At 41.2% G+C, this 288358-nt stretch overlaps 2 protein-coding genes across 6 annotated transcripts in view; both read right to left on the bottom strand.

The window, feature by feature from the left end:
- tmod1 (tropomodulin 1) overlaps positions 1-88070 on the bottom strand; it is a 93997-nt gene extending 5927 nt beyond the window's left edge. The window contains exons 1-10 of one of the 2 annotated variants that reach the window (XM_073072956.1): positions 87724-88070; positions 56919-57090; positions 47373-47529; positions 26786-26905; positions 24633-24722; positions 22394-22524; positions 16581-16688; positions 5938-6081; positions 4528-4672; positions 3037-3101 (exon numbers count right to left, since the gene is read on the bottom strand). In XM_073072956.1, coding sequence (XP_072929057.1) covers positions 3037-3101; positions 4528-4672; positions 5938-6081; positions 16581-16688; positions 22394-22524; positions 24633-24722; positions 26786-26905; positions 47373-47529; positions 56919-57044 — 1086 coding nt within the window. In that variant the 5' untranslated portion in view covers positions 57045-57090; positions 87724-88070. The remainder of the gene's footprint in view (positions 1-3036; positions 3102-4527; positions 4673-5937; positions 6082-16580; positions 16689-22393; positions 22525-24632; positions 24723-26785; positions 26906-47372; positions 47530-56918; positions 57091-87723) is intronic. The other variant, XM_073072953.1, reaches the window with a different exon arrangement.
- Positions 88071-108499: 20429 nt separating this feature from the next.
- Positions 108500-266005, bottom strand: LOC140742078 (tudor domain-containing protein 7-like). Of its 4 annotated transcripts, none has more exons than XM_073072902.1 (18): positions 265902-266005; positions 248663-248885; positions 246039-246186; positions 237912-238128; positions 200189-200280; positions 184172-184392; positions 163808-164505; positions 153812-153998; positions 148785-148896; positions 140079-140281; positions 139238-139372; positions 137381-137434; positions 134980-135066; positions 126081-126215; positions 124068-124178; positions 123484-123977; positions 113399-113559; positions 108500-109036 (listed from the first exon to the last, which is right to left on the bottom strand). In XM_073072902.1, exons 1-18 carry the CDS (start codon positions 265982-265984, stop codon positions 108816-108818), a joined length of 3582 nt encoding a protein of 1193 aa, XP_072929003.1. In that variant the 5' UTR covers positions 265985-266005; the 3' UTR covers positions 108500-108815. The 4 variants fall into 4 exon arrangements, with proteins under 4 accessions (XP_072929003.1, XP_072929011.1, XP_072929019.1 ...); XM_073072910.1 differs by having other exon boundaries at positions 248663-248882; positions 265902-265995; XM_073072918.1 differs by lacking the exon at positions 265902-266005 and adding an exon at positions 260978-261077.
- Positions 266006-288358: the final 22353 nt, after the last annotated feature.

The following is a 288358-nucleotide window of genomic DNA, read 5'->3' as shown; positions in this document are numbered from 1 at the left end:
CAGGAGTCTCTTAAAAGACCCCATCATATCTGCCTCCATCACTGTCACCGGCAGCCCATTCCATGCACTTACCACTCTCTGAGTAAAAAACTTACCCCTGACATCTCCTTTGTACCTACTTCCAAGCACCTTAAAACTGTGCCCTCTCATGCTAGCCGTTTCAGCCCTGGGAAAAAGCCTCTGACTATCCACATGATCAATGCCTCTCATCATCTTATACACCTCTATCAGGTCCCATCTCATCCTCCGTCTCTCCAAGGAGAAAAGGCCAAGTTCATTCAACCTATTCTCATAAGTCATGCATCCAACTCCAGGCAACATCCTTGTAAATCTCCTCTGCGCCCTTTTTATGGTTTCCACATCCTTCCTATAGTGAGGCGACCAGAACTGAGCACAGTACTCCAAGTGGGGTCTGACCAGGGTCCTATATAGCTGCAACGTTACCTCTTGGCTCCTAAAATCAATCCCACGATTGATGAAGGCCAATGCACCATATGCCTTCTTAACCACAGAGTCAACCAGAGTCATCTCCTCAAAAAGAAACAGAATTTGTACCATAGATATGCAAAAGAGTTTCTCGTGTTCTAAAGTTCAGTCATAAAAGACTTAAGAAATTCTTTCGCCTAGTGTAAAAACCAGTGAACATTTGAACTATCAGCATTCTGAAGTGCCAGTTTTGAAGCAATCTTTAAAAGTGACCAAGAGCACTTTCAGCCTTCTGATCATGTCCATTTCTTGTCTGACTATATAAATCCCACTTTTAAACTGCTATTTTTCACTCATTTTGCATTTTCTTTTGTTAAATCTATCTCAAAATAAATTAATATTTACTCTTAAAGTTCAGTTCTGCTGTACAAAGCATTCCATGCAACATTTTTGCATCTGGTATCACTGCCAATTGCTCTTAGGTCAGAAATTACAGTTACTAAATCTCACCCATTCTCTTCTCTTCCTCTCTATGAAAGATTCAATATGCACTACACAAGCCACTCTCCTATTATGGTCTCTTTTTGTTTTTGCTGTACATCTTTTCTTACTAAAACAACATCTATTTTGGCCTTACTGTGATTAGATTCCAGATGGTTGGCATGGTGAACCAGCACCTGACTCATACCCTTGAATGTGTTCTACCATTAGTCTATAAACTGTGTTTAACCACTTGATGCTAGTTACCGAACTCCAAATTAGAACACAGAACGGTAAAGCACCAGACGGGCCGTTCTGCCCATGATTTTTAGCCGATCTTGATGCCAATTTATACAAAATGTCCTCATCGCATTTATTATCCATATCCCTTTTTTCCCTTCATATCCATGTTTCTATCTAAAGCTTCTTAGACTCAGCCAAAGGGCCTGTTTCCACTAGTACCCATGGTAACCAGTTCCAAATACCTGCCACTCTCCTCATTTCACCCTCTAATCATTAAAGGTGCTTGACCCTGGGAAAAGACTTTATCTGCTCAATCCACGCTTCTCATAAATTTCAAAGCCTCCATCAGCCTCCAAAATTTTAGGGAGAATAACCCAAGCCTGTACAACCTTTCCTAATAGCTCATACCTTCTAATCTGGGCAGAATCCAAGTAAACCTCTTCTTCACCTCATTCCTATAATGGGGTGACTAGAATACGCATGCAAATCTCCAGGTGTGGTCTGACTATAGCTGCAGCATGACTTCTTCACCCTATACGCCTCTACCTCTATTAATAAAACAATACAAATGATTTTTTAAAATCATGTTTGCACAAACCAATGTCACCTGGGCCCAGCGTAGTATTGACACTTTCCATCAACTAGGTTTGGAACACCAAAAAAGTCGCTATCCAAAAACTATTATAATTTATCTACAGTTGAAAACTAATTTAGTCAATCATTTTTTTGTGTAAAATACGAAGTGCTTTCTTGCACTACAAAAATATTCTCCATTGCAAAGATGTCTGTTTGCAATATTCGGTTGCGTGGCATTGTATACTCTTAACTTTGTTCTGTTGGTTCTTCATCCTTTGTCCAACAACACACAGAACTGTTTACTGTTGCTTGCTGATTAGGGGATTTGTGGCAAGAAGCTGAGAGGTATGATTTGTATCCCCCAGTGAAAGCACAGTATCTCTATTCCAAATGTCAGCAATATTATCAAAAGATGAAGCAAAGTTATTAGATCTTAGCCTTACTAAGTAATAAGGAGTAGACACACATGCAAAGTGGCTGTGGTGATAGCAAATCATTTCTTTTCAAACATGCTGATGTAAACATCCCAATAAAACTGAACACTACTTCAGATATTATGAAATAGATGGTCGGGTGTCATTATAATCTTGCAGTGCTGAAAATGCAATTGCCAATTTCTGTTTGAAAATTTGTAAAGTATTGACTTCCGTGCTTGAAAAGTTATATCACAACACTAACTTTGTATACAATGACAACATGATGGCAGAAAGAATGTTAGCCGCTGGGACACGTGCAGCCCAATTCGGATGATCAGAACTGTCTCTAATATCAGATTCTGAGCTCATCCCTTTCCAATGACAGTCAATCATAGAGTCAGAAATTAGCCCCAAAGTGAAATGATGCACACCTTGGAAAGCAGAGCTCCAGTAAACACAGCACTTTGAGATAGGACTTATAATTAAAATGATTATTACTAAATGGAGGTTATTGCAACATTCTTTGTTTCTGCCTCATGCTGTATGTGAAAAATTGCTTCCAAGTGGCGTTTTGCAGTTCTTTTAAAAAGGTGACAATACACAGAATTTTTTTAAATCCCAGCTAAGAGAAAGGTATTATAACAGAAGAAATATCACTGCTGCAGACACAGATTTGCTAATTAATGCAAATTATATCTATATATAAAAAGGATATCCAGAATTATTAATCATAAAGAATAATTGTGTAGCAAGAAAAACAGGAAAAGCAGTGGAGGAAAGGGGAAGGGAATAAATCTGCAGTCAGAGAAAGGGAAGTTGGTGTAGTCCAGCAGAAAGGCAGTGTAAAGCTCTGCCAATTCAATAAGGGAGACTATGACCAAAAAATACTATATACTTATATCTCCTCCAGTTCCAAAGCTGAGAATCTAGGCCAGGAACCATCTGCTCTGTTAATGCGAGCTGCAACAAAAATTGGATTGTTAAGAACTCCTGCAAAACAAGACAACTAGGGATTCTAAAAAGAAAATTCATTAATGTATAAAATCCACTGGTATTGGGAAGTTGAAATAAAAAAAAGAAAAAGCTGGATTGTCAGAAGTCAAGCGGCATCTGTGAAAGTTCTGATGAAGGATCACAAGTTGAAACCTTAACTCTGTGTCTCTCTCCACAGATGCTGCCCATCCTGCTGAGTATTCTCAGCATTTTCTGTTTTTACTTCAAACTCACTAAGAATGTTTTATCACAACGTTTGAAAATCCCTCTTATGGTAGTCATTAATATATTAGATTAGTAGCAACTTCAGATTCTGTTTCCTTCAAGGATGATGGACTTAAATTGCCTTTATTATATTTTACCATTAACCCAATTAACTACCATTTTGAATTTGATGCAGTTCTAAATTTTTGACCAAACCAGTTTATTGAAGGTACTGAGAATCATATATAGTCCCAGGCAGCAGAGTTGTGGATCCCACCGCAATAATGACATAACTAGTGGATGTTTTATTATCATAAGCATTTAAATAGTAATTACCTCTGATGCTGTAGATCTGATTAGCAAGTTAACTCTCACTTCAACCTTAAACTAAATTGAATTCAGTGAAATAATTCCACCTCCTTCAACTCCTTAGGCCTATAAACATTTTCACAAATCTATACTATGGACTTTTCTTCAAATTTTCCAATTAGTTTGAGTCACTTCTCTCCTCTGTGTAACATTCCCAAGTGCAGGTTGCTACATACGTGCAAGTGTCTTTTGTTCTTTGTAAAGATTTCCAATGCTAGGCATAACTCAGTTTCTCAGTAGAAGCTGGAAGATGTACTGCTCAATACAAGTTCAACTTCTTAGCAATTATATAGAAATATGAGAATGTATCATGAAATGAACATTTCAGTTTTGTCTCCCTAATGTGAAATAACTTCTCTACCCAGTGATTTCTAAAACAGCACAGTTGGAAGTGGAAACTCAACAGGTGGGAAACCAGAGCTGGAATTTTGAACTCAACAACTGGGAAACTATAATAAACAAGTTTTTATATAAGTTACATGGCAATCATATGTTAACAATAATGGAGTTTTATTTGTTAAAAAAACAATAGGCACAAAGAATTGGAACTGCTATATCAATCAGGCCATTTATAATGAGAGCCTAGAGCTTAAATATAGCAAAATGTATTTGAACTTTTCACAATGAAATTAAACAAAAATGTTGGTGCATAACAATTATATCATTACATTAGATATTATAGCTGTTCCAATACTCCAATTTATAAATGGCAAATATAAAGTTTTCTTGGTATTTTATATTAGTCTGAATACTAAAATTAATTAAATGCAATATCTGAACACATTGTACAACATTGTGGCAACAAAGGAAATCTTCTTACCAAGGTCATTGTTGTTCATAACAGCATTAGAAGCTCGAAGCCTTGGACCTTGCTGGGTGAAATGATAGCCAAACTTCAGAAGTGCTCGATTTTGTTCCAGCATACTTGCAATTTCCATTTCCACTTTATTACCCAGCTGCTGACACTATGAATAAAGGAAGGGGATATACTTTGACAAACTGCATTTACATGACAACCCTAACATAAGAAACATCCTAAGGCACTTTTACAGAACATGATAAACAAGCAGTAGCTAACAGAATCCTATCTTCCTTTTGCAACACACAAAATGTTGGAGGAACTCAAATGGTCAGGCAACGTTTTTGGAGGGAAATAGTTGATGTTTGGGTTTGGGACCCTTCATCAGGATAGGAAAGAAAGGTGGGGGGAGGGGGAGGAGCAAGAGCTGGCAGGTGAAGGGGAGGGAAAGTGGGAATGAGGTAAGAAACCAGGAGGTGATAGGTGAAAGTGAGAAAGAACCAAAGAAGATGGAATCTGATAGGAGACTACACTAGAGAAAGAACAAAAGTAAAGAGGTATGGAGAGAACCAGAGGGAAGAATGTGTGGGTGAGTTCAGATCAAGGGGAGGGGGAAAGGTAAGAGATGAGTGACAGGGCTGGTGGGATAAGGGAAAACCAAGGCGGGAATAGAGGGGAGCGGCCCTACCGAAAGAAATCAAAGTTGGAGTGTCACCACCACGGACACGTGCATATCCACAAATTGTGCTCGTGGATTTGCATGTGTCAACTAATTATTATTTCATTGTGATAGTATTTAGCTCCATTCATTCCGTCGTTGTATTTGGACACAGCAACACTTTGCTGCCTGCTTGCATTCCGCCTTGCCTGTGTAGGATTTGTTTTCCATTTGAGAGTTTTAGTTAACAGCCCTGCTTGGACTGGTGTTTATTGCTTTCTTTTCCCTCTAACTCTGTTCGTATTAAAGTCTGCGAACTATCGACCTGCTTCAGTGTCTCTCACTCCGCACTTGGGCCATGTCTGCACCAGGTGACATGGAGACCACCAAGATGGGATATGACATGCTCTTCCTCCAATGTGCATTTGGCCTCAGCTTGGCAGTGGACGAGGCCGTGGACAGACATGTTGGTGTGGGAATGGGAAGGAGAGTTAAAATGTCTGGACACAAGGAGATGTATACAGAACGAAAGAGCTCAATGAAGCAGTTCCCCAATCTGTGTCGATTCTCACCTATGTACAAAAGGCCACACTGGGAACACCAGATGCAATAAATAACATTGATATTCCTTATACAGGCCAAAATCTAAATATAACCTACTGTTTAATTTGGGATTTACCCACAAAAGAATTCACATTGCATTTTCAAACCATGTAAAATTTACAATTGAAATGAGTTAAAAACATTTTGAAGGAAAATTGAACATGTCTGACCTGATTGTCAATCTTAAGTTCAACCAAAGATTTATTGTATTGGAGGGCTTTCACTAGAGCCAGGATCCCATTACCAGTGATAAAGTTGGACTCAACGTTCAAACTCTTCAATGTTTTGTTAACTTTCAGCATCTCTGCAAAAGACTTGAGAGACGGTAGAGCATTTGTAAAGATAATAAATATCAAAGATGATATTTTTGAATACCTTGCATTGAACAAAATCTATTTTAAATATCAATTGTTCATTTCCATGACTAGAACTGTTTGCAAATACTTGCTACATCAAAGTGTTGTACATTCATTTTGAAATTTAATATATCTGTTGTCACACTGCCAATCTAAAATTCTTGGTTCTAAGAAGTATTGTTTCCTCTAATGTTTATGTGACATTTTTATTTCTGCAATAACATTTAATAATTTTCAATGTGAAGAGTGGCTTTCAGCCTGTAATATTATTATATACTGTAATCCCATAAAATCCTAGTGATCTTGGAATTGAGCAAGAATTCCCAGGAACAGTTTGGTTGGATATAAGTTTTCACCAGTATAGTCCATGAAGAAAATCTGAAAAATGTCCTAGTTAGAGATGAACTTTGGTTGATTTCCTATAACACTTGTATAAGATCATAAAAACAAAAGAGATAGGAGCAGAACTAGGCCATTCATCCCATCAAATCTGTTCCACCATTTCATCATGGCTGATCCATTTTCCTTTTCCTGCCTTCTCTCCATGCTGACTTCGGCCTGTTTTATTATGTGCTCTAAGTACCCTGAGACCTCATCCTTAACAATTGACTCCAACATCTTTCCAACCACTGAATCAGGTTAACTGGCTTATAAATTCCTTCCTTCTTAATGAGTGGAGTGGCATTTGCAATTTTCCAGTCCTCCAGACCCATTCCAGAATCTAGTGATTCTTGAAAGATCATTACTAATGCCTTCACAATCTATTCAGCTAACTCACACAGAACCCTGGGGTGTAGTCCATCTGGTTCTGATGACTAATCTACCTTCAGACCTTTCAGCTTCCCTAGTACCTTCTCCCTAGAAAAAGTAACTGCACTCACTTCTGCCCCTGACACTTCCAGCATGCTCCTGGTGTCTTCCACCATCTCTGGTCTCCATTACTACCATTCCAGTGTCATTTTCCAGTGGTCCGATATCTACTCTCACTCCTCTTTTACTCTTTATTCTCTGAAAAACCTTTGGTATTCTAGGGTATTATTGGCTAGCTTACCTTCATATTTCATCTTTTCCCTTCTTATGGCATTTTTAGTTGCCTTCTGTTGGTTTTTAAAAGCTTCCCAATCCTCTACCTTCCCACTAATATTTGCTCTAATATATTACCTCTCTTTTGCTTTTAGGTTGCTTTTGACTTCTCTTGTCAGCCACGATTTGCATCATCCTGCCTTTAGAATATTTCTTCCTTGGGATGTATCTAATCTGTGCCTTTGGAATTGCTTCCAGAAATTCCAGCATTGCTGCTCTGCTGTCATCCCTGCTAATGTCCCCTTCCAATCAATTTTGGCCAGCTCCTCTCTCATGCCTCTTTACTTCCCTTTACTCCATTGTAATAATGGTACATCTGACTTTATCTTCTCCTTCTCAAATTGCAGGGTGAAACCTATCACATTATAATCACTGCCTCCTAAAAGTTCCTTTAACTTCAGATCACTAATCAAATCCAGTTCATTACACACCTGTCAGTAATGTTTGAGTAATATTGTAAATATAATGTTTGATTAAGCATTCTCTGTTTTTTACATAATGCATTGCAAGTTAACTATAAAAGTTCGTGAATGGCATACATCATCATGTCACCAAGTCATACGTACACGCTTCACAAAGTTAGACTCACATCCTGGACTCTCTGTGTTTTCCTTCCAGTCAGTTTAATGTTTTGGAGTCACAACACATAAAAATGGCAATGAAAATGTTTTAAACAAAGCAGAGACAAACTAGGTGTTGAAGCAGTGAAAGGTTCAAGTATAAAAAATGCACAGCAAGAAATGATCAGGTAAAACAAAGAGCACAGGATTCTGGAATGGACAGAGACTGCTGAATTTTTAAAAAGGCAGAATACGGAAGAATTAACAGGTTCTTAAACCTTGGGTGTGATAGAGTGATTTTTGGGTTTAGCACATTCATATTTAGCAAATGACTTCAACCACCAGTCTTTGGGTCTGAGTCTAAATTATGGATTTAATCTGCAGTGCAGCTCTGAACAATGGGTTCCTAAAAGTCGTGAATCCCAGACCTGACAATGCTTATTAAAATTCATTGGAATGTCTGTGGTATGGGTGCAGATCAGGAGGTTTGAAGTTTGTGTGTAGTTTCAAAGAAAACATTGTAGATACATTGTAACTACGGAATTATCCTTTCATGTTTAACACATAAAATATTAAGCCCCACATGAGGCTAGCCAGACCTTTCCAATGAAAGCACCTCCATATGATGCCTGCTGTACCTTGTTTTGTTGAATAATGGAATAATTCATGGGTTCATAAACAGTGAGAATTGGGTGATAATCATAAAAAGAGCATAAGTTGCTGGCTACATTGGAAAGATTGATGAGTTTGATTACACAATGGATAACTGGCTCATGTACATTGAGCTCACAAATTAAGTAGTCAATGGGAAGCCAGTGGAAATGTTCCTGAATGTGTTAGATTTAAAAGCATACAGTTTGCTTAGAAGTCTAACTGCTCCAGCCAAACCAGCCAAAATGAGCTTTAATGCTATTGTGAAAGTAATACATTTAAAACCAAAACCAGTTGATTGCAGAACTCTTTAGGTTTCATAAGTGGAGCCAAAAGGAAGGGGAGTCCATTTCAGCATATGTGGCTGAATTGAAGAAGCTGTCTGAGCATTGTTAGTTAAGTAATGGGTTAATGTTGAGAGATTGTTTAGTTTGTAGAATTTTACAAGAAAGCTTTCAAAATTGGCTCCTAACGGAAGCACAAGTTATATTTAAAAGAGCAGTGAAATTCCTACCACTAAACATACCTTTACTTCACCCCAGCCCCGCTTTCTGTGGGCATCACTCTCTCTGCAATTCCCTTGTCCATTCATCACTCCCAGCACTTACCCCTGCAAGTGGCCTAAGTGCTACACCTACCCATTCACCTCCTCCCTCACCTCCATTCAGGGCCTGAAACAGTCCTTTCAGCTGAGGCAATGCTTCACCAGCGAATCTGCTGGGGTCGTCTATTGTGTCCGATGCTCTCGATGCAGCCTCCTCTACATTGATGAGACCAATTACAAATTGAGAGAGTATTTTGTCGAACTCCTCCATCCCAGCTGTCAAAACCAGAACTTCTCAGTGGCGATTCCCTTTCCTATTCCCATTCCAACATGTTGGTCCATGTCTTCATCTTATGCCATGATGAGGCCACACTCAGGTTGGAGGAGCAACATCTTAGATTCTGTCTGGGTAGCCTGCAACCTGATGGCATGATCATTGATTTCTCCTTCCAATAATTTTTTTCTCTTCTTCTTGTATTCCCCACTCTAGCCTTTTACCTCTTCTCACTTGCTAATCACTTCCCCAGGTCCCCTCCTCCTTCCCTTTTTCCTATGGTCCACTCTCCTCTCCTATCAGTTTTCTTCTTCTCTAACCCACCTTTCCCACCCATCTGGCTTCACCTATCACTTTCTAGCTATCCTCCTTCCCCTCCCTCCACTCCGTCCACCTTCTTATTCTGGTGTCTTACCCCTTCCTTTTCAGTCCTGAAGAAGGATCTCGGCATGAAATGTCAACAGTTACTTCATTCTCATTTCCAGAGATGCTGCCCGACCTGCTGAGTTCCTCTAGCATTTTGTATGCTTTGAGTTGACATAGCTGTATCAATGGAAACAGCAGCCACAGAAGCAACCAAGTTGTGGTTAGGAATGAAAGTAATCATGAACAAAACAAAGCGTCTAAATAGAATCCAGCCTGGACAAGCAAATTGTGTTACCATTGTGGCGGGGGCTCACACACACCAGACCAATGCAGATTTAGATGTGAAACTTGCAGAAAATGTAACAAAGTAGAACACATATAAAGAACATGTTAGGCAGACGAAAATAAATGGACTGCACAGGAAAGAGAAAAAGATTTTAAAAAGTCAAGTTGTAGTTTCAAAAAGAACACTAATCTGCATGTTGTTGATGAAAAATCTGGTAACGATGAGAGTGACTCAGGACTGGGTAGCCTTGAGATTTACCACATGGAATAGACAAGCAATATGGCTTACACCAAAGGTGAACAGCAAATTAATTAAAATCGAATTGGACACTGACTCAGCTGTTTGAATCCTTACACAAAATGAGTTTGAATGGAATTTCAAAGATACTGAACTGAAGCCTGCATGCAGATATTGCAGATTCAAAGAAAAAGTAATACTGGAGAAAAGATAACTCCTGTAGGAATGACATTCGGAACGTTGAAATACAACAACCAACAAACCACATTGGGTTTGTATGTGGTAAATAAGAACAGAGGGCCAACATTGTGGGGTCATGAGTGGTTGAGACAACTACAACTTGGTTGGAGATCCGTTCACCATTTGCATTTCACATCCCCTGCAGTACAGTCAACTGAATGCGATTTAAGAAAGGTACTGGATGATGCCACAGCAGTGTTCAAGGATGGCATTGGAAAACTCAAGCATATCAAGGATAAAATATTGTTAAAGAAAGATCCTACATCAAGTTTTGCAAAGCCTGTCTGGTTCCTTATGCCATCGGTGATAAGGTAGCCAGTGAGCCAGATTGCATGGAGGTCCAAGGAATTCGACCCATGGTTGAGTGGAGACCGTGGGCAATGCCAGTGGTCCCAGTAGCCAAAGAGAATCTGATGTGATTTTAAGGTCACCACCATCCCAGTACTGAAAGTAAATCAATATCCTCTGCCCAGGGTAGTGGATATCTTTGCAAACCTTTCCAGAGGGAAATATTTCAGTGAAGTGGATCTGGTTGAGACCAGCTTACAGATGGAGATGGACGAAGAGTCCAAAGTGTTTCTCAACATAAAAACTCACAAGGGGTCTATTGCTATAATAGGCTTATTTTTGGATTTGCATTTGCACCTGTGCTCTGGCAGAAAACTATGCATCAGGTACTGCAAGACATCCCAGGCACTCAGTGTTACCTGGATGACAAGGAACATCTCGAAAATCTCAAAACAGTGTTAAATTATGGGCTCAGAGCATAATGCCACAAGTGTGAATTCTTTAAACCAAGCATCACTTACTGTGGTCACACCATTGATGCACAAGAAGGTCCCAAAGCCAAAGGACATGTCACCGTTGCTGTCCTCATTAGGATTTGTTAATTACTCTTGCAGCTCCTGCCAAACCTGACTACTGTGCTCAAACACTTGAACTCATTACTGCAGATCAGGAAAAATTGGCAATGGACAAAGCATTATGAGGTGGCTTTCCAAAAGGTAAAGGAAACGTTGACATCAGACACTGTACTCTCACATTATGATCCACATCGTCCAGTGAAGCTTGCCTGTGATGCCTCATCCTATGGAATAGGTGCAGTCATGTCAGATGGTATGAGTGATGGAAGTGAGCCTTTGCAATGCGTTCCCTTACTGCTACAGGGGAAACGTATGCACAGATTACAGGCCTTGAGTCAGGTTTGGAATGTAAAATGTTCTAACCAGTACTTGTATAGGAGAGAGGTTATCACCATGACCACTAGTGTCAATTTGCAATCCACAGAAAGGTATTCCACCAACAGCAATAGCATGACTGCAAAGATGGGCTCCATGTTGTGGAGGACACAACTACAAGACTGAATTCAAGAGAACAATTAATCTTGGAAATGCTGATGAATTGTCCTGTTTACCCTTGCAAAAGGAAATAATGAAAAAAATCACAAAAAGCAGAACTCCTGGTGTACTTTCCCTAATGCCAATCAAAAGTTTCTCTGTGACAGCAGAGATGATCCAAAGAGTAATGCAAAAAGACCCCCACACTGCCTCAGGTCTATCTGGCCACCCAAAGTGGCTGTAACGTGCAGCAGAAACTCCAGTTCCCCCATTTTTACCAGCACCAGATTGTACTTACTCCTGATGGAGTTTGCCTTATGTGAGGATTGAGAATTGTTATATCATCCAAGCTGAGAAATAAAGTGTTGGAGGAGCTACATGTTGGTCATTTAGGCGTGGTTGAAGTGAAAGCATTGGCTCAAAGCTTTGTTTGGTGGCCTGGGGTTGTTCAGCAGGTTAAGCGACTTGTGATGCAGTGATTGGGATGCCAACACATCCAGAAGATGCCAAGAACAGTGCATCTCCATTCCTGGGAATGGCCTGCATTGCCCTGGCAGAGGATTCCTGTGGATTTTGCCAGACCAATCAGTGGCACAAATTTCTTGGTAGTAGTGGAAGCAGCTACACAGTGGCCGGAAGTGTTCCCAGTAGTCCCCACTACAGCCTCACACACTGCTGATGTGTTGAGAAGCTTCTTCTCAGGGACTGGTGTTCCAGAACACTTAGTCAGTGACAATGGGCCAGTTTGTGACAGAACAGTTTCAGTCATCTCTGAAAATGGATGAAATAAAACATATTACATCTGCACTGTACCACCCAGCTACAAATGGCTTGGCAGAAAGTTTTGTTCAGAGTATAAAGAACACACTGTGAGCAGAACACACTACTCTGACACTGAAACAGAGGCTCCCTGATTTCCTCCTTGCATATCGCAATGCAGCACACTCCACAACTCACCAGCTATGCTGTTCCTGGGTTGTCCCTTGCACTCATGCTTGGATCTCCTCAAACCCAATCCCAGAAGTTGTATGTATGCAGGACAAGCACCTGAGACAAATTGAAGACTCCTCAAACAAGCAGGTTTGATGTTTCACTCCTGGACAAACAGTCCTGGCAAGAGACTACAGTGGAGATCAGAAGTGGGTGCTTGGAAAGATTGAGGACAGATCTGCACCACTCTCCTACACGGTGGCAACTGCATCTGATATCATCCAGAGATGACACATCAATCAATTGAGGAGAATAGAGTCAATTTTTAAAGAAGAAAGGGGGCCATGGCCTCAGAGCCACTTCCTGCAGTCCCAGAGTCAACTCCTATAATCATCACGAAGAGGTCTCAGAACCTGAGGTTGTTGCACAACCACAAGTCTCACTTGCCAGGCAGAGTGAGCCCCCTTGTCAGGAAAGATGCTCTCCCACAAGAGTAAAAATCCTCCACTGTGAATAAATGTTTAGACCTAAATGGGACAATTTAAAAACTATGCCATGGATATCTACAGTAATAGTTAGTTAGATAGATAGATAGATAGATAGATAGATAGATAGATAGATAGATAGATAGATAGATAGATAGATAGATAGATAGATAGATACTTTATTCATCCCCATGGGGAAATTCAACATTTTTTCCAATGTCCCATACACTTGTTGTAGCAAAAACTCATTACATACAATACTTAACTCAGTAATAATATGATATGCATCTAAATCACTAACTCAAAAAGCATTAATAATAGCTTTAAAAAAAGTTCTTAAGTCCTGGCAGTTGAATTGTAAAGCCTAATGGCATTGGGGAGTATTGACCTCTTCATCCTGTCTGAGGAGCATTGCATCGACAGTAACCTGTCGCTGAAACTGCTTCTCTGTCTCTGGATGGTGCTATGTAGAGGATGTTCAGGGTTTTCCATAATTGACCGTAGCCTACTCAGCGCCCTTCGCTCAGCTACCGATGTTAAACTCTCCAGTACTTCGCCCACGACAGAGCCCGCCTTCCTTATCAGCTTATTAAGACGTGAGGCGTCCTTCTTCTTAATGCTTCCTCCCCAACACGCCACCACAAAGAAGAGGGCGCTCTCAACAACTGACCTATAGTTGTATTATAGTTGTATTATATAGTGCACATTTTGGATAGGAAGGACAGGTGGTTTGAAAGAGGGGTTAAAGAAGCCATCTTTGTCAAACTGGAAAACACATCCCTGAACAGACAGACAGACATACTTTATTGATCCCGAGGGAAATTGGGTTTCGTTACAGTCGCACCAACCAAGATTAGTGAAGAAATATAGCAATATAAAACCATAAATAATTAAATAATAATAAGTAAGTTATGCCAAGTGGAAATAAGTCCAGGACCAGCCTATTGACTCAGGGTGTCTGACACTCCAAGGGAGGAGTTGTAAAGTTTGATGGCCACAGGCAGGAATGACTTCCTATGACGCTCAGTGTTGCATCTCGGTGGAATGAGTCTCTGGCTGAATGTACTCCTGTGCCTAACCAGTACATTATGGAGTGGATGGGAGACATTGTCCAAGATGGCATGCAACTTGGACAGAGGGGGTGGGGTACAATAGACAATAGACAATAGACAATAGGTCCAGGAGTAGGCCATTCGGCCCTTCAAGCCAGCACCACCATTCACTGTGATCATGGCTGATCGTACACAATCAGTACCCCGTTCCTGCCCTCTCCCCATATCCCTTGACCCCGCTATCTATAAGAGCTCTATCTAACTCTCTCTTGAATGCATCCAGAGACTTGGCCTCCACTGCCTTCTGGGGCAGAGCATTCAACATATCAACCACTCTCTGGGTGAAAACGTTTTTCCGCATCTCAGTTCTAAATGGCCTACCCCTTATTCTTAAACTGTGGCCTCTAGTTCTGGACTCACCCATCAGCGGGAACATGCTTCCTGCCTCCAGCGTGTCCAATCCCTTAATAATCTTATATGTCTCAATCACATCCCCTCTCATCCTTCTAAATTCCAGTGTATACAAGCCCAGTCACTCCAATCTTTCAACATATGACAGTCCCGCCATTCCAGGAATTAACCTTGTGAACCTACGCTGCACTCCCTCAATAGCAAGAATGTCCTTCCTCAAATTTGGGGACCAAAACTGCACACAATACTCCAGGTGGGGTCTCACCAGGGCCCTGTACAGCTGCAGAAGGACCTCTTTACTCCTATACTCAATTCCTCTTGTTATAAAGGCCAGCATGCCATTAGCTTTCTTCACTGCCTGCTGTACCTGCATGCTTGCTTTCATTGACTGATGTACAAGAACACCTAGATCTCGTTGTACTTCCCCTTTTCCTAACTTGACTCCATTTAGATAGGAATCTGCCTTCCTGTTCTTGCCACCAAAGTGGATAACCTCACATTTATCCACATTAAACTGCATCTGCCATACATTTGCCCACTCACCCAACCTGTTCAAGTCACCCTGCATTCTCATAACATCTTCCTGATATTTCACACTGCCACCCAGCTTTGTGTCATCAGCAAATTTGCTAATGTTACTTTTAATCCCTTCATCTAAATCATTAATATATATTGTAAACAGCTGCGGTCCCAGCACTGAACCTTGCGGTACCCCACTGGTCACAGCCTGCCACTCCAAAAGGGACCCGTTAATCGCTATTCTTTGTTTCCTGTCAGCCAGCCAATTTTCAATCCATGTCAGTACTCTGCCCCCAATACCATGTGCCCTAATTTTGCCCACTAATCTCCTATGTGGGACTTTATCAAAAGCTTTCTGGAAGTCCAGGTACACTACATCCACTGGCTCTCCCTTGTCCATTTTCATAGTTACATCCTCAAAAAACTCCAGAAGATTAGTCAAGCATGATTTTCCCTTCATAAATCCATGCTGACTCGGACTGATCCTTCTACTGATATCCAAATGTGTTGTAATTTCATCTTTTATAATTGACTCCAGCATCTTTCCCACCACTGACATCAGGCTAACCGGTCTATAATTCCCTGTTTTCTCTCTCCCTCCTTTCTTGAAAAGTGGGACAACATTAGCCACCCTCCAGTCAGCAGGAACTGTTCCTGAATCTATAGGACATTGGAAAATGATTACCAATGCGTCCACGATTTCTAGAGCCACCTCTTTAAGTACCCTGGGATACAGACCAGCAGGTCCCAGGGACTTATCAGCCTTCAGACTCAACAGTCTATCCAACACCATTTCTTGCTTAATATAAATTTCCTTCAGTTCATCCTCTACCCTAGTTCCTTTGACCACTATTACATCTGGGAGATTGTTTGTGTCTTCCCTAGTGAAGACAGATCCAAAGTACATGTTCAACTCATCTGCCATTTCCTTGTTCCCCATAATAAATTCACCCGCTTCTGTCTTCAATGGTCCAATTTTGGTACGACACCACCTATCAGCTACTTACAAGTCAGTCCTACCCCGGCATCTCCACAACAGTTCACACCTCCATACCTGCAAAGGTAAGACTAATGACCCTCCTATTACCTCTACGACTCTTAATGACCCTCGATTGCTATACCTTTAAACAACTCGCAGAGTTTATAAGCTGGAAAACTACCCACCATGGATAAGAACTGAAGAAGCCTCTCGGTTGAGTGGAGAAATGGCTTCTAGACAACACAGCAAGTTAATTTGCCTTGATTTATTATCGCTTGATATCCTCCTAGTAAAGTTATTTTACCTTATATTGTCTGTTCTAATGTATTTACAATTTCACATTCTGCAAGTTTTTAACAGTTTTTTCTATTTTGTCATTTCATCATCAGCATCACTCATCGCTCAAGCAATTTCATGTTGAATCTTAGTGTTTTAGTATTATGAAAAATTAATATTTACTAAGCATGAACAGTCATTAACCTTTAATTATTAATCATACTTACAATTGCAACGGGATCATTACTTCGGGTTCCTACAATGCTGAACTTCTTTACGTGTGTGTTATTCTTCAAAGCTTCAGCATAGGCTTTCAACGTGGCAAGGGGAATGTTCTAGGAATAAAATTAGCTCAGCATAATGACAAGTATGATCAAAATATCAAACCTGATCATTTTTGCACCTTATCTGATCCATTCTGTTGTTTCAAAACATTTACCACCTATTTGCCAGGATTCTGTATTCATCAAAAAATACACACTTTGAGGGTTTTTCAGCTGAGCGATGTGATGCTCCTTGGCATCTCAATTTGTATTCAGTGTATATCTTTCCAGTTTTCATGTACCTGTCTACCACCCCCTCCTCTCCTTCAGCAACTACTCCACCACATACACAAAGAGGTAGTGTAATGTTACCATCCAGACCATGCACTCTTCTCACTGTTCCCATCAGGAAAGAGGTACAAGAGCTTCAAGTCCCACACTGCCAGGTGCAGGAATAGCTGTTGCCCCTCACCCATCAGGCACTTGAACCTGAGGGGATAACTTCACTTGCCCCATCACTGAGCTGTTCCCACAACCTATGGACTCACTTTCAAGGACTCTTTATTCCATGTGCTCAATATTATTTATTTATTTATTAATATTATTTCTTTTTTTCTTCGGTATTTGCCGTAAAGTAGAACTTCTTTAGCTAATGAACGTTATTACAGACGTGGAATCTTCTTAAACTTGTCATGATAGTGAACATGAAACACTATTCCTTTAAAATCTTTCTTGACCTGTCTGTAGCCTCTGACATTTACTTCCTCCTCCAATGTCTCTCCTCCATTTCCTGTTTGAGTGCCACTGTCCTTGCCTAACTTCAAATTTACTAATCCACCAGCAACTAAAACAGTGACCTCATTGTCTTCATGCAGTTAGTTCTGGAATACTCCAATCACCCTTTGATGGCTCTCTTGTAACTTTTATGCTGCTCAAGTGAATTGAAAAGTTGAAGGAAGACTCTACACATACTCTTACAGAGCTCAGCTCGACCTTTCTTGGCCTTTACACTTGCTCTGTACTTTCAGTCAGCCTCTCCAATATACAGGCTTACATGAAACAGAATTCCTCCAGTTAAATACACTGCCTTCCTTTGCTACCACAAACACTCACCTGTCTCGCTGTTACCAGGTATGAAACTTCCTCACACTGTTAGACCTCATGCTCACCTTCCTATCGCATATCCTCCCAACAGCAAAGAATTCGAAATTCCACCTTTGTAACATTACACCCACTGCCTCAACGACTATCATGCAGTCACACCTACATCCACTGTGATGAAGTGCTTTGAGAGGTTGGTCATGAAACATATCAATTCTCGCCTGAGAAGTGATTTGGAACTGTCTAACTGCATAGCAGGTCCACATGTAGATGCCATTTCACTGACTCGTCATTCATCCTTGGAACTTCTGGACAGTAAAGATGCATACATCGGGATGCTCTTTATTGACTACAGCTAGGCATTCAATACTATTGTCCCCTCAAAACAAAACCAAAAGCTTCAAGACCTTGGCCTCAATACTTTCTTGTCCTCACTTGCAGACCCGTCAGTTTGGTTTGGCAACATCTCCTCCACGATCTCTATCAGCACAGATGCACCACAAGGCTGAGTGCTTAGCCCCCTGCTGTACTTGATTTAAAACTGTGAGGACAAGAACAGCTCCAATGCCAAGTTTAAGTTTGCTGACAACACCACTACCTTTGGCCAAATCAAAGGGAGATTGAAATCTGGCTACACACACAAAATGCTGGTGGAACACAGCAGGCCAGGCAGCATTTATAGGAAGAAGCACTGTCAGATTAGTGCAATTCTGAAGATAGCACAGCAGCACCTCTACTTCCTTAGAAGTTTGGGAGGATTTGATATGTTATCTAAAACTTTGACAAACCTCTATAGATGTGTGATGAAAGTATATTGACTGGCTGCATCACAGCCTGGTATGGAAACACCAATGCCCTTAAACAGAAAATCCTACAAAATGTAGTGGATACAGGACAGTCCATCACGGGTAAAGCCCTCCCCACAATTGAGCACATCTACATGGCATGCTGTAGCAGGAAGGCAACATCCATCATTGAGGCCCCCCAGCAGCCAGGCATGCTGTCTTCTTGCTACTGCCAACAGGAAGAAGGTCCAAGAACCTCAGGGCCCACACCACTAGGTTTAGGAACAGTTATTACCCCTCGCCCACCAGGCTCTTGAACCAGAAGGGATGACTTCACTCAACCCCATCACTGAACAGTTCCCACAACCTATGGACTCACTTTCAAGAACTCTTCATCTCTTGTTCTCGATATTTATTATTCATTTATTTATTATTTTTGTATCTTTTTTTCTTTTGTATTTGCAGAGTTTGTTGCTTTTTGCACATTGTTTGTTTGTCTATCTTGTTGGGTGTGGGTCTTTCATTGATTCTACTATGTTCCTTGGATTTATTGAGTAAGCTCACAACAAAATGAATCTCAGGGTTGTATATGGTGACACATATATACCTTGATAATAAATTGGCTCATTCCTTACCTTGGGTCTGAGATCAAGGAACAAGTCAATTTATGGTCATTGCTGGAGTGGACTTGGAGCCAATTTGAAGTGGTAGATCGGAGTTAAGGCAGTGAGACCCATGCCCGAGAACGAGGAACAAGATGAGGTTTGGTTGATTAAGCATCAGGCCAGATTGAAAAGGTCAGGGTGTTGGGGCCAAAGGCCAGGGATGGGTTGGTGTTCAGCTCACTTGTTCAGTGAATTTTACTCGTTTCTGTGCTGAACTGAGGTTGTGGCCTGCAACTACCACCAATAATTTAGAAAATCCGATCACCTAGCTGTGCTTCTACTCCCGGCACATAGGCCGAGACTAAAGACTACAGCGCCAGTAATGAGGGCAAAGAAGGTATATTCAAGAAAGGCAGAGGGGGTTTACAGGATTGCCTAGAGTCCGTGCATTCGAACTGGTTGCATCACCGTCTGGTGTGGAGGGGCCCCTGCACAGGACTGGAAAGAGCTGCAGAAAGTTGTGAACTCAGCCAGCTCCATCATGGGCACTAGCCTCCCCAGCATCCACGATATCTTCAAAAGGCGATGCCTCAGAAAGGCGGCATCCATCATTAAGGACCCCCATCACCCAGGACCATGCCCACTTCTCATTGCCACCATCAAGGGGGAGGTACAGGAGCCTGAAGACACACTCTCAACATTTCAGTAACAGCTTCTTCCCCTCTGCCATTTAAATTTCTGAATGGACAATGAATCCATGAATACTTTCTCAGTATTTTCCCCTCTTTTTTATACCAATGACTGTAAATTATAGTTTTTATTACTATGTATTGCAATGTCCTGCCTACACAAAACTACACATTTCACGACATATGCCAGTGATATTAAACCTGATTCTGATTCTGAAATCCAGCCGAAAGGAATATAAAAGATTTTCTCCCTATTAATCACGTACCTCAGTAATAGATCCTTCAGCCACCAAATCTGTTCTGACTATTAAGCACCCCTTACAATAATCATAGACTAAATCCATTTTATTTTCCATATGTTCCCAACAATTCTCCTCAGAGTCTGTGCCACTGAAGTACAGTCACCTATGTACCAGGGACAATTGGCCGTGGCCAAGTAATCTACCAGCCTGCAATCTTTGGCACGTGGAAGGAAACTAGAGCACCTTGTGGAAACCCATGCAGTGGCAGGAAACAAACACCATGGTGGTGCCACTCTCAGGTTAGAAGAGCAGCATCTCATATTCCGTCTGGGTAGCCTCTAACCTGACAGAATGAGGTTAGGTGTCTCAAACTTCCAGTAATTTTCCCCTCTCCCCCTTCTCTCTTTTTCCATTCCCCATTCTGCCTGTTTCTCTTCTCCTCATCTACCTATCAGCTCCCTCTGGTGCCCCTCCTCCTCCCCGTTCTCCCATGGTCCAGTCTCCTCTCCTATCAGACTCCTTCTTCTTCAGCACTTTACCTTTTCTACCTATCACCTCCCAGCTTCTCACTTCACCCCTCCCCGACCTTCCCCCTCACCTGGCTTCACCCATCACCTTCCAGCTCGTTCTCCTTCCCCTTCCCCACCTTCGTAGTCTGCCTCCTTCCCTGATGAAGGGCCTTGGCTCAAAACGTCAAACTTAGCATTCTGCGTGTGCTACAAAGAAAAACAGACTTGCTCTTCAAGATGACTACATCTCAGTGGTTATTCAAAGTGTATTTTTACAAAATAACTCCCAAAAGTAAGTGGGCTAACACGGCAACTGTTAGGGATTATTCTGGAATTATTATAATTATGTTTTAACTAAAATGAAAAGCAGTCTTCAGGCAATAAACCCTGTTCACAATTTAACTTAAAATCCAACCCTCTTGAATAACCTTTAGTCGGAGAGTTAGAATTGGCTCAAATAACTCAGTCTGTTTCAAGTTCAAGTTTAAATTATCATTCAACCATGCATGAACACAGCCAAGTGAAACAGCGTTACTCCCATGGCCAAGGTTACTCCCAGCCAAGACTGATCAGACCTTAGCTTGTGTCCCAGCAGCATTGGTCCGGGGGTGGGGGGGGGGTCACTCCTCTTGATTGATAGGCTCACTGAGCAGCCACTGTGACAGTCCTGATGGCTCTTTATTTTGGAGCCCTCGTAATGCCAAGGAGAGAATAGGTTCTAAACATTAAACAGCCAGCAAAACCGCTCCGCTCCATCTCTGTAGGCTCACATCGTGCTCTCTATCCCTGCCTCTGGCACTGCCCTATCAGCTCCTGGTAACTGGCTTTCTTGCATTCAAACGCCTCCTCAATCCATTCTTCCCAAGGAACTGTCGGTTCCACCATGTCCACCTGCTTCGAGGTTCCTGACAGAAAGACCATGTCAGGCCTTAGAGATGATGGTGGGATGAAGTCAGGGAATTTTAATTGCTTGAACATAAATGTCTCAAATACATGAAATAAAAAAATTCTCTTAATGTCTCCCGTATCATATTTCTTTTTTCTCAATGATATTGAAGATAGTAACCCAGACTGAAACATAAAACACAGCACCAGAACACTATGTTTGTGCCAATCATAATTCCAACCCAAACTAGTCTCATCTACCTGTACAATGTCTCTGCCTGCTCTGCATACCTGCTCCCACTACTTCTCTTGGAGGTGAATTTCAGATACCGACAATTCTTGTGTAAAACAAATCCTTTAAACATTCTCCTCTCACCTTAAAGTTACATCACTATCATTTGACTTTTCTATCCTGAGGAAAAGACTCTGCGAATCCTATCTACGCCCTTCATAATTGTATATACTTCTATCAAGTCTCCCCTCGGCCTCCATTTCTCCAGAGAAAACAATCCAAGTTTACCCAGCCTCTCCTTAGAGGTAAGAATCTCTGACACAGGTAACGTTCAGGTGAGCCTCTGATACAGGTAATATCGAGGTGAACCTTTGTAACAGGCAACGTCCAGGTGAACTTCTGGTACAGGTAACGTCCAGGTGACCTCTATTACACCCTTTCCAAAACCTCCCCATTCTTTCTGCAAGATGATAACCAGAACTTCCGACATGGCCCAATCAAAACTGATCATCTGGAGCATGTCAGTATTAAGAAGGTGGGGGTGTTAGTTGCCTTGGAGCACACAAGTGTGGCCAGATACCCAGAGACAGAGGAAAACTATCCCAGAATGTTATGGAGGATATACCTAGGGCTTGGACAGAGATTTTTGCATCTTCATTGGCTACAGCCAAGGTACCAGAAGACTAGAGGATAGCAAATGGACAAGGACAATAAACCATCTGCAGTCACCTTTATATTATTGAGGTTAACCTCCTCAAGCTCAGGGTTATTTCTCATAACTTGCTTCAGTGTTTCTTCAACATCTGTAGAGTTTGGCAGTTCATCAGGGACTGGCTTATACTGAGTGGGTTGTATGACACCTGCACAAAAGAGACAAAGTTAGACTTGATATGAACTTTGCAAAATAATCATTTGGCAATACTATTCTCAAAATGGAAGTAAAGGTACTCTCTATGGCACAAAACCGAACCTTTGTCTTAATGGGAAATGTCAACTAGAATTGACTAGTTCACTTAAATACCTAATACAATTCTGAAAACAAAACCTGAGGTATTGCTTAGGTGACAATCGTTCATAAACTATTCAAATTTTCCCTTCCAGTTGTGGGCAGTTCCCTTTCGAAACCAGCTGTGAAAGGGATTCAGAAATGGTTTCCTCCTGCAATCCCAAAGTTATGTGGTTTAAGTAATGGCTAACCCCAATCCATGTTTTGAATTTGTAACATGTCAATAATTAACAGACAAAAAGAGTTAAAAGCCTAGTACCAGCATTGCACTGAAAAAATAGTAGGTCACATTTATTGTATACATTTAAATTTATACCAGGTTGTGGAAAAAAAACTACAGAAAGTAGTGGCTACAGCCCAGTCCGTCACAGATAAAGTCCTCCCCACCATTGAGCACATTTCCAAGGAGTGCTGTCTCAGGAAAGCACCATCCATCATCAAGGACACCCACCATCCAGGCCGTGCTCCGTCTCTCGCTGCTGCCATCAGAAAAGAGGTACAAGAGCCTCAAGTCCCACACCACCAGGTTCAAAAACAGTTACTAACCCTCAACCATCAGGCTCTTGAACCAGAGCAGATAATTTCACTCATCCCAACAATGAACTGCTCCAAAAGCTATGGACTCTACAACTCGTGTTCTCGATACTTATTACTTATTTATATGTCTATTTATTTATTTTTTATTAAACAATATTTTTATTAAATTTTACATATATTTCACATATACAAATAAGCAATGTTTATTTATTTATTTATCTGTCTATCTATCTATTTATTATTCTCTTCACGTTTGCACATTGGTTGTTTGTCCATCTCTGTCGTGTGCGATTTCTCACTGTTTTTTAAAGAAGTTTAATTTACTTAGCGATACAGCATGGAACGGGCCCTTCTGGCCCTCCAAGCTGTGCAGCCCAGCAACCCACCAATTTAACCCTAGCCTGACCACTGGACAATTTACAATGTCCAATTAACCTACTAACGGTATGCCTTTGTCCTGTGGGAGGAAGCTGGAGCACAGACGGAAAGCACCGTACAAAGCTGCTGACAGAGGATGCCGTGCTTCTTTCTATTTACTGAGAATGCCCGCAAATTTACTGTTCATCAGTCACTGAAGGTGAATGAGCAAGTGCAGCAGGCAGTGAAGAAGGCTAATGGAATGTTGGCCTTTATTACAAAGGGAATTGAGTACAAGAGCAAGAAAATCCTCTTGCATTTGTACAGAGCCCTGGTGAGACCACACCTAGAGTATTGTATACAGTTTTGGTCTCCAGGGTTAAGGAAGGACATCCTGGCTGTAGAGGAAGTGCAACGTAGATTCACGAGGTTAATTCCTGGGATGTCTGGACTATCTTACGCAGAGAGGTTAGAGAGACTGGGCTTGTACATGCTGGAATTAAGGAGATTGAGAGGGGATCTGATTGAAACATATAAGATTATTAAGGGATTGGACAAGATAGAGGCAGGAAATATGTTCCAGATGCTGGGAGAGTCCAGTACCAGAGGGCATGGTTTGAGAATAAGGGGTAGGTCATTTAGGACAGAGTTAAGGAAAAACTTCTTCTCCCAGAGAGTTGTGGGGGTCTGGAATGCACTGCCTCGGAAGGTAGTGGAGGCCAATTCTCTGGCTGCTTTCAAGAAGGAGCTAGATAGGTATCTTATGGATAGGGGAATCAAGGGATATGGGGACAAGGCAGGAACCGGGTATTGATAGTAGTTGATCAGCCATGATTTCAAAATGGCGGTGCAGGCTCGAAGGGCCGAATGGTCTACTTCTGCACCTATTGTCTATTGTCTATAAAAAATGAATCTCAGGGTTGTATACATTGACATATATGTACTTTGATAATAAACTTACTTTGCATTTTGAATTTATTAGTTTTACCCCACACTCAACAAATAGAGTCTGGCACAGATTAGTCCAGCCCTTACAATGGACATATTAACATGCACAACAGTACTTACTGTTAAGGCCTTCTTTGTTCACTATGGTACTACTGGCAAGAGCTTCATAATATTGTTGGTTGCTCATCAGTGTGTGCATGCCAAGGATGGCTGAAAAAAAAGCACAATATTCATGGAACCCGAAGCTGCAGTATTCCAGTAGCAGACACTTGCATTTGATGCAGGAGATGCAGGCAATTTGGAACTTCACTGCCATTCAAAAAGCAACGTAGCCAGAGTGCTAAGCTTCGGATGCCATCGTCCCCAAATAATCTACCCAAAGTGCAGGTCATGATGCATGTTGTTAGCCTCAACCCTTCCAGCCAGCTCACAAATACATATTTCAAGTGGTTAATTCTCAGCTGGCCAGGCTGTGACATCATGTCACAGAGAAACAGCACAGAAAAAACCGTGCAGCCCACCGAATCTCTGCTGACCGCCAGCCACCTATTTACCACAAACCGTGCAGCCCACCGAATCTCTGCTGACCGCCAGCCACCTATTTACCACAAACCGTGCAGCCCACCGAATCTCTGCTGACCGCCAGCCACCTATTTACCACAAACCGTGCAGCCCACCGAATCTCTGCTGACCGCCAGCCACCTATTTACCACACCGAAAGGTAGCAACAGCACTTTTCCAGAGCACCCGGCAGTCAGAGCAGAACATAAAACCCCACAGCTTGCAGTAATCTCCTGGTACAGCCTCACATTCACACTAAAGTATACAGTCTCAATTTTGACAGCTACCATCGTTTCACATTAAACAGCAAATGTAAACAGTTTCTCTGGATGAAGGTGACCTTACGCTCCATGGAACACTGCGAATGAAATGAATGATGATATGGATTTGTGAAAAAAACAGAACAAACGCTGAAAAAATAAACAGTGAAGTGAAATGAACAGTCCAATCTTTAACTTTTATTGCTAATTAAGATAACTGAAAAATGTGTGGATTTGGCCATGCAGAAAATCTTATTTAATTAATAGCAGAATAGCAAATAGTGAAGAAATTTTTTCCAAATATGACAAGTACATAGAGTCATAGTGTACCACAGCATGGAAACTGGATCTTCGGCCCATCTAGTCCACGTTGACCCAATCTTCTTCCTTGTCATATTTACTTGCACCCTTACCATATCCATCCAAACCACTCCCACCCACGTACTTATCCAAACTTCCTCTTAAGTGCTACAACTGAACTCACATCCACAACTTCCACTGGCAGCCCATCCACATTCACACCACCCTCTGAGTGAAAAAGTTTCCCCTAAGATTCCCCTTAAACATTTCACCTTTCACTCTTAACCCAGGACCTCTAGTTCTAGTCCCATCCAACCCCAGTGGAAAAACCCTATCTATACCCCGCATAATTTTGTAAACACCTATAAGATTTTCCTCATTCTTCTGCATTCCTGGGAATGAGGTCCTCGAACCTATTCAACATTTTCCCATAACTCATCCCCCAGCAACACCCTTGTCTATTTCCTCTGCGCTCCTTCAAGCTTATTGAAAGGTTAACTGGAACTACATATGAAAAAATTAAATGGAACTCAGCAGGGAAAGGGAATTCCAGTAGAATGACTGGGTCAAGTGAAGTGCATTACCAGAGAAACTGAACGGCAAAGAGACCCTGTCAACACTGAAGGACTGGGTTAGCCTGGCTGTTCAAGAGAAGTAGAGGAATAGCTGTGGAAATGGAATGGGCTCATGTGATTCATACTAGAGCTTCAATGGCGTACAGAAACCAGCACAGTCTGACTGGGCATAAACCAGTCTTCATAGTGTAATTTCCATTTAATCTAACATGTGCACTTACAAATTCTCAACATAAACAATTTTTACACCTGGCCTCACAGGTGAAGGAACAAAATCATTTGGGAAGGCTATAAGAGGCTAATCTGGCGCATTGAAATTGAGAACAATACAAAATAATCGCATGCAACTGAATTGCAATTGAAACTTTGGAGCAGTAACCGATTCTGCTGTTTGTGCTAAATACACGGCATAATTTCAGTTACTGACTGAACTCTGCCACTAAGATTTCAACCCTTTATCTGGACAAAAACGTAGGTCACTAACTATACGTCCCATTTAGTACGGATGAATTGTTATCTCTACTGTAGTGAGTAATGGTGTAAAATGAATCGTTGCTGTATTCTGACTTTCCCTTACCTGCAATATCACAAAGTTCAGCATCAGTAGCGTTGACCAAAGCCTCCTCCAGTTCCGGCTCCAGGGTAACACTATCTATTACAGTCTGGACAGGCTTCTCTTTGGGGATAAAAGGCTTCCCTGCAACAATAAATTCAAAACAGAGCAGGATATCAATTTAAGAAAAAAATAATCAAAGGCAACATCTGTTCGCTCCCCAATGTCGCCACGAGAGCTCCAGTAAGGAAAAGATTCAGTAGCAGAGGAGCAAACGATGGCCACTGAACCATGACACTATCAAAAATTAACACATCCATAAGCTGATAAAGAAAATAGTTCATTTCATAGACATTTTTAAAACTTTAATTATTCCTTTCTTGTGGAATATTGTGTGCTGAGTTGTAGTAGATTCAAACATGGAAGCAAATTTCACAAAAAGTGACAATGTTTTTTCAGCAGTTCTCGCCTTTAAAGTTTTCTAAAGATAGAAGCTCCTCAACTTACTTGATTATATTGGATGTTTATTAAATCTAATCCTATGGTGCTAATCTCTTCCACTGCCCTGGCATGCTTGTAGGGTGATGTAACATTTTCCCACGTTTAATGCCCTGTCCTTTGAACAATCACTAAGGCTAATTATTGTAAATAGGTTTCTGAGTTCAGCTGCTGCTGAAGACGAACTTCAAAGTTGAGATTATTATCAAATGCACAAGCACGTGTATGCACAGGTGCAATGAGGCATTGCAGGCCATACCGTCATATAGGCAGCAGGCACAGGAAAAATATCAATTATACAGTTTTTGCAAGCAATAGAAATAAAAGAAGACAAATCAATTTTAGTGCAATGCAGTCATGATGTCACTATACTGTAATGATTTGCATCACTAAGGGAGGCACAGTAGTGCAGTGGTTAGCACCACACCTTACAGTACAGGCGACCCAGGTTCAATTCCCGCTGTTTCCTGTAGAGAGTTTACATGTTAGCCCTGTGACCGCATGGGTTTCCACCAGATCTCTGGTCTCCTCCCACAGTCCGGAGGTTGGTAGGTTAATTGGTCATTGTAGATTGTCCCGTGGTTAGGCTAGAACTAAGTCGGGGGATTGCTGGGCTGCGCGGATCGAAGGGCTGGAAGCTCCTATTCCACAATGTATCTCAACAAATCAATAAGAATGAGAGTTGTACTGATTGGTTCAAGAACTCAAACTTTGAAGGGAAGCAGCTGTTCTTGAACCTGGTGGTGTGCAAGTTCAGACTTCAGTATCTCCTGCCACACAGTAGCTGCTAAAAGATGGCGTGGACCGGATGGTGGAGATCTTTGATGAGAAATGTTGTCTTTTTGATACTGAGGCACAGATGTCCCCGTGATGTGTTGGACAGAGACAACTACGCAGCTTCTTATATCCCTGCGCATTCAAGTTGCCATAAATCAGAGCATGACGCAACCATTCAGGACACTTTCCACAGAGACTTTGTAGATTGGCAATCTTCTCCGGTCTGAAATCCCCAGATTCTCTTCCCACTTTTCTTGTTATTTTTACAATTTAACAGTTAATTTCAGAGAGTCAAAATACAAGATTGCATTTCACTAGAACTTAGAGAGTGGGAATGGCGGCACAGTAGCGTAGTGGTTAGCACAATGCTTTACAGTACCAGTAACCTGGGTTCAATTCCCACTGCTGCCTGTAAAGAGTTTGTACGCTCTCCCCATGACCGTGTGGGTTTCCTCCGGGTGCTCCGGTTTCCTCCCACAGTCCAAAGATGTACCAGTTGGTAGGTTAATTGGTTATTGTAAATTATCCTGTGATTAAGCTAGGATTAAATTAGGGGATTGCTGGGCAGTGTGACTCGAAGGGCAAGCCATATCTCAATCAGAAAATCAATCATCAATAAACACATAAATAAATAAATCTTAATCTTAATTCCCTCATGTATTTACGATATAATTCCACTATAAACTCCTATTTGCCACTTTAACAATGGCACCTTATCGTAAACATGTTGTGTGGTAATACAGCCTTCTGCCAATGAAGTTTCGAGATTCAGAATTCAAGTTTATTTATCATCTGTACAGTGAAATGCATTGTTTACATTAACAGCCAACACACCCAAGGATGTGCTGGGGGCAGCCTGCAAGTGCTGCCACAATTCCAACGTCAACACAGTGTACCCACAATGCTTAGCAGAACAACAAAAGAGAACATATCAAGCAACAAAACAATAACACCAAAACAAGTTCTCGTTCCTCCCTCCCACCCGCGCAGATACACAGTCCTCTAACGTCCTCTTCGGCCTCTAACGGACCCGGATTCAGTCACAGGCACACAGGCATTGGGCCCTCAAATACCCCAGCGGACTTGCAGAGGGTCCCAGACACAATGCTCCGGCCAAAGAGCCTCGGCCCACCAGATTTCCGATTCGACCCTCGGACCTCATTTCTCAGCATCGAGCACAGGACTAGCCAATCACTGAACAAATACCAGGCCCCAAAATCCAGTGTCACTGACTAATGAACCCAGGGGGACCATTAGACCTTGTTACACCTGCCCGTGTGGAAGTCCAACACAGGAACCATTTCACTGACCCTGGGGGAGCCACCAGCCTTCATCCATGTTGGTGTGTCGGCCATACATCCAGGACTGGTCCGTGGATGTCCCATGTCCATGTCACTGTCCTTTGAACACAGTGCAGAGACTTACGACTTAGGCCTCAAGCCTATCCTCTCATTCCTGTAGTTCCCGCACATCACTGTCCCTAAAACCCTAACTCTGCTCTCTGTCCACAAAACCTTCCCCACAAACCCCAAAAAATCACTAAAGAAAACAACAAAGTCTGAGCTATGATGTGGCAGCTGAATAATGACAAATGTAGATTAAATTATAAAGTTGGGTATCATAATTAGAAAATTAAAAAGGAATGACTGGTGCAAGATTCTTATTGCAAGAGAGTTAAGATTTCCATAGGCTTTGTTACTGTGAAAGCACAGTTTAGAGCACATGGTCTGCTGCAGTCCTCGGAACAGACAGAGCCTGGGATCATTCCAAGCAATATCGGAAGGTGTTTCATAAACATGAGAAAACCTGTAAATGCTGGAAGTCCAAGCAACACACACAAAATGCTGGAGGAACTCAGCAGGTCAGGCAGCCTCTATGGAAATGAATAAACAGTCAACGTTTTGGGCCAAGACCCTTCTTCAGTTCTGAAAAGTAAGGGGGAAGATGCCAGAATAAAATGTGGGAGAAGGGGAAGAAGGAAGAAGGTGTTAATACTGAATCCATTTATTTGTCAGGATTTAGGCATCAGTAGCAAGGTCAGCTTTTAATGCCCTTGAAAAGATGGTGGAGAGTTAGTTTTTGGAACCACTGCAGCCTGCCACTACTACCTAGTGAGCTACTCCTACAGCGATGATGGGGTGGGCCGTTTGGGATCTAGACCAAACAGTGATGGATGAATAGGAATATATTTCCCTTCCTTTCCTTCATCGTGAATTTAAGTACTGATACCGGTTATGGTTAAGGAGATTTGGGTGGAGCAGCCGAGCCAGGATACTGTGGTGAATTTTAGAGACGGGTCACACTGTAACCACAGGCTGGTGGGAGAAGAGGTGACAGTTTCCAGTGCTGGTTGGGGTTTTAATTCAGCAGGTGACATTGTTCTGTCTGTGTGGAGTTCTTAATGTTTCCTCTGTGACCATGCAAGTTTTCTTCAGGGAGTGGTGTCTCAGAAAGGCAGCGTCCATTATTGAGACCTCCAGCACCCAGGGCATGTCCTTTTCTCACTGTTACCATCAGGCAGGAGGTACAGAAACCTGAAGGCACACACTCAGCGATTCAGGAACAGCTTCTTCCCCTCTGCCACCCATTTCCTAAATGGACATTGATCCCGTGAACACTACCTCACTTTTTTAATATACAATTACTTCTGGTTTTTTGCACAATTTTAATCTGTTCAACATACATGTAGCATGTTGTGAGGTTTCACTGCTAGTGTAATGGCATCTCTGTAATGTTCCACTGCTGAGGTAATGGTTTCTCTGTAGCAGAAATGTTTGGGTTATGACTAGAGATAATGGGGCACGTTAACCAATGAGCAGGATGTTGTTCTTTCTCGTGTGTCTGGGAGCTGGGAATTCGCAGTCTTTTGCCAGCGAGAGATGAGGAGAGAAGACACAAATGGAGGGAGTTGGTAGACCGCCGGATGGAGTGGACTTGGAGCGAGGGTCCGAAGGTCAGCGACGATCAGAGGAGGTTGATGGTGGACAAACGACTTATCAGTGAGCTCCAACCTTGCGCAATAGACTGTTTCATGAGAATGAACCCTTTTTCTTTTTTGTTTTCTTTACTAACCATATAGTCAAATTAAGAATTACAAAGCTCAATCGTTTAATTGCATATTGTGTACTATTTGTTATTTCATGGCACTGAACAGGGGACACATCGCACAGCATCCACCCAAACGAGATTTCTTAAGTTTGGCCGGGCCAGGAGGCTATTATCCCCTATATTAAGCTGCTAGCTGAAGTGAGAGTTACATACATGTACTGTAAATTGATTGATTGATTGATTTTTCTCTTCTTCTATACTATGTGTTGCATTGAACTGCTGCTGTTAGAAAGCATTACTTTGTAAGAATAGTAAGTATGGTGAACATCAATTTAGAATAAATTTGTGTTGCGATAAACCAAGATAATCTGAATCAGAATCAGGATTACTATCACAGACATCTGTCGTGAAATTTGTTGTTTTGTGGCAGCAGTACCGTGTGAAACTAACAAAAATTACTATAATAACAACATAAAAAGCAGTGCAAAAAAGGGAGAGTTAGGTAGTGTTCACAGACTGTTCAGAAATCTGATGGCAGAGGGGAAGAAGCTGTTCCTAAAGCATTGAATGTGTGTCGTCAGGCTCCTGTACCTCCTCTCTGATGGTAGTAATGAGGAGAAGGCTTGTCCCAAGTGATGGGGGTCCTTAATGAAGGATTCCATGTCCATGAGGCCCTACATTTGACAAAAATCTGCCTGAAGATGGCAGAGAGAGAATAGTTATAATGTCATAGAACACTACAACACAGAAACTTGCCATTTGGTCCATCTAGTCTGTGCTAAACCATTAATCTGAGTGGTCCTCACTAAGTGTAACACCTCACACTTGTCTGCAATAAATTCCATCTGACATTTTTCAGCCCATTTTCCTAGCTGGTCCTGATCCCATTGTAAGCTTTAATAGCCTTCCTTGCTGTCTACAACACCCCCAATCTTGGTGATATCTTCAAATTTGCTCACTTTCAGGGACTCTTCATCTCATGTTGTCCATATTTATTGCTTATTTATTTACTATTTTTATTTCTTCTTTTGCAAAGGAAGATGGTTGTGGTGGTTGGAATTTGATCATCTCCTCCACAGTACATCGCTACAGGAGTTCCTCAGGGAAGTGTCCTAGGACCAACCATCTTCAGCTGCTTCATCAGTGACCTTCCTTCCATCATAAAGTCAGAAGTGGGGATGTTTGTAGATGACTGCACAATGTTCTGCACCATTCATGACTCCTCAGATAGTGAAGCAGGACCTGGACAACATTCAGGCTTGGGCTGACAACTGGCAAGTAACACTCGAGCCACACAAGTGCCAGGCAATGACCATTTGGAACAAGAGAGGCTCTAACCATCGTCTCTTGACATTCAGTGGCATCACCATCACTGAATCCCCTACTATCAACATCCTGGCGGTTACCATTGACATGAAACTGAACTGGTCTAGCCATATGAACACTGTGGCTACCAGAGCAGGTCAAAGGCTAGGAATCCTGCAGTGTGTAACTCACCTCCTGACTCCCCAAAGTCTGTCCACCGTCTACAAGGTTCAGGTTAGGAGTGTAATGGAATACTCGCCACTCGCCTGGATGAGTGCAGCTCCATCAACACTCAAGAAGCTTGACACCATCCAGTACAAGGCAGCCCACTTGACTGGTATCCCTTCCCCAAGCATCCAATCCCTCCACCATTGAACAGTTGCAGCAGTGTGTACCATCTACAAGATGCACTGCAACAACACACCGAAGTTCCTAAGGCAGCACCTTCCAGACCCACAACCACTACCATCTAGAAAGACGAGAGCAGCAGATATCTGGGAACACCACCACTTGGAAATCCTCCTCCAAGTCACTCACCATCCTGACTTGTAAACACATAACCGTTCCTTCCTTGTCACCGGGTCAAAGTCATGGAATTCCCTCCCTTACAGCACTGTGGGTGTACCTACACCCCAGGGACTGTAGTGATTCAAGAAGGCAGCTCATCACCACCTTCTCAAGGGCAACTAGGGATGGGCAATAAATGGTAGCTTAGCTGCCGATGCCCACATCCCGTAAATGAATAAATAAATATTTGCACAGCTTGTTGTCTTCTGCACTTTGGTCTTCTATTGATTCTGTTGCAGTTATGGTTCTATAGATTTGCTGAGTATGCCCACAAGAAAATGATCTCCAGGGTTGTACATGGTGACATATATGTACTTTGGTAACAAAAACTACTTCGAACTTTGATCCATATTATCATCCGGATCATTGATAAAGATGACGAACAACAATGGACCCAGCACTGATCCCTGCACCACACCACTAGTCACAGGCCTCCCGTCGGAGAGGCAACCGTCTACAACCATGAAGCCAATGTCTAATCCAAATTAGCACCTCACCTTGAATGCCAAGCGACTGAACCTTCTTGACCAAACTCCCATGTGGGACCTGTCAAAGTTGATCTAATGAAGCTGCTTTGTACTTCAAAGAGCATAAAGTGCAATAAATTCAATAAGGAGTTGAGGAATTCTTTCCCAGCATGTGGTTATAATTTGGAAGTTGCAAAGGATTGTAGTGTCTATAGTACAGATGCTTCAAGAAGGAAGATATATGATGGAGAAAGACATAGAAGGATGCGGATGGGCTGAGAAATAAGCTGTATTCCTCTACATATTAGAAATTTGCAAATGCGTGAAATAGACGTATTATAAATGTAGTGCGATTGCTTTACCGTGTCGGTGACCACCGATTGGGGTTGGATTCCCACCGCTGACTGTAAGGTTGCTCACCCTGTGACCGTGCGAGTTTCCTGCCACATTCCAGAAAGATGTAGGGTTGGGGCTAGTGAGATGTGGGAATGCTGTGTTAGCACCGGGAGCGTGGCAACACTGACGGGCTGTCTCCAGCACAAACCTCGGACTGTGTTGGTTGTTGGTGCAAAATGACGCATTCCACTGAATGTTCTGAAGTTTCAGAATCAGGTTTATTATTGCTGGCATGTGTTGTGAAATCAGTTAACTTAGCTGCAGCAGTTCAATGCGATACATAATATAAAAGAAAAAAACAAAATAAAATAACAATAATAAATAAATAAACTCCAGTGTATGTATATTGAATAGATTTAAAATTGTGCAGAAATGATATACATTTAAAAGGTGAGGTAATGTACATGTGACAAATAAAGCTCATCTTCATCTTTGATCTTCACGTATTTATAGACACATCCCACTGTGTTAGATACGTGGGTTATGATCAAAGGAGTCGCTTAGTCATTAGTGCAAGGGTGCAGCAAAACTCAAACTTACCAAAATTATCAAAATAGTGAAAAGAAAACTGGCAATATTTACAAACAGATATCTACCAGAAAACACAATAACAGCTCCATACAACTTTCGTCCAGTGTGAACTTCTGTCACCCCCGATCTCTCTCTCAGTGAGGGCAAAGAGCCTCATTTTATTCAGCATCAAGCCATACCATCCTTAATTACCAACAAAGTCAACTTACAAATTAGAATGTGGTGCACCCCACGATGTAGTTACAATCATATTACAAAATAAACAGAAATATCGACCTTAAATACAGTATACGAGCAACATACACACATTTACATATCCCCATTACTAAAGAAATTGAATATTCCACCGTGTCAGGCGGGAAAGGCGCCATAAAGCCAACCCAAATGCATCAGCTTGGTTTAGGGCCCATTATGAGAATATACTGAGGCAGGTATTAAAGTGCGTACACTCAACATAACGCCAGCAGAATGACAAGGCAGTGTTTGTGTGAATGTGCATGTGCAAGGCTTGCGTTTTCCGAGTGCTCTCTGTCACACACTGCCTTGCCTTCATCAACTTTCCTGGTAACTGCCTCGAAAAAATCTATAAAATGGCTAGACAAAACCAACTACACTCAAAGCCATGCTGACTATTCCTAACCTGTCCCTCTCTATCCAAGTATTTACATATATACTTACGGTTTAAGATGGCACTACTGAAGTTGGGCAACAGCTTACTGTTGGTTCAAGAAATTTGGCTAAAATCATCATTAATAACATTTTTTCTGAGGTACATTGTAGCAAACTATCACTGCAAACAATGAAGAGGAGAGCGAGGGTGAAGCAGACTCGAGGGATAAACTATGCTGGAACGTTGCAAAGTCGGAGCGTAGCATGTTCAAGACAATGTTGGAGTCCTCAGGGGTGGTGTTGGTGTCGAAGGTGGAGTTGGAATGAGCAGTTTGGAGAGGTGCCAAGCCGGAGGAGTTTCGGAACCCGTCCACCTAAACCGGGAACGAGGTTGGATCAGTGCCAAGCCGATTTGGAAAGGTCAAGAATGGCTTTGGGCTGGGCGGTGAGGTCTAGGCCCAGAGCATACCACTGCAGCAGGGCCCGGGTCTCACTGTGCAGCATGATCCAGTATTAGAATGACTTAAATGCTGGCCCAGATAGACTGGAGAGGCAGAATGTCGGGACCAGGGGCAAGGGTCGGGCCGATTCCACTCGCTCTTCTGCGATGTCCACACCTTTCTCTGTGGCACTGAGGCTGTGAGACTCTCCAGCTGCTATACGCTTTGTGTCGAGCTTCACGGAGATTTTCCCCACTACACGATGAACTGAGACCGAGGCTATGGGCCTACTCCAGCTGTTCCAGGATTCGGGTCTCTGGACTCAGTTTCTTTCGGAATGCTGCTGTTTGCTTTTACTGTTTGCATGATCTGTGTTTTTTTCCTTTCTCTGCACATTGGGTGTTGGTCTTTTTTAAATTGGGTTCTTTTGGGCTTCTCGCTTTGTGGCTGCCTGTAAGCAGACAAATCTCAAGGTTGCATAATTTATACATATTTTGATAATAATGTACTTTGAATTTTGAATATATCCAGTCCCTTAGAATACATTCCAATAACTTTCCCACTACTGATGTCAAGCCCATGGGCTTATGACTTCCTGACTTATTCTTGGAGCCTTTCTTAAACAATGGAACAACATTAGCTATCCTCCAATCCAATGGCACCCCAGCTGTGGCTAAGGTTGTTTTAAATATCTCTGCTAGAGAACCTGCAATTTCTATACTAGCCTCCCACAGGGTCCAAAGGAACGCCTGTCAGGCCCTGGGGATTTGTCCATGCTAAATTACCTCAAAACCTCCTCCTCTGTAATCTGTATATGACCCATGACCTCACTGCTGTATTCCCTCACATCGATAGGCTCTGTGTCCACTTCCTGAGTAAGTACATATGCAAACGTTCCCCCTCTCCTTGCATCTTCCAGTGGAACAATTTTGTCCCTTTCTATCCTATCCTATCCTTTTGCTCTTAACATGTCAGTAGAAACACTGAGGATGCTCCTTCACCTTGTCTGCTAGATCAATCTCTTGTCTTCTTTCAGCCTCTCCTATTTCCTCTTAAGTGTTGTCTTTCATTTCATATACTCCTCAAGTACCTCATTTATACCCGCCTGCCTATACATGCTATGCACCTCCTTTTTCTTAACCAGGACCTCAATATCTCTTGAAAACCAAGATTCCCTAAGCCTGTTAACCTTGCCTTTTAAACTGAATGGAACATACAAACTCTGCTTTCAAAACGTCACTTTTGAACAGCTCCCACATACCAAGTCCCCCTCTGCCAGAAAGCAAACACTTTGAATCCACCCTTGCCAAATCCTTCTTGATACCATCAAAATTGGCCTTTCTCCAACACAGAATCTCAATCCAAGGACCAGAACTATCCTTCTCCATAATTACCTTGAAAGTAATGACTTTATGATCACTAGATGCAAAGTGTTCCTCTACACAAACTTCTGTCGCCTGCCCTGACTCTTTCCCTGACAGGAAATCTAGTTACACACTAGATCCAAATCGCATTAATATGGCACAAAATGAGGGCTTAGAATTATGCAGCAGGGTGAGGGTTTGTTTTCTCACAACAGAAACATGCAGCGGAGGCAGCTGAGTAGATGCCCTCAATCCTAAATCAATGGGCTCCATACACTCCTATTCACCTGCAGGTGAGAACTAACTAATTCAAAACTATTAATTGTAAAGGAATTGTAAACTGACCTCTACCTGGCCAAGGCACAGCCACAACCCTCTGATACCTCCTCTTATTTACCCCTTGATCATGACCCCACTAAGGAGCTCCAGGCCATTGTCTCCTATACCATCACCAACCTTATTAGCTCTGGGGATCTCCCATCCACTGCCACCAACCTCATAGTTCCCACACCCCGCATTTCCCGTTTCTACCTCCTACCCAAGATCCACAAACCTGCCTGTCCAGGTAGACCTATTGCCTCAGCTTGCTCCTGCCCCACCAAACTCTTTTCCGCATACTTGGACACTGTTTTATCCCCCCTTGTTCAATCTCTTCCCACCTATCTTCGTGACACTTCTCACGCTTTGAATTTTTTCAAAGATTTTAAGTTCCCTGACCCCCACCATCTTATTTTCACCATGGACGTCCAGTCCCTATATACCTCCATCCCCCACCGAGATGGTCTCGAAGCTCTTCACTTTTTTTTGGATTCCAGACCTAACCAATTCCCCTTTACCACCACTCTCCTCCGTCTAGCGGAATTAGTTTTTACTCTCAATAATTTCTCCTTTGGCTCCTCCCACTTCCTCCAAACCAAGGGTGTAGCCATGGGCACCCATATGGGTCCCAGTTATGCCTGCCTTTTTGTTGGCTTTGTGGAACAGTCCATGTTCCAAGTCTATACGGGTATCCGTCCCCCTCTTTTCCTTCGCTACATCGACGACTGCATTGGCGCTGCCTCCTGCACGCATGCTGAGCTCATCGACTTCATTAACTTTGCCTCCAACTTTTGCCCTGCCCTCAAATTTACCTGATCCATTTCCAACACCTCCCTCCCCTTTCTTGATCTTTCTGTCTCCATCTCTGGAGATGACCTATCTACTGATATCTACTATAAGCCTACAGACTCTCACAGCTACCTGGACTATTCCTCTTCCCACCCTGTCTCTTGCAAAAATGCTATCCCCTTCTCACAATTCCTCCGTCTCCACCGCATCTGCTCTCAGGATGAGGCTTTTCATTCCAGGACGAAGGAGATGTCTTCCTTTTTTAAACAAGGGGGCTTCCCTTCATCCACCATCAACTCTGCTCTCAAACGCATCTCTCCCATTTCCCGCACACCTGCCCTCACCCCATCCACTCGCCACCCCACTCGGGATAGGGTTGCCCTTGTCCTTACCTACCACCCCACCAGCCTCCAGGTCCAACATATAATTCTCCGTAACTTGCGCCACCTTCAACGGGATCCCACTACGAAACACATTTTTCCCTCCCCCCCACCCTTTCTGCTTTGCACAGGGATCACTCCCTACGCGACTCCCTTGTCCACTCGTTTCCCCCCCCCCCCCCCTGCCATCCCTTCCCACCGATCTCCCTCCTGGCACTTATCCTTGTAAGCGGAACAAGTGCTACACCTGCCCTTACACTTCTTCCCTCACCACCATTCAGGGTCCCAGACAGTCCTTCCAGGTGAGGCGACACTTCACCTGTGAGTCGGCTGGTATGGTATACTGCGTCCGGTGCTCCCGGTGTGGCCTTTTATATATTGGTGAGACCCGACGCAGACTGGGAGACCGTTTTGCTGATCACCTATGCTCGGTCCACCAGAGAAAGCAGGATCTCCCAGTGGCCGCACATTTTAATTCCACGTCCCATTCCCATTCTGATATGTCTATCCATGGCCTCCTCTACTGTCAAAATGAATCCAAACTCAGGTTGGAGGAACAACACCTTATATACCGGCTGGGTAGCCTCCAACCTGATGGCATGAACATTGACTTCTCTAACTTCCGTTAATGCCCCTCCTCCCCTTCTTACCCTATCCCTGACATATTTAGTTGTTTGCCTGTTCTCCATCTCCCTCTGGTGCTGCCGCCCCTCCTTTCTTTCTCCTGAGGCCTCCCGTCCCATGATCCTTTCCCTTCTCCAGCTCTGTATCACTTACGCCAATCACCTTTCCAGCTCTTAGCTTCATCCCACCCCCTCCGGTCTATTCCTATCATTTCAGATTTCCCCCTCCCCCCACTACTTTCAAATCTCTTACTATCTTTCCTTTCGGTTAGTCCTGACGAAGGGTCTCGGCCTGAAACGTCGACAGTGCTTCTCCCTATAGATGCTGCCTGGCCTGCTGTGTTCCACCAGCATTTCGTGTGTGTTGCCTGAATTTCCAGCATCTGCAGATTTCCTCGTGTTTGAATTGTAAAGGAAAATGCTTTTCCTGAAATGGTGCTCTTTTAACTGAGAAGGGTGGCTTAATATCATACAAACTCAGGCTTCCAACCTGAGGTGATACGGAGGGCTATGGTGTTGAGGGAGGGACAGTCATTTGAAATGAAGGTGGTAGAGAAGTCAGAATCAGAATCAGGGTTATTATCACCGGCATGTGACGTGAAATTTGTTAACTTAGCAGCAGCAGTTCAATGCAATACATAATCTAGCAAAGAAAGAGAGAAAAATAATCAATCAATCAATCAATCAATCAATTACCATATATGTATATTGAATAGATTTTAAAGATGCAAAAAACAGAAATACTGTATATGAAAAAAGTGAGGTAGTGTCCAAGAGTTCAATGTCCATTTAGGAATTGGATGGGAGAGGGGAAGAAGCTGTTCCTGGTCACTGAGTGTGTGCCTTCAGGTTTCTGTACCTCCTACCCGATGGTAACAGTGAGAAAGGGGCATGCCCTGGGTGCTGGAGCACCTCAATAGTGGACACTGTCTTTCTGCGATACCACTCCCTGAAGATGTCCTGGGTACTTTGTAGGCTAGTACCCAAGATGGAGCTGACTAGATTTACAACCTTCTGCAGCTTCTTTCAGTCCTGTGCAGTGCCCCCCCCCAACCCAAACAGTAATACAGCCTGTCAGAATGCTCTCCACAGTACGTCTATAGAAGTTTTTGAGCGTATTTGTTGACATACCAAATCTCTTCAAACTCCTAATGAAGTATAGCCACTGTCTTGTCTTCTTTATAACTACATCAATATGTTAGGACCAGGTTAGAGATCTTGACACTCAGGAACTTGAAGTTGCTCACTCTCTCCACTTCTGATCCCTCTATGAGGATTGGTATGTGTTCCTTCATTTTACCCTTCCTGAAGTCCACAATCAGCTCTTTTGTCTTACTGCCATTGAGTGCCAGGTTGTTGCTGCGGCACCACTCCACTGGTTGGCATATCTCACCACTCTTGTACGCCCTCTCGTCACCACCTGAGATTCTACCAACAATGGTTATATCATCAGCAAATTTATAGATGGTATTTGAGCTGTGCCTAGTCGCACAGTCATGTGTATACAGAGAGCAGAGCAATGGGCTAAACACACACCCCTGAGGTGCGTCAGTGTTGATCGTCAGTGAGGAGGATGTGTTATCACCAGATTGTGGTCTTCCGGTTAGGAAGTCGAGGATCCAATTGCAAGCGAGGTACAGAGACCCAGGTTCTGCAACTTCTCAATCAGGATTGTGGGAATAATGGTACTAAATGCTGAGCTATAGTGGCTGAACAGCATCCTGACGTAGGTGTTTGTGTTGTCCAGGGTAAAGTCGTGTGGAGAGCCATTGAGCTTGCGTCTGCTGTTGACCTATTCTGGCGATAGGCAAATCACAATGTGTCCAGGTCCTTGCTGAGGCAGGAGTTCAGTCTAGTCATGACCAACCTCCGAAAGCATTTCATCACTGTCGATGTGAGTGCTACCAGGCGATAGTCATTAAAGCAGCTCAGATTATTCTTCTTAGGCACTGGTATAATTGTTGCCTTTTTGAAGCAAGTGGGAACTTCCGCCCGTAGCAGTGAGAGTGTAAACGTTTTTAGAGCAGCAACTTGAATTTGCGGCAACAGTCGCTTGTGGAGTTCTGCATCAGATTTTAAAAGCGAGCACGGCCTGTCAAGACTTTCTGCAGAGCTTGAAATTGTTTGGACTATTAGACACTTGCCAAGCACCAATAAAAAGAAGTTAGGTTTAAGCTGAGAGGCCATTGTGTAAGTGGGACAGAGTCAGAGTGGGGGACTGAGGCTTTGGCAAGGAGAGGCGGGGCTAAAGTAAGATTCTATTAAATTTACCAGCAGTCAGGTCTCTGGCTCTGTGACTCAGAGGGGAATGCAACAGAAGAGTTTGAGGATTTATTCGTTATGGGAACAGACAGGAAGCTCTGGGGGAAAGAATGAGATTCCTAGATGCCTCCCAGGTGCCAGGGTCAGGGACATCTCGGACCAAGTCCCTAACATTCCAAAGGGAGAGGTGAGCATCCAGAGGTTATCACCCACATCAGTACCAATGACATAGGCAACAATGGTGAGTTCAGTAAGTCAGGTGCTAAGTCAAAGGACGGGACCTCGAGAGTGGTGATCTCAGGATTGTTAACTGTGCCACGTACCAGTGAGGCGAGAAGTAGAAGGATAATACAGTTTAATACATGGTAAGGAGATGGTGCAGGAGAAAAGGCTTCAGATGTTTGGATCATTGGGATCTCTTCCGGGGAAGGTGGGGCCTGTACAAATGGAATGATTTGCACCTGAACTGGAGAGGGACTAATAACTGCACAAGGGGGTTTAATCTAGAGTTGCAGGAGAATGGGAAGCAGAGTGAAGTGCAGATACTGGAGTGGCTGTGGGGGAAGTAGATGTTAAGCCTAGGAACCCTAAGTTGAGCATGATGGGACTAAAGTTCTGAGATGCATCTATTTCAATGCAATGATATTGTAGGTAAGGCAGATGAGCTGAATGCATGGACCAGCATGTGGAGTATGAAATCGGAGCCATTACTGAGACATGGTTGCAGGAAGGACAGGACTAGTGTCTCATTGTTCCGGATTTCCATGGTTTTCTGCATGATAGAGATGGAAGTACTAAAGGGGGATGGATGACATTACTCACCAGGGACATGTCACAGCAGTACTCAGAAAAAACAGATTGGCGGTCTTGTCTACTGAGGCTATATGGGTGGAGTGGAGGAATGAAAAAGGCGTGACTATATTAATGGCCATATTATATTGGTTTCTGTATATTATTGACCTCCCAATAGTTGGTGAGATTTTGATGAGCAAATTCCTAGAGAGATAGCAGACAGTTGCAAGAAAAATAAGATTGTGATGAAATGTGTTTTTACCTTTCCACATATTGATTGGGGCATCCATACTGTAAAGAACTCGATGTTCATTAGTTTCAAGATAATTATGGAGAAGGATAGGACTAGTCCTTGGGTTGGCATTCTAAATCAGAGAAAGGCCATTTTTCATGGCATCAGAAAGGATCTGGTAGCATAGATTGGAATGCATTTTTCCAGCAAAGATGTGTTTGGTAAGTGAGAAGCTATTCAAAAGTGAAGTATTAAGAGCAATAAGTTGGTATGTTCCTGTTGGAATAAAAGGTAAGGATAATAGGTTCAGGGAATTGTGGTTCTCAAGGGATATGGAGGCCCTGTTACAAAAAGGAATGAGATGCACAGCAGGTATAGGAAGCAAGGAACTAATGAGATGCTTGAGGAGTACAAGAAATGCAAGAGGACACTTAAGAGGGACATCGGGAGAGATACAAGAAGGCATGAGGTTGCTTTGGCAGAAAAGATAGAAGAGAATCCCAAGGACTTCTACAGATATATTCAGAGTAAAAGAATAACAAAGGACACAATTGGTCCCCTTGGCGTGATCATCCAAAGAGATGGGGTAGATCATAAATGGATTTGTGCACCTGTATTTACTTTGAAGATGGACACAGATTCTATAAAACTGAGGCAAAACAGAGGTGGAGTCATGGATCGCACCCACTTTACAGAGGAGTTCTGCTAGTTGCCTTGAGTCAAATTAGGATGGATAAGTCCCCAAGGCCTGACAAGGTGTCCCCTTCCATCTTGTAGGAGGTTAGTGCAGAAATTATAGGGGCCCTGACAGAGGTATTTAAAATGTCCTTAGCCACTGGTGAAGTGCCAGAAGATTGGGGGGGATACCTAATGTTGTTCCATTGTTCAAGAAAAGCTCTTAGAATAAGCCAGGAAATTATAGGCCAGTGAGTCTGTCGTCAGTAGTGGGTAAATTATTGGAAAGTATTCTAAGAGACAAGATATATAAATATTTGCTTAGACAGAGCCTGGTTCAGGATAATCAATACAGCTTTATGTATGGTAGGTCATGTCTAATCAATCTTATAGAGTTTTTCAAGAAGGTTAAAAAAGTTGATGAAACAAGGCAGTGGATGGTGTCTACATGGACTTTAGCAAGGCCTTTGACAAAGTCCCACTTGGGAGGCTTGTCCAGAAGGTTCAGCCCTTTGACATTCAGAATGAAGTAGAAAATTGGGTTCAACATTGGCTTAGCAGGACAAGCCAGACAATAGTAGCAGATAGTTTACCTCTCTGACTGGAGGTCTGTGACTAGTAGTATGCCACAGGGATTAATGCTGATTCCTTTGTTGTTTGTCATCTATATCAATGATTATCTATATTAGATTATAATATGGTCAACTGGATCAGCAAATTTGCAGATGACACCACGAATGGGGGCATAGTGAAAAGAAGAAAGGCTATCAAAGCTTGTAGAGTACCCTGGACCAGCTGAGGAGATGGGCTGAAAATAGCAAATGGAATTCAATGTAAACAGGTGTGAGGTGTTGCACTTTGGGAGGACCAACCAGGGTAGGTCTTCCACAGGTAGGGCACTGAGGAGTATGGTAGAACAAAGGGATCTGGGAATACTCCTTGAAAGTGTCATCACAGGTGGATAGGTTCATAAAGAGAGCTTTACGCACATCGCATAAACCAGAGTATTGAGTGCAGGAGTTGGAAATGTTATTTCGAAGTTATACAAGACATTGTTGAGGTCAAAGTAGAAGAATAGTGTGAAATTAAGGTCACCTACTTACAGGAAAAATATCAATAAGATTGAAAGACTGCAGAGAAAATTTACAAAGATATTGCTGGGACTTGAGGAACTGAGTTATAGGGAAAGGTTAAATAGGTTAGAACTTTGTTCCCTGAAGTATGGGAGAATGAGGAGAGATTTGATAGAGGTATACAAGTACAGATAGGGTAAATTCAAGCAGGTTTTTTCCAATGAGGCTAGAAGTAGAGGGTATTGGTTAAGGGTGAAAGGTGAAATATTTAAGGGGAATCTGAGGGGGATCTTCTTCACTCAGTGGGTGGTGTGAGTGTGGAGCGAGCTGCCAGTGGAAGTGGTGAATTGCAACGTTTAAGAATAGTTTGGATAAGTATATGGATGTGAGGGTTATGGAGGGATGGCTCAGGTATAGGTCAATAGGACCAGGCAGAATAACAATTCAGACCAGTGTGGGGTGTTCAGCATAGACTGCTGGGTCAAAGGACCTATTTCTGTGCTATAGTGCTCTACGACTCTAAAACAAATGTGAAAATTCAACTGTAATCAGGCAGGCATTCCATGCTCAAACTAAATTTAGCAACATGATCTGTCTATTACTGTGAAATAGTGAGTAATTTGAGAATAGGAGCAAAGTGGTTGGTTGGGGCTGGAGATTGCAATGGAACAGAGGCTCTCCTGGAGCAATGTGCAATGTAACACCTCCTGACAACTGGCTGGCAGATCTCCTCAAGAAATAAATACACAGCTGAAAATGGAATGCAGTCACTGCTATTTTTGTCCAGGCAGTGGAGCTGCTGTTAGTTGACTGGAGAACAATTAGAAGATAAATTATCCCTTCTAATGTCAACAGAACACAAGGTGACTGAAGGTGAAAGTTCTTCATTTCAAGTTTTCAAAAAAAATCTGCACTCTTATATATTTTTCCAAAAATATCCCAGTCTTCACAACACTCCCAAAGCTGTAATTTCCAGTCATACTAAACAAGCTAATTGTCTAACTCCAATGAAACATTGGTATGAGATTACCAACAGCTCACTAAGCAGTTGAAAAACCTATATTAGTAGAGAATCTCTTCTGCAGATAAACATCTCAAGAGGCTTAAGAGAAAGAAAGGAACTGAAGTAAATCCTCAAGTGGGAGAGATGAGAGAGGTTCCTAAAGTTAAGACATAGAGATGCTTTCTACAGAGCTTCTACAAGCAGAAAGGAGACAGACAGCCAAAGGCAGTTAAGAGATGTGTTTGAGAGCAAAACAAGATAGCTTGCACTTTATAAAAACAATTATGTGGTATCTGATGGAAATCACATTTACTTATTTGTATGGAAAAGCTACAGAATACTATTTAGAGGCGACAACAGATTGCACTTTGGAGAAGTTAATAAAAATGTTTAGTTTTCTCCTGCAAGCCCTCATACCTTTCTAAGAGTGGAATTTTATGGCTGCTTTCAGAGTCACTATGTAAATAAATAGCATTGCCATCAATGGTCACGGTTAATCGGCAAAGGATCCAGATTACATTCAGTGACTGACAGACACTCAATTTTACAAGAAACTGTAAGCTATTCATACAGCATAGGTTTGTATAAAGGCAAAATAACTACTTTTGCAGAATCAATAAAAACAAAATATAAATCTGTATGATATTTTTTCAGGGATAACAAAAAAAACTAAAATGTTAAGGAAAACATTTTTCAAAAAAAAACTTCAGTTCTAATCTTTGACAGATGAACCTTCAGACTTTGCTTGCCGCAGTTTTTGTTTATTTATTCTTCATATGCAGAGTCTGACAGCAAGGCTGGCAGTTTTTTATTGTTAGATGAAAAAACGGTCCTTTGGGTTAGTCAACGCCACCCAGATACTACGATACACTTTCTCATGAAGGGCAATTTTACAGTGGCCAATTATCCTACCAACCAATCACAAGCAAGAGAAAATCTGCAGATGCTGGAAATCCAAGCAACACACACAAAATGCTGGAGGAACTCAGCAGGCCAGGCAGCGTCTGTGGAAAAAGGTACAGTCAATGTTTCAGGCCGAGACCTTTGAGCAGGACAAGGAGGAAAAAAACTGAGGAGTAGACTCAAAAGCTCCCCCCACCTTTTAAATCTACTCCTCAGTATTTTTCTCTAGTCCTGCTGAAGGGTCTCGGCTCAAAATGTCAACTGTACCTTTTCCATAGATGCTGTCTGGCCTGCTGAGTTCCTCCAGCATTTTGTGTGTGATCCTGCCAACCAATACATGTCTGGGGGGAAATTGTGCACCCAGAGGAAGCTACATGACTATTGGAAGAATTTGCAAACTCCACACAGACAACACAAAGGGTCAGGATTGAATTTACAATCTCTAAGGCTTTGACACAGCAACTTTATTTTTTCTCCGAGTCACAGTGGTGAACAGTTAATAGTCAACTACAGTGTGGGGCTTGACTTGCCTGTTGAGGAAGCTGTTTTCTCTCTTTCAACCATAATTTGGTGAAACAACGAGATAGTTTATCTGAATGCAATAACTTCATGGACACTTTTACAAATAAAAAGCAACTACCTTCAAGTATCAATTTAGACATCTGTTATCTGGTAGCATAATTATTACATTTTAGAATAAAAATAGAGAATAAATTTAAATTCCACAACTGGCAATACAAATAGCTGAAAAAATTATGTTTTTGCTTTGTTTTATTGTAAATATTACAATGAAATTAAAAGGATTAATGGTTCAGTTTAGACATAGAAAATCTCATTCTCTTACATTGAAGTGTAAAGGCTCATACAAAAATATTTGACAGTTGATGCAATTATGCTGTTTTACCTTCTGGTTTCACATTGTCTGTATACAGACTGCTAAAAGCCATTTGATTTTAGTGATTATTTAGAACTGCAAGAGCTAGACATGTTGTGCTGAACAAAAGGTAATTGAAATGCAGTTAGATAATACCACTAGGTCAAAGCAACAGACCCAATGGTTTCATCTCTAATTATAGCCTCACCAGGAGTTCTTTGTCTGTACCCTTCACTGACTGAAGACTCAAACTGACAGTTCATCTTTCCCTTGCAATTAAGTGACTACGTTCATGGCAGGAAAGAGAAAGAATATCTACACAAACAATGGGGAAACTTATCAGGAATCTATACTGAAGGTTTTTATAAAGCCCTCATACTTTCATGCAGTCCTGATGCTCTAACTCAACCAAGTTTCACATACATCCCCTAGACCTGAGTACATGAGTTGCTTCTACAGAGAGAGGAAATGGCAGAGTCAGAAAAATAGACCAAGAGCCTGTGCACCTAATGGACTTTGCAAGTAAAAACTTCACAATTTTACACTTGACTCAGGAAGTAACAGTGGTGCAAATCAGTCCATGTTAATTTATGACACGAGTCATTAAACAGAACATGATGGACTCGAAGAAAAACTTAGTGAGATAGATTATGCAGCCTTTATAACTGAATAAAAAATTACATACCTCGCTTTTCTCCTGTGTACGGAACCAAGTCTTCTCTGTCCTTACATTCTTTTGCTTGCTTCTCCAAGTGTTCCAGAAGTTGATCTCTATTTAATGGACCTGTTGGCGCCTTTTTTGTCTGATCCTTTTGTCTTAATCCTGCAGGTAGAAGGTCATTCTGAAATGGGAATTAAAATAACTAATCAGCAATGTAAACTGCAGGATAAGAGCTCCTTTTAAATGCTTCAGTCAGAGAAGACGCATACATTTGCAGAGATTAATGGCACAAACCTGATTGACGCTGTATCAATGCAATGTAAACCAATCAGGAAATGTATCACTGCTCTGAGCAGAGGATGAGACTTCACAAAACTAGAATTTTATCTTTTCCCTTTAGGCATCAACTTAGTTAGAACTTTACTCTGAAGCTTCTTGATATTGTATCAAGAAACTATATAGCTTGATTCAGAGAAGGTAATCATCTGGAGCATTTTGTTTCCATCATCGCACATTCATTTGTAATAGTCATAGAAAAGTACAGCACAGAAACAGGCCTTTCGGCCCATCTAGTTCAAGCCTAACCATTTACACAATCTACTCCCATTGACTAGCACCAGGACCAATAGAGTCATAGAGAAGTATAAACCCTTTATGTCATAAATTGGTGAGAATTTGTGTTAAAGTTCAAAAGAGCTCTGATTATTGTCCAGTCCACAGACTTAAAGCAGTCCTGTTGTCACTCCTCCACCTCCCTGGACCACACCATCTTAGACCTTATCACTGGTGCAGCAGTCTTTAGTCTCTACTTACACACAGGGAATAGAAGTACAGCCAGGTGATTGGACTTCCCAAAGTGTGGGCACAGTAGGTATTCTTGATGGTGGTATAACAGTGTGTTGGCTCTGGTTCCACGGGTGATATGTGGGTGGGTAGTTGTTCAGAGCTGGCCTGGTGAGATGATAGGGAAGACAACGGACTGATGATCACGGTGCTCAGCTCCCCCGGTGCCTGCCTGACGTTGGCCAGGGGTGGAATGTACACCTCTACCTGGATGATGGTGGAAGACTCCCTCAGCGTATAAAATGAATGCCACTTGATCACTAGATGCCCCGGGATTGAGACAGAACCACCGCTACTGTGCACCATGATGAGTTATTGCCAGTGCTAATGGCAGATGGGAGTTCTCATGTCTAGGAAGGGGTAGTCTGGCATGGAAACTTGCTAAGTGACAATTTGTGGGGCTTAATTGAACTGGCCCTTGAAATGAATAATGTAAAATACAGGATTAGAATACAGTAACCAGCGCCAACAACACAAGATCACCAGCACCTTCCTGTGATCAAGGCAGTGACTTAACACAAGTTGCAATAGATATCACTCTACGGAAATTCATCGTGAACTTGTTCCTGAGTTATACGTGTAGAGCATTTCACCTTTGGAGATCTATGAAGGAGATGGATTATATCATTATTTAAAGGATTTGATTTTTGATTATAATCATAACAAACACCATTCTGGAAAAAAAACATGATTAATTCAGTTTGTGTTCTCTGTGCTAGCACAACATATGACCATCTTAAAAAAAGAGCATTTTGAAAACCGCAGTCTGAACCTTGGCCCAATGCCATGGTCTATCAGTACCCCAGAGGCATGGTTTACCTACAGCAATTGCTCTAGAGCACTGGAGAGATTCCTTCAATGCTGATGTTCTGAACAATACAAGATACAGTACCTACCACCCTCAGCACCAAGCCTCTACGTACATTCAGTATGCTCACTTAAGCGAGCCATATTATTCTTAAGCAGACTCCGAAAGGACACTTTGCATTCTGCTATAACCTGAGATCTCTATGAGAGCAGAAGCAACGGTTTAGGGACCTCCTCACTGTATCCTTCCCCAGCAATTTGTGGAGATCCTCAGTCCACGACTACTTAAGGAGCAGCTGGGATGGCGTAGGGAACAGCAGAAATGACAAATGAAATGCACTGTCTCTAAGGCCTTCAGATCTGTCCTGGACCCAGCATATTGATGCAATGGTAAAGAGAGAGTGTCAGCACTCTATTTCATTAGGGGTCTGAGCACACTTGGTACGTCACCAAAGGGTCTTGCAGATTATTTACTGAGATACAGTGCAGAATTGGCCCTTCCAGCCCTTTGAGCCACACTGTCCAGCAATGCCCCGATTTAATCCTAGCCTGATCATGGGACAATTTACAATGACCAGTTAACCTAGCAACTGGAACGTGGACGGAAGCGGGAGCACCCAGAGGAAACCCATGCGGTCACTACAGATGTACCGTGGCGAGTTTTCTTACTGGCATGAAGGGGCCACTGCACAGGATCAGAATAAGCTGCAGAACGTTGTAAAGTCAGTCAGCTCCATCATGGACACTAGCCTCCCTAGCATCCAGGACACCTTCAAAAGGCAATGCGTCAAAAGATAGGTATCCATCATTAAGGATTCCCATCACCTAGGACATCCCTCTTCTCATTCCTCGCTTTCTGCACTACTTAATTAATTAATTTTTAAATATATGTTTCTTGTTATAAATTACAGTGATTTTATTGTTTTGTATTACAATGTACTGCTGTCACAAATCAGCAAACTTCACGACATATGCCAGTGATATTAAACCTGATTCTGGTTCCAGATCCTTAATAACAGGACCTCATTTATGTGGAATGCTACTCTGACCTGACTACCATCTGAGCTGATCTCAGCCTAGTGGGTGGATTCGAAAGTTTGCTTTATTTTTCACATACACATCAAAACAGTGAAATATACAGTGAAACGTATCACGGGCATCATCAATGGCGACGTGCTGGGGGTAGCCTGTAAGTATCACCATGCTTCCAGCACCAACATAGCATGCCCACACTTTACTAATCCTAAACTGTACGTCTTTTTTGGCGTGTGGCAGGAAACTGGAGTGCCCAGAGAAAACGTACTGATTGTGGAGTACAAACTCCCAGATTAAACCCAATCTTCTGATCACTGGCACTGTAAAGTGTTACACTAATCATTACTCAGATTCTACCATGCTGTACAAGAGAGAGATCAACATCTTCTGCACTTAGTTAAGGAAAGGGCAGTGCTAAGATCAGAGGACAGTGTGGGGTTGGTGTAGAGTCAGATTAAGGTAAAGATTACGTAGCCTGGTTTAAAAGAGGCTACCTTGTGAGATCAGAGAGACCTCTTGCTCCTCCTGGCCCATGAGGAAAGGTCGGTACCAACCCAAGGAATTGGCTCCATTTCTATATCTTTCTGTCCCGGAAATCTGGATCAATGCCCACAAAATGAGGAACTTTGCATTTTGACAGTATCTGTGAAGCCAGTGCTTCAGGCTGAGACCCTTCAGTAGGACTGGATAGGAACCTGGCAGCAGCCAGAACTGAAGGGTGTGGGAGGGCAAGGGCACGAGTGGGCAGATGACAGGTGAATTCAGGTGAGAGAGGTGGGGGAGAGGGGAATGGGTATGATGGGGGAAGCAAGGAAATGATTGATGGAAGAGGCAAAGGGCTGAAGAAGATGGAATCTGATTGGAGAGGACAGTAGAGCAGGGAAGAAAGGGGACTGACTGTATGGAAGCAAAGGGAAGGGGGTGTAGCTGACGGACGGGTTGTGAAGGCAGGGGAGAAGGAGGAATAAGGGAAAACAAATAGGGGAATAGAGGGGAGTGTCAACTAGAAGTTAGAGAAATCATTTTTGATGCTGTCATGCTTTTTCATTCTGTGTCTGGCCTCATCGTAGCAGTAGAGGAGGTAGTGGACAGGCATGTCAACATGGGAATGGGAAGTGGAATTAAAATGGCTGTCTTCCGGCATATCCTGACTGTTGCAGTGGATTGAGAGAAGGTGCTTGTGATATGATCCCTGATTCCCCAATCTGTGTTCCGGTCTCACTGATGTAGGTGAGGCTGCACTTCCAGCATTGGATGCAATAAATGACAGCGAGGGGTGCTGCCAAACCTGGAAGGGCTGTTCGGGGCCCTGAATGGAGATGAGGGAGGAGGTGTAGCAGGGATCAGTGTCTGGAGGGGGGTTGGAGGGCAGAGGTGAGCAGGAAAGGAAGTCATGGATACAGCAATATTAATTGATCTGGTAATTTTTAACTATATGAATTACCAAATCTGGCTGTTTTGATCAATTCCTGGTGTGCTTGATTCCTTCCTGCAGGTAAACTGACTCTGTCTCGTGTGGGAGAAAAATAATTAATATCAAACAGGGCCTGTAGTGAAGCCTTTATAGCACTGCTGATCATAACTGCAACTGGCGAGGGAGAGCTGTAATAAAGAACATTCTCTACAAGCTGCAGGGGATGAATTTTGAAACATCGTGGGTCACACACCGTTGCTGGCTAAGAGTTAAAGCCTTCATTGAAAGAAACAATTATATACACCACAGGAGGGGAGAGGGAAAACAGGAGGGAAATGCACTTGTTATTCTAAACTACCAACCTCACACAGACTCAGATACTATCAGTTTGGATTAGTTAAAATCAAGGCTTGATTCTCTTCACTGAACTACCAAATAAATGGAAAATCACTGACAGAACTTCACCCACGGTAATGTTTTGTACTACTATGTGGAATATGTGTCTTTAATCATGAAGAATAATATTTATGCAATTATATGCATTTGTCCACTAATAAATTGCCTTAACTTGCAAGGAATGTCAGGAGCAGGAATAAGCATCAATCTTATCCCACTTATGCAAAATATTCATCACAAATATGGGGCCAAAGGATTCAACTTGTAGGGAATTAATACTGATATACCCGGTACTGTGTTTCCTCTTTTTGTGCAAATTCTTTCCCCCAACGCTCATTACGTAGTCCAAATGCAACAACATACTTGTCTTTTTATGTTTTGTTCAACTGTAAATCACGCACTCATAGCCACTGAATTACCAATATGCAATATATTAGATTTTCTTCTGGTCGTACAGTATGTTACATGAGATAGCCGCAGTAAATCAGCAGTACATTTACTGTTTGCCTGAAGTTAAATCATGAAGACTCTTTTACTTCTTTCCAAACAGTGCTCATGTGGTGGCGATGATCATTTCAGCAACTGCATTCGATTCAGCTTGGAGATGTGTAGCTCAGTCAGAGTTATTCTGCCGTTGCAGGTGTGTCTGGTTTCTACTGCTTATGAGTGACATTGACGACCGCCAGCAGAGTAGCTTAATGAAATGGCGGAAGAAGTAGACTGCTCTTGTGAAAAATAGTTGCAGCCAAAGTAAATCGAAGAAAATATCAAAGATGCTGAGATACATCCCAGGGTGTGCTGGGACACATCATCAGTGATGTAACCTGGGGTCATCAGGTGTTTCAACATCAGACACTCTCGTCCAGTCAGCTCAGCCAGGGTTGAGCAGTCCCTGGCTTGTGTCCCAGCAGCATTGTTCAACGGGTCACACCTCTTGATCCATAGCCATCTGGAGGCTTGTTCTGTGACGGTCCTGATGGCGCTGTTCTTTGCAGCTCCTGTAATGCCAAGGAGAGAGTAGGTTTGTATAGCAAGCGGCCAGCAAAGCCTTTACACTCCACCCCTGTCTCTGGCATTCGTTTACAAGACAGCATTACTGGAAACCTGAAAAACACTGTGGAGAGTCAACATTTCAGGTGTGGGACCCTTCATCAGGATTGGAAAACAAGCTAGTTTGCAGTAGCAGAGAAGATGAGAGAAGAATGGGTGGATCAAAGAGAATATCTCTGATAAATTGAGAGCAAATGAACTAATAGCAATGAGAATCGGATTGTGCTTCCTTGTCCATGAAATGTGCCGCTAATTGCAAGGCTGTGAGACTTGCCCAGGAAGGCAGAATATACAAGTAGGAAACATAAACTAAACAAAGAACGACAGGCTCAAATGGCTCGTTCTGAAAGAAAGAATGGGAGAATTCAACATCAAGTTCTGCAGGCTGCAAAGTGCCCAGATGGAAGACACGACTTTGTTCCTCACAGGCAAGTGTAAGTATTTATGTTGTAGCCAAACATTTCCAGTGCAATGTCTCCGGACAATATATATTTAAATGCCAGAACGTTAACGGTTTGCTAGCATTACGAAAATTTTCTTGAGGCACATTTGTCAGTCACTGAGCATTCTACAGACTCAGAGTATTATCAGTGATAACTTCACCACAGTGCTGTCTTTCTAATCTGTCTCAAGGCACTTACATCATACAACTGTTGGACTTCTAAATATGGGTGTTTTAATGATAACGACAAGATAGTGGACAGTTGGATAGAGCAGTGAGTCATGGAAAGGGTTAACTTTGGGAAAGATTCCACACATAAATGGGGCTAGAATTTTAAGCACCTGATATTACCATTCTGTGAAAGCTCATTCAATAACAAACTCCTAGTTTGATAAGACTCTGAATGGGGTTAATTGTGAATGGCATGATAAAGACAATATTTATATATCTAGTACTGCACTATGGGGGATAAAGAAATGAAGCAGACGCATTTGCAGTTTTCCCAAGAGCCCGAGACACAATGTCCAAAAACATCACTACACAACTATCACACGTCCACATTTATTGATTTCATGGCTTTTCCTTGAAATTTTAATAAAGAACAATACTTAGAACTTTGCAATTTAACCTGCTGCCTGCACCCAACAGACTGGACAGTAAGGAGACAAAAAATAAGGCAAGTTGGCTCCCTTTTCATCCAGTTATTCTTAGTTTGAAATAAATCTTTTCTAAGAAGGAGAACCACTCAATATGACTTCAACAACACCATGCTGGGAGACAGTGTTTACATGAGGGTTTTTTAAATTCGGCAGAACATATACAAAATATGAAATAATTGTGGAACATCTGCATCTGGGAAAATAATTCTCAACTATAACCAAGCACTAGAAATAGCACTAAAAATTTGTGTGCGGCTATAAATCAGTTCCTGACACGGACCTAGATCTGAGCACTAAGCTCGACGCCACTTCTGTTATAAAGTATATCAGAGTCCATCTTCTGGAGACCACACACTGACAGGTAAACGTGGAAATCAGCAAGTTATTCTTCAGGTTGCTCCGGGACTACACCGTGCTAATGGCGATGATTTGAAACTGGCAGCTCAAGTCAAACGAGGCAATGTAACTCTTCTTTGGTGTCTTCTTCTGCAATATGCAAAGTCATGGTTTGGCATCTCCATCACTCCAACACTCCTGTCAAGCCAGGAGGTGAATCACGGTCAATGAGGAATACAGAGAGCAGCACCAGGAACATCTACACATGAGATTCCAGCCTGTGAAGCTACGGTACACCAATACAACAGCAAAAGCATGATTAGACCTCAGAAGTAAATTCCACAAAAGGAGGGAGAGCTACTGCCCTTGATATCAAAGTAGTGCTGACAATGTGGGGCATCAAGGAGCCCAGGTGAAACTGGAGAGAGTAAAAAGTGAAAGTACTCCATTAGCTGAAATCAGAGCTTGCTAAGTGGAAGCAGGTATTAAAGGCCACTTACTCTAGACCTGGCAATTACTGCAGGTGCTCCTCAGGAAGTATCTGGTAGCAACAACCTTGTACTCAATGTCAGTATGACCAAAGAGCTGATTGTAGACTTCAGGAATGGTAAGACAAGGGAACACATACCAATTCTCATAAGAGGGATCAGAAGTAGAGAGCGCAAGCAATTTCAAGTTCCTGGGTGTCGATATCTCTGAGGACCTAACCTGGACGCAACATATTGATCCAGCTAAAAAGAAGGCAAGACAACGGGTATATTTCATTTAGAGTTTGAGGAGAATTGGTTTGTCAACTAAAACACACGAAAACTTCTACAGATGTACCGTGGAGCGCATTCTGACTGGCTGCATCACCCTGTAATGGGATGGGGGGGGGGGGGGGGTGGTGTGCTAGAGCACAAGATTCAGATTCAGTTTATTGTCATTTAGAAACCACAAATGCAATGCAGTTAAAAAATGAGACAACGTTCCTCCAGAATGATATCACAAAAGCATATGACAAAATAGACTACACTAGAAAATCCACGTAACGTTTGGCAATCCCCAATCCAGAGACCAGAGAGGCTGCTGCGTATTAATATTGTGCTACCATCTTAGGGCGTTCCCCGGAGAGGAGCTCCAAATCCACCAGACAAAACAAGACCAAAAACTAAAGCTACAAGACCTGCACAAAACCACATAGTTACAACAGTGCAAACTATAGCATAATTGATAAAAAAAAAACAGACCATGGGCACAGTAAAAATAGTCCAAAGATGTTAAAGGACTATAAGTTCAAAAGAAATCACCACACAGTTTCCACAAGTCCCCAGGGTCCAGACAGACTCACCATCCCACGCCGGCAGCAGAAAGGAATGCCCCCGCTATGGACTTCCACGGTGCCGCCCAACTCAGCCTCGCAGACGCAGCACACAACGAAAGCTCCATCGAACCCAGCCTCGCAGACGCAGCACACACCGAAAGTGACCTGACCGCAGCGGACTCCGAGTCCGTCGAACCTCCGAGCCAACGACCATCCCCTCCGGCACAGCTTCTCCGAGCACCATCCTCTGCCGAGCGTATTAAGATGGCCCCGCCAACAGCCATCGGCAACGCGACCCCGAGGACTGTTCTTCCCAGCAGAGTCCTGGACCTCACAGCAGCAGCAACAACGAAGAAGGTCTTCCTGGAGATTTCCCGATGTTCCTCCATGCTCCCACGTCTGTTTTCAATCAATTATGATTGCGCACGGCACCCCACTTCACAAATAACAGATAATTAGCTGCGTTGCACCGCCATCTTGGAAATCTTGGAAAGATCGAAGTAAATTGCCGGAACTTGCAAAATTAGTCAGCTCCATCATGGGTAGCAGCCTCTGTAGTATCCAAGACATCTTCAAGGAGCGGGGCCTTAGGAAGGTAGCATCCTTCATCAAGGTCCCCCACCACTCAGGACATGCCAGCCACTCATTTGTTATAGCTATAGAAATACAGCAAACTTTTCAACCAAGCTCGACTGCTTCGGCTTTTAAAATATTACAGCTTCAAATATGTCAATATCCCATTTATGGGCAAGAAGATCAACTCAAAAGTCAACCATGTCCCTGCATCTGATAAGATATACCTCAGAATTTTCAGAAAATGGAGTAAAGATAGAACAATTCTTCATTTTGTACTTGAAGAAAGCTACATAAATAGCAGACTCAAAGTTGTGTATAACTTTGTCTAATAATTATTCAAAGTAACACTTAAATTAAGACTTCAGGCCTGTTATTCCCGTATCTATTCAGGAATGACTAATACAAGACAACCCTGGTTGCTTATACTGGGAGTGCAGGGGTCATGCATAATCAACAATGATCTCGAGACAATACATCATGAATTTCAATTTGTTTCACTTCCAGCTGAATTCATGAAGCAGCGTTTTACAGATTGAGGCTAAAATTCATAAAAGTAACAGATGTTTAGTTGAAGAGATGTTTAGAAAAGAAGAAAGTGAAATGAGAATTGGCCTAGGTGGGCAGACAGTTGAGTTACAAGGCTTTGCGACAATTTGTACTGTAAGCAGCAAATTATTTTAAGGAAATTATAAGCAATAACAATACATACATCAGGATCTAATTCGTCCAACTCATCTTCCAACTGTTGTATTTCCTCTACTGACAACTGTCGGAGGAGATCATCTTCATCAATATCTCTATACTTTTCTAGTTCTTTTTTAAACGGTGTAGACATGTTAAATCAACCTTTTCTTGCACTCCTTTGCAATACCTCAGTGTACCTGCAATTTGAACAAACAAAAGGATCATTAGAATCAAGGTGTCACTTAAAATGATGGGGTATTTTATAAGGAAGTACAATTTGTAACATCAGCATAAAACAAGATAGATTTCTTTACTTGAATATTAACATATGGATTCCAGTTCATATTTTATTTCGATTAAACATATCTATCTGCTTGACTTTCACATAAGCCCAGGGGGAAATTAGATAAACATCAGACAGAGCCAGGCAGAGCAATCTGGCACACGGTTTGTTTGGCTTTATTTTGTGCTATTCAGTTTAAAAACCATATCCTGTGGTGTACATTGCTGGAAGGGGAGCTAATGTCACCAATGCCAAGGCAACCGGCACTTGGTCCTTGGGGAATATTAAGACTGACTGCAAGAGCATGGGATTTAAGGAGTGAAGAAACAGGAGTGATGTAGTGAGATAGGAAGATGAGTGAGAGAAACTTGGCATTGACAGAGAAAGAGGGAAAAAATGGAATTAAAATGTTAAATGAAAACATGACCTTTTAGAAGTCTCTAATAAGTTGACAAATGCTTGGAATGCTTATGTTCATCCCATTCTGGGCCAGAAAGGAAGAAGGGTATGACATTAAAAAATCATTATGAAAGGGGACTTAAAGAGCTAATTACTATGCTTAAATTCCTTTGACGTTTGATAAGGAAGTTAACACAAGATATAATTTCAAGCAACCTCTGGAATTTTGCAATTTACCACACATCTCTTTATCCTCTGAAGCTGTTGACAATTTACATGTTAATAAATGCTGTGAATTACCAACACCCCATTGGGCCAGCTTTCCAGGAATAGCCATTGGCTGGCCGTGTCATATTTATAGCCACATGACTGTTGTCCCCACAACCGTTGTCCTTGCCGAATTCCCATCGGACCTAAGCAGCCGGCTCAAGTGGCAACCATGGGGGAGGGGGAGAGGGTGTCACTGGCCTTACTGGTACTGAAAACCATGTGACCAGGCTTAGCACATGTTGGTGTCAATTTCGAAAGCATCCTCCCAAGTCATCCAACTTTATTGGGTTAAACTACTATTGTTAGCAGTTTGATATATTAGGTTTAACCCAAACACTGACAAGCAGCTGTAGAAGAGAAAAATAGCAAATGTGTAACAGTGAGCGGATAACAGAGCAACAGGTCGTGCTGCTGCCCTGTGGCTCCTATGACCCAAGCTGGATCCTGATCCCCAGTGATGTCTTCGTGGAGTTTGCACGTTCTCCATGTGACTGCATGGGTTTCCCCAGCCCCTTCCATTACCTCCCGAATATATGAAAGCTGGTAATTGACGACTGCCATTAATCATCAAAGGGAAAACACTGTTGCCACACGATGTTCCGTTCAGTTAGCCTTTACCATATTAGCTGCCCTGATAGAAAGATTTATGCACAGAAACACCTTTGACCACCACATGGAATGTCCTTCAGGCTCTGCAAAGGCTGGAGAACTGTCTGCCTCTGTGTGTGATGGGGTGGGAAAGGGCCTGTTTTGATGATGTTTTGATGTTGCTGCTTGCACTGTTTTGATGAACATTATGGGCATGCTATCCTGTCGCCAGAATGTTTGTGGGCTGCCCCCAGCACATCCTTAGGTACGTTGGTCATTAACACAAATGATGTGTTTCACTGTATACAATAACTGATTCTAAATCTGGATATAATGACACAAAAATCAAATCAATTCAACCATACAGGGACATAGCCAAACAAAACAGCATTTCTCTGGGGCAAAAGAGCAAAACATGCATAGCACATTCAAAATAGCGAATTAAAAAATAACCACACCAAAAAAAACCATATACCTGTATAGTCCAAGACCTTGAGCGACATGTCCTGCAAATTGATGCTATACTTCCCAGCAATTTGACCTTCCATTCTACCAATCAAACACTGGAGGCCAGCCCCCAACTGAGCACATGTGCCATGCTACAATGCCGCCAGCGTCTCCTCACCTGGACTAACGCAGCAGGAAAGCCCATGGCTTGAGGCCTAGTGCTAGCAGCACCCATGCCACCTGTCTCGCTGCCAAGCAAGGGAGACCGGCCTGCAGCACCCAACATTATTAACATCCAACAGTGTCTCGTGGTCACAAGAGAAAAGAAGACAATCATCCATAGTTACTCTGTACGCCACATTCGTGCACCACCTCTGATGCCCTTGAGTAGCAGGCAGCAACACGGTCTGCTCCTCCGAACCCAAATCGGCTTCTCCAACCCACTGCCCAGCTCCTTCTCCAACCCGCCGGCCAGCTCCTTCTCCAACCCACTGCCCAGCTCCTTCTCCAACCCACTGCTCAGCTCCTTCTCCAACCCGCCGGCCAGCTCCTTCTCCAACCCGCCGGCCAGCTCCTTCTCCAACCCGCCGGCCAGCTCCTTCTCCAACCCGCCGGCCAGCTCCTTCTCCAACCCACTGCCCAGCTCCTTCTCCAACCCGCCGGCCAGCTCCTTCTCCAACCCGCCGGCCAGCTCCTTCTCCAACCCACTGCCCAGCTCCTTCTCCAACCCGCCGGCCAGCTCCTTCTCCAACCCGCCGGCCAGCTCCTTCGACACTACTCCAGTCAACGAGCTGCTTACTGATGCGGTAGACCTGCTGTACCCAAAGTTCTTGGAGTCCAGTATCCTCTGAGATGGTTTCCTGAGCAGACAGTTAAAACCAGGGTGCCTCATCTCAGAACTAACCAGCAAACACCAGGAGCTCATTTAGCTAGCGGTGAGAGTGATCTACCCTAGGAGGTCCTTCCTGCATGGGCAGAGTCTCATTCCCAGTGTGTACTGCACTGAGCACATGCTGGTTTTCCATTTCCTGCACTGGAGTGTGCAGGAGGGACTGGGGAAGAATGCAAGGGTCCTTTTCAAAGCTCACTCTGAGTAACAGAGCACTGTTTAATCCATGCACAGTTCCAAGATCCAGACTGGGACAAACATCACCAACTGTTGAAATATCATCAGCTTGAGGAAAGACATACATTGGTATACACAAAACCTGCCTGTCTTCCAGCATAATGGGATATTCATAAGTAAATGCTGCTGCCTAGTGCATTTCAGAATGCAGGAGTACATGCTAAGGGATGCAGAATGCAACCAACACAAAGGTTTAGGAGGAAGGATTGCAAGACAACATTGATCACTGAGGGATTGGGTCCTGTGCAACAGCCTCTCAAAGATTTGATGGGTGTCTTGGAGCTTTATACTGATCTGATGACTCTATGAATGTTTTGATTTGATAATACTATGAATGTAAAGGAAGACATATGCACATTATATGTTTGCTGTATATATTTTTAGAAATGAAATTTATTTTTGAAATAAAGAATACATTTGGCAGGCTCAATTACTTTCTTCTATGCGGTAAATCTCAGAGTTGAGCCAATATACTTTAAAAAGTAGTATTTAACTGCTTCCAGCAAAGGTTTGCCAGGGTAAGAACTTTAAGATATAAACATGTGCTCATTATGTAGTTCAGGCTACTGCAAAGCAGTAACAAATAGTTCTAACAACTTCAAGGACAAGAGGTCCTCTGGAGATAAACCCAAAAACAAGAGAACGACAGATCAAGTGGCAGCGTTTACAGTGTTCTGAAAATGCTGCCGTGGCTGAAATTTTTGTCATGTTGAACATTATAAAATCGATACACAATTTAATGATACACAAATGGTGAAAAGTTGTTCTGGATTGCGGACAGCAATTCTCTCAGGCGGTGATGATTCACTACAACGATAAAATGTCATTTCTTAATGACAAAATTTCAGTGATCACAACATCACTGTAGGTAGTGAGAATCTAAAAAATATATTATTGGGGAAAGAGATTAATTCTGTATTAAACAAAAAAAAACTGGGGTCAATTATTCCAAGAAGTTGGAGTTTTTTGGTGGGCAAAGTATTCAAAACAAAATAGGAGTGTTGCAAGCATTACTAAAAATGGAATAGTTTGATGTGGCAACTATAAAAGTCGGATTTGAATTGATCTTAGCACTTAATATTTGCAGCTGCAAAGTTTTCAAAAGAGGAATGCAGCAAAGATAATGCCAGTAATGTTCAGAGAAATTCTATTCAATGCTAGAATAAAATCATTGCATTTTAGGTTTATTAAAACTGAAATCACATTAGCAGACTAAAGAAACTGAAAGCAAAGTGACACAATACGTGAACCTGGATTCATAACAACAAGGAAATGCAACAGAGCAGGTCAGCATGTACGTCCCAACCGCTCAACAGACGACACCATTGCCACCACCCTCCACCTGGCCCTAACCCACCTGGACAAAAAAGACACATACGTTCGGATGCTGTTCATAGACTTTAGTTCAGCATTCGACACAATCATCCCTCAGAAACTGATTGGAAAGCTGAGCCTACTGGGCCTGAACACCTCTCTCTGCAACTGGATCCTAGACTTCCTGACTGGGAGACCTCAGTCAGTCCGGATCGCGAGCAGCATCTCCAATACCATCACACTGAGCACGGGGGCTCCCCAGGGTTGCGTGCTCAGTCCACTGCTATTCACTCTGCTGACCCACGACTGTGCTGCAACACACAACTCGAACCACATCATCAAGTTCGCCGATGACACAACCGTGGTGGGTCTCATTAGCAAGAACGACGAGTCAGCTAACAGAGAGGAGGTGCAGCGGCTAACGGACTGGTGCAGAGCCAACAACCTGTCTCTTAATGTGAACAAAACAAAAGAGATGGTTGTTGACTTCAGGAGGGCACGGAGTGACCACTCCCCACTGAACATCAATGGCTCCTCAGTAGAGATCGTAAAGAGCACCAAACTTCTTGGTGTTCACCTGACGGAGAATCTCACCTGATCCCTCAACACCAGCTCCATAGCAAAGAAAGCTCAGCAGCATCTCTACTTTTTGCGAAGGCCCATCTTCGCAAATGGAATCATTCCAGATGGAAAGTCCATCTCCCACCCCCCATCCTCATCACATTCTACAGGGGTTGTATTGAGAGCATCCTGAGCAACTGCATCACTGCCTGGTTCGGAAATTGCACCATCTTAGATCGCAAGACCCTGCAGCGGATAGTGAGGTCAGCTGAGAAGATCATCGGGGTCTCTCTTCCTGCCATCACGGACATTTACACTACACGCTGCATCCGCAAAGGAAACAGCATTATGAAGGACCCCATGCACCCTCATACAATCTCTTCTCCCTCCTGCCGTCTGGGAAAGGGCTCCGAAACATTCAGGCTCTCACGACCAGACTATGTAACAGTTTCTTCCCTCAAGCTATCAGACTCCTCAATACCCAGAGCCTGGACTGACACCTTGCCCTACTGTCCTGTTTATTATTTATTGTAATGCCTGCACTGTTTTGTGCACTTTATGCAGTCCTGGGTAGGTCTGTAGTCTAGTGTAGTTGTTTTTTATTCTCTCTGTGTTGTTTTTTACGTAGTTCAGTCTAGTTTTTGTACTGTATTATGTAACACCATGGTCCTGAAAAACATTATCTCATTTTTACTATGCTCTGCACCAGCAGTTATGGTCGAAATGACAATAAAAGTGACTTGACTTGACTTGACTTTGAGGAGTGGTTAATGCAACACTATTACAGATCAGAGCACCAAAATTCAGAGTTCAATCCCAACCTACCCTGGAATGCATGGGTTTTCTCTGGGGGGGGGGGGGGTGCTCAAGTTTCCTCACACTGCCCAAAGATGTACCGGTCAGTAAGTTAATTAGTCATTGTAAATTTCCCGGTGATTAGGCTAGGGTTAAATCAGGGGTTGCTGGGCGGTGAGACTCAAGGGGCCAGAAGGGTCTGTTCCGTGCTGTATCACTGAATAACTAAAAATAAATGCTTGTAAGAGAGCACTGGTCTTCAAGTGTAGAACAATAAAGGGTTGCTCTAATCCTTCAGAAAAGTTGTCTGGAATAAAGGAATAGCTCTGCAACACACCTGCACTATTTTCATTAAAAGTCAATGAGCCCTGAGTCAATGGTGGAAATCCTGACAAAAATAATATGGTTGCAGCCTTACACCCGTTTCCAGGACTTGCACAAAAACTTACTTCTGACATGCAGGTATAGTAGTGAAGAGGTGCGGCAACATTAGAGTATAGGGTATTACAGCACTATTAAGCTTCTTGAGTGAATGTAAACAATTTCATCTACTTGTCGAAGAAGAGGAGAGCTATTCACTGTGAGGTCTTACAATGTTTATCCCCAAGTCATCATCATTAAAAACAGATTAGCTGATTTTCATCACGTTGCTGATCATGGACCTTTATGTACATTTGCCACCACATTTCTTAATTTACATCAATAACAATGCTTCCAAGGTGAATCATTGACTCAAAGATCATAGCAAAAATCACATTTGTGATTGCTTCCTTCAAACAGAAAGCAGCCTCACTAATTTAGTTCTTTTAAATGAAATGGACTAATGACCTGATGTGAAAATAGAAAAACAATCAAAAACAATAACAAACCACTCAAGCAAAAACAGAAGACAATGAACAGTTTACGATTAAAGGTGAAGGATGGATTAAAGGGATTTGGGTACAATGTGAGTGAGTCGATGGCTAATGGAGCAAGACACACGAAGTGCTGGAGGAACTCAGCAAGTCAGGCAGCATCTATGGACAGCAATAAATAAGCTATTAGTGCATTTTTGGGGTTAGCACTTATCACAAATAACTTCAGCAACTAACTTCAGCCATCAAACTTTATATCTGAATATGGGCTGTAGATTAAATTTAGAATGCAGCTCCGAACATTGGGTTCCTAAGAGCCATGAATCACAGTTAATGGAAAGTCCAGACAATGCTGATGCATTGTAAATATGAAATTGTCCTTTGATCTTTAGCACATAAAATGCCATGTAGTGTTGGGTTGAGCAGGGTTCTTCCTCTGAAAGGGGTCTCAGTATGATGCATACTGTGTCTCATTTTGTCAAATAAAGAAACTACTTCATGTACTTCTCTCTAGTGATTTTGTTCATGCAACACCACAAACAATCTTTCAAGCTGAGAGCCTATCGAACATTGAAAAGGAAGGTGGAAGAAACCAGAATAAGAAAGTGGGAGGAAGGGAAGGTGTTACGAGTTGTAAGTCCAGAATCCAATGTAAAGAAAACATACAGGAGACGGGCTACTTGTCTACTTAGCCTTATTTTCTTTTTTTTTAGTGAGGCAATCACATATGACATGGAGGCATAATAGCATATGCCATTCACATACTTCTTACGTATAACCCACATTGAATTGTGTGATAAAACAAAAAATGATGAATCAAACAATGATATTACTGAAATATTACTGGCATATTAAACACACTACACTCCTCCCTGCTTAGCTATAAACTCCAACTCAAAATGAAATGCAACTCAACTCAAACATGTAGCATATTGCTCTCTATCCAATATGTGTGTATATATATGTATACACACAGTAATCTATATAATACAACTACTATATAGACATCCCCAGCATAGTAAATATTAAATTGTCTCAATCAAGCCTAAAGATTTAATCACTGCGCAGAATTTCCTAACTCTTGTGGGATAATGTCTTTCCTGACCGGGAAGTCACTGGGCTTGGCAGTTGAGACTTGTGGCTGTGAAAGAATCTCAGGTTCTGGGGCCTTCCCCGTGGAGTTTCTAGAAGTTGACTCTGGGACTACAGGAAATGGTTCTGACAGCTCCGGGCACCTTTCTTCTCTAACAATTGACTCTGGTCTCCTCAACTGACCAGTGTGTCATCTCCAGATGACAGCAGACACAATCTGCACTGTCTAGGAGAGTGGTCTAGTTCTGTCTTTAATCTTCCAAGTACCGACTTTTGATCATTTCTGTAGTCCTTCATCAGGACTGCTTGTCCAGGAGTGAAACATCTAACCTCCTTGTTTGAGGAGCCCTCAATTTGTCTCAGGTGTTTGTCCTGCATAGTCCTTCTGGAACTGGGTTTGAGGAGATCCAAGCATGAGTGCAAGGGACAACCCAGGAACAGCATAGCTGGTGAGTTGTTGGTTGCAGAGTGTGCTGCATTGCAATTTGCAAGAAGGCAATTGGTGAGTTTCTGATTCAGTGTCGGTGTAGTGTTTTCTGCTGATATTGCTTGCAATGTGTTCTTTGGACTCTGGACAAACCTTTCTGCCAAGCTATCTGTAGCTGGATGGTACAGTGAAGATGTAATATGTCTTATTCCATCCATTTTCAGGAATAGCAGAAACTGTTCTGCCACAAACTGTGGTTCATTGTCACTGACGAAGTGTTCTGGAACACCAGTCCTTGAGAAGAGGCTTCACAACACATCAACAGTGAGTGAGGCTGTAGTGGATGATATTGGGAACACTTCCAGCTACTTTGTACTTCATCCACTAATACAAAGGAATTTGTGCCACTGATTGGTCTGACAAAATCCACATGAATCCTCTGCCAGGGCAAAGCAGGCCATTCCCAGGGATGGAGAGGGACCGCTCTTGGCATCTTCCGGACATGTTGGCATCTCGTACAATGCATGGTGAGCTGCTCAATCTGTTGATCTATCCCGGGCCACCAGACAAAGCTTCAAGCCAACACTTTAATTTAGATAACTGGCTTGTAGCACCTCTAGCTCTTCTGTCATCAGCTGGGATAGGATCCCGTTGCCACCTCCAACAGGATCTCACTACCAAGCACATCTTTCCCTCCCCCCCATCCTTTCTGCTTTTTGCAGGGATCGCTCCCTATGCGACTCCCTTGTCCACTCGTTCCCCCCCCCCCCCATCCCTTCCCACCGATCTCCCTCCTGACACTTATCCTTGTAAGCGGAACAAGTGCTACACCTGCCCTTACACTTCCTCCCTCACCACCATTCAGGGCCCCAGACAGTCCTTCCAGGTGAGGCGACACTTCACCTGTGAGTTGGCTGGTGTGGTATACTGCATCCGGTGCTCCGGGTGTGGCCTTTTATATATTGGTGAGACCCGACGCAGACTGGGAGACCGTTTTGCTGATCACCTATGCTCTGTCCACCAGAGAAAGCAGGATCTCCCAGTGGCCACACATTTTAATTCCACATCCCATTCCCATTCTGATATGTCTATCCATGGCCTCCTCTACTGTCAAGATGAAGCCACACTCAGGTTGGAGGAACAACACCTTATATACCATCTGGGTAGCCTCCAACCTGATGGCATAAACATTGATTTCTCTAACTTCCGTTAATGCCCTTCTTCCCCTTCTTACCCCATCCCTTATTTATTTATTTATTTATTTATTTATTTGTCTATTTATTTATTTATTTATTTATTTATTTATTTATTTATTTATTTATTCCCCCTCTTTTTTCTTTCTCTGCCCCTCTCACAATCACTCTTTGCCTGTTCTCCATCTCCCCCTGGTGTTCCCCTCCCCCTTTTTTTCTCCCTAGGCCTCCCGTCCCATGATCCTCTCCCTTCTCCAGCTCTGTATCCCTTTTGCCAATCACCTTTCCAGCTCTCAGGTTCACCCCATCCCCCTCCTGTCTTCTCCTATCATTTAGGATTTCCCCCTCTCCCTCCTACTTTCAAATCTCTTACTATCTTTTCTTTCAGTTAGTCCTGACGAAGGGTCTCAGCCCGAAACGTCGACTGTGTTTCTTCTTATAGATGCTGCCTGGCCTGCTGTGTTCCACCAGCATTTTGTGTGTGTTGCTTGAATTTCCAGCATCTGCACATTTCCTGGTGTTTGCTCTATTCTGGGCAGAGGGATTGATCTACTTTCAGTATGGGATTGATGGTGACCTTAAAATCACCACAGATCCTGACAGGCCATCTTTCTTGACTACTGGAACCACTGGTGTTGCCCATGGGCTCCACTCAACTTTGGAAAGAATTTCTTCAGCCTCCATGTGATCTAGCTCACTGGCCTTTTTATCACGGATGGCACATGGAATCAGACTGGCTTTGTAGCTTCATCCACTTGGATGTTGCATTTTCATTTAACACTATTTTACCTTTGATATGCTTGAATCTTTCAATGCCATCTTAGAACACCGCTATGGCATCATCCAGTACCTTCCTTATTTCACTTTCAGTTGACTCTATTATAGGTGATTAGGCATGCAAATGGTGGATGGATCTCCAATCAAATTGTACTTGCCTCAGCCAATCATGGCCCCATAATGCTGGGGCTCCTGTTTTTACCACATAACAGCCCAATGTGGTTTGTTGGTTGTTGTATTCCACTGTTTTCCCACAGGAGCTATCTTTCCTCCAGTATAAGCTCTTGGTTGGATATCTACAAGCTTCAGTTTATTATCTTTGAAATGCCATTCAAACTCAGTTTGTGGAATGACTGAAACAACTGTCCAGTATCCAATTTCATTTTAATTAATTTGCCTTTCACTTCTGGTGTAGGTCATATTGCTTGTCTCTTGTTAGTTTTCACATTCTACATCCCAAGGTTACCCAGTCCTGTGTCACTCTCATCATTATCACATTTTTCATCAACAGCGTGCAGATTAGTGTTGTTTTTGAAACTGCAACCTGACTTTTTATCCTTCTTTCTCCCTTGTGCAATCTATTTATTTTTGTCCATCTGACATGATCTTTGTATATGTCCTACTTGGCAGCATTTTCTGCAAGTTCCACCCTTAAACCTGCATTGGTCTGGTGTATTTGAGCCCTTGGCACAATGGTGACTCAATGTGTGCTTCCATCTGGACAACTCTCTTGCTTCTCTGGCTGCTGTTTCCATTGATACAGCAATTTCAACTGCTTTTTTAAAATTAACTTGTGCTTCAGTCAGGAGTCATTTTTGAACACTTTCTTATAAGATTCCACAGACTAAACAATCTCTCAGAGCATCTGAAGCCCATCATTGAACTGTCAATGGTCAAACGATTTCTTCAGTTCAACCACACAAGCTGAAATGAACTCCCCTTCCATTTGATTCTGCTTATGAAACTTATTCCACAATCAACATCATTTTGAGTACTACATGTTCCTGCATTACGTTCAGGATATCACCAAAGCTCAATTCCTCTGATTTGTTTGGAGCAGTTAAACTTCTAAGCAAATTGTATGCTTTTCCACCCATTGCACTCAGCAACACTGGCACTAATTTTTCATCCACTATTTCATTTGCTTCAAAACATTGCTCAATTCATTCAGTATACATCATCCAGTTATCTATTGTGCAGATGACCACATCTATCTTTCCAAACTAGCAGCCATTTCTGCTTTTTAAATTTTTTATTATTATCACTCAGTACTCACTGTTTATGAACCCATAGCTGTACTCATTGTTTGTTAATTTAATCCATCTCTGCCTTTTTTAACTTGAATGTCTCTTTCCACTTCCAAAGAAAAAAGTGATGTGCTTCAATAGGTAGGTAGTTGTATTGGGTTAATTTTAAAATTCCCTCATTGTTAATGTTATGTTGTGTAACTCCAGAAACTACCGTAGATTCCGGATTTTAAGCCGCTACTTTTCCCCCACATTTTGAACAGCTTTGAACTTTGCGGCCTTTAATCCGGAGCGGCTAATACATGATTTTTTTTCATGCCGCCTCGTAAACATTTTGCCTCATAACAGTAGACCAATAAAATTGATGAGTAGTTCACAGAGGTCCAATGAAATTGTACGATAAATCAAGCGCACTTTCACAATTAAATTATTGTAAATCAGTCATTTGTATTCACCCTCATCAACATGGAAAACACTCGAAGCATTGTGCTGCCTTATGGCAGTTACTTAGTTTATAATATTTTCGCTTAGTAATTCATTTTCTAGTTAAAGTTAGAAGAGTTTTAACTATATTTGTTTTCTGTACTACATCGCGGGATGCTATGACGTCACACCCGGTTTCGCGGTGTCTTGTGGGAAAATGCCGGTTTGCGATGAAACGGGACGGAGGGAGGGAGCGCATTACGCGAGCGGCTTTGGATCTGAGCGAACGCTGCTTTTAAGTTAAAGGTGATCAATAACTTTTCCTGGTAGGCTGCAGTATATATATTTTTTACCAGTCGTTAGGAGATATTGGAATGTTGTTCAGTAAAGAAGTATACGCAACGTATATTTAAAAGTAGCCGCGTTACGGGCACGGTTCGAAAAAAAGCATTTGCAATATGTATTTGTTTTTGTTACCATATGGATTTAATTAAAAGTTAAAAAAATCCTCACGTGTAATATCTTTCTGTGTAAATATCTCATATTACAACGTGGGACACCTGCGGCCGAAAATCCGGTGCGGCCTAAAATCCGGTGCGGCCTTTACAATTAAAAAATTGATTTTATTTCTAAAATTAGAGCCAGCGGCTTTTAATCAGGTGCGCTCTGTAGTCCGGAATCTACGGTAATTGAAAGAAAACACAGGAGCCAAGATACTTGTCTACTTAGTTTTATTTTCCTTCATTTTAGTAAAGCTAAAATTCCACATGACATGGTGGCATAATGACATATACCATTCGTGTACTTATAATAAAACCCATGATGAATTACATGAGCAACCAAGAATGATTAATCAAACAATAGGTTTACAATATTACTTAAATATTAAATATATTTTAAAGGGAGTACAAGCTAGAAGGTGATAGTTGAAACCAGGTGAGAGGGAAGATGAGTGGGTGGGAAAGGGGGTTAAAGTGAGAAGCAGGGAGATAATAAGTGGAAGAGGTAAAGGATGAAGAAGAAGAAATATGTTTGGACTGAACAGCGAACCATGGAGGAAAGGGAAGGAGGAGGAGCACCAGAGATGTTGATGGGCAGGTGGGGAGAAGAGAAGAGGTAAGAGAGGAACTAAAATGGAGAATGGAGAAAAAAAGAAGAGGAGGGGGGAAGAAATTATCAGCACTTACAGAAAATTGATGTTCTTGCCATCAGGTTGGAGACTACCTATGGTGTTGCTCCTCCAACCTGAGTGTGGCCTCATTGTGACTGCAGAGGAGGCCATGGACCAACATGTCAGAATAGGAATGAGAAGTCAAATTAAAATGAATGGCCACTGGGAAATCTCGTCTTTTGTGGCGGAAGGTGATCAACAGAGCTAAACCCAATCGGCATTGAGTCTCACCAATGTCTCACCATAGAACCATAGAACATTACAGCACAGAAACAGACCTTTTGGCCCTTCTTGGTTGTGCCAAACCATTTTTCTGCCTAGTCCCACTGATCTGCACCTGGACCATATCCCTCCATACACCTCTCATCCATGTACCTGTCCAAGTTTTTCTTAAATGTTAAAAGTGAGCCCGCATTTACCACTTCATCTGGCAGTTTATTCCACACTCCCACCACTCTCTGTGTGAAGAAGCCCCCCCCCCCAATGTTCCCTTTAAATTTTCCCCTTTTCACCCTTAACCCATGTGCTCTGGTTTTTTTCTCCCCTAGCCTCAGTGGATAAAGCCTGCTTGCATTCACTCTATCTATACCCATCATAATTTTATATACCTCTATCAAATCTCCCCTCATTCTTCTACACTCCAGGGAATAAAGTCCTAACCTATTCAATCTTTCTCTGTAACTCAGTTTCTCAAGTCCCAGCAACATCCTTGTAAACCTTCTCTGCACTCTTTCAACCTTATTAATATCCTTCCTGTAATTCGGTGACCAAAACTGCACACAATGCTCCAAATTCGGCCTCACCAATGCCTTATACAACCCCACCATAACATTCCAACTCTTATACTCAATACTTTGATTTATAAAGGCCAATGTACCAAAAGGTCTCTTTACAACCCTATCTACCTGTGATGCCACTTTTAGGGAATTTTGTATCTGTATTCCCAGATCCCTCTGTTCTACTGCACTCCTCAGTGCCCTACCATTTACCTTGTATGTTCTACCTTGGTTTTTCCTTCCAAAGTGCAATTCCTCACACTTGTAGAGGAAGCACTTGATATCGTAGACAACCCCGACAGATTCACAGGAGAAGGAAGAACTGTCTGAGGCTCTGAACGGTGGTGAGGGAGGAGGTGAATGGGCAGGTGTAGCACTTGTTCCACTTGCAGTGCGAAGTGTCAGGAGTGGACAAGGGAGTCACGTAGTGAGTGACATTACAGAAGGCAGACTGTAGGAGAGGGAAAGATGTGCTTAGTAGAAGGCAGAAGTTATGGAGAATGATGTGCTGGATAGGAGGCCTGTGGAGCGCTAGGTAAGGACAAGGGTGACTGCCCTGTTATGACAGCAGGAGGATGCGGTGAGGGCAGATGTGCGGGAAATGGAAGAGATGAGAGTGAGGGCAGCATTAGTGGTGGAGAAGGCAAATACTCCTTTCATTGAAGAAAGAGAACATCTTAAATGTTCTAGAATGGAAAGCCTCATCCTGAGAGTGGATGTGGTGGAGACAGAAGAACTGAGAAAAGGGAATAGGATTTTCACAAGTGACAAGGTAGGAAGAGGTATAGTCAAGATAGCTATGAGAATCAGTAGGTTTATAAAATATATCAGTAAATCTGGAGACTGAGAGATCGAGAAAGGGGAGGGCGGAGTCAGCTTCTACTCCTTTTCCTCCTCCCACCTTTTGATGTTGGCTTCTTCCCTCTTCCTTTCCAGTCCTGATGAAGGGGCTTGGTCCAAATCATCAACTGTTTATTCCCTCTGTAGATGCTGCCTGACTTGCTGACTTCCTCCAGCACTTGGTGTGTTTTGCTCAAGATTTCCAGCATCTGTAGAACCTTTTGAGCCTATGGTTAATGGAATTTCCAGAAAAAAAATGCACCAAATAAAAGAAGTTACTTCCCAGGTAGAAGATAATCACTGAGCAGAGAGCGTAAAGGGCATCAGGACAGCATTTCACCAGCCTGGCACAAATAAAGTCAATGGACATCAAAAGGAAATAATTTCGTTGGAGTTCATCTCGCAAACAGAAAGGTGGCCGTTCCTCTCAAAGGTCATCATTCCAATCAAGGATGTCACTGCAGAACAATGCCCTAGGCCCAACCATCTTGGCTTCCTTTCATCATAGGTGGTTGTCAGATATCAACCATTATAAACACCAGGTGATCACTGCAGCGTTATGTCTTAGGACCAACCATCTTCAGCATTTATTAATTCAAAAGGCCAGAAGTAGAATATTCACTGAGGACTGCACAATATTCAATTCCATTTTCAGTTCCTCGGTGAATGATACAGTCCATGCTTCAATGTGATCTACACAACGTTCAACACATCCAATAAGTGCCAGATAATTACCATCTCCAATACAAGAGGGCCGAACCAGCTGTTCAACACCGTTGCTGAATCCTCATTCCTGGCATAATCATCGATCTGAAACTCAACTGAATGTATCAGTGTTCCTTCAAAGTCAACTGCCTAAATCCTGGAACTCTGCTCAGAAGATCCATGGAACCACCTCACCAGAAGAAGTGCAGCAGTTCAAGGTGGTAGCTCACCAACACATTCTACAGGGTAATAAACGTTGGTCTTGCCAGTGATGCCCAGATCCCAGAATATTAAAACTAACAGATTTAAAAGAGTGTGAGACAAATTTAAGACTAACCATGCAAAACAAAAAAAGAAGGGTAATGCTGATAACAATTTTTAAAAGTATATATTTTTTTTCTGGCCCTTCGAACCACAACACCCAATCCCCCAATCTAATCCTAGTCTAATCACGGGACAATTTACAATGACCAATTAACCTACCATCAGTATGTCTTTGGACTGTGGGGGGAAACCAGAGCACCCGGAAGAAACCCATCCATAATGGGGAGAATGTACAAATTCCTTAAAGGCAGCGGTAAACTATTTACCTCACAATGTCCCAGCTCATTCTTTCTAAATTTCTTCCCAAAATGAATCATATTAGATTTTTACATATTAAATTTTGTCTGTCCCAAATCTGCCAAATTCATGAGCACCTGGTGCTATTACCTCACTATATTTCTGAGGTTTATTGCACCTGGAGACTTTGAGACAATACTCTACATATTGAAATCCAGGACGTTAACTTATGTCAAAAAAGGCAATGATCCCAACATTGGTCCCTGGATCCACCATTGCACCTTACAACAAATTAATGTGTTCTGATGATAGGTTATTGCTCAAAACCATCTCATTTCAATCTTGTTAGAAGTATGTTTTGCAATACTTCACTCAATCTCTTCAGGAATTTCATGTGCTTAGCATCAACCCCATTATCCTTATCCTTCTATCAATCAAACTAGTCAATGTCATAAACATAAGAGATTCTGCAGATGCTGGAAATCCAGAGCAACACACACAAAATGCTGGAAAACTCAGCAAGTCAGGCAGCAACTATGGAAATGAACAAATAGTCAAGGTTTTGGGCTGAGTCTTTTCTTCAGGACTGTCATCTTTGCCATTATTTATTTGACAATGGTTTTTCCCATATAATTTTGATCAAGTCATTATTTCTTAATCATTTCCACCATTGATTTTGGTTCATTGTCTTTATTTGCTGGGTATATGCAGTTTCTCTTTCTGAAGGTGGTGAAACCCTCCAGACCTTCAGGATTACAAGGCAGATTGTAAGATTGTGACCAGAGCCTCCATAATTTTGATCTTTATATTGATCACCAAGGTGCATCTCATCAAGCCTGCATGGCAATTTTATTTTTAAGCTTGCAAACCTTCACATACTTGACTTTAGTTTTATTAATTAATGAGCTTTGTGTGACTTCCAGGTGCTTTAATCAATCAAATCCATGCAGCTGAGATACTCCTATTGTTCCAATGGTTTATCACACATTGCAACCTCAGGGCAGAGGTAAGAGAAAGAGTGTTGTTGTGTATTTAATATCTCAGTAATATTCATTCTTCTAGTGAAGAGAGGCAAAGATCCAACAGAGTGCTCCTCATACAGGCTAATCTCTCTGTTAAATGGTGATGTCAAAATCTTGGCTAAGGTTTTGGCCTGTAGATTGGAGAACATCCTAACCTTTATTATTTCTGAAGACCAAACTGGTTTTGTCAAAAACCACCTCCTATTTTTTAACATCGCCGTCTTTTAAATATCTTATACTCACTTTCAATTGGGATTCCTGAATGTGTTATCTCCTTAGAAGCAGAGAAAGCATTCGACCATGTGGAATGGAATTACCTCTTTGTTGCTTTAGAAAAATTTGATTTTGGACCAAGTTTCATCACATGGATTAAACTGTTATATTCATGTCCTACTGCCTCTGTTTTGACCAACTCTCAGCAATCCCAACCTTTCAACCTCAAACATGGAACCACCAAGGGTGCCTTAAGCTTGTTACTTTTTGATTTGGCCATAGAGCCACTGGCGACTGCATTCCACAGTTGTGCGGATCTGACAGGGATTTGGAGGGAGGGAGATGAGCACAAAGTCTCCCTTTATGCTGATGATCTATTACTTTTTATATCAAACCCAATCACCTCCTTATCCCCCATGTTCTCACTCCTTAACAAATTTAGCCTGTTTTCAGGATATAAACTTAATTTACACAAGAGTGAACTTTTTCCAATAAATGGAGAAGCACAAGCATCAGAGTTCCATAACCTCCCTTTTAAGGGAATGAATGACCAATTTACTTACCTTGGCGTCACAGTAACAAGGAAATTATAAGCATCTTTTTGGAGAAAATTTCACTAATTTGTTAAATCATACAAAACAGGGCCTAGCACAGTGGTCAACCCTGTCTATGTCCCTGATGGGCCAAATTAATGTTGTCAAAATGAACGTCCTTCCTAAATTCTTATACCTTTTTGAATCCATACCACCTTTCATTCCTAAAGTCTTCTTTGATTCGCTAGACTCAGTCATATCATCCTATTTATGGAAGGGCAAGCGTCCCCGACTGAATAAAGTCCATCTTCAAAAGTCTAAAAGTGTTGGGGGCATGGCTCTGCCCAATTTCCACTTATATTACTGGGCAGCTAACATACACTATCTCATCTTTTGGCCTCATTTCCACAACCAATCTGACTACCCAATATGGGTGGAAATGGAGCTGAATCTATTAAGAATTTCTCTATTTCCACACTTCTTTGATCTGCACACCCTTTACTTACCCTAAGCCAATTGCTAATCCTGTTATCAGGCACACCCTGAGAGTATGGGTTCAGTTCAGTAAGTAGAGTGGTCTCTATGGCTTCTCTCGTTCAAGTCCTATTCTACATAATCACCTCTTCCAGCCTTCTATACATGATCCAACATTTCAAGACTGGTGCAGAAAGGCCATCAGGTGCTTTAAAGATCTTTTTATAGACAACTGCTTTGCATCATTTGAACAATTGTCTGCAATGTTTAACTTACCCAACACTCATTTCTTCAGATAATTGCAAATTAGACATTTTATCAGCCCTTTGTTATCAAACTTCCCTGAGGCACCCGACACAAATGTCATTGATATGTTTCTCTGCATGAATCCACTGCACATATGTCTAATAACTACTATTTGTGACAAGCTAGCGATTCTGAGGCAAGCCCCCCTTGACAAAATTAAAACTGCCTGGGAGCAAGATTTAAATTTTTCACTGTCAGATGATGTATGGGATTCCGTTCTCAAGTTAGTTAACTCAACCTCTTTATGTACCCACCACTGCTTGTTACAGTTCAAGGTCATACACAGTATGTCTAATACTAAATTATCTTGCATTTACCCAGATGTTAATCCTTGTTGCGACAGATGCAAAAGGGGTGAGGCTTCCCTTATTCATATGTACTGGACATGCCCTAGATTGGAAAAATACTGGAGAGATGTTTTCCAAACTCTATCCCAAATACTTAATTACAATGTGGAACCTAACCCTTTGATTGCTCTGATCCATGATATATTTAACTTTTCTCCCCCCTCCTTTTTTTTCTCTCTTTCTGCCCATCACTCTGCCTGTTCGCCATCTCCCTCTGGTGTTCCCCTCCCTCTTTCTTTCTCCCTAGGCCTCCTGTCCCATGATCCTTCCCCTTCTCCAGTTCTGTATCACTTTTGCCAATCACCTTTCCAGCTCTTAGCTTCACTCCACCCCCTCTGGTCTTCTCCTATCATTTTGCATTTTCCCCTCCCCCTCCTACTTTCAAATCTCTTACTATCTTTCCTTTCAGTTAGTCCTGACGAAGGGTCTCGGCCCAAAAGTGCTTCTCCCTATAGATGCTGCCTGGCCTGCTGTGTTCCACCAGCATTTTGTGTGTGTTGCCTGAACTTCCTCGTTTTTGCCTTTGATTGCTCTTTTTGGCACCTCCGGAGAGGGGGACATGCACCTAAGTCTGACCAAACGTCGCGCACCGTCTTTTGCCTCTCTTTTGGCCAGGTGCACAGTCTTGCTCAGGTGGAGGGATGCTGCCCTGCACACCCATGCTCAGTGGTTTAGGGACATCATGTCCAGTCTATACCTTGAGAAGATCCATTATTCAACTCTCAATTTGGACCTAAAGTTCCAAAATGTGTGGAGACCCTTTCTAGAATAATTTTAGAATTCCCAGCCAAACTAAAGGTTCATCCCTTCTTCCTTTCCTCTGCACATAACTCCCTGACTTTCCGCATTGTCCGTAAAATTCTACGAACTCAGACGTGTAAACATACAACAGTTTATGTGTTAGGAAAATACACCTTCTCTATACCAATGCAGATCTGTGGCGATAAAGGTTCTGTTTAACCCTTTTTGCTAATGCAATGATGGCTTGGAGATGGGGATTGGGAGGGGTAGGTTGGGGCAGGGAGGCAACCAAAGCATGATTGTACTATTGGTGCATCTCTTTCATAGATGTGAATTGTACATTTGTTACATTTGTTATGTACTGCACAAACCTCCTTTGTACTATGCTTTCTTGATTTAAAAAAACAATAAAAATATTGCTGAGAAAAAAATATTTCAGTAATATTTGAGTATTCTTGTAAATATATTGTTTGATAAAGAATTCTTTGATTTTTATATAATTTATTATGCTTTATATGTAAAAATACATGAATTGCATACATCATTACACTACCACATGATACATGCACTTACAGACATACTTTATTGATCCCGAGGGAAATTCTTAAAGTAAAGAACAAACTAAGACTAGCATCTGTCATCATTCTCATTTCCCTTTGAATTAGTTTAATATTCTGGAGTTACAAAACATAACAGTGGTGATGAGGTATTTTTAAAATGAACCTGAGATGGCTACCAACCTGCTGAAACGCAGTGAGACGTTCGAGTTAAAAACAGCAGCACATCATGTACTGTTTCAGAAGGGAAGTTACAATCGAGTTTAAATTCATGGGTTCGTAATCAGTGAGTATTCAGTCATAATAATCATAAAAAGAGCAGAAATAGCTGGCTACATCAGAAAGAGAGACATTTTCAATTGCTCAGCAGGTAATTGGCTCATGTATACTGAGTTAATTGAACAGCATTTTGAAGGAAATGAAATAAAAAATAAGCAACAAGTACCAATTTTGTTGAGCGTATTGTGTTTAAAAGTAAAATGTTCCAAGCAAACCAGCTGAAATTAGCTTTGCTGATATCGTGAAAATGCTGGAACATTTAGAAGTGAAACCATTGCTGATTGCAGAACATTTTATGTTTCATAAGTGGAATCAAAAGGAAGGGGAGACTATTTCAGCATATGTAGCTGAATTGAAGAAACTGAGCATTGTTAGCTCAGAAATTAAGCTTATTGATCACTGATAGATTGTTTAGCTTGTGGGATCTTACAAGAAAGCTTTCAAAAATGGCTCCTATCTGAAGCACAAGTTACACTTAAAAGAGCAGTTGAAATAGCTGTGTCAATGGAAACAGCAGACAGAGACACAATTGAGTTGCAGTCAGAATGAAAAAGTGAGTGTGAGCAAAACTGTAGCATCTAGATGGAGGCATGCCAGGCCAAACAAATTGTATCACTGTCGTGGGAGTGGTTCACGTACACCAGACAAATGCAGATTTAAAAGCAAAACTTGCAGAAAATGCAACGAAGTAAGTCACATACAAAGAGCATGTCAGGCAGACAAAAATAAATGAACTGCACAGGGAAGAGAAAAAGCTAAAACATCAAGTTGCAGTTTCAAAACTTCTGGTCAAGGTGGCGCCTGGGTACAGCACTCCTTCGGTCGACATCTCCTGGATAGATCATGAAACCATATTCTTCACTTCTTTCATGTCTTTTATGTTTGTTTTTCATCCTGGATGCGATTCTGGAACTGTTGGAACCTGTGCTTTGCTGTTTGGAGATTGTTTGGGGGTCCTGGTGCTCTGCAGTCTCTGAGAGGATTCCAGGAGGCAGAGGCGGTGTGCTGGAACCTCATGGCTGGCAGGCTGTGAGCCGACGTTCAGCTCTATTTCACTGATTAAATCCTCCACTGTTCGCCGATTAAAGTGACGAGGAAGATTGAACCATTGATGCAAATGCAGAAGCCTGGAGATCATTTGGGTGCTCTAGCGTTCTCCTATCTACAAGAAGATTCCATGAGACAGAGACAGCGTGCGGGAACCTTGTGGTGAGAAGCCTGTGGGACAGGACAAGCCATATTTTGACTTCATTTTGCTGATTAAAGCTTCCATTGTTTGTCGATTAAAGCAACAAGATCAAAGCATCAAGGTGAGTGCAGGAGTAAGCGCCGGCTGCCTGTCTTTTGATGGCTGTGCTACAGAGAGGGAAAAGCCTGCCACTGGGTTAGAAGGTTATGGGCTCCGAGCACAATGTGACAAGTGTGAGCTCTTTTAAACCAGCATTACTTACTGTGGTCACTCTAGTGACGCACAAGGATTGCACAAGTTTATTGAGAAAATTCAAGCAGTGGTGTATGCTCCAAGGCCAAAGGACATGTCAGAGTTGTGGTACTTCTTAGGATTTGTCAATTACTATAACAGGTTGATGTGAAACCTGGCTACAACGCTCCACTCCTTGGACTCATTGCTACAGATCAGGAAGAAATAACAATGGACAAAGCAGTGTGATTGGCTTTCCAAATGACAAAGGACATGGTGACAGCAGATACTGTCCTCACACATTATGATCCACATCGTTCAGTGAAGCATGCCTTATGGTCATGTCACATGTTCTGAGTGATGGAGATGAATGCCCCATAGCCTTTGCATGACATTCCCTTACTGCTGCAGAGAAAAATTATGCACAGGTTCACCAAGAGGCCTGGTGTCTGGTTTGGGATGTAAAATATTTTAACCATTATTTGTGTGGGAGAGAGTTTATCCTCGTTACTTAACGTCCAGTGCATTCCCGGTGAATATGACAAATAAACTCATCTCAAACTTTCAGCCAGGCCTCAGATATCGATCTAAACTGATGTTTCAATGAGAAACTCTGCCATCTTCATCAGGGATGATGCCTGAGCATGTCTAGTCAGTGGTAGTTATACCTTTGCCATCTGTCCCTCCTGATTGGTTAGCCCTCATCCAATCAGGTTTCTGCTGTCCCACCTTGTTTACAATCGGAATCCAGTTCTTACACAGAGGGAGATGGGACAGAGGAAACCTGATTGGAAAACTAATCATCTTACTTCCTCCTGGAGTCTCTCCGGGTCTGAAATACATGGACTTATACCTCAACAATAACAGCCACCATCACACCTCCCAACACTGAGCGGTTCTTTCTACCTTGATTAACCGTGCGAAAACTATTTCAAACCTGAAGAGTCTCCCTGAAGAAATAAGATGATTATGCACGAGGTTCTTACAGAATCGCTACAAGGGGAAGGAAATCAATCGGGCCCTTAAAAGTGCTGACGGACAAAACAGGAAACCTAACAACAAAGAGAAAGCCGTTGCTACCTCCTGTCTTCCTTACATTCCCACAGTTTCTGGAAAGATCACCAGGATCCTGAAGAAATACCGGATTAATACCATCCACAAATCTGTTAGAAAACTCAAATCACAGTTCATGTGGATCAAAGATGGCCTGGGACTTGGGGCGGCTGGCATTTACAGGATTCCCTGTGAATGCGGAGCAGCGTATATTGGCCAGATGCAACACACAGTGGAAACCCGCAACAAGGAGCACAGGAGGTGTATCCATTTAGGTTACCTGGAGAAATCAGTGGCAGCAGAACACTGCATTTGCAATGGCCATAGGATTGACCTTGACTGCATGAAACTACTGTGCTGCGCCAATGACTTTTGGTGAAGGAAGCCATTGAAATAAAACTAGAGGAAAAGAATTTTAACAAGAATGAAGGTCTCACTCTAAGTAAGAACTGGAATTCAATTGTAAACAAGGCGGGATAGCGGAAACCTGATTGGTTGGGGACTAACCAATCAGGAGGGCTGAACAACAGGGTATATGTACCACCGAACTAGAAATGCCCAGGCATCAACCCTGATGAAGATTGCAGTTTGTCATCGAAACATTGGTTAAATTTGATACCTGTACCCGGCTGGAAGCCTGAGGAGAGTTTATTCATCAACCACTAGTTTCCATGTTCAATCCACAGAAGGGGGTTCCACCAACAGCAGCAACACAAATGCAGAGACGGGCTCCGTTTCTTGGAGGACACAATTACAGGACTGAATTCAAGAGAATGACTAATCATGAAAATGCCGATGGATTTTCCTTTGGAAAAGGAAATACCTAAAAAATTTACAGAAGAGAACACTGCTCCTGATGTCAAATCAGAGTTCTGCCCTATAATGACAGAGATGATCCGAAGGGAAACCAGCAAAGGCTCCAAATTCTCAGGTCTACATGATGAACCAAAATGGCTGGAATGTGCAGCAGAAGCTTCAGTTCCCCCATTTTTATCAGCACCAGGATGAGCTTGTCCTGGACAGAGCTTTCCTTATGTGAGGATTGAGAGTTGTTCTACCATCTCAGCTGAGAGCTAAAGTGTTGGAGGAGCTACAAGCCAGTCATCCAGATGTGGTTAAAATTAAATCATTGGCTCAAAGCTTTGTCTGGGGTAGATCTGCAGATCGCCATGCACTGTGCAGGATGTCATCTCATACAGAAGATGCCAAGAGCAGCGTGTCTCCATCCCTGGGAATGGCCTGCATTGCCCGGGCAGAGGATTCACCTGGATTCTGCTGGATCATTCAGGGGCACAAGTTTCTTGATTGACATGGATGCAGCTATAAAATGAACAGAAATGTTCCCAATAGCCTCCACTACAGCCTCGCTCACTGTTGATGTGTTGTGAAGCCTCTTCTCAAGGACTGGTGTTCCAGAACACTTCGTCACTGACAGTGGACCGGTTTCAGTCATTCCTGAAAATGGACGGAATATGACGTATTACATCTGCACCGTACCACCCAGCTACAAATGGCTTGGTGGAAAGGTTTGTCCAGAGTCTAAAGAACACATTGTCAGAACACACTACACTATCACTGAATCAGAAGCTCGCCAATTTCCTCCCTACATATCACGATGCAGCGCATTTCACAACCAACAACTCACCAGCTATCCTGTCCCTTGAGCTCACACTCGGATCTCCTCAAACCCAATCTCAGCAGGACAAACAGCTGAGACAAATTGAAGGCTCCTCAAACAAGAAGGCTCGATGTTTCACTCCTGGACAAGCAGTCCTGATGAGGCACTACAGAAATGATCAAAAGTGGGTACTTGAAAAAGTTAAGGACAGAACTGGACCACTCTCCTACACAGTGGAGAATGTGCCTGGTGTCACCTGGAGACGACACATCAATCAGCTGAGGAGAGCAGAGTCAATTGTTACATAAGAAAGGTGTCCAGAGCTCTCAGAGCACTTCCTGCAGTCCCAGAGTCAACTTCTACAAACTCCACGGAGGAGGCCCCAGACCCTGAGATTGTTTCTCAGCTGCAAGTCCCACCTGCCAAACAGTATGACCCTCACCCCCCCATCAGGAAAGACATTTTAAGACCAAGAGGCCATAAGTTATAAGCACAGAATTGGGCCATCTGGCTCATCGAATCTGCTCCGTTATTTCATCGTGACTGAATCTCCTGCCTTCCTCCCGTATCCCTAACCAACCAAGAATCTACCAACCTCTGCCTTACATACACATAAAGACTTGGCCTCCACCGCTGCCTGTGGCAAAGAATTCCACAGATTCACCACTCACTGGCTTAAGAAATTCCTCCTCATCTCTGTTCTAAAAGGATGTTCCTCTGTTCTGAGGCTGTGTCCTCTGGTCTTAGACACTACCACCATAGGAAACGTCCTCTCCACACCCAGTGCCTTTCATCATTTGATAGGTTTCAATGAGGTCTCCTGCCATTCTTCTTAATTCTATTAAATACAGGCCCAGAGCCATCAAATGTTCTTTCATTCTTTCAGTCTTTCATTCCTGGAATCGAATCATTTTTGTGAATCTCCTTTCAATCCTCTCCAGTTTCAGCACATCCTTTCTAAGATAAGGGTGTCAAAACTGCTCACAATACTCCAAGTGAGGCCTCACCAGTGCTTTGTAAAGTCTCAACATTACATCCTTGCTTTTAGTTTCTAGTCCTCTTGAAATGAATGCAGTCATCGCATTTGTCTCCCTCACCACCGACTCAAACTTCAAATTAACCTTCAGGGAATCCTGTACACAGGCTCACAAGTCCCTTTGCACCTCAGACTTCTGCAATTTCTCACACAATATGTTATCCCACAAGAGTAAGAAATCCTCCATAGCAATTAAATCTCTTAAATTGATCCATGGGGCAATTTAAAATTTACTTTGCTGTGGATATCTATATATGATGGTTGTATAATATAGCATACTGTGTATATAGTGGAGATGCATTCTCTATTGAGTTGGAGTTTAAAGCTAAGCAGGGATGAGTGTTGTGTATTTAATATTTTGGTAATATTTGGATAGACTTATGAATATATTGTTTAGTTAAGCATTCTTTGTTGTTTACATAATTCATATGCATATGTCATGACACTACCACAAGAGACATGCGCGCCTTGCTTAGAGTAAAGATCAAACTAAGATTTGCATCTCTCAGCTCTCTTGTTTTCCTTTGATTTAGTTTTATGTTTTCGAGTTACAAAACATAACAAGTAGAAATGGCAGCAATTAAATTTGTTGCTTCCTTCATGACACAGAAGCAATTATTCACCTGGGCCCAGATGTATATTGTAACACACTTATTTAACATGTTTGTGGAAAGAATTGGGATTAACAGTTGAAAACCCAGCCTCTGATTTGTTCCAGTGCTTGTGTGGTTGATCCAATTGAATTGAGAGAGGAGGGAAAATGAATGGCTGCTTATGTCAAAGGTGGGGTTCTAAATAGAAGTAAGAGACAGGCTGAGTACACAACAAATCAGAAGTGAAGTGAAAATTAAATAAAAAAGACATGAAGAGTGTATGATAAAATTACAACATAAATAGGAACCTATATGTGTTCTAAAGACATGTAAATAACAAAGTGATCATACATTGAGATGGTCTCTGTGGTTAAAAGGTCTTTCCTTGTCTTTTAGCAACATTTGAAGTCTATGTCCCGCCATTAATGGAAACAGTTCACCTCTATGCCAATCATTGGAGAGAATTTCTCACTAGATAAGCAAATGTTGTTCCCTTATTCCAGAAAGATCACAAGGAAAGTGCAGGAAACCACAGGCTGATAAGCCTGTTGTAACAAAACTAACAATTGTAACAAACTTCTGTTGAAGATTCTAAAGGACAAAAGTTACGTCTATCTTTGTCTACCTATCTACTTACTGATTGATTGAGATGCAGTGCAGAATACGTCCTTCTGCCCTTCGAGCTGTGCCATCCAGCAATCCCCGATTTAACCCTAACCTAATCACAGGACAATTTACAATGACCAATTAACCAACTAACTGGTACATCTTTGGACTGTGGGAGGAAACTGGAGCACCCGGAGGAAACCCATGCAGTCATGGGGAGAGCGTACAAACTCCTTACAGACGGCGGTGGGAATTGAACCAGGGTCACTGGCACTGCATGGCGTGTGGCCAAGTGGTTAAGGCATTGGACTAGCGATCTGAAGGTCGTGAGTTCGAGCCCCAGCCAAGGCAATGTGTTGTATCCTTGAACAAGGCACTTGACCACACATTGCTCCAGTCCACCCAGCTGAAAATGGGTACCGGCAAAATGCTGGAGTTAACCTCGCGATAGACTGGCATCCTATCTGGGGGGGGGGGGGGGGGGGGCGGAATCTCGTACTCTCAGCCACTTCACACCATGGAAACCAGCATAAGCACTGGCCTGATGAGCCAATAAGGCTCGGGAAAACTTTAACACTAGTACTGTAAGGCATTGTGCTAACCACTACTCTGAATAGAGAAGTCAGCATGGTTCATTGCAGGGGAAATCCCGTCTCTCAAATTTGAGTAGTTGGAGGAGGTAATAAGAGAATTGATGGCGTAACACACATTGTGCATGGACTTTAACAAGGCTTTTAACCGAGGTGGACTGATCCAGAAGGTTAAAGCACAGGGGATACAAGGCACATTGACAAACTGGATATAAAAGTGGTTTGATGGTAGGAGGCAAAGGGTCGATTTTCTAGCTGGGAAGTTTGTGACAAGTGGAGTACAGCCAAACTCTGTGCTGGAACTATTGTACAGTATGTCACACATAAAAATGTAGCTAGTAATAATTTACTGACAACACAACAATTGGGGTGAAATAGAACACAGAAGAGTACAACACAGGCACAGGCCCTTCAGCTGTGCTGAACCAGCTAAAAAGAAAATTTAAAACAGTCAAAAACTAATCCCTCCTACCTACACAATGTCCACATCCCTCCATCTTCCTCACATCCATATGCCTATCTAAACGTCTTTTAAGAGCCTCTAATGTATTTGCCTTTACCACCATATCAGGCATCCACCACTCTCTGAGAAAAAAGCTTACCCCTCACATCCCCTTTGAACCCACCCCCTCTCACATTTGGTATTAGGTACTTCCACCCTGGGAAGAAGATACTCACTATCTACTCTATCTATGCCTCTCATAACTTTATACAGTAAATTTCTATCAGATCTCCCTTCTGCCTCTGCTGCTCCAGAGAAAACAACCCAAGTTTATCCAGCCTCTCCTGATGGCACATGCCCTCTAAACTAGGAGGCATCCTGATAAACCTCTTCTGCTCCCTCTCCAAAGCCTCACCATCCTTCCTATAGTGGGCAACCAGAACTGTACACAATACTCCAGATGTGGCCCAACCAGAGTTCTATAAAGTTGCAACATAACCTCCTGACTTTTGAACTCAATGCCTCGCTAATAAAATCAAGCATCCCATAAGTGTCTTAACCACCTTATCGACCTGTGTAGTCACATTCATGGAGTTATGAACTTGGATCCTAAGATCTCTCTGCTCAGCAACACTGTTAAAGATCTTGTCCTTCACAATGTATTGTCTCCTTGCATTTGTGCCACCAAGGTGAATCACCTCAGGGTTAAACTCCATTTGCCATTTCTCTGCCTATATCCACATCTGATCTATATCGCACTGTATCCTTAGCAGGTCTTCTACACTATCCACAACTCCACCAATCTCGGTATCAAAAGCAAACTTACAAACCCAACCATCTACGTTTTCATCCAGGTTATTTATAGACATCACAGACAGCTGAGGAACCAGCACAGATCCCTACAGATCACCACTAACAATAAACCTCCAGCTCAAATAAGTCTCTTCAACCACTATCCTCTGCCTTCAATGTGCAAACCAGTTCTGAATCCAAACAGTCGATCTTCTGGATTAGCCTCACATGAGGGACTTTGTCAAACGCCTTACCAAAATCCTTGTAAACAACATCCGCTACCCTATTTTCATCAATCTCGCTGAAGGGGTGGATGGGGAAGCTATGAATTCTGCAGAGGTTTGACTAAGGGTTTAGGGAACCATAGTTCAGCTAGAAAGTTGGATGGAACAATTGCAGATCCAGACCAGTGAGAGGTGATGCTTTTTGGGACATCAAATACTGGCAGGACAATTATAGTCAAATGACAGGACCTTAGGAGAGTTGATATACAGAGACACCCTGGGCTGCAAGTTTATAAATGCCTGAAAATGAGGGCACAGGAAGATAGAGCACTGAAGGAAGCACTTGGCATGTTTGCCCCCATAGGCTGGGCTTATTCTCATTGAAGCACAGGAGGATAAGAAGTGATTTTATAGGGGTTTATAAAACTGTGAATTGTGAGGGATAGATAAGGTAAATAGCTTGTCTTTTCTCCAGGGTAGGGGAGTCTAAAACTAGACGATATAGGTATAAAAGAAGAAGGTTAAAGTAGGTCTGGAGGACATGTTTTTTCCCTGTTGAGGGTAGTGGTTATCTGAAATGTTGCCATTGGATTCTGCCTCTGTGATGTCTAAAAGACATCTGGATTTGGTAGTTGGACAGGAAAGATGTTGAGGGATACGGCCCTAATAGAGACACATGGGATTAGTGTACATAGGCATTATCCCATTGCCTATCAATGACCCATTCCAGTTGGACCATTGATTTTGTATGAGTCTACAGGTTTTGAATCACATCACTTGTACTAATGAAAATCCCTTTGGAAAGTGCTCTCTCTCCAGTGCTATGAGAATTAATTTCTTGGCCCATGGATTTAAAACTGAACAAATTAGTTATCTCTATAGAGAAAAAAATATGTTTACAGATAGTCTAATGAAACGTATTTCAAGTTATCAATCATCTTGATGGGGTAGAGTTGGGTAAATTTTAAAAATCAGCCATTATTAAAATAATGACCAACAGAAACTATATTATGTAGTAATTGCAACTACAGAGACGCTGGCCAAATTGTTTTTCCTTCAATAAAATTAATACCTCAGAACTAAACTGATCCAAAATTGAACTGTGTATTCAAATATTAACCTACCAGAAACGTAATGCAGCAGAATATATCAGTAAGGTGCCAAACCTCACCCCCAAAAACAACAGGGCAGCTTCAGGTCACTTACAAGCTCCAGGGCTTTGTGAAGGTCACTGACACTAACAGCTCTTGACCCTTCTCTGGAGTTCACTACCAATCAATAAACACATAGTCGGTTAACTGGCAGCCAAGTGCATTTTGGTTGTGGTAAGATTGGTCCGCACAACTGCTGTTAGTAAGCCTGTATGATCCTGAACAGCTCAAGCCACCACCTAGGAAAATAACCTGCACTTACGCAGCACGTTAGCCAACTCCTGGCGATCGCAGATGGGCAGTAGGAAAGTTGGCAGCGCAGTCATTACAGAAACGGAGATACTGCACGTTTGGGTCTCACACACACAGAGCGCTACGGTTTTATTTCGTTATGTTGGCTGCTAAAGAAGAACCAAGTGAGTCATGTCCAGCTGGTTTCAGAGTTCTCATCTGGGATAGTCTGGTGGAGAGCGGTTCCGTTTTTCATCCGCGCTCCCATCGGTTCAGTCCACATTTTGTACTCCGGAGTCTCTTGTGGGATTTGAACTTTTCCCCTTCAGTCTCAGCACTGACGAAACTACAGTGAGTCACTCTAAAACTGCTGTGACCGAGCTAAATCCCGGAGAATTTAGTACTCACCTTCATTTTTGCTTTAAGACACTTTGTTGGCTCTGTGTATTTAATAAGAAATCAGTAGTGACTTTGTGGGAAATAAACGTTGTGTATTTCTTTTCATTAACGACAGTATCTCAACAAACCATGAGCAACAAACAGAACTCTCTAGGCGGTTTCCAAGCAGGTAGGGCAACTGGATCAGGACAAGGTGTAACGGGAGCCAGGCTTCAGCCCACAGGGGGGTACCTGTGAAGCTCACTCAGCACCCAGCTGCCCACCGCACGCTTCACTACAACTTTCCCCGCGTTAAACGCTTCATTTGAATCCGTTCAGTTTTAAGATTATCCACACAGGAGTGTCGTCTCTTACCGGTCAAACAAAAGCCCGATCTGGAGTCATTTAATGCGAACCCAGCCTCGGCGCTCTGCTGCCTGCGTCTATCTGCCGGGGGAGACACCGGTTTGTTCAGACACACGCAGCGGGGTGGTGTGTGTGTGAGAGAGAGAGAGAGAGAGGGAGAGAAGCCAGGCTGCCGTGGTTTGGTTCCCAATCCGATTCACGGCATCAGATTTTTGGCCATTTAAAGCAAGTGACGCGCGGCGCCGCCTTTCTAAGGCTATTTTTAAACTCGTAACAAAATTAATGTTTCCAGACCAATAACTTCGGCCACAGGCGTGGATCTGGTTTGATGTGGCGAAGCTGGTAGAAATTTCGGTCGCCCAGCTTCTGATGTGCTTTGGTGCCCGATGAATATTTTGACCAGATATGGTGAGGCGAGAGAGAGTGAAAGTCCATACCGGTCTGGACAAGTCTTGGGCTCCTCCTCGGAATATCCCCATCCCTCAGAACAACCTACCCTACCCCCATAACATCTACACCCTCCTCATCCCTCCCAGAACAATCCCAGCCCACGCCCCCAACATCGCTATCCACTCTCTTATCACTGTCATCCACTTTAAATGGGCGAGTTTAATCCCGCTGAACAACCCCTCTTGTAAACACAAACCCACTCCTGTGAACACCCCGGCTGAAGATTAATCCCTGTGCCCTGCTCTGCAGGTGTTAAAATGAACGTTTTGTTTTTGTGTTTGTTTATGGAGTGAGGTTCGGCACAGTACCAGAGCTCTGCACCTTGTTAAGTCTATAAGCTGCAATATCAACAATTCATTAAATTATATTTACGGGACAAAAGAAGTGTGAAGTAAGTGGCAAGTATATTAAACATAATTTAGAGATAATGGGAGGGGTTTTGATTCCTAGATCTTGACTTTCAGTCAGCCAGAAACATTGAACTCAAACGCAACACACAAGTTTCTGGTGAGACAGGCTGCCCAGTCTAATCACCTCCATCCTGAATCAGTAGGACCAAATGGTCTGTTGGGTCACTTTACAGAGCAACTGACATTGATATGCGAGACTGGAATCAGACTTGGGTTTGCCTGCATATGGGCAGTGACTTTCCTTCCTCAAAGGACAATAGAGAACCAGAGATTTTTTTGTAAGTGATAACCATTGTTTTTACAATATGTTTAAAGATTGCAGATTATTGTCTCTGAATCACAGTGGGCCTCTGAATTACTGGTCCAGTAACTAAGCAATTCCTTTAACTGGAGGTTTTAAGGGTGAAAGGTCGGCCACTCCTGGTAGGTCAGATGTTTACACACTTCAACAAGTTGTGCTTCAAGCTTTTTTCTTCCTTTTCAAATTTTACACCAGCCAGTGAATTTTCTGACTCCCAGAAGGAGAGAACAGCTGGACTTCCCTCCTTCTCTGACTTAAAAACTGGCATCTGAATCACTGACCCATGAAGCTTACCTACAAATCACTCAGGCAGCTGGATGGATCTTCAGACCAATTTGGCCCCTGTCATCACTATCCACCTCTGATCCAGATCTTCCAATTCCTAAATCCAACCCCCAATATTTTAATCTCCCTGCCCAAACTGCAAACCCGGGTTTCCTGGTACAACCCCGAGTCTTTCAACATACAGTATCTGTCCCGATCTCTCATACCTTCTACCTGGAGTTCAAACTAAAAGATACGTGTAGCCTAAAATACTTAAAATCGTAAGAGTAGCAGTGTTTGACAAAGCTTTTGGTTTTAAATGAATATGATCCTCTTGTGAATATTTTCTGGAATGATCAAATCCCAGGGAATCACAAAAATAAAAGAAATGTAATTCCTCTCTTCAAAAAAAGACAACAGGCCTATCAGATTGCTGTTCTGACAACTCTGGTAATGAAAATTATTTTAGAATTCATTCTGTGAGCTTTTCTCATTCAGCTCAGGCATTTGCAAACAAAAGAGACACTGCACGTGTTCATGGCCACAAGCAAAGACTTTATTAAAATCCGCAGAAATGCAATCCAGAAAGAAAAACAAATAACTACAGTCACAGCAGTACAGAAATCAAAATAATACTCATCATCCACTAAAGAGCTGATCTGCAGAATGTTGACAAATTTCATGCAGCCTTTTTTTCTCTCTCTCCCTCTCCCTCCCTCTCTCCCTCACTCTACCCCTCCCTTCTCTCTTTCCACCCCCTCTCTCTCCCCTTCTCCCTCCACTCCCTTTCTCCCTCCTCTCTCTCCCTCCCCTTCCCCCTTCTCTCTCCCCCTCTTTCCCTCTCCCTCTCCCTCTCTCTCCCTCCCTCTTTCCGTCTCTCTATCCTTCTCTCTCCCTCCCTTCCTCTCTCCCTCTCTCCCCTCCCCCTCCCTTGCTCTGATTCGATATACTGTAAATCCCTTGACCTATTTGTCCCTGTCTTCTCCAACTCCTAGTGCTAGCATTGGTCATGACCTAGACTAAGACAAAACGCTCTCCCCTGCACCAAGAAAGTGCCCCTTTTTATACCCTTCAAAACCGCTTACCCTGGCATTTTCCATCCCTTGATAGTGCCAGCTGTACCCCTATCTCTTACGACCTCCAGCCCAGACAAACATGTTTTTTATCATCATCCACTATTATGGCTGCAGATGTGCTCCCTTGACTTTCTCAAAACATTGCTGTGGACTGGTACTGTGGACTGTGCTCTTGTACCTTCTCAAAACAATCCCAATCCAAGCTAACACCACTTTGTCTTATACACTTCCATTTTGTTTTAGCATACACCAAGGAGGGATCACATTTAACTCTTTCCTTACAACATTATTTAAAACTATGTCTGAGAGTATTCTGAAGAGCAAAAGTTAATCTTAAGTAGTCAACATTGTTTTATTGACTTATTGCCCATGTTCAAATGGCTAGAAAGTGTGTGGAATGAGTTACCAGGACTGATGGTGAAATGGGGAACTTTAACAGGTCTTATTAAGGAACCTTCCGGCAAATCTGAGTCGAGCTTGCACATTTAAGGAAAAACAAATGGCAATTTCATTTTTGAAAATTACTTTCAGATGATGGTTGTTACCTGGGAAGTGTACTTCTATCTGTTGATATGTATAGATTACAGTATATTCTGTGCCATAACACATCAGAAAGGTATATTTTAATAAAACTTCCATTGTACACTGTCTCAGAAAGGAGTATAGCGAAATGGTAAACTTTTGCCAACGCATTCACAATTTCAGATTCAGTTAATATTTCACTCTGTTCCTGTGCAATTACGATAATTAAGACCACAAATTCATAAATAACCTAAAATATTTAAAGGCAATTAATTAATTTGACTATGAGCAAAACACTTAAAGGGGTCTAAATGCATAAAGAATCTGGACATACTATTCTTTAGAAATATTATCCCTGACTGTGCAGTTTTATTAGTTCAATACTTTGTGTTCCAATGGAAATGGTAGCCCAGGCTTCTTAACCAGGGCAACCAAAGAGCCAAATCCAAGAGTACAAAATAAAGGCCAAATCACTTTCACTGAAAATAATTGCAAGTAGTTTGGCTTTGATTTTGTTCTCTTGCATTGAGCTCAGTGATTACAAAGGATGAGGAATGCCTGGATATAGCAAGTCGACAGAGATTTCAGGCCATCTGTTGGTTGTGAGTTTTCTCTACAACACGCTACATCTTTTGTTCTGCACACACATGGTCTGTAATCAGATGGCATTTCATTTTTCTATCTCAAAAGCTGTTCCTAGATTGCTTTCCCATGTTTTACATTGAGCATTTATGGGCACCTGACTTGATACTCATGAGAGACCGAGCACTGCGGCAGGCTGGTAGGAAACTTTATTTTGAGTTACTAAATCAACTTTACGTTTCTTGTTACTTGCTACTTTGATGGTATCAAAGATCTTAATGGAGTGTGTGGGAAAAAGTTTGTCACTTTTGAAGATCAGCCTACAAGACATAAACTCTTTGGTTTGGCATTCTGTGGTCTGACGACTCCCATGGGCGGAATGTTTTGAATTTGTAATACAGATTTATAGAAATTAAACCATTATAACTGAAGTCTAAAATTAACTGAGATCGGTACTAATGGAGAGATGTCTGTGACGGAGCACAGAGCTAAACTGAAACAAGGAATTAAAGCCACAGAGAGAAGGAATGGAGAGGCTAAATTATTAAATTTTGTGCTAAGTGGCGTAACATATTCAGTCAGAATATTCATAAGAACATAAGACCAGAAGATCCAGGAGCAGCATTAGGCCATTTGGCCCATCGGGTTTGCTCCACCTTTCATCATGACTGATCCATTTTCCTTCCCAGCCTCAATTTCCTGTCTTCTCCCCATATCCCTTCATGCCCTGACCAATCAAGAATCTATCCACCTCTGCCTTAAATATACATAAAGATTTGGCCTCCACTGCGGCCTGTGGCAACTAATTCCCCAGATTCACCCCTCCCTGGTTAAAGAAATTCCACCTCCATTCTGAAAAAATGCTCCTCTAATCTAAGGCTGTGTCCTCTGGTCTTAGACACTCCCACTATAGGACACATCCTCTCCACTTCCTCTCTGTCAAGGCCTTTCACCATTCAATAGGTTTCAATGAGGTCACCCCTCATTCTCCTGAATTCTAATGAATACAGGCCCAGAGCCATCTAACACTCTTGATATGACAAGCCATTCAATCCTGGTATCATTTTCATGAACCTCCTTTGAATCGTCTCCAGTTTCAGCACATCCCTTTTGAGATAAGGGGCCCAAACTGCTCACAATACCCCAAACGAGGCCTCATAAAGTCTCAACATTACATCCTTGCTTTTATATTCCAGTGTTCTTGAAATGAATGCTAACATCGCATTTGCCTTCCTCACCCCAGACTCAACCTCCAAGTTAAACTTTAGAGAATCCTGCACAAGGACTCTCAAATCCCTTTGCACCTCAGATTTTTGTGTTTTCTCTCCATTTAGAAAATAGTCAACCCTTTCATTATTGTACGCAACTGCATGAACATACGCTTTGTGACGCTGTATTCTATCTGCCACTTCTTTGCACATCCTCCTAATCTATCTGTTCTTCTGTAGCCTCTCTATTTCCTCAAAACTACCTGCCTTCCACCTATCTTAGCATCATCTGCAAACTTTGCAACAAAACCTTCATCATCCAAATCATTAACATATAATATAAAAAGTATCGGTCCCAACACAGCCCCCTGTGGAACACCACTAGTCACCAGCAGCCAGTCAGAAAAGGCTCCCTTTCTTCCCACTCTTTGTCTCCTCCAATCAGCTACAGCTTTGTCCATGCTAGAACCTTTCCTGTAATACCATGGGCTTGTAGCTTGTCAAGCAGCCTCATGTGTGGCACCTTGTGAAAGGCCTATTGAAAATCCAAGTACACAACATCAACAGAATCTCTTTTGTCTACCCTGCTTATTATTTCTTCAAAGAATTCCAACAACTTTGTCAAGCATGATTTTCTCTTGAGGAAACCATGCTGACTTTGGCCTATTTCATCATGCGCTTCCAAGAACCCTGAGACCTCATCCTTAATTAACTACTCTCACAGGTAGATAGGGTAGTTAAGAAAGCTTATGGAGTGTTAGCTTTCATAGTTCGAGGGATAGAGTTTAAGATTCGCAGCGTAATGATGCAGCTCTATAAAACTCTGGTTAGGCCACACTTGGAGTACTGTGTCCAGTTCTGGTCGCCTCACTATAGGAAGGATGTGGAAGCATTGGAAAGGGTACAGAGATTTTCCAGGGTGCTGCCTGGTTTAGAGAGTATACATTATGATCAGAGATTAAGGGAGCTAGGGCTTTACTCTTTGGAGAGAAGGAGGATGAGAGGAGACATGATAGAGGTGTACAAGATATTAAGAGGAATAGACAGAGTGGACAGCCAGCACCTCTTCCCCAGGGCACCACTGCTCAGTACAAGAGGACATGGCTTTAAGGTAAGGGGAGAGATGTTCAAGGGGGATATTAGAGGAAGGTTTTTTACTCAGAGAGTGGTTGGTGCGTGGCATGTGCTGCCTGAGTCAGTGGTGGAGGCAGATACACTAGTGAAATTTAAGAAACTACTAGACAGGTATATGGAGGAATTTAAGGTGGAGGGTTATATGGGAGGCAGGGTTTAAGTGTTGGCACAACATTGTGGGTCAAAGGGCCTGTACTGTGCTGTACTATTCTATGTTCTATTAATAATCAACTCCAACACCTCCCAACCACTGAGGTCAGACTAACTGGCCTATAGTTTCTTTTCTTCTGCCCCTCTCCCTCTCGAAGAGTGGAGTGGCATTTGCAATTTTCCAGTCTTTCAGTACCGTTCCAGAATCTGGTGATTCTTTAAAGATCATTACTAATGACCCCACAATCTCTTCAGCCACTTCTTACAGAACCCTGGCTGTACACCATCTAGTGCAGGTAGCTTATCTGCCTTCAGACCTTTCTGTTTCCCAAGAACCTTCTCCCTAGTAATGGCAACTTCACACTCTTCATGACCCCTGACACCTGGAACTTCTACCATACTGCTAGTGTCTTCCACTGATGCAAAATACTTATTCAGTTCACCTACCATTTTCTTGTCCCTATTACTACCTCTCCAGTGTTGTTTTCCAGCAGTTTGATATCCACTCTCGCCTTGCTTTTACACTTGATGTATCTGAAGAAATGTTTGGTATCCTCTTTAATATTATTGGCTAGCTTAATTTCATATTCTATCTTTACCTTCTTAATGACTTTTTAGTTGCTTTCTGTCGGTTTTTAAAAGCTTCCCAATCCTCTGACTTCCCACTAATTTTTGCTCTATTATATGTCCTCTCTTTGGCTTTTATGTTGCCTTGGACTTATTTTGTTAACCATGGTTGTGTCATCTTGCCTTTAGAATACTTCTTCCTCTTTGGGATGTTTATATCCTGTGCTTTCCAAACTGCTTCCAGAAATTCCAGTCATTGCTGCTCTGCTGTCATCTCTGCCAGTGTTCTTTTCCAATCAATTCTAGCCAACTCCTCTCTCATGCCTCTGTAATTCCCTTCACTCCACTGCAATACTGATACATCAGACTTCAGCTTCTCCCTCTCAAATTGCAGGGTGAATTTGATCATATTATGATCACTTTCTTCTAGGTTCTTCTACCTTAAGCTCTCTGATCAATTCTGGTTCATTGGACAAAACCCAATCCAGAAAGGCTGATCCCCTAGTGGACTCAACCACGAGCTGCTCTGAAACACCATCTCATTGGCATTCTAGAAATTCCCCCTTTTGGAATCCCACACCAACCTGAATTTCCCAGTCCACTTGCATGTTGAATCTCCCCCATGACTATTGTAACATTGACCTTGTAGCATGCATTTTCTATCTCCCACTGTGATTTGTAGACCACATCTTTACTGTTGTTTGGGGGTCTGTATGTAACTCCCATCAGGGTCTTTTTACCCTTGCAGTTCCTTAGCTCTATCCACAATGATTCAACAGCTTTCAACCAAATGTCACTTCTTTCTAATGATTTAATTACATTTTTTACCATCAGAGCCATGCCATCTCCTCTATCTTCCTGCCTATCCATTTGATACAATGTGTATCCTTGTACGTTAAGCTCCCATTTATAATCTTCTTTCAGCCATGATTCAGTGATGCCTACAACATCATACCTGCCAGTCTGCAACAATGTTGCAAGTCCATCTGCCTTATTCCATATACTGCACGCAATCAGATATAACGCCTTCAGTCCTATATTCACCCTTTTCGATTTTGTCTGCTTTTTACTTTGTAACTCATCCTGTTGACTGCAATTTTGCCGTGTCAACAGCCTCTTCTTGCTAGGAGTCTCACTACACATTGCCTCTGTTTGTAACCCAACTACCTCATCTTCAGCATTATCACTCCAGTTCCCATCCCCCTGCCAAATCAGCTTAAGCTCTAGCCAACCAGCCCACAAAGATATTGGACCATTATGTCTCCCCCTAGTAGGTCTTCCCCCTCAATAGTGTATAAAGTTATATATTTGTTATTGAGGGGAATGGCCACAGGTGTACTCTGCTCTGGCTGTGCCTTTCCCTTCCTTCTGACAGTCACCTATTTACCTATCTCCTGCAACGTAGGGGTGACTACCTCCCTGTAGTTCCTGTCTATCATCTCCTCATTGTATGAGTCAAAGGCCATCGAGCTTCAGCCCCATTTCCTTAATATGTTCTCTCAGGACCTGTAGCTCAGTACACCTGGTGCAGATGTGTTTATCTGGGAGACTGGAGGTCTCCCAGACTTCCCACTTCCCACGTGCAGTACAAAATACTGCCCCTAGAGCCATTCTCACTATACAGGCACTAACAGATGAGGAATGGATGAACAAGAACATCGAGAGTGCAACTTACAAGACAGTCTACCTCACCCAAGCCTGATGAGCCAAAGCCACTCTACAGACTGGCACTCTCAAAAAGAACGGCCACACTGCTTACTCCTGTGTTATTTGTATTCCCCCTTTCTAATGAATCCCGCTTGCTGATTGGTCACTCCTCAACTCGAAGAAACTCTGCCTTCGAAATCTCAGTCGCCACCCTGATTGAAGAGTAGCTCTCCTCATGCTTCCCTGGTGTGGCTTGTCCAACCCAGAGAGAACTGGCTCGAAGCTCTGCTTTTTGAACCCTGAACGCAGACCTGACCAAAATACTCTGATGTTCTTTGGGCATCATTGTAAGCAGCTGAAGACCGAGGATTGGAATGGAATAAAAGCTCAGAATTAATTTATCACTTCTGAAAGAACTTCCAGCATTTTCTGTTTTGTTTTATATCAGCAGCAGCTACAGTTCTTTGTTCCAATGGACTTTCAGAATTAAGTTGATTTGAAGAAAAATTATGGAAGAAAACAAAGATTTATTTTCAATTGAGGACTCTCAGATTAAGGTCATTATTACATTGGAGTATTCCTTTTCTGCCCTTTGTTCTTTAAGTGCTTTATAATGTGCAGTATCATTCCATTCTGAGATAGGCAAAATATTTTAACTATGTAGCCTATGCTCTGCACAGCTGAGTATTTCCAGCATTTGCTCCTTTCCTTTATGGTGGCCTTTAAACATTGTGGGAAATGGGAAGAGGAAAAAATAGCCTCCAAGAGATTTTTTTTTGGCTTATTCTGACTGCCTCATTTTCTTCATGGAATTATTTCTCTTTTGGAATTAAATCTAATTAAAAATAAATTTATAACAAAACTGACTGGTATGGAAACATAACATTTGGCTAATTTTAGCTTTCAAAATTGAAGCTTTCTCTTTTTAAGCCAGTTTATAATTTATTGGTTTTATCCTTGCGGGGGGAAAATAACAGCCTTTTCAGGCAGCCATTGTTTAATATGATATTTCAATAGTTTAATAGTTCAATTTATTATAAGAGAACTGTATACAATATATATCCTGAAATTCTTTTTCTTCGCAGATATCCAACAAAAACAGAAGAGTGCCCCAAAGAATGAATGACAGTTAAATGTTAGAACCCCAAAGCACCCCCCAGTTCCCCCTCCCACACACAAACAGCAGCAAAGCAACAACCCTCCCCCACCCCCACCAAAGGACTGGCTTGGAAGATTCAGCAAATGACTTGAATATGCTTTTCATTCCAGAAACAAGGACTATATCAGTTTGGCAGCTGACTTTCCATCACTTTGCTCCTAAAAGGAATCATCTCTGTAATGCTGATCATTAGTGTAGTTCAATAAGATGATTTAACCTTCGTCCTGTTCACCTGAATGTTTGAGATAATTGTGACTGCTGCCTTCTTAGTCAGTGCGTGGACCAGTGTTTCTCAACCTTTTTGCCCTAGAGGAACCCTTAAAATAATTTTCAGGTCTCTGCAACCCCCTGAGTAAAATTACATCTACAGCTCACGGTGCATTAGCGTGATCAGTAAGGTGTAGATATAATAATCCAAGAATAATTGTCAATGCTCTTTTTAGTAGAGAATGAATTTTTAGACAACCTTTCTTGAAAAAAAAGTTAAGCTTAGTTGATCTTTTAAAAATTAAGCTTTCTTTCTCTTTCATCTATTTTAAAAACTCAACGGCAAATAAATTTCTCAATCCTGGGTCGAACTTGAGATAAGCACACATGGATTTCACCTTCAACTGAAATGAGATGATTTCTATCCTTGCTCTCAATGCTTGTTAAACAGAAAAAGCTTGCTCACACATGTAAGAAGTTGAAAACGGCAGCAAAATATTCATTGCTTTCTTATGAATGGCAAGATATTCTTTGTTCACAGAAATCCAGAACTTGTCCAGGGGCAGGTCAGTAAATCTCATCTTGAGTGCATGATCAGAGAGCATCTCACAAAGTTCTTCCTCTTCTCTCAAAGTCAAGTTCACAGGCTGAACAGAAGATTCAGAGAAAGGGTCCCTTGCCCAATCATACACTTGTGTTGGAAGGGAGGAAAAATACTGTCCAATTTTGTTCTGCAGTTCTTCCAGGTGGTTTTCAATAAGACTCAAGACTTTCTGCTATCCTTCCTCACTCTGAAGCATGAGCATCAGTGGAAACATTTCCAGATTTACTTTTGCAGCATGATTTTTCCAAAGATACATTTCCCTTTTAAATCTAAGGATCTTGTCACTTGACGTCAAAACATTATCTCCAGGGCCTTGCAGAGACTTGTTCAGCTGGTTCATATGATGAAAAATATCTGTTTAGTAGGCTGGTTTCTGCAGCCATTCTTCATCTTCAGAGCACTCAGCAAAATCTCACCTACTATTTTCCTGGAAGTACTCCTGCAATTCACCTGTCAGCTCAAACACCCTTTGAGAACTCTTCCTCTGAAAAGCCATCAGATTTCTGTATGTAGCAGGAGACTGGTGTGTTCTTTGTTCAGGTTTTCACATAATTTTTAAAAACATTCTCAAGTGAACTGGTCTTGAAGCTACTAAATAACTTGTTTTCTGAATCTTTTTACTGACAGTGACTTTATTTTTAAAAGCTTTAAACTGTTTGTTTTGAGATTCCAATAGTTGTTTAAAATAATCGGCTCTTTATGTGTCATATAACTGATTTGTAGTTCAGTGTCTTTTCAATTTTGCTGGAACCTTTGCTCCAATTAGTAAGCTGTTTGCCACAGACTAGACACAATGGAATAGGACAACTTGGATCACCATTGATCAGTGTCTTTCATTGTAAAGATATGGTATCGGCTGATTACATTAGTCCCACCCACCGATTTTGACTCCAGGTCCCAGAAGAGGCTGGTGGATGACAACAGGAAGCACTGGGTCTTTGCTGCAGTCCTCAGTCCTCTGATTGTGAGGGGCGGTCGGTCATCGATGTGTGTGCGCACCTAGCTGGTGCCTCTTCACCTCAGGACCCTGCAGAGATGCCTGTGTAGCGATCACCCCCAAGATGGCATGCACTGGCGACACACTTTCTCCACTGGGGACATTGCCTGCAGGAGGATGTGCAGCTTCCAATAGGCAGCATCAGTTGTGCTGCTTTGAGGGAACTGCCTCACTTTTACCGAGAGCTGTTGAGGGTATGGGGTCTAGTCTTATCCTGACAGAGTGCTTCTGGTGATCTAGTTGCGAGGAGACTGGTCCCCATCCTATCACCCTAGGTGTCGAAGGTGCTCAGGGAAGTGGAAGGGTTCCGGCTGCACCACCACCCGACGGGATGGATATACTCATCAGACCCAGGCCTCTGGATAGCACGTGAGGCAGATCTCCTGGTGGTCTTGCTGTGGGCCTGGCCAAGATGGCCATTCATGGGTCCAGGTGGCGGAAAGTCGAGGACTCTGCCCGGGTCCGACTGCCTGCCCCTCTTCCGAAGATATGTTCATGTCTGGCTGTCCTTGGAGAGGGAGTATGCGGTCACAGTGGGTACCGTGGGGGATCTCCGAGAGTGGTGGCCACCCCCCAAGGGAATTGACTGTTATATAAATAGTAATAATCACATTTTAATTTGAATGTATTCACTGTCTTGTAATGCTTAATGTTTGTACTTCGTGCATTTGTGTGAATAAACAAAAATTTTTTTTTATGTCCGTTGTTGTACTTGTGCAGTGAAATGACTCAGAAGATTCTAATTCTTCATCATTAACCTCACCAGAATTGTCCATAGGCCTAGAATCCCCTTCTTCAAAAATCGCCAGACTGGACTGTCTTTAGAATGAAAATTTCCCTCCAATTTTCTTCTACACCAATAGATTGCTCGGGTAAGGGGAAGTTGGGGTAGGTAACCCAGGAGGGAGAGGCTGAATGTCACAGTCCAAGTTGGGCGAGTTCATTCAATGCTTGGAAAACACACTTCACACTCATCAGCCTACTGTCCTCCCATCCACGCAATACAGCACTACCCATTATCAGTTTACCATCCTCCCCTCTGTGCAATACAGCACTACCCATTATCAGTCTACCATCCTCCCCTCTGTGCAGTCAACAGCCTCCCCATCTCACATTAAAAACTGAGAATGGACTTAACCAAATAAACACAGTCCTACAGCGCACTGCCATGCTGGGCTGAGAGACCTCGAGCGAGATTGCTAACGGGGCTGCTCAGGCACTGCTAACCACTGCAAGTGCTAACATCATGCATTACGCAAAGTTCAAAAAGTTATATTTAAATTAATCTCTTACAGAACGGTTGAGAAACCCTGCTGTGGACTACGACCACCAATGAAAAAGTTAGAGGAGAATTGGAGAGTTTGTAGAGTGGATTATAAAGTGGTACCTTTATGCCACTCAGCTTCTCATAGCTATTTAATTGTCTATATTTCTAAATAGAGAGAAAATTTAAAAATCTGAGGTGAAAAGGGACTTGAGAGTCCTTGTGCAGGATTACCCAACAGTTAATTTGCCGGTTGAGTCTGTGGTGAGGAAGGGAAGTGCAATGTCAGCATTCACTTCAAGAGGACTAGAACATAAAAGCAAAATGTAACGTTCATGAAACTTCATGAAGCACTGGTGAGGCCTCACTTGGAATATTCTGAGCAGTTTTGGGCTCCTTATCTTCGAAAGGATGTGCTGAAAATGGAGAAGGTTCAAAGGAGGTTCATCAAAATGATTCCAGGAATAAAAGATTGGTCTTAAAATACTAAATCTGCTATCAATGCAGTGGAATAAACCAATTTTACATGTTAAAATACTTCTGTCCATTTAGTGAACAAGGGAAATCCAACAATCGTAGGAATTTGAGTGATGCATGAAACACTTGTATAACAAAATATTTAAACGGGATGTTCAGTTCAAGCTCAAAATTAGTTTTGAAGTTATTGGAACTACAAGGAAAGTTAACAAAGAGGAGGTAATTAAATTGTATCTTAAACATAACAAAGTCCATAATCTGCAAGGTATTATGGTATGGTTGCCATAACAAAGACACCCAAAACAAGACTTAGAATAATCATAATACAAGCAAGCAGAATCAGTTTGGATTTATTAAAATAAATTATGTTTAACAAAGAGTCAAGAGAGATTGAAGATGCTGGATATCTGGATTAATACACACAAAATGCTAGTGTTCTGATGAAGGGTCTTGGCCCGAAACATTAACTCTTCATTCCCTGTTCCATTTTGTGCATGATGTTCAACTAATTTTAATTAGTGCACTTTTTGATGATGCAACAAGCAGGAGAAATAAAGGGAAACGGTGGTTGTTATGTTGCAAATGGATTTCCAGAAGTGATTGATAAGGTACTTAAAAATTTACTGCCCCGAGAAAAAGATTATGACCTTGGGTGTAGTGTGCTACCATGCAGAAATGATTGGCTAACTAACAGATTCTAATTAAAAAAAAACATTTATCTGCATCACTGGTTCCAAACATGAGGATACAATTTTTATTTATGTGCATTCTCAGTGTTTGCAAGATGAAATATTTAAGTATGGCAAGTACCTTGTAGCTATAGGTAATTAACTTCAAACATCTCCTTTAATCAGAATCACGTTTAATTTCACCAACATGTCATGAAATTTGTTAACTAACAGCAGCAGTACAATGCAATACATGATATAGAAAAACAAATAAGTAGATTGCAGTAAATATATATACTGTATATATATGCGTATTAAATAGTTAAATTAAAAATAGTGCAAAAACTGAAATAATAAGTGAGATAGTGTTCATAGTAGGTTAAATGTCCATTTAGAAATCGGATGACAGAGGGGAAGCAGCTGTTCCTGAATCAGGCTTCTGTACCTCCTACCTGATTGTAACCGTGTGAAGAGAACATGTCTTGGGTGATGGTGGTCCTTAATGATGGACGCTATCTTTCTGAGGCACCACTCCTTGAAGTTGTCTTGGATACTACAGAGGCTCATACCCATGATGGAGCTAACTAATTTTCAACTTTGTGTAGCTTATTTTGATCCTATGAGGTAGCTCCCACACCTCCTCCACACCAGAGAGTGATGCAGCCTGTCTGAATGCTCTCCACTGTACATCTGTAGAAGTTTGAATGTCCTAGGTGTACATCCTCTTTTCTCCATCTGAGATTCTACCAACAATGGTTGTATCATCAACAAATTTATAGATGACATTTGAGCTAGGCCTATTCACACAGTCATGGGTACAGAGAGAGTAGAGCAGTGAGCTAAGCATACATCCCTGAGTTACACCAGTGTTGATCATCAGTGAGGGGTTATTAATACCAATCAATACAGATTGTGGTCTTCTGATTAAGAAGTCAACGATCCAATTGCAGAGGGAGGTACAGGGAGCCAGGTTCCATAGTTTATCGATCAGGTTTGAAGAAACAATGGTGTTAAACACTGAGCTATAGTCAATAAACAGCACCCTGACACGGGTGTTTGTATTGTTCAGGTGATCCAAGACCATGTGAAGAACCTTTGAGATTGCATCTTCCGTAGACCTATTGTGGCAATAGGCAAGTTGCAGTGGGTCCAGGTCCTTGCTTAGGCAGGAGTTGATTTTGGCCATGACCATCCTCTCCAAGCATTTTATCACCGTAGAAATGAGTGCTACTGGACGATATTCATTAAGGCAGCTCACACTACTCTTCTTGGGCACCGGTATAATTGTTGTCCTTTTGAAGCAGGTGGGAACTTCCGACCTTAGCAGTGAGATATTGAAGATGTCCTTGAATACACCCGCCAGATGGTTGGCACAAGTTTTCACAGCCTTGCCAGGTACCCCATCGGGTCCTGTCACCTTACGAAGTTTTACCTTGTGATGCAACAAACTACAAGGTCAGAAGAGCAAAAACAACAAATTTCAAACCTGCATGGCAGGACTCAGCCATGGTGTAGTTCTACTTGGATTATTGAAATTATTTTAACTGGCAATTGCTCCTGTTGGTAACGAAGAACAAAAACTGCACAGTATCAGCTAAGTTGCTAGCCTGATCCAAAATTATGTGGAAGTATTAAAGAACTGTTTGTACAGGAAAGATTTTAGATAATGGCAAAAGCATGAATTTATTCAGTCTAGATTTCAATACCCATTGTAAATTTCCGAGCACAGCAAGGTGGATATTGTTCAGCTAAAATATGAATGCATTCAGGTAGAGTCACAGCACAGAAACAGCCTGTTGGCCCCTCCAGCCCTAGCAGCCTGATTTTCTGTTTAAGTCCCATCTACTTGCACTCAGACTGTAACCCTCCATACCCCTCTCCTATGTGTACCTACCCAAACTTCTAATGTTGTAAACGTTGCATCCACCACCTGCACTGGCAGCACCTTCCTCTCTCGCAACATCCTCTGAGTGAAGATGTTCCTCTTCAATATTTTACTTTTCACCCTAAACCTATGATCTCTAACTCTAGTTTCACTCAAACTGAGGGGGGATGGAAAGCTTGAATGCATTTATCCATCCTATACCCCTCAATTTTGTATACCTCTATCAAATCTCCCCTTGTTCTCCTAAACTCCAAGGAATAAACTCTTAACCTATGTAATATTTCCTTATGATTAGTCCTTAAGTCCCAGTAACATCCTTGTATTTTTTTCCTGCAATCTTTCAAGCTTTTTGACATTGGTAGGTGACCAGAACTGCACATAATGCTTCCCATTCAGCCTCACCAACATCTTATACAGCTTCAACATAATGTCCCAACTCCTGTATTCAATGCATGAAGAACCATATCTACATGGAATGCCACTCTCAAGGATCTGTATACCCAGATGTCCAAGATCCACCACAGTTCAAAGTAAATTTATTATCAAAGCACATACATCACCATATACAACCCTGAGATTAATTTTCTTGTGGCATACTCAATAAACCCAATAACCAAAATAAAGTCAATGAAAAACTGCAGCAACAGAGCAGGCAAGTGTACGAAAGACAACAAAATGTGCAAATGCCAAAATAAATTAAATAAATAAGCAATAAATATCGAGAATATGAGATGAAGAGTCCTTCAAAGTGAGTCCATTGGTTGTGGGAACAGTTCAGTGATAAGACATGTGAAGTTGAAGGAAATTAGTTCAAGAGCCCAATGGTTAAGTGGGAATAACTGTTCATGAACCTGATGGTTCCAGTCCTAAGGCTCCTGTACCTTCTTCCTGATGGCAGCAGTGAGAAGAGACCATGACGTGGGTGGTGGGAGCCCCTGATGACAGATGCTGCTTTCCCACGTTTCGTGTAGATGTGCTCAGTGGTGGGGAGGTTTTTACCCATGATGGACTGGGCCGTATCCACTACATTTTGCTTTTCCGTTCAAGGTCTTCGGTGTTTCCATACCAGGCTGTGAAACAGCCAGTCAGTATACTCTCACTCCATGTTGGTAGTCGTAAAGTTTTAGAGTCGTGCTGAATCTTCACAAACTCCTAAGTAGAGCTGCTGCTGAGCCCAGGACAGGTCCTCCAGAATAACACCACCAAGGAATTTAAAGTTACAGACCCTCTCCACTCTGATCCCCCAATGAGGATGGACTCATGGACCACTGGTTTCCTTCTCCTGAAGTCAATAATCAGCTGTTTGGTCTTGCTGACATGGAGTAAGAGGTTGTTGCTGTGGCACCAGTCAACCAGATTTTCAATATGCTGATTCTTCACCACCTTTGATTCAGTGTAAAGTGAGTAGAGCAGAGGGCTAAGCACGCAGCCTTGTAGTGCACCTGTGCTGATGGAGATTGTAGAGGAGAGGTTGTTATCAATCCAAACTGTCTAGTGTTTGCAAGTGTGGAAATCAACATAGAACAATACAGCACAGTACAGGACCATCGGCCCACAATGTTGTGCCGACCCTTAAACCCTGCCTGCCATATAACCCTCCACCTTAAATTCCTCCATATACCTGTCTAGTAGTCTCTTAAATTTCACTAGTGTGTCTGCCTCCACCACTGACTCAGGCAGTGCATTCCATGCACCAACCACACTCTGAGCGAAAAACCTTCTAATATCCCCCTTGAACTTTCTACCCCTTACCTGAAAGCCATGTCCTCTTGTATTGAGCAGTGGTGCCCTGGGGAAGAGGCGCTAGCTGTTCACTATCTATTCCTCTTAATATCTTGTATACCTCTATCATGTCTCCTCTCATCCTCCTTCTCTCCAGAATAAAGTCCTAGCTCCCTTAATCTCTGATCATAATGCACATTCTCTAAACCAAGCAGCATCCCAGTAAATCTCCCCTTTCCAATGCTTCCACATCCTTCCTATAGTGAGGCGACCAGAACTGGACACAGTACTCCAAGAGTGGCCTAACTAGAGTTTTACAGAGCTGCATCATTACCCCGCGACTCTTAAACTCTATCCCTTGAACTATGAAAGCTAACACCCCATAAGCTTTCTTAACTACCCTATCTACCTGTGAGGCAACTTTCAGGGATCTGTGAACATGTACCCCCAGATCCCTCTGCTCCTCCACACTCCCAAGTATCCTGCCATTTACTTTGTACTCTGCCTTGGAGTTTGTCCTTCCAAAGTGTACCACCTCACACTTCTCCAGGTTGAACTCCATCTGCCACTTCTGCATCCTATCAATGTCTCTCTGCAGTCTTAGACAATCCTTTACACTATCCACAACACAACCAACCTTTGTGTCATCTGAAAACTTGCCAACCCACCCTTCAACCCCCAATCCAGGTTGTTAATAAAAATCATGAAAAGTAGAGGTCCCAGAACAGATGCTTGTGGGACACCACTAGTCACAACCCTCCAATCTGAATGTACTCCCTCCACCACAACCCTCTGCCTTCTGCAGGCAAGCCAATTCTGAATCCACCTGGCCAAACCTCCCTGGATCCTATGCCTTCTGACTTTCTGAATAAGCCTACCGTGTGGAACCTCGTCAAATGCCTTACTAAAATCCATGTAGATCACATCCACTGCACTACCCTCATCTATATGCCTGGTCATCTCCTCAAAGAACTCTATCAGGCTTGTTAGACACGATCTGCCCTTCACAAAGCCATACTGACTGTCCCTGATCAGACCACGATTCTTTAAACGCCCACAGATTCTGTCTCTAAGAATCTTATCCAACAGCTTTCCCACCACAGACGTAAGGTTCACTGGTCTGTAATTACCCAGACTATCCCTACTACCTTTTTTGAACAGGAGGACAACATTTGCTTCCCTCCAATCCTCCAGTACCATTCCCATGAACAACAAGGACATAAAGATTCTAGCCAGAGGCTCAGCAATCTCTTCCCTCGCCTCGTGGAGCAGCCTGGGGAATATTCCGTCAGGCCCCGAGGACTTATCCGTCTTAATGTATTTTAACAACTCCAACACCTCCTCTCCCTTAATATCAACGTGCTCCGGAACTTCAACCTCACTCATATTGTCCTCACTGTCATCAAGTTCCCTCTCAGTGGTGAATACCGAAGAGAAGTATTCATTGAGGACCTTGCTTACTTCCACAGCCTTCAGGCACATCTTCCCACCTTTATCTCTAATCGGTCCTATCTTTACTCCTGTCAACTTTTTGTTCTTCACATAATTGAAGAATACCTTGGGGTTTTCCTTTACCCTACTCGCCAAGGCCTTCTCATGCCCCCTTCTTGCTCTCCTCAGCCCCTTCTTAAGCTCCTTTCTTGCTACCCTATATTCCTCAATAGACTCATCTGATCTTTGCTTCCTAAACCTCATGTATGCTGCCTTCTTCCATCTGACTAGATTCTCCACCTCACTTGTCACCCATGGTTCCTTCACCCTACCATTCTTTATCTTCCTCACCGCACAAACTTATCCATAACATTCTGCAAGAGATCCCTAAACACCGACCACATGTCCATAGTCCCTGCAAAAACATCATCCCAATTCACACCCGCAAGTTCTAGCCTTACAGCCTCATAATATGCCCTTCCCCAACTAAAAATTTTCCTGTCCTCTCTGATTCTATCCTTTCCCATGATAATATTAAAGGCCAGGGAGCGGTGATCACTGTCCCCCAGATACTCACCCACTGAGAGATCTGTGACCTGACCCGGTTCATTACCTAATACTAGATCTAGTATGGCATTCCCTAATCGGCTTGTCAACATACTGTGACAGGAATCCATCCTGAACACACTTAACAAATTCTGCCCCGTCTAAACCATTGGAACTAATCAGGTGCCAATCAATATTAGGAAAGTTAAAGTCACCCATGATAACAACCCTGTTATTTTTGCACCTTTCCAAAATCTGCCTCCCAATCTGCTCCTCGGTATCTCTGCTGCTATCAGGGGGCCTATAGAATACTCCCAATAGAGTAACTGCTCCCTTCCTGTTCCTGACTTCTACCCACACTGACTCAAAAGAGGATCCTGCTACATTACCCATCCTTTCTGTAGCTGTAATAGTATCCCTGACCAGTAATGCCACCCCTCCTCCCCTCCCCCCCATTCCTTTTAAAGCACTGAAATCCAAGAATATCGAGAATCCATTCCTGCCCTGGTGCCAGCCAAGTCTCTGTAATGGCCACTACATCATAATTCCATGTATGTATCCAAGCTCTCAGTTCATCACCTTTGTTCCTGATGCTTCTTTCATTGAAGTACACACACTTTAGCCCTTCTACCTTACTACTCTTACACCATTTATTCTGTGCCTCTTTCCTCAAAGCCTCTTTATATGCTAGATCTGGCTTTACTCCATGCACTATACTTGTAGTTCTCACATGACCTTTATCCTCCTCCACCTCACCATCTGCTCTAACACTCTGGTTCCCCTCCCCCTGCAAATCTAGTTTAAACCCCCTGGAGCAGCACTAACAAACCTCCCCGCAAGGATGTTAGTCCCCCTCCAGTACAGATGCAACCCGTCCCCTCGGAACAGGTCCCACCTTCCCTGGAACAAGGCACATTGTCCAGAAACATGAAGCCCTCCCTCCTGCACCAACTCCTTAGCCACGTATTTAGCTACATTATCTTCCTATTTCTAGCCTCACTACCACGTGGCACATTTGCATGTACCATTATAATTTGATGTGGCATCACAACACAATCTCTTCATGAATAAAACAGCATTAAAATGCTCACTTTAAGTTCAGCTTTAATTCTTTGTAGATGTATTATTCAACAACATAAAAATAAATTTGAACCTCAATCTATTCTCAATAAGCACATTTAGGTTTGAGCTTTTACCCATCTCACAAAAAAAGCTATCTACACTCGCCAATATCACCCCAGTGAATCAGATATTAAGAAACACATGAAATATTAGTTCATCTCCCTTTAATTTCATTGATCCAGTTATAGTTACTATTCTATAGATTTGCTGAGTATGCCCACAAGAAAATGAATCTCAAGATTGTATATGTGACATAGGTACTTTGATAATTAAATTTACTTTGAACTTTTTTAGTTCAACTACCTTGTGAGAAAGTTTTTCCAATCAGTATATTGAACCCAAACACCACTTTTCTAATTAAGCATTGCACAAGTAAATACATTACCAAGAGATTGGTTAATTGGTTTCTTTATTCCTACGCAACTCTTCATGTCAAATACATGACCAAAGGCAAAGGCAGATGGCAAACCAATGGCACATTTTCCAATAAACAAATTTCTTTAGTCCAAAGAACAAACAAATCATTCTGTTATGTATTTTTACAGTAAAAGCATGAGGCTTTCAAATCTTTTTATATCACCAACGTACCATTCAAATTACTTTGAACCCTTTGTAAATAACAGCAAACTAGATTATGTGTTGTGCTCTCACATCAGTTATTGCTAATGGTCAGAAATTAAACTTTGAAAGTGTTAAGGTAATCAATGATTATGCAACATTTGACAGCTCTGCAAGATATTCTGTCAGCAGATCATGTATCCAGACATCTGTATCAGGAAGAGATGTGTCCACCAGGTAAGTCACTACTTTCCGATCCCAGGAATTTACATTCCCCTGAACAGTCTGTATTTGGGCCACGAGAGGCTTCCTCTCAACATGGTTCCGGAAGACAATCGAAGCTTCCTCTGACCATTGTTCACATTTCACACCTGCAAAATAACGACCCGAAACAACATTTATTAAAACTAGTTTTTGTAAAACTCAACTTTTCCAAAAAACCTAAATACCAAGAAACTCAACTTTGTTAAACTTAATTCCAAATTCTCTCCCACTTTTCAAAGTAAAACTAGAAATATAACCTAGGGGTTAACTATCACCTTCAGTCAACATTGTGGTACAATAATTAATGCCTACTTATGCTTACTGGAGTTTACAAGAATGAAGTGATCTCATGAGATTCCTAGAGGGATTGAGTAAGTGAGAGACTTTCACCCTACCAGTGTCTGGAACCATGGAACCCAGTTTTAAATTGGCATACCCTTTTATCCTGAGGTCAGAAATGAGAAATATCTTTACGCGAGGCACATGCGTCTGTGGAATTCTCTACCTCCAAGGTATCAAGAACAAGATGGATGCTTCTTACTCTTATGTTGCTAAAGTTCATTAGATTCTTACTTTCATTTTCTCAAGGCTAAGCATTTCTCAGCTTTATTAATAGCAGCATGAAGTACATAAAGAATAAGATTTAGTTATTATTAATGACTGCTTAAGACTCTGGGTGTCACACAACTTAAAAGTCCTCATTGAGTTTACACCTGAGATAAGGAACACAGCCACATGGAGAGACAAGAGCAACTAGATCTTATTAACTTAAGGAAGGTAATTTTAAAGCACCTTCAAGATAGAATGGTTCCGATAAAGTTAAAGTAGGTCAGGAAAATGGAAGTGTTTGTTGGAGGTCAATCATCCAGCCCAGCACATCACTATGAGTGTTACTCAGGCCAGTGTACTGGGTCCAACTATTTTCAAGTGCTTAATCAATTATCTTTCCATCATTAGGTCAAGGTGGTATGTTTGTTAACAATTTTGCAACTTTGAAATCCATTTATAGCTCCATGGTAAATAATGAAATCCATTGTGCATGCAAGACAACTTTCAGATATTGTATGTACTGATAATAAATGGCAAGCAACATTTATATTTAAAAATTCTTGGCAGCAACCATCTCCATCAGGAGATAATATAACCACATACACTTGACATTCAAAGCCAACACCCCACTAGCAATATCCTGGCTGTGGGTGGGGAGGGAGGAGGGGATGGGTGGAGGAGTTACCATTGACCAAACACTCAACTAAACAAGGCACATCAATAATCTGGCTGCAAGAGCTGTCAGAGGCTCTATCTTCTGGAGCAAGTGATACACCTCCTGACAAAGCCTTTCAGTCATCTACAGAGTACATCAGGACTGAAGCAATACTCTCCATGTGCTAAGATCATCCGTTCAGCTACAAAAGCTTTGAGAAAGCTCAACACCACCCAAGGCAAAGCAGTCCACTGATTGCCAACCCGGCAACCACCCAAAACATTTACTGTCCCCACCACTGATGCATCATGGCTACTATCAACAAAATGCACATAGGTTCTCTGACAGCACTACCCAATTCCACAACCTACATCAACAAGGACAGTAGAAACACCACCCCCTGCAGGTTCCAGTGCAAATTACATACGATTCTGACTTCATCATATTGTCTTGACAGTCCTTCATTGCCATTAAGTCCTGAAACTCCACATCCCTAACAGCTCCTGCCTTCACCAGGAGGCCTGCAGCTATTCATCACATCTTTATCAAAGACAATTTGGGATGGAAACTAAGTACCAGCCCATATCCACCTACCCCCACCAAAAAAAAATTGAGTGGCAGTGGCAAAAGTGAGGGGAGAAGCAATTTGAGGAGACATTCTTTTTCCAAATATGACAAGGCATTGTGGTTAGGGCTACACACTGCTGGAAGGGCAGACAGTGCAGATGGAATCACAAAAGACACTTTTGCAGAGGAGCAAGTGAAGAGCAAGACAAGGGATGGGGGAAGAATTGGACTGATCTTTTCAAAGAGCCTGCACAGGATCAATTGAGTTAAGTGGCATCCGCACAAGTCACAAGGGTCAATAATTAAGAATAGAGCAAGAGGATAAGACGTGAGATAATAGGACCAATCAATTGTGATAGTGGACAACTGTATTGAACAGGAGGAGATGGCAGAGGTACATAATGAATACTTTGTTTCGGTATTCACTACGGAAAAGGGTCTTGGCGATTGTAGGAATGACTTGCAGCAGACTGAAAAGCTTGAGCATGTAGATATTAAGGAAGAGGATGTGCTGGAGTTTTTGGAAAGCATCAAGTTGGGTAAGTCACCGGGACCAGAGAGGATGTACCCCAGGCTACTGTGGGAAGCAAGGGAGATAGCTGAGCCTCTGGCAATGATCGTTGCATCATCAATGGGGACGAGAGAGGTTCCAAAGAATTGGAGGGTTGTGGATGTTGTTCCCTTATTCAAAAAAGGGAATAGGGATAGCCCAGGAAATTATAGACCAGTGAGTCTTACTTCAGTAAGCTGATGAAAAAGATCCTGAGAGGCAGGATTTATGAACATTTGGAGAGGCATACTATGATTAGGAGTAGTCAGCATGGCTTTGTCAAAGGCAGGTCATGTCTTACGAGCCTGATTGAATTTTTTGAAGATGTGACTAAACACATTGATGAAGGTAGAGCTGTAGATGTAGTGTATATGGATTTTAGCAAGGCATTTGATAAGGTACCCCATGCAAGGCTTATTGAGAAAGTAAGGAAGCATGGGATCCAAGGAGACATTGCTTTGTGGTTCCAGAACTGGCTTGCCTACAGAAAGCAAAGTGTTTATAGACGGGTCATATTTTGCATGGAGGTCAGTGACCAGTGGTGTGCCTCAGGGATCTGTTCTAGGACCCTTACTCTTCGTGATTTTTATAAATGATCTGGATGAGGAAGTGAAGTAATGGGTTAGTAAATTTGCTGATGACACAAAGGTTGTGGGTGTTGTGGATAGTGTGGAGGGCTGTCAGAGGTTACAGCGGGACTCTGATAGGATGCAAAACTGGGCTGAGAAGTGGCAGATGGAGTTCAACCCAGATAAGTGAGGTGGTTCATTTTGGTAGGTCAAATATGATAGCAGAATATAGTATTAGTGGTAAGACTCTTGGCAGTGTGGAGGATCAGAGGGAGCTTGGGGTCAGAGTCCATAGGATACTCAAAGCTGCTACACAGGTTGACTCTGTGGTTAAGAAGGCATACGGTGCATTGGCCTTCATCAATCGTGGGATTGAGTTTAAGAGCTGAGAGGTAATGTTGCAGCTATATAGGACCTTCGTCAGACCCCACTTTGAGTACTGTGTTCAATTCTGGTCGTCTCACTACAGAAAGGGCGTGGAAATCATAGAAAGGGTGCAGAAGAGATGTACAAAGATGTTGCCTGGATTGAGGAGCATGCGTTACAAGAATAGATTGAGTGAACGCACTTTTCTCCTTGGAGTGACGGAGGATGAGAGGTGACCTGATAGAGATGTACAAGACAATGAGAGGCATTGACCTTGTGGATAGTCTGAGGCTTTTTAAGGTGCTTGGAAGTAGGTACAGAGGAGACGTCAGGGGTAAGTTTTTTTTAAAACGTAGAGAGTGGTGAGTGTGTGGAATGGGCTGCTGACCCTATCGGAAATGATAAGGTCTTTTAAGAGACTCCTGGATGGCTACATGGAGCTTAGAAAAATAGAGGGCTATGGGTAAGCCTAGGTAGTTCTAAGGTAGGGACATGTTCAGCACAGCTTTGTGGGCTGAAGGGCCTGTATTGTGCTGTACAATTTCCAAGTTTCTAAATAATGTCTGGCCAACAAAAATTCAGTGATTTTCTAGTTAAATACAATGTGAATTGTACAGAATTATGTAATTTACTGCTGAAAAGTTGTATGAAAAAAAGAGCAAATACAATGTCACACTTAATTTTGAAGTATTAATTTTAACATCTGCACATCATAAACATTATCAACACCAGTTGAAAGAAAATATAAAATAAAAAGACCTAGAACTAATCTCAAGACATGTCCATTTTGTAGAATTTTAGTGTTTAAATAAAGCTATTATCCTATGATTACCACATTATTAGATTTCCTTAAATTTACATTCTGCTTTGGGGGTAGGGGGGCTATGGAACACTATTACAGTGACAGATAATTACTACAATAATTTCCACTCATGAAAACAATGTACTTGCATTCAACTTGGTTACATTTTCATCAAACATTGCAACTTTTATTTAATCAAACATCTAAAATGCAATGAACACCAACCTAAAATTGGTTTAAAATTTTAAAAATATTATTCGTTTACAATTTCAGTTCAAGAAATGGAGGACACAAAACAAAGGGCTCACTGCATTCCAGTACACATCAGGAAATGCATGCCACTCAGTGAGAACTTTTGCAATTTAAACCACTATAGGACTGAACACAGCAACATATACACTCTTAACTCACCTGCCAATTGCGCAGTAATGGCTTGGAAAGGCAATTGACGGAATTGCGACACCAGTGCCTGCACCTTCCTACAGCTCACCAGCTCATGCCGGCCATAATCCAATTGATACACAGACACCAAACCATTTGTAAGAATCCCTTTCAGCAGCACACGATACCACCTTTAAATACAAAAAAAGTAACTAGCATAAAATAATGAAGTTATAGAAGCAGAAGTAGTTCCCCAAATTTCAATGCAGTTTTTTTTAATCATTCAGTACTGTTTCTCAACCTTCACAAATAAATAATTAATTCACTTGAACAGTGATACAAGGACAGAATCACAGAGACCATTCAAAACACATTTTCCTATTTCCTTTGATAAATGTTTATATTAAACTATGCTTATGAAACAAAAGTAGTTTGATAAAGTGACCAATTGAAGGCAGCAATATCATAATGTCAAAGTTTTAAGATAAAACCCCATACACACACAAAGCATGTTAATGCTTATTGAGGGTAAAAACAAATACTGCAGATGCTGGAAATCTGAAATAAAAACAGAAAATGCTGTAAGCACTAAGTAGGCCATGAATACAGCCAAACGAAACAGCATTCCTCCAGGGCCAACGTGAAAACACAGTACCAGGGAGAACTTATTCAAATCTAATCACAGAAAAAGAGTACTAAAGAAACCCAAGGGAAAAGGGTAAACAAGTCATCAGGACCCAAGGGTTTTAGAAAAGGCAAATAATCTTAATTTTTTTTCTCAAATTTTACAGGGAGTTGGAGGGAACCTGTAGGTATCACGTATTTAGATTTCCAAAAGGCATTTGACAGAGTGCCACACAAGAGATTAGTGCTTAAATGAAGAGCCCAAGGTATTGAAGAAAGGGTGTTAATGTGGATTGTTAAACTGGCTCTCACATAGAAAATAGAGTTAGAATAAACAGGTCTCTTCATTCCAAATGAAATAAATTTCAGGTTGGAGACATACAAAATAGTGAATCACCCCAGCGAAAGGCTCTTGGCCATATGTTTACCATTTACATTAATGGTCTAGAAGGAATGAAATGCAACTTTTCCAAACTTGCTGATGATTCAAAAATAGGTGGCAAGGGCACTGAGTCTGCAAAGGAATAGATAAGCTTCAATAATACCAGTGCCCAAGAAAAGGCGTGTTGCCTCAATGACCATCACCCAGTTTATTCACATCTCCTGCAATGAATTGCTTTGAGAGGTTGATCATGGCTGGAAGTAACTCCTGCCTGAGCAAGGACGTGGACCCACAGCAATTTGCTGACTGCCATAACAGGTCTACAGCAGAATCTACCTCACTGGCTCTTCAACCTACATACAAAGTCGGGATTTGAAAGGTCGAGCATGGTGGGACTATTGCTCTGAGCTGTAATTGTTTCAATGCAAGGGGTGTTGTAGGAAAGGCAGATGAGCTTAGGGTATGGAACAGCATATGGAATTATGATACAGACTTGGTTGCAGGAGGGAAATGACTGGCAGCTCTATGTTCCAGGGTTCCATTGTTTTAGACATAACAGAGCAGGCAAGATGGCATTACTAGGCAGGGAACTGTCACGGCAGTGCTCAGTCAGGATAGGCTAGAGAACTCGTCTGGTAAGACTTTAGGGGTAGAACAAAGGAATAAGAAAGGTATGACCACGTTAATGGGATTACAGTATATTACAGACCACCCAACAGTACACGGGAGCAAATTTGTGGTAAGATCGCAGACTGTTGCAAGAAACACAAGGCTGTGCTACTAAGTGATTTCAACTTTCCATACATTGACTGGGACTCTCGTGTTGTAAAAGGGGTGGATGGCATAGAGCTTGTTAAATATGTTCCGGAAAGTTTTCTTAATCGGTATATAGGAAGTCCAAACTGGAGAGAGTGTGATACTAGATCTCCTATTAGGGAATGAGACAGGTTAGGTGACAGAAGTTTGTGTAGGGGAATACTTTGCAACTAGTGATCATGCCATTAGTTTCAAAGTAAATATGCAAAAAGATAGGTCTGGTCCTTGGGTTGAGATGCTAAATTGGAGCAAGGCCAATTTTAATGGTATCAGAAAGGATCTGCCAAGTGTGGATTGGGACAAATTGCTTTCTGGCAAAGGTTTGCTTGATAAGTGAAATTTTGACAGTACAGAGTTTTGTATGTTCCTGTCTTTTAAAAAAAAAAGGCAAGGATAACAGGTTAAGGGAAGCTTGGGTTTTGAGAGTTATTGAGGACTTGGTTAAGAAAAATGAGGTGCAGAGCAGGTATAGGCTGGCAGGATCAAATGGGGTACTTGAGTATAAGAAATGCAAGAGAACTTTTGAGGAAATAGATAGAGCTAAAAGATGGCATGAAGTTGCTCTGGCAGGGAAGGTTAAGGAGAATCCTAAGGGCTTCCACAGATATTGAGAGCAAAAGGATAGCAAGGGACAAAATTAGTCCTTTGGAAGATCAGAGTGGTAATTTATGCATGGAACTGTAAGAGATGGGGAAGATCTTAAATGGATTTTTTGCATCTGTATTTACTTGACAGATGGACACAGTCTATATAAGTGAGGCAATGCAGTAACAAGGACATGGACCCTATACAGATTACAGATTAGAGATTAGAGCAGATTAGATGCTGCTTGTTGTCTTGAGACAAATTAGGATGGATAAATCAAATCCTCAGGACCTGACAAGATATTCCCTCAGGCCCTGTGGGAGCCTAGTGCAAAAATTGTAGGTGCCCTAAGCAGATATACACATGGGTGAGGTGCCAGAGGATTGGAGGATAGCTAATGTTGTCCTGTTGTTTTAAGAAAGGCTCCAAGAATAAGCCAGGGAATCTTAGGCTGGGGAGTCTGATATCAGTAGTGGGAAAGTTATTGGAAGGCATTCTAAGGGACTGGATATACAAGAGTTTGGATAGACATGGACTGATTAGGGATATTCAACGTGGCTTTGTGTGTGGTAGGTTGTGCCTAACTAATCTTATTGAGTTTTCAAGGAAGTCACCAGGAAAGTTGAAGGCAAGGTAGTGGATGTTGTCTATATGGACTTTAGCTAGGCCATTGACAAGGTCCCGCAAGGGAGGTTGGTTAAGGTTCAGTCGTTTAGCATTTAAGATGAGGGAGTAAACTGCATTAGACATTGGCTTATACATGGTCGTCTCTCTGACTGGAGTCCTGTGACTAGGGGAGTGCCACAGGTATCGGTGCTGGATCCATTGTTGTTTCTCATCTGCAAACCCCATTTCCAGAAAAGTTGGGATATTTTCCAAAATGTAATAAAAACAAAAATCTGTGATATGTTAATTCATGTGAACCTTGATTTCACTGACAAAAGTACAAAGAAAAGATTTTCAATAGTTTTACTGACCAACTTAATTGTATTTTATAAATATACACAAAATTAGAATTTGATGGCTGCAACACACTCAACAAAAGTTGGGACAGAGTTAAAATAAGATTGAAAAGTGCACAGAATATTCAAGTAACACTGGTTTGGAAAACCACATTAAGCAGGCTAATTGGTAGCAGGTGAGGTATCATGACTGAGTATAAAAGTAGCGTCCATCAAAGGCTGTCTTTGCAAGCAAGGATGGGTCGTGGCTCACCTCTTTGTGCCAAAATTAGAGAGACAATTGTTAGTTCAAAAGGAACATTTCCCAACCCAAGATTGCACAGAATTTATATCTTTCAACATCTACAGTACATAATATTGTGGAAAGATTCAGAGAATTCAGAGACGTCTCAGTGCGTAAAGGGCAAGATCGGAAACCACTGTTGAATGCACGTGATCTTCGAGCCCTCAGGCGGCACTGCCTAAGAAACCGTCATGCTACTGTGACAATTATAGCCACCTGGGCTCGGGAGTACTTCGGAAAACCATTGTCACTTAACACAGTCCGTCGCTGCATCCACAAAAGCAACTTGAAACTGTATTACGCAAGGAGGAAGCCATACATCAACTCTGCAGAAACGCCGGTGAGTTCTCTGGGTCCGAGCTCATCTCAGATGGACCGAAAGACTGTGGAACCATGTGCTGTGGTCAAATGAGTCCACATTTCAGCTAGTTTTTGGAAAAAACGGGCGTCGAGTTCTCCGTGCCAAAGATGAAAACGACCATCCTGATTGTTATCAGCGAAAGGTGCAAAAGCCAGCATCTGTGATGGCATGGGGGTGCATCAGTGCCCACGGCATGGGTGAGTTGCATGTATGTGAAGGTACCATTGACTCTGAGGTGTATATTAGGATTTTAGAGAGACATATGTAGACATCAAGGCGACGTCTCTTCCCGGGATGTCCATGCTTATTTCAGCAGGACAATGCCAGACCACATTCTGCACGGGCTACAACAGCGTGGCTTTGTAGACACAGAGTGCATTTGCTTGACTGGCCTGCTGCCAGTCCAGATCTACCTCCTATTGAAAATGTATGGCGCATCATGAAGAGGAGAATCAGACAACGGAGACCACGGACTGTTGAGCAGCTGAAGTCTTATATCAAGCAAGAATGGACAAAATTTCCAATTGCAAATCTACTACAATTAGTATCCTCAGTTCCAAAATGATCAAAAAGTGTTATTAAAAGGAAAGGTGATGTAACACAATGGTAAACATGCCTCTGTCCCAACTTTTGTTGAGTGCGTTGCAGCCATCAAAGTCTAAATTTGTGTATATTTACAAAATACAATTAAGTTGGTCAGTAAAACTATTGAAAATCTTTTCTTTGTACTTTTGTCAGTTAAATAAAGGTTCACGTGAATTAACATATCACAGATTTTTGTTTTTATTGCATTTTGGAAAATATCCCAACTTTTCTGGAAATGGGGTTTGTATATCAATGACCTAGATGATAATGTGGGAAACTGGATCAGCAAATTTACAGATGACACCAAGATTGGGGGTGCAGTGGACAGCGAGAAAGGCCATCAGGACTTGGAGCAGGATCTGGATCAGCTGGTGAAATGGGCTGAACAATGGTAGATGGAATTTAATGCAGACAAGTGTGAGGTGTTGAACTTTGGGAGGACCAATCAGGATAGGTCATATTTGGTGAAATATAGGGCACTGTGGAGTGTGGTAGAATAAAGTGATCTGGGAAATACAGATCCATAATTCAAAGAAAGTGGCCTCACAAGTAGACAGGGGTGTAAAGAAAGCTTTCGGCTCCCTGGCCTTCATAAATAAATGTACTAATACAGGAATTGAATGTTATGTTGTAATCGTATAAGACATCTGTGATGCCTAATTTGGAGTACAGGCAATCCCCAGGTTACGTACGAGTTCTGTTCCTGAGTCCGTCTTTAAGTCCGATTTGTACATAAGTCAGAACGAGTACATCTGGTATTAATTAGCGTCAGTTAGTCAAACGTTTGTCTTTGTATATAGTATATATTTTACCTTTCTATGCATATAAAACACTTAAGAAATGTATGTATTCCAATAATTAAACCACTGCATTGCTTAGTAATAACTGTAGCTTTCATCGGGGCAGGGCCTTTCACATGCTCCATTATTCTCACTTCATCCTTTAAAATTGTTCTGATCGTTGACCGACTGTAGCCTAACGCTTTTCCCATGACCGATGGCATTTCACCTCTTTCCAAATGCTTGATTATTTCCATTTTATTTTCAATCATGATCACTTCCCGTCAATGGAACAGAAACACTGCGGGCGGCGGGTCCCGAGCTCTGCCAGCTCCCGAGGTCCACTGGGTCCTGTCCTAAAGACCACCGCACTGAATTCCCCAGGTCCAAAAGTCCATCGCACTGAGACAGGTTAAATGGGACAAGTGGGGGCTGTGCTGGGTTTGGGTATTTGATCCTCCACAATATTCCGCGTGAGAATTTAAACTGGAGGTGGCAAAGTTTTTTTTTTATGAGGTCGAGTTGCGAGCTCGACATCAACCCAGAACGGATGGTACGGGAGTCACTGGATCGACATCAACCTGGCATGGGAGTGGTCTGTCACTGGATCGAATTTGGAAACCTCCGTTCTCCAGCCCAGTGCTGATCTCACTGCGTCACCAGCCGACTGCAACGGGCGTGAGGGGGGGTGCGGGGCCAGGGTGAATCTTGCTAAGAAACATTTAAGCCAAATACAAAGTTACACACTCAACACAGTGTCAATGGCAATGACTTAAAATGGCAGACAGCATCGCGATCTGACTTAAAATGGCGGATGGCGTTCTCCTTCCTTGGTTCGTAAGTACGAGTTGTCCGTAAGTTGAACGTTCATAACTCAGGGACTACCTGTATTGTGTCCAGTTCTGTTCACCTACCTACAGGAAAGACTGAAAGAATGCAGAGAAAATCTGCAAGGATGTCGGTGGAGCTTGAGAACCTGAGTTATAGAGAAAGGTTGAATAGGTTGTTAGGACTTTATCCCCTAGAATGTAGAAGGTTGATGGGAGATTTGATAGCGGTTTACACAACTATAAGGGGTAAATGAAAGCAGGCTTTTTCTACTGCAGTTGAGTGAGACTACAACTAGAGGGCGAAGGGCGAGAGGTGAAATGTTCAAGGGGAACATGAGAGAGAACTTCACTCTTAGAGGGTGGTTAGAGCATGGAATGAGCTGCCAGTGCAAATGGTGGACACGGTTGATTTCAACATTTAAGAGAAAGTTGGATAGGTACAAGGATGAGAAAAGTATGGAGGACTATGGCTCGGGTGCAGTTTGAGGGGACGAGGTAGATTAGTAGCTTGGCATGGACTAGATAGGTGCATGTTTCTGTGTTGTATTCTACCATCCTCAGCTTTCTCATTGAGAGACCAGTCAGTGTGGATTAGAAATAACATCTCCTCCTTGTCGACAGTCAACACAGTTGCACCTTAAGGACGCATGCTTAGTCCACTGCACTACTCTCTCTACACCCATGACTCCATGACAGAGCAAGTGCCATCTATAAAATCACTAATGATACAACTATTGTCAGCAGAATCTTAGCTTGTAATGAGGCGGTGCACTGGAGTGAGGTAGATCAGCTGGTTGTGTGGAGTCGCAGCAACAACCTTGTACTTAATGTCCATATGATTAAGTAATTAATTGTTCACTTCAGAAAAGAGAAGTTGAGGGAACACACATCAGTCCTCATCGAAGGATCAGCAGTGTAAAGAGTGAGTGGTTCAAGTTCCTGGGTGTCAATGCCTCAGAAGATCTATTCTGGGCACAACAGACTCATGCAATTGTGAAGAAGGCACAACACCAGCTGTATGTCATTAGGAGTTTCAGGAGATTTAGTATGTCACCAAAGACACGAGTGAATTTCTACAGACACACTATGGAGAGCACTCCAAGTGGTTGCATCACACTCTGGGATGGAGGGGCCAATCCACAGGATCATAAAAAGCTGCAGAAACTTGTAAACTCAGCCAGCTCCATCAAGGGCACCAGCCTCCCAGCATAGAGGATATCTTTAAACATTGATGGTTCAAAAAGATAACATCCAATATTAAGACTCCCATCACCGTGGTCATGCTCATTACTAGCATCAGGGAAGAGGAACAGGAGCCTGAAGACACACACTCAATGTTTCAGGAAGTTTCTTCCCCTCTACCATCAAATCTCTGAAAGGTTAATGTACCCATGAACACCAGCTCACTATTTTTGCACTACTTATTTTTTTAATGTATCTTTCTTATTGTAATGTGCATTATATTTTATGTATTGCACGCTAATCTGTAAAACAAAAATTTCACAGCGTGTGCCAGTGCTAATAAACCCGATTCTGAGTCTGAGGATGGTTTGAGGCTGGAAGATGAACTGGCAAATGGAGTTTAGTATCAGGAAATGTGAGGTAATCCATTTTGGTAAGGGGAATCAAAAACTTGGATCAACTAAATGGAGAGAGACTACAAATGAGTTATGTTCAGTGGGATCTAGCTCTAGGCCACAAATCACAAAAATGTAACAGCAGGTCTAATATATGAATTAGAAGAGAAAAAAAACATGGAAACCATAATTGGGAAGAGGGTGTACTTTAGGAATTGGGAGAACTTGTACAGTACTGTGTGTTGATGAGGCCAAACCTGGAATACTAAGCTTTGGTTTGGATCTTTACCTCAAAGGGAATATTACATCATTAGAGTCAGTGCAAGGAAGGCTCATAAAATATATTCATGCAATGACAGGATTATCCTATCGAGGGGCTAAACAATTTTTGGATAGCTTCAAGTTTAGAAGGGGCTTGACTGAGTAAATGTTGAGATGTTCTCACCAGTTGGAATCTGGAGCAAGACACATCTACAAAATAAGAAATGTGTTATTTAAAACTAGTATGTAGCAATTTCTTCTCACAGAAGATAGTAAATCTTTTGTATTCCCTGTCCCCCACAATGGTGGTAGCAGCTAGATTTTTTAAAATGTCTAGATAATTATTTGAAAGATTAAGGAATTGAAGGAAAAAAAGAGAACTTGCACAAAAAATTGAATAAATCCTGCAGAGGTGAGTCATATCAAATATGAGACAGGTCTAAGGCGGCTTCCTCCTGGTTCTATTTACCCACGTTCTTATGTTCATGTGCTAACCTCCATGTCTCTAACCTCCAGACAATGTAGATTTGTCATTGTCAGTGTGTTCTGGAGTTATAGAATATTGCAAGTATTAATTTCAACAGCAACCAGTCTTTAGATCTAAATCTGGATTGTAGATTGAATTTAAAATGCAGCTTAGAACAATGGTCTTTCTGGAGCTGCAGACTGGGGTCGATTGCAAACCAGGAAACATCCATTCATCTGAGATGTCTGCATATGCATGAACACAACTCAGAGACAGTGGTAATTAGCATTCACTTTTGGTGTCTGGAGTGTTGATATGAAGATCCAGATGGTTTGAAATTCATATGTAATTCAAAGGAAGCATTACAAATGCATGGTAACTATAGAAATTGTCCTGCCATTATCTTTAGCAGATAAAAATGTGATGTGATGTTCGGTCAGGGGGCTTCTTTTTAGAGTGACTCCAAATACTGTCAGCTTGAACGTGCTGAATAAAGACTTGTACTACCAACAACTGTCTCTCTGGCAGCTTTCATTGACAGTCACAACATTCATTAGCGAAATAAGAGTTTTTTCCCCCTGAAGTTAGTTATGAACTGTATTATTCCTTGAAAAGGCATTGATTGAAGGGAACTTTCAGAAAGAAACAGCATGGAAGGAGACCTTCTGGCTGCCAACTTGATATACAACACAATAAAATTAGCTTTTATGAGGAAAGATAGCTCTCTGTATCTTGCTTGTCCCAGTACTTTGAAAGATGACTTCTCCAAGTAGGACACTGTGAAAATAAAACATTGTGCTGGGAACATGGGAACTTTTTCCAATGCTAAAACCTTACCCTGGTAAAATCTTGAATATCCTACATTCCAGAGCACTACTGATGTACATATTGTTGCTTATAGCAAAACCTGCTGCTGAATGATGCGTTTTCGGAAGGAATTTTGAAGAATGAAATAAGAGTAGCAAGTTACATTAGCAAGCTGCAAAGACATCCATGTGCAAAAATAGCAAGCTATTACTTAAGTCATTGTACAAAAAGTAACCTACAGAACTTACCTGAGATGCAAACTGACTCAGTCTTGTCCTTCTTCACATGTTGCATGAGAATTCACTCTAAAAATGGCCACCGATGGTTTTTGAGTCACAACTGTGGCTTTCTATGTTCAATTCCATTAAACCAATCCCACTGTCCTTATGTGCATAAATACCAAACCAAGGTTGTACAAAGATAGATTCTAATGTGCAAGTGTAAATTTAATGTTAAGCTATTAGCTGCTTTTGGCAGCTTCTACATTTTGACACCAAGTTACAAATTATTGTGCTGTATCTTTAAAATAAAGTTCTAAATCGATGATGGATTGTCTACAGTGACTGTTTCTTTTAAAAAGCCAGCTTATGTTGTGCAAATGATATGCAATGGTAGCGAGAGTATTAACGATAGCCCAGTGGCCTCAATTTTTTTTCAGACAATGGTAGCTGATGCAAGAATGCCTTAAACTTTAGGGCATCCATCTAAAACTGGACAGAGATACACATCTTCATTTTCCTTATAACATTAACTTCAATAAATTTCTTAGCTTGAAATAAAGAATCTAAAGTACTTACTTGTTATCCAACTGAGCAACAAATATTTTGTTCTTTTCCAATGGCACAGTCTGCCACTCAATACTGTTGTAATAAAGGACCATTTCTTCCATAAGAACCTCTAACTTATACAGTTCCTGCCAAGGCTGGAAAACAAAGTGGCCTGGATGACAAGCTACTGAAATGAAGACATCCATGTGCTCTCCAGGTTGTGGCAAAGCGAAAGGAGGTGGAAAGGCGTTGCTTGTAATTTGTGGGGCAACCATTTTGATTGCTGCAATTCCCATTTCCTTTGCTGGGCCTTTTGGTTCAAATTCTGATGCAATGTTTGCATCACCCTTATTGCTTGGGAAACCAGAAGAACTTCGTTCGACACCCAGGTAAACGTCTTTCCTATGCTTCCACAGATCTCCATTGGTTATTTTATGATTGATACTACGTTCAGGATTCGGGAAATTTTTTGAAGTAAACAAGTAAATGTGAACTAGTCCTTTGGCATTATCAACTTTCACAATCTGAAATACAATAAAATACAAATAATTACTGCATCTTCACAAATTCAGATTAGCCACTTCAAGTGAAAAGGGCAACATATTCACACTTACCTTAATGCTGCAGTCAGAGCAATTTAATACAGTATCCCTAAGCCACATTACTGCATCAGGTGTCCACATGCCAATGTTAAATGTGAGGTCTGCCAAGCAGCATTTAATAGCCTAAGATAAAACAACTGACAGTCAATTTCTCAAATTCTAAAACTACAAACCACCCTTTCAACTGAAAGGACATGTGGTAAAACATTACTTAATGTTGAGCATCAATATAGTATCAGCAAATAAAATCCAATGTAGGGAACAAACAACTCATTTTACAAACTGTTAAGAGTAGTGAAAAGCTTGCATATATTACCAAAAGCTTGGGTATTGTGGTAAAATGATGAGAAAATCTGCAGATGCTGGAAATCCAAGCAACACACACAATGTCAGGGAAACTCAGGCAACCTATGGAAAAGAGTAAAATGTCAACGTTTCCGGCCGAGACCCTTCATCATTTTTTCCAGTCCTGATGAAGGATCTCGGCCCAAAACGTAGACTGTTTACTCTTTTCCATAGATGCTGCTTAAGGGTAAAATGATTCCACTTGGAGTAGAACTAGAGTTGGAGGCGATATATTTCAATATTACAATACTTATTTTCTTCTATAAAATTCCTTGTCAGAGCGTTTAAGATGTGTTGGATTAAGTGTTCTGTAGTTTAAGATCACTATGCTTGTATTTTTATATAATCACCTATATACATGTAATTGTGTAGTGAATTTTCCAGCAATTACAGTAGAGTTGTTTCAGGAAACCTTAGCTTTCTGTGCCAGCTGTCATGCCACTTTAATCTGGCCATTTTATAGACTAATGGCTGTCACTGAAATTAACTCTAGTCTGAGTATGAGGCTTTTGCTCTGTCTTGTCCTTTGTTCTCTCAACTTGTCTTGTTTGTTTTCCACCCTTGTAACACCCAATAAAACAGCTGTAAGCAATAAGTTTTATGCTTTAGTCCTGACTTCCAAAGATCCTTTGAATCACAAAAACATACATATAACCACCTGCCACAAGGAGTGGTTAAAGCAAACAGCTTTGATACATTTAAAAATTTACTTGGAAATACGGCAGGGAACAATTGAGAGTGTTATGATACCAGCCCCCTCCTTCCTGAGAATCGCAAGATCGCTATTAATTCGGGTCTTGGACCCAGGAAAAGAGAGAGAGACAACGCAACGGATTTGACCATTCTTTCTTGGAGACACCTTTGTGGATTGTGATTCTATACTACGTGCCAGCTATCATGGCTACATGGACACCCTTGGGCAATGTGGGGTGGGGATTGTATCACCCCACCTTGATTGACATCTACAACTCTGCAAGTCAAGATAAAAAGGGGACTGCAGGAGGCAGTACCCTAGCAACGCACCAGAAGGAGACACCATCGCTCATCGCTCCCGTGATGACGGGAAGCTATTCGGAAGCCACGTGTGGTTCGTTTCCCCTAGCCAGGGGAGCGAGTGGCTGATAACACCGAAAAGGACTTTGAACTGACAACGGGGAACCCACGTTCCCGATTCAACGATTTGAGTCCAAAAGGCTGGCAAGTTTATTTTCTCACCAAAAATTCTCTCTCTCTCCAACACGTGAGACCCAGCGGTCCCCAAAAGGCTAATAGCCTGCATGAACTCCAGAGACTTTGATATTTCCATCGGACAATATTTTTACCCCTAGACAAATGATAGAGCTACTTCTTATTGTTGATTATTACTATACCCGCGTTTTAGATTGAGTAGTGACGACGTATATTATCTGAATGTTTGTATTAACCTTATTTTTGTGCCCCTTTATAAATAAAAACGTTTAAAAATAGTACCATCAGACTTCAGCGGACCTCTCTATCTTTGCTGGTAAGTGACCCAGTTATGGGGTTCATAACAAGAGAAAAATACAATGGGAGGTAAATGAAGGGTAGGGCGCATCTCTTTATGAATATTAATATATGGAGTAGTTTATTGGATTAATTACCTTGCTTCTATTCTATAAATACACTGCACTATAGTAAAATAATTCAGAAGATCATTACCTGAGGTGGTATGGAAATAGAGTCCTTGAGAAATGGGGGTGGAATTTCCCTTAGTTCTGATACAGCAACAGATGCAACTACTCCAATGTCCAAAAATATAATATCCACAACTCGAGCACCGTGTACATTGGTAATCTTGAAATACATAATATTCAAATTACAATATCAGCACACAGAAAAGTCATACAAAATGCTATGAATTGTAAAAAATCTTATTTGCTGTATCCATGCAGCCGACCAATGTTACAGAAATGCATAGTTAAATATTGATTTTTTAAAACTGCATTATTTCACCGAGAGCTCTCTGAAATGCCATGATGAGAACAGCGTGGTTAAGTACTTCTGTCAACTATGAATTCCCCATCCTGACTGTTCCACGAGGACTACAGGAAGAATGTGGAAATCATAGAAAAGGTGCAGAGGAGATTTACAGGGATGTTGCCTGGATTGGGGAGCATGCCTTATGAGAATAGGCTGAGTGAACTTGGCCTTTTTTTTTAAAACTTGGAGCAACGATGAGGTGACTTGAGAGAGGTGTATAATATGAGGAGAGGCATTGATTGTGTGGATAGTCAGAGGCTTTTTCCCAGGGCTGAAATGGCTAGCATGAGAGGGCACAGTTTTAAGGTGCTTGGAAGTAAATACAGAGGAGATGTCAGGGGTAAGTGTTTTTACGCAGAGCGGTGAGTGCGTGGAATGGGCTGCTGGTGACGGTGATGGAGGCGGATACGATAGGGTCTTTTAAGAGACTTCTGGACAGGTACATGGAGCTCAGAAAAATAGAGGGCTATGGGTAACCCTAGGTAATTTCTAAGGTAAGTACATGTCCAGCACAGCTTTGTGCGCCAAAGGGCCTGTATTGTGCTGTAGGTTTTCTATGTTTCTATGATTCCAGAGGAACCAGCAAAGCTCCAGCACAAGAACACAGCAAAAGGAGTAGGCCCTTTTGTCCTTCAGTTTGTTCTGCTGCCAAATGACACCTCTTGTACATGGTGTGAGAAAGCACTCCCACTTCATCAGGATTAGTGGCTTTTTATTTGCCTTCTCTGACAATGGTGAAATACTTGGGTTCTCCAATTTGGTCATTCCTTTTGATGACCAAGAATCGGAAATTTGAAATAAAATGGATTACACACAAACTTAGACCACAGAATTTCTGATTAAAATATTAAATTGAATCTTTTGTTCATCTAGCATGTGGTTAATACAAACATTTAGCATCAGTTGTTGGGCATTACGTTTATAGGTTACAAGGTACAATAAAAAGACCCATTAAAACATCAGTGTATCCCGAGACAGGGCAAATTTGGAGTTATTCAGCCCAAATTCAGGCAAATGAGATTGACTTTAATAGACATTACAAGATAGCGCAACAAGGGGGGACGTCACGTGATGACGTAGGATCGAGACGCTGGAACCCGGCTCTCCCGTAAAAAGTTAATAAATTAATGTCTAAATGAAGAAAAGTTAGTCAGTATCTTCTAAAAGTTACTTATAAACTACTCCGGACTGTGTCAAGCAATGCCTCAAAGAAGGAAGATGAAGAAAACTAATACCGGGAAGATTACGCAAGTTGGAACAAGAGCGGGGCCCACGTCTGCCGAGGTACCCCGGTCTCAGGTACGTTGTGCCACCGGCGAGGCGGAACAAGAGACCGCGGCAACAATGGCCATTCCTGAAGGGAAGGGTCATCGTGAATTGCGCAAACCCGAAGGACGGAGCATGCGCAAACGGAAGCAACAAGAACTACAAAGCCCAGCTACCACTGCAACTGAAAGTGATAGCGAATCGGAGGGAGAGTCAAGTGTCTCGGAAGGATCAGATGAAGAAGAAGCTAAAAGTCCTTCTAGAAATATAGAAAAGACTTTGAGGCAAATAATGCGTAAATTAGACACATTAAAAATAATTAAAAATAATCAAAAAAGACTCGAAAAAAAAATGACCAAAATGGAGATTATGCTTGATAAAATGACAAAGAGACAGGAAAAAATGGAAAAAAGAATTACGGACTTGGAAACTACAACGGAGGACATGGTTGAAAGAATGGACAAAATAGAAAATGAAAATGCTGCTTGGGCATCAGAAAGAAAACAATTTATGGAACAAATTGATAAGCTTGAAAATTTCAGTAGTCGAAATAATATTAAAATTGTTGGACTTAAAGAAGATATAGAAGGAGAAGACCCAATAAATTTTTTTCAAAAATGGATCCCTGAAAAGTTGGAAATGGAAGGAGAAACTCCAATTGAGATCGAAAGGGCTCATAGATCCTTAAGGCCAAGACCTCGAGCTGATCAAAACCCACGATCAATTTTGATAAAATGTTTACGATACCAAGACAAAGAAAAGATCCTGAAGGCTGCCGCCCAAAGTGCCAAAAATAGAAACGGGCCATTGATGATAGCAGGAAAACCAGTCCTTTTTTACCCTGATATAAGTCACAACCTGTTGAAGAGGAAGAAGGAATTTAACCCAGTGAAAAAAGCCTTATGGGTAAAGGGTTACAAATTTACAATGCGTCATCCAGCAACACTGATAATTTTTTCGGAGGAAGGAAAAAAATTTTTTCCCGATTATCGAAAAGCGGAGGAGTTTGTACAAGATCTTCCATCTATACGCTATGAAGATAGACCCAACGAACAGAATTGATGGACATTTATGGATATTATAGAAAAGGGGAGCAAAATTTTAGAAATACTAAATGAGAATGGTATTTCTTTTTTTTTTCTCTTCTTATACATATACGTTTTTGTGTTGCGGGGGGGCTGGGGAGCTTTGGATCGGTTACTGCGGGATTCACGTGTGTAATCATGGCGGTTGCCATGACCCGTACAGCAGAGGGGGGTAATGTTGTGTTATTTTTCCACAACATTAGTAGGGGGGTATTTTGTTTTTTTCTTTATATTTTAATTTTCTTCTATCTTTTAGCCTGGATGATTGGTGGGGACACACATAGCAACACGGAGATTTTTATAAAGATTTCCCAAGATACCATGAAAGTGGAAAGATTAGGTATTATTATAGATTGGAATAATATAATAAAAAAAAATAATAATGACTAATCTACTAAACTTTTTAAGTTTTAATGTTAATGGGCTTAATGGGCCAGTAAAAAGAAAAAGAATTTTAACATATATTAAAAAAATGAAAACAGATATAGCTTTTTTACAAGAAACTCATTTAACGGACACAGAACACCAGAAATTAAAAAGAGACTGGGTTGGAAATGTTATTGCAGCTTCATTTAATTCAAAGGCGAGAGGAGTTGCAATTTTGGTTAACAAAAATCTACCAATTAAAATACAAAACATATTAATTGATTCGGCGGGGAGATATCTAATTATACACTGTCAAATTTTTTCAGAACTATGGACCCTTATGAACATTTATGCACCAAATGAAAATGATGTAAAATTCATACAGGAGGTCTTTTTGAATTTGGCCAACGCACATGATAAAATATTAATAGGTGGAGATTTTAATTTTTGTCTAGATCCAGCTTTAGATAGATCAACAAAGGTTGTTACAAAATCAAAAGCAGTAAAATTAACTCTATCATTGATGAAAGACTTAAATCTGATTGATATATGGAGAAGAATTAATCCAAAAGAAAGAGATTATTCATTTTATTCAAATAGACATAAAACATACTCAAGGATAGACTTTTTCCTATTATCAACAAATATTCAAGATAGAGTGAAAAATGTGGAATATAAAGCAAGAATACTGTCAGATCATTCTCCTTTAATAATGACAATGATAATGACAGATAAAGAGGAATCAGTTTATAGGTGGAGATTTAATTCAATATTATTAAAACGTCAAGACTTTTGTGATTTTATGAAAAAACAGATTCAGTTCTTTTTAGATATAAATTCACATTCAGTTGATGATAAATTTATAGTGTGGGAAGCAATGAAGGCATACTTGAGAGGTCAGATAATAAGTTATACTTCTAAAATTAAGAAGGAATATATGATAGAAATAGATCAATTGGAAAAAGAGATTACGAAATTAGAAAAAGAATCCCAAAGAAATATGACAGAAGAAAAACGAAGACAACTCATTAACAAGAAGTTACAATATAATACGCTCCAAACATATCGAACGGAAAAAGCAATTATGAGAACTAAACAAAGATATTATGAACTAGGTGAAAGATCACATAAAGTTCTTGCATGGCAGCTAAAAACAGACCAGACTTCTAAAACAATAAATGCAATTCGAACAAGAGTAAATAAAATTACTTATAAACCTTTAGAAATTAATGAAGCTTTTAAGAATTTTTACTCTGAGTTGTACAAATCAGAATCACAAAATGACAATGTCAAGATAGAAAGGTTTCTATCACAAATAACTCTTCCAAAATTAAATACGGAAGAACAGAAGGGATTAGATATGCCTTTTACATTGAAAGAGGTCGAAGAAGCCCTAGGATCACTTCAAAGTAATAAATCTCCAGGAGAAGATGGTTTTCCGCCTGAATTCTATAAAAAGTTTAAAGATTTATTAATTCCTCCTCTTATGGAGTTAATACGCCAAGCGGAAAGAACGCATAAACTTCCAGAATCCTTTTCGACAGCCATTTTAATAGTATTGCCAAAAAAAGATAGAGATCCTTTAAAGCCATCATCATATAGACCGATTTCTTTATTAAATACTGATTATAAAATAATAGCAAAAATCTTATCTAATAGATTATCTAAATGCTTACCAAAATTAGTACATATGGATCAAACAGGATTTATTAAAAATAGACAATCAGCAGATAATGTAACTCGCTTATTTAGTATAATTCATTTAGCACAGAAGAGGGAGGAAATGAGCGTGGCAGTTGCTTTAGATGCAGAAAAAGCATTTGATAGATTGGAGTGGGATTTTTTATTTAAGGTATTGGAAAAATACGGATTAGGAGTATCCTTTATAAAATGGATTAAAACCTTAAATACTAATCCCAAAGCTAAAGTAGTGACAAATGGTCAAATTTCAACACCATTTCAGTTAACAAGGTCAACTAGGCAAGGTTGTCCATTATCACCTGCTTTATTTGTGTTGGCGATAGAGCCATTAGCTGAACTGATCAGAATGGACCCAGATATTAAGGGTTTTAGAGTTAACCAAGAAGAATACAAGATCAACTTATTTGCTGATGATGTTCTACTTTATCTAACAAACCCATTGCAATCGTTGCGTAAATTATCCTATAGATTAGAAGAATATGGGAAAGTATCAGGTTACAAAATAAACTGGGACAAAAGTGAAATTTTACCTCTTACTAAAGGAGACTATAATCAATGTCGATCAATAACCCAGTTTAGATGGCCGGCAAATGGTATAAAATATTTAGGTATAAGAGTCGATAATGATATAAAAAACATATACAAATTAAATTATTTACCACTATTGAAAAAAATTCAAGAAGATCTTGATAAATGGATGGTATTACCAATAACATTAGTAGGTAGAGTAAATACCATAAAAATGAATATATTCCCTAGATTACAATACTTATTTCAATCACTACCAATACAATTACCCCAGAAGTTTTTTCAAGAGCTGAATAAATATGTGAGGAAGTTTCTTTGGAAAGGTAAGATGTCAAGAATATCGTTGGAAAAATTGACATGGAAATTTGAGCTAGGAGGGTTACAACTTCCAAATTTTAAGAATTATTATAAAGCAAATCAACTTAGATTTATTGCATCCTTTTTTGAGAAAGACAAACCGGCGTGGATCAGAATAGAACTAGATAAAATAGGAGAAAACATACCAGAAGACTTTATATATAAATGGGAATCTAAATGGATACGGGAAAAGAAAGAATCTCCTATATTAAAACATTTGATTGATTTATGGAATAAGATAAATGTTGACGATGAGACAAAGAAATCCTTATTAGCAAAGAGATCTTTAATCCAAAATAGACTTATTCCTTTTACAATGGATAATCAACTTTTATATAATTGGTTTCAAAAAGGGATTAGATATATAGGAGATTGTTTTGAAGGAGGTATATTAATGTCATTTGATCAATTAAAGAATAAATATAAAGTATCAAACAACACTCTTTTTTGTTACTTTCAACTAAGGGCTTACTTAAGAGAAAAGCTAGGTCAAACAATGTTACTACCGAAACCCAATGAAATAGAAAATTTAATTCAAAAAGGAAAGATTAAAAAATTTATCTCTTGTATGTATAATTTGATTCAAAAACAGGCAATTAAACAAGGAGTCCATAAGTCAAGACAAAAATGGGAAAGTGATTTGAATATCAAAATTGAAGAAAAAAACTGGTCAAGACTATGTCTTGAGAGTATGACAAATACAATAAACGTTCGATTAAGATTAGTGCAATACAATTTTTTACATCAACTATATATTACACCACAAAAAATAAACAAATTAAACCCAAATCTATCTGATCAGTGTTTTCGATGTAACCAAGAAATTGGTACTTTTTTACATTCTACTTGGTCTTGCTCCAAAATTCAACCTTTTTGGACAAATTTAAGAGTTTTACTGGAACAAATCATTGGAATACAACTTCCACACAACCCAACATTACTTTTACTAGGTAATATTGAAGGGATAAAACCGATATCCAGATTGAATAAATATCAGAAAGAATTTATAAAAATTGCATTGGCAGTAGCCAAAAAAGCTATTGCAGTGACTTGGAAATCGGATACATATCTAAGTATAGATCGTTGGAAGAACGAAATTTATGGCTGTATTCCACTTGAAAAAATCACTTACAATTTAAGAGATAAATATGAAACATTTTTGAAAATTTGGCGCCCTTATTTACAAAAGACAGGATTAAATATATAGGTGCTCCGAAGATGAAATAATTGGTTACTTGGGGAAAGAAATAAATGCATACACCAAAGTTATTACGAACTCCGTGGAGCGTGTGGGGATCTTCCAATATCCAGGCATTCCTTTTTTTTTTTTCTATTTGAAAACAATAAAAAAAAGTTTAAAAAAAAAAAAAGATAGCGCAACAAAAATTATGATCGGACAGATGGTTAAAACAGGATCAGTGATTGAAAGATATAAAAAAAACTTTGGAATTTTTTTTGCACTTAATGTTGCCAATTAAGTCATAATAGGTTAAGGAACAAATGAAAGAAGGACATAGTGAGAAACACACTAGATTGAGTCATAGTTATACAACACAGAAACAGGCCCTCCACCCACTGGCTTTCAACCACACATTCCACAGTTATCCCTTCTTTCACACATTTCTCCACAAATTCTCATCAACTGTGCCTAGCTCTGCCACTTACCTCCACGTGAAGGGGAATTTATCACGGCATATTAAACAAGCAATGTGCAGCTGTTAGGATATGGGAGAAAATGGAGCAGCTGAAGGGAACCTACATGGTCACAGGGTTAATGTGCGAACTTCACGTGGAGAACATCCGCGGTTAAGATTGACTTGTGTTTCTGGCACTGCAGAACAGTGGATTCTCTAGCTGTGCCACTATGCTGGCCCATTGCTGCTTGTGGACAATTTCTGTGTTGTAGTTCTTTTATATATCATAAATGATGTACCAACTGGCAAACTCAGAATATTTAAACAGCAAAGTGGAACAAAACTGAAGCTGGCACAGCTTTGTGGGCCGAAGGGCCTGTATTGTGCCGTAGTTTCCTATGTTTCTATGATTCCAGAGGAACCAGCAAACTAGCAAGTCATCAACAGAAGTGACCAGTATCAAACAAAAAACATACAAAGCAGCAAATGTTACCAATTTTACACCAAATAACACAAAAAATTACTTTGTTTTATAAATGTCTATGATCAACATTGAAAATACATTAATAGAGCAGTCTAAATAAAAATAAGTTATTTTGATACAGTCCAACTGGCATTCCCACCATAACTAGACTGTCATGTGTAATTTACGGCGAGCGGTATATAAGCCTTGGAAAAGATATACAAAATGACTCCTAGTTTATCGAAGCTCCATTACTCAGATGAATCCAAGTCCCTTAGCCTATTTATAATGGAGCAGTATAGATAAACAGACAAAACACCTGCATAGTGTTCACATGGATTATTAGAATTCAAAAGATTGACACTCAGGAATGTGCTTGCTGTTGGCCACTATGATTGATGGCAACTGCCCACATGGTTAGAGAGGTTTATACCCTGAGGCAAACGTCACATTATACAGAAGGCATTTTTTATATAAATAGAGGGAATATTTAGTCCACAAGACATACAGAAAAAGTTGTAAATCATTGAGATTTAAGGGAGTTTGTTCTTTTTTGAAAAAAACAGTAAGAGTAACACAGACACACCTCCTTCTTCAGCTTTTTCTGCTATTGCAAAGCAGAATGTGAGAGGCTCATCAAACTGATGGAGTAAAGGCTTGAAGAGCCATTATGTATAAGAAATTATGATGAGGGCCAGGCATCATGGATCAATTAATTTCTTTCCTTTTCGGTCATTTTGTTATGGTCTGATGTTTGCTGTACTAACATCACTGACTTAAATGACAAATTCTTTAAATTACTGAGGACAATAAAACTGCATCATGTGCAATAAGCTGCCCAAGTCATGTCATCTCATTCTTGAGTTCTGGAATATAAACAAGGAAGAGGGGTGGTAACCAGAAACTAGAACTTCTATTCAGTATCCTTGCAGTGAGCCTGCTGCAAGGATGCTGTAGTATCTATGGTAAATTGATAAATAGCCTGTTAACATTCGATAGCTCAGACACAAGTAATGCACATTATCAGCCTTTAGGAACTGTAACACAAATTAATACATAATATTAAGAGGGAAAGGGTAATATTTGAAAATGGCACTAAATAACTTTTGCTACTTCCCAGAGATGTTATTGAAGAGAAAAATCAAAGATTTAGATATATATTAACTGTCAAAACTTACCTCTACTCGTGCCCATTTTCCTCGCCATCGTGCTAAACAACGCTTACCACAAAAAGGTAATGAGACGAAATATTCTGATGTGAGTTGCTGTAATTAAACAGGGCCAGAAAAATGAACTTATAATTTTGGAGAAGTAATTCAAAGATAACCTTTTTCATATTACATGCAGTACAAATTATCCAATGAAATATACCTATTAATTCACATGTGCAGTCTCTGTTACATCTTTTAAGCAAATTAAAATATTGATATTATTTAAACAACGAAAATGGAAAAAATTTAAAAACCAATCTTTTCATCTCCTTCTCCAAAAGTTATTCCATGCATTGAGTAGTTCGGGAATTTGAATTCCTCCATTGAAGTCTGGTAGCATTAGTAGATAGACATATAGCAAAGGTGTAAAACATGTAGATTGAAGGTGAGTAGATTAGCTGCACTTTAACACTTAGTTGAGTTATTGCCATATAATTTATCAAAAAGTACATCAGAACAAGGGGTACTCTACTTACTCTACAATCAATCAATCATACCAAAAAAACCAAGTCAACTTTAAAACAACATCTATTTTAAAAACCAAGCATCAGCTTAGCAAGTGACAACGATGATGGAAACTGATCAATGTAAATTGTCTGATTTTGGCCAAGATTCTTTAAGTGACAAGGACTACACAAATATAAGCCATCCAACATTTGATTGCTTAGCCCAATTTGAATGAAATAACTCTGAAACAGGCACATTAGTTGGAAATCTATTGACTGATAAATGAATATACAGAAAATATTGGATGCTGCAGCACAGTAACATTAATTTACAGGAATGAGGGTGAACAATTTCTAAAAATCAATGTTCACTATGCATTTGGGAGAGGATGCGAAAGAGGCCCGCGTCCTATTCTTAGAAATAGAAGAGAACTAAATGAGCAATCAACATCCCCAAATGAAATAACAAGAAACAGTAACCTTCTGGCTCCATTCGGAAATTGGATCAAAATAATTTATAATGGCTAGAGGACAGGTTATGAACCTAAGTGTAACTGAAAGCTGGTGGAAAAGGTGGAATTTTTAAAGAAAATGATTATTGAGTTATATAGACCAGATCTTGGTTTAATCCTGCTCTTCTCTGCAGAAGTAGTTGCAAAATGGGAAAGCAGAGGTGTTACTCTTCCTATAATTCCTTGAGTGAATTGTGAAGAGATGGAAGCAGCATAAATTAGAATTCCCCTCCGTAAATCAAAGCTTTCAACAAATTGCTGATGTTTGGTATACCATAATGACGTCCCTCCATAAGTACTGTAAACCATGTGTATCTTCTCAATAGGATGACAGATTGGCAGATAACAGGTCTGGTCAATTAGATGCATGATATTCCACAGCAATATTTCCAAAAGAATCTAAATGGCTCAAAGGGCTGCATGCTGTAGCTCAAAAATAAAATAAAATTAATAAAATCTCTTACCCTGAAATATAATGAAGGGAATGAGAAAGGTCAGGTGAAGCATTAAAGGATGTGTTTGAACTGGTTTCCATCTAAAATTAACAAAGTTTTCTCTTTCCATATTTTGTTGAGTTTTTCCCAGCAATATTCTTTACATACAAAAATGGTTACATTTCAAAATTTTGTTCAATTAGGAATTCTGAAAATCCATTCCTCGAACTTTGCCTTTGTAAATACTATACACATTCATAAAACAAGATGCTTTGAAGCCAAAATCATGGTTTTTGAAGTATAATGATGTCAAGGTACTAATACAAATTAGAAGTGTTTACTTTCTGAGTATTAATCTCTGCAGCTGGAGAATGTACTGTGCGGTAGTAGACCAGGTTGTATTCAAGGTGATCAGCATGATACCTGGCATGAACGATTTATTGCCAGCTTCCTTTTGAGTTTTGCACTGATATGGGAGCAGCTCTCTCCATCACATTCTCTTGAATGCTTAATAGAGAAAATTTTTATCCACCCGTCAGTAGGACCCTCACCACCTGGGACATGCCCTTTTCTCATTAATACCATCAGGGAGGTGGTACAGAAGCCAGAAGACTTGCACTCAAAGTTTTAGGAACAAGTTCTTCCCCTCCATCAGATTTCTGAATAGTCCATGAATCCATGAAAACTAGCTCACTATTCCTGTTCTGCACTATTGACTTACTTATTTACTTACTGACTTATTTATATATTGTAAATTATAGTAACTTGTGTCTTGCACTGTACTGCTACTGCAAAATGATAAAATTTCAGGACATATCAATGATAATAAAACTGATTCTGAAACAAGTTACTCGAGTAAATGATACACACTAAAAGTGAAAATGCTAATTGGACACAATGCAAATTCAGAATCTAAATACTGTAATACACAATCAGCAAGTATGGGATATATTTTATATCCTATGAACAAGCTGACCTGGTAGTGCTCAAGCAAGGATGAAGAGCCTTTATCGTAGCATGGTCCCAAACACTGCACAAAAATATAAATACTATTTAATTTTTCCTGTCAATAAAAACAAACTGATTACTAATAGATTATGTATTTCTACCTATAGAGGAATTAAAACCAGAAGACAAGATTCCCACTAGATGTACAGGGACAAATAAGATGTGTGATGACTGCTCTATCAAGTGCTGAGGGAAAAAAAACCCTCAAAGTAAGTGAATATCAATGTTTTTGAAAGAACACAATGCTTCCCAACTGATAGTGTGCAAAAGCAACTTTGCAGTCAAGTCTGCTTCATGTTCTTACTTGCAAACAACATGCAAATTAAAGACACAAATATCACAATAAGTGCCTTAAAAGTTTCTGTAGAATCTTTAAATAAAAAGCTATTAACCCAAAAAAATCTACAAAATCAAACAAGTCCTTAAAACATGAGGTTAAAATTAAACACTCAAACCAGAACTGTATCAAAACAAAGATATTCACCCTGCCCCTCCCCACTTTCATATAACCAACCTGACAGTCATGCAATCACACACCTACTACTGTGGCTCAAGCCGTGTTCCCTTGCTTTAAATTTTAGAACATGCATGGGTGTTGTGATGCAAATGAGCCAGATTCTTTGGGTCTCAAAGGCAAGGGCTCTGGACACACAGTTTTAATAATAAGGAGTTTATTTATAAGGGGAGAAGAGCTTGGGAATAACACAAGCGGCTACAATATTCACACAAACGTGCTTAGAATAGACAAGCATGGGAAAAGTCAGGTTGGCAGTACAATACACCGGAAAACAGTGTGGGGACAGAGTACAGGTACACATACAAGCAAGGGAAAAGTAACTATGATACCTGCCACCCCTTGACTATGGGCAGGCACAGCTCTCTGTTACAGGGACAACAATAAACGCTTCCACAACCCTATTCAATGCACAGCTCACCACGTGTCTCCAGCACTGTATTGCACTCTTCAGCCTGAAGTGAAACAGGGTGGTCCCTCGAGGATGGCAAAAAGAAAGCGAGCCAAGCACATGTAGCACCCTTTATAGCTCAGGGGGCTGGAGGGTCCAGCCCAGGTGATTCACCAGGTGGGGGGGCCAACGGCTTGGTGCTAGACAGGTTAATCCAATTAAGATGGCCAATGGTTAAGCGTGCATTGATTAGTTGGGAGGGGTGAAATGTTGACTGGCATGTGGTGTGCCTTCCGACCAGGTGAGGGCACTGCTGTCACGTGGCAGGCACACCTGTCTGGATACACTGGGTAAGATTGGGCTGGGGAGTACGTACTCATGTGGGTGAACACTGAAATGTTTGCATTCATTGCTTTTCCCTCTCATTCCAAGTGTGGTGTGGTGTTTGTCCCCATGTTTCCCCATAGAATGTCAGGGTCCAGAACCCTGGTAACAAGCTATGCTCTGTCATCTGATCAATGTCCACAACAATCTCTGTCCAATCACATTTATCCATGCAAGGTTAATACATTTAATTAAATCTTATCACAAAACTAGTTTTTTAAAAAAGTTGAATGCGTCGAGTAGGAATGAAATGAAACTATGGAGCAGACAATGATGGTATAGCAGAAACGATGTTAACAAGTGAGAAAGAACAAGCTACAGATGACAAGGGTGATCAGTACAAGCAGAATAGAAGCAGAACATCTTAAACACAAAATGAGACTGACTGACGAGCCTATCTTTCCTTTAAAAAAGTTCATAATTACATCTGGCATTCATGCTAAATATCTGAATCAAGCTCATAGGACAAAGCAATCCTTATATTTACACGTTCATAATATATTTCATATACTCAAGTGTTTAAAAGTGAAACATACACGGTAGTTGAAATATTGTTCAACTTTTTCAAGTAAGGCACTGAGCTGGTTCCAACCCTTCGAAGGTACTTGACAGTAGATGGTCCCATCTGAACAGACATTGGTAACTACCACATTAAGGTACACACCATTTTCCTGTAACAGAAATTCAGAACCATTTAGAGTATTAAGGCTTTGAATTAATTTGCACAAATTAAAATACCCAGCAGTAAACATTGTCTTCATGGCATAGGTTTTTTGATCTTTCTGATTTACATTTAATTTTTAGCTGTAACACTCAAAACCAATATGCACTTGCAGTTTATTTCATTCCTAAACATCCAAAAGTTAATAATCAAAAACTATGGAATACTTTTGCAACACCAGCAGTATATCATTAAGTACATATTGGTGACAGTGGTACGTACAGTCAGGGTCTGGATATAGTAATCAATATAAAATATGTTCATATATGGTCTCCTTTCAAATTAGGAAAGAGAAGAGGAGAAAACACACTAGAGAATCAACAAAGGTGAAAAGGGAGGAAGTGGAAAGAAATGGGATTGGAGTAGGGAAGATGGAATAGGATGAGGTGGGATGAAGAAATTCCAGAAATGACAAGGAAAGGAAGATACCAAGTGAGATTTCATTCTTAAGTTGGATAATATATTTAGGCACTTTGAAATACAATCGTGCACATCTACAGAAATGTCATTATTCCAGTGAGTGAAAGTAGAGTGCAAGGTCTGAGAAAAACAAAGTTTGTCTCTTTGAGCAATACAGAAAATAAACATTCTGTCTTTTTGTGACACTGTTTGAAATGTAGGACTTGAGCTCCAATAAGAAAAATCAAAGAGTTTACCTTCAAATTCACTTCAAGTGTCTTGTCATACAAAGCCTTCAGACATGCAGCATTGATATTAAAATCATCATCCCCTGAAGTATCGTACAAAAGAACAAGTGGAATCTCACTCCTTTCTAAGATTTCCATCAGCAATATCTTTCCACTGGCTAAGAGTTCAAAAGATTCCAATACACATGGCTCTTTGCAGAATGCTTCAAGACCTAAAACACAAATAAACACTATTTTAACTAATCTTATATCCACAAACATATCTTCACTAAAAATTAATTGTATTTCATAGGTGAACTCTTCCAGCATTTTTATGATAAAGGTTACATTTGAACTCTATTTCACTACTAGAGCAACACACACAAAATGCTACAGGAACTCAGCAGGTCAGGTAGCATCAATGGAGAGGAATAAACAGTCGACGTTTCGGACTGAGACCTTGGTCCGGATGAAGAGTCTCAGCAGGAAACATTGACTGTTTATTCCACTCCATTGATGCCACCTGACCTCATGAGTTCCTCCAGCATTTTGTGTGTGTTGCTCTGGATTTGCAGTGTCTGCAGAATCTCTTGTGTTTGTTTTGCTTCTACAAGGCCTCTATACACAAAGGGTTTAATTTACTCGTGTAATAAATGCATAGAAAAAAAGAAGAGAAATAATCTGGCTGTGGCAGCAATTCATTTGTCTATTTCCAAGCAAGTGCACTGCAATCCTTGTTTACAATGGGGTCTGCACATTGAAAGATGCAGCCTAGGTAGTATTACAGAGCACCTGTGCTCAGTCTGCAGGAATAATCCTCAGTTTCAGGTTGTCTGCCACTTTCGTTCATCATTCCCTCTCACTCTGACCCATCCAGCCTCCTGTATGATAACCACGAGGACCAAAACTAAAAGATCAAGGAACAATTGTTTGTCTTGGTATTTTGCAGCCTGCAGGTCCTACCTTAGATAACTCAGTCTCCCTATCCATTTGTAACAGGACTGGCTAGTTTTGCCTACTGGGCATGTCCCAGTAGATCAGAATTGAAAAAACACATGTGGACTAAGATGTTAACTGTCCTGTGCTATCATCAGTGGAATCATCAGTTGATCTGCCACCTGTCTTCAGGAGTTTCAGCCCGCTTATGATCAAGACTGCCTCGAGGTGGTGGGTCAGCAGTGCTAAAGCACCACCTCCCATTGGTGAGCTTAAATTCTTGGCTTCTGCCTCTATCAGAGCTGTTGGTTGCTTCCATCCAACAGATCGTCTACTCTTCAGATGTCTGTGCAACTACTGAAGAGTTTACAAAAGATGGATACACTGTCCAACTATCTGCCCCTCTGGACGTACTTGATCCACACCCATGATGATCCTGTCTGTCTCTCTCTCTCTCTCTATAATATTAATATTTATATAGATATACACACACACACACACACACAGACATACTTTATTGATCTCGAGGGAAATTGGGTTTCGTTACAGTCGCACCAACCAAGAATAGTGTAAAGATATAGCAATATAAAACCATAAATAATATAATAATAATAATAATAATAATAATGTAAATTATGCCAAGTGGAAATAAGTCCAGGACCAGCCTATTGGTTCAAGGTGTCTGACACTCCGAGGGAGGAGTTATAAAGTTTGATGGCCACAGACAGGAATGACTTCCTATGACGGTCAGTGTTGCATCTCGGTGGAATGAGTCTCTGGCTGAATGTACTCCTGTGCCTAACCAGTACATTATGGAGTGGATGGGAGACATTGTCCAAGATGGCATGCAACTTGGACAGCATCCTCTTTTCAGACACCACTGCCAGAGAGTCCAGTTCCACCCCCACAACATCACTGGCCTTATGAATGAGTTTGTTGATTCTGTCAGTGTCTGCTACCCTCAGCCTGCTGCCCCAGCACACAACAGCAAACATGATTGCACTGGCCACCACAGACTCGTAGAACATCCTCAGTATCATCCGGCAGATGTTAAAGGACCTCAGTCTCCTCAAGAAGTAGTATACTCATACATATATATCATTCATTATAACATGTTCAACACAATACAGAGTTCAGCTGCATTTTAACAGCCACATTATTTCACCTATCAGAGAAATTCCCTTTGCAGCATCTAATGCCCTGTCCCACATTCTCTGCTTCCTAGACCAGATTCTTTCTTTTCTTTCTTTCTTTTTCAATCTTTTTATTAGTATTAATAATATTATGAACAAAATACAATTGATATATTAATAAAGGGATTACAAACATACAAATTCCCATTACACATGAAAGAATACATAAGCAATGATTACAGTATAAATAAGTTTTCCCAAAACATGAACCATATAGTATATGTATGAAGACCAGATTCCTTTACTTAGTTCTGATAAAAGGTCTCAGACGTGAAACACCATATTTCATTTTTCATGGATGCTGTCTGACCTGCCACTTCTTCAACATTATTTTTATTAGAATAAAATGTTATTTAATAATGTTATATATACATATACACATATATAAAAACATATACACACACACACCTGTACTGTATATACACAAACACATACACACGACACCATATATAACCCCGAGATTCATATGGCAGCAGGTGATTTTAGGATTACAGTTGTATAATGCTACAATATCCTGCACAGATTCTTAATAAAGTTTGTTTCTTGGCTTAAATAGTGATAACAGAAAAGGTATAAGAGTTGATAGTTTAAAACCTGTGACTCACTTTTGTCTGGGAAGTTACTGAGGAATTGCATGTTTAAACATCCTTAGATATTTTAAGAATTGCATGAATTGCTACAGATCCTTGTACGTACATCATTGAACTTTCTATTTATCATGGCAGGCATGGTGGCAGAGCTCGTGCAGCCGCTGCATTAGCTCCCTTCAGATGCTCTGCTTTCTTCCAATATTAAAGGGTATGCAAGTTAGTAGGCTAATGAAATTGCCCCTAGTGTGTGTGAGTGAGAGTGGCAAAATCTGGAGTGAGTTGATGGGTAAAATGGGATTTATATAAGATTAGTATAAATGGGTAGTTGATGGTCAGCATATGGTATTCAAACATCTTAAATTATTGATTCGAGTCTGTATTAACTGTCTGCATCTTCTGCCTAAACGCCGAGTTGTAAACTTTTAACTATTTAACCAAAGTCCTGCTTTCAGTGAGCTGTTCAATGAACCCAGGGAATCTGTACTGTGCCTTCAAATCCAATGAGGGAAAGGGACAATTATTTAACACATTAATTAGGAAACTGTCCACTGAACCTGTCACAAGTCCCGAAAGCCCACTGAATTCAGAAACAATAGGTGGAAATAATATATTAATCCCAATGGGACCCCACTAGCAATGATCCATCATACATAAAAGTCTTCAATTTTCACCCTTTTCTTCCTGCTACAGAGTTAATTTCAGTTCCAATTTGCCACTATCCCTTGGATCCCAAATTTTCTGATCAACCTACCAACTACGACCTTGTAATCAACTCTTTACCATCTCCAGGAAAGATGCGATGAAGTCAGACAAAACCTCCCATTAACAAATCCATACCAATTCTTCAATTAACTGTTTTCTTTCAAAATGGAGATTTATACAGTTATTAGAATTAATTCCAATAAAAACAAACTTTAAACACATTGGCCTATATCTATTCAATTTATCTTTTTTAAGAACGAGTGTTTTCCAGTAAGATGGTGGTTGCTCTGATGTGTGGCTTCTACGGGCTCAACCAAAGGTGTTATTGTCTTTTTAAATGTGTTTTTTTTTTACAAAGCAAGACCCTGCTGAAGATTAAGAACTTAAAGTACTGTAGATCCACTCCATCAGCAAGTTGTGCAATGGCGGAGAAACTGAAGGAGCTGGACTTGGTGTGGAGCGTGCCTGTGTCAGAGAGATGACAGAGTGGGTGCACGAAGGAGGTGTGCTGTCCAAAAGCAAATGATCATTTTAGTCACTTTCCTTGTGATTTGCAAGACCCAGTAGGACATTGTTCACGGTTAATGTGGAATGCTGCAAGTCTGATTCACTGCTTTATTGGCAAATGGTGATGGTTGATTGTCAATGTTGTCCTCTAGCATTCACTCAGCAGAAGATAAGATGCATTGTGTGCAAATGCTGACTGCTACAACATTCATGGACTCAGGGATTTGGACTATATTTTTAATGTGATTGTATTTTACTACTGTCTTATATGAGACATGTGTGCCTTCTGCTGTGAAGACCGTTAGTACTGTGTTTTGGAGCGCAGCTCGTAGTAACACTTTCATTTGGCTGTATTTATGTGTACTCAAATATTGTTGAATGACAATTAAACTTGATGTTGTTAAATTGTAAATATAGCCTTATAGCAAATTTATTAATAGTTTTGTGTTTTTGAATGTAAACATGAAATACATTACAAGCACTCAATTCCAAATGCAGCTTTGAAAGCCAATAAATCGGAGGCAAGATTCAAAGGTATCAAAGTCACTAGGGAGTAAAAGCCTGTTCCTTACACTCAAATGCCTCCTTCTTCACTGATTCTTGCACATAGACTGGGAGACAGCCTCTCAGCAGAAAACTTTGCCTGATGTTTTACTCCAGCTAAAGGTAGCAGTCTATTCAGTGAAAGAGTCTGTTTGCTATTTGGAAGTTCCAATTTTTTATACTTATTGTTCCTGCAGATCAGTAAATCATATAATGTACTGACTTTAAGGATGTTGACGTTGGGTTAATTTTAAAATCCTGCCAGCAAAAATTCTCTGCTGAATGTTTAGGAACCGATTAAGTGTGTATTCCAGAGCTACAGGCTGGCTAAGCTAATTCCAACAGATTCAAATTTCTCATTACAACAGCAGAGCAAGTCATTTATGTTACTTTGTTATGAAACAAAACCTGAGCCCACTGCTCTACTCTTTCTATACCTGTGACTGTGTGGCTAAGCATCACAGCTCAAATGTCATCTATAAATTTGCTTCCGATACAAACATGGTTGCCAAATTTGCAGATGGTGACGAGAGGGGGTATAGGAGCTAGTTGAGTGGTGTTGCAGCAACAACCTTACACTCAACGTCAGTAAGACTAAGAAACTGATTGTGGAGTTCAGAAAGGGTAAGTCAAGGTAATGCACACCAGTCCTCATTAAGGGATCAGAGTTGGAAGGGTGAGCAATTTCAAGTTCCTGGGTGTCACCTGACGATCCAACCTGGACCCAATATATTGATGCAGCTACAAAGGTACAATAGCACTATATTTCATTAGGAGTTTGAGAAGATTTGGCATGCCACCAAAAACACTTGAAGATTTCTACAGATGTACTGTGGAGAACATTCTAGCTGGCTGCATCACTGTCTGCTGGGGTAGTGGGGTTAATGCACAGAATCAAAATAAGCTGCAGAAAGTTGTAAACTTAGTCAGATCCTTCATGAGCACTAGCCTCCGTAGTATTCAGGACATACTCAAGGAGCGATGCCTCAAAAAGCTGAGAGGGTATTAAAGGTGGAGGAGCGGGTTTACGAGTCAGAGAAGTGTCACAGCAGTGTTCAGACAAGGCAGACCAAAGGACTCATCTACTGAAGCTATACAGGTAGAATACAAAAGAGATGACCAAGTTAATGTGATTATATTATACATCATCCAATAGTCAATGGGATTCGGAGGAACACATTTATACAGAGATAACAGTTGCAAGAAAAGTAAGAATGTGACAGTAGGTGACTAACTTTCCATATTTTAAGTGGACTCCTTTACAGTGAAAGGACTGGATGGGATAGAGCTTGTTAAATGTGTTCAGAAAAGCTTCCTTAATTTATAGAGCCTTCAACTAGAGAGATTACAATACTAGGTCCATATTAAGGAACGAGACAGGGCAGGAGACAGGTGTGTGTACAAAAAATACTTTGGATCGAGTGAATATCATTTAATTAGTTTCAAGGTAATTATGGTCCTTGGTTTGAGATTTCACATTAGAGTAAGACCAGTTTTGATGGTATCAGAAAGGATATGGCAGGTGTGGATTGGGACAGGCTTTTTTGTCAAAGGTGTGCTTGCAAGGTGGGAGGTCTTAAAAAGTGAAATACGGAAAGTAAACTGTTTGAATAAAATGCAAGGCTGGCAGAAACAGGAAACCTGGGTTTGAGGGACATTGAAGCCTTGGTTAGGAGGTACAGAGCAAGGGGGAAAAAAAATCAGGCACTGATTAAAAAATGGAAGCCAACATACAAGAGGGAAATCGAGAGGGCTAAAAGAATGCATGAGATGGTTCTGACAGACACAGTGAAGCAGAATCCCAAGGGATTCTACAGATATATGAAAAGCAAAATGATAGTAAGGGACAAAATTGATCCACTTTAAGATCAGCATGGTCATCGATGCATTTTGCCCAAGTAGATGGGGTGGAGAGGAGATCTTAAATTGATTTCTTACATCAGTATTAAATTGAAAGGTGGACAGAGAGACTGCAGAACTGAGGTTAAACAGAAGTGAGGTGATAGATCTTACAGAAGAGGAGGAGCTTGCTGTCGAGACAAATTAACGTAAATAAGTCCCCAGGGCCTGACAAGATATCCCCTTATACTCTGTGGAAAGCTAGTGCAGAAAGTTGAAGGGCCCTGGCAGAAGTATTAACCACAGGTCAGGCGCCAGAGGTAGCTCGCAGTGGGTAAATTATTGGAAGGCATTAAGGGAATAGATAAATAAGTATTTGGATAGACAGGGCCTGCTTGAGGATAGTAAACATGGCTTTGTATATGGTAGATCATATCTAGCCTATCTTAGAGGGGCTTTCAAGAAAGTTACCAGGAAAGGATGAAGGAAAGATGGTGGATATTGTTTACATGGACTTCAGCAAGGGCTTTGACAATGTCCCACATAGGAGGTTGGTCCAGAAGATAGGCATCCAGGATGAGGCAGCAAACTAGATTCAATGTTGGCTTCGTGGGAGAAGCCAAAATGTAGTAGTAGATAATTGCTTCTCTTACTGGAGGTCTGTGGACATAGTAGATAGCAAGGAAGGCTATCGAAGCTTGCAGTGGGATCTGGACCAGCTAGAAAAATGGGATGAAAAATGTCTACATTAAATTCCATCTGGCAGGTGTGAGGCTGGGAGGACCACTCAAGGAAGGACTTGCACAATGAATGTTGGGGTACTGAGCAGTGGAGTAAAGCAGAGTTACCTGGGAATACAGATCCATAATTCCATTAAATGGGTGTCACAGGCAAATAGGGTTATATGTGAGATGCTGAAGATGTTCTATAGGTCAGTTGTGGAGAGTGCCCTCTTCTTTGTGGTGGCGTGTTGGGGAGGCAGCATTAAGAAGAGGGACGCCTCACGTCTTAATAAGCTGGTAAGGAAGGCGGGCTCTGTCGTGGGCAAAGTACTGGAGAGTATAACATCGGTAGCAGAGCGAAGGGCGCTGAGTAGGCTACGGTCAATTATGGAAAACCCTGAACATCCTCTGCATAGCACCATCCAGAGACAGAGAAGCAGTTTCAGCGACAGGTTGCTATCGATGCAATGCTCCTCAGACAGGATGAAGAGATCAATACTCCCCAATGCCATTCGGCTTTACAATTCAACCGCCAGGAGTAAGATATGTTAAAGTGCCGGGGTTAGGACTCAATGTAAACTACTTAAGAACTTTTTAAAAGCTATTTATTAATGCTTTTTGAGAGGGTGATTTTAGATGCATATCATATTTTTACTGAGTTAAGTATTGTATGTAATTAGTTTTGCAACAATAAGTGTATGGGACATTGGAAAAAATGTTGAATTTCCCCATGGGGATGAATAAAGTATCTATCTATAAAGAGAATTTCTGGCACACTGGCCTTCATAAATCAAAGTACTGAGTACAGGAATTGGGAGATTATCTTAAATTTATACAAGACTTAGGTAAGGCCACATTTGAAGTATTCTGTGCAGTTCTAGTCACCTACCTACAGGAAAGATATTAATAAGATTAAAACAGAGAAAATTTTACAATGATGATGCTTGAGGACCTGAGTTATATGGAAAATTTCAATAGGTTAGAACTTTACTCCCTGGAGCAAAGGAAAATGAGGGGAGATGTATAGGTAGGATAAGTGTAAAGTAGACATTCTTCACCGAAGCTGGTGTGGCTAGAACGAGAGATCATATGTTAAGGATGTAAAGAGAAATATTTAAAGGGAACACGAGGGGTGCTTCTTCACTCAGAGGGTTGTGCAAGTATGAAACAATTTCCAAATGGAAGTGGTGGATGCAAGTTCAACTACAATATTTAACAGAGGTTTGGATAAGTACGTAGATGGGAGGGACATGGAGGACTATGGTCCAGGTGTGGGCCAATGGAACTAGGCAGATTAATAGTTCAGCATGGACTGGATGTTTCTGTGCTATATAGTCATAGTCTCTATGACTATGAGAACTGAAGAACTATTTGAAAAAATAAAAGCATTGCCAAAAATGCACTTGCACAACTAAAAAATCTGAATGCAGTAACAGATCATTTTCAGCTTGGATAAGGATTATCATTCATATGAGCACATTGAACAAATCAGGAAATATAATTCTATGTCCTCACAACCAAAAAGCAACATCAAGGTATCAAGACAGCATAAACATTCTTTAGCATCGTTAGCATATTATGGTCCCAGAATGAGCAACTTGTAAACTTAGCCACTGAAGTGAAGGAAAATGAACTGCTAATTTTGGATACAGAACTGGATGAAAACCATGAACTCTTTCAAACAAAATGTAAAGTTTTACTTGCCTGCCAGTTTGCATTTTGAGGCCTGAAAGCTCAAGGAGCAAAATCTTTGATCTAATTTGTATAATTTTGCCTTGTCAACCATCTCATTAAACCCATGATCCACAAAGAACACCTGAAAGAGAAATATTGATGGTGCCAACTATGTACTCAATGGTTTAAAAACACAAAATCTGAAAACAGCTTGTAAAATATGTGCAATTATTGGAAATATACAGGACAAATCTATGGCTGCAATAACATGAAATAACAATTTTTTTTATTAATTGTAAGAACTTACAGCTATTAATATTCTTTATGATACGCTGTTACTGACTTGGTGGCAGTGGCTGAAACTGAGAGAAGTAATTTGGGCAAAAGATAAAGCAGCAAATATCTGTCTCCAACCAGCTCAGCTTCAGCAAACAGATTTATGTGATTTGACCAAACGTTAACAGAATGCATGTAACACTCTAAAAAGACAAAATATATATTACTAACAATTATTTATGATCATAAAAATGCAACCTGAATTTTAACATAAGTATGTGTGAAGATGGGGCATACATTCGGTATAGGCAATCAGAATCAAGCAAAGTGGATAGAGCTCAAAAATAGGAAAGGAGCAATCTCTCTGATAGGATTATACTGCATAACCTCCCAGAGCCACTTGAACACTGAGGAACACGCATGCAGGCAGAATAGGGAAAGGTATAAAAATAATAGGGTTGTTGTCATGGGTGACTTCAACTTCCTTAATATAGACTGGAACTTCCTTAGTGCAGAAGATTAAGATGAGTGAGATTCAGTTTCATCTGCCATTGGGATTCAGAATTGGCTTGCCCTTAAAAGACAAATGGCAGTGGTCAGTGGGACTTGTTCTGGCTGGAGCTCTGTGATGAATGGTTTCTGCAGGACCTCTGCTGGTTGTGATAGATATAAATGACCTGGATGAAAAAGTGATGGGTGGGTTAGTAAGCTTGCTAATGATATGAAGATTGGTGGTGTGGGCAGCATGAAAGACTGGCAGAAGATAGAGCAGGATATTGCAGTCACTGATATGGGCAGAGAAATGGCAGATGGAGTGAGGTACTGCACCTTGGGAGATCAAATGCAAAGAGATAGTACACTGTTAATATCAAGACCCTTAGCAGTGTTGACTTACAGAGGAATCGTGTGACCCAAGTTCATAGCTCCATGAAAGTAGATACAAAGGTTGATAGGGTGGTTAAAAATGCACATGGCATGCTTGCTTTATTAGTTAACAAATTGAGTTCAAGAGTCAGGATACATGTTGCAGTTTTATAAAGCTCCAGCTCAGCCACACCGGAAGTATTGCATCCAGTTAGTTATCCCATTACAGGAAGGATATCCAGGCTTTGGAGAGGGTGCAGGAGTTTACTAGGATGCTGTCTGGACTAGAAGGAATGTGTTACAAGGAGAGGGTGGACCAACTTGAGTTGTTTTCTCAGGAGTAGCTGAAGCTGACTGGAGGCCTGGTAGAGGTTTACAAGATGAGAGGCATAGATAGAGTAGACAGCCAGTATCTTTATTTGCAGAGCAACACACATAAATTGCTGGAGGAACTCAGGTCAGGCAGCATCTATGGTGAGGAACAGTTGACATTTGGGCTGAGGTCCTTTATCAAAACAGGAAAGGGGGGAAAGGCTAGGATAATTTGTTTACCCCAGGGTTGAAATGCCTAATAACAGATGGCGTGAATTTAACATGAGAGCAATACATTCAAAGGGGATGCACGGAGCAAGTCTGTTTGAAGAAGAAGAAGAAGAACACACACACGCGCACACACACACACGAATAGTGGGTGCCTGGGGTGGTGGTGGAGGCTCTTAGACAGGCACATGAATGTGCAGGAAATGAAAGGATATGGACATTGTACAGGCAGAAGGGATTACTTTAGTTTGGCATTTGATTACTAAATTAATTAGTTCATTACAACATTGTGGACAATGTATTCCTGTGCTGTTTGTGTTTCTATGAATCTCTTGATGACTGCAAGTATATGAGTATATTTGAAGGAAATCAGGAGCACACAAGATAGACTAGGCAGGCAGAGTTAAGGAAACTCCAGAGATTTTATAGACATATTGAGTAAAAAAGTATTAGGGTGAGAGCAGCTTGTCTGTACATGCAGGTGCAGGAAAAGGGCAAGATTTTTAATGAATATTTCTCACGAGTTTTTACCATGGAGAAAATGACAGATGCTAAAGAGAAGGAAATAAATGATGTCTTGGACCACGTAAATTATCAGGGAGGAGATAATGGAGGCCTTAAAGCACATTAAGATGCATAAATCACTGGGGCTTGATCAAGGCATCCTTGGACCTTGCTAGGGAAGGAATTGAAGAGGCCCTTGCAGAGATACTTTCTTCATCTTTAGCCTCAGGTGAAGTTCTGGAAAACTGGAGGGTGGCATTTGCATCATGCCACTACTTAAGAAGAAAGGAATCTATAGACTAGCAGGTCTACGAGGAAAGTTGACGAGGGTAAGGCAGTGGATGTTGTCTATATGGACCATTAAGGCCTTTGACAAGGTTCCGCATAGAAGGCTAGTTAGGAAGGTTCAATCTTTAGGTATTAATATTGAAGTAGTAAAATGAATTCAACAGTGGCTGGATGGGAGATGCCAGAGAGTAGTGGTGGATAACTGTTTGTCAGGTTGGAGGCTGGTGACTAGTGGTGTGCCTCAGGGATCTGTACTGGGTCCAATGTTGTTTGTCATATACATTAATGATCTGGATGATGGGGTGGTAAATTGGATTAGTAAGTATGCAGATGATACTAAGGTAGGTGGCGTTGTGGATAATGAAGTAGGTTTTCAAAGCTTGCAGAGAGATTTAGGCCAGTTAGAAGAGTGGGCTGAACGATGGCAGATGGAGTTTAATGCTGATAAATGTGAGGTGCTACATTTTGGTAGGAATAATCCGAATAGGACATACATGGTAAATGGTGGGGCGTTGAAGAATGCAGTAGAACAGAGTGATCTAAGAATAATGGTGCACAGTTCCCTGAAGGTGGGATCTCATGTGGATAGGGTGGTGAAGAAAGCTTTTGGTATGCTGGCCTTTATAAATCAGAGCATTGAGTTGGGATGTAATGTTAAAATTGTACAAGGCATTGGTAAGGCCAAATTTGGAGTATTGTGTACAGTTCTGGTCACCGAATTATAGGAAAGATATCAACAAAATAGAGAGAGTACAGAGAAGATTTACCAGAATGTTATCTGGGTTTCAGCACCTAAGTTACAGAGAAAGGCTGAACAATTTAGGTCTTTAGTCTTTGGAGCGTAGAAGGTTGAGGGGGTACTTAGAGGTATTTAAAATAACGAGGGGGATAAATCGAGTTGACGTGGATAGGTTTTTTCCATTGAGAGTAGGGGAGATTCAAACAAGAGGACATGAGTTGAGAGTTAGGGGGCAAAAATTTAAGGGTAACATGAGGGGGAATTTCTTTACTCAGAGAGTGGTAGCTGTGTGGAATGAGCTTCCAGTAGAAGTGGTAGAGGCTGGTTCAGTATTGTCATTTAAAGTAAAACTGGATAGGTATATGGACAGGAAAGGAACGGAGGGTTATGGGCTGTGTGCGGGCCACTGGGACTAGGTGAGTGTAAGCGTCGGCACAGACTAGAAGGGCCGAGATGGCCTGTTTCCGTGCTGTTATGGTTATATGTTATATGGTTGTATAGGTCTGACATCAGTAGTGGGCAATTTAGTGGAGGTGATTGTGAAGGGATAGGATATATCAACATTTGAATACACAAAACCTAACTGCGGACAGTAACCGTGGCTTTATAAGAGGTAACCAAGAGTATAGATGAAGTCAAAATGGACTTCAAGGCTTCTGAGAATATCCCACATACCCGATTAGGTTGGAAGGTTAAAATGCATGGAATCAAGGGAAAGACAGCTAAATGGATTCACAATTTGCTCAATGATAGGAAGCAGATTGTTTTGCACACCGGAGTTCTATGACTGGTGTGTCACAGATCAGTGCTGGGATATTCATTGTTCCTTATTTATATAAAAAATTTGGATGTGAATGTACAAGACACGGTTTACAGATGATACTAACATACAGTTATAAAAAGTATTTACACCCCTTGGAAGTTTTCATGTTTTATAACATTGAATCACAGTGGATTTCATTTGGCTTTTTTTAAAACACTGATCAACAGAAAAAGGCTCTTCGTGTCAAAGTGAAAACAGATCTTTACAAAGTGATCTGAATTAATTACAAATATAAAACTGAAGCCAGGGTTGTGGGGAAGGTAAAGGGCTAGAGAGGAAGGAATCTGATAAGAAAGTGGACCTCAGGAGATAGGGAAGGAGATTACTCAGGGGGAGGTGATAGGCACGAGGCCAGAGTGGGATATAGAAGAAGGGAGTGGGAGGGAAAGATGTTTTTAAACCGGAAAGAGAAATTGATATTCATGTCCTCAAGTTGGAGGCTACCCAGACAGAATACAAGGTGTTGCTCCTCCACCCTGAGGGTGGTCACACTGTAGCACAAGAGGAGGCCATGCACTGACAGGCTGAAACAAGAATCAGAATTAAAATGCTTGGCCACTGGGAATTTCTGATCTTGGCAGATGGAGCACAGGTGCTTGATATAGCAGTCCACCAATTTATGGTGGGTCTCACTAACGCAGAGGAGGCTGCATAGGGGGCACCGGACACAATAGACAATCCCAACAGATTCATAAGTGAAGTGTTGCCTCACCTGGAAGGACTGTTTAAGGCCCAAAATGGAGGTGAATGGGCTGGTGTAGCACTTTGGCCATTTGCAGGGATAAGTGCTGGGAGGCAGATTAGTGGGGAAGATCGAATAGACAAAGGAATCACGGAGAGGTAGATGGGGTGAGCACAGATATTTGAGTTAAGCAGATGCAGGTGAGGGCAGCAATGATGGAAGGGAAACCCCATTCTTTGAAAAAGGACATCCCTTAAATTAATTTCTCTCATTAGAAAGCATGGATGTGGAAATTCAGACAAATTGTTCCTTTCAAACTGCAGATTTCAAATTACTAGTACCTTGACTTTTTCTGCTTCCACAGTAACAATCTGTGCTCTTAACCAGGAGTCCTCTTCAGCACCAACAGCCACAAGCTGCCCGATATTGAGTGAACTTAACGGCATCAGGTCAGCTGTGTAAGTGTAGTGTTCTTTCATGGAGTCTTCCATGTGCTCGAGAGCTCCAGAATACTCCGGCCCAATGTACCTGCAACAGGGCAATTTTTATCGTCAAGTGCTTAGTCTTTAAATATTTCAGCTTTTCCACTCTAAAGTGTACCCACTTCTGGAAAATATTTCCTGGGCTGCTTTAAAAATGTATAGGGTACAGGGTGTGCTTTGATAGATTTCTATAAAGACTCCAGATGCAAAGACAAGGTACATAGATAATACTTGGACCTCAAAACAGCAATAACTTTCCCCAGTGTTTAAATGGAGAAAACCGTACTCACCACATGACAGTCTAGGACAGAATGGGGAAAATCTCAAAAAGGATTTCAACATAATTAGCCATTTCAGCCTTGCCACACATTTGCAGCATTTTTCCTCGTCTCTCCCAGATATATACCACTACGTTTTAACCAACATTATAACTGCATAATTCATCTCCCATCTCCAAACTATCAGGCATTACTTTAGTGTCTTCTCTCACCCCTCCCCCCCACTTTTGTCTCTCGGCAACTTAAAGCACATTTTGCCAACTTTCCAAGTTTTAAAAAGTTTTCAACCAAAATTGTTAATTCTATTTGGCCTGCCAAACATTGGTAATATTATTGTTCTTCCTTCAGACCTTGGATTTAAAGATGTTATCACCAACAGGAAAAATTTAACTGAAAAAGGATATCAAGAATAAATCCTTGGGAGGCTCTAACATGGACAAGAAAGCTAATTCACAATTGAGTTGTCTTGTCTATGATCAGATAACTAAGAGTGGAACCAAGGAATGCAGTGACACCAAGCTGAAGAAAGGTATGATTGAACCAAAGTACCTGGTTAAGGCCGTCAAATACGGCATGGGTAAAAAAAAAATGCACCGTAATTCTGGTTTGGCTCATATATAGAATCAGATTTAATATCATTGGCATATGTCATGAAATTTCTTGTCTTTGTGGCAGCAGAACAATAAAATACAACAGAGAAAAAACTGAAACTATACATAGATAAATTAAATAAGTACTGCAAAAATAGTAGAGAGGTAGTGTTCATGGGTTGTTTCCATTCAAAAATCGGAAAGCAGAGGGAAGAAGCTGTTCCTGATTTGTTGAGTGTGTGCCTTCAGGCTCCTGTACCTCCTTCCTGATGGTAGCAATGAGAATAAGACACAACCAGAGTGATGGGGGCCCTTAATGAAGTTTGCCACCTCTTTGAGGCATCACTCCTTGTGTCATCAGAAATTTTATAGATGGCTTTTGAGCTGTGCTCAACCACACAGTTAAGGGTGGAGACAGAGTTGGCCAGTGGGCTAAGCACGCATCCCTGGAGTGCGCCAGTATTGATTATCAGTGAGGTGGAGACGTTATTTCCAATTTGCACGGATTGTGGTCTTCCAGTTAGGAAGTCGAGGATACAGTTGCAGAGGGAGGTACAGTGGCCCAGGTTTTGGAGCTTATCGATCAGAACTGAAGGAATGATTCTGTTAAAAGCTGAGCTACAGTCAATAAACAGCATCCTGATATATGTATTCGAATTGACCAGATGATCCAAGACCATGTGAATAGCCAACGAGATCGCATATGCAGTAGACCTATTGTGGCGATAGGCAGATTGCAGTGGGTCCAGGTCCTCGCCCTCGCCAAGACAAGAGTTAATTATAGCCATAACCAACCTCTCAATGCACTTCATCACTAGATGAAAGTGTTGCTGGACAATAGTCATTAAAGCAGCTCACCCTGCTCTTCTTAGGCACTGGTATGATCGTTGCCCTTTTGAAGAAGGCAGGAACTTCTGATTGTAGCAATGAGGGATTGATGTTTCAACATTAAAACATTGGTCAGAAAACCAGATTGGACAGATTGTGGTTAACATGTGGAAAGAATACCTAAAAAGCAAAATACATGTAATTGTAGGTAGAGGGTTTTGAGGATGATTTTTTTTTCCTGGAGGAAATAAGAATTGCAGTGTTTAAAGGAACAAAGAATACCATTTGGAATATCCACCAGCTTAGGATAAAGAAAGCTAGTTTTGTGAGAAAAGGTTTGATTGACAAGGGAATGGATACACTCAGGGAGCAGTATGCATGGGGTTAGTGTGGGGGTGGGTGGTGAAGGAAGAATGAAAACGGGCTCAGGCTGACAATAAATTTGTAGTGCAACCACTTTGCAAGACCGCAGGAGTCATGGGCAAACGATTATGCAGATCAGCAGCCAAAGTAGTTGGAGAAGGAAGCACAGCTGCAATGAACCTTCACTATTCACAAAAAAATATACAGGCTCAGAAGCAGAAATTTAAGTATCAGTATTTGCCTTACTTGTGTTCAAGAACATGGAGTTAGAAAGAAAACAGAAGAAATATTTGTGAGTGTGCACAAATCCAAATATGAAACAGACATCCAGGGGACAAAAACTGGAATAAATGAGAGTGAGGGATTGAAAGATCCGTCTGTGCAGGGACCAAGGTAAAACATCAGAGAAAAAGTGGAAATAGTTTGAACAGAGATGAATCCTCCAACTTCTTTGTGTATTGCATTTAATTCAATAAATCAGGAGTTCACATCAGGCCAAAGAGGGCAGTAGGAAAGTGACCACTTATTTAAGATTAGTTTTGTAAGGAACTGATTATATGAATAAAAGCAGTACATAGGCTCAAAGGTTACAGGAAAGAATTTCAGAGCAAAAATCTGGACTAAAAGATATTAAGCCATGCTGGCCTGTTATGGTGGGACAATGTAAAGGTTGGGCAAGCACAAGGCATGAACTGGAAGACCACAGGTGGTGTGATATAGGTAGAAAGCTCTATTAAAGAGTGTGGATGGGAAAGGAGGGCTAAAGGATAGGCTGTGTTATAATAAAAGGATGGGAGCTTTACTTTGAAAGAGAAGGAACCAAGAGTGAAAGAGTGCTCAGGACTTGGTATAAGTCGTGGTATGGGCAACAAAGATTTGCCTATGTACTAATTTACTGTAAAGGTTAAAAAGAATTGCTTCAGGATTATTCAAATCGGTTCACAGCCAATGACATACTTCTGAATGCTGTAACTGTAGTAATGGAGGCATCATGATAGTGAAACTATGCACAGCAAGCTCCCATAAATAGATTTTAATAATAAACACTGCACAAAATATCAGTAGAGAAACATAGGAAGCAGTGATTATCAAAAGAGTTTAGAAATGCTCTGTCCCAATTTAAATTGCAATCAAAAGTTGGAAGGCAAAACTGTAATTAAAAAAATGAAAACCTTTAAGTCAGATATGTCGCTGTGATCATCTGTGTACATCGCCACGAGGGATAAATACAGGGAAGCTGAAGAACACTGAACTGCCAAAACATTACAGACTAGAGTGGAAAAAAACACATAGCAGATGCCAGGTTGTTAAACATGCAAGGTTGACGACAGAAATTTTACACTTTAAAAGATACATTAGGTAAAATGAAAAAAGACTAGCAGCAAACAAAAGAGCATCCTAAAATATTTTAGAGATAGAAAAAGTAGAAAAGATGTAAGAGGAACAGTGGAGTAGATCAGTAACAAACTCTTCCTATTTAATTAAATAGCAACTTTACACTTTAAAAAAAATCAAGGAGGATGGTGCTGCTGAAGATCTCAAAGGAAGATGTTTTTGGGATTCTGAAACTGATAAAAATTGGTTGGGATGGTAATAGAACAGCTTGCTGCACTCAAAGTGGACAAATCACCATGGCCTAATGAGATAACCCATGGATTGCTGTAATCTCATGTACACTGATAGTTTTGGGATGCTGCCTTATCAGTGGAAAATTAAAAATATGCTAACCTCAGTGGTGGGAAGAGTAATTATCAGGAATAGATTTAGCTGCCAGGCATTGTGCATTGATTGGTGTTAGGGATTCAGGAGTGTTGAATAGTGATTATAGCAGACATTAATTCAAAGGAAGACCAATCTTCAGTTCTCAATGTAAATTACAAATAGTAATCAGCCTGAAATTTAAAAAAGTTATGTTGGAAAATGCTGCTGTTCACAGAGCACAGGCTGTTGTCTGCTCCGGAGAAATAGTCTGCAAAGTAACCATGAGACGTTCTAATGTGCATTAGCCAGACATAAGACAGTGGGGTTATGTTAACTGACTAGTGTCAAACCAGGTAACAAGGGCTATGTTATTTTCCACCGCTTTGACCAAGTTCAAGGAAGTTTGCAGACCAGGCTGATATTGTCATTTAGCACATTACACTTGGTTACAGGCACATTTAATCAGACAACAGCTGGAGTATTTGTGTACTTCGAGAGTTAGCCTTTGCAGGATTAAGTTTTGGTGTCCAGAATCTGTGCTCAGAAGCTTTCACACCATCCGTGTAAATTACTCTGTTCCAGCAAAGGTATTAGAACATTCAGAAATCTCTCCTGAGTGGGTATGTAACCGATTGAAAGCAATCCTTACTTTTACATTTTGAGTCTGACAAAGTGATTGTACAGTTGCAAGAAAAGGTCTGTGAATCTTTTGTAATTACCTAGTTTTCTGCATTACTCATAAAATGCGGTCTGATCTTGATCCAAGTCACAATAATAGACAAACACTAACTGCCTTAACTAATAACACACAAACAAATGCATTTTTCATTTCTTTATTAAACACGTTGTTTAATCATTCACAGTCCAGGCTGTAAAAAGTATACCCCCCTTGTATTTAGTAACTGGTAGAACGTCTTATCAGTAATAACCTCCACCAAATGTTTCCTGCAGCTGCTAATCAGACTTGCACAACTGTCAGGATGAATTTTCGACAATTCCTCCATCCATTTCTGGGATACCTTGCATGAATAGCCATCCTCAGATCATGCCACAGCATCTCAATTGGGTTAAGGTCCATACTCTGACTTGGCCATTACAAAACATGGCCGAGTTTAAACCATTCTGTTGTTGATTTACTCTTTTGTTTCAGATCATTGTTCTGTTGCATCATTCAACTTCCATCAAGCTTCAAGTGGCAGACTGCTACCCTGACGTTCTCCTGTAAAACATCCTGATAAAATTTTGAATCCATTGTTCCCTCAATGATTGCAAGCTGTCCAGGCTCTGGGGCAGCAACGCAGCCCCAAACCATGATGCTCCTTCCACCATGCTTCACAGTTGGGATGAGGTTTTGGTGTAAGTGTGCAGTGCCCTTTCCCCTCCAAACATAGTGGTGAGCATTTCTACCAAAAAGTTCAACTTCTGTCTCAGCTGTCCACAGAACATTGTCCCAGAAGCACTGTGAAACATCCAGGCAGGTTTTTGCAAACTTGAGACCTGCAATGTTTTTTTTTGGAGAGCAGTGGTTTCCTCCGTGGTGTCCTTCCATGATTACCATTCTTGTTCAGTGTCTTTCTTAGAGTGGACACATGAACAGCGACTTTAGCAAGTTCTAGAGAATTTTGCAGGTCTTTTGCTGTTACCCTTGGGTTCTTTCACCTACTTCAGCAATGCACATTGTGCTCTTGGTGTGATCTTTGCAGGACACCCACTCCTAGGGAGAGTAGCAATAGTACTTAATTTCCTCCATTTGTAGGCAATTTCGCTCACTGGGACTGATAAACAGTCAGGTCTTTAGAGATGCTTTTGTAGCCTTTGCCAGCTTCATACATCTCTACAGTTCTTCTTCTGTGGTCCTCTGAAAGTGGTTATGATCGAGGTATGGTTCACATAAACATCTTTCTTGAGAACAGCAGGGTCTGCCTGTCTGTCTGTCTATGGGCACCTCTATAACCCACACCTCCAATCTCATCTCACATCTCATTGGTTGGAACACCCAATTCCAAATAGCTTTTGTAGAAGGCATTACCCCCAGAGATTCACATACCTTTTTGAACCTAGACTGATTGTTTAAATGGTGTACTCGGTATTGATGAGAAGTTGTATAATTGTTTGTGTGTTATTAGTTCATGTAGATTGCGTGTCTATTATTGTGACTTAGATAAAGATCAGACTACATTTTGAGTAATTAATGCAGAAAACCAGTCAATTGCAAAGGGTTCACAAGCTTTCTTAACAACTGTAGCCACTGAAACCATATTGAATCACTTTCTTACTTTGAATCTTAAGGGTATTAAAATGTGATGTACATTTAGTTTCCAAAACTATCCAAAGGGCTCTGAAGAAAAATGCTGAATTTGTCTGTAGACTGGCATAGTCCAGGCTGCAGGAGTACTTGCTAAGGGATGCAATGCAAGCCCAATACAGCCAAAGCTGAAGCTCTGGTGGGCAAGATTACAGTATACAGTTCCTCAGCTACTGGGAATGGAAAGGGAGAGCTGCGTGGGGAAGCCCTTTGATGAAAGAAAAGGACATCACTTCTGGGAGCTGCTTGAGTAGCAATAGTGCTGTATTTGTTTGTATTTTTTCTTTAAAATGTTTTTTCTTAAAATGTTGACACTGTTACGAATGAGGAGCAACTCTGATTGGCAGAAGGATACGGAATCGCCAATGCCTGCCCCCCCACCTTTTCCCCCTTTTTTGAGAATCGCAAACTCGCTATTATTTTGGGTCTGATACCCAGGAAATGAGAGAGATACACAGCATGTCAGGAAATGAGAGAGAGACAACACCAGAATACACAAGGTGGAATGTCTCATATTGACAAAGAGAGAGATTACTGCTATTGTCTCTTGAAGGAGGAATTGTGTATTGAGTACTATACTATTCATTGAAACCCCTCAGGGGGCAGCCAGAGTGGTCTGGTTGAGGGATTGCATCATCCCAACCTGATAGACACCCGAGACCCCGTGAGTGAGGATAAAAGTAGGGTCTGGGGAACACCCCTCAGACGCACCAGGAGAGACGCTACGAGACCGGTGGGGGCTTGTGTGTGTGTCCACCCTTGCCTGAGTGACGAGTCCTCCACGGAACGGTCTAGCTAAAGGACGGATACGGATCAAGATTGAAAAAGGAACGTCAGCAAGTTTTTCTCTCTCTCTCTAACAATTGCAACACAGTGATCAACAACGACTGCAGCCTGTATGAACTGAACTGAACTTTATATTTCCATCGGACAATTCATTATCCCCTAGACAACGATAGAGCTTATTTCTTATTGATTATTATTATACCCACACTTTTAGGTTTAGTATTGATGTCATATATTATCTATATGATTTATATATCTGTATCTATATATCAATTCAATATGATGTATATTTGCATCGATATTATTTTTGTGTATTTTTACTAATAAATACTGTTAAAAATAGTATCATCAGACTTCAACGGCTACTCCTATCTTTGCTGGTAAGACACCCAGTTACGGGGTTCGTAACAACACTATTGAATCTAACAAACATGAATGTTCCTTGAACTTTTCTTTCTTCCAAGTTATTCTACAAGTATGTGAAGAGCAAGAGGATACGACGTGAGAGAATAGAGCCAATTAAGTGTGACAGTGGAAAAGTGTGTATGGAACCAGAGGAGATAGCAGAGATACTTAATGAGTACTTTGCTTCAGTATTAACTACAGAAAAGGATCTTGGCAGTTGTAGTGATGACTTACAGTGGATTTAAAAGCTTGAGCACATAGACATTAAGAGGATGTGCTGGAGCTTTTGGAAAGCATCAAGTTGGATTAAGTTTCTGGAACCAGAGAAGATGTACCTCAGGCTACTGTGGGAGACAAGGGAAGATTTGCTGAGCCTCTGGCAATGATCGTTGCATCATCAACTGGGACAGGAGAGGTTCCAGAGGATTGGAGGGTTGCAGATGTTGTTCCTTTATTCAAGAAAGTGTGTAGAGATAGCCCAGGAAATTATAGACCAGTGAGTCTTACTTCAGTGGTTGGTAAGTTGATGGAGAAGATCCTGAGAGGCAGGATTTATGAACATTTGGAGAAGCATACTATGATTAAGAATAGTCAGCATTGCTTTGTCAAAGGCAGGTCATGCCTTATGAGCCTGATTGAATTTTCTAAGGATGTGACTAAACACATTGATGAAGGTAGAGCAATAGATGTAGTGTATATGGATTTCAGCAAGACATTTGATAAGGTACCCCCATGCAAGGCTCATTGAGAAAGTAAGGAGGCATGGGATCCAAGGGGACATTGCTTTGTGAATACAGAATTGGCTTGCTCACAGAAGACAAAGAGTAGTTGTAGATGGGTCATATTCTGCATGGGGGTTGGTGACCAGTGATGTGCCTCAGAGATCTGTTCTGGGACCCCTTCTCTTTGTGATTTTTATAAATGACCTGGATGACAAAGTGGAGGGATAGGTTAGTAAATTTGCTGATGACACAAGGGTTGGGGGTGCTGTGGATAGTATGGAGGGCTGTCAGAGGTTACAGCGGGACATCGATAGGATGCAAAATTGGGCTGAGAAGTGGCAGATGGAGTTCAACCCAAATAAGTGTGAAGTGGTTCGTTTTAGTAGGTCAAATATGATGGCAGAATATAGCATTAATGGTAAGACTCTTGGTAATGTGGAGGATCAGAGGGATCTTGAGGTCTGAGTCCATAGGTCACTCAAAGCTGCTGTGCAGATTGACTGTGTGGTTAAGAAGGCATACGGTGCATTGGCCTTCATCAATCATGGGACTGAGCTTAAGAGCCAAGAGGTAATGGTACAGTTACATAGGACCCTGGTCAGACCCCACTTGGAGTACTGTGCTCAGTTCTGGTCGCCTCACTACAGGAAGGATGTGGAACCTGTAGAAAGGGTGCAGAGGAGATTTACAAGGATGTTGCCTGGATTGGGTAGCATGCCTTATGAGAATAGGTTGAGTGAACTCGGCTTTTTCTCCTTGGAGTGACAGAGGATGAGAAGTGAACTGATAGAGATGTACAAGATGATGAGAGGCATTGATTGTGTGGATAGTCAGAGGCTTTTTCCCAGGCTAACACAAGAGGGCACAGTTTTAAGGTGTTTAGTACAGAGATGTCAGAGGTAAGTTGTTGTTGTTTGTTTTACGCAGTGAGTGCTGAGTGCGTGGAAATGGGCTGCCAGCAACGCTGGTGGAGGCAGATACGATAGGGTCTTTAAAGAGACTCCTGGATAGGTACACAGAGCTTTGAAAACTAGAGGGCTAATGACAATTTCTAAAGTACATACATCATGGGCCGGAGGGCTTGTATTGTGCTGTAGGTTTTCCAAGTTTCTATGCACATATTTTGAATTATGAATAAAGTTTTTTGGGCATGACTAGAATTTCATATCACCAGCTTCAGTGTCTCTTCAGTGAAAGGAAATTGTGCTGAACTAACCTGATAAAGATTTTGATGAAATAACAGAAGTAAGTTGATGAGGGAAAACAGATGGCAGACAAGATTTAATGTTGGGAAAAACAGTGTTACATTTTGGTACGAAGAGTGAGAGAAGGCAAAATAAACTCAAAGGAGGCCCAACTCACAAAGGGCTATTAGATTTGAGCATCATTTATTGAAAACAGCAAGTTGATTAGTTAAAGAAGAGACAACAGTGATCCATGATCGAACTTTACATTGCACAGATCTTTCCTAGTTCAACAGGACCAAGGTCAATTGCAGCATTAAGAACTACTGCTGGAGTTGAGAGAGGCAAATGAACCAGGAATAAAATCTGGAAACTTAAGTTTTAGAAGAACACCAACTTATATCATGTACGAGAGTCACATGCTTCAATGTATCTGAAATTGCTCCCAGCACAATCTGAACAAAAAAAAATTCTAAATGCATTTCAATGGAAACTTCACCCAACACCCTTTTACTTTTAATAATTTTAAACTGAAACAAGTGACTCAACACTCTTCTTTCTGCTTTAGTCTAAAGCAGGGGTTCCCAACCGGAGTCCATGGACCCCTCTGTTAACAGTAGCGGCCCACAGCTTTGAAGCAAAAGGTTGGGAACCCCTGTTCTAAAGAAGCAACGCATTTTAATTCTGGCTCACCTGATAACAGCTTCAACAGTATTATGAAGCTCCACTACCAGTACAGATGGGAATTGCTCTGCTGGAATGCGAAGTGAGGGAGGAATAGGCTGCATCGAGCAACTTGATGAGAGTTCATTAGCAATCTGAGTTACTTCATTGTCAGATAATGTCAGTTGGTCAGTGTTCAAACAGGCTTTGTTGGAACGAACTCCTACAACTGTGTGCTCCTCATTAATGACTTCTTTTGGTTCCGGTTTCACCAATGCGGTGGGTGTCACCACAGGAGAAAATGTCTCTTTGGTTTTGTCATTTTGCTCATCAGTATTTACCGTTTTTGCATAGAGAATTGCCTTTTTGCGATCACCTGACACTGCATAGTCCACAGAACAAATATCAGACAAACAATCAAGATCATCCAAGATATTCTGAGGGAACTGCATCTTGTAAGTTTCTTCAAACAATTTTGGAAGTGCGTTGGCCCAGAGACCACTGCTGTATTTTTGCAATAGCTGAGTGACTTTTTGCTTCACTTCTGAATCCTTTGCCACTTGGCTTTTAGCTGAAACTGGTTTTCTTCCATGAGCTCCAGTTTTATTAGTAATTGATGGTTCCTGCTTCTTGTCAGTTGCTTTCTGGTTGAAAACAACCTTCCTTTGCTGTTGGCCACTCTTTGGAGGATAAAGCAGCAGTTCTGTCAAACTACCTGACTTTTCAACCTTAAAAAAACACAGGAAGCTTGTTACGAATTTATCTGGGAGGCTTTAACTTCATAAAAGGAGAAAACAATTAACATCAATCAATGCACTCCAGGATTGCAACAATAACAAATGATAGTCTCTTCTCAAAAGTGAAATAATCAAACAACATTTTTAACTAAATCCAAAATGACCAGTTAAATATTTGCCCAATTCTCAGGCAATGCTAGCTAATACATTTAAATAAATACAAACCAACTTATCTGACTCAAAATAAACCAATCTCCCATTTTCCCCCTCTACAAATACCAAAAGGAAGTTGATTAGCATTGATAAATTTCACCTTGAGTGGAGTCTCAGTGGTTCAGTAGTAAAGTGCAGTCACGGCTATGGGGATGAGCTGGATCAGGATCACAGCGCCCCCCCCCCCACCCCCATTGATGAACACTCATGAGGTTGTTGTACGGTTACAAAACAAAAAGGTGGCATGATACAAACATTGGGGCACAAAGCTATATACCTATACAAATTCCTCCAGCATTTTGTGTCTGTTGCTATATAATCCAAGGCATCATTTAAGGAATGCAAGATATTACATTTTTTCGTCAAATTATTTATACTCCTTGTTCACTCAAATATAAAGTGAATAGAAAAACAACAAATCATAATCAGCTAAACACCAACCAGTTGAAAATTTATCAAATAATTTACTAAAAAGGAAATACCTCGAACAGTCAATTCTATCCAGTTCTTTCGGTGGACCGATTTTGTGCCACATTAAACATTACGCAATGGCAAATAGAAAATTTAAATATTTGTACTTTATGAACACAGATTAACATACTACCAGCGGCCAACTATAATCAAACACTTGAGTAACTGCATGATGCCGTCACCAAACAAGAAACAGTGCAGCCTGACACGTTTAAATCATATCGGGGATTTCAATCAGGCTTGTCTGAAGAAATCCCTGCCAAATTACCAGCAGCATATAACCTGAGTACCAGAGGTCCCAACACATTAGACCACTGAAATACTAACATTAGGAATGGCAACTGTTCCGTGCCCAACAGCTGTGGCAGAGCTTGAATACTATCACCTCTTACAAAGTGAAATCAAGCGACATAGGTGACAAAAGGGCTTCACTCCCAGATGAGCTCAATGCCTTCTAGGCTTACTTTGACTGTTAAAAGATGGAGGAACCATCATGAACTCCCATAGCCCTCGATAAACCTATGATTTCGGTCTCTGAGCCTGACGCAAGAACATCCTTCAGGAGGGTGAGCTCATAGAAAGCATCCAGCCCAAGATGGAGTACCTGTCCGAGTAGTAAAGACCAGTGCTGTTCAACTGGCTGGAGCTATCACTGAGATCTTTAACCTCTCGTATCAGCAGTCTGGGGTACCCACATGCTTCAAGCAGACTTCATTTATATCGATGCCAATGAAGAATGCAGTAACCTGCCTTAATGACTATTGTCTAGTAGGACTCACATCCACTGTGATGAAGTGCTTTGAGAAGATGCTGATGAAACATATCATCTCCTGCCTGAGAGGCAACTTGGATATACTCCAATCTGCCTACCAGTACACCAGTTCTGCAGCAGATGCCATATGATTGGGTCTTCACTCAACCCTAAAGTTGATCATGATGCTTTTTAATCGAATACAGCTCAGCATTCAATACTATCATTCCCTTAAAACTAATTAAGTTTCGAATCTTTGGTCTCAATACCACCTTGTGCAATTTAATCCTTGATTTCCTCACTTGCAGACTCCAGTCAGTTCAGACCAACAACAACATCCTCTCAGTGATCTCCATCAGCACAGGTACAAAGCTGTGTGCTTAGTCCCCTGCTCTACTCACTTTATACTTATGGCCATATGGCTAAGCACAGCTCTAATGCCATATTTAAGTTTGATGATGACACCGTCATTGTTGGCCAAATCAAAAGGTGGTGACGAATCAGCATACAGGATGGAGATTGAAAATCTGGTTGAGTGGTACCACAACAACAATCTCTTACTCAATGTCAAAAAGACCAAGGAGCTGACTATTAACTTCAGTGGAAAGAAACCAGAGTCCATGAGCCAGTCTTCACTGGGGGGGGGGGGGGGGGGGGTAGAATATCAGAGGTGGAGAGGGACAGCAACTTTAAGTTCTTGGTGTTATCACTTCAGAGGACCTGCCCTGGGCACAGCACATAAGTACAATTACAAAGGAAGCACAGCAGCATCTCTACTTCCTTAAATGCTGGCAAGGACATCTAAAACTTTGACTAACTTTTATAGATGTGTGACAGAGAGTATATTGACTGGCTGCATCACAGCCTGGTGCGGAAACACCAATGCCCTTGAATGAAATATCCTACAAAGAATAGTGGCTAAGTCCCAATCCATCACAGGCAAAACCCTCTCCACCACTGAGAACATCCACATGAAATGCTGTCACAGGAAAGCAGCATCCATCATCAGGGACCTCCACCACCCAGGCCTGTTCTCATCTCACTGCTTATATCAGGTACAGGTGCTACAGGAGGCTCAGGAGCCACACCACCAGGATCAGGAAGTTATTTCCCCTCAACCAGCAGGCTCTTCAACCAAAAGGGGATAACTTCACTCAACTCTATCTCTGGACTCAATTTCAAGGACTCTTCATCTCATATTCTCAATAGTTATTGCTTATCTATTTTTTTATCTTTTTTTCTCTTGTATTTGCACACTGGTTGTTGCCTATCCTGTTGTGTGTGGCTCTTCAATTGTGTTTCTTGTATTTACTGTGAATGCTCACAAGGAAATGGATCTCAGGGCTGTATACGGTGACATGTAATTTGATAATAAATTTACAGTACTTTTCAACTTCGGAATCAATACACTGGAATACCCTAACTTTATTATGGAGCTCTCCTTCAAGACAATAATAGCTTAAAGCAGGAGCTATTTAATCTTCACTGTACTAGGATAACAAAAAAAATGTGGAGGCGGGACATGCTCTCTAGTTAGCATGCCCACATAGTCCAAAGGCAGCAAAATAAAACAAGTGTTATAGTTTCACATGCCAGCTGGTGACACTAATTGATCCCAGTGATATCCTCAAAAACAAGAAGCATATACAGTCAGCCCTCCTTATCCGGGGGGGGGATTGGTTCCGGGACCTCCCCCACGGATACTAAAATTCGCATATGCTCAAGTCCCTTAGTTAACATTTATCAGTGCGGTGGTCTTTAGGATTCACTGGAACCCCCGGACTTTATTTAACATGTCTCCATACGGTTGACATTAGGACCTGGCGGCACAGCTCTGAATGTGCAGTGTTTACGTTCACGAAAATAATCACGATCACATGATTAAATACATGGATGGAAATTACAATGGACACTTACAAAATGGAGAAGATAACAGCATCTGTTAATCATAAGCTGGAACAATTTGATTCATACTGGTTTAAATGGTCAAAATGGTTTAACTACATAATGCCTCATAGGCCTGATTTTATTCTCACAAATCAATGAATCTGTTGTAAAAAAAAGATCACTCCCTACTTGTACACAGTTCTTTCCTTTTGCTTGTTTTTTCTTTCCACTCTTTTCTATAAGTGTATACCTCAGATAAATTCTTTGTGGAGATTTGTGATACATATGATTATATGATATATATGTACAATGTCTGAAATACATCTTACGGAAATGTTTGTTTGATGAACTTCAATAAAAAAAATAAATTACAAAAGAAAATAAGGTGGAAGTAATAAAGCGATCAGAAAGAGGTGAAACGCCATCGGTCATTGGAAAAGCGTTAGGCTACAGTCGGTCAACGATCGAAACAATTTTAATGGAGCATGTGAAAGGCCCTGCCCCAATGAAAGCTGCAATTATTACTAAACAACGCAGTGGTTTAATTATTGAAATACGTATGTTTCTTAAGTGTTTTATATGCATAGAAAGGTAAAATATGCGCTATATACTAAGAAAAACGTTCGACTAACTTACGCTAAATAATACCGGATGTACCTGTTCCAACTTCAAATCCGACTTAAAGACGGACTCAGGAATGGAACTCTTTTATAACCTGGGGACTGCCTGCACTTTTAAGTCATTTCTAGATTACTTACAATACCTAATACAATGTAAATGCTATGTAAATAGTTGTTATACTGTACTGTTTAGGGAATAATAACAAGAAAAAATAGTCTATACATGCTCAAACAATGAGTGCTGGAGAGAGAACTTCCGGGTTTTCCCGATCTGCCGTTGGTTGAATCTGCGCATACGGAATCCGCGGATAAGGAGGGCCAACTGTTCTACAAACATTGCTCTTGTGAATTGTTGCATCAAATCTCAAAAAAAATTACCAAATTTTTAATCCATTTTCAAGGCTGCATTTGCTCATTATGCAAATGTAAACCTTTTACAAACTCACAACTGAAAACAATGGACAAAAGTAAAACCATTGTGAAAATGCTTCACTGATCTCTCCATTCCCTAATTCTTGCTAGTTTAACTAAAATGTTAAGCCAAATCATCAGATCTTCACTTGGAGTATAGTTAAATTCATGCCACAATGTCTGAACCTCAGACATGGGATCTACACTGTTAATACCTACACTTGCCAATTTGTGCACCAATTTGCTCTAATAATCTGGTTTGGTTTTAAATGTGTAGAATCCAGCATCATCCCTCCCCTTGAGCAGAGTCATGCCAAATTTCCAGCCTTTCTGTTTTACATCTCTCATTGCCTTTCCAGATCTTTCTATGAATTATCTGCTTACCACCATCCCTAAAGAAATATAAATTGTAAAGTCCAAAAATTAACAACTTTTTGAATCTGACTTTTAAGACTAATATACTTTCATTCTTTGGACATACATTCAGCGACGTGAGAAGATATGCGAGACAAGCCAAGTTGAACGGAGATGTGGTGCTGCTGAGAGCAAACGCAGTTGTGTGTGGTGGTAACTCACCACACAGGGAGGCAGTGGTTATTATGATGTAACAAAGGGCTGGATTATTCTGGCTGTTCATAGTCACAGCAAAAAACTAGTTGAAAGATGCAAGTAAAGCCAGCAGAGTGGAGAAAGATGTTAATATCTAGTTGACAACTGACAATCAAAGATTGTAAAATTTAGTTGTCTTGAATGTTATACTCCCAATTATATAAATAAATGCTTAGTGATTTTATAGTTCATTTAACATTACTTTCTCTTTTTACTTGAATTACCAGCTCTTGTGCTTCTGTCAGCTTCAATTTCAACCTGAGACCCATCTCTAATTGCATAGATTAATGTGGACTGCTTTCAATAGATGTATCCTACAGAAAGCCAAGTTGAGCAATAAAGCATTGATGCTAATTTGATTCTTCCAAACACCGCCCATTTCTGTAGTCCAAGCGACGTGCTCAAATCAAAGTGAACCAAAAATGCTTTGGGGATCTGACTACAGCTCTTAAAGGAATGCCGAGACTATTGAATATGTTCAAGAAATCAATTGATGCACCAGTCCTTAGGAAGCACAAAAATATCTGCATTTTTAAATAAAACGTGGATACACAAGAACACCACTTAACTGTTTGCTTGCTGTAGCATCACAGTACCTTAATCATGACATGTACTGGGGGAGAGAAGAATAAATACCTCTTCACTTATGCCCTCTAAGAACTGAACTGCCAGCATAGACTTGATGGGTTGAATGGTCTCCTATGTCATAATAAGACATTAAGCACAAAGCACAACCTGATAGAGAGAACCAAATGAACAAGTCTAAATATTCCTTGCCACACCACCATTATGATATTCCTAAATAATTCCACAATCTACCCATTGTTATAATCCATAAATAATCTCCAGTTAGTCAACTCTCCACACATTTTATCTCATTTCTCTACACCTCAAAACAAACATTCTAAAAATAACACATTTCACTCTAATGTATTGCCTAAAAGGCAGGTAATAGTGACAGTATCCATTAATGTTTCCGTCTGGAACAGCTACTGCAAACTGAACCAATGTTACATCCTTAACTTTTCTCACTACAGTGCTCACCAAAGAAAATAGGCTCAGAGGCCACTTAATCAGGAACAGGAATGGAGCCTAATGAAGTCTTCTGCTGCTGCCTGAATGGTAGTGAAAAAGCATTCTATTTGCATAAACATTTACATTGCTAATAAAACTTACCCAGCCTTATTATTTGAAAACTTAACTAAAGAATAAAAATGGAAAGATCAGGCAAAACATATGCTTAAAAACTAAGTTAATTAGGCCAAAGAAACAAACTCAGCAAGTCAGGTAGCATCTGTGGAGATAAAAGTATAGATGACATTTTGAATTCTTGCACAAGACCTGAGAATGTGGAGAGAAGGTAGCCAATATAAAAATGTGAGGATGGGGTGAGGCCAAAGGTGGCAGGTATTAGGTAGAACCTGGGAAAAATGATGGACTGATAAAGCCAGATTTTGGCAGGGGCGGTGGGGAGAAAGATGGGTGTTGACTCAGAAGCTGGCAAATAGTAAGTGGAACACAGAAGGGTAAAAAATTGAGACAGTTGGAACGGGGTGGGGTATTAGACAGAGGGAAGAGAACAAAGCTGGAAGGTGAAGGGTGAAAGGTGAAACTAGATAAGGGAAGATGAGCAATCAGGTAAGGGGAGAAAGAAAATAAAGTAGGAAAGTAGGTGGGTGTTGGGCTGATAGAATCAGATCGGAGAGAGGGTATGAATTTTCATAATGGAGGGTAATGAATTTTCATAATGGAGGGTAGGAGTCTGTAAGAAGATGGAAAGGAATATAGGAATAGTTTTTACATTGTCAATGTTAGAAGATACAATGTTACAAATTGTAACAATAAACACAGAATGGAAGTTGGTAGCTCATTTATAATAAATAGCTGGCCCACTGAATGCCGACGCTGTCCAAGTTTAAAAGTTTACAAAAAGTGAAAAATTTTCTTTGTGGTACTATATTTCCTTATACCCTTCATTAAATAAAAATGTGATTTTTCAATTTTCATTCTAAATACTCATAGTATGCACAATGTGAAAAAAAAATTTCAAGTGCTGTGCAGTTTACAGGCCATGTAAAAATTTCCTGTTCAGTGCAATGGTTGGTCTGCACAGCTGTTTAAAAAAATCAGTGGGAACATTGTCACTGACAGCTTGTTCCACACTCTCCACATTCTGAGTGAAGGGGTCATGGTCCCTTTAAATATTTCACCTTTCACCCTTAACCTATGACCTCTAGGTCTAGTCTCACTCAACCTCAATGGAAAAAGCCTGCCTGTATTTGTCCTATCTATACCCCTCCATCTTACAAATCTATCAAATAGCCCCTCAATCTCCTATGCTTCAGAGAGTAAAGTCCTAACCTATTCAACCTTTCCCTATAACTCAGGTCTTCAAGTCCCACCAACACCCTTATAAATTGTCTCTGTACGCTTTCAAACTTTTTGATATTTTACCCGAACAGAGGTGACCAGAACTGCACAGTACTCCAAATTAGGCCTCATCAACGTTTTATACAATTTCAACAACACCCCAACACCTGCACTCAATACTCTGATTTATGAAGGCCAACATGCCAAAAGCTCTCTTTGTGACCCTACCTACCCGTGACACTACTTTCAGAGAATTATTTTATCTATCTATTTAGGAGATACAGCTTGGAATAGGCCATTGCAGCTGCACCATCTCAGCAGCCCCTGATTAATACTAATCATGGGACAATTTACACTGAGCAATTAACCTACCTGTGGGAGGAAACTGAAGCACCCGGGGAAACCAATGCATTCTCTGGGGAGGACATATAGACTACGCCAGAAATGAACTCCAAATTCTGTCACTCCGAGCTGTATTAGCATCGCACTAACCATTACACTGCCGTACTGCTGCATTCCCAGATCCCCCTGTTCAACTGTACTCCTTACTGCCTGACTATTCATTGTTGAAGTCCTGCCCTGGTTTGTCCTCTCTAAGTGCAACACTTCACACATGTTTACGTCAAATTCCATCTGCCATTTCTCAGCCCATTTTTTTTAGCTGGTCCAGGTCCTGCTGTTAGCTTCGATAGCCTTCCTTGCTGTCCGCTCCACCCCCAGTCTTGGTGTCATTCGCAAATTTGCAGATGCAGTTTATCAGATTACCATCCAGATCACTGATAGAAATGACAAACAATGGCCCCAACACCAATCCCTGTGGCACACTGCTAATCACAGGCCTCCAGTCAGAAAGGCAACCATCTGAAATTTTTCAAATGGCGCAAGTTGATTCATCTACTACTCAACATCAAATAAGATAAAGAAGATGGTGATGGATTTTAGGAAGACTAAGCCTACACTGGTCCCTGTACTATTGATAGTGAGGACATGGATGTGGTGAGAACCTACAAGTATCTGGGGGTTGCACCTGGATAACAGACCAACACAAAGGCTGTGAACAAAGGCCAGAGTCACCTCTAATTCCTGAGGAGACCGAGGTCTTTTAGAGTATGCAGGCCTCTCCGTCACATATTCTACCAGTCTGAAGTCACCAGTACAAACTTCTATGCAGTGGTGTGATGGGGCAATGACATTAACATGGGTGATGCCAACAGGGTCAATAAACATTAGAAAGGCTGGCTCTGTTATTGGAGTCAAACTAGACACTTTGGAGGCTGTGGTAGAACAAAGGACCCTACGGAAAATCCTGGTAATTTTGGACAATGCTTCCCATCATCTGTGTGCCATCTTGGCTGAAAAAGGAGCACTTTTAGTAATAGACTAAGACAACTGTGTTGCTCCAAACAGCGCTAAATGAGGTCATTCTTATCCTTTGCCATTAAGCTCTATAATGAGTCAACCTATAATCGGGGAAGTGATGACCCCCTCCTGTTAGATTGAGGTAATTATTTTTTATTCTTTCTTACTTCTCTTCTAATATTTGTATATCTGTGGATTTGTAATGCTACTGTGACACTGTAATTTCCTTTGGGGATCAATAAAGCATCTATCTACTGCTAGACACTCTGGCTTCTCCCAGCAAGCCACTGTCAAATCCAAGGTACTAACTCATCCTGAATGCCAAGCAACCTATGACTGCAAGAGAAAGTGCCATGGGATGGAATGAGCACCTGGAGAGTCAAGGTGTGGTCTCTGTGGAAAGCAGAAAAAGGGAGAGGCGTGGAGATGATGGGAAGGTGGTGGGAAAGCCGAAAGGATAATATGCTAGATGCAGGATCCAGTGGGGTGAAAGGCAAGAACTACTTATCCACATCATTCCTCCCTTTCACGTCTGCGTACTGGCCATCTCCCCTCTACACCATATCCTAATGCAGGGTCTCAACTCAAAACACTGACCACACCTTTGCCTCCACAGATGCTGCCTGACCACCTGACTTCTTCTTCCAGCCATTTTGTTTTGCTCCAGGTTGTGGTCTCATGCTTTCAAGTTAATCAGTCCAAATGAAGACACCATATCAAAATCTTAAGAGTACAGCTGACATTTCGGGCTGAAACCCTTCAGCAAAGTCCGAAGGATTTTGGCCCGAAACGTCTTCTGTACTCTTACATAGATGCTGTCTGACCTGCTGGGTTCCTCCAGCATTTTGTGTGTGTTGCTCGGATTTCCAGCGTCTGCAGATTTTCTCCTGTTTGTGATATCAAAATCTTAACTTTATTTCCACTAACATAGCTTGGCCAGTTGAGTGTTTCTATCACTTCCGGAATTTGGTTTTAGATCATATCTCCTTCAAATCAACAGATCTGTCAGGAACTTTTAAAGACAGGATTAACCAGATAATGGAGAAAAAAATCTGCATTAGATGACAGAACATTTCTTGGACTAAACATATTTAACTGTTAATACCTTATATGAAATACTTTTCTTTCAAGTACAGAAATTCCACTTCTCTCCTTTTGTTTACATTTTTCACTTTCCTAACAGGAAACTAATTGCTTACCATCGAGCCCCCATCTTAGTTATAGGATGAACTTGCAAAAATATGCAGAATTACAAAATTATGAAAAAGTAATATTTCCATTTTATTAATTGTGGTAGATTGCAATAGTCAGTAAAGGGGCCAGAGTACCGGGAGGAACATTAATGACCTTTTGAAACATTGGCTCAGGTGATCACACACAGCAATGTCACAGGTAAGGTACTACCACCCCCCCAAACCAAAGTGTGCTAATGGCTTCAGTTCCAGCTTTTTCCATATTGAGAGTAAACATCTGCAGTTTTTTTTTGCTTATGTTGTAACAAATGACCTTGTGGTTTCCTTTTTATTATGATCTTGCAGGTTTAAAAAGATTTTAAAATTAACCTTTGTACCTCAGTTCTCCACACTCTCTGTCCTTGCTTTTTCCCCCCCTCCCTTCTGAAGTCACTTCACCTTCTTTGTGTAGAGTATTATGGACTTGTATCTTTTTAGTATCTTAGTTAAAAACTTACTACCCAAACCCTAGCTGCAATCACATGCAAGTGCGATCCCAATCCTCCCCTGAAATTGACATTCTTGCAGTTTCAGTGTCTATAAGCTGATAATGAAGATATTACTAATGAAGATATTACTAATATCTTTTGTTTTCCCCTTACCCATAGAATACAGATTTATCCCGATACTACATTTAACTGTAGAATCATTGCAAAGATCAGGCAATTTATCAGTGACCGGGAATTTCAATTAAAACTAGCATGGTCTATTTGGCAGAACAACACAATGGATAAATTTGCTAAATCATTGGACTCCTGCATATCTACTCCTGCCAATTTTAGCACTGCATCGGGAGCTTTCCATTTTCTCAGGGGTTTTTTTTGCAAAAATATTACAATATCATGAAAAGGTTAATATATAGCACTTTTCTTTACAGTATATAAGTACTGAAGCTTCTGAAGAAATGAAAACATTTAAAACTGAAATGGCTCCCTGAAGCAGAGATCAGGTTTAAAATGTAGAAGAAAAAAAATCAATGACAAAGACTTGCTAAATATAAATGAAGTAACCAAACAAATGCAAAGGTAATGGAAATGAATCTGCATGTAACTAAGCACAAAGAATTACCAGATGGATTAATAGTCCTTTTTAAACTCAGATGCAGTAGCAGAATATACTTCAGCCATTAGGGTGTAGGCAGCTCAAAGTGATACAATATACTAAAAGCCAATTGCTATTTTTTTTAAACCTATTACATATTTAACTAATGGTGAAGAAAAACTTGGATTTAGCCTGTTTTACAAAAAGGTGGTGACTAAAAACAATAGTTGAGCTAGATTATCCAAATTAGTATACCATTGTTTTCCAAAGTACATATGAAAAATACTTGCTCTTTTTTTTTAAAAAAACTGAGAATGAACTCTTATGGAAAATTGCCAGAAAAGTCTTCATCACATGTGATTATGATTTAAAGCTATCATGAGTAAAACCACGTTTAAAATACCATTAACACACCCATCATTCACACCCAAACATGTTACAATAGTTTGTCAACTCACCACGTTAAAAAAATATGTAGCCATTGTTTACAGAGTTCATACACTTTCAGCAAGATTCTGCATTCACAGTGCTACAATGCAGGTTTTGTTATAATCGATTGCCTTAAATTCTCTCGTCAATCACTGTGACGTAGTTTTTGCACACAGCACAGTTAAAGGCAAAATTGCAATGCCTGCTGGAAATCTGCTCAAATGAAATACTTGCTCACAATACCTCAGCACAAGAGTTTCCTTAACTGGACATTTACAAAATCATTGGTGAATGCCACTCTAAAATCAAAAATAAAATTAAAATATGTATAATAAAGTAATAGGATGATGCAGGAAGAAGAATTAGTTCAACTGCTAAAGCTCAGAGGGGACAGCAGGTGAGATAAACAACATTTGTAAAAATCCAGTATTATGGAGTTAATATTATTGGGCTTTATACTGCTTTTCTGTATTACAGCTATTTGCTGGATGAATTCTAAAGGTTTATAAAAACAAGAATAGTATTGTTCTATAAAATGTATTTTTTTGGGGGGGGGGATGGGAACATCTACAATTATTTGAATATATAGGGTAGGAAGCCAGCTTTGTGAACTATGACAACCTTCTTTGGAGGTTGAGGGGGGACTTGATAGAGGTATTTAAAATAGTGAAGGGGATAGATCGAGTTGACGTGGATAGGCCTTTTCTATTGAGAGTAGGGGAGATTCAAACAAGAGGACATGATTTGAGAGTTAGGGAGCAAAAGTTTAAGGGTAACACAAGGGGGAATTTCTTTACTCAGAGAATGGTAGCTGTGTGGAATGAGCTTCCAGTAGAAGTGGTAGAGGCAGGTTCGGTATTGTCATTTAAAGTAAAATTAGATAGGTATATGGACAGGAAAGGAATGGAGAGTTATGGCTGAGTGCGGGCCAGTGGGACTAGGTGAGTGTAAGCATCAGCACGGACTAGAAGGGCCGAGATGGCCTGTTTCTGTGCTGTAATTGTTATATGGTTATAACCTCAAGGGCAAAATAGCTCCAAGGAAACAAGTCTGAATAAATGGCAGTACTGGGAGAGGAGAAGAACTTGCATGCAATGGTCTTCATTAAGGCTGCTGCCTTTGTTTGACTCCGTCATAGGCACAGCAATATCTTTTAGCATCAAGGGATTTGGGTTAGTGGAAGTAAATGAGGCAAAGATAAAAGACAAATGCTGATCTTGCCCATTGGTAGTGCAAGTGCAAAGCCCACTGTTGATTCTATTGTCTTTCTTTTATCTTTGAAAATGCTGTTGAAGAAACCTTCATAAGTTTCTGCAATGTACTTTGTAGATAAATCAAGTGTACCACAGCAAATAATTCACGGGAGATAACCTGGGGGCAGCTCAGTAGTGTAGAAGTTAGCTTAACACTATTACAGCGCCAGCACTTGGGTCCCATTCCGCCGCTGCCTGCAAGGAGTTTGTATGCTCTCCACTTGACTGGGTGGGCTTCCTCTGGTGCTCCAGTTTCATTACACATTCCCTATGTGAAAGGGTTAATTGGTTACATTGGGCCTGGGGGTCAGTGACCATGCTGTATCTTTTTAAAAAAAATATAAGATTTGTTGATGAGGCAACTAAGCAGGAGGTTTTATCCTCGGTGATGGTACAGTGATCATTAACTTCCGAGTAACGCAGAGACATCGACCGAAATCCAAATCCAATCATGGCAACTATGGAGCTTAAATTTGAAATTTGTGACCATTGTTTGTGACCACCACCAAAAAAAAGCTATCGCATTTTCTTAAAAGCCTATCTGGTTCACCTGGTCTGTCCGCATGCAATCTAAACCAACCACATGTGGTTGACTCTTGAAAACTCCCTCTGAAATAGCAATCTGCATAACCAATCAGATCCTGAAAAATAAACACATCAAGGTACAAATGCGGGAGGTGTGCCGATCCAAGCAAGTGGAGAATATGCAACCATACTCCTGACTTATACGAAAACAGCAACAAGCACAATTGCAGTTACCGCATTCACTTGAAAACTTTTGTGCTTGCAATATTTAACTATGACATTTTGGTACATTAGCTACTGATCGTGTAGTTCACAATCCTGCTGGGAGACCATATAAGAAAATTGGTATAACTGGTCCCACCTAAATTTTACTCTTTGAGTGATATCTGCAGCAGTTTCAACGTCATAATCTGGCGTAAAACCTGTGCAGTTAACATTGGAAGAATTCTTCCATTCATGCAATGTAAACCCACTGTTCAATTTGAATAAATACATTAGTGCCATAGCAGAAAATGATGTAACAAAAGAATGGAATGTGGGAGTAATGTAACAGGCATCTATTCTGTTGTGGAAACTGAAAAAAGCTGAGAAACACCATTAAATAGCCTTGTTAATAATAGGCACACAAGATCTACATCCCACCAAATTGGTAATCATGGAGAATTTAGACAAATCTGTAGATTCAGATTACCTTTGTATGTACAGGTGTCTCCCCTTTACAAAGATAGACCATTCCTATGAAACCTTCCTTAAGCCAAAATGGCGTAAAGTGATGAACCATTAACTTACCTGGGAAAAATTTTCGTAAAAGCGAAAATCCTCTTTGTAATGCGAAAACAGGTTACTAATGTAGGTCTTTTGTAAAAGCGAAGTGGTGCAATGCAAACATTCGAAAAGCAGGGGACACCTGTATAGCAATCTGCAACAGGACAGTCATTTGCTAACAGTAAGAATGTTGACTAAATATTGTCGTGCCCAATTTCAAATCACAAACAAGAAAGTCTGCAGATGCTGGAAAATCAAATCAACACACACACACACACACACACACACAAAATGCTAGAGGAACTCAACAGGTCAGGCAGCACCTACGGAAATGAATAAACAGTCGCCATTTCAGGCCAAGATGCTTCTTCAGGACCATTTCAGTTCGCATCAATTCTACCTGAGTTAGAACACTGCACTGCAGCCTCACCAGAAAAACAAGTAATCTTAACTCATAGGTGTCAAACACAAGGCCCGCGGGCCATATCCGGCCCGGCGTACAATTATATCCGGCCCGCGAGATCATTTTAGATAGATATATTATTTTAATTATTAATGGCCCGGCGATATGAAGCGCTGATAACACACAAACTACAGATCCCATAATGCAGCGCAACAGCTGCCGATAGGCTACCCGGGAACATTCCCGCGTCAAGCGTCTGTTGCTGTATACAACGCTATTCTGAAGTCAAAGCTAACCCCTAACAATGGCGAAGAGAAAAGTTGATTCTGAAAAAAGAGTCTTTCAAAACCGATGGGTTGCTGAGTATAGTTTGTGAGATAGCCACTGATTTAAGAACACAGTTGATTGAAAGAAGCAACCCATTTATTGCATACTCGCTTGCTGTGGATGAAAGTGCTGATATGATGGACACTGCACAGCTGGCTATCTTCATCCGAGGAGTGGACTCCAATTTGTGCGTTACAGAGGAAATATTGAACATTAAATCGATGCACGGGACAACGACAGGAAAAGACATTTTTGAAAATGTATGTCAAAGTGTAACCGACATGAAATTGCCCTGGGACAAACTTATTGGACTTACAACAGATGGAGCACCGGCGATGTGCGGTGAAAAAAGTGGACTAAGTGGGAAGGATGCGGGTAAAGATGCAGGAGGAGAACTGTACTGGTGAGTTAACAACATATCACTGCATCATACACCAAGAAACGCTGTGTGGTAAAGTCCTAAAGATGGAACATGTAATGAGCACTGTAACACAAGCCGTAAACTTTATCCGAGCTAAAGGTTTAAATCACCGGCAATTTCAGTCTTTTATGCGGGAAATAGATTCAGAGTTTGCCGACATTCCTTATCATACAGAGGTGCGTTGGCTGAGTCGGGGAAAAGTTCTCAATAGAGTTTTTAAGCTCAACAAGGAAATCTGTCAGTTCATGGACAGTAAAGGAAAAGACTCCACAATTTTGAGGATGAAAAGTGGAAATGTGAGTTGGCGTTTCTGGCTGACATAACAACACATCTCAGCGTCTTAAACCTTCAGCTCCAGGGACGTGACCGCATGATCACTGACATGTATGATGCAGTGAAGGCATTTCAAGTGAAGCTGCTCTTATGGGAGACACAAATGCACCAGTGCAACTTGCCTCATTTTCCCTGTTGCCAAGTAATGTTGAACCAGGTCGGCGCAATGATGTTCCCAAATGCGCACTTTGCTGATAAACTGAGCGCACTTCGCACTGAGTTCACACGGCGCTTTGGTGACTTTGAAGCACAAAAAATTAATTTCGAGCTGCTTCGCAACCCATTTGCCGTCGACGTGGAAACTGCACCTGTACAGATTCAGATGGAGCTGATAGAGCTGCAGTGTAATGGGACACTAAAGGCAAAGTACGACACTGCAGGGCCCATACAGCTTATTCGCTCCATTCCTGAAGCAATGCCTCAGCTCCGTCTACATGCGGCTCGAACCTTGTGCATGTTTGGTAGCACATATCTGTGTGAGAAGCTTTTCTCAGTGATGAAGATTAACAAAACATCACACAGGAGTCGTCGCACTGATGAACACCTGCAGTCCAACCTGAGAATCTCCACAACACAGAACCTTACACCAAACCTAAACGAACTTATTGCCAAGAAAAGATGCCAAGCATCTAGCTCTGACAAAACGGCATAAGAGCAAAGAAAACTGAGTGTTTTGATTTGTTGTTGTTTTAACTTTTGCTGAAAAGCACAAATTTTATTTATATTTTCAGGGTTTTTTTGCAGCATGCTCATATTTCTAACTTGTATAATACTGACAGGAGATATTTTTATGGAGAGCAAAATATTTAAGTTATTTAAAGTTTTAGTTTATTTTTTCTGGAATAATATTCCTGCCTATTTTTATTCATATTTATGTTCAAAAAATGTTTAGTTTTAGTGTGTTCAATAAATGTTTATCCTGTTCGGTCCGCGACCTAAAGTGTGCTTTGAGTTTTGGCCCCATGTGCAATTGAGTTCGACACCTCTGTCTTAACTTGTATAATGGTCCTGTGAGAGAATAAAACAAAAATAAAATTGTCTGTCTGGCCATGCAGAGGAATGATGAAGGTCCCATTCCTCACACTAAATGATGGTTCAATTCTCATTTAATGGACATGACTGTGAAAAAAAGTTCAAAAGTATGCAAATACACTTGTGTTAAATTTAAATAATTTGAGGCAAAAATAAGTTTGAAAATTCAGAAGCAAAGCAGTTAGGGACATCTCATTAATGAGATCAAGGATTATCTAAACATTAGAATGTAATTGCCTCGATTCATACGCTCTGCTTACAAGTCTACGTATCCTTCAATACTGCAAATTTATTTTTGTTCTTCCATTCCAAAAAATTGATAGCTTAGAGATTTTTAAAAAAAGCGTCTCAATATTATATTCAAATAAAACGTACAAATCTCACTCTTATAATTTAAATGTAACAAGGTTGAAAACTACCTCAAAACAGGGCTTTTTAAAAGTAAACACAAAGTGCACTGCAGATACTGTGGTCAAATCAAGACGTACAAAAAAGCTGGATGAACTCAGCAGGTCGGGCAGCATCCGTTGACAACAGCATCTCAACGGATGCTGCCCGACCTGCTGAGTTCATCCAGCTTTTTTGTAAGTCTTTTTAAAAGTATGTCTTTGGGCATTATTGTTGTATTAAGATTTAAACCACTCTTTCCCACCATATATGAAGCTTTTTAAAAAAAATATATAAAACATCAAAATATCAATATATATTTTAACTGAGGGATTCTCTGGAAATGCTGTGTAGTAAACTTGTATATTTTCTTCAGATGTACCAAACAAGAATGAATGGTTATAAAAGATTTCTAGATTTACCCAATCTGTAAAGTCGCAAGCATTCTGCCAACAAACCAAACAGAATCACTGTTTTTTTTTTAAAAAAGGCAAAGAAATGTTACTTACAAGGTGTCTCTTTTGTTGTCAAAGTCCTAGGAAAGATTCCATTTTATTGTACTAAATTGGAACTCAAGACGTTCTGATCTATTGGTGGATCTGGCAATATAGTAAATCACTTATCATCTAGCAGCCTTGGGACACGGCTAGCGCAATATTAGCAGAGTTTTCCACACCATTGTATATCACTCCCATTGTTATAAAGCAACTTTTATTTCACTCTTTTTGTAATGTTTATTATACACTATTGTGTAATGTGTACTGAACCTGGTGAATTAACAGAGATTGGGAAATAGACCAACACTTCCAACACCAGCTCTACCCAGAGACCTCTCCACGTTCCTAACTCAGTTGCACTCTGAACCCTCAGCTCTAACAGCACAATCACTTGCACTCTGGACCCACAGCTCACATTCCAGGCCAATGAATGAATGAGATGCTAAACCATCAGAACAATCAGGTCCCAGATTAGTTTTACTGTTCTCAATATGAAAAGCACAAGCTTTCTGTTTTTAAAACCACTAATTAATTAATGGTTGCTTAAAGCTACAGAAGATTCTAGATTAAATGGAACATTGGGCAGAGCACTGGGAAATGACATTTAACCCAAACAAATATGAAGAGATTCATTCTGGGAAATCAGATAGAGATAGGGCAGGTAAGTAAAGAAATTGTAGGGAACTAAAGAATGTTGATGAACAGGAAGGCCTTGAGATTCAAATTCATAGTTCTCTGAAAGCGGCTGAAGGTGGCATACACCATGCTTGCATTCTTAAACAAAGACACAGAACATAACAGTACAGCCTTCTGGCCCATGATGTGCTGACCTTTTAACCTATTCCAAAATCAATCTATCGCTTCTTTCCGACATGGCTCTCCCTCCTGCTTAGCACTACACACAGAATATAAAAGTTGGACGTCACATTGCAACTTTACAATACAATGGTTATGCTGCTCTTGGGGAGTATTATGTGGACCATACTGCAAGATTAGAGATGAGCTTTATTTCTCACAAGTGCATCCAAAACATAGAGAAATGCATCGTTTACGTCAATGATCAACACACTCTGAAGATAGTGCAACTGTTGCCATGTTCATGACACCAAACTACATGCCCACATCTAATTAACCCAGAGCACCCAGTGGAATCCCACACAGTCACAGAGAGAACGTACAAACTCATTATGGACAGCAGCGGGAATAGAAACCCGACTGCTGGCACTGTAAAGCATTACACTAACCACTACATTACCATGCAAAGAAAATTCACTATGACCACTTAGCTTGTGGAGAGAGACTGGATATGTTGGACCTACTATATTTACCCTGGACCTAACACATCCAAGATTTGAAGGGACACCTTTTCATTTTACACAAAATGATTGATACCAATAATACTGAGGAACTGGAATCAAATACTATCACTTTATTTAAGAACCATTTAGACATGCTTGATTTGGCAGGCAGAAGGCAGGAACCCAAAGCAAGCACTTAGAAGTAGTGCAGATGAGAAAAAAGATCTCTTTCTGTGCTGTACAACTCTGATTAAGGCCCCTACACCCAAATAATAAATTGGCAAGTTTTTATTAAAAGAATGTTTGAGATACTCAATTACAAATATTTTATAATGTCAACTATGTATTTTAAGTATGGATATTATGCACCATAAATTAGGCCATCTCACATCTGTCCACACAACAGGCCTGATCTTGAGGTCACAGGTGGTATTGAAGATGAGCAGTGGGGATAGAGAAATAAAAACCAGCTCAGCGGGGAAGGGCATGACACAATATTGAATACACTCATGGTATTTATTACCATTAGCACTTGTGTAAATTATGTTTTTAAAAAGACACTAATAGAAATCTCAAAGAAATATACAAACTTTAAAAAAAAATACATTCAACTCTTACTGGATATGAAAAGGAGAAAAGTGCCCTTTAAAGCAGTAATTTACACTAAAATTATATTTACAAACTGATCACAGACCTATAAAAGCTATTCCAATAAACAAGTCCAAAAAAACTATTCCAATAAACATTAAGCTGAAATGATTGACTGATAGCAGTGCATATTTCCCAGTTAGATACTCATGAATTACAGTGGTGACATAAAAAAACCTATTATTAAGTCTGCAATTCAGGATTATGCACAGGTTTTAATTCTTCTCTCCCCCTCCCCCGCCCAAAACATGGTAGGATAGTAGATGGACAAGAAAGTAGTAGCTTGAGGAGCAAAAAAAAAGTTAACCAAATCTGGAAAAATCATTCAAAATTCTCTTTTGGAATAATGAGGCTGGTATTATAATACCCACTCACTGTGCACACATGGGTCCAATGTTCTAACTGCTTTAAAACTTCTTGCTGGAGATCCTCATTGAACATTTTTCTGTACAACTGTGGCAGTTTTGAGAACCAAATTCCATTGGTATATTTGCATAAGATTTCCTTCAGTCGAGACTGCACCAACTCACTATTGTAGTTTGACTGAAGAGCAGATGAATCATATTTTTGCGTATCCACGGTATTGCTCCAAACAGCTACAAATTTGAAAAAGAGAGTTTATCAAAACCAAAAATCACAAGACCAATGATAAGGGTCTTTATAATTAATAGTCTTATTGAATATTAATTATGTTGAACTACTGGAACTTACTATTTTTCTGGTTGGGCAAAGAGCAGATCTTGATTACTAGTCTATACTAAGAAGCCCCAATTCTGCAGGGATCAAGTAATAACTTGAGCAATTGTAACTGTGGCTTTACACATGCTGCTTTATTGGTCAACTTCTTAAAACTGTAGAACTTGACACAAAGTGTAGATCTGAAGAAATTGCCAAAATCTACTGATCCAAACATAAACTATAAGGTTCAATGTATGTAGCATCAATTCAATGAACCTTTCAAATCTCAACCTCATTTTCATTCAGAAAGTGCAAAAGGTTTGGCTTTAATGTAAATTACTAATCACATCATTATACATTAATGTTAAGGGCATGATAACATAAGAACATAAGAGATAGGAGCAGGAGTAGGCCAATCGGCCCCTCAAGCCTGCTCCGCCATTCAACAAGATCATGGCTGATCCAATCTTAACTCTAGTTTTCACCGAATCCCACAAGGCAACAGTGCCAACCAACAGGGCACCATGCTGCCCATTTTATTTTATTATTCATCCCGCCCAAACCCATGTTATCACCCGGGGGAAAAAAACCGAGTTGCCAATTGAGGAGAAAAAATCTGGAAAATTCCTCTCCGACCCATCCAGGCTATCGAAAACTGGTCCAGGAGATCACATGGCTGATCTAAACCTAGCCTCATGTCCACTTACCTGCTCGCTCACCATATCCCCTAATGCCATTTTTATCCAGGAAAATGTCTATCTCCGTTTTGAATTTATTGAGTGTAGTAGCTTCCACAGCAATCTGGGGCAGTAAATTCCACAGCCCCACTACCCTCTGAGTGAAGAAATTTCTCCGCATCTCAGTCCTGGAACGGCATCCCCTTATTTTAAGATTATGCCCCCTAGTCCTAGTTTCACCCATCATTGGGAACATTCTCCCCGCATCCACCCGATCAAGCCCCTTCACAATCTTGTATGTTTCAATAAGATCGCCTCTCATTCTTCGGAACTCCAATGAGTAGAGTCCCAATCTACTCAACCTCTCATCATACATCAACCCACCCATCCCCGGAATTAACCTAGTGAACCTTCTCTGCACTGCCTCGAGAGCCAGTATGTCCTTTCTTAAATATGGACACCAGAACTGCACGCAGTACTCCAGGTGTGGTCTCACCAATACCCGGTACAACTGCAGTAAGACCTCCCTGTTCTTATACTCCATCCCCCTAGCAATAAAAGCCAGCATTCCATTGGCCTTCTTGACCACCTGCTGCACTTGCATACTAACTTTTTGTGTTTCCTGCACCAGGACCCCCAGATCCCTTTGCACAGAAGCACTTTCCAGTTTCTCTCCATTTAGATAATAACTTGCTCTATTATTTTTCCTGCCAAAGTGCAAGACCTCACACTTGTCAGTATTATATTTCATCTGCCAAATGTCTGCCCAATCACTCAGCGTATCTATGTCCCCCTGCAGGGTTTCAATGTCCTCCGCACTCATTACACTCCCTCCCATCTTTGTGTCATCAGCAAACTTCGATACGTTGCACTTAGTCCCTTTCTCCAAATCATTAATATAGATTGTAAAGAGTTGGGGTCCCAACACCGACCCCTGCGGAACACCACTAGTCACCAACTGCCAGTCTGAGAATAAACCATTTATCCCAACTCTCTGTTTTCTGTTAGAAAGCCAATCCTCCACCCATGCCAGAATATTATCCCCAATCCCATGATTTTTTACTTTAAGTAATAATCTTTGGTGTGGCACCTTGTCAAATGCCTTTTGGAAGTCCAAATACACCACATCCACTGGTTCCCCTTTATCTACCCTATATGTTATGTCCTCAAAGAACTCCAACAAATTTGTCAAACATGACTTCCCTTTTGTAAAGCCATGCTGACTTTGTCCTATTAAGCTATGTTTATCCAAATGCCCTGTTGCTGTTTCCTTAATTATCGATTCCAACATTTTGCCAACCACAGATGTTAGGCTAACTGGCCTATAATTCCCAGCCTTCTGTCTATTGCCCTTTTTAAATAAAGGAGTTACATTAGCATTTTTCCAATCTGCCGGGACCATTGCCGAGTCCAGCGAGTTTTGAAAAATTATCACTAATGCATCCACAATCCCGACCGCCACTTCCCTTAAGACCCTAGGATGCAAGCCATCCGGTCCAGGGGATTTATCCACCTTCAGTCCCATTAATTTATCAAGTACCATTTCCTTGGTGATTTGAATCGTAGTTAGCTTCTCTCCCCCTAGAGCCCCCTGTTTATCCAGTGTTGGGATATTTTGAATGTTCTCTACTGTAAAAACTGATACAAAATATTTGTTCAGCGTTTCCGCCATCTCCATGTCCCCTACCATTAATTTCCCGGTCTCATCTTCTAGGGGACCAACATTTACTTTAGCCACCCTTTTTCTTTTTATGTAACTATAAAAACTCTTACTATCTGCTTTTATGTTTTTTGCCAATTTACTTTCATAATCTATCTTCCCCTTCTTAATCAATCTTTTTGTTATTTGCTGCTGATCTTTAAAAGCTTCTCGATCTTCAATCTTCCCACTAGATTAAGCTACCTTATATAACCTTCTTTTTAGTCGTATACTTTGCTTTATTTCTTTACTTAGCCACGGATAACTATTTTTTCTTTTACACCCTTTTTTCTTCAGTGGAATATATTTTTCTTGATAGTTGTAAAATAACTCCTTAAATATATATCGCTGATCAAGTACCAATCTACCCTTTAATCTATTTTCCCAATCCACCTTAAGCAATTCCGCTCTCATACCATCATAGTCTCCTTTATTTAAGCTCAGTACGCTTGTTTGAGATCCAACCCTCTCATCCTCTAATTCAGGGGTCGGCAACCCGCGGCTCCGGAGCCGCATGCGGCTCTTTCATCTCTGTGCTGCGGCTCCCTGTGGCTTTGGAAAATAAATGACGAGTATTTAATTAAAATGTATTTTATGTTAGTTTGTTAGTTTTTGAAATGTAATTCTAAATTTGAAGATTATGGTGATCTTGTACAATCTAAATAAAATGTGTTTTTTGTCGCTATTAATATACGTCACCACTGCCGATGCCTGACACCCGCCAGTGCGCGATTTCTTTAATTTTTCGATCCAAGGTAGGCTAACTATGGAGAATTCTAAAAAAAGAAAAGTGACTGAAGAAAACAGAACGTTTAATGATACGTGGGCAGATTCATTTGCTTTCACTGCTGACGAGACTGGTTTACCGGTATGCTTAATATGCAATGAGAAACTAGCAAACAACAAACAGTCAAATGTCGCAAGACATTTCCAGAATAAACACGCAGCCTTTGCTCAAAAATATCCGGATGGAGATGAGAGAAAAAAAGCCGTTTCGGAACTGATGCGGAAGGTTGATCTGAGCAAAAATCATTTCAAGAAGTGGATGAAGTCTGGAAAATCAACTACATATGCTAGTTTTGTTGCTGCTCAGGAAATAGTCAGGCACGGGAAGCAGTTTACAGATGGTGAATATATAAAAGAATCTTTCATTAAGATTTCAGAACATCTATTCACGGACTTTAAAAACAAGAGTGAAATTGTGCAGAAAATCAGGGATATGCCCCTCTCTGCAAAGACTGTCAAAGACAGAACCATAAAAATGGCAGAAGACATCACAAGACAGCAAATTAAAGACATCAATTCAGCTGTGGCCTACTTGATTGCCTGTGACGAGTCTAAAGACAAAGGTGATATTGAACAAATAGCGCTGTTCTGCCGGTATGTAAACTCTGCTGGGCCACAGGAAGAAATGATTGAGTTGATACCTCTAAAAGGCCAAACACGGGGGGAGGACATCTGTGAGGCTGTCTTGAATTGTTTAAGAGCCAGAGGAATAAAGACCACCCACCTGGTGTCAGTAGCTACTGATGGGGCACCAAGTATGACAGGAGCGCACAAGGGCTTTGTGGCTTCACTGCAAAAGTCGCTGGACAGAAAGCTGCTGACTTTTCACTGCATCTTGCACCAAGAGGCACTGTGCGCTCAAACATTTCCTCCAGAATGCACAGAAGTAATGGATGTTGTCATTCAGATTGTCAATAAAATAATGGCAAAAAGTTTAAATCACCGTCAATTCCGTTTGTTACTGGACGAGCTGGAAAGCGCATATTCTGATCTCCTGCTACACAACAAAGTCCGGTGGCTGTCCAGAGGGGAGGTGCTGAAACGCTTTGTCGCGTAACTGGAAGAAGTGAAAACTTTCCTGGGCAGCAAAGGGCTCACCTTTCCTGAGCTGGAACAGCCAGAGTGGCTGGAAAAGCTACACTTCATGGTAGACATGACAGCGCACCTGAACACGCTGAACATAGCTCTTCAGGGGAAAGGACGCACAGCCCTGCACATGTTGGATGATGTTTTGGCATTCGAGCGCAAGTTGACAGTGCTTGCCAGAGATTTACAGAAAGGCACATTGTCTCACTTCCCCAATTTGAGAGAGTTCAAACAAGCTCACGACATGATAAATTCGGAGTATTTACATTCTGCAATCATCGCAATGCAAACATCGTTTGGGAAACGCTTCTCTGAGTTCAGAGAGGAAAAAAAACACATTATCCTTCCCGGTCACTCCCCTAAGCATCGATCCATCCCTACTGAATACAACTGCATTGGCAGGTGTGAGTCAACCTGCTCTTGAGATGGAACTGGCCGACATAGCCGACAAAGACATATGGGTGTCCAAGTTTAGACGCTTGACAGCAGACCTTGAAGATGTTGCCCGTCAGAAGGCCGTTCTTGCTGAGAATCACAAATGGAGTGATATTGAAAACCTCTCCAAACCGGACAAACTTGTGTTCGAAACATGGAATGCTATCCCCGACATTTATGTAAACATTAAAAAGTATGCGCTTGGAGTCCTGTCGATCTTTGGATCCACATATGTATGTGAGCAGGTGTTCTCCAACATGAACTTTATTAGAAACAAACATCGCGCACGCCTCACAGATGACAGCTTGCGATCCTGTGTAAAGATGAAGGTGACGTCATACAGCCCTGATGTGCAGACGCTGTGCGCTGAGGTCCAGGAGCAGAAATCCCATTAACCAAGTATGATAAATATTTTAATTGCCTATTATTTTACGTTTATTCATATTTTTTCATTGTTCAGTGAAATAGTCCTTTTATTTTTCAGGTTGACAGCTGGCTGACGTTATTTTTGGTTTGCTGCTGGCGGACAATTTAAGTTCGGCGTTTTTCATAAATACAAGAAGGACTCAAATAGACATTGAGTATTTTACTTAAAAGTAACCTTCAACCCAACGTCTTTTTTTCGGAGTTCAAAATGTTTTTGTTGCATGCAGAAATGTAATTTCGTTTTCTCTGCAGGAGTTCATCGATTTCATAAATGCAACACATTATAGTTTGTTTATACATAGCATAAAGGCAAAAAAAAAACGTTGTATGCAGTGTTATTTCATTTTAAATGTCAAACGGGTTTTGTGGCTCCCAGTGTTTTCTTTTCTGTGGGAAACGGGTCCAAATGGCTCTTTCAGTGGTAAAGGTTGCCGACCCCTGCTCTAATTGAATATGGAATTCGACCATGTTATGGTCACTCATTCCAAGGGGATCCTTTACTAGGACATTTTTTATTAGTCCTGTCTCATTACACAGGACCAGATCTAAGACTGCTTGCCCTCTTGTCGGCTCAGTAACGTATTGTTCAAGGAACCCATCCCGAATACACTCAATAAACTCTTCTTCAAGGCTGTCGTGTCCGACTTGATTAGTCCAGTCAATATGAAAGTTAAAATCCCCCATAATTATAGCTGTTCCCTTATTACAAGCCCCAACTATTTCCTGATTTATGCTCCGACCAACTGAGTTACAGCTGTTTGGAGGCCTATAGACTACTCCCACCACTGCTTTTTTCCCTTTACTATTTCTTATTTCTACCCAAATTGTTTCGTTATCCTGATCCTTTGAGCCAATATCATTTCGCTTTATTGCATTGATTTCTTGCTTTATTAACATAGCCACCCCACCTCCTTTTCCTTCTTGCCTGTCTCTCCTAATTGTCGAATACCCTTGTATGTTTAATTCCCAATCCTGGTCACCCTGCAGCCATGTTTCCGTAATTGCCACAATATCATAACCATACATAATTATTTGTACCGTGAACTCATCAATTTTATTCCTAATACTACGTGCATTCAAATAAAGGACTTTCAAATATGTTTGACACTTATTTCCTACCTTTTCCTTTTGTACAACTTTACGCTTATCTCCGTACATTCTTTCCCCTCCTGACACACTGTCTTTTTATTCCTCCACTTTTACCTACATCCATTACCTTCTCCATTGTCTTTTTAATTATTTGCTCTCTAGAATCCTCCCCCCCACTAGTTAGTTTAAAGACCTCCCTGCAGCCCTAGTTATATGATTCGCCAGGACACTAACCCCAGCCCGGTTCATGATTGCCACCCCACTAACCAAAAATATTATGATTACAATGAAATGAGAAAATAGTCACACAAGAGAGTTAAAGGATTAATGTTGAACCCAAGGAAAAATTAGGAGCAACCAAATGCTTAATCAAGCAGCAGAATTTTAAGTAGAATCTAAAGGACCTCTAAGCAAGTGGAAAGGGTAGAGCATATTCTATGCTTGGAGCCTAGATGTAGATGTATGTAGACAGACAGGCAGATGTAAATGATGCAAACTGAGGGACAAGCAGACAGAGATGTTGGTGCTTCAAGCTGAGAAAGAACCACAATCCAGTTCTAATGCTGCTGTACTGTTGCCTTTTCTCAATGAGACTTTTAGTAGATGATAGGTCCAAATGGTGCCTTGAAAAACAGAAAGAGTTAACTCCCCGCCACTTTACCCATTCTCTTGGACAGTATTTATTCTCTTGGACAGGTCTGACACAGTGGTCAGCAGCACAGGGGCGCCGCAGGGAACCGTACTCTCTCCGGTCCTGTTCACCCTGTACACATCAGACTTCCAATATAACTCAGAGTCCTGCCATGTGCAGAAGTTCGCTGATGACACGGCCATAGTGGGGTGTGTCAGGAATGGACAGGAGGAGGAGTATAGGAAACTGATACAGGACTTTGTGATATGGTGCAACTCAAACTACCTGCGTCTCAATATCACCAAGACCAAGGAGATGGTGGTGGACTTTAGGAGATCTAGGCCTCATATGGAGCCAGTGATCATTAATGGAGAACGTGTGGAGCAGGTTAAGACCTACAAGTATCTGGGAGTACAGTTAGACGAGAAGCTTGACTGGACTGCCAACACAGATGCCTTGTGCAGGAAGGCACAGAGTCGAATGTACTTCCTAAGAAGGTTGGCGTCATTCAATGTCTATAGTGAGATGCTGAAGATGTTCTATTGGTCAGTTGTGGAGAGCGCCCTCTTCTTTGTGGTGGCGTGTTGGGGAGGAAGCATTAAGAAGAGGGACGCCTCACGTCTTAATAAGCTGGTAAGGAAGGCGGGCTCTGTCGTGGGCAAAGTACTGGAGAGTTTAACATCGGTTGCTGAGCGAAGGGCGCTGAGTAGGCTATGGTCAATTATGGATAACTCTGAACATCCTCTACATAGCACCATCCAGAGACAGAGAAGCAGTTTCAGTGACAGGTTACTATCGATGCAATGCTCCTCAGACAGGATGAAGAGGTCAATACTCCCCAATGCCATTAGGCTTTACAATTCTACCGCCAGGACTTAAGAACTTTTTAAAAGCTATTATTAATGCTTTTTGAGACGGTGATTTAGATGCATATCATATTTTTTTACTGAGTTAAGTATTGTATGTAATTAGTTTTGCTACAACAAGTGTATGGGACATTGGGAAAAAAAGTTGAATTTCCCCATGGGGATGAATAAAGTATCTATCTATCTTATCTTACTGAACATTCCTCAAACTGGACATTCAAACTGTTGTTCGTAGCAGAAAGCTATGCACAAATTGGCTGCCATACTTCTTATGGTAGTTTTAAAATTTGAAAACTTCATTGGCTTTCAAGTGAATTAGCACACCATGAAGTCTGTGAAAGACTTCATATAAAGCAGGAGTTCCCAACCTTTTGTTTATGCCATGGACCAATACCATTAAGCAAGGGAGTCTGAGGGAACCCAGATTGGGAACCTGATATAAAGTGTAATGTTCTCCAAAAGATTAGTGACATTTAGTCAAGACTTAATGGATTAAAATGAGGATTTTGGAAAAATTTATTTAGCATGGAAGACAGAAAACCTGGTACAATATTCAAATGAGTCTGGAAAGGCCAGGCATTGGTTATGATTAATGAATCGAACTAGACTGTCTTTTTTATTGTTATATTAACACATCTAATATCCCATTCATATCAACAATACTTGTACCTTACAGCAGGTGTGCAGATACAGCAGTATCATTCATTTTTTTCTGTTTAATTTCACAAGTACAAGACAGAAGATCTGCAAAGTTGAAGGTGGAATTTAAACAATGATGCTTAAAGGCCACCTGCTTAGCATTTGACAAAAGAAAGCAGAATGTGACCAAAAAACATACACAAAATAATGAAAAATGTTCTTAAATTTCCATGAAAATGACTTCATCTGAAAAATCTGGGCAAGGAATTAAGCAGAATATAAAAGTAGTTGAAAGAAACAAGGAACATTGAGTGCAGTTAAAACAAACATTAGGAAAAAATATATAAGACAAGGCCACTGAAAGACTTGGAAATACACTGATACCACAGCCATCGACAAACTCTAAATGTGATGATTCTTGGGTACGTTCACTTTCTAAGGTACTTATTCTGACTCCACAATTGACAAAGATATTCATCATTATATATTAAGAATGCTGGGAACTCTATTATGATGACTAAGTCAATTTAATATCCTATGTGAGTTTCAACAAAAATATGGCTGACATCAGGTTATGCTCGAGTAGAACTTGACTGTCTGACGACCTTGTTTCAGGAACAGATTCCATTGGGCAGTGAGAGAATTCAATAATCATGATATGCAGTCAACTGAGTGTCAAAGCTAATGGTTTTGGTCCTCCTGAAGTGTGAATGAAGGAAATAGGTGTGCAAGATGATCGTGTGGATAGCCAGAGGCTTTTTCCCAGGGCTGAAATGGCTAACATGAAGAGGCATAGTTTTAAGGTGATTTAAATAGGTACCGAGGGGATGTCAGGGGCAAGTTCTTCCCACACAGAGAATGGTGGGTGTGTGGAATGCACTGCCGCCAGCGGTAGTGGAAGCAGATACAATAGGGTCGTTTAAGAATCTCTTAAGATCGGTACATGGAGCTTAGAAAAATAGAGGGCTATGCACTAGGGAAATTCTAAGCAGTTTCTAGAGTAGGTTACATGGTCAGCACAACATTATGGGCCAAAAGGCCTGTAATGTGCTGTAAATTTCTATGTTCTATGAAATAAAAACTGACAGGCATTCCCACTGAGATGGTAAGTGCAAGAAGGGAAAAGGGCTTAAGAAAAGTGAAGACACAGATGATCTTGGTTGAAAAAAATATAAATCCCAATTCCATGACTTCGGAGGTTCACTTCCAGGTCTTCAAAGTACTGATCCACAAGGTAATCTACTTGTCATGGCCGCCAACCCAAGAAAGAACCATTTATTCTAACTCTTTTCTATTAACTAAATCAATCTACATCAATTCCATATACTCAAACCTTAGTTATCCACTACGTAACTGTATTCTAAGCATTCAGAAATTCCAAACACCAACTTACATTGATTCTTCCTACTGGATCCATCAAGACTCCAAACATTTTAATTGAATACATGTTTCCTTTCATATATCCATGTTGACTCCGCTCATTGATGTTACTAGTTTTGTAATCATCTCAATATTATTTATATTATAGACTTCAGCTACCAGACTAATACAGTAAATGAGTAGCTTTCCCTTCCAAATAATTGTTACTTCTGATATGTAAAAATTAAAAAGCTCTGAATCTCAGAATCAACTCCACAGCTCTCTCAAAAGTCTGGAATGAAGCTCATCAGGTCCTTAGGATCTATCAGCTTTGGCTTGGAGTTCCACATGAGTACTCTTTTAATAATACTAAATTTTTTTATTACTTCCTCAGTAGGAGAACCTTCATTGTTCATTATTTTTAGGAGGCTGTGTTCAAGAAGACATGAGTATTTACTTCCAAATATCAATTGTAAAAACACCACATTTAATCAACAAAGGAGGCATTCACAACAACATCCTGAATACGGTTTACCAAAACATCAGCACTTACGCGGTTGAAATATGAGCTACACATTTCTTTAACACTGAATTAACTTGGGCAAACTTCCCAAACATTGCTGATAACAATTTTACAGCTATTTACAAACAAAAGCTGAGGACTATGCAGTGCTAATCTATGGAAATTCCTTGTTGAACTGAAGCCTCTCAACTCAAATTTAACAAGATACTCTGAAACCTTTCATCCAGTGTTTGGTCACCATGGACAATATCCTCTTATGCTAGTTTTATCTAATTTTCTTTAATTTGCAAGCTTTGATACATCACTGAAGAGTTACAGAGAATAGGAACATCCCATGCATCAAGCTTGAGGCCTTGTCACTCAGGAACTTGTGCTATTAATTTTGTGACTATGTGCTATCATAACTAAGTGCTAAGTGCTATGATTTGTACCTTAGCCCCAGAGGAACACCATTTCATTTAGCTGTATATGTGTATGGTTGAATGATAATTAAACTTAAACTTTAGCCCAACTTGCTCATACTGAGCAAGTTGCCTTGTAGCATTTGGCTCAGATACCTCTAAATCTTTCTGAGCCACATTTTTGTCCAAATGTCTTTAAAATCCTGTGTCTATACCTGCCCAATATAGGATTTCATATCTCTTATCATTACCTTGTATAGAAAAAGATGTCCCTCAGGTCCCCTTTATAAATTTTTCCCTTCCTACCCCTCTAGATTTTTACTCTGCTACTCTGGGAAAAAGACCATCTAGCCTTTCTATGCCTTCATTTTGTAACCTCTAAAAGGTCATCTCTCAGCCTCCTTCACTCTTGGCAAAACAAGTGCCAAGCTGTTATCTGCTCTTTAACGCTCAAGCACTCCAGTCCTGGTAACATCCTTGTGAGCCTTTTCAGCACCATTTCCAGCTTCATCACATCCTTCCTATGGCTAGGCAACCAGAACTGCACAAGTTATATAACTGCACAAGAAGAGCTTTAAAAAATACCAAGGCACTTCAGAGTTAATTTAATAGTTGAAATTGCTAACAGTGAATTTTTACCAATAATTTAGAGCCGCAAACGGGTGCCACTGTAGCTCAGCAGTTAGCATGACACTATCACATCTCGGGGCTTTGGAGTTCAGAGTTCAATTCCAACGCTGCCTGTAAGGAGCCTGTAGGTGCTCCTCGTGGAATGCGTGGGTTTTCTCCAGATGTTCTGGTTTCCTCCCACAGTCCAAAGACATTCCGGTTAGTAGGTTAATTGGTTACTGTAAATTGCCCCACGATTAGGTTGGGTTTGTCAGGGTTGCCTGCGGCACAGCTCAAAGGGCCAGAAGTGCCCATTCTGCACTGTTCTCCAAATTGAAAAAAAAACACACAAAATAATGAATTCAGCAGCACACATTGCATTCCTAGCATGGCGGCTAGGAAACTTAAATTCAATCCATTAAGGAATAAGGAATTAAATTAGCTACAATGATGGTATCATAAAGCCTTCACACTGGTGCAAAACCCATTTATTTTAATGTTCCTGAGAAAAGAAAGTATTCTATTCCAAGTCAGATTATCCCATACATCACTCTATATTAGTTCAGAATACCACTCATTTGCACCAGACCAAAAAGAAAATAAAACCCTCAGCATCAAACATGGACAAAGGCTTTACTCAAACTTATCAACCCAGCAAAATTAAAGTCACTAAACATCTGGAGGGCTGTAGAGTAATTGGGAAAGGTGCCCTGCAGACTTGTCATATAGTGAAGCAGACAAGTGATTGCCAATGCTGGAGCAACAACAATCTGTCGGAAGACCTTAACAGATCAAGCAGCATTTGTAGGATGACAGGTGGAAGGGATTGTCAACATTTTGGGTGGAAACTCTACATCACCACTAAGAGTGGAGAAGAAAGAAAATGATTATAAAGCGGGGAAGTGGTGAGAGAAGAGCCAGTAGGTGATTAGTACACTGAAGAGGGGTGAAAGATGATGGGCAGATCAAGTTATGCAGGGGAGAGGAAGAAGTAGAGTTGGGTGACAGGCAAGCAGATGACAGATGAAGGTAGACAAAAATAAAGCAAGATGAAGCTAGATAGTAGGGAGGAAAGAGTAAAGATGGGAACGGTGAGGAAGGTGATGAACAAGTTACCAGTGTTGGATCTGATAGTTTAGGAAGGGAACCATTAGGTTTCAATTGCCCGTTACCTCTCCTCTAACAGTGCAATACAGGAAGACGCAATTTGGCCTATTTTGCCCGCACTGTCAACTAACTAATCAGATCTGGCTGCACCTGGCCCAGATTCCTCTAACCCTTTCCTTTCTATGCATGTGCCTAAATGCCCCAGAAATATTGTAATTGTATCACCAATTTCCTCCCTTTGGCAGCATGATCCAGGCATCCACTACTGTTTAAAGTCACTTGGCTTGCACAACTCGTAAAACTTTCCCCTTCTCATCTTAAATCTAAGCCTCCTAGTGTCTGATGTTTCCATCCTAGGAGAAGACCTCTCAATTATATAAACTGTTCAGGGCACCCTTCAGCCTCTGCCACTTCAGGAAAACTAAAGTATTTCCTGTCTCTCCTTGTAGCTAATACACTGCCATTGAGGCAACATTCTGCTGAAAGCCTTCACATCCTTCAAAGTCTACAAATCAAGAAAGACATTACACAAACCACCAAGTGGGAGAAACACAGTCAACCAGCAGTTACAACTGCATCAATCCATGACAAAATTCAATAGTTCACAAAATGCTATGCTTCTTGTTGTGAATAAAGTTACATCTTTACATTGAAGATGATCTTTACTGGGCCGCATGGCACTTCCCATTACCGGAGATTCAGAACCTCAAAACATGATATCATGATATCATTATGGCCTGAGGTCATTGGCCAAATTCCATTACTTTATTTCCCTATTACCCATGCAGGATCCTACCCTGCTTTAATGAGAATTGCATACCAATTGTAGTAAAACACTGGGGGACAAAAAAGGTGCCAACTGAAAAATAATCTTGCTGGCCAGGAAAGGAAATTATTGGAAAAATCATCTGAAAGTCCCTGCCATTTAGAAGAAAGGAGGACAAGGAGACTACAAGAAGGCTTGGCCCAGTGGCCAGTAGGAAACAGAATCAGTTAAATAGCTGATTTAGCCCTCAGTAAAAAAGAAACCAATAAACTCCTAATTTTTAAAATTTGTTGGACACAGGGATAAAACAAAAAGTATGTGGATTTATCTTAATGTTGTGACCATCTTCATTAGTCACGAGGGGTATCTGACAGCAATTCAAGTGGTTATAGAGTATTTATAGATAGATTAAAAGCTTCTCCGATTGATGATTACTGTGTTCTCTCCATACAAGCATCAGACCCTTCAACCCATCATGTTGTGCTGACCTTTTAATTTACTCTAAGATCAACCTAACCATTCTTTCCCACAATCCTTTCTACAAACTCATTTTATCAAAATAAGGAATGTATTTCAATTATTCAACCATATCAGGTCTTCATAAGTGGTCAAATTCTCGTCATTGTCAGAATGTATTGAACATAAGAACATAAGAGATAGGAGCAGGAGTAGGCCAATCGGCCCCTCAAGCCTGCTCCGCCATTCAACAAGATCATGGCTGATCCAATCTTAACTCTAGTTTTCACTAAATCCCACAAGGCAACAGTGCCAACCAACAGAGCACCATGCCGCCCATTTTATTTTATTATTCATCCCGCCCAAACCCATGTGATCACCCAGAGAAAAAAAACGAGTTGCCAATTGAGGAGAAAAAATCTGGAAAATTCCTCTCCGACCCATCCAGGCTATCGAAAACTGGTCCAGGAGATCACATCGATTCCAATCCCAGGAAACCTATGGTGACCAGTCAGTGTTGTATTAAACAAGTATTGAACTTTTATCACTGCCATCTTTTGTATGAAAAATTTATTGCAGGCTCTCAATGCTTTTTAGATAGATGTATCTCAGGATGATAGCATCCATCATCAGGGATACCATCATCTGGGCCTTGTCCTCATCTCAATGTGCCATTAGGCATGAAGCACAGGAGCCTGATCAAGGTTCTACAGAAGTTTCTTCCCCTTCCATCAGGTTCTTGAACCAACTTGAGAAACTTTATCATTACCTCTGACAATGTTGTTCTCCCTTTCATGCTGGTGTCATAATGTTTATTTTGTATGTATAACTTAGGCTAATTTAAGTTCATGTTAAATTATGTTTGTTCTTGTACTGTGCTGCTACTGCAAGAAGCCATTTCTCATGGCATTTATACCTTGCGCTTGTGTGCTTATGACATAAATAAAATTGAACTTCATACAAATGATCCCGTGATTTTCTAACTAGAATGAAAGTACCCTACTTAATAGTTATCACTCAATCATTTACTTTCCCCTCTATGACCTTTATCTCCTCTCTCATTCTTCTGTCATTCTCAGCTCTAATAGAAATTCACTTCAGCCTTAACCTAAAAATGTTCAAATTGCTTCAAGACTACAATATACAATTATACTTGTACAACTTATAAACTATTACCCAGAAATATTCAATCATTTTGCTTGAATACTGATGTATTCTTAAAAAAAAAACCCTGCGTATTGCAAATGTGCAGATCACATGAACATACAGCAAATTTTAACTTTCAAACATAAATATCAAATTGAGGCCAACTTCTGACAAACCACAAGTACTTGAAAAAAGTTAATAAAGAGACAAAATTAATACAAATGTGCCCATAGTAGTACTTCCTGCCTTTTATATTAATCTTTGAACACTAGAAAACATTCACTAAGATAGCTTTACCACATTACAGGTCAACTTCAATATATTGTAGTGACAGAGGACAATTTAAGCTGCCTATATTACAAAAGCAACTAAAATTTACCTGTCATTAGTCGCATTGTTTTTAAAAACAGATACAGTACACACATACACACTTTGAATAGATTTCTAATATAGCTATGTTCATGGTTTCCAATGTTTTATTGCTGTGTCCCACAACTTCAAATCCTTTTTCATAATCTATTTTTCCTCCTCAGTAATGCCAGCGCCAGACAGACAGAAACCAGAAACTATTAACATCTGTTGAGAACATTATTGTCTCTATGTGACCCAAAATAATAATCTACACCAATTTTCCCTTGGGTGAAGTTTCACAGACACGAATAATCATTGCAATATTTGGTAATGGGTTTCAGAAAACAGTTCACTTGTGCAGTTCTATGTACTGACTCGACTTCATTTTGCCTGTGCTAGAATTTATTTGCCATAACTCTGAGCAATTTCTCTTTGTAAATTTAGAGACACGACATCCACTATATATCTGAAACAATGAGTGTTGCATAGAGTTTGCTCAGAACTGTATTTTATCAGATACTGACTTATACATTGCCTCATCATTACAAAATGTCTGCATTTTAACACACAATTCAATTTTAAATGTCAATAAAGTTTACATTATAAATCACAACATGGAATGGAAGAGTGTTAAATATTTGTGGTTATAAATATTTACATACCATTTTGATCACTTGAACTTTTTCTTGCCAAATACACTTGTTGCTCCTTTTGAAATCTTGGGGGAAATGTCATAGCCGTTTTTTTTTCAGACCTGTAAAAGAACAAAATAAATGCTTGAGGTGTACACCTTTTTCAGTCAGGTTTCACGCTTTTCCCATCCAGCTCCCAACCCCCAAGTTCTGTTTTATGAAAGGTAAAAAGAATAGAATGGTGGTTATGGCTGTTGTACTGGGCACAGTGATTACAATGCATGATGCTCTCTTTAGGTTTGAGATCAAATGTCCAGATTTTAATAGTTAAAATTGCTAACAGAGTTAATTGTCCCAAATGCAGTTAACATATTGATCCACATGAATACTTGACACATTGTTATGCTGTGAATAGTTTGGAACTACTAATAATTCAAGAAACTAATCAATACGAGCAAATTATAGATAAGCTGATAAAATGATCAAAAATAAGTTGAAATCTTTGGCAATTGCTATTAGAGAATCACCGAACCTTTTTGGCATTACTCGTGGGATGAATATACATAAGTTATCATTATATGCAGATGATTTGTTATTATATATTTCTGATCCTGAGAAATCCATTCCTGTAGTTATATCATTGTTGGCTCAATTTAGTAATTTTTCCAGGTATAAATTAAATCTTAATAAGAGTGAATTGTTTCCCTTAAATAGACAGGTTCCAATTTATGGAAATTTACCTTTTAAGTTAGTTAATGACTCTTTTATATACTTAGGGATTAAAATTACAAAAAATTATAAGGAGTTATTTAAGGTTAATTTTTTACCCTTAATTGATCAGATTAAATGTTTGTTCACTAAATGGTCATCATTATCTTTATCTCTGATAGGTCAGATTAATGCTATTAAGATGATTACTTTACCCAAGTTTTTATATGCATTTCAAGCGGTACCAATTTTTATTCCGAAGTCTTTTTTTGACTAGTGTTAGGGTTAATGTTAGGGTTAATTCGAGACTGCCATTACAGGTCAGGAGTGGCTCACGTAATATTAGGGGACCGGAATGCGAGGGAGGGGGGGAGCGAAACTGGGGACTCCGCTACACCGAAACTACTAGTGTCACGCGATTCAGTAAACAAAAGAAACAGGTAACTCGTGAGTGTATGGCAGCGGGCCAATAAGATGGACACAAGTGCCCGATATTACCTAATATGTAGCGGGGGGTTGTGCTGGGGGGAAAAGGGATATAAATAAGAGCAGATTGTAAGGGGAAGTCGGAACGCGCCTTCTCCAGCGACTCCGTCGATTCGCTGTGCCAGTTACGAATTCTGCAATAAACCCAAGTTTTGTAATATTCCGGTGTTGGTTGTCTCTCTTCCTAAACGAACACAGGGCAGAATTTCAAGCCCAACACTATGTTGATTCAAAAATTTCCTCATATATATGGCAGAATAAAAATCCTACATTAGGTAAAAAATATTTACAGAAGGCAAGGAAGGAAGGTGGATTGGCATTGCCTAATTTTAGATTTTATTATTGGGTAATTAATATCCGATATTTGATATGTTGGTTAAAGGATTGGGATTTATCTTTTAGCCCTCATTGGGTAAACCTGGAAACTAAATCTGTACAAGGATTTTCATTGAGTTCTATTTTAGGGTCTTCTCTTCCCTTTGCTCTTTCTAAATTGCAGAAACGAATTGACAATCCGATAGTTAAATATACTTTATGCATATGGTTTCAATTTCGGAAATTTTTTGGGTTGAATCAATTTGTTTTAACTATTCCCATTGTATCCAATTTCTTTTTTCATCCTTCTATTATAGACCAAGCTTATTCAGCTTGGAAGACTAAAGGATTACTACGATTTTCTGATTTATTTTTGGATAATTGTTTTATGTCTTTTGAACAATTATCTAATAAATATAATTTGCCTAGATTTCATTTTTTTTTTAGATATTTACAGATTAGGAATGTCTTAAACACTGTACTTCCTACCTTTCCAAATCTTGAGTCTTCGGGTATTTTGGAGAAATTGTTAGAACTAAATCCTTCTCAGAAAGGTGTAATATCAAAACTCTATAATATAATTATGAAAATACATTCAGAGGCCTTCTATAAGATTAAAAATGATTGGGAAAGAGAACTTAACCTTACTATCCCTATTGAGAATTGGGATAAAATTCTTCAATTAATCAATTTATCATCTATATGTGCGAAACATTCATTAATACAGTTTAAAGTTGTGCACAGGGCTCATATATCCAAGGATAAATTGGCTTGTTTTTATTCCTATATAAATCCTATATGTGACAGATGTCATTCTGAGATAGCGTCTTTAACTCATATGTTTTGGTCATGTCCGCTTTTGAAAAAATATTGGAAAGACATTTTCGATATTATTTCCATGGTATTGAACATTGATATACAACCTCATCCTATTACTGCAATTTTTGGTTTACCAATGATGGACTCAATCCATTTATCTTCTTCTGCTTGTCGAATGATTGCATTTCTTACATTAATGGCTAGATCATCTATTTTGTTGAACTGGAAAGAAATTAATCCCCCTACCGTATTTCATTGGCTTTCTCAAACCATGTTATGTCTAAATTTGGAGAAAATTAGAAGTGTTGTATTTGACCCTTCTATTAAATTTGAAAAGACATGGAGACCATTTATTCAATATTTTCATATGATGTAATGAGACCCTGTTCCAAACCTATTCGTTTTTCCGGTTTTGATTATACATATGTTGATAGGATCGGAGTTGGCCACACTGATGATTTTGGTTTTTTTTTATATAGATACTATAAACAGCCCATTATTCATTATATTTTTTTTCTTTTTTTTCTTCCCTTTTTTTCTCTTTATTAGTTATTAGGTTGTTAGATTAGTTTTTCTTAGGGTTAATTTTTTTTTCTCTTTTTCTCTTTTCTGTTTTTTTTTACATATATATGATATACCTAGTTTTGTTTTGTTTATATGATATTTGTATCATTTATGATTTGGGAAGACTTAACTATATTGTAACTATTGCTTTTGTATTCTTTCATGTTCAGTTTAAATTTGTAAGTTTGTAATCCCACTATCTATGTATTAATCTTATCATGTTGATATTAATAATAATAATAATAAAAAGATTGAAAAAGAAAAAATAAGTTGAAATCAATCTAGACAATGAATGCTAAATAAAAATACACATTTTATGAATTAAAGTACAGTTGGCCCTCCTTATCCGCGGGGGATTGGTTCTGGGACCCCCCCCGCGGATATCAAAAAACGCAGATGCTCAAGTCCCTTATTTAACCTATCTCAGTGCGGGTGGACTGTAGGACCTGGGGGAGCTCCAAACCTTATTTAAACTGTCTCAGTGTGGGTGGACTTTAGGACCTGGAGGAGTTCAGACCCACTGCCCGCGGCTGCTGCTGAATCCACAGTTTCTGTTCCATTGATGGAAAACAATCATGATTGAAAATAAAGTGGAAATAATAAGGCGATCGGAAAGAGGTGAAATGCCATCGGTCACTGGAAAAGTTTTAGGCTACAGTCGGTTAACGATTGGAACAATTTTAAAGAATAAAGTGAGAGTAATGGAGCATGTGAAAGGCCCTGCCCCAATGAAAGCTACAATTATTACTAAGCAACACAGTGGTTTAATTATTGAAATACATACATTTCTTAAGTGTTTTAGATGTATAGAAAGGTAAAATATATACTATATACTAAGACAAACGTTTGACCAACTGATGCTAAATAATACCAGATGTACCTGTTCTGACTTATGTACAAATCGGACTTAAAGACTGTCTGTACTTTAAATCATCTCTAGATTACTTATAGTACCTAATACAAGGTAAATACTATGTAAATAGTTGTTATACTGTATTGTTTAGGGAATAATGACAAGAAAAAAAGTTGGTACATGCTCAAACAATGAGTGCTGGAGAGAAAACTTCCGGGTTTTCCCGATCCACAGTTGGTTGAATCCGTGCATGCGGAACACGCGGATAAGGAAGGCCAATTGTACCACTAAATTAGAAACTAAAGCCATGAAGGAGGGAACAAATAATAGAAATTCTGACTTTGTGCAGTAACCACAAAGGCAGAAACCAAGCACTTGGTATAAGATTCCTTATTTCCCAACAGAAACTTAAGTAGATTTGTCTGGAAAAAAATTTCACCACTGTTCCTTGCAACGCATTATAAAGTTAAATTTATAAACCCTGCTGAAGACTTTGCGCCCCCTCCACCCCCAAATGATAATATAATCTTGGACTTAAGAGAGACGACTAGCAAGTTTCTAGACTGAAATGCAGATGATATGAACACAATCAGACAAGTTGTTCAAACTTGGTTGGCAATACGAAAGGAAAACTAATTGCTGGAAAAGCCTAGGTCAGGCACACCTGTAGGAAGCAAAACAAAGTTACGTTTCAGATGACACACCCAAAATGCTGGAAGAACTCAACAGGCCAAGCAGCATCTGTGGACAAGAATAAACAGTTAACGTTTTGGGCCGAGAGTTCTGATGCAGGGTCTCAGCCCAAAACATCAACTGTTTACTCCTTTCCATAGATGCTGCCTGGCCTGCTGAGTTCCTCCAGCATTACGTGCATGTTACTTGGATTTCCAGATTTTCTCTTGTTTTTGTTTCAGGTGAGGATTCTTTGTCAGAACCCATTTTCAAAACATCCAAATTACTTGGCACTTGTATTTTGCAAGTTGTATCTTCTTTTACTTCATGGTAATTTTTCTTTCAAGCATTGAGGCAAAGGCAAAGGAGCACGACATTTTCTTGGGCAAGAAATGAATGAGATGGGCATCTAGAGGAATGAAGCCGAGGTGACTGCCGAGGATTGAAATTTCAGGATCACAGAAGGCCGAATCAGCAGGGATAAGGAAGGGATAGAGTAAGCATTGCAAGTACTTGAACTGGGGATGGGGTACGGGCTTTTTGGAAGAAAATAAAATGTCAGAGCCGAAGAGAGATCTGGAGAATGAACAAAAGTTGACTACTGCTCGTTTTTAAATTGACAGTATCTGAAATCTTTTGCTTTACAAGCAGAGAGTGTTTAATATTTCCATGCAGATGAAACAATGTTAGTGTACAGGCACAAGAAATTAGGAAGTCAAATGGAATGTTGGTACTCATTCCAAAGGAGAAAGTGTAAAAGTAGAGAAATCATGTGACAGCCAAACAGAGTGTTAATGAAACTGCGTCTACAATACCGTTCATGGTTCAGATCATCCGAGTCAAGAGCTGTCCTGCAGCTATACCCACTCAAGGGGAAGGCTTTAGGAGTAAACCTGGAGGGAAAAATCTGGTGCTGGAGATCCTAAGGGAGTCCAACAGTGAGATATACAATGCCGCTGGTGCCAAACTGTATCAGTTCGTTCGGGTTCAGATGAGTGGAGAGGGGAAGCTTGCTACATGGACAACAAACAGCTTGCTCTCCATGGTCAACCCAGACCAAATTAAAATTCAAGAGGAAATATGCATCAGAAGCTGCACAGAAAAGTTTCACTAGCCTCAAAGTGCTGTGTTTGAGAAGCTTGGGATTGTACTCATTGGAGTTTAATTGAATCAGAGATGCTATCATTGAATCATAAGATTCTAAAGGTGGTTTCAGGAAGTCAATTTTTAGACCATGGAGCATTGAGAATAATGTGGTATAATTTCAGAATGGGGTTGCAAAGTTCTTGAGAAAGAAAATAGTTTTTTAGAGGAATGTATATCTTATCCATCTATGGAGGCTTAACCAATGGACATGTTCAAGGCCAGGAAAGGTAGATTTTTCATCGATAGGGTTATGGACAGCTGGCAAGAAAGGCAAGCGAGGCCAAACTCTTACTGAGTGACAGGAGACTTGATGGGCCAAATGGCTGCTTTGTGCACTTCTATCTCAAACATATTCCAGTCCTTCCAACCAAAATATATCACAACACATTACATAGTATTAAACAGCTTTCCACGTGTCCATCTATTTCAACCACCATTCTATTTCTTTTTGGTCCACCCACTTCTCACTGTTTAAACACACTTAATTTTGTTACAGATAAAAATATTGAAATTGCACTTTTCAGCCCATTCAACATCTTGTCCACTAAAACTAGTTTGTTTTTTAAAATCCCTAATTTTTATTGCAACACCATCAAATTACATTCAATACAACCAGATGCCGATTACATTTTGACTGTTTAACTGCGCCACCCCCCAACCCTCTTCCCAATCCCTCCCTCCTCTCTCCCCCCACCCCTCTCCCCTCCACCAACCAACTGAATAGTAGTGCATACACAGACAATGCATTCCTATTTTAACAGAAGATCTTTTAAGTTAGATACCAAATTTGTCCACATTAAGATTGTGTTTGGTCATGCATCATTTACTCTTGCTGATGAGTAAATGTCAGGTAAAAAATGTCCAAAAAACTCTGAAGCCAGTGAGTACTCTAAATATCATGAGGAGGTTTCCAACACTGGACTACAATCTTCTTAGCTGCAGTCAGGCCTGCCAGCCAGATTTTGCGTGTTTTTTCCATAAAGGAAAGGTGAAAGCCATCATTTAGAAGACGTACAGCGGGGTCCATTGGAAACTGTACCCCCCGTTAGTTCTGTAAGAGTACTGATAACCTTCCCCCACAAACCAAAAACCCCTGGATATTCCCATACAACATGTATAAAAGAGCCAATGGTTCTGTGCGGGCAAAATGAGCAATATGGGTCAGGAACTAGTCCATTTGATGTCTAATTCTCGGTGTTAGATATGCTCTATGACAAAATTTCAAGCGTATAAACCGATGATTTGGGTTTTTCAAAGCACCGGCAGCATTATCCCAAATCACATCCCAGTCGAAGTCTTGTCCTAATTCAGATATGTCCCTAACCCAGGCTTTCATTCCTGATGTGGGCATATATTTCTGGGAGTTTAATTTATCATAGATATATGACTATCTGTCTTGGAGCACTCTGTATCCAACTTAAAATGGGATAATCTTTTAAATCTGGCCCCCAGGGAACCCCGTAGGCTTTACAAGCTGATCTTACTCTAAAGTAGAAGAAAAGAGAGTGTTTATCAATATTATATCGAGATACCAGTTCTTGAAAGCTAAGGATAGCCCTAAAACTAGTGTTGTATGCACACTGTTACTGATGCAGACAACCAACTTTGTAGTACCAAGGTAAAAACTCTAAGAATTCTGCACATTCAGGCTATCAGTCAGTGCCTGACTAGTAAACTTTCTGAACTATGAGATGCTATTGAGGGGGTCCAATCGCCTTGTGGGTAGATTTGCAAGAGCTATTAGGGAGGGTTTAAACAAGTATGGCAGGGAGACAGGAACTAGAGTGATTGGTCAGAGGATGGGAGAATTGGTGTAGAGGTAGATGCAGCATCTAGAGTCTGTGAGGAAGGATAGAAGATTAATAGGGCAAAATTATGGTTAGTGGTCTTATCTATTTTAATGCAAGAAATATCAGGGACAAGGGCAATCAACTTGGAGCATAGTCAGTACACAGAATTACAAAGTTGTGGTCACTACTGAGAACTTGGCTGTCATAAGGCCCAGAGTGGCAGCTGGATGTTCTGGGGTTTCGACATTTCAAAAGGAACAGGGTGGGATGCAAAGAGGTGATGGTTGTGGCATTGCTAATCAGGGATAGTAGCACAGCTGCAGAAAGGAAGGACCTGATGGAGGGATTGGCTACTGAGATGCTGTAGGTGCAAGTCAGAAACAGAGCACTCCCTCTATTTCAAGTATTCTACAGACCACCCTCTTCCAATAACAACAGAGACACTGAAGAACAGATTGGGGCACAGATGGTAGATTGTGGAAAGATGCAAGAGTAACATAGGAGACTTCAATTTCTCTAATATTGACTGGCATCTCCTTAGTGCTAATAGGGTGGAATTTGTTAGGTGTGGCTGAGAATAATTCCGGACTCAACATGTAGACAAGCCCACTGGGAGAGGGGCCATATTGGATTTGTTGCCTGCAATGAACCAGATCTGGTTTCAGATCTCTTAGTGGAAGAGCATTTCAGACAGTGCCTACAACTCCCTCACCTTGCAGAGGAATAGAAGCAGAATTACAGCAGGAAGTATTTAATTGGGGAGGGAGTATTATAATGCTATTAGGCAGGAACTGAGGAACATAAATTGGTAATAGATATAATCAGGAAAATGCACAACAGAAATGTGGGTGTTGTTTAGGGAGGCAGGGAAAGGATGGTAGGGTGAAGGGACATTGGTTGACAAGAAATGTAGAACATCTAGTCAAGAGGATGAAAGGAAGCAAGGATCAGGTAGGGTTCGAGAGAGTTACAAGGTAGCCAGAAAGGAGCTGAAGAATACTTTGGAAAGCTAGATGGGGGTGTGAAGAATGTGAAGAAATAGGAGGATGGCCAGATTAGAGATAATAGAGGAAACGTGCGCCAGGGGTATTCTGACAGCCTGCATCATTATATTTGGGGGGGGGGGGGGTCCACTGCACAGGACTGAAAGAAGCTGCAGAGGGTTGTAAATTTAGTCAACTCCATCTTGGGCACTAGCCTACAAAGTACCTAGAACATCTTCAAGGGACCGTGTCTCAGAAAGGCAGAATCCATTATTAAGGACCTCCAACACCTGTAGCATGCCCTTTTCTCACTGTTACCATTAGGTAGGAGGATACAGAAACCCAAAGGCAAACACTCAGTGATTCAGGAACAGCTTCTTCCCCTCTGCCATCCAATTCCTAAATGGCCATTTAACCCTTGGACACTACCTCACTTTTTTGTTTTTTTGCACGATTTTTAATCTATTCAATATACGTATAATGTAATTGATTTACTTATTTATTTCCCCCCTCTTCTTCTATATTATGTGTTGCATTGAACTGCTGCTGCTAAGTTAACAGATTTCAAGATGCATGCCGGTGATAATAAACCTGATTCTGAGGAAGAGGAGGCCTTAATTACTTTGCTTCAGTATTCACCAGTGAATACTGTGGTAGAGACAATGAAGCGCAAAACAGGCCGATACATTTCAACACATTGATATCAAGGAAGAGGATGCGCTCAACCTTTTTAAAAAAAAAAACACATTAGGATAGACAAGTCCCAGGGGCCAGACAGGATATACCCTAGGTTATTACGGGAAGCAAGGAAAGAGACTGCTGCTCCTTTGTTGATGATTATTGCATTCTCACTGGCTGCTGGAGTAGTACCAGAAGATTTGAGGGTGGCAAATGTTATTCCTTTGTTCAAGTAAGGGAGTAGGGATAACCCTGGGAATTATAGACCAGTAAACATATTTCAGTGTTGGATAAATTATTGGAAAGTATTCTTGGAGACGGGATTTACGAGTAGTCTAGTCGTAGAAGCAAAGTCTGATTGAAGATGGCCAGCATGGCTTTGTGAGGTGTAGCTCATGTCTCACGAGCCTGACTGAATTATTCAAGAATATGACAACGCACATTGATGAAGATAGAGCAGTGGATGTGGAGTACATGGAATTGAATATGTTGTTTTGTTTTCCTATGGTAGGAAGGCTAACTTCCGGAAGGAGGTATAGAAACTGTGGGTCCTATACTACCAGGTGGTTCAAAATAGTTATTACCCTTCAACCATCAGGCTCCTGAAACAGCATGGACGTCTTCACTCATCATAACACTGAACTGATAGTTGAACATAACCTATGGACTCACTAATTTATTATTGTATTGTTTATTTTGCACTTGCACAATTGTCTTCTTGCACACCAGTTGCTTGTCAATCTTTGTGTGCAGTTTTTCCTTTGATCCTATACTACACACAGTATAACCTGTGAATTCCTGCAAGAAAATGAATCTCAGGGTAGCACTTGGTGACAAAGACGTACTTTGATAATAAATTTAGTTTGAACTTTAGAAAGTTGGAGGCATGGGATCCAAGGAAACTTGGCTGTGTTGATACAGAACTGGCTTGCCCATAGAAGGCAGAGAGTAGCAGGAGATGGAAGAACCTGCCAGGAGATCCCTGACTGGCGGCGTTCTGCAGGGATCTGTTCTGGTACCCCTACTCTGATTTTTATACATGACACAGATGATGTGGAAACGTGGATTAGTAAGTGTGTAGATGACATGAATGTTGGTGGAGTTGCAGATACTGTGGAGAGTTGTTTTAGGTTGCAGTGGGGACATTGACAGGGTATGGAGCTGGGCTGAGAAGTGCCAGATAGAGCTCAACCGAGAAAACCGAAGTGATTCATTTTGGAAGGACAATGTCGAAGGCCGAATGGCTCTTGAACCAGATAGGACAACTTCATTGTGTGGATAGTCAAAGGCTTTTTCCCAGGGCTGAAATGGCTAACACCAGAGGGCACAGTTTTAAGGTGCTTAGAAGCAGGTATAGAGATGTCAGGGGTAAGTGTATTTTTTTAAAAACGCAGAGAGTGGTGAGTGCGTGGAATGGGCTGCCGGCAACGATGGTGGAGGCAGGTACGAAAGGGGTTTTTTTTAAAGAAACTCTTGGACAGATACATGGAGCTCAGAAAAATAGAGGGCTATGGGTAACCCTAGATAATTTCTAAGGTAAGGACATGTTTGGCACAGCTTTGTGGGCTGAAGGGCTTGTATTGTGCTGTAGGTTTTCTATGTTTCTGTACCTTGACATATGTTTATGTAACTTTCTTTTAAGAAGTATGCGTGGGACTGGGATCTTGGTGTCAGTGAGTGAAAGACCAGGTCAGATGCCAAACAGTTAAGATACCTAAATAGTAGATCAAAGTTTTACTGAACATGCAAATCCCTTCTTAACACATTGTGTCACTTAAAAAAACAAAAACTGAAGTTACTTTAAAACAATTTACCTGGAGTTCCCCAAAGTAAATAATTAAATGCCCCTCCTTCAGAGCTTCTATTCCATGGAATTTTGCCTTTTATGATAAATTGGCTACATGGCAACCTCAGTAGGCACAAACCAAACCGAAGGAAATCAGTAAGCTCAGTGGGCAATTGCAAGAGCAGCAGAGAAGAGAAGAACTCAGCTCAAGGGCACGGGGCTCCATTCAGCACAGCATCACAATACAAACCGAGGCAAGCCAGAGCAAGGAGAATCGGTGGCAGGCTGACTGCGGAATGTCATCAAAATTAAATCATCACAAATGGTTTCTGAGTCTCAATAATATGTGTTCCCTTTATTTATTTTGGTAATTCCATGTTTACACAGCTTCTTCTAAAATTACGGATGAGAAAGAAAAGCCCTGCTACTGTTACCCAGCTACCAACCACTGATCGAACACCACAGCGTTCTGAAACGTAAAGACAGAGTGCCACGGGACAGAAACAGAACCTTCAGTCCAACTCACCCAAGCTGACCAAATTGTCTACCAATGTCAGTCCCATTTCCCTACACTTGGACCATACCTCTCTAAATGTTTCCTATCCATGTACCTGCCTAAATACCCTTTAAACATTGTAATTGTACCTGATTTTACTACTTCTTCTGCAGCTCATTCTACACCTCCTGTGAGGAAAAAGTTGCCCTCTTAAATATTTCCCCTTAAACCTACGGCAATTTGTTTTGGGAAAAAAATTATGATCATTCACCATTTCCCTTGTGATTTTTATAAATCTTCAAGGTCAACCCTCAGCCACTTACATTCCAGTGAGTCCAAACCGATCTAGGCTACGTCCACACTAGACCGGATAATTTTGAAAACACCGGTTTCGCGTAAAAACAATAGGTGTCCACACCAAGCATTTTTGAAAATACCTCTGTCCACATTAAAACGGGTATTTGGGAAAATCTCCTCCTACTGGGCATGCGCAGGGCACATCTACAGAAAACAAGCGACATGTTTGGTGTTGAGTCTCGCTGTGAAAGTGCTCATTTGTGCAGTTGCAGACTAGAAAAACTTAAAAGGAAATTGCCAAACGATGGACAGCAGTTAGCTCTCGCGCAGGAGGACTTAAAACTAAAAAAACAAATACTGGAGCACATGGAGGCAACCGACAGGGAGTTCAACACAGTATGACCTGGCTGACGACGAACATGGAAAAACTGACTAACTCTGTTGCATTAATAAAGCTCCTTGTTAAATATGTAAAACATGTCTGCATCAGTGTTATCTTGTATTTCCATACAATGTTACATTAGGCTGTTACACATCTATTGTCAGAAAAGTACTTGCATAAATAGGTAAACCACCTTCATACAAGCAAGGACAGAAAAAGAGGGCAAAGTGAATATACTTATTTATTCAGTAAGTTATGGGTCAAAGTTTTTGGTGAGTACTTTCTAACTATTCTGGCTTCAGTCTCGTTGCCGTCTGTTCTGAAACTGTTAGGTTGTGTTCAAGAAAACAATGAAATGCCACGCTGCCGCCACCATCTGTTCTGGCACATCATGATAGTGTTTTTAAAAATCTCTGGTTACCCCGTCCATACTTCTCTGCCCAATCGGCATTTTCAAATTTACACACTCTGGAGGGCGCTTTAGAAAAGCTCCGCTTTGGGGACTTCCGGTAAGATGGCGATTGTTTAGCTGCTCCGAACTTTTGTTCCGTTACTGTCGCTACCTTTGCACTAAATGTCTCCATTTTTTAAACCTTAGTTAGGAGTTATTTCGGTATCTCTTACTTGCCTGTGAATATATCTAACTTACAATGTCTAGCAAGAGTTCTAAATCCGGGAGAAAAGAAACTATGACCACGTCGGACAAGACGCTGGTTGCGCTGGGAAAGCTCCGAGACGAAATCTTAAAGGAATTTAAAACCGCTTTCAAACAGTTAGAAGACAAACTGGATTGGATCAACGATAAAGTGGACAAACATGCTGAACACTTATCTCGCATCGATTCGACTTCTGAAGATTTAGAAAGTTGTGTTCGATACTTGGAGACTCTCTGCTCCAGCTTAGAGGAAAAATCTAATAAACTTCTTTCCAAAATGGTGGATCTCAAAAATCGTAGCAGACGCTGCAACATCAGAATTCTGGGATTACCAGCGGCGACTGAAAAGGGACCAACCGCGAAGTTTTTCGCCGAGTTTCTCTGTGAGTTATTTGGGAAAGATTTGCTTCCGAACCCGCCCGAGCTCGAACGGGCACACAGAGTTTACGTTCCCCCCAGAATTCTGGGCTCCCGCCCGCGACCAGTAATCTTGTGTTTCCATCAATACCAGGTAAAACACTGTCTGATTGTGGAGGCACGTCGCAGAGGCTCTTTTTCTTTCCAGGATACAACCATTCGCTTTGTGAAAGATTTTGCACCCCAGACCTTAAAGATGCGCGCTGAGTTTAAAGGCGCAATGAAAGTGCTTTTTGATCGTGGTTTCAAACCTTCCCTTCATAACCCTGCTGATCTACGAATCAAGCTTAATACCGGGGAATTCAAGTGGTTCAAATCAGCAAAGGAAGCTGAAGCATTTGTGGCAAGTCTTCCGGCTATCCAGTCATCTTCGGAATCTGATCGGACCTCCTAAAATGGTGGATAAGTACTCCTCATAGTAAAATTACTTTCTCTGGACTCGGAATTCACTTGAATCACTCAGACATTATTTATTGAAACTTTAAGGGCTGTTGACAATCTCTCCCGGGATTTGGTGTGTGTGTAACCTATCTTTATTCTTGTATAACTTTACCTACAGAGTTCTACAACTAATTCTAACTTGTTTTGGAGGTTCGAAGTCTTTAGAGAAGGCCTCCCTGTTTGTCGGTTCACAGTTCAACTGCTGATTTATTTTTCCTTCGCTTTAAATATTTATCTATTTTATCTTTTTCTTTTCTTCACCCCTTTTTTCTAATCTCTGAATTTTTCTCTCCCTTCTCTGTAAATGGTTGATAAATACTTGTCTTGAATTTATAATTTTCCCCTTCCCCTTCTTTTTTCTTTTTCCTTCTTACCTTTTTTTTCCCCTTTCTCTTACTTTATTCTTCTATAATTTTTCGCGGGTAGGTTAGTTTTGGTTTTCTTCCGATTTTCTCTGTATTAAGTTGTATATTTCTGCAGAAGGTGTTCTAATCTGTAGTTATGTTTTCTAGTGCATAAACTAGTTATTATTTGCTATAGTATTTATACGGAACTGTTGTTAATGACACAGATCTGGAAGTTGTATTTGAGTTAATTTTTTTGGTAGAGCTAGCTGCTTTTTTTGGTAGCCGTCTAGTTTTGGGTTGTGCGGGTGGGGTGATTTTTTCCAGTTCCAACATCTCTTTATTGCTTAGGACATGTTTATATTTTGACCTTACGAATCTATGTTTACATCTCTGCTCCCAGACTGCTATTGTACTGCTTGATTTTTTATATGCCTGCTGCCTTTTATGCATTAGTAATTGATAATGGCTAGTGCACTTAAATTCGTGAGCTGGAATGTAAAGGGACTGAACCACCCTGTTAAAAGGAGGAAGGTATTTGCACATATTAAACAACTCAAAGCTGACATTGCTTTCCTCCAAGAAACTCATATTCGTTGTTTTGATAACTCCCGGCTTCTGTCAAAGTGGGCGGGTCAGCATTTTCATTCATCCTTTGCCGCTAAAGCTAGGGGAGTTTCCATTCTTATTAACTCAAATATTCCTTTTGAACTCCATAATAAAATATCTGATACAAATGGCCGTTTTATTATTGTTTCTGGTAAACTATATAACACTAAAGTTGCACTAGCAAACCTGTATGCCCCCAACTTTGATGATGTTAACTTTTTTGAACGGTTTTTTCCCTCACTACCAGACTTAAACTCATACTCTCTTATATTGGGTGGTGACTTCAACTGTTGGTTGGATCCTAAACTGGACCGATCGTCCTCTGTTACCAGATCACCTACTAAATCTGCCTTAGCTATTCAATCGTTTCTCTCTAATTTTGGTATCTCTGATATATGGCGTTTCCTCCATCCTACGGAGAGAGATTATTCTTTTTTCTCACATGTTCACCATACCTTCACTAGAATTGACTATTTCTTACTCGATAACCAACTTATCCCATTTGCCCACTCTTGTGACTATCAGAGTATACTGATCTCTAACCATGCCCCAATTACCCTCTCTCTGAACTTTCCTGGTCTCCCTCAGAGGAACAAACACTGGCGGTTCGATTCAACTTTACTATCGGATGATGATTTCGTAAAATTTATTAAGGACCAGATAACCTTTTATCTTAACACTAATACATCACCTGAAGTGCCATCCCAGATTGTCTGGGATGCCATGAAAGCATATCTCAGGGGTCAAATAATCTCTTACACAGCAAATCTCAATAGAAGATCCCGTGCAGATCGAGCAGACCTCATTAACCAGATTAAAGATTTGGATCAAATATATGCCCAAACTAAGAACCCTGAATTATACAAGAAGCGCGTTGAGCTCCAAACTAAATTTAACCTTCTGTCCACTCAACCTGTCGAACGCCAACTTCTCGAAAGCAAGAGCCGCTTTTACATTCATGGGGATGTCTGGTAAATTCCTAGCCAATCAGCTGAGGCGTTCCAAAGCCAAACAACATATTACAAAGATCCGGAAGGAGAACGGAGACTTTACATCGGATCATTTAGAAATTAATGACGCATTTAAAAATTTTTATTCTCGGCTTTATTCCTCTGAATCCCTGAATGACAATATCTCTGTGGATCAATTTTTACAGAATCTGAATATCCCCTCACTTTCATCTGATTTCAAAGCCAAACTCAATGCGCCTATATCACCAGAAGAAATATCTTTTGCAATTTCTGCACTGTCCTCAGGGAAATCTCCTGGACCTGATGGGTTTCCTGCGGAATTTTATAAATCATTCTCCTCACTTCTTTCTCCTCAGTTACTTTCAGTATTATCTGACTCGTTTAACTACGGCAAATTGCCACCCTCTTTCAATGAGGCATCTATTATTCTTCTTTTAAAAAAGGGCAAAGACCCAACAGAGTGTTCCTCGTACAGGCCAATCTCTCTGCTCAATGTTGATGTAAAGATCTTAGCTAAAGTGTTGGCTCATAGATTAGAAACCGTTATTCCCTCCATTATCTCTGATGACCAAACAGGCTTTATTAAAAACCGTCTCCCTTTTTTTAACATTCGGCGTCTATTTAATATTTTATACTCAGTTCCAACTGGGACTCCTGAATGTGTTATCTCCCTTGATGCGGAGAAAGCATTTGACCGTATAGAGTGGAACTACCTTTTTGCAGTCTTAGAAAAATTTGACCTCGGCCAAAGTTTCATCTCTTGGATCCAATTGCTGTACCTGTGTCCTACTGCTTCTGTTCTAATTTTCAGAAATCCCAAGTATTTAATCTCAAACGTGGCACCCGTCAGGGATGCCCCTTAAGTCCCTTTCTCTTTGATTTGGCTACAGAACCTCTGGCGATAGCATTTCGAAATTGTCCTGAATTGACTGGGATTTGGAGAGGGGGTGTTGAGCATAAAGTTTCTCTCTATGCTGATGACTTATTACTCTTTCTCTCAAATCCGTCTACATCCTTACCTCTAATGTTTTCACTTCTTGACCAGTTTAGCCAGATCTCTGGCTATAAACTCAACTTACATAAGAGTGAACTTTTCCCAATTAATAAAGAAGCACAAGAACTAATATTTCGTGATCTCCCTCTTAAAGTAGTCCATAATCAATTTACTTATCTTGGAATTACAGTCACAAGGAAGTTTAAAGATCTCTTTCGTGAAAACTTTGTCAATCTTTCATATGCTATAAAACAGAGTCTGGTACAATGGTCACCTCTATCTATGTCCTTGGTAGGTCGTATTAATGTTGTTAAAATGCATGTTCTCCCCAAATTTTTATACTTATTTCAATCTATCCCAATTTTTATTCCTAAATCTTTTTTTGATTCCTTAGACTATTATTTTGTCATATCTGTGGCAGAATAAGCGCTCTAGAATTAATAAAATCCACCTCCAAAAATCTAAAAAAGAGGGTGGCATGGCTTTACCTAACTTTCGCTTATATTACTGGGCAGCTAATATACGTTGTGCTGCCTTCTGGTCTTTCTTCCACGGTCAACCCGAGTGCCCTAACTGGGTGGCAATGGAGTTGAGCTCCACGAAAGAATTATCTATATCTGCACTTCTTGGCTCTGCACTCCCTAGCAGCCTGCCCAGATCAATAGCTAATCCTCTGGTCAGACACACTTTGCGTATATGGGCTCAGTTCAGGAAATGCTATGGTTTCCAGGGGTCTTCCGTTTCTAGCCCTGTCGCACATAATCACCTTTTTTTACCTACTACGTACGATTCAGCATTCCATGTTTGGTACAGGAAGGGCATTAGACATTTTGAAGATCTCTTCATTAATAATCGCTTCGCTTCTTTTCAGCAGCTCTCCGTTAAGTTCAACCTGCCTAACGCTCACTTTTTCAGATATCTCCAAATCCGACACTTTACTGCTCCTTTAATTCCTAACTTTCCTGAAATGCCTGCGAAAAATGCTATGGACCTATTTCTTTCTATTAATCCACTAGGTAAAGGTTTAATTTCAATTATCCAAGATAAACTAGCAGCCTTACGACGGGCCCCTGTGGATAAAATTAAAATGGCCTGGGAGCAGGATTTAAATATCTCCTTATCCGAGGAGAGCTGGGATTCAGTTCTCAAATCGGTCAACTCAACCTCCCTTTGTGCTCGCCATTGCCTCTTACAGTTTAAGATTGTTCATAGAGCCCATATGTCTAAATCTAAACTATCTCGATTCTACCCTGGCATTAGTCCGCTCTGTGATAAATGCAAGAGGGGCCTGGCCTCTCTCATCCACATGTACTGGTTCTGTCCTAGCTTGGAGAAATTCTGGAAAGATGTCTTCACTACATTATCGGGTATTCTGAATCAGCACCTAGAACCTAACCCCTTAATTGCTCTGTTCGGTTTTTGGGGCGAGACAGATTTATGTCTGGGTCCGACCAAATGCCGAATACTATCCTTTGCCTCTCTCCTGGCGAGACGCTTGATCCTCCTCAGATAGAGAGATGTTGCCCCGCCCACTCATGCACAATGGCTTAACAACATTATGGCCTGCTTGGACCTCGAAAAAATTCATTATTCAGTTCTTAATTTGGATCTAAAGTTCCATAAGGTCTGGGGACCTTTTATCGAGCACTTTCATAACCTTCCTCTTGACTAGGGGTTTTTTTTCCTCTTTTTTTCTTCTTTTCGGTCCCTTGCTTTCAGCTCCCTTTTTCTTTTTTTTCTGGTAGTAGGCATTATTATCCTCTGTTACTAAGTGTATTCACAGTCTGGGAGTTTGACTGTCCTGACTTATACTCTCTATATTGTGTGGTGGTTGGTCTGGAGCTGTTGTTGTTTTTTTCTTGTGTTGTGGGGATTGGGGAGGACACTAAACTCACTTGTCTTTAATTTAGGTGCTTTTTTGTTAAATTCTCTTCGTTTGTAGCATATTGTTATTGTATGTGTAATCTTGCACTGTATTGATGCTCCCCACTGGGATTTGGGGTTTTTAATTTTGTAAAATGTTTTGAAAAACTAACAAAAAAATTTTAAAAAAAAGAAAAGCTCCGTTTTCGGGGGAAGAAAACGTCATCTCAGTGTGAACAGAGGGTCAAAACGAAGAGAAAAAGTTTCGGTTATGGATTTATCTGGTCTAGTGTGGACGTAGCCCTAGTCAGTCTTTAAAGCTCAAGGGCTTAACTCCCAGTAACATCATGAATCTTAAGTACTTTTATTTTCAGAGGATACAACACTCTATTTGCAACTAAAAAGTAAACAAGCCGTCTTCTGCATACGCAACTGACTCAAACAATCCACCAATACATCCATATTGGGACGAGGCATGAAGGAGGTTGTGCTGCACAGTAAGCAATAATGAAAAACTGGTACATTATGAAACCCAATGAGGTGCCAGTGAATGATTTGTTCAATTTATGCTGGTTGTAATCATAGTAAGCCTCTGGTTATTTTTTAATTCAACGGATGGTGCTACAATCTATGCACACTGGACAAAAAGTGTTTTTTTGCAAACCTTGCGTGTTTTGTTCTTTCAGTTGGGCCATTTATGCAGTTGCAGCTGAACATTTCCAAAAGAAGGATTTAGCAGCCTATTGTAATGGATTTAGTTAGATCAAACCGATTAAATACAACGTCAATCTGCTTATTGTCAAGCACCAACCTCTCCAACCATATTAAACCTGCCACTTCTATTGAAATCAATAATGCTCTCATAAAAGTCATGTCAATGAAGCAAGCTAACTAAGCAAATGAATTCATCAAAAATTGCTTTACCATACAAAATTTGCATATCAATACTTATTATCTAAATTTCAATCACCAGAAAACCACTGGTATTTTGTTACCGAGCCAACTGAAATTAACTTTAGGTATTTATCCTCAAATTGTGTTTGTACCAACAGTAAATAACAGAATCCATCTTTATATTGGCCATGAAAAATGTTTAAGAAGATTTCCACAGAGTGGGCAATGCATGCTTGTGCAGTAATTATCAAAGTTTTTTTTTAAATCTAGGAGGATAATGTCTATCAAATTACTCTCATTTACAAACACCATTTCCAGAAAAGTTGGGATATTTTCCAAAATGCAATAAAAACAAAAATCTGTGATATGTTAATTCACGTGAACCTTTATTTAACTGACAAAAGTACAAAGAAAAGATTTTCAATAGTTTTACTGACCAACTTAATTGTATTTTGTAAATAAACACAAATTTAGAATTTGATGGCTGCAACGCACTCAACAAAAGTTGGGACAGAGGCATGTTTACCATTGTGTTACATCACCTTTCCTTTTAATAACACTTTTTAATCGTTTTGGAACTGAGGATACTAATTGTAGTAGATTTGCAATTGGAAATTTTGTCCATTCTTGCTTGATATAAGACTTCAGCTGCTCAACAGTCCGTGGTCTCCGTTGTCTGATTCTCCTCTTCATGATGTGCCATACATTTTCAATAGGAGATAGATCTGGACTGGCAGCAGGCCAGTCAAGCACACACACTCTGTGTCTACAAAGCCACGCTGTTGTAGTCCGTGCAGAATGTGGTCTGGCATTGTCCTGCTGAAATAAGCATGGACATCCCGGGAAGAGACGTCGCCTTGATGTCTACATATGTCTCTCTAAGATCCTAATATACGCCTCAGAGTCAATGGTACCTTCACATACATGCAACTCAACCATGCCGTGGGCACTGATGCACCCCCATACCATCACAGATGCCGCCTTTTGCACCTTTCGCTGATAACAATCAGGATGGTCGTTTTCATCTTTGGCACGGAGAACTCGACGCCCGTTTGTTCTGAAAACTAGCTGAAATGTGGACTCATCTGACCACAGCACACGGTTCCACAGTCTTTCGGTCCAACTGAGATGAGCTCGGGCCCAGAGAACTCACCGGCGTTTCTGCATAGAGTTCATGTATGGCTTCCTCCTTGCATAATACAGTTTCAAGTTGCATTTCTGGATGCAGCGACGGACTGTGTTAAGTGACAATGGTTTTCCAAAGTACTCCCGAGCCCAGGTGGCTATAATTGTCACAGTGGCATGACGGTTTCTTAAGCAGTGCCGCCTGAGGGCTCAAAGATCACGTGCATTCAACAGTGGTTTCCGACCTTACCCTTTACGCACTGAGATGTCTCAGAATTCTCTGAATGTTTCCACAATATTATGTACTGTAGATGTTGAAACCGGTGTTACTTGAATATTCTGTGCACTTTTCAATCTTAGTTTAACTCTGTCCCAACTTTTGTTGAGTGTGTTGCAGCCATCAAATTCTAAATTTGTGTATATTTACAAAATACAATTAAGTTGGTCAGTAAAACTATTGAACATCTTTTCTTTGTACTTTTGTCAGTTAAATTAGGGTTCACGTGAATTAACATATCACAGATTTTTGTTTTTATTGCATTTTGGAAAATATCCCAACTTTTCTGGAAATGGGGTTTGTACATGGAAGGTTGAGATTATTCATTTTATTAAGCTAGGATGGCCTACTCTTCTAATTACTTCCCTATTTTACTTTCAAGCATTAAAGTGATGGAAGTTATTGTTGATAGTGTAGCGGGGTGCTACGCGCAGCGCTGAAATTACGACACGGAATCGATAAACTGCAGCCACAGAATCTGTTTATTTCAAAAACACAGTCTTGCTTTAAAGCCTGTCTCCCCCACTCAATACTTCGAGAGGCACGTAACTGAAACCCCTCGAGGCTATCTCCCTTTGTCTCTGGCTCTGGCTAATTGTCCGCCGGTTCGAGTGTGCTAGTAATTGGGTCGCCACATAACCCCCCCCCCCCCAGAACCGGCGATACACCCCCCAATGTCCACAGTCTGGGCTGGACCCTGTTTGGGAGGTCGGCCTCTGCGCCGCAGTGCCGGCAACTCGACCGGTTGCGCCAAGTCCACATGGGCCGGTTTGAGTCGGTCCACCGTGAAAACCTCCTCTCTCCCCCCAACGTCCAGCACGAACGTGAACCCGTCGTTTCTGATCACCGTAAACGGCCCCTTGTAGGGCCGTTGCAGCGGTGGCCGATGCCCGCCCCGTCGTACAAACACAAACTTACAGTTCTGCAGATCTTTGGGTACGCAGGTTGGGTGCTGCCCATGCTGCGAAGTGGGTATGGGGGCCAGGGCACCGAGCCTCTCACGTAGTCTGCCCAGGACCGCTGCGGGTTCTTCCTCTCGCCCCCTTGGGGCTGGTATGAACTCCCCGGGAACGACCAGGGGCGCGCCGTACACCAACTCGGCCGACGACGTGTGCAGATCGTCTTTGGGCGCCGTGCGGACGCCGAGTAGGACCCAGGGAAGCTCGTCCGCCCAGTTAGCTCCTCGCAGGCGCGCCATGAGAGCCGACATCAGGTGGCGGTGGAAACGCTCCACCAATCCGTTCGACTGTGGGTGGTAGGCAGTGGTGTGGTGCAGCTGAGTCCCCAACAGGTTGGCCATCGCTGACCAGAGGCTGGAGGTGAGCTGGGCGCCTCTGTCGGAGGTAATGTGGGCCAGGACACCAAAGCGGGACACCCAGGTGGCGATCAGCGCCCGGGCGCAAGATTCGGAGGTGGTGTCGGTGAGTGGGACCACCTCTGGCCATCTTGTGAACCGGTCCACGATAGTGAGGAGGTGCCGCGCCCCGCGCGACACTGGCAGGGGGCCCACGATATCCACATGAATGTGGTCGAAACGCCGGTGGGTGGGGTGGAACTGCTGCGGCGGGGCCTTGGTGTGTCGCTGCACCTTGGCCGTCTGGCAGTGCAGGCACGTTCTGGCCCAGTCACGGACCTGCTTGCGGAGTCCATGCCAAACGAACCTGCTGGAGACCATCCGGACGGTAGTGCGGATGGAGGGGTGGGCCAAGTTATGAATGGAGTCGAACACACATCGTCGCCAAGGTGCCGGGACGATGGGAGGGGGCTGGCCAGTGGCGACGTCACAGAGTAGGGTCCTCTCACCTGGGCCTACGGGGAGGTCCTGGAGCTGCAAACCGGAGACCGCGGTTCTGTAACACGGGATCTCCTCATCTGCCAGCTGTGCCTCGGCCAGTGCCTCAAAGTCTACCCCTTGGGAAAGGGCGTGAATGTTAGGGCGAGAGAGCGCATCCGCCACGACATTGTCCTTACCCGAGACGTGCCGGACGTCCGTCGTGTATTCAGAGATGTAGGACAGATGGCGCTGCTGGCAGGACGACCAGGGATCGGACACCTTTGTGAATGTAAAGGTAAGCAGTTTGTGGTCCGTGAACGCGGTGAAGGGCCTACCTTCTAAGAAGTACCTGAAATGCCGGATTGCCAGGTATAGCGCCAACAGCTCCCGGTCGAAAGCACTGTATTTGAGCTCGGGTGGCCGCAGGTGTTTGCTGAAAAACGCCAGGGGTTGCCAGCGGCCTGCGATGTGCTGCTCCAGTACCCCACTGACTGCCGTGTTAGATGCGTCCACCGTGAGGGCGGTAGGGACGTCCATTCTGGGGTGCACAAGCATCGTGGCATTCGCCAAGGCATCCTTCGCTTGAATGAAAGCGGCGGCGGACACCTCGTCCCAGGTAATGTCCTTGCCCGGACCGGACAGCAAGGCGAACAGGGGGCGCATGATCCGGGCAGCTGAAGGGAGGAAGCAGTGGTAGAAATTGACCATACCTACGAATTCCTGGAGGCCTTTGACCGTGGTGGGTTGGGGGAAATGGCGGACCGCATCTACCTTAGCGGGCAGAGGGGTTGCCCCGTCTGTGGTAATCCTGTGGCCCAGGAAGTCAATGGTGTCGAGCCCGAACTGGCATTTGGCCAGGTTGATCGTTAGACCGTAGTCACTCAGCCGGGCAAAGAGTTGTCGGAGGTGGGACAGATGCTCCTGACGACTGCTGCTGGCTATGAGGATGTCGTCCAAATAGATGAAAGCGAAGTCCAGGTCGCATCCCACCACGTCCATCAACCGCTGGAACGTCTGTGCGGCATTCTTCAGGCCGAACGGCATGCGGAGGAACTCAAAAAGGCCGAACGGGGTGATGAGAGCCGTTTTGGGGATGTCGTCCGGATGCATCGGGATTTGATGGTATCCGCGGATGAGGTCTACCTTGGAGAAGATCCGCGCGCCGTGCAGGTTTGCTGCAAAGTCCTGAATGTGCGGCACAGGGTAGCGGTCCGGTGTTGTAGCCTCGTTCAGCCTGCGGTAGTCGCCGCACAGTCTGTGCAGGGGAGAGGCCCATGGGCTGTCGGACCGCCGAATGATCCCCAATTCCTCCATCCGCTTGAACTCCTCCTTCGCCAGTCGGAGCTTGTCCGGGGGAAACCGCCGAGCGCGGGCATGGAGGGGTGGTCCCTGGGTCGGGATGTGGTGCTGTACGCCGTGTCGGGGCATGGCTGCAGTGAACTGTGGTGCCAGAACCGATGGGAAATCCACCAGGACCCTGGTGAAGTCGTTGCCGGACAGCGTGATGGAGCCGAGGTGAGGGGCTGGCAACTGGGCTGCACCCAGGGGGAACGTCTGAAAGGTCTCGGCGTGAACCAGTCTCTTCCTGGGCAGGTCGACCAGTAGGCTGTGAGCCCGCAAGAAATCCGCACCCAGAAGCGGTTGGGCTACGGAGGCCAGTGTGAAGTCCCACGTAAACTTGCTGGAGCCGAACCGTAGCTGCACCGGACGGGTGCCATAGGTCCTTATCGTGCTGCCGTTCGCGGCCCGTAGGGGGGGACCCGGCGCCCTGCTGCGGGTGTCGTAACTCGTTGGAGGTAAGACGCTGATCTCGGCACCGGTGTCGACCAAAAACCGGCGACCCGACTGTTTGTCCCAGACATACAGGAGGCTATCCCGATGGCCAGCCGTCGTAGCCATCAGCGACGGCTGGCCCTGGCGTTTCCCGGGAACTGGCAGGGTGGGCGACAACGGCGGGCTTCTGCGCCCCACCGCTGGTGGTAGAAACACCATTGCTCGTTGGGCTCCACACCCCGGCCTCTGGGTTTAGCGGGCTCTGCGGCCGGGCCTGGACTGGTTTGCTGCTGGGAGCGTGGCCGGGTGATCTGTGCGATGGACGCCCCACTCACCTTCTTGGCGTTCCACAGCACGTCCGCCCGGGCTGCCACCTTCCGGGGGTCGCTGAAATCCGCGTCGGACAGCAGCAGGCGTATGTCCTCGGGCAGCTGCTCCAGAAATGCCTGCTCAAACATGAGGCAGGGTGTGTGTCCGTCGGCCAGAGACAACATCTCATTCATTAAAGCTGATGGAGGCCTGGCTCCCAAGCCATCCAGGTGCAGTAAACGGGCAGCTCGCTCGCGGCGGGAGAGCCCGAAAGTCGCTATGAGCAGGGCTTTGAATTCTGTGTACTTGCCGTCCGCCGGGGGAGACTGTACGAACTCCGCGACCTGGGCCGCTGTGTCCTGGTCGAGGGAGCTCACCACGTAGTAGTAACGGGTATCCTCTGAGGTTATTTGCCGAACATGGAATTGGGCTTCTGCTTGCTGAAACCATAGGTGAGGTTGTAGCGTCCAGAAGCTTGGCAGCTTCAAGGAAACCGCGTTAACAAACGCAGCGTCTGCCATCTCCGGTCCAAAAAAAACGTTTGGACCGTCGGGGTCACCAATGTAGCGGGGTGCTATGCGGAGCGCTGAAATTACGACACGGAGTCGATAAACTGCAGCCACAGAATCTGTTTATTTCAAAAACACAGTCTTGCTTTAAAGCCTGTCTCCCCCACTCGATACTTCAAGAGGCACGTAACTGAAACCCCTCGAGGCTATCTCCCTTTGTCTCTGGCTCTGGCTAATTGTCAGCCGGTTCGAGTGAGCTAGTAATTGGGTCGCCACAATAGTGCCATTAGGCAGCACTTATTCCCAATGCAAGGGGACCTTATGCTCGGTTTCCTTCCAAAATGTGGCTCTTTTTCTGCCACAAATACTGCTCAGCCCAATGAGATCCTCAAACAGATTGTTATTCCAGCATTTAGAGTCTCTCGTCTCCACTGTACTTACTCCTATTGAACAACTTATTCAAATGACCCGCAATTTGAATTATGCCAAGATAGCTTGGTTCAAGGCTACATCACAGCCATGGTCCAAGAAAAAGCCAAATTCCAGATGTGATTCGAGAGTGACAGTCACATATTGACAGAGTGGCATTAAGGCATCCCAATAAATCTGAATTCAATGGATAGTAAATAGAAAATAGAAATTGGAGTCACATCTCACACCAAGCAAGATGGTAATCATTATCACAGGTCAATTATACCAAAACTAGGATGTGACCACACGAGTTCCTAAGGGACCAGAAACTGGGCAAAACCAGCCTTGCCAGTACTGTGGCTTCATCATCCGACAGAAGCTGGATATCCTGAAGACAGTGATTTATCTTCTAATATCCAAAGCTCTTCCCAAGGCTCAATGCAGGAGTGTGAAAGAATGCATTCCAATTATCTGAATGAGTGAAGTACCTACAACTCTTAAAAAAGCTCAGGACCATTCTGGAGAAATCAACTTACATAACCATCACCCCATCAACCACAATTAACATTCATTACCTCCACCACTGGTACACCGTGTAACATTGACAAAGTGTACCGCAGTTACTTGCCCAGGGCACTCCAATAGATCATCATACATCAGTAAGACCACTGATTGAAAAGAACATTACTACCTGAAGTCTGGAGCTCAAAACGTTACTACCTGAAGCTCCCACCAAGTCTGGAGCTCAAAACATTTTGCTGGATCCAAATTCTGGAACACGATACCCGAATGATACTGAAGCTTGACCAGAAGGGCAACAATTTAAGATGGTGGTTTACCATTCACCTTCCGAGGGCAATTTGCAATGGAAAATAAGTGTTGATTTAGCTGCACTGAAAGTACATTGCAAAAAGCTATTACAAGGTGCCTACAGAAGGCATCTTCTGGCATCCTGTTAATCCTAGTAAAGATGAGGATAGAAAAGTAAAATGAATGACTGCAAAGCTGGAGAACTAATAAAGGAGGGAATTTTGATTCTGGGAGCATGGGGACAAGATCTGGGGATGGTGGTCAGGTTTGTATCCAGAACTGATGCCCTCATTGTTGGGGAAGATATACACCAGGATGGGAAAAACAAGCATGGGAAGACACGGATGAAACAGAAAAGTTAAAAGATGGTAGCATAAGCACCAAGAGACAAACAGAGCCAAAATGTGGAATAGTATCAATGAGTACAGAAGTGAAAAAAAAGTCCTAAAGACACTATCTCAAAGTGCAGAATATTCACAATAAGGTGGATGTATTAACTGTGCAAAATAGAGATGGTTATAATAGCTGTAATTGCAGACACACAGTGACAGGGTGACCAAGGATAGGAAGAGAACATGCAGGAGGTATACTGAAAGTTTAAAAAGTACAGGCAAAAAGTGGAAGGGGTTCTTAGTAAAAGAGGAAATCATGGTAAAAGCAAGCAAAGAGATAGCTTAGAAAATCCTAATGTAACATCTGTATGGGTAGAGGAAATAAACATCAAGGGCAGAGAAAGTTGGCAGGCATTACATACACACCCTGAACAGTAGTGGCATAGAGAACGGCATTAAATAGAAAATTAGAGATGCATGTGATAAAGAGTAAATTATGGATTGCTTTAGTCTCCATTAAGATTTGAAAAAAAATTACCAACTATACTAGAAGAGGAATTCCTCCTCCATTCAAGATTATTTTTTGTATCAATAACCTGAGGGGCCAATTAGAGAACAGGCCATTCTGAATTGGGTATCATTAATCAATCAATTTGTTCAATACAAGAGTGTAGGATCCCCTAAACTGAAGGACAACCATGACGTGATAGAATTCTCCATTAAGATATAAAGTGAGAGAATTGACTCTGACATGGGACTTTAAAATCTAAATAAAAGGTAACTATGGAAGCATGAGACACAAGTTGTCTATGATAATTTGAAGAATGTTACTTGGAGTTAACTGTGGATAGACAATGATGAGCATTTCAAGAGGATACAGAGGACACAGACAAATTACAGGGATCGTTCGATCATGTCTGGCGCAAAAATAAAAATTAGGAGGGATGAACTGTGGCTTAACAGAGAAATTCAGGACAGTATTAAATCCAAGGAAAAAAATGTAAAGTGGCCAGAGAGATCAGCAGATGCAAGTATTAAGGGAACCCTTGAATTCAGCACAGGAAGATAAAGAAACTGACTCAGAAAGGGAAAACAGTGAGACAGTAAGCTTGTTGATGATAAATTACCGTTAAAAAAAACTTCAAAATAATTCTGAAGAGAAAAGTTCTGCAAAGATAAGTGTAAATCCTTTGGAGTGAAAATCAGAGGAATTTATCATGGGGAATAAAGAAATGGCAAACCAATTAAATGTATACTTTGATTAGCTTTTTTTCAAAAAAGTACATAAATAACCTCTCAAAAATTATAAGAGCATTAGGAGCATGAGGGAGGAAAAGAACAAACTCTGTACTAGTTGGAAACGGTGCTTAGGAAATTCAGAGGATTGAGAGTTGATGAATCTTCAGGAACTGAATCTACATGTCCGAGTTTGAAGAAAGGGGCTTAGAAACACCAGAGTCCTTGCTGGACATTTTCGCTAGACTAGTGGTCGTCAACCCATCAATCGCGATTGACTGGTCGATCTTTGAGACTTTCCCAGTAGATCCCGAAAAAAAAGAAAAATAGATACACAAATACTGTTGAGAGATTGTTACCCGATTGCGGGGTTTTAGTTCCGTTCTTTCTGCCCAGTGCACATGCGCATAGCTCCCCCGCACTACACAGTGAACTTCAGTGGTCCCCAACCACTGGGCCGCGAGGAAACAATACGAGTCAGCTGCACCTTTCCTCATTCACTGTCACGCCCACTGTTGAATTTGAACCCACACGGGGTCATCAGTCGCCTAAATGCAGTGACACCCTCGACAAAAGAACCACTGATTCTATTGGCCTGGAGCACGGCCAGCGGGAAGTGCCGATACTACTGGCCGGGAGCGTGACCAGCGAGAACTGATGATGCTACCGGCCTGGAGCGTGAACGGATGGGCGCCGCCTCTAAACCTGTTTAGTACACCGAATGTTCGTGGGGCATCCGGTGCTAAAATACAGTCTTCCCTCCTTATCCGTGGATTCAACCAACCGCAGATTGGGAAAACCCAGAAGTTCTCTCTCCAGCACTCGTTGTTTGAGCATGTACAGACTATTTTTTCTTGTCATTATTCCCTAAACAGTACAGTATAACAACTATTTACATAGTATTTACATTGCATTAGGTACAATAAGAAATCTAGAAATGACTTAAAAGTACAGGCAGTCCCCGGGTTATGAATGAGTTCCATTCCTGAGTCCGCCTTTAAGTTGGATTTGAAGTTGGAACAGGTACATTTGGTATTATTTAACGTCAGTTAGTCAAATGTTTTTCTTAGTATATAGTACATATTTTACCTTTCTATGCATATAAAACACTTAAGAAACATACGTATTTCAATAATTAAACCACTGCGTTGCTTAGTAATAATTGTAGCTATATCAGAGTAGGGCCTTTCACATGCTCCATTAAAATTGTTCCGATCGTTGACCGACTGTAGCCTAATGCTTCTCAATGACCGATGGCGTTTCACCTCTTTCCAATCGCTTTATTACTTCCACCTTATTTTCAATTGCGATCGTGATTAATTTCGTGATTAACACCGCGGATTCAGAGCTACGCCGGGTCCTAATGCCGACCGCTCTGAACATGTTAAATAACGTCCGGGGTTCCGCTGGGTCCTAAAGACCACTACACTGATTCAGGTTAAATAAGGGACTTGAGAATCCACAATTTTTGGCATCCGCAGGGGGTTTCGGAACCAATCCCCTGTGGATAAGGAGGGCCGACTGTATTCGCAGGCAACCTAATGCGGGCTCAAGGTTTCGTAAGTATCAGAGCAGCTACCTCGCTGCAATCTACTGAAACAAACTTTTGTCAACCAATAGATCCTACAAGGGGGGCGGGCGTGGGCCTGTCACTCTCCTTGCTCGGTCACTCTCTCCGGACTGCGACCGCCGCAGCCCCAGTATGGGGACCTCCAGCCCCGACCTTATCCTCTCACCTCACCCACAATCAGCCGCACCTGGCCAAGGCGTTTGGCAGCGGGCAGAGGCTGGAGTTCGGGCCGGGAGGCTGTCTAATGAGGTAATTAAGCCCTCAAAACTGCTTCGGTACCTTGAGTCCAAGCACTCTGCACTTAAAGACGAACCCGCTGAGTTTTTTCAGCGGCAAAAACATGAGCAACGTGGGACGGCAGCTAAGTGCCGAGAGCCGCGAAAACTAAATTGTGGAATAGACTGGACATAAGGAACCTGCTTATTCCCGTCGTGTTTAACACCCCCCACCCGTCGGCCAGTCCGCAAGAATATTGTCAATATTAAACCGGTCCGCGGTGCAAAAAAGGGTGGGTACCCCTGGTGTTTATGCATTATTTCTACCTCCAGGTTGCGGGGTTTTACTTCTGGTCTTTCTGCCCCAGTGTGCATGCATGCAACAAATCAATTTGGAGTCGATCTCACCTTTCACTAAGGCCGAGGTAGGGTATCTTGGGCTTAAAAAGGTTGGTGACCACTACTCTAGACTAAATCACTTCCAATGAATTAAGGTAGCTTTGTAGCCCTATTATTTATAAAAGGCAAAGAGATTGAAAAAAAAACAAACAAGAATTAACAGTAGTAAGAAAGAAAATACTTATTATTAAAGCAGTGCATTTGGAAAGCAGGATCAAAGTCAACAGAATTTAGGAAAGAAAAACTGTATGTGACAAGTCTAATGGAATGTTTTGACTCTGAAAATTCGTATAGTGTATTTGGACTTGGAGGCGGCTTTTTAATGAGATCCCCCTTACAAGATTGGTATGCAACATTAAAGGCACAGATACTGACACAAACAGAACTGGTTGGCAAACAGAAAACAGTCAAAAAATAATAGATATTTTTCCAAGTCACAGGCAGTGACTTGAAGGGAATTGTGGAAATCAGTGCTAGAACCTCAGTCATTAACAGCAGACATCAAGTTAGATGAAGGAGTTAATTTAAAAAAAGTTTTCACTCTCAAACTAGGTGAGATGTAGGCAGGCGGATAGAGAAACTTCTGTTTGATTTTGGACGAGTTAAGAAAATGAGAAAATAAAATGCATAGCAAGAGCAACATATAGCAGATAAATATGAGGGTTATCAACTCTGATAGTACAAACAGAAAGACAGTTATCTGAATGCTGACATATTGGGAAATAAAGTGTAATGAGGTCTGGATATCCTTGGGTATCAACCATTGAAATTAAGCATATAGCTGCAACTGACAAAAAAGGTGGAAAATGGAATCATCCCCTAAAGCATGAGGGTGTTTGAGTACAAGAGCAGAAACATCATGCTGCTATCATGCACACTTTGCTGAAATCACACCGAGTATTCTGTGCAGTTTTAATCTCATATCCAAGGAAGGATGTTCTTGCAATGAAGGCTCATCAGATTGAAAGACTCATATTCTCTGCATTTCAGAATAAAGAGGGAGGGGATCTCACAAAGCCCCAACGTTTTTGAATAAGACTAGTAAGCCTAGGTGGAGAAAGGATAACCTTGGTGGGGAAATCCATAGCCTAATGCAAGGAAAAGGGATAAACCATACAGGGCCAAGATTGGGAAACATTCCTTCATCTAGAGCGGTGGGCCCATTGAATTCAGAAAACAGTTGAAACAAAAGTCAATAAGTATGACTCAAAACTTGGATATGTTTCTCAGGGCTAAAGTGATCAAGAATACAAGGACAACGCAGGAACGGTTTACTGAGTTTGGATGATTAGCTGTGATCATGCTGAATAGCAAAGCATGCTCAAGATGCCAAATGACCAAGTCTTGTCCCTAACCCTCATTTATATGTGAAATAAATGTTTCCATACTAATTCCTCTTCATCTTTTAAGTTAAACTACATTTCTCAGTTTAGAGGAACAATCTAGTTTTGAGAACGCACAGGCTTACTAATACTAGGAGAAAAGACACTTGCATTGATCTCAATTGGGTCAGAAACCTGATATCACAGTCCCTTGTACATTCCAATGTCATATATTCTTAGAAGAGCTGCATGACAAAAAGATAAATACGGTCCATCTAATTGATACGCTACCCCCCTGTAGATGAAGAATAGCAAACAAGAATCTCTGTCTAAAGGCACATCAATCAACATCACAACAGCAATAACTTTGGGAACCAACGTTCCAAAGTCACTTGCTCCTCCCAAGCATAATCTGCATATCACTAGTTTCCAATGACTAATTCCCAGAATATAATTTTCTGAAGAAAAACTTCCCTGGAGAAGCAGCTTCAGACATGGACTACACACTCACTAAATATTGACTCTGCGGATTAGTTTTCAATTTACCCACCTTCAAAGACAGCCTGTCAAATCTACTGTGAGGAAAAAGTAAAAAAAAAAATCATGATTGATATTTAACTATTCCCTCGAGAAGCCTGAACCCAAAATCATATTAATCACCACCAAGAACATACTGAATTTACAGGTTGAAAATAGAGACCGTCATCTTTCAGCTGCCCCCTTCTGTAATATGTAAATAATTACTTAAGGTTACCCATAGCCCTCTATTTTTCTAAGCTCCATGTATCTATCTAGGAGACCCTATTGTATCTGCCTCCACCATCGCCAGCAGCCCATTCCATCCCCTCACCACTCTCTGCGTAAAAAACTTACCCCGATTTCTCCTCTGTACCCACTTCCAAGCACCTTAAAACTATGTCCTCTCGTGCTAACCATTTCAGCCCTGGGAAAAAGCCTGACTACCCACCATGATCAATGCCTCATCATCTTATACACCTCTATTGGGTCACCTGTGATAATCTGTCACTCCAAGGAGAAAAGGCCAAGTTCACTCAACCGATTCTCTTAAGGCATGCTCTCCAATCCAGGCAACATCCTTGTAAATCTCCTCTGCACCCTTTCTACAGGTTCCACATACTTCCTGTAGTGAGGTGACCAGAATTGAGCACAGTACTCCAAGTGGGGTCTAACCAGGGCCCTATATAGTTGCAACATTACCTCTCGGCTCTTAAACTCAATCCCATGACTGATGAAGGCCAATGCACCGTTTGCCTTCTTAATCAGAGTCAACCTGTGCAGCAGCTTTGAGCGTCCTATGGACTCTGACCCAAAGATCCCTCTGATCCTCCACACTGCCATGAGTCTTACCATTAATACTTTATTCTGCCATCATATCTGACCTACCAAAATGAACCACTTCACACTTATCTGGGTTGAACTCCATCTGCCACTTCTCAGCCCAGTTTTGCATCCTATTGATGTCCCACTGTAACTTGACAGCCCTCCACACTATCCACAACACCCCCAACCTTTGTGTCATCAACAAATTTACTAACCCATCCCTCCACTTCCTCATCCAGGTCATTTATAAAAATCATGAAGAGTAAGGGTCCTAGAACAGATCCCTGAGGCACTCCACTGGTGACCGACCTCCATGCAGACTATGACCCGTCTACAACCATTCTTTGCCTTCTGTGGGCAAGCGAGTTCTGGATTCACAAAGCAATGTCCCCTTGGATCCCATGCCTCCTTACTTTCTCAATAAACCTTGAATGGGGTACCTTATCAAATGTCTTGCTGAAATCCATATATAAACTACATCTACTGCTCTACCTTCATCAACGCGTTTAGTCACATCCTCAAAAAATTCAATCAGGCTCATAAGGCATGACCTGCCTTTGACAAAGCCATGCTGACTATTCCTAATCATATTGCGCCTCTCCAAATGTTCATAAATCCTGCCTCTCAGGATCTTCTCCATCAACTTACCAATCACTGAAGTAAGACTCACTGGTCTATATATTTCCTGGGCTATCTCTACTCCCTTTCTTGAAGGGAACAACATCTGCAACCTTCCAATCCTCTGGAACTTCCCCCATTCCCATTGATGATGCAAAAATCACCACCAGAGGCTCAGCAATCTCCTCCCTCGCCTCCCACAGTAGCCTAGGGTACATAGTGTCTGGTCCCGGAGACTTATCCAACTTGATACTTTCCAAAAGCTCCAGAACATCCCCTTTCTTAATGTCATATGCTCAAGCTTTTCAATCCATTGCAAGTCATCCCTACAATCGCCAAGATGCTTTTCCATAGTGAATACTGAAGCAAAGTATTCATTAAGTACCTCAGCTATCTCCTCCGGTTCCATGCACTCTTTTCCACTGTCACACTTGATTGGTCCTATTCTCTTATGTCTTATCCTCTTGCTCTTCACATACTTGGAGAAAGTCTTGGAGTTTTCCTTAATCCTGCTTGCCAAGGCCTTCTCATGCCCCTTCTGGCTCTCCCAATTTCATTCTGAAGCTCATTCCTGCTAGCCTTATAATCTTCTAGATCTCTATCATTATCTTTTTTTTGAACCTTTCGTAAGCTTTTCTTTACTTCTTGACTTGATTTTCAACAGCCTTTGTACACCATGGTTCTTGTACCCTACCATCCTTTCCATCTCATTGGAACATACCTATGCAGAACTCCACACAAATATCCCCTGCATATTTGCCACATTTCTTCTGTACATTTCCCTGAGAACATCTGTCCCTAATTTATGCTTCCAAGTTCCTGCCTGATAGCTTCATATTTCCCCTTACTCAATTAACTAACTTGTTAACTTTCCTGTTCCTATCCCTCTCCAATGCTATGGTAAAGGAGATAGAATTGTGTTCACTATCTCCAAAATGCTCTCCCACTGAGAGATCTGACACCTGACCAGGTTCATTTCCCAATACCAGATCAAGTACAGCCTCTCCTCTTGTAGGCTTATCTACATATTGTGTCAGGAAACCTTCCTGAACACACCTAACAAACTCCACCCCATCTAACCCCCTCACTCCAGGGAGAAGCTAATCAATATTTGGGAAATTAAAATCTCCCACCATGACAACCCTATTATTATTATTACACCTTTCCATAATATGTCTCCCTATCTGCTCCTCAATGTCCCTGTTACTATTGGGTGGTCTATAAAAAACACCCAGTGGAGTTATTGACCCCTTCCTGTTTCTAACATCCACCCACAGAGACTCAGTAGATAATCCCTCCATGACTTCCTCCTTTTCTGCAGCTGTGACACTATCTCTGATAAGCAATGCCACACCCCCACCTCTTTTGCCTCCCTGCCTGTCCTTTCTGAAACATCTAAAACACGGCACTTGAAGTAGCCATTCCTACCCCTGAGCCATCCAAGTCTGTCATGGCCACAACATCACAACTCCAAGTACTGATCCACACTCTAAGTTCATCTGCTTTGTTCAACCCACTCCTTGCCTTAAAATAGACACATTTCAAACCATCAATCTGAGTGCATCCCTTCTCTATCACCTGCCTATCCTCCCTCTCACACTGCTTCCAAGCTTTCTCTATTTGTGAGGAAGCATTCTCTAAATTCCCACAATCTTTTAGGGAAAAGTGATTTCCTCCAATTTCTATATGAAATTTATTTGCGACTACTTTATTTTTGAGACCATTAATTATCTGCCACATGGCTGAAATATTTTTTATCAAATACATAAACTACGCAATTAAATTTATTCTGGGGAGGAAGAAAAGAGATTGAAATGAAAAGCAAAACTGAAATAATAAGCAGAGAAAGATATTCATGATTAAGAATTTCTGGAATTTTACCCATCTGTTCATTTTCAGTCTAAACCAAATCAATCTACCACCTTTTTTACCCCCCCCCCCCCCCCCAGATCATCACTACAGATTTTTTTTGCTCTTGCACGATGCTCATTAGGTTTGGAGATCTAGTCCAGTACTCCAATTACAGGTTTTCAATTTCATCCATCTTGGAAACAGCCCAATTATTTTGGTACTGCCCCATTTACTTCCATTAGTGTTTAAGATAACACCTCCAAGAACACTTTTTTCTACTTCTTTTAGGCAATTATCTTATGATCTTAATCCTATTAATACCACCATATTAAAATTAGTTTGCATTTGCTCAGCATAAGTACATTACTCTCGCCCTCTAGTTTCTTTCATCATTTCAACAACTTGGAAATACTTCTTGCCACTGAATCTAGTCACACCAAAAAACTCTTGAGTATTACTTCCGAGCTACTGTCAATCTATATGGCTGGCCTGAGGCGTAAAAGTTGTTGAAATGATGAAAGAAACTAGAGGGCAAGAGTAATGTACTAATGCTGAGCAAATGCAAACTAATTTTAATATGGTGGTATTAATAGGATTAAGATCATAAGATAATTGCCTAAAAGTAGTAGAAAAAAGTGTTCTTTAGGAGCATAAGACTATCATTGATCCAAGAAAAGCTCAGTGAAATCAAAATGTATCAAACTTACAACACTACTCTTACCATCACTTTAAAACTTCCTCAAAGAGTTTAATAAGGTTAGTTAATTATGATCTTCTTCTGGGCTGTGTCCAGAACACTGCCCAGAAGGCGGCAATCACAAACCACTTCTGTAGAAAAACTTGCCAAGAACAATCATGGTCATGGCCATGGTCATCATACGACAAGGACAAGAACAAGTATGAACCTATTCTCTTGATAATTATGTCAATTATTCATGCTTTTTAAAAAATATTCTATGTTTAGCAGGTCAGGCAGAATCCAAAAGGAAGAGAATGGAGTTAATACTTCAAAATTCTGATTCTAATTTAAGCTCATTTGTGCCCTCACTCTTGTTCTCTCTGTAGATACTGCCTAAGCTGTTGAGATGTTCACAATTTTGTATGTTTATTTCAGAGTTTCAACATATGCTTTGTGTTTCCTGAACACTTGTATTGCTGTTCGCTATCCGCCGGAACTTTGGTTAATTTCTTTCTATGATGCATTTTAATAAGCATGTTATAGGTGCCTTTAATACCTCTACGCTAACCTCTCAAATTGCACAGAATCCATTTTATGTACTGTATTGCTATATTGTCCAGGTTTGATTGGTTTAGTAGCTTTTGCCTTTTTATCTTAACTACCTTTAAACATCTTCCAATAACATACCAACCTTGTTTATCTCTCTGATAAACACCCAAGATCCTATTTAATATTCTTTCATTTCACTATAATGTAATTGCTTTTCCCTTGGAGATACTAACTTTTAGTTATTTTAAACTTACCTTTCTGTAGTTCAAATTTATTGTCATTCAGAAGTACACATGTATATGGCTAAATGAAACAATGTCCCTGTCTATGGTGCAAACACAGCTCATTTATCACATCAAGCATGTAAAATATTAACAGATAAAAAGTACTCTAAAGATTTGAATACTGTACATATTGTATTAATCAGCATTTTAATTTTGCAGTTTTATCCCCCTCTTAAATTTTTCCCCTGAATACTGCCATGCATTTTGGATTTTGTACTTTATATTTTATTTCAATTTAACACAATCTTTCTTTATGCCAAAGGAATTTTGCAAATACTTGCTCTTCAGCTGAGATATAATTGATCCCAAAATCCAATGATTTACCAATCCATATCCATTATATCAGCCTCTTGCCAAAATAACTATTACCTTGAAGTTTCTCTCTCTGCTCTCAAGCATTTCATAACATTTTCACAAGCAACAAGTTCACTTCTTACATAGTAAGAAGAAGAATGTAGAAGGCATGGAACTAATAAATTGCCGCTAACGATTTGGTGGCGGACAAAGACTTTTCAGGGTATTCTGTAGGTCGGTGATATTAAACACTGGCTACAAGTTTTAAGTCATTCATTTGACATCAATATTGACATCGGTCTTCATTGTAATTCCCTATTCATGTGCTGATCTGAAGTTCCAAAAAAAGCGTAGGAAAGGAAAAACAGCACATATTCAGTTGCACCACATATTCTGAAAATAACAGATGTTGCAAGTCTAATAAAACTGTATCTAAAGCACAGATATGATCAAAAAGAAATTAAGCAATTATTTCCTTTCAAACAATTTCTAGTGAAGGTCACCAGAGAGCGAATCAAGAACATGAACAACAATTAATCCTTCCCCTAACCACATATTAAACCCAATTATAACACCTTTGTGCCTCAGTTACATCAACTAGCTTAGCAAAGAATAGAGATTAAATATAGGGCACGACAGATAGAATTAGTTTATCTAAGCACCAACTCTAAGAAACCAGCCACTATCAATTTGAACTTTGATCAAAGTCTACTTTTATCAACGTTCAAAAATCATGAGGTAACTTTCATGTTAGTAACTTATTCCAAAAAAAATTACCTTAACTTCAATAACCTCAAGAACTATCTAGCTCCAATTATTTCCATTTTCACAGAAGTGGCTCACTAAACTACACATTTTGTTACCTTGTCTCGTACATTATGTTTCCTTTTAAAGCACTGCATGCCAAATTACCTATTGACGGCAGCAGATAGAGGCTTACGAATTGAAGTATCCTTGGGTACACCAAAAACTGTTGCATGTACTTTGAAATCTGAAGGCACCTCTCTTCCCAAGCCAGCCATTGTTCCTTGCATGCTTCCTTTTCCTCTTGTAACACTATTTGTCTTCCAGGTCCCCTTTCCTGGCTGGTTAGAGTAATCTGGTTGTCTTAATGTTTCCTTAGGTTTTCCTGTGGAATAAGAAGGGCACATTTAAAAAATGTATCTATAGATCTTAAATAGACAGACTTATTATACAAATCAAATATACACAGAAAGTGATAAATTTAATTTCCAGATGTAAGGTTACAATGTCAACAGAGACTCAACATACAACAGGTAAATCAATTACACCCAAAGTGAGACTTTCTTCCCACTACTCCTTCCTCAAAATAATGATGCAATGACAGTATTAAAATATAATGCAGACCCATACAGATAATTTTAATAAAAAGATCTCACTAGATAGAATCAATTAGTGATGATGCATGGTATCCATTATAATTTGAACCTTGTATGTAGAATTTCACTTAGTAGCAAGTATTTTTACATACATGTTATGAATTTAAGATAATTAATTTAGTTCTAACTTTTCTTATATACCAAGATTAAAATGGACACAACATAGGAAAGGAAACAAAACAGCATATATTCACTTTTCAGGAAATTAATAAAGTACAAAAGTGAATACTCAAAATAGGGATCAAGCTCTGATCTAAAATGAGGACAATTAAAATAAATAAAATTAATGCTACCAGATTAAACTATGGCAGGTAAATGGATTTTCCTCAAGCATTACATCAAATCTTTTGGTATGAATGACTACCTGCCATCAAAATAGGAAAAAACACATCAAGAGAGTCTAATTGACAAGAATAAAAATATCAGCAGGAAAAATCAACAAGAAATATGAGGGGGGGGGGGGGGGAGACTTCAGCTGCACAAGTATGGAGAATAAGACATGGACATGGTTTGAAAGACAGGTTCTTCTATCTCCTGGATGGATGTCCTTGCAAACCACCTACACTTCAACATGCTGAAATTACATTAAAAATTGCCAGAGTATACAGTTGAAACAAAGCAGCTATGTTTAAAAGATAGAAGAACTTAGTAAGCCAAGCTGCATCCATGGAAAAGAGGTATTTCTTTTCCACAGATGCTTCCTGACCTGCTGAGTTTCAGCATTTTGTGCGTGCTGCTTTGGATTTCCAGCATCTGCAGATTTCCTCATGTTTGTGATGTTTGAAAGTTGATTGACCTAGGGAGCCAGTAGTGACAACTATAGAAGAATAGACTTGAAAAAGAAAAAGACAAAACAAATGGCTTAATAACTTTAAAGTGGGATTTTCACAGAAGTAGAAAGCACAATGTTAACAGTCTAATCCTGATATATTGTTGTAATTTTCTACCGCAAGTTCTAAAACATGGCATGTAGGAAGGAAAGAAGCTGACCTGAATTTATAAAGGTGTTTTTCCCGTCATCCGGAGAGGCCAAAAATTGTGACACTCCCAGTGAAATATATTTGAAATACTTTCGTAAAAGGCAAATATGGTCAACAATACTCTGCAGGAATTATTTCAAAAGCAACAGGACAAAAGTATTAATCTACCTTTGGTTGTTTTTGCCAAGAGAAATGTGTTGATCATGACACTGGGGACCCTTATTATCCTTTGGATGGTCAAAATTAATCTAAATGATGGGAAACAGAACTGTACAGCATACAGTTCAGGAAAAAAATCGTGAACCCTTTGCGATTAGCTGGCTTTCTGCTTTAATCACTCATTAAAAAAATGCGGTCTGATCTTCATCCAAGTCACAATAATAGACAAACACAATCTGCCTAAACTAGTAACACACAAACAATTGTGCTTTTCATGTCTTTATTGAACACTCACAAACCAGGCTAAAAAAAAAAGTGAACCCTTGCATTGAACAACTGGTAGAACCTCCTTTAACAGCAAACCTCCACCGAACATTTCCTGTAACTGCTGATCAGATTTGCACAATGGCAAGGTGGAATTCTAGACTATTCCTCAATACAAAACTGTTTTAGTTCATCAATATTTATGGAATACCTTGCATGAACAGCCCTCTTCAGGCATTGCCACAGCATCTCAATTGAGTTGGCCATTCTGACTTGGCCATTCCAAAACACAGATTTTCTTCTTTTTAAACCAAATGTTGATCTACTCGTGTTTTGGATCATTGTCCTGTTGCATCACTCAACTTCTACTAAGCTTCAGGTGATGGACTGCTACCCTGACATTCTCCTGTAAAATGTCTTGATGCAATTTTGAATTCATTGTTCCCTCAACGATTGCAAATTGTGCAAGCCCCAAGGCAGCAAAGCAGCCCCAAACCACCTAGCTTCACAGTTGGGATGAGGTTTTGGTGTTGGTGTGCAGTGCCCTTTTTCCTCCAAACATATTGGTGTATATTTCTGCCAAAAAATTCTACTTTTGTCTCATCTGTCCACAGAACACTGTCACAGAAGAGTTGTGAAACATCCAGGTGGTCTTTTGCAAACTTGAGACGCGCAGCAATGTTTATTTTTTGGACAGCAATGGTTTCTTCCAGGGTGTCCTTCCATGAATACCATTCTTGTTGAGTGTTTTTCTTATAGTGGACAGATGAACAGAGACTTTAACAAGTTAAATTAATGATCAAATCAAATATTATTATTTTCTTCTTTGATAGACTCTTAGGATCAGCAGACTTACTTCCACCACTCCAGTTTTGTGGATTTCAAGGTAACTAACAGAAGCCAAACATGACAGACTCCTTCACAGGTGGGATAAGATGTACCTGATAAGACAAGCTAGTGGCACTTAATCTGTCATTTTTGCAAAGTCTGCCCGTTCCTGATGCAGACTCAAGGTTCTCAATATAATCGCAAACATTGTTCTTCCGTTGAGTGCTGTGTCAGTGATTTCCAGAGTTAGTGGGAACAGTGCATTTTCCTCCTCAATGATTTTTGAATTTTTTCCTCCATTCATCTCTTTTCCATTCTGTCCTCAAAAGGCCTGCTTTGGGAGTCTGGTTTGAGCAGGCAACCAATGTGGCCACTCAAGAAAGCCAAATGAGTACAATTAAAGAATCAATACTGGGATGCTGGCTTGGAAGTGCACAATCACTTTAGTTAGCTTATTCTTCTGGTACATTTGGAGACTTTTCCAAATACAGTACGACAAATAAACGCTCTCAAGAACAGATAAGCCGGTAGGGACCACTGCTAAGGCAGACCACCAGTTATGTGTTACATCAAGATCATGAGCAAAGGTTATAAATCGGACTTTGACAAGAAGTACCGTAGCTCTTGAGATTCAGGAATTGGTTAACATTTTCCTTCATTGTGGAGGGCAGTGTCATGCAGCAGATAAAGACTCGGGAGCAGGCAGCATCCCTACTGAATTTTAAAATTTCAGTCACATGTCCACAATCTCATTAGCCACATCCAGGGGAAAAAAGGACACAACAATGGAACTCTGAGGAATCCCACTATAATCATCTTCAATAAGAGAGTTGAGCCCAAATGTGGCAAATGCAGACTAAGAATTTACAGGAGTAGAAAGTGACATTATAACACTCCACTTATACTATAAATAAAAGGTAGGTGCCCAAAATGAACAATTTCAAACAAAGGTATACTAGCAACATATAGGTAGTGTTACGAATCCCGTAACTGGGTATCTTACCAGCAAAGATAGGAGTATCCATTGAAGTCTGATGATACTATTTTTAACAGTATTTATTAGTAAAAATACACAAAAATAATATCAATGCAAATATACAAATATATGTCATCAATACTAAACCTAAAAGTGTGGGTATAATAATAATCAACAAGAAATAAGCTCTATCATTGTCTAGGGGATAATGAATTGTCCGATGGAAATATAAAGTTCAGTTCAGTTCATGCAGGCTCCGGTAGTTGTTGGTCGCTGTGTTGCAATTGTTGGCAGGCGAGGGCGAGGGAGAGGGAGAGAGTAACAGCTATTGACTTGCCGACTTTCCTTTACGATCTTGATCTGTCAATGCGTTGTTGTTGTGGCCATTCACGTATGACCCCTCCGTCCTTTAGCTGGACCGTTCTTCCGTGGCGGACTCGTCACCCAGGCAAGGGTGGACACACGCACACAAGCCCCCACCGGTCTCGTAGTGTCTCTCCTGGTGCGTCTAAGGGGTGTTCCCCAGACCCTACTTTTATCCTCACTCACGGAGTCTCAGGTGTCAATCAGGTTGGGATGATGCAACCCATCAAACCAGTCCCCTCTGGTTGCCCCAAGGGGTTTCAATGAATAGAACAGTACTCAATAAACAATCCTTCTCCATGAGACAATAGTAGTAATCTCTCTTTTTTGTCAATAGGAGACATTCCAACCTGTGGGCCTCTCTCATTAATTTTTCATGAGCATTGTCAATAACAACTGCCTTTTGCTGTTAATCTCTCTCATTTCCTTGGTATCAGACCCAAAATAAGAGCGATTTTGCAATTCTCAAAAAGGGGGGGACTTTGCACCCTTCTGCCCATCAGAGTTGTTCATCATTCGTAACAGTAGTAAAACTATGAAACATCTGGCAATGCTGGAAACACGCAGATTAGGCGTAATATTTCATGTTGAAGACCCTTCGTCATCAGATTCAGGAATAGAGACTGTTTCTGTCACCACAGATGCTGCCTGACCTGTTGAGCATTTCAGTTTTATTTTAAATACCAGAGTTTTAATTCACAGAATTCTACAATTTGGAATGACTCAGATCATAAGGGATAAACATTGAAAGGAGTTAATTATATATTCTACAAAGAAATTGAAAACTACAGATGATCACAGTAAATCACGAGATGGGGAAAGGTAACAAAATTGAATGTAACATGGCAATTCAGAAATGAATTCCAAAAGCAAAGCTTTTCTAAATGCTGCACCCAGAATGCTTAACAAAATGGACTTGGTGCACTGAGTATTTATATTACTATTAATTGAAGTAAAACCCAGTCCCAATTGAGCAAAAAAAAGTTTGCAGAAGAACCAACAATTAGAGCAGAAAGGTATAATAGCCTGAAAAGTTGTTATGTGCCCTACGGTGCTTCCACCTCAACTATATTTTTTTTCTGGGCTTGGCTTCATTCCACCTGATGTCCACACTAACTGGAATCTTTATCCTTTATTCTTAAAACTAACATTCATCTTGAGCAGAGACCTTCTGGTTCCATCCACTGATTGTGGAAATGATGTGTACTCTGGTAATCTGTTAAATCTATGCTCCTTTGTATCTACTGTAGATCTCAATTTTCTGCTTGCATAACACACACAAAATGCTGGAGGAACTCTGAGTCAGGCAGCATCTACAACAGTCAATGTTTTGAGCCGAAACCCATATTACTGAGTTTCTCCAGCATTTGGTGTGTGTTGTTCAAGTTTCCAGCATCTGCATAATCTAGTATCCAAGATTCAAATATGTTAATTTCAGAAAAAAATCATTAGCATTGGCATCTTTAAGTAATTTTTTTGTAATTTATTTTAATATTGAAGTTCATCAAACAAACATTTCCATATAAGATGTATTTCAGACATTGTACATACATATCATATAATCATATATATCACAAAATCTCCACAAAGTATTTAACTATACACTTATAGAAAAGAGTGGAAAGAAAAAAACAAGCAAAAGGAAAGAACTATGTACAAGTAGGGAGTGATCTTTTTTTTACAACAGATTCATTGATTTGTGAGAACAAAATCAGGCCTATGAGGCATTATGTAGTTAAACCATTTTTCCCAGTATGAATCAAATTCTTCCAGCTTATGATTAACAGCTGCTGTTATCTTCTCCATTTTGTAAATGTCCATTGTAATTTCCATCCATGTATTTAAAGTTGGGCTCTCCTGTGATAACCATTTCCTAGTAAGAGTCTTTTTACCAGCCACCAACAGTGTATTCATTAAATATTTATCTCTTTTCAACCATTCTTGAGGTATATATCCAAAATATATGGTCTTACTCTCCAAGGGTATTTCACATTTAAAGAAGTCTTGTAGGGCATTGTGTATCCCCCTCCAATAGTTAAAATTATGATAATGATTTGCATTTTGATTTCCACAATTTCTCCAGCAAACAGGGAGGTTACCATCATAATGGGATTTCTGAGAGGGTGTAATAAAATATCTTATCAAGTTTTTCCATCCAAACTCCCTCCATTTCTGTGAATTGGTACACTTCCATTGATATCTCCATATTGCTGTCCATTCTTCCTCAGATATAATTATCCCTCCTTCCTTCCTTCTCCCATTTTGTTTTAATGTATGAAGTCGAATGTGTTTTAAGATTTGACAACCCCTTATACATGCTTGAAATGATTCTACTACCATCACCTGAATTATATGCTTTTCTAAAGAGCTCTATCAAGCATGTATTTGCCTTGGTTACATTTTTAAACGTCTTATTAACATATTGCCGCATCTGTAAATACCAATTAAAAAAATCTTGTTTTTCTAATAAGTGTTTTTCTTTAAGCACTTCAAAACTGAACAGTGTTCCTTCTTAATCCAGAAGTGGATCTTCCAGTTTAATGAGATATCATTTTAAGTATTTGAATATCATTTAAAGACAAAAGAGGCAATGTCCATCTTTTAGAATCAGAGTAAACCAAGTTGTAATTCAGAATAAAACGTAGAAAAACCAATAATAGGCGCAAAGGTGGACACAGCAGATGACATCGGGGTCTGTGGAAGTAATCATTATCTCCATGAGGTTTTGGTGAAAAATAGGCTGAATTCAAGTGAAAAACTGAAAGATGTATCAACTTACAAAAAAAGAGTGAAGCAATGTCTAGAAAAATCCATCACCAACTTCTTCATTAACTCATCGATCAGTTAATCTTGTTTACAGTTTATATCCATTGTCCCCTCCCTCCAGTTTTATCCTCCCTCCCGATATTCCTTCCAGCTTAATGAGGTTCATCTCCTTCCCAGATCTGACAAAGGATCTGCAACCTGAAATATCAGCTGTTACTCTTCCCACAGATGCAGCATAACCTGTTAGGCATTTCCAGCATATTCCATTTTACTCTAGATTTCTAGCATCTATATTTTTTGATTATCCAATATATAAAAATTATTTTATCCTTTACAAATCAGAGTTATAGCAACTCCAAGACCACTTTTAAAAAGTGAATGTCAGTGGTTACTTGAGAAATGTGTACATACGATCCACAACAGAACAAAAGGAGGGAAAGAAGGCTTTTTTCGATGTAAAAGAAATTGTAGCAGCTCTACTTCTAGATAACAAGCTGATAGCATTTGGATCTAAATCACAAACAAGAGAAAATCTGTAGATGCCGGAAATTCAAGCAACACACACAAAATGCTGGAGGGACTCAGCAGGCCAGACAGCATCTATGGAAAAGAGTCGTCGACATTCAGGCAGAGACCTTTCATCAGGACTGCTGACAGGTCTCGGCCCAAAACGACAACTGTACTCTGAGCTGCCTGGCCTGCTGAGTCCCTCCAGCAATTGGTGTTCAGATCTTAAATGCTTTATTAGACTAGTAAAAGCAACAGAGTATTAGTTTATATGATGTAAGAAATTCACAGCCTGTGCAGAAATTACAAGATTTACAGTAGCAAATCTACCAGATAGACTCCGGAAAATGAATGAGATACAACAGTAGCCTTGAAACACTGGGCATCTTCAACTTGTGAAAAATTCTAGCTAAACACAGGTTCATTTGCCTCTGTGCCATAAACGAAGTTTCATTTTTAAGCATAGTGATCCAAAACCTTTGGGTGGGTTCACCATCCATGTGTCACGTCAGAACAACAGCCATGCAAAATAGATCATTTTCAAATCTGGCCTCAACTCAAAAATGAAAATCTAAATCCACAACAGGCACACATTAGTTAAATGCATCCATGAAACATACATATTGGATTGCCTTTTTTATGAATAGGTTTTCACACTAGAAGGGCAACTTTGGTGTTTGGATTGCTGGAGACTAAGATGGAATTAGTGTCATCAAATATCTTCAAAAATCTAGCTTGCGACTACACAGAACAGTTGTCACTCACTAAAACATTGAAATAACTGATGTTGACTTACCTACTTGCATGGCTGGTAAGGCACGTTTTAATCGTAATTGCGAATTTACCAATGTTTGTCCACCATGTTTCTTCTTAGGACTTCTCTGGCGAGCTACTAATTTAGCAATATGTGCAGTATCATTGTTTACAGTAGCAAAGCAAATCACCTGTGGATAAAATAAGTTTTAGCTGACATTTTCTCTTAATGATTTGATTAATGTTTCTAGAAATGAAACCAAATGCGTCTATACTTTTCACAAATATTTTGAACAATCCAGCAGTCCCATGCACGAGTCAACATTCTCCCACATCATAAATCCATTGTTAAGCCCCTACTTAATTTGGTTTTGTAATACAGAAATACATTTTGTTCAAAACCCTTTGTGGAATCCACCCCAGACGACAGCTGTTAAAGAACCCAATTATCATTCATTTTTGTAAAGCTTAACAGACAACAAAAATCCTACAACTTAACTAAAGTGAGCATTGTTCCTAAAGTCAAATACAGCTAGATGAGTCGCAGCTAATACCTCCATTTATTTAGTGTACCACTCACTGGTTTCAAATTAAGATATTTTGACTGACTAAACATTTAAGTTATTAAGGTAATTTAGTTCTGGTTATTTTCTTTCTTCTTTTGAATTTTTCAACACCCTTCTCTTGAAAGATTCATTGTTGAACATCATTCCACAGTGATGGATGCTCTTCAGAATTTTAGTCAAATGCCATTTTACACACAAACCTACCAACAAAACATCAATAAACTGCTGTAATGAGATAGCTTAAGCCAAAGCTAACCCAAATTGGTGTCTGCTTGAGGTTACTGATACCAAAGTAAATTTACCATAGCACTCACTGAGGTCATTTGACTCAACATAATTTGTCACATCAGTACTTGAACTTACTTACCCACATAGTTAAGCCTACATTATTGGCCTACATCAAACCAGACACCAAATAAGTCATTTTGTCATTTCACTCATCAAGCATGTCCCTAGGCACATTTCCTATATCTATAATTAGGATGTTTGTGTACTCTGGGAGCCAGTCTTCTCAACAGCAATTTTGGGTGTCTGGGTATCTATCCATCCTCAAGAATGATTTTAAACCATTCATGTAAATACTAGGTCTCAACAAAGGTGTTTGAACTTGAATGGAAACATCTGTCATACAAAACAACTGCAATGCCATTGGAGCTATTGAATCATCTGCTGCTATCGTTATTCTGAAGTGGAAAAACTTGATGTACTTTGAGATCTGAATAAGAGAAATGTCTGCTTGTTATGTGACCAGAATCTCCAGCAGCTTAATCATGTGTGCACTATTGTGATAATCTCACACAGAGTCTCACCAACACAAATGCAATGTACTCAAATTCAGTCTGATAAAGATAAATCACATTTAGTGCAGGCAGTGGTGCATCTGAAGATGAAGAGGCAGAGGCTCCACTCTGGAAAAACTCCAATCAATAAAAATCTAAGAGTTAAATTCTCAAAGGGATAAATGAATCCCACTACTTAAATCCCCCAGATGAAGACTAAAATAAAGTATATTTTGTTGCTTCTTTTGTAGTTCTGTTCTTTGAACAGGTTCCATGGTTTATTTTGTGCTGTCTGTGGAGAGACGAATGTCAGGGTTGTATACTGCACACATACTTTGATAATAAATGTACTTTGAATATTGAATTTTTACATCACAATCATTAGAAAGAGATTCAACTTCCGAGCTGTGTGTAGTTAGTACAGAGTACATGTTCATGAAGCATCCTGAGCAATCATATCATATTCCTGCCATTAATTGACCACAGCTGGAAAATAAAGGACATACAAAATTTCTTACAGAGGACACCAGAATTGAACTCAGTCCCAACATCCCAAGCTATAATCGTGTCATGCTAATCACTACATTACTGCAACAACCCATAACATAATGCAAATATCTAATCACATCATGTGGCAGCAACTCAATGCAAAAAAGTTTTCAGACATGGTAAAAGAGTTTCAGTTGTGTTCAGAACATCAGAATGGGGAAAGAAATGTGATCCAAGTGACTCTGACCATGGAATGATTGTTTGTGCCAGATGCGTGGTTTGAGCGTCTCAGAAACTGCGGACCTCCTGGAATTTACACGCAGAGCAGTTTCTAGAGTTTACAGAAAATGGTGTGGAAAAACCTGTCTGTGTGTGGGTGAAAACGCATTGTTAACAAGAGAAGTCAGAAGAGAATGGCCAAACCTGACAGGAAAGCAACAGTAACTCAATTAACCACGCGCTACAACAGTGGTGTGCAGAAGAACGTGTATGAACGCACAACCTGTCAAGCCTTGATGTGGATGGGCTACAGCAGCAAAAGACCACACAGAGTTTCATTACTGTACCTAATAAAGTGGCCACTGAATGTAAATACACACAAAGATGGAAAAGAATGATAATGGATCCTCATCCAAGATACCCATTCCAACAAATCATCTAGTATCTGAGCAACATACACGACAAATGGAAAGTAGCCCAGCACAAGCAAATTCCTTGTAAATTAGTAGAAATGTGCTACAGAATTAAACATGCAAGTCTGGAAAATTAATGAGACTCAGGGGTAGGGATAATACAGACTCAACTGTAATGATAACTTTCAATTCATGTCTTACCTCTCCATTTTTATTAACTCTACACCTCACAACCGAGGGGATGCTTTTCAAGTAGTTCTCAAGGGTGGGAAATCCAAGCTGTTTATGAGGGATCACTTCACCTGTGAGTTGCTTATATTCATCTTGCAGTCTTGTGAAAGCCACACCATCTTTGCTTGACTGCAGTACCGCTCGCAGCATCTTAGCCACCAGGTCTTTTTCTGCTTCTGACATCTTTACCCTGCTAAAGAGCAAAAAGGATGTAAAATGCATATTGCATGTACAAATTCTCATCAAAAGGATTTTGAATTAAATGAAAGATACCATTAAAATTAAAGCCATCGGTCATTTTACTTTGCACGCACAAAAAAAATTGGCAATAACCCTTGAAATGCTATCCTGAGGCTCTACACAATACACACGAGATTCAAAAAAAAGCTGGCATGGACCAGGAAAATACTTAAAACTGTTTATAACCTAGTTAATTTACATGTTCCCTTGTGAATGTTGCTTATATGCCACTAGTGAAAGTAAGTATTTCATCGCACCTGTGCATCAATTTATTTGAGCATGTTAGGGATCAGTCTGGAGTTGTGGTATTATGGATAGCATAAATTATAAACACAAGAGATTTTGCAGATGCTAGAAATCCAGAGCAACACACAGAAAATGGTGGAGGAACTCAGCAGGTCAGGCAGCATCCACAGAAATGAATAAACAGTCGACATTTCAGGCAAGACTCTTCATCAGGAACAATGACGTGTCCCGGCCCGAAATGTTGACTGTTAATTAAACCATAAGATATAAGAGCAGAATTAGGCCACTTGGCTCATGGATTCTTCTCCACCATTCCATCATGGCTGATTTATTATTGCTGTCAATGTTATTCTCCCGCCTCCTCTGTATAACCTTTGATGCCCTGACTAATCCAGAACCTATCAACCTCTGCTTTAAATATACTCAATGACTTGGCATCCACAGCAGAGAATTCCAGATTCACGACCCTCTGGTTAAAGAAATTCCTCATCGCTATTCTAAATGGACATCATCCCTCTATTCTGAGGCTGTGCCCTCTGCTCCTAGATTCACCCACTATAGGAAACAGTCTCCACAACCACACTATCTTGGACTTCATGTTGTGGCGTGAATGAAATCACCGGAGTGACTGGTAGATACAAAGCAGCTTCTTTATTCAACAAAACAAGGTACAGCAAGCATCATATTATACCAGATGCTTTCGGTGGAAAAGTCTGCTGCCCAACATGGGGCTCGATATTTATTTCACACACACACAACAATTCCATATTTACGAAGTATAGACAATGCTTCCTTTTGAAACTACATACAAACTTCACACCTCCCGAATACATCCAACCCACAGGCACCAGCAGCGTCTGGACTGGTATTCCAGTATTCACAGCTTTTCGGAAATGCATTGTTACAAATGGCACAGTCAATGTTTCAGGCCGAAACCTTCATCAGGACTAACTGAAAGAAAAGATAGTAAAAGATGCCTGATGAAGGGTATCGGCCCGCTACGTCAACTGTGCTTCTTCCTATAGATGATGCCTCGCCTGCTGCGTTCCACCAGCATTTTGTGTGTTGCTTAAATTTCCAGCATCTACAGATTTCCTCGTGTTTGCATTGTTACAAATGGACTGGGATTCACAGCCTTTAGGAAATTGTTACAAACTAAAAATTGTCAAGGAACTCAGAAGACTGGTGGCCAAAGCCATTTGCTAAGGCTATTATCCACACTAGACCAGATAATTTTGAAAACACCAGTTTTATGTAAAAGCGATAGGCATCTACACCATGCGTTTTTAAAAATATCTCTGTCCACATTGAAATGGAGATTTCAGCGAATCTTCTCCTACTGCGCATGCGCAGGACACATCTACCGAAAACAATCGACATGTTTGGTGTCGAATCTTGTCGTGGAAGATGGTGCGTGTTTGTTCAGTTACAGACTAGAAAAACTTAAACGACGGGCAGCTGTTGGCTCTCGCACAGGAGAACTTAAAAGTAAAAAAAAACAAATACTGAAGCGTATGGAGGCAACCGACAGGGAACTCACGGGCAGTATGACCCGGCTGATGACAAACACTGAAAAACTGACTAACTCTGTTGCATTAATAAAGCTCCTTGTTAAATATGTAAAACATATCTGCATCAGTGTTATCTTGTATTTCCATACAATGTTACATTAGGCTGTTACACATTTATTGTCATAGAAGTACTTGCATAAGTAGGTAAACCACCTTCATACGAGCAAGGACAGAAAACAAGGCAAAGTGAGTATACTTATTTATTCAGTAAGTTATGTGTCAAAGTATTTGGTGAGTACATTTCTAACTCTTCTGGCTTCAGTCTCGTTGCCGCCTGTTCTGAAATTGTTAGGTTGTGTTCAAGAAAACAATGAAATGGCGCGCTGCCGTCTGCCAGCGTTTTCAGATTTCTCCGGTTACCCCGTCCACACTGATCTGCCGAATCGGTGTTTTCAAAAATACACACCTTGGAAAGCATTTCTGAAAAGCTCCAGTTTCGGGGAACGAAAACGCCGTTTTAGTATGGACGGATGGCAAAAATGAAGAGAAAAAGCTTCAGTTATGGATTTATCCGGTGGCGTAGCCTGTGTGAATGACCTAAACCCAAAAATCACTCTAACACTTCCAATATTTGATAGGTTTCTTCTGAACGCCAGGAATTACAGGTCAAGAGCCATCAAAAGCTCCTCAAACATTAACCATTTCATTCCCAGAATCATTCTTGTGAACCTCCTCTGGACCCTCTCCAAAGCTAGCATATCCTTAAGGGGCAGAAAACTGCTCACAAAACTCCAGGTGCAGCCTCACTATGCCTTATATCATAGGTGTCAAACACAAGGCCCGCGGGCCATATCCAGCCCGCGAGATCATTTTAGATAGATCTATTACTTTAATTATTAATGGCCCGGCGATATGAAGCGCTGATAACACACAAACTACAGATCCCATAATGCAGCGCAACAGCTGCTGATAGGCTACCCGGGAACATTCCCGCGTCAAGCTTCTGTTGCTGTATACAACGCTATTCTTCGCACTGAGTTCACACAGCGCTTTGGTGACTTTGAAGCACAAAAAATTAATTTCAAGCTGCTTCGCAACCCATTTGCCGTCGACGTGGAAACTGCACCTGTACAGATTCAGATGGAGCTGATAGAGCTGCAGTGTAATGGGACACTAAAGGCAAAGTACGACACTGCAGGGCCCGTACAGTTTATTCACTCCATTCCTGAAGCAATGCCTCAGCTCCGTCTACATGCCGCTCGAACCTTGTGCATGTTTGGTAGCACATATCTGTGTGAGAAGCTTTTCTCAGTGATGAAGATTAACAAAACATCACACAGGAGTCGTCGCACTGATGAACACCTGCAGTCCATCCTGAGAATCACCACAACACAGAACCTTACACCAAACCTAAAGGAACTTATTGCCAAGATGCCAAGCATCCAGCTCTGACAAAACGGCATAAGAGCAAAGAAAACTGAGTGTTTTGATTTGTTGTTGTTTTAACTTTTGCTGAAAAGCACAAATTTTATTTATATTTTCAGGGTTTTTTTGCAGCATGCTCATATTTCTAACTTGTATAATACTGACAGGAGATATTTTTATGGAGAGCAAAATATTTAAGTTATTTAAAGTTTTAGTTTATTTTTTCTGGAATAATATTCCTGTCTGTTTTTATTCATATTTATTTTCAAAAAATGTTTAGTTTTAGTGTGTTCAATAAATGTTTATCCTGTTCGGCCCGCGACCTAAAGTGTGCTTTGAGTTTTGGCCCCATGTGCAATTGAGTTCGACACCTCTGCCTCATACAGTAAAACCTCAGGATCACATCCTTACTCTTGTATTCTAGACCTCTTGAAAAGAATGGGAACTTTGTATGACCTTCCTTACCACCTGCAGTTAAACTTTATGGAAACCTGCACAAGTACTCCCAAATCTCTTTGAACCTCTGATTTTTAAATCTTCTCCCCATTTAGAAAATCATTTACATCTTTATTTCTTCTACCAAACTGCAGGACCATACTCTTCCCTACACTATATTCCATCTGCCACTTCTTTGCCCATTCTCCCAGTCTGTCCAAGTCCTTCTGCAGACTCCTGTTTCCTTAACGCCGCCTGCCTTCCACTTATCCTTGTGGCCAAGTTTGCAGATGATACAAAGCCGTCAATTTAATCATCTAAATCACTGACATACAAGCATGAAAAGTAGCAGTCCTGATACCGAGCTCTGTGGAACACCAGAAATGGCCTCCTTTATTCACACTCTTTGCCTCCTGCCAGTCAGCCAATCTTCTACCCATGCTAGTATATTTCCTGTTATACCATGTGCTCTTATCTTATTAAGCAGCCTCACGTGTGGCACCTTGTCAAAGGTCTTCTGAAAATCCAAGTAAACTACATCCACTGACTCTCCTTTGAAGAAACAACAGACAGACAAAGAATACCAACACATTTGTCAGGCAAGATTCACTCTTAAAGAAACCACACTGACTTTGGCCTACTTTAACACGCATCGCCAAGTACCCTGAAACCACATCCTTAATAATGGACTCCAACATCTTCCTAACCACTGAACTGGCCTATAATTTCCTATCTCTTGTCTCAATCTTTTCTTGCAAATTTCCCTCTGGAACCAGTCCAAAATCTAGTGATTCTTCAAAGATCATTACTAATACCTCCAGAATCTCTTCAGCGACCTCTTTCAGAACCCTGGGGTGTAGTCCATGTGGTCCAGGTGACTCACCTAACTTCAAACCTTTCAGCTTCCCAAGCACAATCACCTTAGAAATAGCAACTACACTCACTTCTGCCCCCAACACGCTTGAATTTCTGGCATTCTGCTAGTGTCTTCAACAGTGAAGTCTGACACAAAATACATTTTCAATTTGTCCACCACTTCTGTCCCCGTTATTACCTCTCCAGCATCATTTTTCAGTGGTCCTATATCCACTCTCACCTACCTCTTTTACTCTTTACACTGTATATCTGAAAAAAACCCTTTTGCATCCTCTTTGATATTATTGGCTAGCTTACCTTCATGTTTCATCTTTTCTCTCTTTACAGCTTTTTAGTTGTTTTCTGCTGTATCTCAAAGTATCCTAAATCTCTGACTTTCCACTAATTTTAGCTATATTTGTGCCCGCCCTTGCTTTTATGCTGTATTTAACTTCCTTTGTAAGCCACAGTTGTTTCTTCCTCCCTTTAGAATACTTCATCTCTTGGATGTATTTATCCTGCACCTTCCTAATTGCCCCTAGAGACCCCAGAGATTACTGTTATGCAGTCATCCCCGCCAGCATTCCTTTCCAACCAACTTTGGTCAGCTCCTCTCTCATCCATCTCAAATTTCCTTTTCTCCATTTTAATACTGATACATCTGCCTTTAGCTTCCCCCTCTCAGACTGCAGGGTGAATTCCATCATATTATGATAATTGTCTCCTTAAGGGTCCTTTACCTTAAGCTTCCCAATCAAATCTGGTTCATTATATAACACCCAATCCAGAATTGCCTTTCCTCTGGTGGGCTCAAGCACAAACTGCTCTAAAAAACCATCTTGTGGGCATTCTAAATATTCCCACTCTTGGGATGCAGCACCAACCCCATTTTCCTCAATCTACCCGCAAAATGAAATCCCCCATGACATTACCCATAATGCATGCCTTTTCCATTTATCATTGAAATTTATTTCCCACATCCTAGCAATAGATTGTCAGCCTAATTATGGATTAACTAAAATTGGGTTGACATGGCAACACATTGCTTTACAGTATGGCAATTCCCACTGCTGCCTGTAAGGAGCTTGTACATTTGTAGGAAACCCTGAGACTGCATGGGTTTCTCCTACAGTCCAAAGACTTACCGGGTGGTAAATAAATAAGAACCCGTCTTCAGGAAATGAAACCTGAACACAATTGAATGGGACATCCTGACTTCGTCCCCTTGAAACTACATAGGAGCAGACAATAGCTGAATGTTCCTGCTATTAACACATGGTTAACAGTGCGTCCCTGCCATTGTGGAATGGATGAACAATCCATTGTGCAGGACAGTTCAGTTTTGTCTCTTATCCTGATTAGTTGTATACTCATGGTGCCATCCCTCAACACTGTAACAGAAGGAGTATATTTCTGGTGTCTGGCTTCTGGAACAGATACCAGTATTTAATATTCAAAGGGATTCTGCTATTTGGTATGTGTTACCATTATAAATATGTAATTCTGTATATTTAACTGACTATATTTCAAAAAGTAATTGAAACTATAGTTAATTGTTTATTGTTATCTTTGTGTTGAAGTAATATTCAACATTGTTTAATATAGGAATAAGTGTGGAAATATTATATTATTTTATTCATCATATGTGCCTGGAAAGCCCTAGATCCTTTCTCATGAATACAATGTTTTAAAGCATATCCAGTTTAGTCTTGAATTTTACACTACACAGCGACTGCCACTGTGGCAGCTATCCACAACACTGGACGTAGCCTCCTACGTGTTGACCATCTGTCAAAATTTTGTTTCTCGGCTGGGAAAAACTCATTAAGCTGAATTCAGAACTCAGTTCTTCCAGCATTTTCTGTGTTGCTCTATCCCAATTTTTGTTTAGAAACATAGAAAATAGGTGCAGGAGTAGACCATTTGGCCCTTCGAGCCTGCACCACCATTCAGTATGATCATGGCTGATCAGCCAACTCAGAACCCTGTACCTGCTTTCTCTCCATACCCCCGATCCCTTTAGCCACAAGGGCCTTATCTAACTCCCTCTTAAATATAGCCAATGAACTGGCCTCAACTGTTTCCTGTGGCAGCAAATTCCACAGATTCACCACTCTCTGTGTGAAGAAGTTTTTCCTCATCTTGGTCCTAAAAGGCTTCCCCTTTATCCTTAAACTGTGACCCCTCGTTCTGGACTCCCCCAACATCGGAAACAATCTTCCTGCATCTAGCCTGTCCAATCCCTTTAGAACTTTATATGTTTCAATAAGATCCCCCCTCAATCTTCTAAATTCCAGCGAGTACAAGCCTAGTCGATCCAGTCTTTCTTCATATGAAAGTCCTACCATCCCAGGAATCAATCTGGTGAACCTTCTCTGTACTCCCTCTATGGCAAGAATGTTTTTCCTCAGATTAGGGGACCAAAGCTGCACACAATACTCCAGCTGTGGTCTCACCAAGGCCTTGTACAACTGCAGTAGAACCTCTCTGCTCCTGTACTCGAATCCTCTTGCTATGAATGCCAACATACCATTTGCCTTTATCACCGCCTGCTGTACCTGCATGCCCACTTTCAATGACTGGTGTACAATGACACCCAGGTTTCGTTGCACCTCCCCTTTTCCTAATTGGCCATCATTCAGATAATAATCTGTTTTCCTGTTCTTGCAACCAAAATGGATAACCTCACATTTATCCACATTAAATTGCATCTGCCATGAATTTGCCCACTCACCTAACCTATCCAAGTCACCTTGCATCCTCTTAGCATCCTCCTCACAGCTAACAGCACCGCCCAGCTTCGTGTCATCCACAAACTTGGAGATGCTACATTTAATTTCCTCGTCTAAATCATTAATATATATTGTAAACAACTGAGTTCCCAGCACAGAGCCTTGAGGTACCCCACTAGTCACCGCCTGCCAATCTGAAAAGGTCCCGTTTAGTCCCACTTTTTGCTTCCTGTTTGCCAATCAATTCTCTATCCACAGCAATACCATACCCCCAATACCGTGCACACAAATCTCCTGTGTGGGACCTTGTCAAAAACCTTTTGAAAATCCAAATATACCACATCCACTGGTTCTCCCCTATCCACTCTACTAGTTACATCCTCAAAAAATTCTATAAGATTCGTCAGACATGATTTTCATTTCACAAATCCATGCTGACTTTGTCCAATGATTTCACCTCTTTCCAAATGTGCTGCTATCTCATCTTTGATAACCGACTCTAGCATTTTCCCCACCATCGATGTCAGGCTAACCGGTTTATAGTTCCCCAGTTTCTCTCTCCCTCCTTTTTTAAAAAGTGGGGTTACATTAGCCACCCTCCAATCCTCAGGAACTAATCCAGAATCTAAGGAGTTTTGAAAAATTATCACTAATGCATCCACTATTTCTTGGGCTACTTCCTTAAGCACTCTGGGATGCTGACCATCTGGCCCTGGGGATTTATCTGCCTTTAATCCCTTCAATTTACCTAACACCACTTCCCTACTAACATGTATTTCCCTCAGTTCCTCCATCTCACTAGACCATCGGTCCCCTACTATTTCTGGAAGATTATTTATGTCTTCCTTAGTGAAGACAGAACCAAAGTAGTTATTCAATTGGTCTGCCATGTCCTTGCTCCCCATGATCAATTCACCTGTTTCTGACTGTGAGGGACCTACATTTGTCTTAACCAATATTTTTCTTTTCACATATTATAAAAGATTTTAGTCAGTTTTTATGTTCCCTGCCAGCTTTCTCTCAATCATTTTTCCCTTTCCTAATTAAGCCCTTTGTCCTCCTCTGCTGGACTCTGAATTTCTCCCAGTCCTCAGGTGTGCCGCTTTTTCTGGCTAATTTGTATGTTTCTTCCTTGGAATTGATACTACCCCTAATTTCTCTTGTCAGCCAAAAAAAACAGTTTTCCACGAACTACTTCTGGCTATGACTCCACTTAGACTACATCCACACTGGACTGGATAATTTTGAAAATGCTGGTGTCGCGTAAAAATGATAGGCATCCACACTATGCGTTTTTGAAAATATCTCTATCCACACTGAAATGGAGATTTCGGCGAATCTCCTCCTCCTGCGCATGCACAGGACACGTCTACCAAAAACAAGCGACATGTTTGGTGTCAAATCTCACCGTAAACGTGCGCATTTGTGTAGTTACAGACCAGAAAAACTTAAAACGACAGACAGCTGTTGGCTCTTGCACAGGAGAACTTAAAACTAAAAAAAAACAAATACTGGAGCGTATGGCGGCAACCGACAGGGAGTTCACGGACAGATTGACCTGGCTGACGATGAACATTGGAAAAACTGACCAACTCTGTTGCATTAATAAAGCACCTTGTTAAATGTATAAAACATGTCTGCATCAGTGTTATCTTGTATTTCCATACAATGTTACGTTAGGCTGTTACACATCAATTGTCAGAGAAATACTTGCATAAATAGATAAACCACCTTCATACGAGCAAGGACAGAAAACAGGGCAAAGTGAGTACAGTATACTTATTTATTCAGTAAGTTATGGGTTAAAGTATTTGGTGAGTACATTTCTAACTCTTCTGGCTTCAGTCTCTTTGCCGTCTGTTCTGAAATTGTTAGGTTGTGTTCAAGAAAACAATGAAATAGCACGCTGCCGTCTGCCAGCATTTTCAAAAGTCTCTGGTAAACCCGTCCACACTGATCTGCCCGAGCAGTGTTTTCAAAAATACCCACCCTGGAAAGCGTTTTTGAAAAGCTCCAGCTTCGGGGGATGAAAACGCCATTTTAGTGTAGACGGAGGGTAAAAATGAAGAGAAAAAGCTTTGGTTACGGATTACTTATTGTGGATGTAGCTTTATCCTTTACCTGCTCCAGCATTCAATAGCACATTTAAATTAAGCACCAATTCCATGACCAGTTTACAATTCCTTTATAATCCTTGAATACTCCTTTAACAAAATACCTCTATCAAGAAAAGCATTTAGCTCCAGGTCATCCAAAGTTTCCGCTGTGAACCACCCAATCTTAGTCTTAAAGCAAAACTTGGAAAGCAGACTTTGAGATGAACTGACGAGAGGAAGAGTTATTCTCAGAGTCGCAAACAAGACCAAATCCAGAACAAAATTTATCTTTGTGTCTCTGGAGTTTATGTGGCATGGCTGCAAAGAATATCCAGCTCAACAGATACGCAGTCACAAGATTAAGAAGTTTAAGGTGCTGAAAAACAATTTACCTATTTGCATTCAAAACATTTATAAATTTATGATGGGTAATTACGTTAAGCAATTCATGCACATGTGGGATTACGATCAAAAGGGAAGCAGATGAATCAGTACATTGCATGATTAAAAAGACCACAAAACCACAAGACACAGGAACAGAATTAGGCCATTTGGCCCATTGAGCAGGTTTTACCATTCCATTATGGCTGATTAATTATTTCTCTCAACCCAATTCTTCTGCCTTCTCCCCATTACTTTTGACTTCCTTGCTAACCAAATCTATCAATCTCCACTTTAAATGCAACCAATGACAGCTTCCACAGCCATTTGTGGCAATGAGTTCCACAGATTCACTATACTCTGGCTAAAGAAATTCCTCTTCATCTCTGTTTTAAAAGGACATCCCTGTATTCCGAGGCTATGCCCTCTAGCCCTAGGCTCTCCCACTATAGGAAACATCCTCTCCACATCCACTCTATCTAGGCTTTTCAAAATTTGAAATGTTTCAATGAGATCCTCTCTCATTCTTCTAAACTCCAGTGAGTACAGGCCCAGTGCTAAACACTGCTCATACATTAGCCCCTTCTTTGCCAGGATCATTCTCATGAACTTCCTCAGTGCTCTCTCCAATGCCAGCACCTTAAAGGGCTCAAAACTACTCACAATCCTCAAAGTGCAGTCTCACCAGTGCCTTATAAAGCCTCAGCATGACATCCTTGCTTTTATATTTCTCATCCTCTTGAAACAGATGATAACATTGCTTTTATCTTCCTTACCTTGCAAGTAAACTTTTAGAGAATCCTGCGCATGGACTCCCAAGTCTCTGGTTGCAGAATTTTCTCCTCATTAAAATAGTCTACATCTTTATTCCTTCCACCAGACATGACCAGATACTTCCCAACACTTCTTTGTGCATTCTCCTAATCCAAGTCCTTCTGAAAACTCCCTGTTTTGTCAACACCACCTACCCCTCCACCAATATTGGTAATGTCCACAAACCTGGCCACAAAACCATCAATTCCATCACCCAAATCACTGACATATAATATGAAAAGAAGCGGTCCCAATAACGGTCCCTGTGGAAAACCATTAGTCACCACAGCTAAACAGAATACCTCTCCCCCCAACCCCTTTGTTCCTACTCTTCGCTTCCTGCCAGTCAGCCAATCTTCTGTCCTGTAATACCTTGGGCTCTCATCTTGTTAAGCAGCCTCATATGTGGCACCTTCTGAAAATCCAAGTAAATAACATCGACTGACTCTCCTTCTCCTATCTTATTATTTTCTCAAAGAATTCCAATAAATTTGTCAGGCATATATTTCCCTGAAGGAAAACAGCTGACTTCAGTCTTTTTATTTTAAACCAAGTGCCTCCAAGTATCCTAAAACCTGATCCTGAATAATGGACTCCAACATCTTCTCAATCACTGAAGTCAAGCTAATTGCTCTACAATTCCCTGTCTTTTACTTCCTTCCCTTCAGGAAAAATGCTGACGATATACAGCAGATTCTGGAATTTGGTGCAAAAAAAACAACTGCTGGAGTTGGTCAAGACTCTGCATCAGGTGTGAGGCTGTAGAAGGAAGATAAGAAGTTCAGAGGTGAGATAGGAGTAATAGAGGTGCTGGTAGGCAATATATGGAAGGACAGGCAGATAAAGCCACTTGCGGGAAGGGTGAGGGGGAGTTTGGAGACAGGAAGATGAAAACAGACAAGGGAAAACAGTAAGGGACCAAAAAAAAATCAGACTCTGTATTGAGGCTTGTGACAAATCAAGAACCAAAACCTTGCTTTATTACCCACAGTAACCATCATCTGCTTCCATCTCTTTGAATCGGATTTATTATCACTGTCATATGTCATGCAATGTGTGGGGGGGAGGGGGAGGGGGAAGGGAGAATGAACAGATAGCCTGCTAATGTTCATAGATCTGATAACAGAAAATAAGCTGATCCTGAAACATTCAGTATGGGTTTTCAAGCTTCTGAAACTCTTCCACAATGGTGGAAATTTTTTGGGCAAGTCCAAGGTGGTGAAAATCCTTGTTGATAAATGCCATGTTATTGAGGCACTGCTTTTTGGAGCTATCCTTGATGGTGGGGAGGAATGACGGAGCTGGCTGAGTCCACAGCCCTCTGCAGCCTCTTGCGATCCAGGGCCTTGGAGCTTCTACACCAAACTGTGATGCAACCAGTCAAAATGCTCTCCACTGTACGTTTGTAGAAATCTTTGGTGACAAACTAAATCTCCTCAAATTCATAATTAAATATAGCCACTGGCATGCTATCTTCTGGTTGCATCAAGTTGTTGCACCCAAGCTAGATCCTCTGGAAATGCTAACACTCGAGAAACTGAAGCCGCTTACCCTTTCCGCTGTTGACCTCTCAACGAAGACCAGTGCCTATTTTCTCATCTTCCTCTTTCTGAAGTCTACAATCAGTTCTTTGCTCTTGCTGACATTGCAAAGCCACTTAACCAGCCAATCCATCTCACTCTTGTAAACCTCCTCATTGCCATCTGAAATTCTGCCAGCAACAGTGGTGTCATCAGCGAATTTATAGATTTAATGGATTACTCTGGTCAATTCTGTTGCCAAATGTCTTCAATAGACTTTGCTGATAACAGATAAATGCTGCAAAAGCGACTGCCAAATCATTCTCTACAATGTGTTGTGCTGCAAAAACTGCAATATTCTTGTTTGTACAGACTATAAAGAATCCCCTTTATATAATTTATCATAAATGTATCATTAAATCAAGGTCAAAAATTAAGACAAACAATTCTCAGGAATACTTTAACATGGTGAATTTAAAACATTCTACTTAAAAAATGAGGATAATATATTAGAGCACATTCAACGTGAAATAAAAGAGTAAAGTCTTCTGTTGCAGCTTGCATCCAGGTCAGTATCTAAACCAATACTGGAGTATGGCAGAAAGAGGTACCACATTTCATTTCAGAATCAGTACCATCCTTCATAACTGACTTACAGTCCTAAATTCCGCAGCAATGCAAGTTTAAAATATTTCAATTTGACACAAAGTAGTTGCAAAAGTAACGCATTAAGAGTGCTACAGGAATCTTTAACGCAGTACCCTTCATATTCCACTGTATGCCAGCATGAACCTGATAAGATGAGTAGCCTTTCTATGAAGATATTAGTGTTACAACAACACAAAAAGAATTCTGGAAGAAATTAATTTTTAAACAACCTTAAGATAGTTAAAATTCCTGACTAGTCACCACGTTACCAATCACAACGTTAAAGTAGGGGACCCAAAATGCTTTTGCAGAAGTTAAACTTTTGAGGCTTGCAAATGAAAGTTTCAGAACATTAAAACATAAATACTGAAGACTTTATAACAAAATCATCCAAGTTAATAGAATTGAAAAACAAAACAAGAAAACTGGATCAAGGTCATAATGGAATTTATTCACATTGGCATTGGTTAAAAGATTAAGTCATGATAGAGCACCAGGATATCACAACTCAGAAAAGATAAATGAAGAGGACCAGGCAAAAAACAAGCTGACGCTTAAGGCATTCAATTCATGTAGTATTTGAACGCCGAATTCCCAAAGGACAATTACAAGATCAGCCCACAACTAAAAGTGAAGATCATGTCTTTCAGTTTCAAGTTCCAGTTAACATATAGCATATAGGTTTTAGTAATGACACAGTATGTAGGGGCAAGGTAAGGCACTTGACTGTTGGAGCTTGCTGGTAATTGGTTACAGTATTTGTCACTGTAGTTCAGATCAATCATGAATGGAGTATGGGTACACAGACAAAAAAAACAGGGATCAAAAATTGCTACCTCATGCCTCAATTTACCTTGCCCAGAAGGAAATATGACCACCTAGGTCATTCAATCACTTGGACTCATTTTGTTGACAGTGAAGGTGTCATGTTAGCCCAAACAAATGCTGAAAGAGGAATGTTCTATAAAGTGCAATCACTAAAATCAGATCCTCGATTCACTTAATCGTTAAATAAAGTTAAACAGTTAAATATGCTGCCATTTGTGCTGAGAAACTCGCAGGTAAGCAGAAGCAAAAAGCCTCCAACATTGGGGGTTCAGAAAATGAGTTAAAAAAAATATCAGTTTCAAACATTAACAAAAATACTGTCTTCCAGTTTCAAGATACTGACAATAACCCAATGGAAATACACTAGTGCTCAGAGTAAACATGCAGTCGTAACTCTCACACTGAAGCATATTACACAATATGAAAGTTTCTTTCACTTTCATTTCAGTACAGTGCATTAGGAATCCAGAAAATTGCCTATGGTAAACAGACCACACCTAGTTTACAATGAGAGGATCTGTTTTGTTTTTGTATCAAGGCCTCATGAAATATACTGCATACAAAAATAAGCTCCACCTTCATGAACTTCCTGAACTTTCATTCCACTTCAAAATCAAAAACGTTCTTTCTTGATCCCTACTGTAAACAGCCATTTAAACCCCTCTCCAACAACTACAAAGAGGTGATGCATTTTCAAAAGAAGGGTTAACCTCAGTAATAAGAAATTCATGGACTTATTTGCCACTAAGGTCCTCCCCAGCTTACAAACAAATGACTTTGTACAACGTGTCCTAACAAATGTCTGTTCAGGAGCACAGTGACATCAGTAGCTGCTGCTGGTTACCGTATTTTCTGGAACCTGGGAACTTAGTTCACAGCCACATTTCCAACCTGTGAACTGTTCAGATTATAAATAGTTCATAGAAACTGAACTTTCCCTTAACCCTAACCTTTACAGGACATCAAGATATGACCTCCATAAAGCTATCAGAGATGCTAAGAGACAGTATTAATCCAGCCATCAGCTGTGACAGGGCTTACATATTATGTCAGGCACCATCACCAACAACGACACACACCTTCCAGATGAGGTTTCGAACAGAAGGGAATTGATATGTCACCTGCAATCCCAACTGTCACCAATGCACCTAAATCTACAGTCATCATCACAAAGCAAGATCAGTTTTCTGGAAGGTGATCCAGTGGAAAGCTTCATGTTCGGATGGTGTTTCTGTGCATGTCCTTATATCACATGTGGATCAGCTGGCAGACTCTCTTTAACCTCTCCCTGCTTCAGGCTGTGGTTCCTTCCTGCTTTAAGACAACTATCATCCTGGTACTCAAGAAAAACAAAATAATGTACCTTAATGACTGTCTAACATCTGCCATGAAGAAGTGCTTTGAGAGGTTTCTAATGGCACACTCCAGCTTTCCAGACAACCCAGATCCACTGCAGTTTGTCTACCAGCAAAACAGGTCTATGGGACATGCCATTGCCCTGGCCCTACACTCACTTATGGAGCATCTGGACAGTAAGGACACCTACAACAATATTCTGTTCCCCTTCAATACTATAAATTCCAAGCAAACTCATCACCGCACTCCAGATCCTGGGAATCTACGCCTGTGCAACTGGATCCTGACCAACTGACCACAATCAGTACCGATAGCCAACAACTATTCTAAACACCCGTGCTCCACAAAGTTGCATGCTCACTCCCCCCCCCCTTACTCTACTCTCTACACTCATAACTGCACAGCTAGATTCTGCTCCAACAACTTTAAAAAAACAGCCTACCATGGTGGTATCACCAAGTTTGCAGAAGATACCACCACAGAGGGCCATATCTCAAATAACAATGAGCAGAAAGAATAACAGGAATAACAGGAAGAAGTTAGACAGTTTAGTGACACAGTGTCACATGAATTTCTCCCTCCACGTCAACAAAAGAGCTGGACATTGAATCAGAACCAAGTTTAATATCACCGGCTTACATCTTGAAATCTGTTAATTTTGCGGCAGCAGTACAATGTAATACATGATAAATAAAGAAAAAACTGAAGTATAAATGTCTATTAAATAGTTGAATTAAAATAAGTAGAGCATAAACAGAAATTTTAAAAAGTAGTGAGGTAGTGTTCATGGGTTCAATGCCCATTTAGAAATCGGATGGCAGAGGGGAAGAAGTTGTTTTTGAATCATTGAGTGTTGCCTTCAGGCTTCTGTACCTCCTTTCAGATGGTAACAGTGTGAAGAGGACATGTCCTGGGTGGTGGGGGTCCTTAATGATGAAGGACACTTTTCTGAGGCACCGCTCCTTGAAAATGTCTTGGATACTACAGAGGATAACACCCATGATGGAGCTGACTAACTTTAACCACTCTGCTGTCTACTTTGATCCTGAGCAGTCGCATACTTCCCCCGCACCACCCCCCCCCCCCCCCACCAAATCTCCTCAAACTCATAATGAAATGTAGGAAGGATATGCATGCACATACAATGGTCTACATCGATGGTGTTTATGGTTGAGAGTTGAGCTTCAAGCTCTTAGGAGTGAATATCAATAATCTGTCCTGGTCCAACCACGTGCCGGTCTCAGACCCCCAATTGCACTGTGCAATTGCACAGCCATTTCATCTGGCGTTTCTAACAGCTTCCAACCCAATGAAAACAGTACACCATCAGCAGCCAGCTACATACAATACTTGTAAAGTGTTTTTACAAGAACCATTTAACAAAATAAAATCAGACTAATTGCAAAACAGTTCATACACTATATTATTTTCGTTGATACTACATTTGTATATTCCTAGTTGTATTATTTTATCTGTTTTGTTTGTTTCCTTGTTGCGGCAACGTGTCCCACTAACACCCACATCCATTAAACCTGCTCCCTGCCCAAGATCCACTCATCCATTTCTGCGAGTCTTCACCAACTTCCAACTTTCTCCTTTCTTACGCTACGGGGTCAGATACTGTGGTTGCGCTGGAACAACGTTCGCTCAGTTCACCCACATCCTAAACTCTCCCACCCTCTGGTGATCTGCAATGCCACTTCTCTCGTTCAAAACGTTTCGTCCCGTTTCTCTCCATTTACAGAAGTCACAGCGTTCACAACCCTAGACCAGAACCCTTCAGTTTTTACAATTAGTCCACGGTAGATTGCCCTCGCCCAACCCCTGTCATTAGTGCCGGGCTCTCCTCAAGCCTGTCCGGCCCCCCACTCCGACCCCACGTTATTCCTTCGCCCACCCGGTACTGACCTCATCACCTGGGTGATCAATTAGTCTGCCTCCCAATGATATAATAAAGCCCCGACACTGTCAGCGCTCTAGCAGCCGCCTGGCGATTCCCAGCCGAACTTTCTGGCCTCCCGTTGCCCTCCCAACACTCCCCGTGCTTCATCAGTTCGTTCCCGTCACTGCCCCGTCCAGGATATTTCTCCGGCGCTCCCTGCAATAGTCCTTAGGGTACTCACCGCGGGGCGCGCCCTGCACCCGCGCAGCCACCCGCTCCCTGCCCGGCGTCTGGAGTCTGGACCACCGGCGCGCTCCGACGCATCTAACTGCACGGCACCACGAGAGCTGCGCATGTGCGTACACGCCCCGACAGGCCACCTGCCGTTGTCATTGAGGAGGGTGCGCATGCGCCGGTGCCGGCCGAAGGAGGGTCGGCTGCAAGTTCCATCAACGAACTTCCAAATTGTAAAGAAGTTCAGCAGCTTGAATACTGGTGCGTCTAACACAAGGAGAAACTGTTCTTGTGTAGTTCACATTTTTTAAAGAAAGAAGGTTTTTGTAGTACAAAATGTCGAAAGACCCCGTGGAAAATTTCATTGGGATAGGGAGGAAGTGTACTGTAAGGGTGCCAGTATTGGTCAATTAATGGCAGAGCGTGGAGTTAGCAAATCCTGTGGAGAAATAGCCGGAATACAAACGGAGTTGACAAATTCAGCTCCAACTATCTTTTCAAGCTCCCAATTTTCTCTGTTTTTAATATGTTTTATTAAAAGAAACAAAGCCTCCGTGGCTTTAACTAGTATGTGACATTGACGAGGGTGTCAAAGTTCAAAATAAATGTTATTATCAAAGTACATACATGTCACCATATACAACCCTGAGATTCATTTTCCTGCGGGCATACTCGGCAAATCTATAGAATAGTAACTATAACGGGATCAATGAAAGATCAACCAGAGTGCAGAAGACAACAAACTGTGTAATTGCAAACAGTAATAAATAGTGAGAACATGACATAACAAGATAAACATTCCTTAAAGTGAGATCATTGGTTGTGAGAGCATCACAATGGGTGGGCAAGTGAGTGTGTCTATCCCCTTTGTTCAAGAGCCCGATGGTTGTGGGGGTTAGTTACAGTTCTTGAACCTGGTGGTGCGAATCCTGAGGCTCCTGACGGCAGATTGAGAAAAAATCATGGCCTAGGAGATTGGGATCTCTGAGGATGGATGCTACTTTCCTCCGACAGCATTTCATGTAGGTGCGCTCAGTGGTTTGCCAGAGAGGGCTTTGCCAGTGACGTACTGGGCAAAACCAACTACCTTTCGTAGGATTTTCATAGGATTTACCAGGCCATGAAACAGCCAGTCAATACATATCTATAGAAGTTTGTCAAAGTTTCTAACGTCAAACCAAATCTCCGCAGATTCCTAAGCAAGTAGCGGTGCGGCCATGCTTTCTTAATAATTTGCACTTACACACTGGGTCTAGGAGAGATCCTCTGAAATAGTAACACCCCAGAATTTAAAGTTGCTAACACTCTTCACCTCTGATCCTCCAATGAGGACTGGTTCATGGACCTCTGGTTTCCCTCTCCTGAAGTCTACAATCTGTTTTTTGGTCTTGTTGACAACTAGAGAGAGGTTGTTGTTAATACACCACTCAGCTAAGTATTCAATCTCCCTTCTGTATGCTGATTCATCTCCACACTTGATTCAGCCCTATTATGAAGGTGGAGCAACTCTGAGGGGCCAAAGGAGAAGGAAAGAGCTGAAAAGGAGAGGGAGTATGAGGAGAAGGAGAAACAGAGGAAACATGAGCTGGACATGGAGAAGTTCAGGCAAGAGCGAAGAGCTCAAGGGGCAGACCGAGAGGAGAGATTTAACGTTAGTAGGGAGTTTAGGTTAGTACCTCCGTTCGAGGAGACGGATGTTGATAGTTATTTCTTGCATTTTGAAAAGGTGGCAGTGAGTCAGAAGTGGCCCAGAGATCAGTGGGTGGCGTTGTTACAAAGTGTGTTAAAAGGGAAGGCACAACGGGCATATGCGGCGTTGTCTGTGGAGGAGGAGGAGGAGGAGTCTGAGAATTAAAGAAGTAAAAGAGGCCATTCTTTGGGCCTATGAATTGGTACCTGAGGCCTATAGACAAAAGTTCAGAAATTTAAAGAAAGGGTGGAATCAGATGTATGCAGAGTTTGCCTATGAGAAGGGTGTGCTCTTGGATCGCTGGTGTGCAGCAGAAATGGTGGAAAAGGATTTTCGGCGTCTCAGGGAGTTAATTCTGATTGAGGAATTTAAAGGTTGTGTTTTGGATGATATCCGGATGTATTTGAACGAGAAGCCGAATAAGTCCTTATCCGAATTTGCTAGGTTTGCAGATGAATATGCCCTAACCCACAAGACAAAGTTTTCCTCGACTAAGAGTTACCAGAAAGACCGTGGGAACGGTAGAGAAAGCCCACCGGTTGAGGCAGAGATTCAGCCGGGAGCTAGTGGTAAAAATAAGGAGGAAGAAAGGCAAGACGGCAGGAGGGGTCCTGGCTTGACTTGTTTTAATTGTGGAAAGGTGGGTCATATTGCATCTAAGTGCTTTGCTCCGAGGAAGGAGACAGGAAAAGGGAAAGCAGCAGTCCCTACAGGGTGTATTGTGTTGATCAGTAAATCAACGAGAAAGCCCCAGGTAGATAGAATACGAGAGGGGCGTGAGAAATTTATTTCAGAAGGAACCGTGTCTGTGAAAGAGGGAGAAACACCAGTTCCAGTGCGGATCTGGAGGGATACTGGAGCTGAGCAGTCATTGATTTGCATTAAGGTACTAGATTTTGGTCCCGAGACTGGAGAGGTAGCTTTGAGAGGCATAGGAACAGGGACAGAAGCTGTGCCTTTGCATAGGATCATTATAAATTGTGAGCTGGTATCTGGACCAGTTGAAATAGGGGTGCGATCAGAATTCCCGAGAACTGACGTAGACATCCTTCTAGGTAACGATTTAGCTGGTGGTGAGGTTTGGTCGGCCATGGAGCTGACGAGCCAGCCTGTAAGTGTTGAGGACCCGCCCCTAGATTCCAAGATCTCTCCCGCATGCGCGACCACTCGCAGCATATCGAGAAAGGCAGCTGAGACAGAGACCAGTTTAAATCAGGCCAGTATCGATTTGGCCTAGACGTTTTTACTGACCCTGTACCAAGAGGGGTTAGAGGGTGGTAAAAAGGAGAATAGGGAGGTGAAAGAGAGTAAGGGAGAGGAAGTAGACCTGCCCTTAGCCAGGAGGAAATTTATAGAGGCACGGAGTAAAAATGAGAAACAGATAAGGCTGTTAGAAGGTCCAGGGTTGGACATGGATGATCTGTCTGGCTTGACAGAACTGTTTGAAGAATTTGAAAATTTTAAATGTGTTCCCGATAATGAAATGAGGGCAGTCCTAGATGAAAAGGATGCCATTACCTTGAAGAAGTCTGCTGGGTTGGCAGATGAGGTTGTTCCAGCCCGCAGGGTTGAGTTTACTCCGGAAGGGAGTTGCCCAGAGAGTAACTGGGAGGATCAGGGGAACTTAGAATTTGAAAAGGGGACGGGTATTGAAAGCCTGGAAGAGGCAGATGTCCCATTTGAGTGTGTTCAAGATGTGGATGCACATGGTACTGAACCTAGCAATGAAACTCAGGAAAAGTCTGAGGTATTTGATTCAGTTAAAAAGGAATGCAGTCCTTGTGGGTCAGATGGACTTGGTTCAGTGAAGAAAGGGTTAACCGTGGTAATAGTGGGAAGTGAGAATTCCCAGTTGTTTGTGTTCGAAGGTGTGTTAAAAGTTAGTGAGGAGATAAAAGGTGGTGATGTGAATCTTATTATTGAAGGAGAAGGGAAAAGTGTAGTTCCTAAATTGAATGAAGAAAATTTAAAGTCTGGATTGGTGTCAGAAGCAGCAACCAGGCTGAAGGGACAATGGCTTGTTAACACGGTGCCTGTGAATCAATTACAGTCTGATTTGGAATTTAAAGGTGCCCCACGTGCTATTGTTATTCAAGAGTGTGCTGTGAAGAGACAGAATTTGAAATGCTGTTTGGACAAAGAGGGGTCGCTTGCAGATATTAAACTGACAACTAATAGAATGAAGGGTCCTGAAGATAAAACTAATGACTTGCTTAAAAATAGAGAATTGTGTGAACGTTCAGAAAATGGGCTACGTTTGGAAAACATTGTTGATAAAATAACTCCTATGAAAGGAGCATGCAAAAGCCTATTCCACACTGGGAAGCAAGCTAACCACGTGGGAGTTAACTGGAAAAGGGGCGAGGGTTGACGGGATGCCACTTTAAATAACAGGATCTGGTTTTAAGGGATTTCGACAAAGCATGTAAATAATAAAGACAACACCATGGAAGATTGACTGTTAAATTTGAAAGTAAAATAAAGATTAGTATTTGCATGAACTTTTGTAATATACACGAAAGCTAAGAGCACAACTCTTTAGTTTTGTTTGCTGAAGAAAAGGAATAAAAATAGGTGGTTATTAAATTGGAGTCTGATGCTACAAGAATTTATTAAGGTACAAGATATTAAGATATTAAAGGAAGTGACAATGTAATCGCTAACTGTTTAGATGCTGAATTGAATGCATAACTGTATTACTCTGTAGTGAAAAAAAAACTCTTTTGTATTGTGTTAGATTCTGAAATTCTGGAAGACTCTGTATGAGTTAATTTTTACCTGCGGCAAAAACCTTTAGAAGGATGGGGGTGTTACGAAGGTGGAGCAACTCTGAGGGGCCGAAGGGTACAAAGTCGCCCCCTCCTTTTTGAGAATCGCAAGATCGCTATTATTTCGGGTCTGGGACCCAGGAAATGAGAGAGATACAGATCATGAGAGACAGAGACGCAGAATACACAATGTTTGGAATGTCTCCTGACATAAGCGGAACGGAACCACTGATTACTGCCATTGTCTCTTGGAGAAGGAATTGTGTATTGAGTACTGTACTATTCATTGAAACCCCTCAGGGGACAACCAGAGTGGTCTGGTTGAGGGATTGCATCATCCCAACCTGATTGACATCTGAGACCCCGTGAGTGAGGATAAAAGAGGGGTCTGGGGAACACCCCTTTAGATGCACCAGGAGAAACGCTAGAAATCCAGTGACAGCATTTATAGCGAAAGCCGGTGGGGGCTCGTGTGCATCCTCCCTTGCCTGGGGTGGTGGGCCCACCATGGAAGAACGGTTTAGCTAAAGGAGAGGTCACAATTGAACGGCCACGGCAACAAGACACCTGACGGATTGAAATCATAAAGGAAGGTTGGCAAAAACCCGTAGCGGTAAATGTTCCCATCCTATTTCTCTCTCTCTCTCTCCAACAATTGCAACACAGCGACAACCAAAAGATGGCAGCTTGTGTGAACTGCAGTGAACATTATATTTCCATTGGACAATACATTATCCCCTAGACAACGATAGAGCTATTTCTTATTGATTATTATTATACCCGCACTTTTAGGTTTAGTATTGACGACATATATTATCTGTATATTTGCATTGATATTATTTTTGTGTATTTTTACTAATAAATACTGTTAAAAATAGTATCATCAGACTTCAACGGACGTCTCTATCTTTGCTGGTAAGTCACCCAGTTACGGGGTTCGTAACAGCCCAAATCAGCAAACTTGGATATGGTATTGGAACAACACACACAAAATGCTGGAGAAACTCAGCAGGCCAGGCAGCATCTATGGAAAAGAGTATTATTGATGTTTTGGCCTGAAATGTCAACAATACTCTTTTCCATAGATGGTGCCTGACATGCTGAGTTCCACCAGTACTTTCTGTGTGTGGCTTGGATTTCCAGCATCTGCAGATTTTCTCTTGTTTGTAATACGGTATCAGAGCTGTGCTTAGCCACACAGTCATAGGTGTAAAGCAAGTAGAGCAGGGGGCTAAGCACACAGCCTTGTGGTGCTCCTGTGCTGATGGAGATGTTGTTGCCAGTAGAACCTGAGTAGTTGACCTAATAAAAGCTTCTCTCTTGATGTAAGATTGGGCTTGTTGTGATTATTTTGCTGTTTAGCTAGTCACCACTTAGTATGACAGACGAGCTTGGGACTGACAGCTATGGACAAAATACTGAAGAATCGGAAACAGGTTTAATATCACCATCCTATCTCATGAAATTTGTTGTGTTGTAACAGTAATACATTGTAATACATAATGTTTTTAAACTATAAATTACAATAAGAGATATATATATATATAAATTTAAGTACTTTAGTAGTTCAAAAATAAGAGCAATAGAAATACTGAGGTAGTGTTTATGGGTTCATTGTGCATTTGGAAATTGGATGGTAGAGAGGAAGAAGCTGTTCCTGAAACATAAAGTTGTGTCTTTAGGCTCCTGTGCCTCCTCCTTGATGGTAGCAATGAGAAGTGGCATGTCCTGGGTGATGGGGATGCTATCTTCTTGAGGCATTGCCCTTTGAAGGTGTCCTTGAAGCTGGGGAGACTTTTGCCCATGATGGAGCAGGCTGAGGTTACAACTCTCTGCAGCTTTTTTCCTGATCCTGTGCGGTGCCCCCCCCCCCCCCCCGCCATTCCAGACGGTGATACAACCAGTTAGAACACTCTCCGTGGCACATCTGTGGACACTTGTGAGAGTCTTTGGTGACATACCGGATATATGGCCACTGTCTTTGTAATTGCATCAATATGTTGGACCCAGGATAGATCTTCAGCGACTGTATGACAATAATGATGTTCCGAAGTTGAAAAAGTACGTTCAATTCTTTATTAAGAAATCAGCAAAGATAAAAAATCGTATAACAATAAAAATCTTACGAAACTAAAACTAGCAATATTATGAAATAAGAGGTCTGATAATGATATAATGGTCTAAGCATTAGTTAGCGTTAGTGGTCAAGCGTTAGTGGACTACTCCCTGGCTCTAATCAAACTAAACTGAACTTGGACTAATTATGAATACAGAACTATACTCATTCGCTTCCACAGCACCATAACTCATGTGACAAATTACCCGTAATAAATGCACAATACAGAACACAATACAGACAAACAGAATATAGATACATGGCTCCTACAGAGATGTTGACTCCCAGGAACTTGAAACTGCTCACTCATTCCACTGCTGATCAGTCAATGAGAACTGGTGTGTGTTCCCCTGACTTCCCCTTCCTGAAGTCTGTAATCAATTCCTTGGTCTTAACAACAAGGTTGTTGTTGCAACACCAGCTGATCTATCTTGCTCCAATATACTTCCTCGTCACCATCTGAAATTCTGCTCACAATAGCTATGTCATCAGCAGTCTTATAGATGGTATTTCTGCTGTGCCTAGCCACATAGTCGTGGGTGTCAAGAAAGTAGAGCCATGGGCTAAGCACACATCCTTGAGGTGTGCCAGTGTTGCTTGTCAGCGAGGAGGAGGTGTTATTTCCAATCCACATGGACTCTGGTCTCCTGGTGAGGAAGACAAGAATCCAGTTACAGAGGGAGGTACAGAGACCCAGGTTTTGGTAGTTGTTAATTAGAACTGAGGGTCTGATTGTGTTGAATGCTGAGCTGTGATCGATAAATAGCAGCCTGGTGTAGATACTGCTGTTTTCTAGATGATCCAAGGTCGAGTGGAGAGCCAGTGAGATTGCATCTGCTGGAGACCTATTGTTGCAATAGGCAAATTGCACCAGGCCCAGGTCTTTATTTGGGCTGGAGTAGATTCTGGTCATGTCCAACCTCGCAAGGCACTGTATCACAGCGGATGTGAATGCAACTGGGCAAAAGGCATTGAGGCAGCTCACCCTGCTCTACTTGGGCACTGGTCTGATTGTCGCTGCCTTGAAGCAGGTGGGAACCTCCACTGCAGCACTGAGAGATCAACGGAGTCCTTCAACACTCAGCAGTTGGTTGGTACAAATTTTCAATGCCCTATGAGGTACATCATTAGGGCCTGATGCTTTGCGACGGTTCACCCTCTTGAAAGATGTTCTGATGTTGGTCTCCGAGACAGAGATCACAGGGTCATGAGCTCATCTGGGAGTGAAGCATCACAGCCATTCATGATGTTAGGTCTCACCTTGTAGGAAGTGATGCCCAGCAAACCCTACCAGAGCTGGAGTGCATCCAATTCCATCTCTAACTTCAATCAAAATTGGGGGTTTTTTTGCCCTTAAGATCGCTTTCTGTAGGTCATACTTGGACCTCTTGTATTACTGTTCTTAAATGCCATAGATCTAGCTCTCAGCAGGCAACAAATCTCCTGGTTCATCCTTGGCTTTTCACTTGGGTATGCCAATTTGTTTTTGAAGGTGCACAGACATCCACACAGATCTTGAGTGTTGAATGGTCCCAGTGACACTATATTTCAGCACACTCAGGTGATAAAAGAGATGAAATTCTTTTACTGCCTGAACTTTACATAATGAAAAAGTAGATTGAGGCATTCTGGGGCAACAAGCAAAATGCCGGAGGAACTCAACAGGTCAGATAGCATCTATGGAGGCAAATGGAGAGTCAATGTTTCAGGCCAAGACCCTTTATCTGGACGAGATGCTGCTGAGTTCCATCAGCAATTTATTTGTTGCCTCCAGATTTCAGAATCTGCACTCATATTTCAGATTAAAGCATTCCATTTATACAAATATGGTTAATTAACATGAATAATATGAATAATGTAAAATTCTTGCTTTGCCTTTCATGTGCCACCAAATACAGTATGTACTGTGCATCTTCTGCAATACACATTTGGTGGCATGTTTCTGCTGCTTTGAGGTGCCTACAATGGATACTCCAGATTTCAGAGTTCTGGGATCACTACTGCCCAGTATATCATAAATATTGGTGAACATCATGGAATATATACCATTGTGGAGCAAATATTGCATGGAAATAAACATATATTTTCCTTAGTCTGTGCAGAAAGTTGGAAATTTCATCAGTGAAGTCTTGCCTCTCTCAAGAAGAGGCTCCCGAGTTCTGGGAAGTGGTCCACGCTTTCTCGGGTTTTATCATAAGCAAAGGAGGATAGATTGGTAGAAGAGATTTGCCCTGTTGATGTTGGATCCAGCATCTAGTATATCTCAGTAATTGAGCCAATGATGGCTTGGAACTTGGTCTCCAATATGCAAATCATTGTTCTAATCCACAATCCACAATCAACACCCCAACACTAAACTGATTCCACAACCTACGGACTCACTTTCAAGTATTCTTCAACTCATGTTCTCAATATTTATTATTTTGGTTTCTTTTGTATTTGCACATTGCTGTGTGCAGCACTTCATCAATTCTATTGTGTTTCTTTGTATTTACCGTGAAAACCCGCAATAGAATAAATCTCAGGGTAGTATATAATGATATACATGTATGTTGATAATGAATTTACTTTGAACTTTGAACCTGCACCTTGACTGCTGAGATCCAAGTAACATTGGTTCTTGAGTGTGGACCCTGTTGAGTGAATCTGAAAATTATCTCTAGTCCCATGGGACATTTGTCAGAAGTGATGTGCAACATGGTCACAAAAGAGGTTAGGAAATGAGTCAGCAAAAATGCAGCCTTGTTGACACCACTCTCCGCTGTTGTAAACCAATGTTTACCATCATGCCACACATACCATTGTGGGGCAAATATAAGATTGGAAATCATTCTGATGAGCAGAATAATGAAAGGGTTGTTTCTCTGATGATGTTCACTGTGGTAGATAGCATGGGCAACCCTCTATAGTTACCATTGTCAGATGTTTCCTTTCCTGAAAAGGGCATAACTGAAGTCTGTTGATCTATCTCATCTTCCCAAATGTCATGGATTTGTGAATAGAGGCAGTTCATGGATTTCAGCATGGATACCATCTAGTCCTGAAGCCTTATTATTATGGCCTTTTTAATTTCCTGGTCAAGGAGGGTAGCAGGGATGAGGGATAGAGGCATGTATGTGTATGTCAAACACAGCCTCATGGATGAGGGACATCGTTCAAGTGCTCTTTCCACTGAGCATTGACTGCCTCTCTGTGTCTGGTGAATTCACCCTCATTCATAGCAATGTGCTGTTGTCAAGTGAACGAAGTCTCTGGAGAAATACTGGTAGCTATAAAGCAGTCTCTTTATTCAACAAAATGAGACAGAGAAGGCATCATATTGAGACCATTTCTGGAGGATGAAAGCCTGCACTACATGACACGACAGTTTATATGCTACAGATCAAAGTACAATTCCACATATACAGTCTTCCTTTGAACTATACACCACCTTCACACCTCCCTCTTCACACCCACATGACAGAAACCCAAAAAACAAATTTAATCAGCATTGTCTGCTCCTCTAATTAACTGTGGTTCACAGCTCTTAGGAACCCATTGTTCAGACCTTCATTTTAGATTTAGTCCATGTTTCATATTCACATCTGAAGACTGGTGGCTGAAGTCAGATGCTGAAGTTATTTGCTGTATGTGCTAATCCCAACATTGCTCTAACAGTCCCTCCTCTTGGCCCTCCTGGACAAAAATAAATTGTTCCAGGAAAGGCCAACTTTAAGGAGGATCTACTCAAATAGGACAACAAAAACGCCCTGCCTCGGACCTCCTCCCAATTATTTTATGTGCCTCTACGTCTACCCTATCATCCCAAATGGCTACCTACCAAATGCTAACCAGGGAGATTGTTCCAGAAATTTGAACTGTCTTTAAAACTGCTGCTTTGTTTGTGTGCCTGTTGGCTCCTTCCCAGCTGGCCAATTGCATCTTAATCACATTCTTTGTCTTCACCCCTTCATTGTCTGATGGCTAAAACTCTCTTTCCAGGGTCAGCAGCAAGGTAAATGTATCAGGCTCTCAGGCCCTTGCATTGGGGTGGTCTCGATGTGAATGATTGCAAGGACGTCTCCCTGGTGGTAACCCTTTCCGAACTGTCCATCCGATCACTGGCCCAACTGCTGAAAGTATTCGCTCCCTATTCAGGCTGGGGGTGACTGCCTTCCAATGCCGTGTGCAATCTTTCTCAGACTGCCATCCCATCAAAGTTGTGGAACTTGATGACTCTGCTTTAACTTAAATCCCTCCCCATCTATTTTTCCCCAATATATATTTTCTATGCTCTGCTATTCAACTAATCATCCACTGTACCTTCAGTGATCAGACTTCATGACAGAGTACCGTTACCATTACACTTTAACATGCTATTCATGGGTTTCCATCACACTGTCAGTGTCTTCTGCCTTCGCATCAGCTGTGGTCAGGTCTGGTGTGGTCAGCTGGTGTTTATCTCTTAGGTTCTCCGAGCCTACACAGTTACTGGGTACACTTGATCTCCCACACAGTCGGTGGAGGCAACAAAAAGTTAAGTTGTACAGTTTAACTTGAGTCCAGTGTTTCCACTGGCAGCCTTGCCGAGTCCGCACAGAGACAAGTTAAAAGTACCACCTGTGGTCCTATCCATCTGGGAGCAAACCCTAACTTTTAATTCAGCACCTTGACCAGAACTTGGCCACTCAGCTGTGGGAGGAGTATCTCCTTTCCTTCTGGCTCTCTACGATCTGCAATATGTCACTGCTGCTTTGCTCGATCGTGCGATGTGTTACCATGGTTACAGTGGTCCTTCACATCTCCATGTAAACTTATTAAATTTGCAGTGGTAGTTTCTTCCTGTATACTTGTAATTTCTGTCACTTCTTGTTCTTCTGCTATCCTCCTCACACTGATCTCTACCCACTCGCCCCTTCTGCTCCTTACTATCCCCTTTCTGGTGTGCCTTTACTTTAATCACTGCTGCCTCCTCAGGCAGCTCCACTACTTCCAAAATTTCCTGACCGTGCTTGGCCCCTACCCTTGGGACCTCCTGACACAATTCCTGCACACCGCCCTGTCTCTCCAATTACAAACAAGAGAAAAGCTGCAGATGCTGGAAATCCAAGCAATACACACAAAATGCTGGAGGAACTCAGAAGGCCAGGTACCATCTATGGTAAAAAGTACAGTCGATGCTTCGGGCCAAGACCACATAAGCAAGAGAAAAGCTGCAGATGCTGGAAATCCAAGCATCTCAGTCCGAAACATCGACAGTCCTCCTTTCCACAGATGCTGCTTGGCCTGCTGAGTTCCTCCAGCATTTTTGTGCATGGTGCCCTGTCTTTCCTCCCTGCTTGGGCTGCTGTCTTTCTGTGGGGCATGTTAGCTGCTTTGCAGGTCACACGTGTTCAGTCCCTGTCTTGTCCATGTTGTTTCTCCTTTTCCTGAGTCTATGATAGCACCTGCCTTACTCAGTCAGTCCATTCCCAGGATCGTACCTTCATTGTTTGGGCACCTGTATTCTGTCAATCTCAAGTACCTGGGGCTGACTTCTCCCTGCCTTCATTGTTTCAACTCCTGCACTGGTAATGTAGATCACCTCTTCAGTCGTGGGCAAGGGTAGCTCAGTTATCAATACTGATGACCCTGTGTCCACTAACATCTCACATTGCTGGCCCCTAATAAATCTCTGGTGTACATCCGTGGATGACCACCACTGGCAGCAGAGGGGTCCGTCAGCCGTTTGTCTGACCTCTCCGGCTCTATAATCTGGTCAGCAGCCAAATCAGAAAGAGAGGATGCTGCTGTGGATTCTGCCTGCTTTGGTGAATGACTCTCACACTTTGCTCTCTTTTCAAGACACTGCCTTTAACCATGGCTCAGGAAGCCACAGTTGTAACAAATCATCTCCTTTCCCCTCCCACGTCTATTCCAGCAGTTCCTTGCCAGGTGCTGGCACACTAAACAATTTCTCTGTGACGTCACAGCAGCTACATTCGCATCAGCCACTTTGCGACTTTCCCTCCCCTTCCTCTGGTCTATGGCACTATCACTAAGAAGGTCGGTCCCATCGCTATCCCCAAATCGAAAACTTCCTGGTGGGCCATCTTTCAGCATCTTCAGGAAGACTGGGTCATTCCTCCTTGGATTATCCAAACCTGAATACTCCTCATACACTCGATATTTACCTTCCACATAATCCATGGCTGGCTCTTCAGCTCTTTGAATCATTGTCATAGCCTCCTCCAGTCACCGCCTCACTTCCGCTTTAAAGAAGCGAAACATCTTTCATTGCTGGCATTCCCGATAGTTGCCTATGTACCTGCACCCACTGGGCCATACTGTCCCACAAAGTCCTCGGACACTTCACTTTTACCAGCAAGTGTTTATCTTTAGGGTGCATCTGGTGAACTTTAACCATTTCCTCGAGCTTGCATCAGAATTCTGCATTCCCGCAGGCAACCTTAAATGAGGGCAGCTCTGTCAAAAAGCTCTGTTCGTAAATGGTCGTGAATGGTCATAATCAGAGTCAAGGGCTTGCTTGGGTCATCAGGGTTCTCGACCTGACGTTGCCTGACCTCAATAGGTGCCATCCCAAGGGATACATCTCTGTAAAACTCCCTGCAATATCTCCACACTAATTCCCCCAAAATGCAAAATGTAAATGACAGATACCAGTTAAACTGTACACACTTATCCCGCAATCTGCCACTTACGTGTCTAACTCATGATACCCACTGTATTCCTTTGCATCTGTTACACCAAGGCGCACACACTCAGAAACACACATGCTAAAATATAATTCCTGGAATGAGTATGAGTATTCATGCCCCCTACTGGCATCCTGAACTTTCAATAACCACCCTTCACAACTGGTGACCCCATCTCACCAAATTAACACAGAAAGTTTAGTCTGAAGGAATAGAATTGAAAAGCAGAGAATGGACATTAAATCTGAACAGAACCTTGGCTAAAAGACAAACAACACACATAAAATGTCGGAGGATCTCAACAGGCCAGGCAGCATCTATGGAAAAGAGTATAGTCCTGCTGAAGAAATCTTTTTTCTGCAGTACTGCTGAAGGGTTTCAGCCCAAAACATCGACTATACTCTCTTCCATTGATACTGCCTGACCTCCTGAGTTCCTCCAGCATTTTAGAACCATAGAACCATGGAACATTACAGCACAGTACAGGCCCTTCAGCCCCTCATGTTGTGCCGACCCATATAATCCTTTAAAAAAGTACTAAACCCACACTACCCCATAACCCTCTATTTTTCTTTCATCCATGTGCCTGTCCAAGAGGCTCTTAAATACCCCTTATGTTTTAGCCTCCACCACCATCCCTGGCAAGTCAGTCCAGGCACTCACAACCCTCTGTGTAAAAAACTTACCCCTGATATCCCCCCTAAGCTTCCCTCCCTTAATTTTGTACATATGCCATCTGGTGTTTGCTATTGGTGCCCTGGGATACAGGTACTCACTATCCACCCTATCTATGCCTCTCATAATCTTGTAGACCTCTATCAAGTCCCCTCTCATTCTTCTACGCTCCAAAGAGAAAAGTCCCAGCTCTGCTAACCTTGCTTCATATGACTTGTTCTCCAAAATAGGCAACATCCTGGTAAATCTCCTCTACACCCTCTCCATAGCTTCCACATCCTTCCTATAATGAGGTGACCAGAATTGAACACAATATTCTAAGTGCGGTCTCACCAGAGATTTGTAGAGTTGCAACATGACCTCTCTACTCTTGAACTCAATCCCCCTGTTAATGAAGCCTAGCATCCCATAGGCCTTCTTAACTACCCTATCAACCTGTGCAGCGACCTTGAGGGATGTATGGAATTGAACCCCAAGGTCCCTTCGTTCACTCTTAAGTAACTGACCATTAATCCTGTACTCAGTCTTCTGGTTTGTCCTTCCAAAATGCATCTCCTCACACTTATCTGGATTGTACTCCATCTGCCATTTTTCTGCCCAACTCTGCAGCCTGTCTATATCCTCTTGTAACCTTCGACAACCTGCAGCTTCATCCACAACTCCTCCAACCTTCGTGTCATCCGCAAACTTACTCACCCATCCTTCCGCCTCTACATCCAGTTCATTTATAAAAATCACAAATAGCAGGGGTCCCAGGACAGATCCCTGCGTCACTCCACTAGTCACCAACCTCCAGGCAGAATATTTCCCTTCCACAACTACCCCCTGCTTTCTTCCTTTAAGCCAATTTTTTATCCAAACAGTCACTTATCCCATGCCTCATGACTTTCTGGATGAGTCGCTTGTGAGGGACCTTGTCAAATGCCTTGCTAAAGTCCATGTAGACCACATCCACTGCCCTACCCTAATCAATTTCTTTTGTTACCTCTTCAAAAAACTCAATCAGGCTCATGAGGCACGATCTTCCCTTCACAAAGCCATGTTGACTATCTATGAGTAGACTGTACTTCTCCAAATGCTCATAGATCCTATCCTTAAGAATCCTTTCCAGTAGTTTGCAGACCACCAACGTAAGACTCACTGGTCTATAGTTCCCAGGTTGCTCCCTATTACCTTTTTTAAACAAGGGAACTACATTTGCCATTCTCCAGTCCTCCAGCACTTCCCCTGTAGCCAAAGAGGATTCAAAGATCATAGCTAATGCTCCAACGATCTCTTCTCTCAATTCCCACAACAACCTAGGGTCTATCATATCCGGCCCTGGGGATTTATCAATCTTGAATTTATCAAATTAGCACTGAACTTCGGAAAGAGCTTTGGACAATTGATGAAGCAAAAGCCTAATCACTAAGGTTTAGCAACACTGACCATTATCAAAGTATGTAAACATTATACAACCTTGAGGTTCATCTCCTTACAGACAGGCACAAAACAAAGCCCAGAAGAACCATGGTGGTGGTGGTTGTCTCTCGGGGGCCTGAGGAAGACTAAACATTGTGCAGTCATCTGTGGATACGCATGTGGCTTCGGAGGCCGAAGGCCGAAGCACACATGTGGTTGCAGGTTGGACATGGAATGGCGGTTGTTGGAACAGGTGCATACACAGCCTTGTGGCGTCGGGTCTCGTGCTGCTGCAAGGCACTGATTTCGGTCATCCTCAAAGTCAGATGCAGCTTTTCTGGTCAGGGCGCGCCATGCAGCCCTGTTGGCGGCAGATTCCTCAAGTTGTCGAGGCTGGAGGTCTCCACATTTGATGTACGATTTCAAATTGTCTTTGAATCTTTTTTTGGAGCGGCCCTGACCAGAATTGCCATGCTCAAGCTCACTGTAGAGCTGCTGCCTGGGGATTCTTGTTTCACCCATGTGGCCCGGAGGATCCTTGCCTCAATGCTTGTGCTGTTGGCTGTCAAGGACTTCCTGGTTGGTGATTCGGTCCTGCCATCGAATCCTCATGATCGACCGCAGAGGGTGCATGTGAAACTGCTCCCATATATGGGTCCCAGAAGAACCCATATAAAGAAAACTATTAAACCCCCAATCTGCAGAGAGAGAAAAAACGAAAACAAATTGTGCAATAAATAAGAGTAAGCAAGTAGCATTCAGAACAAAGTGAATCCACAAACACGAAGCCCACAGCAGCCGGAGCAGGCCACAGCCTCAGCCTTGAACTAAAATGGATTTTTTTTTGTTATAATTGTGTTTTTATTTGTAAAAATAAAGTCATGTATAATTTATCAATAACTTATCAATTTTATATTTTCTTGTGATGCTGCTGTAAGTAGATTTTTCAAAGCACACGTGCATACTTGTGCCTAATTATGAACAAGTCACACAGAAGCTATAACTCGAAAATATACAGAATCTTTATTCACAAAAAGCATTCAGGAGAAAGAGTCCAAGAGAATTTCACTCTTCTGACATGATGTTTTATCCTTTTCAAACACAGGGACAACGCCATCAATAGCTATCAACCCCTACTTAACTTTAACATTTTGAAGGTATAGTCAGGTAACTTCAAAGTTAAAGTTTACAGTATTATCTATTTGCAATGGTATACAATATCCATTTACGTCCCCACCAGCAGAACCTCTTTGAATTTCAACACTGCTGTCTGTTCCAAAAGCCTTTGATCAAAAATTCCGGACACCCAAAGTAACACTTTTTGTTACAGTGACGAGGGATGGCTCCCTGAACATACAAACAACACACACAAAACGGAGGTCAACTTTTCGGGAAAGACCCTTCATCAGAACTGGAAAGGAAGGGGAAGGACTCCAGAATAAAAAGGTGGAAGGAGGGGAAGGAGGATACCTAGAAGGTGACAGGGGAAGCCAGGATGGGCAGGAAAGATAAAGGGCTGGAGAAATAGAAAACTGATAGGAGAGGAGAGAGGATGATAGGAGAAAGGGAAGGAGGAGGTGACCCAGGGGGAGGTGATAGGTGGTGAGAAGAGGTAAGGGGCCAGAATGAGGAATAGAAGAAGAGGGGAGGGAGAGGAAATATTTTTTACCAGAAGGAGAAATCAATATTCATGCCATCTGGTTGGAGTGTACGCATCAGAACATATAGTGTTGCTCCTTCACCCTGAGGGTGGCCTCATCTTGGCACAAGAGGAGGCCATGGAACAACAAGTCTGAAAGGGAATGGGAATTAAATGTTCGGCCACCAGGAAATTCCGCTTTTGGCGAATGGAGCAGCCCCCACAATTTACATTGGCTCTCACCGCTGTAGAGGAGGCCACATTAAGAGCACTGGATACAGTAGACCCCAGCAAATTCACAGGTGAAGTGTTGCCTCACCTGGAAGGACTGTTTGGGGTCCTGATTGGAGGTGAATGGGCAGGTGTAAAACTTTGGCCATTTGCAGGGATAAGTGCTGGGAGGGAGATTAATGGGGAGAGACGAACAGTCAAGGGCATCATGGAGGGGGTGATCCCTGCAAAAGAGGGGTGGGGACAGAGGAAAAGATGTGTTTGGTTGTAGGATACCTTTGGAGATGGTGGAAGTTATGGAGGATGAGGTGTTGGATGCGGAGGCTCACAGGGGTGCGGTAGGTAAGGACAAGGGGAACTCCATCACTATTAAGGTGGTGGGAAGATGGAGTGAGTGCAGATGTTCAAGAAATAGAGGAGATGTGGGTGAGGACAACATCAATGGTGGAGAAGGAAACCCCATTTTTTGAAGATGAAGGACATTTCTGATGCCCTGGAAAGGAAAGCCTCATCCTGGGAACAGATGTGGTGGAGGCAAAGGAACTGAGAAAAGGGAATAGCATTTTTATAGGAGACAGGATGGGAAGAGGTATAGTCAAGATAACCATGGGAATCAATAGGTTTATGAAAGATGTCGGTCAACAGTTTGTCTCCAGAGATGGAGATGAAGAGATTGAGAAAGGGGAGGAAGGTGTCATAAATGGACCTAGTGAACTTAAGGGCAGGGTGGAAGTTGAAGGCAGAGTTGATGAAATCGATGAGCTCAGCACGGGTGCATGAAGCAGCACCAATGCGCTCGTCAGTGTAGCGGAGGTAGAGTTGGGAAGCATTACTGGGAAAGGCTTGGAACATGGACTGTTCTAGTGAGAATGGGGAGGGAGGTGTCAGAAATAGTCTAAGTGTCCATGATCTCCATTTCATCCATTAAAAATGGTCTTCCGTCATCCCGGTGGCCAAAAATTTTAATTCCAATACACATTCCTGTTGTGACATGTTGGACCATGTTCTTCTCTTGTACCACGATGAGGCCATCTGGATGGAGGAGCAACACCTTATATTCCACCTGGGGAACCTCCAATCTGATGGCATTTTTCCTTCAGGTAATTTTTTTTCCCTTTTCCTTCAGGTATAAAATATTTTTCCCTTCCCCCTCCTCTCTTCTTCTATTCCCCACTCTGGCCTCTTATCTTTTGTCACCTGCCTATCAACTCCCTCTGGGTGCCCTCTTCCTTTCCTTTCTCCTATGGCCCACTCTCATCTCCTATCAGATTCCTTCCTCTCCAGCATTTTACCTTTCCCACCTGCCTGTCTTCACCCATTGCCTCCTTTCCGCTCCCCCCACATTTTTATTCTGGCATCTTCCCCCTTTTTTTCCAGTCCTGAAAAGGGTCAGGCCTGAAATGTCATCTGTTTATTCATTTTGTGTGTGTTGATTTGGTTTTCCAGCACCTGCAGACTTTCTCATGTTCATGAAGAGACAGTAGTAGGCAGCCATTGATCACAGGGGATCATGGGTTTGGGCCTCTGGTGGACAGAGTCCTCTCCAGGTTTCAAGCCTTGGCGGGAAGATTTGAAGGTTCCCCCTCTCCACGTCACTGATGTGGTCCAAGGGAAGAGCAGGAGCCAATACAGCACATGAATAGACAACTAGCCAGAAAATTAAGTGAAAAAACAGGCCTGAAGTGGTAGGCACACATATTAAACAATGTGCTAATACAGGAGGTGGTCTCTTAATGCCTTCCCTGATCGCATTCTGATGTTTTCAATGATCAAACATTCACCTGTTGTCTCCCCTTGCAGAGTTTTAATGGGATGGAATTGGAATGTTCCACACCCAATGACTGGTTTCACTAGCCAGTAGGTAATAATTGGAAATTAAATTGTGAACAGTTTTTATTTCCTGAAGACCAGTTCTCATTTGAATTAATATTTGCTATATTCACATGATTCTATTGCTCCCTAACAGCATATGTGATTGGCTTGGATTTTGACTTGGTCAAACAAGTCAGTTTTCAAGATTTAAGATTAAAGACTCAAGATTATTTAATGTAATTTCCAGTGAACAATTGTAAAGGAGAGAAAAAAATAATTTTTACTCCTGTCTGATGCAGCACAAAAAAACAAACTAAATTGATAAGGTAGCTTACATACATAAATTGATTGTAAAGTGATGAGTGTCTATATATAAAGTGGCTAACAGGAAATGAGTAAGTAGCGGTGGGGGGGGGGGGGGGGGTTTAATGGGTAGAGGTGGTGACCAGCCTTACTGCTTAGTGAAGGTAACTGTTTTTGAGACTGGTGATCCTGGTGTGGATGCTACATCGCCTCCTCCGTGACAGAAGTGGGACAAACAGTCTACGTGCAGGGTGTTCAGCATGCTTCATGATGCTACTGGCCCTCTTCAGTATAAATGCCCTTGATGACTGGTAGGCTGGTACCAGTGATGCATTGGGCTGTGTTGACTACCCATTGTGGAGCCTTCCTGCCCACTGCAGTGCAGCTTTCATACCATGGAGCTGTCATGAGCCCTGCAGCTTGCTGTTGAGCATTGAGCTTCGAGAGCTCTTGAGCACCAGTATTTACTCATTGTTATCTCAACGAGAGCTGTTAAGATAGAGCCAATTTCGGTTTTATTTAGCCAAATTAATTGTGACTGGCACACGTATCCCACATTCTCCGATTATTTAAAGAGAACTCGTTTAGTGCCTTGGCGGAGTCATTGTGTTGGAGGGAATGATTTGACTCGCAGTGTCGCTCGGTGTTTCCTCCGAGTATCTGTTGGTATTCCCATGTCTAACCTCGTGTTTTTGTCTCTTCGTGGGGAATCTGCTGCCTTCTGCTCCAGGGGTCAAGTCGTTGTCAGCGCTTTCCACGACTGAGCCTGCCATCAACCGCTCCTGGGTTGAGTGACCCATGTGACAGAGGAAGCCTGCTGTTTCTCCACTCCTATGAGCACACACTAGGACAGTAGCATGTTAGGAAGCTCTCTACTACACTTCTGTAGAGTGACATAAGTATAGACATGCAGAGTCCAGCTCTCTTCACCCTCCTCAGAAAGTAGAGGCATTGGTGAGCTTTATTGATCGTGTAGAACGTGTTCTGGGACCATGAGAGTTTGCATGAGATATGCACTCCCAGGAGTATGAAGTATACACTGCTGCACCACCAATCTAAAAGGGGTGCAACTAATGCAAGTTCTCAGGAACAGAATCAAAGGTTCATTTAATATCAGAGAATGTATAAAGTATACCACCTGAAATTTGTAGTCTTCACAGACATCCACGAAACAAGAAACCCCATAGAATAAATAATAGAAACATCAAAGCCTCTAAGCACCCTCCCCCCTTCCTTCGCACAAGCAGCAGCAGAAGTATTGACCCCCCACACCAGAAGAAGCATTGACACCCCTCCACCCTGTAAGCAACAGCAGAAGTCCCCCAAAGACACCTTGATCTAGAGTCCATAACCCCAACACTTCAGTCTCTCAGAGAGGCTCTCTGTGTCCAGTGAGGGAGAGAGAGGTCACTCCTGCAAAAGCAAGAGCAGAGACCAGCATTTCCATGTTACAATCTTTTGCGTTGTTTCTCCAAGCCCCTCTCCCACCCCATCATTAGGACCAACAGGCTCTCAATCTCCATCAGAATAGGGGGGAGAGAGAGAGAGAATAAGGGGGATCCTTTGAGTATAGGGCCTTCCACTGAGAGCAGCCAACAATTAGCAAACACACCGCCTGCTGTCTCTGCCAGTCTCGCACAACACTTCAGTAGGCGAAATTGGCGAGGAACTAGGTCACCCATGGGGCCACTCCTTGACTTCTGACCTCCCAGCCTCGAGAGTGCATATCTTCCAGGACATTCCTGGACATACAAAGCATTAGATGGTCTGACAATATACCACTTGTGAAGAACCACAGTTTGAACTGTAGATCATGGACTCCAACAGAACCACAACCTCCTTGAAAAGAAAAGAAAGATATAAGAGAAGAGAATTAAGCTGTTTTGTGGATGAACTGGAAGAAGCTGCCTGGGTCAGCAGAATTCGCTGGCATCAATATCAGGTTTAATATCACTGGCATATATCATGAAATTTGTTGTTTTGCGGCAGCAGTATATTACAATACATAACAATTTTTAAAAACCTTGAATTCCAACCAGTAAGTAAGTAGTTGAAAAAGAGAGAAAAACTAATGAGGTAGTGTTCTTGGGTTCAGTATCCATGCAGAAATATGATGGCAGAGGGGAAGAAGTTGTTCCTGAAACATTGAGTGAGTGGCTTCAGGCTCCTGTACCTCCTCCTTGATGGTAACAATGGGAAGGGGCATGTCCTGAGTGTTGGGTGTCCTTAATGATGGATCCCACCTTCTTGAGGCATTGGCTTTTGAAGGTGTCCTCAAAGCTGGGGAGGCTAGTGCCCATTATGTAGCTATCTGAGTTCACAACTTCCTGCAGCTTTTCCCAGTTCTGTGCAGTGTCCCCTCCATACCAGATGGCAATGTAACCAGTTAGAATGCTCTCCACATTATGCCTGTAGAAATTTGCAAGGGTCTTTGGTGGTGACATACCAAATCTTCTCAAAATCCTAAAAAAATATAGCCTTCTTTGTAATTGTATCTAATATGTTGGACCCTGGATAGTTCTTCAGATATGTTGACACCCAGGAACTAGAAACTGCTCAGCCTTTCCACTGCTTATTTCTCAATGAAGACTGGATGGTGCATTTGACCTCAACTTCAACTTCCTGAAGTCCACAATCAATTCCTTTGTCTTACTGATGTTGAGTGCAAGGTTGTTGTTGCAACAAAACTCAACCAGCTGATCTCATCGCCATCTGAAATTCCGACAACAATAGTTGTGTCATCAGCAAATTCATAGATGCCTTTTGAACTGTGTCTAGCCACACAGTCATGGATGTACAGAGGGTAGAGCAGTGGGCTAAGCACGCATCCTTGAAGTGCACCAGTGTTGATTATCAACAAGGGGGAGATGTTATTTCTGATCCACTCGGTCTGTGGCCTCCCAGTGAAGAAGTCAAGGATCCAGTTGCAGAGGGAGGTACAGAGGCCCAGGTTTTAGAGCTTGTTGATTTGAACTGAGGATATCGTTGTGTTGAACGCTGAGCTGTATTCAATATGCAGCAGCCTGATGTAGGTATTACTATTGTCCAGGTGATCCAAGGCCAAGTTGAGAGCCAGTGAGATAGTATCCTCTGTAAATCTATTGTGCAAATAGGCAACTTGCATCGGGTCCTTGCAGAAGTTGATTCTGGCCATG

Source organism: Hemitrygon akajei, chromosome 2 (assembly GCF_048418815.1).
Source record: "Hemitrygon akajei chromosome 2, sHemAka1.3, whole genome shotgun sequence".
NCBI classification, from domain to species: domain Eukaryota; kingdom Metazoa; phylum Chordata; class Chondrichthyes; order Myliobatiformes; family Dasyatidae; genus Hemitrygon; species Hemitrygon akajei.
Note: the sequence above shows the minus strand (reverse complement) of the source record. Positions and strands in the feature narration are given on the sequence as shown.

Excerpts from the sequence above, each read along its gene's own strand:
- LOC140742078 (XM_073072902.1), bottom strand. The coding sequence starts at position 265,984 with ATGCGTCGGAGCGCGCCGGTGGTCCAGACTCCAGACGCCGGGCAGGGA. Across the intron at positions 184,393-200,188 it reads AAGTTCAAGTGATCAAAATG|CTGTTTGGAGCAATACCGTG; the intron begins GTATGTAAATAT and ends TCAAATTTGTAG. Across the intron at positions 164,506-184,171 it reads ATTGGACCCATGTGTGCACA|GTTGAAAAGTCAGGTAGTTT; the intron begins GTGAGTGGGTAT and ends TGTTTTTTTAAG.